This window comes from Lissotriton vulgaris, chromosome 7 (assembly GCF_964263255.1).
Source record: "Lissotriton vulgaris chromosome 7, aLisVul1.2, whole genome shotgun sequence".
Taxonomy (NCBI): Eukaryota; Metazoa; Chordata; class Amphibia; order Caudata; family Salamandridae; genus Lissotriton; species Lissotriton vulgaris.
The window spans coordinates 540,945,207-541,233,564 of NC_141695.1; the positions used below are offsets into that span (position 1 = coordinate 540,945,207).

General features: G+C 45.0%; 1 protein-coding gene across 1 annotated transcript; it reads right to left on the reverse strand.

The window, feature by feature from the left end:
• Nucleotides 1–12,445: 12,445 nt before the first annotated feature.
• On the reverse strand, nt 12,446–224,158 carry LOC147702001 (cytochrome P450 2F3-like). Its single transcript, XM_086930616.1, has 9 exons — nt 223,852–224,158; nt 131,058–131,220; nt 118,587–118,736; nt 96,443–96,603; nt 95,264–95,440; nt 64,095–64,236; nt 50,418–50,605; nt 35,985–36,126; nt 12,446–13,671 (listed from the first exon to the last, which is right to left on the reverse strand). Exons 1-9 carry the CDS (start codon nt 224,014–224,016, stop codon nt 13,490–13,492), a joined length of 1,470 nt encoding a protein of 489 aa, XP_086786742.1. The 5' UTR covers nt 224,017–224,158; the 3' UTR covers nt 12,446–13,489.
• Between the last annotated feature and the right edge of the window lie 64,200 nt (nt 224,159–288,358).

Genomic DNA, 288,358 nt, shown 5'->3' on the forward strand with positions numbered 1-288,358 from the left:
ACATCCTGGCTCAGAGAAAGATTCAGAAGGGGGTTGATCAGCGGATTTACCACTGCCGCTATCTTCGCCAAATATTTGGCCGGGCATTGATCGAGCGGCGATCCAGATTTGAGATTGGCCAGAAGTGTCAGGGACGAAGCAGTTGAAATAGGCGGAAAGTCTGACAGGACTGGCCCTAAGGGAACCAATGGAACTAGACGAGCCCCAGAACAAAAGAGGGGAACAGCCGGCCACGGTGGAAAGGAGTCCTGTATCAGCTTAATCTTTGTAGTGAAGAAGCATGCAAGATCCGATGCCCACGTCTCTGAGGGAGCAGTCTGGGCCACATTCGACCGTGGGGCAATAAATTCCCTGACGATCGTGAAGATCTCTTTGCAGGAATTTGAGGCATCCTCAATCCTCCTAGCAAAGTAGCTCTTCTTCTCAAGGAAAATATCTCGGTGGTAGGCTTTGACCACGGTTCTGTATTCGAGTCTGGCGGCTGGATTGTACTGAGCTCGCCAGGCCCTTTCCGCCACCTTGCACTGCCTACGAGAAGCAAGTAGCGCACCAGTGAACCATGGAGCAGAAACCGGTTTAGGCAATGAACGGGGGGCCCTCAAGGGGGCCAGGTCATTCAACCTGTCCACAAACCAGGCCTGCAAGGACTCCAGGTCCCTATCCAAAACCCCCGTAAGAGGGCAAGGATGTTCGCACAATGCCTGTGACAACATTTCTGGAGTCACCCGGTGAATGAGATGAGAAACCTGACCTCCCACGTTGATAATCTCGCCAGGAGGTTTATTTTCCTCGCTCGCGATCGGCAACTTGATGTTGCTGATCGCGAACGAGGAAAAAGTCTTGCCGGGATGTCATTTTGCTCGTGGTCACCAACTTGACCTTGAGGACCGCGAGCAAGCAAAAAATTACCGCTATGCTAAGCGTGTTTGCACTGTGCTACGTGAAATTCGTGTAGTGCGAAGTAGAGCAAACTTCGCGAGTGTAGTGTAGTACTTCGCCCAGGGTTATAATGGTCAATGATGGTATAATTAGACAGATAGTGAATGGCACTCTCGGAGAAGGAAGGCTTTCATGGCAAGACATCTCCCTTATATTCAAGCGTAGGTGATGTTCAAATGAATCCCATGATGTTTCCTGGATCAGCACCCCGGTTCAGTGATTATAATCAATGTAGCCTGTGACTGCTAAAATCTGAAGCTGTGACCTACAGATTGATTAGATGGGCACGTCCAGAAATGCAGATCTAGGATGACAAAGTTGAAAGTCTTCACTTGAGCCAAGAAGCTCCCCTGATAATTGGGTCATTACTTTCTTAATAACCTCTGAAGGGCTCTCAGTCACCATCTAGCCTAGTTCTGCGACCAGATCCATGAAGCCATTTGGCCAAACAGGCACAAAACTCACAAGACTGGAATTGGTGTCTGAGCCAGAAACACCAGAATGATATTCCACAGGTCTGCCATTCTCGTATGAACATCATCCTCTGTGTGGGTGTAAAATAGAACTTCCGTGTGTTGATTATGAATTCCAAGTTGTAAATAAGAGCTCATTGACCAATGTAGGCGCCTTCATCGGACACTAATTTAAACAATAGGAGAGTCAGGGTGTAGACAATCACTCTTTTACCCCTAAGATCAAACTTATGTTAACAACGGAAGAGTGATCAATACAAAACACCTCAAGTGGCAATTCAATGAGAAAACCAATGAACCAGCATTAGTTAAAAACAGGTGAATTTGGGACTAACAAGTAGGTTTTTTAAAATGAAAACCCTTAGTCCTCTGAAAAATTGGTCAACATGTTTCAGCTTAAGAGCCAGAATCGCTCAGCATTCGTCAGGAGCGTAAATTTAATCCTCCGGCGGTATGCACGCGCTAAGGTGCACCCAACCGGGAGGATATAAATGTGACATTTTTTTTTAGTAAGTGTAGTGAATTACTCACGGATTTACCCGTGGGGGCACGCTCAGTAATTTACTGGAGCCGTTCTATCTGTAGGGAGGAAGTAGAGACATATTAATCACATGATTACATTTATACCTTGTAACAGAAATCACAGGGCAGTGTTTCCAAACCCTTGCCTTCACCAGCTGACACCCATTATGGTGACACACTATTCATGCAAGCATATATGGTGCTTAAGTTGCCAAGAAATTGACTTTTCTTCACTTCTTGGTATTGCCATATTGCAACAAATCGACTGCTATTGTGGAGTTAAAGAGTGAATTAACAGCGACTATAATTGTCGCAGCAATTCATCTGAGGCTGCAAAATATTCAAACTATTCGGTAGAAAAGAACCACGCCTCAGGTCATACAAAGAAAACTATTAGTAATAGCAGTGCACGCTGTTTAAAATCAAAGACTAACCGTAACAGAACCCGTGAGAGCTCCGTTATTAGTTAAAATCATGGAAGGAAAAACAACCTCTCCTGGGACTTACAAAATGCGCTTTTTGTCCGCATGTCATGGGCATACACGGCAGGGGTTTCCTTCACGCCGTGCAATCTGTAATTGGATTAGTGAAAAAGCTGTTAATATCTCCCCGCAACGTCAGCGTAGCTTAGACTTTCTCACTCCCAATCGCATTTCCTCTCAAAACTCCCGCCTTGCTACCCCACTTACTTTTTTGCCGGCGGCTCACCCACAGGCAACCAATCGTTTGCACTTCCGTGGCCCAAATGAACATCGGACCAGGGCGCCTCAGTGTGAGATAACGTCAAACGCGGGTCACGTCACTCGCGTATCATTACGTTTGTTTCTATTCCTTTCCACTTAAAGGGCCAGAAGTGGTTTCAAGTTTAAAACTTTATTGTTACGCTCAGAGTCTTCAAGCTTAACACTCCGCTCCACTCCATGTTATTAGAGGAAAATACAAAACTTTTTAATGTTATTTTTAAGTACAGAGAGGGGTACCCAATGTTCCCTTGTTTATAGTATGTGGAGAAACGATCTTTTCAGAAGGAAGTATGGTGTGTTTTGTTCATCTGCATTCTTTGCAGGTCATGCTGTTAACGTCGCAACACTGATCCCCATAGAATGTCATTGTTTAATCCTGAACGGTGACTAGACAGACAATGGATCCATCTCTGTTGTTTCTCGAACAGACTCCTTTCATTACCACCGGTGATGTGCTCAATAATGGTCCATTGCATGCAGTCTGGTGTATGATTTCTCTCAATGAAATGATTTGTCAGCTTGGTAACATTCCTCTTATGGTTAGTCTATGATTTTAAACAGCGTGCACTGCTATTACTAATAATTTTCTTTGTATGACCTGAGGCGTGGTACTTTTCTACTGAATAGTTTGAATATTTTGCAGCCTCAGACAAATTGCTGCGACAATTATAGTCGCCGTAAATTCACTCTTTAACTCCTCAATAACAGTCGATTTGTTGCAATATGGCAATACCAAGAAGTGAAGAAAAGTCCATTTCTTGGCAACTTAAGCACGATATATGCTTGCATGAATAGTGTGCCACCATAATGGGTGTCAGCTGGTGAAGGCAAGGGTTTGGAAACACTGCCCTGTGATTTCTGTTACAAGGTATAAATGTAATCATGTGATTAATATGTCTCTTGAATTACTGCTCTACTTCCTCCCTACAGATAGAACGGCCCCAATAAATTACTGAGCATTCCCACACGGGTAAATCCGTGAGTAATTCACTACAATTAAAAAAAAAAAAATTCTCACATTTATATCCTCACGGTTGGGTGCGCTTTTAGCGCGTGCATACCGCTGGAGGATTACATTTACGGTCCTGACGAATGCTGAGCAATTCTGGCTCTTAAACTGAAACATGTTGACCAATTTTTCAGAGGACTAAGGGTTTTCATTTTAAAAAACCTACTTGTTAGTCCAAAATTCACCTGTTTTTAACTAATGCTGGTTGGACTATTAATAAAGTAGTTGACAGTCACAACTACGCGTTTTTTAAGTTTTGCACTCATTTATTACTTTTGGTTTGTCACTGCATCAACACACAAAAGAACCAGCTCCGCTGTAAACAGGCGTAGTAGCACACTGGGAGGACATTTGGTCCTTCCAGTGGGAACCCAATGATGAAGCATGTCACCACCAGGTTGGTGAGTGAGGGTTCTTTTTATAATTAACTTTTGTGTTCCTTCACCAGGTTTAGCTATTTTTGGTTTTCTTGTTTTCTCATTGGTTTTCTCATTGAATTGCCTTTATCAGACAGTCATCCAAGTAAAGGAAATACATGGACTCCTGAGCTACAGAATGATGCTACTACCATAACCATCATCTTAGTGATTACTTGTGGAGCAGTCATCAGTCCAATCCTAGAACCCCAGCTGTTGCTGGTAGTGCAGGAGACATTTCACCTATTGGCTAATGAAAGCTAAGGCATTTCATCAGTGAAGCACGGAAGAGTCAAGGGCCACGACGTGGCTCGGAAAAACAGGAGCTGAAACCAGCATGCCAATGGGTGCCCCATTTCCGCTGATAACTGCATTCAGGATTCCAGGATGTGATGTTAAGGTGGCACTGTAGAGCTCTTGTTGGAGGGGCAGTGAGGATTTTCCTGATCCATTCTGGCACCTGGATGATGTTCACTAGGTGAAGAATAACAAGTACAACTTATGAAATGGTTTGCAGTTAGCGAACGTTAATGCTAGACTGCAAATATTGTGCAGCCATTGAACTACATGTAAAGATGTAATATGAACCCAAAATGCATCTATTCGAATAGTATTACACCGATAAATTATAAAAATCGCATTATATATGCATGAGAAAAGAATGCACTGTTTTAAATACAAAGTGAAATATCTGCAATTAAAAATAACATAGGATGCAATTAATAAAAGAATTACAACATGAACAATATAAAGGGGAATTAATGTTTAACAGAATGTAAACCCTAACAAGATTTGAAAGCTACGAAATGTATTTGCTCACTTTAAAGAAAATGCACCCCAAACCCTGTTGTTGTAATGAACTTGTACCCTGTAATAGACGTAATTCGGTGAGCAAGGGCTGGCAGATAAAGAGCCATCTAACAAATTCTGACTAGAGACAAACAGGATATGAAGTTTAATATTACAGAGTACTGCATTGTAGTTACATATATACCTTTTCCGCCATCCCTTGTGCTGGTCCCTATTTAGCTTTCCCCTTCCAACAGACCACTCCTGTCACCTGGTAGATCCACTTGACCAGGCACTTTCCGCCTTTCACCGTCCTTGGATGTGCGAGCGTAGGCAGTCCAGTCCAGTAAAGGTCAAAACTAGCTGATGGCCGGTCCTATGTGATCCCTGGTCATGCAGGTTATGACCTGGAGGGCCTGAAAATCTCTTCCCATTCCTGCTGGTAAACCCTCATGTGCCTCTCTCACCCTGTACTCATTCATACTAAAACTCAAACCCACCCAAACAACTTCAGTGCATATGAACTTTTTCCCATTTCCACACAACTCCCCCTTGCCCCCACAACTTGCCACACCATCAACCTGTCCTCACTTCTTCTGCATTTCAGTGCACCTGCCCCTCTGCTCCATCCACAGCCAGCATACGACTGGGTCTTACTGGTGCCACGCTGACAGTGTTGGCGAGTCACATTTTAATTTTTTCCAAACAGCACTGCTACCCAAAGGTCTCTTAGCTCTAGTTTGTCAACTAAAGAGGAGGGCAACTGAACAACCAGGTCTTAAGGGGTTTTCTGAAAGAGATGATCAGATTCCTATTGCAGGCAATGAGCTAAAGTTTCCAAGATACTGCAGCTTGGGAACAAAAGGCTTGGGCCCCAAGAACTATTTTGTGTAAGAGAGACATGCAAAGGTGCACAAATGAGGCTGAGCAAAGTCGTCTCGTTGGACTCGGTTTCTTTAGTCTTCGTGGGAGGAGCACTAGTGAGGCACAAAGCAAAATACATAGAGGAGGATGTGTTTGTGTACAGGAAGCAATGTAGGGAGTACAGAACATAGTAGCTGCATCGGTAAACCTGGTCCCACAACGACAAGCATATTGGGATGAAGAAGTTGCAGGTTTATTTGTGATACAAATAACAGAACGGGTTAACTGACAGGCGACCCCCTATACCCCGCAACCCCTAGTTGCAGGGCACCTGAAGTTGAGCCAAAGAAGCTACACCAATGGCCAGGTGTGGAACCTGGGAGGAAAACCTCCCACCGGCGGACCTATCGTCCACCTGCCCCACCCTCCGGACAAGGGAGAGTCAACTCACACCTTGCCCAGCCAGACGGGGTGTTATTGGCAAACCCCCGGTTGCTCAGGCTTACAACCGCCCTAAGGACTAACGAAGCGCCATCGAAACCAAGTCCCCAAGAAGGGCCCCTTGGGTTATGTATGACTCAGCACGGTGCGTTTCGCACTGGGGCTTCAGGTCCTGTTCCTGCGCCTGTCCTGTATGGGGATCGCCTTGTATCTTTTCCACAGCCCTGGGCGTGGCACCCGCTGCGCCCAGAGCCCCCACTATCTAGCCCTTAGTTCTCTCTTTATCTGCATCCGGCTGTTTCTAGCGCCTCCCCTAGATCTAATAGGAAAATCGCCATGCCTACTTTGGACAAGTGTACTCCGTCAGATTCCCAGCAGCCAATAGATTTGGCGTGAAGCAAGCCATGTCTGATGAAACCTACCCCTCTCTGTTCGCTAAATTTGTGCATTGCTGCGTTTACGCGCCTGCGAGTGACTTCTAGTGCCTCCTGCAATGTTGCCCCATGCCAAATTTGTCTAGGGGATATTTCTGGCCAATATATGTTGCACTGTCCCAATTCGCCGCTCAAGATGCTCAAATCTCTCCTCATTGCGTCTAACAATCGCCTCTTGCATAATGACACCAGGTCGTTCCCCCCTAGGTGCACTACCAGGATGTTTGGCCTTCGCCTGTTATCCTTCAATAATCTACGCAGCGTCCCTATCAGAGCCGCCCAATGCATCCCAGGGAAGCCAAACCACAATATATTAGTGTTGTTAAAGCCGTGCTTCCATGTGTTGGCGGTCACACATCTCGCCAGTCTCGTGACATAAGAGTGCCCCATCACCCATACCTCTGTCCCTGCAATGAAACACAGTATGTTGTAACAATATAGTTTATTGGCACACTTAAAAAGCACTGCAAATACAAACACCACTAAGTGGCAACAGAAATTTGAACTCACATCGTATTAATCCTGAAAAGGCTTACAAATTATTTTCTTTATTTACACGTCGTCAACCATATGTCTGCTCACAGGGCGTATTACACTCATTGGTCTAACATATCTTCTATAGCAGTTGGATTCCCACCAACCTACTTTTTTAATTGCTTCTGCTGGGAGACCTACCCTAAAGGCAGTGGTGGCCGCACCTATCCTGAAGGAATGGGAGCTAAACTTGGCCCCTTTTGTTGTGTATCCTGCCAAGAATAGGCACCCTTGCATCACATAATCCACCTTATACTTTGTGACTGGGGAGCCGTTACAGTGTATAAGTAGTAAGCCTTCTGTATGTGGGCGGCAGGACAAGAAAGCGGCCAGCAGGGCCACCGGGCAGTAATTGTCGTTGCCCAGCCGCTGTAATGAAATGTTCCTACCCTTGCCTGTCTGGTCTGTCTTGGAAGATTGCAAGAGGATCTCTGCTGAATCTACTGTCACACGAACGTTCTTCATCAAAAGGGCCTTGGAGTTCACTTCTTTCTTGGACCGAGCTACCAATTCGCCTATCCTAAAGGCTCCGAAAAATGCTAGACTAAAAGTCACTGCGAAGAGGGCTGCCTCATAGGCAGAGTGTGTGACTGTAGGCAGGGCGTCTATCATGTTTTTCAAAATCTCATAATCTATGGGGGCCCTTTGATCTGCTAGTTTGGGCATCACTCTTGCCCATCCTTTGAGTGCCGCCCTTGTTGGAAATAGCGTCGCTGGGTCCTTTTGACCTAAAAGCCGGGCATGGTGCCCGGCCATCCATGAGTGGCTCTTCCCCTCATCCTTCGCCCAGACCATGAAAGCCTGCACCTTCCCAACTTGTCTCGAAGCTTCCCGCTCCCATGGGCCCATGATTTTGCAGAATGTTTTTACACAAGTCTGGTATCTCCTCATGGTCCGAGGTGCCAAGGACATCTCGCCTAGTTCTCTGATACGCTGCGCCACCGTAGCAGATGCCAAAGCCCAGCCGGGAAAGGCGTCATCTCTTCCCTCGCCCTTGGTCAAGCCTCTCGAAACCGCTGCCAATGGAAACGTGAAAGTGCGTCAGCAGCCGTGTTTTGGACTCCCGGGATGTGCCTAGCCTTACATTCCACATTATTGTATAAACATACTTTAACAAGTTCTCTGAGTAAACATAAAACTAGTGCACAAGAGGCCGACTGGGTGTTGATGGCCTGGACTACCGCCATGTTGTCAGACCATAGAACCACTCTTTTTGCAGACAGCAAGGCAGGCTAAGACAGTTGTGTTAGTGGTGATCTTTATCTTTCTTCCATGCATTGGGCCACGCTGCCGCGCACCAGTCCCTGTCGAGGATTGCCCCAAAGCCCTCCCTGCCAGACGCGTCTGTAAACAACGTCAGCTCCTGGCTGTTGGTCCATGGTTCCCTCCATATCACGGAGCCATTAAACTATTGGAGGAAGTCCCCCACAGCTTAAGGTCCTCCTTGACCCCAAAACTCAACCTCACTTGATGGTGCCTGCGCTTTATCTTCGCTGCCGTCCTGGCCAACCTGCGCGCAAAAGCCCTACCAGCAGGAATCACTTTTGTGGTGAAGCTCAGTCTCCCATGAAGGCTCTGTATGTCGTCCAATGACACCTTATCCTGCCCCAGCACCAGTTTGATCTGTGCTGCTAGCTCGGCGACCTTGTCTGCTGGGAGCCTGGCCTTACCCACTACCGTGTATGCAGACATAGAGGCCATTGCAGCTGTCCAATCTGATACTCATAAGTGCCGCAAGACAATCTGGCCTATCTCAAGTGGCAGGACAGGGTGACCTCTTCTCATATGAAAGACACATGATGAGCAGACTGTTGAATCCAGACTATCTGTAGCGAGGCATTCCTTTCAGTTTCCACGTTTTTAACTTGTTTAGCAGCTGCTGGGGACGGGAAGATTATCTCAGTTTTGTCCATGTAAAGCTTTAGCCTGTGTATTCTCATTCAGTTCCATACATCACTGGTAGAATAGCTACATCTGAACACAATGTGAGTGTTATCTATGTATGACTAGACAATTTTCCCAAAAGAGTGAATCAAGACAGGATGCAGCTTCATGTAGTTATTAAAATGATATAGGGTAAAGCCATACCCCGAGGAACTCCATCACAGCACTTGTTGGGGTGGGAGATCAGACGTCCGGAATCTCAGTTGTTGATTTGTCTCACTTAATAAAAAAGTGCATCACTGGAGGACCTTGAGCTTAATGCCATCTGTGTGCATCTGACTAATAAAAATCTCATGGTCAATTGCATGAAATCCAGGTGACAAAGCTAATAAAATGAGGACACGCAATTGGCCATCATCTGCCTATAGAGTAAAAGCATCACTCACCACAAGCACTGTTAATTCTGTGCTGCCGTGAGGACGGAAAGCAGTTTTTAAACCATCCAATAACTGGTTTTCTTTGACACATCAAACTTGCTTCCAAAATCTGCTGATTGTCAGTGGATATTTCAGGGAGGCTGCCTGACAGGGGTCAAATTCTGGCTTTTTCAAAAGTGGAGTGATCATGCCAATTTTTACATAACTGAGGACGAGGCCTGAGAAAAGGGAAGTGTTAAAAATGTCGAGGTACAAGTGATTCCTGGACTATAGAAAAGAGCATAACCGTAATCAGATGTAATGGAGGGATATATACTTTTTCCTTCATAAGAAGAACCAATGGCAAGTCCAGATGCTTTGAATATAATCAAAAGATTCTACTAGTAGGCGTTACAATACCCAAAAGAAAGCTGTGATATGTTCTCTAGCAATATCCATTCAGATATTTTCAATTTTCTCCTAAAAATAAATCTAGTTTGTCACAAAAAAATGAAGACCAGTCAGATTCGTTATTGGTGAAGCTTATGGTAGAGAAGTCATTTACCACCTTAAATCTGCTTTCTGTTTGTACCCGGTCCACTAGATTCGCTCACAAAATCTTCGTGGTCATTTGATGGATGCTTAATACCTCCAAAAAAACGTTTTGTATTTCTGTAGTATCACTGGTTCTCACAGTTTTCTTTAGGCTAAGCATCCACTGGCAACAATGTTAAATATAACACTTCTCCTGCCTCTGGCTTTTCATGGGTCAAAGATTTATTTACAGAACAGATTGAACAGTTACTGTTATTACTTTGGTAATAGACAATTCCAGATTGAAGGAGCCTCCTTTAAATATTGGCAAGTCTAACATTTCTTAATGGAGGAACATTTTACATTCAGTTTGAGAGCATAATTCATTCATACGAAAACATGATTATAGATGTATATTATAAATACTATCTATGGATACGAATAATAAATCTACATCTGAAGAATTATTTTTGGATTCCTCCTTTATTAAGAAATGTTTCTGACGCAGATTGGTGTTTGGGGATTCGTCCAAGGAGCCTGGCGGCTGCATTTTGAATGATTTGCATTTTGTGTAGCACTCTTTCTTGGGCACCTAAAAACAGAGCATTACAGTAGTCTAATGTGGAAAATACCAAGGAGCTTACCAGGGTTTTTCCGGCTTTCTCGGGTAGAAATGGCAAGATTTTTTTTATGATCGTGGTCAGCTATCGTCTCGGGATGCACCTTAACGCAGGGCAGACTACACCTATTCCTTACCCAGTTTAATTGTTTATTCGCTGGTAAAACTACATTGTAGACTGCAGATTACTTATTTCTTTAGAAGGACCACTTATGTCTACAGTTTCTCTCTGCTAGTATGGGCACAGCTGATTTTAGGCTGCTAGGCCATCAGTTAATGTTCGTGAACAGAATATTCAAGACTGCAGGACATGATGACTTTTAATGTTGGTAGATTCCAGAATGCATGTTCATTGTTTTGATGTGTTGCACGTACCTGAGATGATGTAAACATTTGTGATTTTTTTTTTTAATACTGCAAATGTTAAAATGACTTTGCGAGGGTATGAAAGGCGACATATTGGAAATGTGAACGAAGTGACTACTTTTTATTTACCAACTTGCGTCTGCTGTTACCACCTAGCGAGATCAGTTCCACTGCTTGTCGAAGTAGAGTCTGCTGTTCTATGCATCCGTTACCATTTCCACAGCACATCGAGCCTCTTCCCCCAGTCTCACGTTGTAACACTTAGTCCAACTAATCCTTTTTAACAAAAAACACAACTTAATTTGTGTTGGTTTCGTTCAGTGGTTTAGTTGAATCACTCATCTAACCTATTTCCTCCAGTAGACAAATTCAGCCCTGATCATAATGCTCCCGCTGCCCAATGAAGGCTGAGGAAGAGACAAAACGTGATATCCTCACTGTCACCAATGGTAATGGAATAACCTATAGATCACTATGGTATTGTGGTACTTGGGTTTGCATCTACATTAACTTCACCTATAATCGCTACACAAAATGAAACCCTGTTTCAACGTGTTTGTTGGACCCAGAGAATCGATGGCGGCATTTTGCACAGCAAGTTAATGTACAATATCCAAAATTCAAAATCATTCTAGCAGGTAAGTAACTTTTTTTTACGGAATACTCTTTAGATTTTACACCAGCTGCCCGTCCAAATGTTAGTGGACAGGTTGATTCAAAATTGCACTGAAATCACTGCAATTTGTGCATATCAAAACTGCATCAGCTCCCTGCGTCGGTTCCATGTAATACAATCTTCAGCCTTTGGAATTCAATAATGTCATCATGTGTAGCTTTTTTTGTTCAATTAAGCTTTCAAATTGACATCATGCACATGTTCACCACCACACTCTACCTGCTCTTACCCTGATTTCTCCCTTTGTCACAGTTTTAACATCTTTCTCTTACGCCTCATTTCCCTGTTTCCTGCCTTTCTCTCACTTTTTCTGGGTCAAAAGCTGGTGAAAAATCCCAATTCATGAAAAAAAGAGCGTTGGTGGTCCTCACTGGCACAAATGAAGAATTTAATTTCAGAAATATTCACTGCACCATGTCTATTCTTTTGCTTCTGTGCAGTGCACACATTTAATTTATATTTTTGTGGGTTTACGTTTTAACTCTATGGAAAACAAGTTGTGTAACCAGTTGGTCTCATAAAGGACACAATAAAACCCATGTAGTTGTTCCTGGACTGAAACAGAAAACATCATGCACCTATGCTGTTGTTATGGGGATTAGTAGATACGAACATTGTACTTCTTGTATTCTCTCAGATGTCATTTCCTGTTTCAGTGGTTTTAAAAATCTTAACACAATGGCGTACAACCCAAGATAAAACAAATCCCTACAATAATGAACATAATGCAATAGCAAGTTTTTGATTGTTAGTTCTGGTAGAAATGTACAATGTAACAGCAAAAATAACTATTCGTTTTATTTAAGTGTAGAACTCCATTAAAAAAAGAATCATAATTTCACTAGCTATATAATTATATTGAAAATCTACAAGAATATTCAGTGATGACATAACAGTTTGAGGTTAAAAAAAAGTCCATCAAAAAGTTTTCATTTTCTAAAGACATCATTTTTTCGGAGAACAAAAAAAAAAGAACATATATAAATGAGTTACACTAGGCTCATAAACCAAGTTAAAATAAAGGGCGATGTGTGCTCAGAATAAAAGGTGCACACCACTAAAACACACATTGACACACATGATTTGAGCAATGGAATGTGTAATCGCTATTCTTGAGTGAGGGGATAGCATCCATCAAGCACTCACATCTCCAGTGACTCAAAATTGACAATAAGTTTGATTTTTGCACCACATAATGGACTGTATTACTAGCTCGCGAGTTCCACGGGCTTTACATTTATTTTAGTGCGACATATTACAATATAGATGCCTTTTAATACTCAAGCATATTCACTGAAAGTAAAGGACATGTAATCTTTCATCATGACCTCTACTTCATTCCTGCATACAACATTAGCACCGGTTGGAGTTAGACATTTTGCTTGACACAACTGCTAGGAATGCATTGCTAAAGTATGTATGAAATGCAAAAATTGAAATCTGCATAAAGTGATCTAATGTGGCCTAGACATGCAGAGTACAATTAAAATAGATACTAGGGACACAGAGTGGCAAAGAGGGAAATAGGAACAAGCTCAGGCCAGAGATAAGAGCTTTCCAGCTATAATGGAGTCAGGTGACATTAATGGCATATGCTGGACTATACCACAGCCCTACAGAGGTAGCGGCTGGAGGGCATTCCCCCTAATTTCCCAGAAGGCCACTCTTGTGCTTGAGACACCTTGTCTATGTTCCTTTCCTTTTGAAACCAAACATTTGAAACTGCTATGACTCGCTCTTGATCTGCGTGAGTATACACCATACAGCTTCACCACTAGAAAACATAGCTCTCGCTAGGCTAAACGTTTGGTCAGACTCAAAACGTGCTGCTTAGTGGACCCTCTCCACCGCACAGATGCAGAATGGCTTGGGTGCACGGGTGCCTCCTCCAGCCAGTACAATCTGGCTGCTCTCCCCCTCCGGCACTTTCAGTGAAAACCTCTGGAGCATGGAGACGAAGAAAATGAAGATATTCATTCTGGCTAGGGACTCCCCAATACAGGATCGCTTTCCTGAAGAAAGAAAAGGGACAGGTTGTTAATATTAAGTGGACACATCAATTGATTTCATTTAAATCCTGTCTGGTGGATTTCCACCACTGAATATCAAGAATCTCGCTTCACTGAATGAATGAATGAGGGGTTTCTTATATCGCGCAAACTTTGCCCAGTGGGCGTCAAGGCGCCTAAATCAAATACAGAAGCTTACATCCTACTAAGTCCTATTCTATCATAAGTAGGCCTTCTTAAAGAAGTAGGTTTTTAGAGCCTTTTTAAAAGACTCGATGGAGGGGAGAGTTTTTATTTCCGTGGGGATGGAGTTCCACAGCTGCGGAGCGACCACGGAGAAGGCTCTGGCTCCCCATCTGGCAAGTTTAACACGGGGGACAACCAGTTGACAGAGTCCCGCAGAGCGAAGGCTTCTTGTGGGGACGTAACGCAAAAGAAGGGAACCAATAGCACTAGCAGGACCATCCATCAATGCTCTGTGCAAGGGGTGTGTCATTGATACAAACGAGTTCTTAATTATCACAAAACTAACCCTGAGCATAGTTTGCATAGTAGTGCTACACGAAGTGCACTTCGCAAGCTACGCGAACTGCGTAGTGCAGTAGGGAAAATTCTGTTCGCACTGATTGCTCAGTGCTGGCAAGCATCCGGCACTGTGCAATCAGTGCGAACAGCATCTTGCACAGTGCAAGCAGCCGTTTTCTGCCGCTTCAGCAGATGTGTACTTGAGCGCCAGCTTTCTCAAAGCGGACTGGTAGTTTCTCATCACAAGCGGTTGCGAGCATACGTGACCCCTCGCAATGAGAAACCCCACATCCCCGCGTTGAGAATCTCGCAGGGAGGTTTATCTTCCATGCTTGTTATCAGCAACTTGATCACAAACGGGGACAAAGTGTCGGCGGGATGGTGATTTTGCTCGCTCGTGGTTGCCAACTTGACGTTCAGGACCACGAGCGAGCAAAAAATGTCTGCTACGCTACGCGGGTTTTGCACTAAGCTATGTGCAATTCGCGCAGGGTGTAGTTGCGCTAACTGCACACACTCTGCAAACTTATCGTAGTTTTCCACCCAGAGTTACATAAAACACACACACATGGACACCCTTTTCTCTCCAGAAGGGCAAAGATGCACAAGATGGGATAACACTGGCAAGGGTGATGTAGTGGAGTAGCCTAGAAGATACAGAACATCATGGCCCTTCAGTTCTTTCCATAGCTGGTTGTAAAGGCCAAATTCTTTTTCTTCTATTTTAGAAACTAAACAATGAAATAAAAACTAATATTTTATTTCCAGATAATTTGGGGAGTTTGAAGCTTAAAGTGTCGAACATGGAATAAGGGTATATTAGCCGGTCTTGGACATCTCTTGTACCAGAGATAAAGGTAGGTTAAGGACCAAGAAGGTGGACAGAAGGAAGTATGTAAAGTATTCCCATAAGAGTAGAAATGGAGAGCTGATTTATCAAGGCTTTATGCAACGTAATGCAGCAAGACAACTTGCTGTGGGATGCTGCGTAGTTTATTTATTTATTAAAACATTTATAGAGCGCGAACGAAGGCCCTTGGGCATCTCGGCGCTAAGAATCTCTGCAATGTTTAACCAACAAGGGGAGCTAGAGTTTACTGATTAAAAAGCCAGGTCTTGAGCTGCTTGCGAAAAGACCAGAGTGAGGTACTTGTTTTGATCGAGTATGGCAAGGTGTTCCAGAGTTTCGGTGCGGCTACAAGGAATCTTCTGTCTCTCCAAGAGACAGATTTGGTACGGGGTACCACCAATTTGAGTGAACTGGATGAGCGTAGTGTTCTGGAGGGACTGTAGGGAATGAGATTGTGAGTAAAAAAAGCAGGTCCGACATTGTGTAGAGCCTTATACACTATGCAGAGGGACTTGAACTTGATTCTGTTTCTTACAGGAAGCCAGTGCAACTGTCTTATGGTTTCTGACGCAGATTGGTGTTTGGGGATTCGTCCAAGGAGCCTGGCGGCTGCATTTTGAATGATTTGCATTTTGTGTAGCACTCTTTCTTGGGCACCTAAAAACAGAGCATTACAGTAGTCTAATGTGGAAAATACCAAGGAGCTTACCAGGGTTTTTCCGGCTTTCTCGGGTAGAAATGGCAAGATTTTTTTTATGAGCCGTAGTTTGTGGAAGGCCGAAGAGGAGATCTGGTTTGCGTGAGGTAGGAAATTAAGGCGATTGTCAAACATGACTCCCAGATTCCTCACCTTGCTAACCGGAGCCGGAGGATGGCCCATAGATAGCGGCCACCAGAGGGAGGACCATTCCGGGGACAAGTTGCCGAAAATGACCACTTCCGATTTGTCGGAGTTTAGTTTCAGGCAATTGGAGGCCATCCAATTCCCTATTGCCAGCATGCCCTGATTAAAATTGTTGGCTATTTTGTGCCCATCATTCCTGACGGCGAGGACCAGCTGGGTGTCATCTGCGTAGGATGTAAGGCTCATCCCATGTGCCCGAATGACTTTGGCAAGGTCCGACACATAAATGTTAAATAGTGTCGGACTAAGGGATGAGTCTTGAGGAACTCCACATGGCAGTGACAAGGAGGGTGATTGAAAGGATCCAATAGTGACCACCTGGGACCTGTCCGCCAGAAAAGAAGCAAGAAGTTTCTTGGCGTTATGCAGGATCGACCAAGGTAGCATGGTCAACCGTGTCGAAGGCCGCAGATAGGTCTAGCAGTATCAGGGCTGCTGTTCTTCCAACATCACGGATGGATCTTATATTGTCCGCCGCTTTAACCAAGGCAGTCTCTGTTCCGTGGTATTGGCGGAAGCCGAACTGAGATTCATCCAGTAGCTTATGTTCCTCGATAAAGGTTGATAGTTGGAGATTCATAACTTTTTCAACTATTTTTGCCAAGACTGGGAGACTGGCGTAGTGGTGCGTGACAGCGAGAGAGCACAAATGTGCCATATCTGCTAACATATGACACATTTCTGTTCAGTCTCTGCGCTGGCGCACTGTGTGCTGCCTAACCCCAATGCAACCACTCATGCACGTCATGGTGCATGTGTGCTTGCATTTCAGGTAGTATTGTTTTTGTACCGGAAGGGCCACCTTCCTCCACAGAAACAATCTATAGAGGCATTCTTCTCTTTGTATGTGTGCTGCAGAATACAACACGCATACAAAGAGAAGATAAAGGGGAAACATAAAGCTATTTCTCCTCACTACGCTTCACTTGGGAAGGCATACCATTTTGATGCAAACCCAGGGGTACTGACCCTCGTAAACCTGGGAATGCTTCAAAATCCATGGGTGGATGCATGAGAATGACTTGCGCTGCCTTACGTTATTCTGGATTTACTTATCCATACAGAGCCATGAAACTAAAACTCATTTAAAGGTTTGCATTGCCTTGCATGATACAAGTGCAACACAAGCCTCTTGTAAATCTGGGACCCAGTTCTGGGTCAGAAAGGGATTAACAAATTGGGTATGATAGGAGAGGAAAAAGAAGGAAGGAAAAAGTATACTAGGAACTGGATTTCGGATGTGGGCCCAGTCCAGTAGCAGAACTAATAGGGTCCACGAGGGGGCGGGTGCCGCCTGTGAATTCCTTTTGTTTGATCCCCTACACCTGTGAAGCCAAGATGGAAAACGGTCTGTGGGGGCTGGGGGTAATGCATGCGAGTAAGTGTGTGAATATCTGTGTGGGAGCATAAGCACCAATGTGTGTCTCAGTGAGTGAGTGAGTGTGTGTGTGTATGTATGTGTGTCTCAGTGAGTGAGTCACGGAGAGCGAGTGTGTGTGTATGTGTGTCTCAGTGAGTGAGTCAGAGAGTGAGTGAGTCAGAGAGTGAGTGAGTCAGAGAGTGAGTGAGTCAGAGAGAGTGAGTCAGAGAGAGTGAGCGAGTCAGAGAGAGAGAGTGAGCGAGTCAGAGAGAGAGAGTGAGCGAGTCAGAGAGAGAGAGTGAGCGAGTCAGAGAGAGTGAGTGAGCGAGTCAGAGAGAGTGAGTGAGCGAGTCAGAGAGAGTGAGTGAGCGAGTCAGAGAGAGTGAGTGAGCGAGTCGGAGAGAGTGAGTGAGCGAGTCGGAGAGAGTGAGCGAGTCAGAGAGAGTGAGTGAGCGAGTCAGAGAGAGTGAGTGAGCGAGTCAGAGAGAGTGAGTGAGCGAGTCAGAGAGAGTGAGTGAGCGAGTCAGAGAGAGTGAGTGAGCGAGTCGGAGAGAGTGAGTGAGCGAGTCGGAGAGAGTGAGTGAGCGAGTCGGAGAGAGTGAGTGAGCGAGTCGGAGAGAGTGAGTGAGCGAGTCGGAGAGAGTGAGTGAGCGAGTCAGAGAGAGTGAGTGAGCGAGTCAGAGAGAGTGAGTGAGCGAGTCAGAGAGAGTGAGTGAGCGAGTCAGAGAGAGTGAGTGAGCGAGTCAGAGAGAGTGAGTGAGCGAGTCAGAGAGAGTGAGTGAGCGAGTCAGAGAGAGTGAGTGAGCGAGTCAGAGAGAGTGAGTGAGCGAGTCAGAGAGAGTGAGTGAGCGAGTCAGAGAGAGTGAGTGAGCGAGAGCGAGAGAGTGAGTGAGCGAGAGCGAGTCAGAGAGAGTGAGTGAGCGAGAGCGAGTCAGAGAGAGTGAGTGAGCGAGAGCGAGTCAGAGAGAGTGAGTGAGCGAGAGCGAGTCAGAGAGAGTGAGCGAGCGAGTCAGAGAGAGTGAGTGAGCGAGCGAGTCAGAGAGAGTGAGTGAGCAAGCGAGTCAGAGAGAGTGAGTGAGCGAGTCAGAGAGAGTGAGTGAGCGAGTCAGAGAGAGTGAGTGAGCGAGTCAGAGAGAGTGAGTGAGCGAGTCAGAGAGAGTGAGTGAGCGAGTCAGAGAGAGTGAGTGAGCGAGTCAGAGAGAGTGAGTGAGCAAGCGAGTCAGAGAGAGTGAGTGAGCAAGCGAGTCAGAGAGAGTGAGTGAGCGAGTCAGAGAGAGTGAGTGAGCGAGTCAGAGAGAGTGAGTGAGCAAGCGAGTCAGAGAGAGTGAGTGAGCAAGTCAGAGTGAGTGAGCGAGTCAGAGAGAGTGAGTGAGCAAGCGAGTCAGAGAGAGTGAGTGAGCAAGCGAGTCAGAGAGAGTGAGTGAGTCAGAGAGAGTGAGTGAGTCAGAGAGAGTGAGTGAGCGAGTCAGAGAGAGTGAGTGAGCGAGTCAGAGAGAGTGAGTGAGCGAGTCAGAGAGAGTGAGTGAGCGAGTCAGAGAGAGTGAGTGAGCGAGTCAGAGAGAGTGAGTGAGCGAGTCAGAGAGAGTGAGTGAGCGAGTCAGAGAGAGTGAGTGAGCGAGTCAGAGAGAGTGAGTGAGCGAGTCAGAGAGAGTGAGTGAGCGAGTCAGAGAGAGTGAGTGAGCGAGTCAGAGAGAGTGAGTGAGTCAGAGAGAGTGAGTGAGCGAGTCAGAGAGAGTGAGTGAGCGAGTCAGAGAGAGTGAGTGAGCGAGTCAGAGAGAGTGAGTGAGCGAGTCAGAGAGAGTGAGTGAGCGAGTCAGAGAGAGTGAGTGAGCGAGTCAGAGAGAGTGAGTGAGCGAGTGAGAGAGCAAGCGAGTCAGAGAGAGTGAGAGAGCAAGCGAGTCAGAGAGAGTGAGTGAGCAAGCGAGTCAGAGAGAGTGAGTGAGCGAGTCAGAGAGAGTGAGTGAGCAAGCGAGTCAGAGAGAGTGAGTGAGCAAGCGAGTCAGAGAGAGTGAGTGAGCAAGCGAGTCAGAGAGTGAGTGAGCAAGCGAGTCAGAGAGTGAGTGAGCAAGCGAGTCAGAGAGTGAGTGAGCAAGCGAGTCAGAGAGTGAGTGAGCAAGCGAGTCAGAGAGTGAGTGAGCTAGCGAGTCAGAGAGTGAGTGAGCTAGCGAGTCAGAGAGTGAGTGAGCAAGCGAGTCAGAGAGTGAGTGAGCAAGCGAGTCAGAGAGTGAGTGAGCAAGCGAGTCAGAGAGTGAGTGAGCAAGCGAGTCAGAGAGTGAGTGAGCAAGCGAGTCAGAGAGTGAGTGAGCAAGCGAGTCAGAGAGAGTGAGTGAGCAAGCGAGTCAGAGAGAGTGAGTGAGCAAGCGAGTCAGAGAGAGTGAGTGAGTCAGAGAGAGTGAGTGAGTCAGAGAGAGTGAGTGAGCGAGTCAGAGAGAGTGAGTGAGCAAGTCAGAGAGAGTGAGTGAGCGAGTCAGAGAGAGTGAGTGAGCGAGTCAGAGAGAGTGAGTGAGCGAGTCAGAGAGAGTGAGTGAGCGAGTCAGAGAGAGTGAGTGAGCGAGTCAGAGAGAGTGAGTGAGCGAGTCAGAGAGAGTGAGTGAGCGAGTCAGAGAGAGTGAGTGAGCGAGTCAGAGAGAGTGAGTGAGTCAGAGAGAATGAGTGAGCGAGTCAGAGAGAGTGAGTGAGCGAGTCAGAGAGAGTGAGTGAGCGAGTCAGAGAGAGTGAGTGAGCGAGTCAGAGAGAGTGAGTGAGCGAGTGAGAGAGCAAGCGAGTCAGAGAGAGTGAGAGAGCAAGCGAGTCAGAGAGAGTGAGTGAGCAAGCGAGTCAGAGAGAGTGAGTGAGCGAGTCAGAGAGAGTGAGTGAGTCAGAGAGAGTGAGTGAGTCAGAGAGAGTGAGTCAGAGAGAGTGAGTGAGTCAGAGAGAGTGAGTGAGTCAGAGAGAGTGAGTGAGTCAGAGAGAGTGAGCGAGTCAGAGAGAGTGAGCGAGCCAGAGAAAGTGAGCGAGCGAGTCAGAGAGAGTGAGCGAGCGAGTCAGAGAGAGTGAGCGAGCGAGTCAGAGAGAGTGAGTGAGCGAGTCAGAGAGAGTGAGTGAGTGAGCGAGTCAGAGAGAGTGAGTGAGTGAGCGAGTCAGAGAGAGTGAGTGAGCAAGTCAGAGAGAGTGAGTGAGTGAGCGAGTCAGAGAGAGTGAGTGAGTGAGCGAGTCAGAGAGAGTGAGTGAGTGAGCCAGTCAGAGAGAGTGAGTGAGCGAGTCAGAGAGAGTGAGTGAGTGAGCGAGTCAGAGAGAGTGAGTGAGCGAGTCAGAGAGAGTGAGTGAGCGAGTCAGAGAGAGTGAGTGAGCGAGTCAGAGAGAGAGAGTGAGTGAGCGAGTCAGAGAGAGAGAGTGAGTGAGCGAGTCAGAGAGAGAGAGTGAGTGAGCGAGTCAGAGAGAGAGAGTGAGTGAGCGAGTCAGAGAGAGTGAGTGAGCGAGTCAGAGAGAGTGAGTTAGCGAGTCAGAGAGAGTGAGTGAGCGAGTCAGAGAGAGTGAGTGAGTCAGAGAGAGTGAGTGAGTGAGTCAGAGAGAGTGAGTGAGCAAGCGAGTCAGAGAGTGAGTGAGCAAGCGAGTCAGAGAGAGTGAGTGAGCGAGTCAGAGAGAGTGAGTGAGCGAGTCAGAGAGAGTGAGTGAGTAAGCGAGTCAGAGTGAGTGAGTGAGTGAGTGAGCCAGAGAGAGTGAGTGAGTGAGCGAGTCAGAGAGAGTGAGTGAGCGAGTCAGAGAGAGTGAGTGAGCGAGTCAGAGAGAGTGAGTGAGCGAGTCAGAGAGAGTGAGTGAGCAAGCGAGTCAGAGAGAGTGAGTGAGCAAGCGAGTCAGAGAGAGTGAGTGAGCAAGTGAGTCAGAGAGAGTGAGTGAGCAAGCGAGTCAGAGAGAGTGAGTGAGCGAGTCAGAGAGAGTGAGTGAGCGAGTCAGAGAGAGTGAGTGAGCGAGTCAGAGAGAGTGAGTGAGTAAGCGAGTCAGAGTGAGTGAGTGAGTGAGTGAGCCAGTCAGAGAGAGTGAGTGAGCGAGTCAGAGAGAGTGAGTGAGCGAGTCAGAGAGAGTGAGTGAGCGAGTCAGAGAGAGTGAGTGAGCGAGTCAGAGAGAGTGAGTGAGCGAGTCAGAGAGAGTGAGTGAGCGAGTCAGAGAGAGTGAGTGAGCGAGTCAGAGAGAGTGAGTGAGCGAGTCAGAGAGAGTGAGTGAGCGAGTCAGAGAGAGTGAGTGAGTGAGTGAGCCAGAGAGAGTGAGTGAGTGAGCGAGTCAGAGAGAGTGAGTGAGCGAGTCAGAGAGAGTGAGTGAGCGAGTCAGAGAGAGTGAGTGAGTGAGCGAGTCAGAGAGAGTGAGTGAGCGAGTCAGAGAGAGTGAGTGAGCGAGTCAGAGAGAGTGAGTGAGCGAGTCAGAGAGAGTGAGTGAGCGAGTCAGAGAGAGTGAGTGAGCGTGCCAGTCAGAGGGAGTGAGCGTGCCAGTCAGAGGGAGTGAGCGTGCCAGTCAGAGGGAGTGAGCGTGCCAGTCAGAGAGAGCGAGCGTGCCAGTCAGAGAGAGCGAGCGTGCCAGTCAGAGAGAGCGAGCGTGCCAGTCAGAGGGAGCGAGCGTGCCAGTCAGAGGGAGCGAGCGTGCCAGTCAGAGGGAGCGAGCGTGCCAGTCAGAGGGAGCGAGCGTGCCAGTCAGAGCGAGCGTGCCAGTCAGAGGGAGTGAGCGTGCCAGTCAGAGAGAGCGAGCGTGCGAGTCAGAGAGAGCGAGCGTGCGAGTCAGAGAGAGCGTGTGTGTGTGTCAGTGCATGTTTCTGCGTGCCTAAGGGTTTATGTATTTAGGGAACAGTGTGCAAGTGCTCCTGTCCTTCATCGCTTTTCATTATCTCCAATGTCTACATTTCTGTACTCCCAAAGACCTAATTTCCTCCTAACCCTGGGCTCCAATGTGCCTTCCTACACATGCTGAAAGAGATCTCTGCCTTTCGGAAGTCACAGCTTAACACTTGGCATCAGCCCCCCGCCAGCTTGGCATTTAAGAAACAAGTCTTAGTTTGGGCTAACTATTTAATTGAATGCATTATGATGCTAGGAAAGTGTAGCTATCAAAGTTGCAGCAGGTGCACTGGCACCAGTGCCCTGAGGGTGTACCGGACCACAATTTGTGGTATTTTTTCTAAACAAGCAGGGTAACCGTTTTCCTTTTTTGCATTAGGTCCCTGCCTCCTTTGCTACTCCACTGATATTGGTTATTTTGACACTCTACAAACTGTTTTTTGAATTGCACAAAGTTCTGTAAACGCCCCCTACGGTGATGGGGCACTTGTGAATGTTTACAACCCTTGCCATAGTGGAGTTCCAATAGTCCACGGAGTGAGAAAATAATGTGTTAGCTGGCTACAGTAGCACTGTCTGGAATTATAAGAACATTAGATGCCATCTCTGTTCATATATGCCACTCACATTTACCTCCTCAACTCCAAAAGTGGTATGATAAAGAATGTGAAGGCTCAATATGGAATATTCTCATGGGTCCGCAAGATTTTACACCCATACCATAATTTCCTACCTGAAGCCTCAGCAAACCTCGACCAGGACTACCAGAACTTCTCCACCTGGATCACAAACTGCGCAACGGAGTCACACCACTGAAACCAACAAAATCCAAAACCTCAAAACAAGCCAGTTAGTACACCCCAGAGCTCAGGACTACCAAGCACCATCAAGTGCAACTGCTACCAAATGGAGCAGCGATGGCACATTACAAAGTACCCTGCCGACAGAGCCGCTCACTAAACAGCCCTAGGAAAATATCTCCTGCACTTTAAGGAAGCTAAGAAAGCAGCCATCACAGCCCGCATGGACACCACGGCCAACCACAATAAGGAACTCTTATAGTCAAGGAATTCTCCACCCCGACAGCCACACAGAAAACCATTCACCACTCCCAAGGACTCTGCGGCACCATCTCAGACTACTTCCATAGAAAGATTGCCATCATCTTACAACAATTTTGACCTTTAACAACCAGTGATCTCCAGTCAAATTATCACCACCTGGTCTCTGTTCACCACCCTGACCACCACAACCATCATATCTTCCACCCACTCCGGGGTGCCCACCGATCCCTGCCCCTACCACCTCTTCAACCTTGGAAAGAACCCAATCAGCTCAGAACTTACAAGCATAATCTACACCTCCATCACCACAGCAAACTTCCAGGACAGATGGAAACATGAAGACATAAGACTCCTCCGCCGACCCCAGCGATCTCAAAAATGATCAACAGATCTCCCTTCTCTCCTACCGGCCAAAATACTTGAGAAACCCATCGACCAACAGCTCACCTAGTTCCTGGAACAAAACCACCTACTGGATGCCTCGCAATCAGATTCTGTGCCAACCACAACACTGAGACCGTGCTGATTGCTGCCAAAGACGACATCAGAACTCTCCTCAACCGCGGAGAAACTGTGGCCCTGATCCTCCTAGCAAAACAAACAAGATGATGGACGGAATGTTGCACAATGGCAAATCATTCACCCCCAGTCTCCACACCACTGGACACAAGCTATCCAGGCTAAAGATGGCTGATAGCCAGAAACCGGTCCTATGATGCTTGATTCCGGTCCAGGAAAGACATGGCTTGGCAGTTTGGGCTGGACTGTTCCCATGAGGCACAGGGTCAAGACTGATTTGCATATGGGCATGTCTGAACTGGGGTGGCTTGGTGAGCAAAGTAACGATGGATTAAACCCAGATCTCTGTACTGGGGTGAATGTATGACATTGTTCTGCATTCTGTCCATCAACTGTTATTTTTGCAATTACCTGATCCTCCTAGATCTCTCTGCAGCCTTTGACACGGTCTCCCACAACACCCTCATCAACAGACTCTACAACATAGGCATACAGCAAGATGCTCTCAAGTGGATCGCCTCCTACCTTATAGGATGCTGCCTCCCTTCACCTCCGCATCCGAGGACATCATATGTGGAGTACCTAAAGGATCATCTCTCAGCCCACCCTGTTCAACACCTACATGACCCCCCCCCCCCTCAGCATCAACATAATCTCATACACAGACTACACTCTCGCTCACCAAGGACCCTGCCAACATCAAACCAACATCTCCAATGCCTTGACCAACATAGCCAACTGGATGAGAGAACTGACTTAGACTCCACTACGACAAGAGAGAAGTACAGCTCTTCGGAAACAACACTTCCATCTGGGACCACAGCTGGTGGCCAAATGAACTTCGACCAACCCCCACACCAACAGACCAAGAGCGCAACCTAGGTATCATGCTCAACAGCCAACTTACCATGAAACGACAAGTCAACGCAGTCGCCTCCTCCTGCTTCCACATACTTCGCATGCTCTGCATGCTATTCAGATAGAGCCCAATCAACACTAGAAAGTCTGTTTCTCACGCCCTCCTCTCAAGCCACCTTGATTACTGCAACAATCTCTATGCTGGCATCTCCACCCAGCTCCACAGAAGACTCCTAACCATACAGAACGCAGCAGCCAGACTCATCCTGGGCCTCCCCAAATGATCACCTATCACCCCACCTCACAAACGTCCATTAGCTCACCATCCAGAAAAGATGCCAGTTCAGGTTCCTCACACATGCCTACAAAGCCCTCCATGAACAAGGACAATCCTACATCAACCATCGACTGAACTTTCATCAATCCTCTAGACACCTGCGCTCCTCCTCACTCGCCCTCGCACATACCCCCCCCACATTTGTCGCACACGTAGTGGTAGCCGCTCCTACTGCGCCGCCAAGACCTGGCACAACCTGCCACCCTTCCCCCCTCCGAACAGCACCCTCCCTGGCAGACTTTAGAAAGAGACCGAAGCCCTGGCTTTCGTTGAAGACACAGCAACCTCAGGACCCAGATTCCCCTAGATGCGGAAGAATTGCACAATACAAATGCGGAATGATTCTAAACTATAAGTACACTCCTCCAAAAATCCTCAAGTGTGCAATGTCTCTGGACTGATGTGTTGTGGTCTTGCAGCAGATGTATGGGAAACAGTTCAGCAGACTTCAACTTACACAGGAACAGCGCCTTCTTTCCCTCATGCTGCCATGGCTCACTTTATAGGGCAATCAAACAATGATCTTGGGTCCTTGAAGATGGAAAAGACTGCATCCCTCCCATGAGATTACTCAACTGCAAAGTTGCTTGGTGTTGTGTTAAGTGAAGCTGGGTTGGTAAAACAGGAGTGTCAGGCCATTATGTCTCGCTGCTGGACAGTCTCTCTTAGTATGGGTGATGGCCAGGTTTTTGACTTGAAATTTCTCTGGTTTCTCGTGTGGCATTCTCTATAATGAAGACTGGCTGTCTGCCAGGGAATCCTGGTAATGTCCTTCATCTGCCAATGGTGATCTAACTGTAATGAACTTAGTCCCAATCAACATTGCCCTCACTGTATTCAGGGGATCTGGCTTGCATGTTTGAGTCCTTGTCAAGTCAGTAGCCTTGGGGCCCCAATATTAGGGAGAGACTCAAGTGGCATCTTCACATTTCCACCAGGATGAATTGATCATTGCAGTCTCAAGATGTTGCCTTTTGCAATGATGAATCTCCTCCTGCCTTTTAACTTTTGTGGCTCATTGTGGTATGGTGTGGTTTGCTGCACAGAGGATGATGCAGCATTTATGTACCAACGATGAAACCACTCATCAAGGCTTTGGTTGGTGCCACCCATGTGAGGCTGTGGCTCAATACTACTGAAGGAACGGATATACCACCAGCCCAAGGTCTGGATGGCTTTCTTTAGTACTTTTATAAAACTCAGCTTCACTATATGCCCCTGGACAGTACAGCATGAACTGTACGACTAAATATAGATGTTAAAAATATCGATTTTGTATTAATGAAATTATGTTTGTATTTATTTTGTATGTGTGTGATGCATGTATTTTTTACGTATATGATTTGTTTTTGGTTTTATTATCTGTTTTAGTAGTTTTAGTAGTTATTACATTTGTTTGTTCTAATTTGGCATTTTTAGTTCCATAGTGGGATGTGGGTTTAGAGGGGAATAGGGTGAGAAGTTATTTAATGGCTTCAAATTGTAAAGCGCTCTGATATCCTTCGGGATCAAGTTTGCGCTATATAAAACTTTATAAATAAATAAAGACTGGTCTCCTGTCCACGGATAGGCAAAGGTCCACTCAGATCTGGTTCAAGGTACCATGTTCAGTGGCTCTGTGATAATGCCCATGACTCTTTACAGAGCTACTGTGACTTAGTCCTTGAAACACTGTTTGATCATTATTTCAACCATAAGGTCTACACTTATAAACCACATTCTCTACTGCAGCCTAGACTTCTTTATATTTCTCGATGGCCACTTTGGGGCAGCTGCACCTTGAGCCGGGGCAGACCGGTACTGCTGACTGTGGAACAAGGTAGCTACAGGTCTGCTTCAGGCTTCTAGATCTGAAAAACATTGATTTGGAGGAAGGCACGTTTATCTTCTCTGCCTCAGTCCCATTAGCCGGCATGGATGGGGAGTGCTTCGAAACAGGTTGGAGTGCCTTGAAACTCGCAGTAGTATACAAGGATAAAAACTTAACCCAACCTTAACACCCATATAGTCATCAAATACAAGAGAATTGGGATTTTGTTAGGCTTGGGGAAAGTTCGTTTCCAGAGTTGCATTAGCTCATTCATTCACACACAGCGACCTAGATATAAATGGATTATCAAGGCCTGTACTAAAATAGCGAAGTCATTCCAGAGTCTGTAATATTTGTACAGGCGCTGAATTATATACAGGGTCTCACACAGAGGCACGCCGAGCTATAAGAATACAAGGCAATATCTTACCAGGCTGTTGTCAGTTCAAGGTTGCCCTGTACGTGTGTAAAGCCGGTTATGTAACGGACTCTTCCCCAGCCCTTCGTCTTTCATTGGCACCAGCCAGTTGGGAGGTTGTCATTGATTCACAGGACTGCATGCCCCAGGGGTCGTGGTACAGGAGGACTCAGTTTCACTGGGGAGCCACACTAGTCTCAGCCTTTTGTTATTTTACAAAAGTTTGTAATTTACAAACCACAGCAAAGGGATATTTTATGTCTATTGAAACAAGTGATGTAAAACAAGACAACAGCTCAGAAAATCCTAAAGTGAGAGGCAGGTACAGTATTTCCTTGGAGGAATGGGGCCATCTGATAAGCCTTTCCTGAACCCAAGAGGCAAAAAAGGGTCTAAATGGATGCTTGTGCCCTTGACTGCACGTCTAAGGTTTAGGCCCCTTCATTTGACTAGGACTACAGCGATAACCAGTTGGATACGAGGCTTTCATAACGGAGACTTGGTTACAGACCGAAGCTTTATATGAATGGAGACATCCCACACGGTCTGGGAAGATGATGTCCCATCAGTTACCCACCCAAATCCCATAGTGTCCCTTTATCTGCAATGCTACATTAACTTACCTATTTCTCTGCCTCACCCGATCCGTAAGGAAAGAAATAGTGTGATAGATCAAATGGAGTGAGTATAAGAGGCAGTGGGAAGAACATCTAGTTGGAGAAAGGGGGGGGCACCGCAGCCTAGAAGTACGAGAGTTGAAGAGGAAAAAGAGACAAGAAATGAAAGTTCAAATCACAGAGAAAGAAAGAAGTAAACGATTAAGGGGAAACAAAAGAATAAAAATGGAATCTGAGAACGAAGGAAAGAAACAGTACTGAAGAAAGAAAGGGAATAATTGGAAGACGAAAGAATTAGAGAATGAAACAGGGATACAGGACAACAAGCAAATAAGTTAAATGAACAGCATGTGAAAGAAACACAAGGTGAAAATGAGAGAGACAGTAGTTTCCAATAGATGATATGGGTGGCATGAAGCATTAACTGTCTAAAATGAATTGAAAATCTTCTAAAAGTCCTGGCTCTGCAATACCATCTTGTGATTGATGCCCAGACACCACAACTCGCCTGTCTTGAAGGATGTAACCCTGCATGAGATCACATCCCACATCTTAAGCCAAACAAGAAGATTGTGGTTGATTGGCAATAGGAACACCTTTCAGGAACACTTACATCACTGCCAAACACTTGACCCATCCCAAGTGACGGCTGACTCTTCCTTATTAAACACAAGCATGCTTGAGCCTGCCATTCACATTCATTCTAGTAACCCATGTTAATAAGCGAATCCCCTGGATCTACAGCTGGATGTGCTGTTCCTTTTGGGATATGACATAATGGCAGTATTTATTGGCCTATTGTTGGCATCCATGGCATGTGCTCCGATTCCAGAATGTGTCCCCTGGCATAATAGCAGTCATTCTTGGCATATCAGGAATACTTTGCATGATGGTGTCCATTCTTGTTTTAATACTGGTCCTTGCAAAATAGTAGTAACTTATATCATATTGAGAGCATTCAATTATGATTGTGCCCACCTGTGCTATAATTGTGTCTGTAATAAAATGGTGGCATTTCCTGACATACTGTAGCCCTCCTTGGTAGAACTGTGTCCACACTGCAATACTGCCTTGGGCATTACTTTCATATAATGTTATGTTATGTTATTTATTCTTTTGTATAGCGCAACGGTTACTCAAAAAGAGTGTCCCGGCGCTTTAGGTAAGGAGAACTGATTTCAGCATAACACAACACAGATAAAAAGGTTGAAAAGCAAACAGACAAAAAGAGAGGAACTGCTAGCAAACCTATTGGGTAAACAGCCAAGTTTTAAGACCTCTTCTAAAATCAAGGAGAGTAGTCGCCCCCCGCAGTGGGAGCGGTAGTGAATTCCACATCTGTGGAGCCAACAAACTGAAGGAGCGGCCGCCCAGGCGAGCCCTCTTAACACGCGGAACAGCGACCAAAAGTAGAGATTCAGACCTCAGCGCGCGGGCCGGGTGATAAAAAGCCAGTCTTTTTTGGAGATGTTTTGCTCCCACGGCATGGAGCGCCTTGTAGGCCAAAGTCATAGCCTTAAAGGCGATCCGTTTGCGGATGGGTAGCCAGTGCAGCGTCACCAATAACCCGGAGACGCTAGTGCGTCTATTTAGGCCAAAGATGGCCCTGGCCGCCGCGTTCTGCGCAACTTGAAGCCGCTGCAACAGGTACTCTGGCAGGCCCAGGTAAAGAATGTTGGCATAATCCAACCTGGAGCCTATCAGAGCCTGCACAGTCAGCCTCCTGTGCTCCTCAGACAAGAGAGGCAGAAACCTCCGCAACATTTTTAAAAGGCCGAAGCAGGTGCCGGTCACCCCCAGGATCTGGGCTTTCATCGTCAGCCCCTTGTCCATCTTGACCCCTAGGTTTTTAGCCATGGGGGATGAACCGGACGGAGGGAACATGTCGATGGGCCACCAGGCCTGCCAGCTAGGCTCCGTATCGCACCCGAAGAAGAGTACCTCAGATTTGTCGGAATTGCACTTGAGGCTGTTCAGTTGGAACCATGTGAACACAGCCCCAAGGCAATTCCGGATACTCTCCCCGTCAAAGTCAGCCCCTCTCTCGCAAGAGAAGAGGAGCTGGGTGTCGTCGGCATACGACACGATCCGGGCACCAAATGACTCCGCCACCGCCGCCAAAGGGGTCATTAAGATGTTAAAAGGGTCGGGCTCAATATAGAGCCCTGAGGGAACCCAACTCCCAAAGGCGGCATCACAGCGGTGTCAGATGATGTCCAGACCGTTTGCCGGCGGCCGGCTAAAAAGGACGAAAACCATCTGAGCACCGTCCCCCGAAGACCAATCTCAAAGAGTCTTGCGAGCAGGCCCTCGTGGGGGACGGTGTCAAAAGCCGCCGACAAATCCAACAACACCAACATGACTTTGCCCCCGGTATCCAGCACCCCCTTGATGGTTTCAGAAACCTCAAGGAGCGCGGTCTCGGTGCTACGATTTGAACGGAAGCCCGACTGGGAGTCATGTAAGATCTCATGAGACTCCAGAAAATTGGAGAGCACCGACTGAACGTGCTTCTCCAAGATTTTTACAAGGGCCGGCAGCAGCGAAATTGGCCTGTAATTAGCTGGAGCTTTCGGGTCAAGTCCCGGCTTTTTCAGCAACGGGATGACCATTGCCTGCTTCCACACTGGCGGAACCACTCCCAGACTCAACGAAAGGTTGAGAAGCGGGTGCGCCAGTGGATTAACCACCTCCGCCAATTTACCCAAGAGCTTAGCAGGGCAGGGGTCAAGCGGGGACCCAGATTTTAAATTGCCCATAAGCGCTAAGGAGGCGGAGGCTGGCAAGGATGGAAACTCGGCCAATATGGCGCCCTGCATAGCTGGGGGAGACGTACCAACCTCGGTAATGGTAACAGATATCCATGTAAGGCTGTATCTATTTTCGTGACACATTGATATTTAAGAGGATTTAACGTATTTTGTAATAACGATACAAAAAGGAGTTTTTCGCCATAAAATTGTGTTTCTTAAAAAAAATTTATGAACCTAGAACATTTTTAGATGCAAATTGGGAAAAAACTATTTCATACCAAAGCGTGGATAGTTCCAGAAACCAAATCAAACCATGTTTTTGGCCAACATTATTTCCATTCAAGCTTTGTGGAAGACATTGCTGATACTTCCTTGGTGATAGAGGGGTGCTTCCGACGCTATCTTATTTCTTGATTGATGAATGTTTTTCAATATATCAATTTAAAAGGTATTGCTGACATTGTGGTGACTGGCGTTTGTTTCCTGAGTTACATTTGTGGTGGCACATGTGATGCATAAGTCATTTAGACCTCAGCCCTTCCACAGCCTGAGAAAGTGAATTCCAGATAACTTACATTTGTTCACCTTGCATGTTTCAAGTAGATTGTCAGACAAAGTAGGATTACTGAAAATCTACATGGGAAGGATGGTGAAATGGTGTGAGGTGTTATGTAGAAGTGAAGGCATATGCTATATACATTTTAAAACGGGTGGATCATGTCAAGCTGCATACCCAGACGTGTGGAACTACCTCCAATGCTCAGGGAGTTAGCAAATTGTGATGAGATTTTAATAATGCAGTCTTTCTACCTCTGTGGAGACCGAAACTCTTCCAGTGAGGCACACTCTTTCTTGACTGGGTAATTGTATCCCTCCACTGTTAGACGTCCCCATTTGTCTCTGCTCATAGCTTACCTTTATGTCACTGCTGGTTTGACATTTCAGCAGCCTCAACTGCTCGAGTTATCCTTACACGTACTCAAATGCATTATATGGCTCGATTCCTACAAAGTGTCCTCAGGAACAGATAACACTCATCCATGGTTTCTGGAGCAATAATGGCTGGCTTGCTTTGCACCCGCCCACTAGTCACAAGTGCCCTTTCTATCCAACACATCCATTGTGATAGATGAATAGCCATGATTCACAGCTGGCACCCCTTGGGGAGCTTTTCGACCACTTTTGGCTCAGAAACCTGCCTCAGACAGGCATTTGATCATTAAATCATCTGAGTAAAAAGACTAAAAACATTTGTTTAGGAAAACTAAAAAGAAAGAGTCCCTCTCTCCTCTACCAGAGAGGAGGATGGTTTTGCTTTACCTGCTCACAATTTCCAAGTGTTGAGCCCACTTCTGATGCGATACTAACTCGCCACTAATCAAACATGTTAGTGCTTATCAAGTTCGATATTAAGCAACATACTTTTCTTGGTTTAACTGAAGCTCTGTGCTAGGCAGACACGATCTTTGATATGTGCACATCGCAGCCCATCCCATCTCAAGGTTTGGTTTCTGCACACTTATAGCCATTCCCCCTCTAGTGCTGGTTTTTGAATTCCTTTGCCCATCTACTCTACTCTACTCTACTCTACTCTACTCTACTCTACTCTACTCTACTCTACTCTACTCTACTCTACTCTACATTTTGTTTTGTACGCATCATAACCCATCACCACATTCGTTTTGGTTTGTATTCGTCCTAGCCCATCCTTTATCAGAGAACAGGTCGTCTCGGTTTTCTAGTCATGTATGCGGGCATACAATTATCCATTATAGCATACACCCATTCTGCCTGCAGTTGAGACTTTTTTACTCTTTCTCTTGAAAACAATGGCTACTTCTTAATCCTGACATGGTGTAAGGTTTAAAGAGGTCAGACTCCCATTTTTAAAGTATTCTCCATTTTGTCTTTGCACAATTGCATCTTGCATGGATTCTTGCAAATGAAATGTAGCAGTGGTAAATTAATCCAGTGTCTGTACACCAAAAATATATCTTGTGGGCAGCCATGCCATTTTGTAAGGCCACTTCAAAGATAATTGCAAAAGATAATTTATCGATAGGGATTCCACTAGGTTAGAGTAATAACCAATAGGCTTGATGAAGTGATGAGGACTCAATCTGTGTGGGTGACAGTAGGCACAAGTTTCCTTTTAAGTTTGAGGATTTTATTATGGGAGCTGGAGGTGTTGGGGGTCCTTACATTGTGGTCGTCTGCCTTCGGTATGGTCATGTTAGGTTAGGGAAGTGTATGGCAAGAAACAGGTGTAAACGTGTTTTGAGTTTGCCTGCTCTATATTTTTATAGAAGACCATGTATTATTATTATTGACCCTCAGATACGTAGCAGTGCTCTCCGCCAAGGGCCTGAGGAACACGTCTATGTACTTACAGAGGGGCTCAATTAGGGACCCACACCCTGATATGATGGGTCTACCAGGTGGATTTTGTATTCGTTTATGGATTTTTGGCAAGGTATATATCGTGGGTGTTCTGGGATGGCTGTTATTAAGATAGTCATATTCCTGTTTGGTGATTATAGCCATTCTCTAGACCCCTTTGAGTGATGTTCCTTATATTGTCACTGATTTCCCTTGTAGGGTCACCCCTGAGTTTTACATAGTTACCCTCAGTGTTGAGTTGTGATGGAATTTCCATTTTATAGTCTCCTGTATTTTGGACTACTATTGCCCTGCCTTTATCGGCGGGTTTGATGACTATCTCCCTATTTTTCCTAAGGGTGTCTAAAGCCAACTTTTCGGACTTAGATGTAATATACCGTATGAATTTCTGTTCACTGCATGAAAGAACAAAGCAACTGTAACACTACTGGGGTGATTTATGTAATTACGTGCCCTTGTAATTTCATGTACGTGGGACAAACAATACAAAAGGTTAAGAGCAGAATCCTCCAGCATTGCAGCCGCATTCGGTGCAGGGTCCAAGGAGCCCCATTAGTGGACCATTTCATTAGATTTGACCACGATCCTGAAAGTCTAAGATGGTGGGTAATCGAAAAAGTAACACCTAACCCGAGGGGAGGGGACTTTGCTAATTCCCTCAATGTTAGAGAAAGCAGATGGATACACCTACTTGACACAGTGGCCAGGGGACTGAATGAGACAGAGGATTTAGGGAGACATATCTATACTGATTTACAACTAATCCCTCTCATAGATAACAGTCCATGCCCATGGCGGAAGGGCCCTTCCGTTTTTCAAACTGAAAACATGCATTATTCTGCTGTGATTCTAACAGTGATATATGTGTAACAATGTTTGACATAGGTTACTGTTACTCTTGCACGTTCTCTACTTCCCCCACTCACCATTGGAGCAACCACAGAATGTAGAATATATTTTTATAAAATCATTTGTGTAAATAAAAAGTTGATATATATGAAGATTGTTTTCTTGCACATCCCTTTTTTGAAAAAATTGGCTCCAATTGTCTTTGCCAATTGGGCAGTGTGAATTTGGTTGTTTCACATAAAATTATGAATCTCTGATTAATTCGGATATTGTGAAGTTTTTGGTTTGAGGACCCTTGTTTTTCTATATCGAGTGCTACCCAGGTCCACAAACTTGTAACGGGTCTTCCCCCTTACCTGTAACGGCTGCCAGCTACCCGGGCAGGAGCTGGACACTTTCAATTTTGTTGGGCACCTTGGTGCCAACCGGGAAACCCACAAGCCATTTTTTGATGGGGGCCATGGGTGGAGTCCCAGAGCGCCTGATGCCCCAGCTGGCTATCTGGCCAGCACCATACTGGGCACTGGTGAAAGTCGTCTCACTAACTTTGCTTCTGCCAGGGTGGAAGCAGCTGTTTCACGGTTTGCCCCAGGCAAGAACAAAGTTAGGCTTTCTGCTCAGTAGAGTGCGAGCAGCATATGCAACACTTTCCTGGGCTGAAAATAGCAGGGTCAGGGAGGGGGTCCCCAGGACAATTCAAGATCTAGCCCTGGGGGAAGGGTTGTCCGGGGCTGATCTACAGCATTGGCAGCCCCCATCCTGTTCTTTAATTCATTGGTCCCAGGGAATGAGGTCCCTGGCCCTGTTCAAGGATCGGGGGTTGTGGGGGGGGGGGGGGAGCGGGGCGGGGCACATGCCATCCTTCCCATATTTATAATCTAGCAGCCTCAGAGGCTGGAGTCCCCGGAGCCTATTGAAGGCTCAAGGAGGGGGGCACGCAGACCTCCTCCCTTTATTGTCATGTATTGGCCTTTAGAGATAGGGTTAACAACCACTGAAAAAACTAAATGTAAATTGTTATACTATAGAGACAATGTCAGTCATAATATGACATTTTAAACTAAAAAAACTACTAAAATTCACTGGTTATATTTTACTGAGCTAAATATAACTTGATCTCCCGTCATGGGCTGCTTATGACCTCACATATTACATCACTCATTACATGTACAATGACATCATTGATGAGATCACTGGTGACATCTTAAATGACATTGGCATCACATGTTTTTAATAAAACTATATTTTGTGGAACTCCTCCAAACCCCCACATATTTTCTTACTTCTAACCTCCCTTTACCTCTTCTCTCTCTCTAGGACCTCAAAATTACCCTTACTTTCCTTTACCTCTACCCATCCCTAAACCATACAAGTGCCCTCACCTACCTTTATCTCTGCCCAACCCTAAGATCACACTTACCTGTTTACTTTTACCCACCCCATAACCCTAAAAATCATCTATAACTCCTTTTAAGCCTACACACCTCCAGACACCAAAATCACTTACCGTTCTCTATCCCTAAACTCTGAATTCAAGCTTGCGTCCCTTATTCTCTTCCCACGCCTAAACCATAAACTCCCCCTTACCTCTACTCTCCCCTAAATGTAGAAAATCACCCCTTATGCTGTTACCTAGTCACCATGTAACAAAAAAATCATCCCTAACCCTTACTACTCTTTACCTGTACCCACACTTCAACATTTGTTTTTTTAGACATTTGTTTTTTACAATAGCCGAAAAAGCATGTTATTAAAAATACTACGTGGGTAGGTACTGCATGGTACCCACCCCGTAACACTAAAACGACCCTCAACTCCTTGTACCTCTACCCCCACCTACACCATTTTTTAAACGAGCATACAAAGCATGCCATTTTTAGAAAATAAATACTTAATGTCTTAGTAAAGTACTGCGTGATAAAGGTACAAATACTGATCAACTTGGTAAAGACTGTCTGGTAAAGGTCTAGCGTAGTAAAGGCTGTGTGGCAAAGGCTCTTTCTAAAGCTACACACCATATGACAACACATGCATACAAAGCACATTTACCCCTTACATGAACGAAAACACACACACACAAAACCACAACCACACACACAAAACCACAACCACACACACAAAACCGCAACCACACAAAATTAGATCACCTCTCTGGCATCATTTGAATTTGCACTGAAAGAAATCTGGCAGGTCTAAAATACTGCAGGCACATATTGATTTCTATAGAACATCAACTGTTACTAGTTGTACCTGCTCCAAAGGGGATGTGTGCGTCATTCTTTTTAATCTTGCCATTTTCGTCCAGGAATCGGTATGGATTGAACAGCTTGGGGTCGTCCCAATACCTCTTGTCGGTCAGAGACGAGTGCAAGAAAGTAATCACTTGAGTTCCCTGCAGAAAGAAAAATAGACTGTTTGAAGGGTCTCCTAATTTAATATTTATTTTTCGAATTTGTAAAGTATACTGTGAGCAGACTGGTATCCTGGCGCTGAGGCAACTATTGTCCAAATAGGAGCAGCAGAGAATGATCATATAAATAACAGGCACTATTGTTTTGGGATCAGCCAGGTCTTCAAGACCCAAGAACAGCTCGTTAATTCACAGTCGTTCATTCACAGTCCCAACCCCTCCATTTCCGCCCTTCATGAACACCCACAGCTCTAAATAACACTGTGGAGCTAAACGCCAACCACCAGCCTATAATACTCAATGTTATTCAAGGTGAAACACAGCCAATCCTTGGGCAAACAACTGCTCGTCTTGGCACACGAGTTTCTGAAGTCGAAATGAGCCAGTAAAAGGCTGAATATGCCAGTAGAAAACAGAATGAATTCGAATCAGACAATTCCATGTTCCTTGCAAGCCCCAAGCAATAAAATTGGCTATCAACATGGAATTCGAAGCCTACTACAGGACGCTATACCGGTCCCCAATGGGTATAGGTGAAGAGGCGATCTCCGCCTATCTGCAGCCTCTTGAGACACCCCTTCTTAACCCATTGCTGATGCAGTAACTTAACAGCCCCCATGACTCTTGAGGAGGTCAAACTGGCCATTAAACAAATGGCCAGAGGCAAGACGCCTGGAACAGAAGGGCTACGTATAGAGCTCTACACCACATAGCAAGCCCTTCTGGCCCCCAGTAACTAGGGCTGTACGAACAAGCGAGGGAACGTTGGAGACTTTGTCAGTATGCAGGAGGCTTTGATCACAGTGCTTCTGAAGCTTGGGAGGAGGCCACCTCTGGCGGGTTCCTACCAATCACCCCCTCTCACTACTCAACCTTCATTACAAGGTATTGTGAAAAGTGCTAGCGAACAGATTGACCCCAATGTTGACCAGACCAGAATGGGTTTATCCCGGGAAAGAATGCGTTCCTGAATGTCTGTCTGGGTGTGCAGAACGCATACTCCAGGTTGGGCGGACTCTGACATTGCGAAAGCGTACTACACCTTAGGGTAGGCCTACTTGAAAAAATGACTGCTGAAGTTAGGGCTGGGCACGTGGTTTCGCAGGTGGACAAAGATTCTTTATGAATTCCCCATGGCCAGGGTACGCGCAGGTGACATCTCGAACATTGTACTAGGCAGGGTTGCCCTCTGTCTTCCTTGCTGACCACTGAACCCCTATCATTACTGTTGCAAGAGTAGGAGTTTGAATGGAGATGTTCCGTCATGGACCGCCCCCATGTGGTCTACACGTATGCCGATGATACCCTGATCTATCTAAAGGCAGACCCTTCTATTTTACCTGCTGTTATGTTGGTTGAAAATGACTTCTGCCACATCTCGGGGTTCCAGATCAAGTGGGAAAAATCCTGTTCATTCTCTCTATTGTTATTGTTAATGTTATTTTTGATTTGTAGCGCGCTCAATCACCTACAGGCCTCTAAGCGCTCGGGAATCGATGGTAAACAACAACTTTGACAATACAGAAGGCATCCACTAGCCTAAGTGGCTCATAGGGCTCTCCTAAATAGCAACGTTTTCAACCCCTTTCTGAAACGTAGGAGGTTTCCTTCCTTACGTAGTGGCTCAGGTAATGTGTTCCATAGATGAGGAACCAGCACCGAAAAGGCTCTTCCGCCCTTGGTGGCAAGTTTGTACAGAGGGCAGACCAGTAGCTGAGAGTCTGAAGATCTAAGAACTCTCTTTGGGCTATACACTGCCAGACGATCTTTAATGTTTGCCGGCGCCATACCATAGATGGCTTTATGGGCTATGCACAAGCTTTTAAATTCCACTCGCTCCTTGATAGGGAGCCAATGGAGACTTTGTAGCAGGGGGGATGCTTTGGTACGTCTTGGCAGTCTGAAGATAAGACGAGCAGCGTCATTCATCACCACCTGTAGCCTATTTGTCAGGGTTTTTGGTAGGCCAAGGTAGAGGGCATTTCCATAATCTATTCGTGAGATCACAGTGGCTGCGACGATGGAACGTAGCATAGATTGGGAAATGATAGGTACTAATTTCCGTAGCTGTCGGATAATATTAGTACAACTGCCCACTACTGAGGAGATTTGGTTGACCATAGAGAGGTCACAGTCCAATTTGATCCCCAGGCTTTTCACGTTCAGGCTGGGTTTTGGGGCTGGACCTAGCTCTGCGGGCCAGTAGAGGTCACACCATGGTGAAGTGGCAGATGAAATCACCAGGACCTCAGTCTTATCTGGGTTGATTTTTAGGAGGTTTCCTGTCATCCACTGGACCGTATATCTCAAGATATTCTGAGTGTGGAGTTGGGCGGCATTTGTATTGTCAACACTCCGCAACAACTGCGTGTCATCCGCATAATTGTATACTGTGCAGCCCATACTCGCCAGGGAGGCAATCAGAGGCTGTAGGTATAAGTTAAACAGCAGTGGGGATAGGGCCGAGCCCTGAGGCACCCCACATTCTAACTCTCCCACTGCGGAAACTTCTTCTCCAAGTTGTATTCTTTGTGTCCTTCCTGACAGAAAAGACTGCAACCAACTAAAGGCCAGGCCTTTGATGCCAAAATCTATTGCTGACACACAAACCGCTACAATACACAGACGAGAATACACCCCATACAATGAAAATATGACACTATAAAAAACGTAAGGGTCCAAATTTACCACACTGAGCGTGACCAATTAGAAGGTAACCTGGGTAAAGCACCGATTTAAATGCGAAGGCCGTCGCCCTTTTGGACACAGCTTCTGCAGTCACCTATAGCTGGAGTGGCAACTGCGAAAATGTTAACATTTTTCCAGCTCCTCTATTATTTTGCAGCACTCCCGAAGTCTTGGGGGCGGGTCTAGGGGGATGACACTGCTGGTGGGGGAGTGGTGGTGGCCACTGTTACAGAGCGCCCTACTGTTTCACCGGCCATCTCAAGCCGGCCAAACCGTCATGGGCACTGAAGCTCTCTTCAGCCCCATCTGTGTTACCGGGGCTGGAGAGAGCAGACACAGGCTCCCAGTCTGCCTGGGAGCACAAGGTGACAGTGCTCAGGTCAATCTTGATGCTGCTTTCAAGCAGTGTCAGGATTGGCCTCAGTGCCATCTGGGAGCCTGTGCCCAGAAGAAGACTGGAAGAGCGGAGTGCGGTGGCATTCAGATAAGTTATTTTATTGTCCCCTCACCATCTCCCTCCTCCAGCCCGCGTCGCCACTTTGACAGGGGACAAGGTGCTACTCTACTACATGCAATACTCGATTCCAATTTTAAGTTTCAATCATTTTTATTGGCATCACATAAAACAATTTATACATTTACTGAACTCCAAGTTAAATGAATTGTGTGTGAATACTTCATGTATTTGCCTCTAGCAACAGTCTGAATAGAACTTATATGGGGCACCAAAAAGAGGAGGGAGAGAAAAAGGATTACAAAACAAACAGTCCTCCAACAAGTACATTGAGCTCATGACCCCAATCCCACAATGGAGGATAATGACTTGCACAACATCACAGGCTTACTTGTCCCAACACGAGTAATAACTAGCCGCCCAGGTTTGGCACCTTCTCACATAGGACCCCAAAAACCATGTCTTGCTTTGGGAACATTTACAATACCACAATTCCCCTAGAAATCAACACCTTAATTTGCTGCTGATATTGCTTTTCCTGGAGAGTTATTATACGATCCGGTAACACATGAACCCTTTTCCCCCAGCAAGTAAAGCCCTGACTTTTCAGCCTCCACTCCGACAACTTATTTCCTCTGGGTAAGACTAGCAAGCACCACCAGTTATGTGTCGAACTCAGAATTCAATGCCAGGGGCCATTTGGGAACTCTCTCACTAGCCGCTTAGTGTCTGGATCCTCAGCAGATGAGGGTGCAATCCACACTCAAAAGAAGGCTCGCCATGCTTTAGTTAGTCCAGTTTTCTAAACAGGACGTGCCTGCAATTGCACACTGTTGGAAGCGGTGATTGTGTGAAAGCGCACCCAAAGCACCAATTCTGTCTCTCTAGCTTGGAAATTCCTATTTTAGTTGTCGGCCACCCCCTCGGTTAGTGACACTTGTCCCATAACTTCTTACAGTACCTCATTCGGAGGCTTTGGTTTAAATGCCTATGGAGTTGTGTTGTAGGTCTCACATGTATTTTAGAAGCATAGCTTCCCCTGGGTTTGAGTAGAGGCAGAAGAGTCGCCAATCGCATCATCCTCACCCAAGGGTCACTTGCAACTGACAAGCATTGGGTAGAAGTCACACTTGAACATCTCTATTTTGATCTTCCTTTTTGGGGGATATGATAACTAATTTCAAGTTTTCCTTCATAGATCATGGAGCAGAGATCCCCCCTTTAAAAAATGGAAGCTGCAAGCTCTCACTAGCACCATAATACAGCCTGTTTCGATCACTAATCACTCAACACAGCCCAAACCTACGCCCTGGCCTTGCGACCTGCCCCACCTCCTCCCCTCCCATGCTCATGACGAGCTCAGCTCGTCATGAGCCACGGTTCCCGTGTGCTTATGACTAGCTGAGCTCGTCACAGCCGTTAGAACGCTCGCACGCTGGGCTAATTCCCCTGCTGTGCTGAGCGTTCTATGAAAACTGGTGTGGCCGTGACGAGCTCAGCTGGTCATGAGAACACGAGAACCGTGGCTCGTGATGAGCTTAGCTTGCCATTAGCACCGGGGCGCTGTGCACGCCCCTCTGCCCCCCAGCACAGCAGGGGTATCTGCCCCGCAGTGAAGGGGTTAAGTCAGGGGTCCCCAAACCGGTCCTGGAGGGCCGGATCCATGCCAGATTTTTGGGATATCCACATTGAGATACATGTAGTTTTTTTAAAAAACCTGGCATGGATCCGGCCCTCCAAGACCGGTTTGGGGACCCCTGGGTAAAGTGATGTTTCTCTCGAAAATACTTCCACTGCCGCAATGGCAGAGCCAGTTATTTTGCTGGTACAGTTGGAGGGCTCCAGTCCAGCCCCACCTCTCTGGGGATGTATGGGGTGGTGATGGTATTGGCTTTTAACATTGGCACCCCCACTTTCTTGCACCACTGGATAAGTGTACAGAGCAGAGACAGTCACTTCTGAAAAATGAGGCTAATTGCAGGTTCCGCAGCATAAGTGCTCACTTACCCATCAGACTGCCACCTACGTCATCTCAAAATCCCCTACAGCTTGTTTTTACCATCTCTTGTGGCCATGAAGCAGCCCCAGGAAGGGAACTGCTGAGAAGTTTGGCTGACTGCACTCTTCGTTCAGTCCCATTTAAAATAATGATGCACTTATTTAGAGGTGTATGTTACAATCCGTGATAATACTCAGACACAGCTACAAAGTTATCCCACAGAATTTGTTTTGCATTTTGCCATAAAAATTGGTGAAAACAACATTATTGGACGACTTTGGACACATATACCATTCATAATTCAGATACAGTATGTAGAATAGCGTGCAACTTCACAGAAAAACACAATACAAGAAGTCCTTTTCTGAGAACCTAGATAAACAAAATAGGTTTAAGGGGAAAGTAAATGAATACAAATAGAGTTTAAATGGCAATAGTAGAAAAAAGAGCTGTGACCGTAAAAATGTGAATTAAATATTCAAGTCAATCTAAATGTATAAATGTAAAATACATTTGCACACCATGGTAAATCCTGGCTAGGAAACATAAGCAGGATGTATAAATGTATTTTGTGATTGCAAAGTATGCAATTCTCAAAAACACAGAATATGCGACTCCAAAACATTTTATTTACAATATAGCAAAGCCTTATTAGGAGTCCCAAAAGTGTTTCTAACTCGTAAATTGATATTTACAATCCATTTCAAAATCGTAACTATGAAGGAGGAGGAAAAATATGTTACCATCCTATTTGGAAGTCCCAGTGGCATGTATTAATGGTTATTGACTACAATTACAATTGTAAACCATTGATCAGTTACCAAAGTTGGGGTGTTTGCAATGGATAAACTGTCCCTTTAATCGGACCTTATGGCAGCCTGCCACCCCGGAACCGTTTAAGAGGTGCTAATTTCGACTTTGTCAATTTGCTGAATGTTGCAAGATGTCTACATAATATTTACTTGGCTATTTGTGATCTGATCTATTAATATATAGGTCCAGTCACAAATTGCATTTATATACACAAACCAGTCGGTTAAATTGCAAATGAACTTTCTTGGGTTTGCGAATAGGAATACATTTTTGGTCCCATAATTCTAATGTCAATGTGTAAAAGAGAGAGGTATAAATAATGGTAGAGCATAGCTAGATAGGTGCAGGGTTAAGACTAGGAAAACGGGTGTAATAAGGGCACCGCACAAACAAAAGTAGAAACAAGCATTGGCATAGCGAACAGGTCTCGCCTTTGGGGCCTTACAAGTGTTTAGGCAGAGCTATTGACAAAAAGTGCTAGAAGCATTTTTGTGACATTATATATGACCAAGAAGGCATTATGTTCAACAGAACGACCATATTAATAAATGTATGTATTTCATTTTTCTTTTGTTCTTGCAATGCTGGCAACTTGTTTTTGCCTATTCAAAGGTATGTTTGTTAAAGTTTTTTTTTGAGGGGGCATAAACAATTAGAGGTTGAAGGTTGTGAACTGGTACCTGTATTATAACACTAACAGCGCTCGGACACTTAGTGAGAATCAACAGATTGCAGATTCTGAGAGCAGGCTGAGGTGGTGTTGAGTAATGTTGAGGTGGTAGTGGTGGTGACTGGTGCTGAGACGATGCTGAGGTGATTCTGAATGATACTTTGGTCTTGTTGAGTGATGCTGTGGTGGCGGCCCGAGTGATGCTGTGGTGGCGGCCCGAGTGATGCTGTGGTGGCGGCCCGAGAGATGCTGTGGTGGCGGCCCAGAGGGATGCTGTGGAGGCGGCCCAGAGGGATGCTGTGGAGGCGGCCCAGAGGGATGCTGTGGTGGCGGCCCAGAGTGATGCTGTGGTAGATGCTGTGTGGTGGCCCGCATGTGGCCCCGAGTGAGGCTGCGGTGGCCCCGCATGTGGCGCTCAGTGATGATGCGGTGGCCCCGAGTGATGCTGCCGTGGCCCAGAGTGATGCTGCGGTGGCACAGCATGTGGCCCCGAGTGATGCTGCCGTGACCCCGAGTGATGCTGCCGTGGCGCAGCATGTGGCCCGAGTGATGCTGCCGTGTCGGAGAGTGATGCTGTTGTGACAGTGTCTTTGCTAGTTTCATTTTGTAGAAGAGGGATAGCAAGGTAAAAGAGGGGTAGAAGAGGGGTAGAAGAGGGGTAGAAGAGGATAGAAGAGGATAGAAGAGGATAGAAGAGGATAGAAGAGGATAGAAGGGTAGAGGGTTAGTAGAGGGGTAGAGAGTTAGTAGAGGGGTAGAGAGTTAGTAGAGGGGTAGAGAGTTAGTGAGGGGTAGAGGGCTAGTAGAGGGGTAGAGGTTTAGTAGAGGGACGAGGAAGGAAGGAAGGAATGGGTGGGACGAGGCGGGTGTATAAGCTGCGTGGCAAACTGGATAAGCGTCGTGAAAAGACCGTAGTGTGCTATAGAATTTCCTCCATCAATTTAAACTCTTTACCAACAACCGCCATATTCTATTCCTGATTATTATTCACTCTGTTTCTGCGGGCTGTCACAGTAACCGCTCTAAACCACTCCTGTCACCCACACATATTTTTCCTTTATGTACCATGTCACATTTTCCGATGTATTGCACTTTCTGCGCATTTCTCATGAGGTCCTACCCATGAAAGCGGCACCTCCACTTCAGTCACTGCATTTCTGTGTCTTCCTTCGCCTTATTCTTGAAGAACACTAGTCAAGTCAAGTCAAAAATTTGTATAGCGCACTACTCACCCAGAGGGTCTCAAGGCGCTTGAGGAGGGGGGGGGGGTTGTTCGTTACTTATCAAATAGCCAAGTTTTGAGTTGTTTTCTGAAGGAGAGGTGGTTCTGTGTAAGGCGGAGGTGGGTGTGGAGAGAGTTCCAGGTTTTGGCCGCTAAGTAGGGGGAGGATCTTCCTCCCATGGTGGCTCTTTGGATGCGTGGAATCGTGGCGAGGGCTTGATTGGACGATCGTAGTTGGCGGGTGGGGGTGTAAAAGGTCAGGCGCGTGTTGAGGTATTGGGGTCCCAGGTCGTGGAGGGATTTGTGTGCGTGGGTGAGGAGACGGAATGTTATTCTCTTGTTGACTGGTGACCGGATATGTGATTGTGGCGGGGTATGTCTAGGATGAGTCGGGCGGAGGCGTTCTGAATGCGTTGGAGTTTATTCTGTAATTTGGCTGTGGTTCCGGCGTAGAGGGTGTTTCCGTAGTCCAGTCGGCTTGTGACAAGTGCTTGGGTGACCGTTTTTCTTGTTTCGGTGGGGATCCAGCGGAAGATCTTTCTGAGCATACGTAAGATGTTAAAGCATGATGATGAGACGGCGTTGACTTGTCTGGTCATCGAGAGGGAGGAGTCTAGAATGAATCCCAGGTTGCGAGCATGGTCCGTTGGTTTGGGTGCGCTGCCCAGGGCCGGTGGCTACCATGAGTCGTCACATGCGGAGGGGGATGATCCTAGGATGAGGACTTCCGTCTTGTCAGAATTCAGTTTTAAGCGGCTGTATTCATCCACTCGGCAACGTATTTCATCCCTTCGTTTAGGTTCGTTTTAGCGGTCTTTGGGTCTTTGGTGAGGGAGAGGATCAGCTGGGTGTCGTCGGCGTAGGAGATGTTGAGGTTGTGCTGGAGTGCGATGGATGCGAGGGGGCTCATGTAGACGTTGAAGAGGGTGGGGCTGAGTGACCCCGCAGATGACTTAGGTGGCCTCTGACCTGAAAGGGGGGAGGCGGACTCTCTGGGTTCTTCCAGCGAGAAACGAGATGATCCAGTCCAGTGCTTTTCCTTGTATCCCGACGTCTGAGGCGTTGTACAAGGGTGCTATGACAGACCGTGTCAAACGCTGTGGAGAGGTCCAGGAGGATGAGGGCAGCTGTTTCCCCGTTGTCGAGAAGTGTTCGGATGTCGTCTGTGGCTGCGATGAGGGCGGTCTCGGTGCTGTTTTTGGCTCGGAAGCCGGACTGTGAGGGGTCGAGGGAGCCGTTGGATTCAAAGAAGGCTGCGAGCTGATTGTTGACGGTCTTCTCTATGACCTTGGCAGGGAAAGGGAGGAGCGAGATGGGGCGGTAGTTCTTAAGTTCAGTCGGGTCTGCTGTGGGTTTCTTCAGTAAAGCACTGAGTTCGGCATGTTTCCAGCTTTCTGGGAAGATAGCGGTGTTGAGGGAGCAGTTGATGATATCCCGGAGATGGGGTGCGATGATGGAGTCGGCCTTGTTGAAGATGTGGTGGGGGCATGGGTCGGTTGGTGATCCGGATTGAATGGAGTTCATCAAGCGGATGGTGTCTTCGGTGCTGATTGGGTCCCAGGCGCCAAGGGTGGTGGTGGGGGGCTTCAGTTCGGTGGTGGTGAGGGGGATGGACTGGTCGCCAAAGCGGTTATGTAGGTCAACGATTTTGCTGTGGAAGAATGAGGCTAGAGAGTTGCAGAGGTCTTGAGAGGGAGTGATGTCGTTAGAGCCGGCGCTGGGATTGGTTAGCTCTTTGACGATGCTGAAGAGTTCCTTGCTGTTGTGGGCGTTGTTGTGGAGTCGATCCTTGAATGCTAATTTCTTGGTGGATCGGATAAGCTGGTGGTGTTTGCAGGTGGCGTCCTTGAGGGCGGTTATGTTGTCTGTGGTGTGGTTTTTTCGCCAGGCTTTCTCGAGGGTGCGGCAGTTCTTTTTGGAGTTCTTGAGGTCGTCATTGAACCAGGAGGCTTTTTTGCTACCTGGTTTGTTGTGATGGTTTTTCAAGGGTGCTAATTTGTCGGCGAAGTGGGTGATCCATTGTGCGAGATTGATGGCTGCTTGGTTTGGGTCAAATGGTTTGGCGGGAAGGTTTTGGCACACTCACAACAGTCACTGTTCACCTAGCGCTCTGTCACTCTCTTTATCCGCAGGTGCACTTATAGTGATCCCCTCCCTTCCCTCCCTGTTTCTTATATAGGACAATGCCTTTGTTACCTTCAGTTTCCCTTATTTCCCTCACCCAATGTTTTGTATCCTTCCCAGCCCTGAAGAGTCACAGGATCATTGCTTGTGACTAAACACGTGTCGGCTGGTTGTTTGGTATAATACAGTCGTTGCCTTGTGATAAAAAACTTTTTCAAACTTTTTCAAAATTATACTTGTGTCGACCGCCGTATTGTCAATACGTGAAAACACTTATATGAACTCAGGAATATACTCACAACGTGTGCACAGGACTGTGCTCATTTTCCAGTGTGGATCCTTCAACTCACACGAATCCGGGGGTTATCGGGTAAATCCCCCGACGTGGCAGCACCTATTTACTCTGATCCATATAAGACCACGCGCATTAGTCTGAGCGCCATTCTTCCTGTATCAACTAAAAACCCCACCCCTAGCTTTCATGTCGCAATGGTGATTGCAATGTAATCATAAGGCGATGTATTTGCCCATGAAGAATGTTTTGGTTTCCTTTTTATTGTGTGCCAAGGACGGAAGTCTTCTGATGGTGGGTGGGAGGGAGTTCCAGATTCTTGGAGCGGCCCCACAGAAGGCCCGATTCTAGGTTTTTTTCTTCCAGAAGCGGGCTGGTTGCAGCAATAGGTCTTTGGCAGATCAGGAGTTTCGGACTCCTCCTGATATCACGAGTTTATGGGCGTGAAAAGCAGGGGAATTGGAGTAGAGAGCTTTGTGAGTAATGCAGGCCAGTTTAAATTGGATTCTGGCCTCTAGGGGAAGCCATTTCAGAGTTTTGAGGTGGGGAGAAATGTGGTTGAATTTCTTTGAGCCAGTTAGGAGTCTGGCGGCGGTGTTGAGGCAGGCTTTCAGAGGGGCCAGGGAGTTCTCGGGTAGCCCTGCGAGAGTGGAGCATCCATATTCTAGTCTGGAAATGACTGGAGATTGGAATGCCGTTTTGAGGTCGGAAATCCCAAGGAAGGGTTTTAGGTTTCTTAGGTTGCTCAGGTGGAACCTGGCTGTCTTGGCCATCGAGTTTATATGGCTGCGCATGTTCAGGCTGCTGTCAAGGGTTATTCCAAGGGATTTCACAGAGTCAACAATAGTGGGAGGACAGTTTAGTGCTGTGATGCTCTAGATCCATTCCTGAAGGTCAGGGTTGGTTTTGAATGGGGAGATTAGAAGAAATTCAGTTTTATTTGCGTGGAGCTTAGGCTGGTTTGCGGTGAGCCAATGGACTGTCAGCTTCAGTGCCTCATTCAAGGAGCGAATGTCCTCAGGGTAGGAGATTTTGATATAGATCTGTGTATCGTCTGCATACATAGGGTAGGAGATATTGGCGGCTCGTAGTACCTCCTGAGTGGTTCAAGGTAAAGATTGGAGAGGGTAGGGGAGAGGGTTGATCCTTGGGGGGACTCAGACCGTGACCACAGAGGGGGCAGAAATATTACCGTTGATGAGGAATCTCTGAGAGCGGTTTTGGAGGAAGGACCTAAACCATTCAAGAACGATGCCATCTAACCCCATACTGAATTTGAGTTGTTCAAGGAGGACTTCGTGGTTAACCGTATCAAAGGCAGAAGATAGGTCTAGGATGATTAGGAGACAGGCTTTGCCTTGATCGAGGGCGTCTTCCACGATGTGGAAGAGGGTGGTTTCCGCACTGTGTCCAGGTCTGAAACCGGATTGTAAGTCATCTAGCAGGTGGAAGTTATTAAGGTGTAGGCTCAGCTGCTGTCGCACACATTTTTCTAGAACTTTGGCAAGGAGTGGGATGTTGGATATGGGTCTTTACTTCTCAGCGGAAGCGGGGTCCAAGGTAGTTTTTTTTAGGATAGGCAAAACTTGGCCAAGCCTTGAGTGAGTTAGGAATTGAGCCTTGTTGGAGGAAGGCGTTGATTATTGAGGTCCAGGAGGGAATGATAGCCTGTGAGGCAGCTGCAGTGATGCTGTGGTAGCGGCCCCCAGTGATGCTGTGGTAGCACCCCCCAGTGATGCTGTGGTAGCGGCCCCCAGTGATGCTGTGGTAGCGGCCCCCAGTGATGCTGTGGTAGCGGCCCCCAGTGATGCTGTGGTAGCGGCCCCCAGTGATGCTGTGGTAGCGGCCCCCAGTGATGCTGTGGTAGCGGCCCCCAGTGATGCTGTGGTAGCGGCCCCCAGTGATGCTGTGGTAGCGGCCCCCAGTGATGCTGTGGTAGATGCTGTGTGGTGGGCCGCATGTGGCCAGAGTGAGGCTGTGGTGGCCCCGCATGTGGCGCTCAGTGATGCTGCGGTGGCCCGGAATGATGCTGCCGTGGCACAGCATGTGGCCCGGAGTGATGCTGCTGTGACCCCGAGTGATGCTGCCTTGGCGCACCATGTGGCCCGAGTGATGCTGCCGTGGCGGAGAATGATGCTGTTGTGACAGTGTCTTTGCTAGTTTCATTGTGTAGAACAGGGGTAGAAGAGGGGTAGCAAGGTAGAAGGGGGTAGAAGGGTAGAAGAAGGGTAGAGGGTTAGTAGAGGGGTAGAAGAGGGGTAGAAGAGGGGTAGAAGAGAGGTAAAGGGGTAGTAGGTAGAGGGGTATAAGAGGGGTAAAGAGGTAGTAGGGTAGAGGGGTATAAGATGGGTAAAGGGGTAGTAGGGTAGAGGGGTAAAGGGGTAGTAGGGTAGAGGGGTAAAGGGGTAGTAGGGTAGAGGGGTAGAAGAGGGGTAAAGGGGTAGTAGGGTAGAGGGGTATTAGAGGGGTATAAGAGGGGTAAAGGGGTAGTAGGGTAGAGGGATAGAAGAGGGGTAAAGGGGTAGTAGGGTAGAGGGGTATTAGAGGGGTATAAGAGGGGTAAAGGGGTAGTAGGGTAGAGGGATAGTAGTAGGGGGTTTTAGGGGTAGAAGAGGTAGAAGAGGGGTAGTGGGGTAGTGGGGTAGAAGAAAGGTAGAGGGGTAGAGGAGGGGTAGAGGGATAGTAGAGGGGTAGAAGAGGGGTAGCATCAAGTCAATACATTGTAGGCAGGATGTACAGGAAATGCAGAAATATACAGGAAGGGGACGAAGAGGTGGACGGGGGAGCGTCCCCAGAGAAGTACAGGGGAGAAGAGGTAAAAGCTTCGAAGATTATCTTCCCCCCAGACAAATAGATTCGATAGACTGTAGACAGAGAAGACCAGAGTCCCAATGGATGACCGACATAGTGTTAAAAAAAAAACTGCCATGTTGGAAAACTATCTGTCCATCAGTGGTGTACTACATTATACACTTAAGGGCAATTTTCCATAAACAAGCTGTAGCCAAAGTATTTAAATTAAAAAATATACTGGAATGCATTAAGAAACATCGGCCACACGTGACTGACGAGGAGGGAGGGGGAGAAGGGAGGGGCTAGTGAGAAGGAGGGAGGGGGAGAAGGGAGGGGGTAGTGAGAGTACAGAGCAAGGGGGTGGAGGAGCATGTAAATCAAAGTGATTCACGAGCTGTACGGCTTAATGAGCCATTACAGAAAGCCAGATGGCAGCTGTGCGCGTGCACGTGTGAGGCTAGCAAAAGCGTGTGGTAGGACTTTTAAAAGCCCACTTACTAAATGTCTTGCAGAACAGCGCATGCGCTGGCTCAGGCGAGACCTATAAAGGAGGTGCATGATGGGGGAAAACAACCTATTGGTAAAATGGGAGAAGGAGCGGACTGTGTTCTTCCATATTAAAGGGAAGAGGGAGAAAGTGGTAGTGGGTGATAAGACAGGGCAAATGAAAAATAGGCAGAGGAAAGAGAATAAGGGTTTGAGAAAATCACCATGAAACACCATTTTTAAATATGCTAAACGCATGGCAGTGACAGAACGTTGGATGGTAGGAGGTCAAAGGAAAAAGGATCTATGCAAACCTTGTACACAAACGAACAGAAAACACATTTTGAAGATTACTGGCTTTGACACCTTAAAAAGTATCCAAAATGCAATTCAAAACAACATTTCTATAGATTGATTACTACCAAATGCTAAAAAGGTATTTATCTTGAAAGTTTTAATTGAACATTTCATAACAGGGATGTTAGGTAACCAATATTAAGCACAATTATTGTATTATCTTGCTGCTCTATATGAGCTTGTAAATGACAATAACATTAGTTAAATTGCATCTCTTCCTGATTAAAATAAACGCTAGAAATTACAGTAAGAATTAAATGATTTTTTTCTTTAAGCAACTAGTTTTGGAAAACACTACATGTTTATCAAACATATGGTAAAGCCTTACATTTTCTTCTTTGATTCAAAGCATCCTAACCCCGTTCTTTTGCCTACCTTTGGTATGATGTAGCCTTTGAATTTGATGTCATGGAGTGCTGCATGCGGAAGCCCATTGGGAATGATGCTGGCAAACCTCTGGACTTCATTGATGAAGGCCTCAGTAAAGGGCATCTGGAGACGGTCTTCCATGGAAGGACAGCGCTGGGATCCCAGCACCTCATCTATTTCTTTCTGGATTTTTTCTGAAATGGGAGAACATTTTATGTATTCTCGGTTAGAAAATTACTGCATATATTTGGTCATTTATTTAGGCACTTAACTGCCCCAGAATCATTCACTATTCTATTTTTTTTTCCAATAAAACTTGTAATTTCTTTCCGACTTTAACAGCAGATGGTTAACCGAGTGCAAAAACTGCCTTTCTTCGCCTTGAAATGTGTCCGAGTATGAGAATGTCAAGTTTGTAGCTGCTAAGTGTTAACTTTAGCTGTTAAAGTTAGTAAACGTAAAAGAGGCTGCACTGAAAAAAAAAATCATTAAATGTCTGGAGAGTTAAAAGTTGAATTTTAGTTCACTTGCTCCACTCACATGGCATCCCACGTGATGGCTTAGTTTCATTGTTTTCTTCTCACTCCCTAACGTCCCGCTGCCATTGGATTCCGTTTATCGCATTTCTCCATATTCGTTAAAAATGGACTAAATTATTGTTTTGTCTCTTTTCTTCAATGTATAATTTCAACATCAACCATACTGCACAAAAGGCCTAGTTTGCTCTTTAAAAATACATTCAGGGATTTTTTCTATTGCTATCCATACAATACCGAAAAATATGTAATGGGTGGAATATCCCACTTAATAACCATTGTGCATCAACTTGTGGTACATCCAGACAGATAGATGTTTTAGGGCTAAGAATAGGGACAATTATGGGAACTGTGCCTTCTATTTCTACGAAAAACAAGCCTCTGAGAACATTGTGTCTGAAGAAGATAATAAATGTGCCTCCAGCTCACCAACATTCTTGAATGGCCAGTATGATAAGCACTTCTTGTGCTGCCATGAGCATACCCAATTGAACCAAATTTCTTCAAATTGTTGCTTATTTTAAGCTTAATTGTTTACTTGTCAATTTACATTTTTTTAAAACTTCTCTTTAGTGAATTGTTCAACAACAAAGAGTCTGGCTCGGCCAGAGAGACAGACAATCCCTTCATATCTCATAACTTTCACAAATCTATGTTGGGTAGAGAGCTTTGTACATCTTCTTATGCAGATTATATATATATATATATATATTCACAGAAAAAACCATAGGTTATAGTGGATATATAGTTAGGAATTTGCATTTACAAAACCTTGAAAATTCAATGAAAAAACCATTGGTTTTAGGCCATATATAGTTAGGAATTAGCATTTACAAAACCTTATTTTACTCGCATAAAACCATTGAAATTCCATATATAGTTAGAAGCGCTAACTATATATCGCGCACCCGCAATCCACTGCTGATGATGTCACATATTACATCATTCATGACATGGTCAGTGACATCACTGATGACATCACTGATGACATCTCAAATGACATCACTGATGACATCACTGATCACAACATCCAGTGATTGTATGTGTCTGTAAAGTTTAAATATGTTTTACATATTGAAGAATGAGTGGATGTATAAGTGTCTGGATGAAGAATTTAGTAGGCGCATCACTGACTGTATGAAAGAGTGATTAAATGTGTCTCACTGAGTGCATGGGTTAGTGACTAAACTGTCTTAATTTGTGCATCAGTATGTTTGTTGTTGTGTAAGCTGCTGCATGTGTTGATCAGTAGCTATAAGAGTGGCCATATGGGTTATTGATTGGTTGCCCAAGTATTTGAATGGGAGGCTGAGTGTGTGTGTGGGTGGCTGGGAGGTGCGTGACTCTGTGCATAGATGTGTAAGCAGTTGATTCACTAGGAGTATGAGTTCAAGAGTGCATGTGGAAACAGCTATATGGGCGGTTGACTGTGCATGGGTGTGTTGGTGAGTGAATGGATTTCTCATTGCTACATGTGCAAGTAAGTACGTATGTAAAACACAATACATGTGAGAGTTGAAATATATAAATAACTGAACATAAGAGCCAGTGAATGTGTGAGTGGCTGTATCGATCACTGTGAGCTTGTATCAGGGATTATATAAGAGAGTAAATATGTGTTATTATATGTTTGAATAAGTAAGATGTGTATAACTGTATAGTTGAGGAAATGGAGGTGTGATTGATTCTTTGCATGACTGACTAGGTGTGTGAGTAACTCCATGGATGAGTGACAGTCTGTGAGTGTCTGTTTATACTGAGTGTATGTAAGGTTATATTAGAGTCTGAAGAGGTTCATTGTATTATCACATGAGTGATGTGATCAGTGATGACAAATGAGATGTCATCAGTGATGTCATTTGAGTTGTCATCAGTGATGTCATCAGTGATGTCATCAGTGATGTCATTTGAGATGTCATCAGTGATGTCATTTGAGTTGTCATCAGTGATGTCATCAGTGATGTCATTTGAGATGTCATCAGTGATGTCATCAGTGATGTCACTGACCATGTCATGAATGATGTAATATGTGACATCATCAGCAGTGGATTGCGGGTGCGCGATATATAGTTAGCGCTTCTAACTATATATGGAATTTCAATGGTTTTATGCGAGTAAAATAAGGTTTTGTAAATGCTAATTCCTAACTATATATGGCCTAAAACCAATGGTTTTTTCATTGAATTTTCAAGGTTTTGTAAATGCAAATTCCTAACTATATATCCACTATAACCTATGGTTTTTTCTGTGAATTTCATTGGTTTTTTAATAGCAAATATGAAAAGCTTTAAAATGTCAAGTACGTGATAGATAAAAACATTTTCGTATTTATGCACGCTGATGTGCTTTGAACGCTGCACCCCCCCCCTCCCCTCTTTTGTCTTAGTAGTACTCTCTCTTTGCAGATACTGAAGGGTAGTTAACGCAGGCCTTTACCCCCGTTGTAATCCGTCGTGCCTCCTTGTCTCTCCATTTGATTGATTGTTGTCCAAGCATTTACTGTTTTAGAATTGGTTCTCTTTGGATCATTCTCTATTTACAAACAAGCACAAAGTCGCAATACTCTGTTTAGTCTTTGCAGATAGTGAAAAATCGTGTAAAAAAATAAAAGTAATCGAGCAAAATCAGTAGGCCACTAATTGGATCTCTTTTTGACCTCGCTAAAATAGAAATATTAGGAACAACCCTTCATGAGAAATACGAAAATAGTGAGATGAACTGAGCTCCACACCATGAGGGCTGCAAGACAGCTCGGCTCCATCACCCATCCCGCACAAAATAACGACAAACCCTATGCAAATATTAAAAATATAGACAACACACCAGCAAAGAAACAGGGTAAAACATTTTATTAAAAAACTATTTACATAACGTTGGTTTATAAGATGATGTCAGTAGTGGACCGATGTGTGAATAGATCGAAAACAGCACAAGGCTCCAAGATCCGGATGGCAAGCTCCTGGATGTTGGGTGCCATAGTTTAGAGTTCTGAATTTCAGCCTTTTTCAATGCCTGTGCTTTGTTGAATCAAAATGGCGGCTTGACACAAAGCTGACTCAAGCGTTGCTACTGATGCTATGCAGACCAAAACTGGTTTTCAGTTTGTACATTTTTCTAGATTTTTCAATCCAAGTTTGGTTGACTTTGTAGAACGATGGCTTCAGATTTTCAACATACGGTGTGGTGGCGCTGACTGGGAGGGGGCGCTTCGCTCCTGCCCCCTCCCCAAGTAAGATTTTCATACGTGAAAGTACGTTAATGGTTTTGGTCCCTGAGATGCTTCGATGTCACTGCCATTCTCAAATAGCATAAGTTCTGGATGTTGGGTGCCATAGTTAAGAGTTCTGAGCAGTGCTTGTAACACTGTCTGAAGCTTATTTCCACCTACTGCAGCTTCACTATTCTCAAAGTAAGTGAGTGTCGTTTGTGGACCTGACTGCATTAGAAAACAATGTGATATGTTACCTTCCTAAACAGCTTGACGGAGGCCCCTGAGGGGCGGTGTGATGGCCATGGACTCGGAGAAGACGCTTGGCTCCGACACCCTCCCCAAGTCTTATAGCACTGGTGTAGCCTGAGATCGCCCCCGACATAGGCGGCCGGCTCCCGGGGTCCGGCAGAACTTTTTGCCTTTTGATGACTCTTCAATTCTGGACCTTGTCCCACAATCCGTTTGACCTGAAGACAAGCTGTAGTGGGGCGCCCCTTTATCGTTTTAGTTGCCATTCCGCCCGCTTTTGCTACACTGTGCCTCTTCCGCCATTCAGCTGTTTACCGCCCGCTCTTGCGACTACAGCGTCTCGCTCACCATGTAGTTGAGATGCGCCCGCTCTTGCGGTGCAGCGATAGGCGGCTGCCACAGGACTCTCAAAATGGCGGCCGGCTCTTCGGTTTTGGGCCTGGTCCACTAAAATGGCCCTGGGACACCTTGGAACTCGGACGCTTGTCTGCTAGGGCTTGGGTCCCATTCTCGAAAAGCGTCCCCTCAGCCGTGAAGATTCTACAAAAGTCTTGGGGGCCTCCGACTCCCGCAGGCTTCTGGTGGGGAGCGGCTGCCATGATTGCTCGTGGAATGGCCACGACGGAGCTACGAGATGGTAGTGGTCTCATGCTGACGCCAGCTTTAGTCTGAAACATCCAGAAACACTATAGACTACCAATTCGATCAGTTCCGGTAGCGCCCCAACATGACCCGGAAGAGAAGAACTTGCCCTCCCCTCTTTGACTGATGGTTCTTGTTGCCTGTCCCCTCTGTTGTCATTTAACAGAACTTTTTGGACTGCTGAAAGGGGTTGTGTTCTGAACGCTGGTTGGTGGAGACATTTAGACTATATTCTTGACCTACGTTGTCGCGTAATGCGTTTTATGACACGCCGCGTTAGCGCACCCGGAAGTGATCCGAGGCGCGGCGCGCAGCGCGTAACGTAAGCATAACAGGTCATGTGACTTGTTAATAAAACTTTTCATTGGTTCATTTTACTTTTGTTAATTTAATGATGAAAAGCTTGGTCATATGACCTAAAAATTACGCTTTTTATTATTTTCGAACAATATTTTTTTTTCAAACATATGTTATAATATTCCAGGCTAATGTACTTTCCCGGAAAATTTACAACTGTCTTGCAAGTAAAATATATTCCTTTTTCGAGAAAAAGGGCGTTTCTTCCTTCCATGACGGAGCCGTTGAGTAAAAGAGATTCGGCCTGCTGTCTTAGTCGCCGATACGCCTGATTATCAGATTCTTATCGATCACTTTATGTTGCAGACATGAAAAACACAACTGCCCTTGACCATTTATCTTTACTGCGTTCCTACATATTATACCTTTTATCCGTCATGTAATTGGACTGCTTTATTTCACTTGCCTTTTACTGATTCGAAAACAGTCACTAAAAGTAAAAACTTTACCAATGTAAATACTACTACCGTGTTTTGTTTTAAAAACCTTTATTGTGAAAATGTCAGTATACAAATACGGGCCTATAACCACGTGGGCCGGCCACGGAGCAAACTGAAATCGTATATGATGAGAAGACATTTACACTGTAGAGGAACGTAACGAGCGGGCCATTAGGTTGCAAGAACTAAGGTGTCTAACAGTTGCGGAATCGGTGGACATACATTTTGTAATTAAAATAGAACAGGGCCACTTACAATAACATTTTCCAGATATACATTTGCGGGCAAGGAGTTACGAGTCCCATTTATACCGGCGCCATTTTGGGCGAGGCCGGGCAGGTCCAAGATATAGTCAAAATGTCTCCACCAACCATCGGCCAGACCAGAACCCCTTTCGGCCCTTTATGCTACAAGATGGTGTCTTCCATTCAGAAAATATTGTTGGCAGCATTTTGAAAGGAAACAGAAACAGCCGTTCTCCTAGTGAGTTTCACATTGTTACATTTAGGAAGAATGTTGAAGAGTAGTATGTGGAAAATCTGAAGCCATTTTTCTACAAACTCTCAATCAGACTTGGATGGAAAAAAAAAACCTGAAGAATGTACAAACTGAAAACCAATTTTTTTCTGTATAGCACCAACAGTAACGCTTGAGTCAGCTTTGTGTCAAGCCGCCATTTTCATTCAATCAATAGCGTCCCCCTGCACACATTCAGGGACCTGGTCGTGTCTTCAGATGAAACGCATTGTAGGAAAAGAAGCAGAAAGGAAAAGGAAAAAAGTTCCGCCGGACCTAGTGAAGCTGCAGCAGGTGCAAATAAGCTTCAGACAGTCTTACAAGCACTGCTCAGAACTCTCAACTGAGGCACTCAACATCCAGGACTTGCCATTCGGATCTTGGTGCCTTGTGCTGGTTCCGACCTATTCACACATCGGTCCACTACTGACATCACCTCATAAGCCAACGGGGCACCCCACGCCGACTTTCGGCGCAGCATTGTAGGATGGCCACACCAGTGCGGCAACTTGCTGGACACAACATCGGGGCCATCCAGATCTCGGCGCGTTCGACTCACTGTACCGCAACAGTGACCGCAACTCAGCTGGACACGCCGTCTTTCGGCGCAGCATTGTAGGATGGCCACACCAGTGCGGCAATTTCCTGGACACCACCTCGGTGCCATCCGGATCTCGGCGCGTTCGAGTCACTGTACCGCAACAGTGACCGCAATTCAGCTGGACACGCCGTCTTTCGGCGCAGCATTGTAGGATGGCCACACCAGTGCGGCAATTTGCTGGACACCACCTCGGTGCCATCCGGATCTCGGCGCGTTCGAGTCACTGTACCGCAACAGTGACCGCAACTCAGCTGGACACGCCGTCTTTCGGCGCAGCATTGTAGGATGGCCACACCAGTGCGGCAATTTGCTGGACACCACCTCGGTACCATCCGGATCTCGGCCCGTTGTGCTGCCTTCGGCCTATTCGCACATCGGTCCGCTACTGACGCCGCCTCACGTGCCAACGGATTTTCTACGCTTTTTGTAGCCCTATGCCGCATAACAGGTCATGTGACTTGTTTATAAAACTTTTCATTGGTTCATTTTACTTTTGGTTTCCTAAAGATGGAAGGCTTGGTCATATGACCTAAAAATAACACTTTTCATTGGTTTAGAACATTTTTTTTTCCCAAACGATGAAAGCCCCACCTTGTTTCTGGATCATTCAGACTGAAGCTGGCATCAGCATGAGAGCACCACCATCTCGTGGCTCCGTCGTGGTCATTCCGCGAGCAATCATGGCAGCCGCTCCCCACCGGAAGCCTGCGGGAGTCGGGGGCCCCCAAGACTTTTATACAATCTTCACGGCTGAGGGAACGCTTTTCGAGAATGGAGCCCAAGCCCTAGCAGGCAAGCGTCCGAGTTCCAAAGTGTCCCAGGGCCATTTCAGTGGACCAGGCCTAAAACCGAGGAGCCGTCCGCCATTTTAAGAGCCATGTGGCAGCCGCCTATCGCTGCACTGCAAGAGTGGGAGCAACTCAACAACATGGTGAGCGAGACGCTGTAGCCGCAAGAGCGGGCGCAACTCAGCTAGATGGCCGCCACCTGGGGAGGCCCGTTCACGCCGGCTCCCCCACGCCCCCCCCCCGGGCCGCCGCACGCCAATTTTCGGAGCAGCATTGTAGGATACCAAAACCAGTGCGGCAGTTTACTGGACATCACCTGGGTGCCTGTCGTACATGTTGTGTCAGCCATGTGACACTGGACACAGACCGCTACTGACGAGGCCTCCCCCCGCACCACCCGGGACGCCCCACGCTGTTTTTCTGTGCTGCATTGTAGGATCCCTAAACCAGTGCGGCACCCAGGCGACATCACCTGGGTGCCGTCCAGAACTCTGCACGTTGTGCTGCCTTGGGACTATTCGCACAAAAGACAGCTTCTAACCATTGTTGCTTTTTGTGTTGAGAAATGTTTAAATGTTTTTAGTTTTTGTTCCGTTCGTTAAAGTTAGTAGTTAATAAAGTTTTATAACCTTACTTTGTTGGAGTGTTATCTATTTTTTTAAAAACGGGTGAATGGGGCCTTGAATCGGGTTATTGTCATGTGTGGGCTTTGGAAGTGTGCTGCTGCAGGATCGGACATTTCAAACTCAAATGCACGTTCTTTTTCTTACCTTTCCGAAGCATGGAGCGCAATAGCAAGCAGAGAAAGGGTGATGCACGTGTTGAACACTACCTGACCTGGCAAGTTGCTGGCAGTGCCCCCCCGCCCGCTCCTGAAAGAGGGCACACACACACACCGCCGCTCCGAGTACTTCACAAATCTTTAAAAGACCATGCGCTTGTTCATGAGGCTTAAATGGTTTATCACCTCTTCTAGAACCCCTGCATCGACCCTCTGACGTTTCCTGGAAAAATTACCATGTAACCCAATACCAAGCCCTGTCAGCTGAAACCCTCAAGGAATCGTGGGGCATATTATCAAGGGGGTTTATCTCCGCTTTTTTGGCTTTAAAAGCCTTGAAAGCGGAGATAAAATTATCTCCCTATTACCAAGCTGTCGCTAACACCAGTTAGTGACAGCTAAAAGGAGATTGCGACCATCTTGGGCCCCGCTTTGCATGTCAGTGATACTTATCACTAATGACATGCAAAGTGGCGTGCCAAGATGTTAGCGACTAGAAACAGTCCCTAACATCGCTACCTTCTATTACCAACTTTTGGAGATATTCGCGCTAAGCGCGAATATCTCCAATATCTAACACCTGCCCTGAGCAGTTCTTAGCCATGTTATCCAATGGGAGGTGGATAACATGGCTAAGAGCATTAGGTCGATAATACATGAATATCGCTGACTTTTCTGCGATAATAGCAAGGTTTATCTGCGATAAAAATCGCCGATGTGCGGCGATAATTTTTGTCTCTAAACAAGTTAGAGACAAAAATTATCGCTAGTTGTTCGTAATATGCCCCCGGGTTTTTGCTTGCAGAAATCGGGAGGCGGGAGACTAGCACTGAAACAGTAGTCACACGCCTGAATCAGGAGGATTGGCATGTCTGAATTCTCTACAGCTGGGGCCATAAACTACATCCGCAGGGTTAGGTGATAGCCTGGGACCAGCCTGGCATCTAAAATGGCTGCCGTGCACGACAAAATTGTGGCATTCGAAAAAAGGCAAGATGGCGCAGCCGCTGGAAGAGATGTATCAACATATATCAGCCTCCTCAGCCACCCTCAGGAAACATAGGGGATTAGGATACGTCTCCCGCACCCCCTTATACCTAGTACTTTAATTAACGAAGCACAAAATGGCGAATTCCTGTTTCGCTACCAGTTTGCGGCCCAGTTCGCGGCCCGTGAAGCGCTTCTACCGTGAAAAATCATTTTTTTTTATTTTCCCCACGGGACCCTTTAATAACCCCAACAACATTCCTAGGGGGTCAAGAGGGGGATACCTTGCCCCCTTTCATTAAATTCCCCCTTAGTTTTTCACCTTTTCTTCTCTCTCGATCCTACCGAGAGACAAGATGGCGGCCGCTCCGGACTGTCACGCAGCAAAAAAAAAAAAAAGCTCACGCACAGCCGCTGGAAGAGATGTATCAACATATATCAGCCTCCTCAGCCACCCTCAGGAAACATAGGGGATTAGGATACGTCTCCCGCACCCACTTATACCTAGTAATTTAATTAACGAAGCACAAAATGGCGAATTCCCGTTTCGCTACCAGTTCGCGGCCCGTGAAGCGCTTCTACCGTGAAAAATCATTTTTTTTTTATTTTCCCCACGGGACCCTTTAATAACCCCAACAACATTCCTAGGGGGTCAAGAGGGGGATACCTTGCCCCCTTTCATTAAATTCCCCTTTCGTTTTTCACCTCTTCTTCTCTCTCGATCCTACCGAGAGACAAGATGGCGGCCGCTCCGGACTGTTTAGAATGTTGACAGACACCGGAGAGCCAATCAGCTTTCTGCGCGCAAAGTTCCGATAAGCGAAAAGTAAGCGGACCGGATCGCTGCCCGGAGCGCTGTTACAGATATATATCTTGATTTAAACGTTAATTTCTCAAAATCCACTGAAGCACATATATTGAGACCTAGCAAAGGCACATCGGGCTAACAGTCCCTACAATTTTGCCAAGTTTCGTGCAAATCCGTTCAGCCGTTCGAGCTAAAAGTGAGGCCAAAGGCCCTATGGAAAAATGAATGGGAAAAACGCGTTTTGGGACCCCCCTTTTTTCTCGGCCCCCCCTTGACGAAACCCCACCAAAGTTTCAGGGGCTGCTCAGAAACAAAATGTGCCATTTTCCTGAAAATTTCAGCCGATTCCGTCCACAAACGCCAAAGTTATTAGACATAGAATTTTCAGAAATCCCATAGGGAATTAATCCTAACTATATATACCTACTGGCGATAGCCAGTAGGTAATATATATATATATATACATATATATATATATATTTTTGCTGCCTCTTTCCGCCAAGTCGCGCACTCTAGCACGTTTGCATCGTTGCGAGGGGCGAACCTCGCTCGTATTATTGCTCCTTTTCCTCTGTATTTCCCAAAGAAAACAAGCACTCGCGGGAGGAGGGTCCAACAGAGTTTTTATTTCTGACCCTCTGAGCACCAGACGCGTTTCGGCTACTGCCTTTGTCAGTAGCCGAAACGCGTCTGGTGCTCAGAGGGTCAGAAATAAAAACTCTGTTGGACCCTCCTCCCGCGAGTGCTTGTTTTCTTTGGGAAATACAGAGGAAAAGGAGCAATAATACGAGCGAGGTTCGCCCCTCGCAACGATGCAAACGTGCTAGAGTGCGCGACTTGGCGGAAAGAGGCAGCAAAAAAAAAAATATATATATATATATATATATATAATCTGCATAAGAAGATGTACAAAACTCTCTACCCAACATAGATTTGTGAAAGTTATGAGATATGAAGGGATTGTCTGTCTCTCTGGCCGAGCCAGACTCTTTGTTGTTGAACAATTCACTAAAGAGAAGTTTTAAAAAAATGTAAATTGACAAGTAAACAATTAAGCTTAAAATAAGCAACAATTTGAAGAAATTTGGTTCAATTGGGTATGCTCATGGCAGCACAAGAAGTGCTTATCATACTGGCCATTCAAGAATGTTGGTGAGCTGGAGGCACATTTATTATCTTCTTCAGACACAATGTTCTCAGAGGCTTGTTTTTCGTAGAAATAGAAGGCACAGTTCCCATAATTGTCCCTATTCTTAGCCCTAAAACATCTATCTGTCTGGATGTACCACAAGTTGATGCACAATGGTTATTAAGTGGGATATTCCACCCATTACATATTTTTCGGTATTGTATGGATAGCAATAGAAAAAATCCCTGAATGTATTTTTAAAGAGCAAACTAGGCCTTTTGTGCAGTATGGTTGATGTTGAAATTATACATTGAAGAAAAGAGACAAAACAATAATTTAGTCCATTTTTAACGAATATGGAGAAATGCGATAAACGGAATCCAATGGCAGCGGGACGTTAGGGAGTGAGAAGAAAACAATGAAACTAAGCCATCACGTGGGATGCCATGTGAGTGGAGCAAGTGAACTAAAATTCAACTTTTAACTCTCCAGACATTTAATGATTTTTTTTTTCAGTGCAGCCTCTTTTACGTTTACTAACTTTAACAGCTAAAGTTAACACTTAGCAGCTACAAACTTGACATTCTCATACTCGGACACATTTCAAGGCGAAGAAAGGCAGTTTTTGCACTCGGTTAACCATCTGCTGTTAAAGTCGGAAAGAAATTACAAGTTTTATTGGAAAAAAAAATAGAATAGTGGGTAGAGAGTTTTGTACATCTTCTTATGCAGATTATATATATATATATATATATATATATATATATATATATATATATATATATATATATTTTGCTGCCTCTTTCCGCCAAGTCGCGCACTCTAGCACGTTTGCATCGTTGCGAGGGGCGAACCTCGCTCGTATTATTGCTCCTTTTCCTCTGTATTTCCCAAAGAAAACAAGCACTCGCGGGAGGAGGGTCCAACAGAGTTTTTATTTCTGACCCTCTGAGCACCAGACGCGTTTCGGCTACTGCCTTTGTCAGTAGCCGAAACGCGTCTGGTGCTCAGAGGGTCAGAAATAAAAACTCTGTTGGACCCTCCTCCCGCGAGTGCTTGTTTTCTTTGGGAAATACAGAGGAAAAGGAGCAATAATACGAGCGAGGTTCGCCCCTCGCAACAATGCAAACGTGCTAGAGTGCGCGACTTGGCGGAAAGAGGCAGCAAAAATATATATATGAGTCCGAAAACTGGTGTGATCCTATTTGAAGAAACCAGAGTCGAGGCCCAAATATATTTTCAGTGCTCAAGGTTTTATTTGGCAGAAAGATTCAACAGCCCCAACGCGTTTCGAGGTAAGCCTACCTCTTGGTCACGGTCACGGGCCACGTGACCAAGAGGTAGGCTTACCTCGAAACGCGTTGGGGCTGTTGAATCTTTCTGCCAAATAAAACCTTGAGCACTAAAAATATATTTGGGCCTCGACTCTGGTTTCTTCAAATAGGATCACACCAGTTTTCGGACTCATTTAAAGGATCGGCGATCCTGTTGAGCGCCCGCCGTGAAAAGAGGCAGAAGCACGCCGCTTTTTCGTGTTGTGTATATATATATATATATATATATATAAACCAATCAGGTTGGCCTATCATTTGGCAGTTTATTCAACAATTCAGCTCCAACAGACAATGCCTCAGTGCTGGTCATCCTTCATCATCATTTACATATGATCAACCACCAGAGCCCATCATTTTAAGTCACTTATCCATTTACCATGCCCAATGCAGTGTTATTTTCCTTCTTGACAATACTGTTCTCAGTGCCAACATCCATAATCTAATTGTATGTCTTTTCTATAACAGAAAAATACCTAGTATACATTGTCAATTTAAACTTAATTTACATTTAATTTCTTAAATTGAAAATGAAATAAAATGTAAAAGGAATTTCATTTTAATTTAAAGTTAACTTAATTGAAAGTTGATTGTTTGGTTGTCAATGTAAACTTATTTATTGTTAATTTAAGAAATTTATACTTGCACACTATGTCATCTACCTTAGGAAAAAGCCTACAGGGCAACTGTAGTGCCTAATGAGCAGTGATAGTGACTGGGTTTGAAAAATCTAGCATTACGCCAGCACACAACTTGATGCTCACATCAAAAACATTGCCATTGTTCCAAGCTTCAGTGCTACAGAAGGGCAATAAGGACTACCTTCTTCAGAAAACGCGGATGACCTATCTTTTCACTTAATCTACGGTTTGTGGTTTTATTGTTTTGTGCCACTAGTTCTCCTTTACTCCGTTAGGACTTCAGTGCCATGCCTGCGGGGGGAAGAACATTTCATAAATAAATTCACTAAAAAATACTTGGCAAGAAAAGCCACCATCCATACAAGGCCCTTTGCTAGGAAACAAAGGCCAAAGATTGGACAATGGGAGGCTATCAAATTCATACCGGATTTCACTTTCTGAAGTGGCTCACTTCTCAGAGAAAGACACCCAAGAAACTAAATCTCTTTTGGAACTCCTTGCAAGGGTTATTAGAGAAGTTTTCCATTTGATAAAGTCAACTGATCAATTACAGGTCCCTATTAAGTCGTTTTCCACACTTCTTCAGAATAACTAATTTTTAGATGCAGGTTTTCCATTTTACAAAATACTATAATAGTTTTTAAGATGTTGTGCCTTATTTCTTACCTTGCATCTCTGGATATTTCAATGCTAATTTAACTGCCCAGCGAATTGTGGATGATGTGGTTTCTGTCCCCGCAATGAACAAGTTAAATGCTGTGTAGGTCAAACTCTCCAGGGTAAAATGGCTATTCGGATTATTTGCCTCCTGAGGAAGAAATGGAAGCATGCTTTCAGTTGCGAAGGACATAGCAACTTGGTCTGCACGTAGTTTACATCATTGTGTGTACTACATGACCACATATGTAATTATTCATTTCAGCAGTGCTTAACTCAAATGTCTCTCCAACAATGCAAACACCAGCACCAAAGACAGTATCAAACACGAAAACACTGCAACTTAGATCCTCAGTGCTATCCAATTTTAGACCAAATACAATTTTGCCAGTACCAAGAAAGAATAAAAAACTGCGGGTACATTTTTTTTTCAACTTCAACAGCATCTGCAATCTTACAGTTGCCAATATCCCCTACAATACTCCCCCCCCCCCCCCCCGAAAGCAATTCGATAAAATGGCCATTCTTGGCCTCTGGGATATTACTTTTGCTTCACAAAGGAAGGCAACTATCTATGGGTTATACTAGAGCTGTCAGTGGCGTTCAACACAGTAAGCCACTCCAGTCTGCTAGAGAGGTTGTCCATGATGGGTGACACTGACCACAATTTAATGAGTTGTTTTACTTTCCCCCTTTCACACTGTCACCAATTTTATTTAATATCTGAGCCCACTATTTGTAAAATTATACTTATGATGATGATGTACTGCAATACATCAAGTAGTCTTGGGATTACTCCATGATAGCTGACATGGAGTGCTGAATCACGCTTATACCTGCATAAAAATAAATCTCTAACTCAACAACTTGAAGACAGACATTACATTCGGCACAAAATCTTTCCATATATTTCAACACCAGTGATGTTAGGGTCACACTTGGCATTTTCACTCAAACTCCGACACTAAAAAATATGAAATATTATATTTGATATTACAGTAGTCCTCATTAGCTATATAAGAATCGTTGCTTCTCCCATCAAATAATAAAATTACAGGCCCTTTTACCACTACTGTCCACACTGATGCTAGAGGCAGTAGTTAACCCATAATTAGAATATTCTAACAGCCTATATGTAGGACTCACAGACCACAAAGTAGTCCCTTACAGAGAGTTCTGAATGCCACTGTAATGCTAATGTCAGACTTGGGCAGGAGGAACAAAACAACTCAAGCCTCAATTGGCTTTCTGTCAAAGACCAAATCACATTCAAATTTGTAAGATATTAAAGTCTAAGAAAGTTAAGAAGTCAAGATAAAAATAGGTTAAACACGCCATTGATCAAGCTTACAACTAAAGCGAGTAAAACATTCTCAGCCTAGTGCGTTTCTGTTAGAACTCACTATCACAATATCTTAAGTATTGGGCAGCATTGCCAGCTTCAGAAAATTACTCAAAACAAATCTCTTTGAAGGTAACAAGTTATAAATTCTGCACGAAGAGACCTACGTGTATGTCATCCGTTCATCAAGCATCTATTTAAATATATGAAACCCTTGCTAAGGAAGTACACAGACCCTGCAAACATGAATATCTACAGGCTAATCATCAATATCCCTCTTCCAGGTAAATCCTTCTGAGGAATGATTCACCAAAGACTATAAGGAACAATTTTAGACATTCCAGAAGACCTCATCTTTCCTTTACGTACTCCCAAAAGACTGCAGAATGTGACCTAATGCAGTTGGTTCAGCAGCATTCCCCCTTCTGGAGCTCAAACATTTTTTAAATGTTTTATTTTAAACATAGCCCACGGATAGCACAGCACTTTTATGAACAGACATTTGTGCTACAGGTGTATGGGTGGACATTTACCAAATTAATGATGAGGGAACACAATACAGTAGTATGAAGATTATGTTTAAAGCTTTTTGAGAAATAAACGGTAAAACCAAATCCTTGGCAATGGTTTATCATTAAAGCTTTAATATTGATCATTGGGATTGTAGGAAGGTACATCCTGACTATGGTTGCCCCCAACTTTTTGCCCTGTGTTTTAGCTGGTTTTGGACATAGTCGACCTGGGACCCTGCCAATCAGGACCCCAGGCCTACTGCTCTCTCTTTAAAATGGATTCCATGTACCCTAGGTGCATTTCCAATTGGTACTGGGCCACCCTATCAGACCCTGTAACTCAGGGCATGGGTGTACCCAGGGCTGCCAGGGGCTGCAGCATGTATTATGCCACCCCTGGCTGGCCTCCTAAATTTGACACAACTGGCTGCATGACAGCTGGGGCAAAGTCGTGTAATCACCCTTTGCTGTAGGTGTAGTATACCTATACCTAACCCTAAAATGGACACACAGATTCCTATCAGTCACTCCTATGGCAGGCCTTGACAATCCTGAAGGCAGAGTGCTTGGAATCGTGTGAGATGGTGCTCTGGCATGAGCTGAGCCTGTCTGCAGCTTGCGGAATCAAGTCCTAATAGCTGTTCCATGATATCGCATACCATATACTCTTAAGTGCATTATAATCCTCGCGGTTAAATGCTATCTTTGGTATTGCTTTATCAAAACATGTCGAGTAAGGTGTCATACGAATTGGAATACTAACCCCTCGCCAATTCTGGCGACGGGGTTAGCATTCCACCCTTCTAGAGGGACACGACATGTATATAACTGTGAACCCCGGTTAAAGTTAACTAAAGCCTCAGCTCCACAAAATGGATACTGCCACCACCGACACGAGTCTGACCTCCTGCTGCTGGGAGTCCTTCCAGCGAGGGAGGCTTGGACAAAGGGTTTCCTGTCCGGGGCGGTGCTAGCACCATCCCAGACATGGTTTTGTGTATCCTGGGTAGTCAGGGCTTTTCAGGAAGGTGACTGCTGAGTGGCACCCCGGTGCTCACTACGCATAGGCCAGTCAGAACCAGTTCCAGGGGCACACCAGCCCCTGGCCTGGGGAAGTCCGGCAGGGGAGAGGGGTGTAACCACCCCCCTCCTGGTCCCACCCATAGGCAGGACCTAGTCACCGGGTCAGCCCCCTTTTTTAGTATAAAGATAGGAGCGGGCCCCCTGTTCAAATTAGATCATCTTTGGAATCAAGACACGACTTTATTCAAAAGGACTTCAAGATTTCTTCATCAAGATTCTCCCTTGTGGCTAAGGAGTAGTCACCCTGCATCCGCAGGCACCATCCTAAGAACACTGCGGTCTGCTGCAAGTCCTTCATCACGAATCCGACGACCCAGCTCGACGAGACCCGGCTTCCCTGGCACCTCTGACCTCTACTCACCTCTACAGCAAAGCTGAGAACTGTGAGTGCGACGAGACCTCGAGGGACCGACGATCGCCAAGACTGCACGACTTCTTTGCAACAAGCCCACCGTGTGCTCCACTGGTGAGTGCTTTGGGGTCCGAGAAGCCCCAACCCTGAGCAGCTCCAGCACCGAAGATCAACCCTCCAGCATCTCCACGATCTGCGTGGGGCCCTTCTGCTTTTGCGTGCTCACCGCGCTGTGTGGCTACTAGCCGGCTGGCTTGTGGCCTTCTACACGACGCCCGACGACATCACTACTGCTGGTCTGGTTGCTCCAGACTGGCCCTTGCTTCCTTCTTCAAGAGAGGCACCCCGGACCCTCCTGGTCCACTCCAGACGCCATTTTAGGTCCACCGCGTGGGCTTGAATTTGCCAAGGCTTTGTTGCCCAATCCTGGGTCCAGCGACGCCGACAGCTTCAATCATCGTGGGACAGCTCGCTCCTCCTTCCTGGTTGCCGACAACGCCTCCTGGTCCGTGAGATCTTCGAGCACAGCGTCACCCACTCACCTAGTCGAGGTGGCTACCATCCGGTGCCCTCCTGGTGCCCACTGACTACTGGCTAGTAGTCTCGAACTTGGTCCCCTCTGCTTTCAGGTGTCATCTTCCATCGATCCAGGCTTGGATCCACCGAACTTTCTTCACTGGTCGCCTGCCAGCAACTTCTTTCTTCCAGGCTCCTGGTCCGTCTACGAGGATTCCCGACGTCCTTTGAGTCCTATGCAGCTGCAGCCCCTGGGCTAGGTAACTTCGGCATTTCGGTGCCCCAGCATAGCCTCACTATCCAAGGGTCAGAATCCACTTTCGTTTTCCTCCTACCAGGTCGGGTTCGCCCGAGAACTCTAACTTTGCAAATTCTAGCTACCATAGACTTTGTCCCGCATCCCGCGTGAGAGTGCACACTCTGCACCCGAGTCCCCTGGGTCTCCTAGAAGTAATCTGAAGATTCTATAGTCAAGATCTAGCGATTCCAAAGCCTATTAGTACTGTACTTACCTGCTAGTAATTTCGCATTCCACTTTTCAAGTATATGGTTTTCCGTGCCCCTCGGGCTTTGTATATACTGTGCTAACTTAAGTATTTTTATAAGAGTTTTGTTTTGTGCTTAGTACCCTGTCCTCATAAAGAGTACAGGGCTGTTGTGATCTAAATAAATACACTGTTTATTTTCATAACACTTGTGTGGTGTCCTTTCACTTGGTATTCAAGGGGTATATGTGTGGTAAACAGCTGGCTTAACACGCCCTCTCGAGTCTTTAGCCTTAGACTGCTCGTATCCACGCTACTAGGATAGCTGGTCTATAAGGTTGACTTACAACCAATCATCAATAAGGGTTGCTGGACTGATACATAGTGTTCACTAGAATAGTGAGCACTGCATATCAGGCCACCTTCTCACAGGGATCATAAAAAGTACATCACAACACATCAAATAAAGCATTTAAAATGCATTCAAACTGGAGAATACATCAATAACATCCTGACTAAAAGTGACCAATGCATAAATACATGAAAAGCCTCTAAATTACAGTATGGAATATGACGGAAAAACTGGACCAACCAGCGGTGGAATTAGATACTACGGTAATGGACAACTTCTTAGTTTCAGTTTTCGGTGCCCAGTACAGTTATGAAAAAACCTTATAAAGGCTACCCCTCCGCACTTGCATCCAATCTTGGCAATCGTATCCGCAATAGTAATAGATTCCAGTGCCCAGTGCTGAACTGTAGGAGCAGTAATTACCTTGTGTACACTTTATAAATCTAATTCACTGGGGTATTAGGGAATAGGAAGGGAGGAATCATCCTCCCTTTCTATTTTGGGCACATCACAACCATCCCTGTTGACAAACTCAATCACTTTATTATTATTATTATTATTATTAAGTGTGATTTGTAACCGCGCAACTTAGCCCAGTGGGCGTCAAGGCGCCTAACTCAATATATAGCTGAAACCACCAGGTGACGGGAGCTTACTGGTAGGCCTTAATGAAACACCAGGTTTTGAGGGCTTTCCTAAAGAGAACCAATGAGGGCTGCGATTTGATCTCCAGAGGAAGTGTGTTCCATAATTGGGGTGCTAAGATGGAAAAGGCCCTACTCCCCCATCTAACCTTCCTAGAGCGAGGGACTACCAATTGGTTCAGCTCTAGAGAGCGTAGACATCTGCTCGGGACATACCGGGTGAGCAAAGACCCAAGAGCATCGGCATGGCCAGCCATGAGGGCACTGTAGTTAAGGCAGAGGAGTTTAAAGGACGCTCTGGAGGTAATAGGGAGCCAATGGAGGCTCTTCCTTGCCATGGTAGCGGATGACAGCCATGGCAAGGCCAACACAAATCGCGCCGCGGCATTCTGCATAACCTGTAAGCGCTGCAGAAGCCCCTTGTTGGCCCCGGCATAGAGTGAATTGCAATATTCGAGCCTTGAGCCAACAAGAGCAATCACTATCTGCTTGCGTGCCTGGGGGGAGAGGTAATGAAGGATTCTTTTAAGGGTCCTAATGACACCCCAACAGGTGGCCACAGTCCTGTTGACCTGAAGCTCCATAGAAAGCGAGGTGTCGAAGATGACACCCAGATTCTTAGCAGATTTAGTGGGAGTGGGGCAGGTGCCTAAAGATGAGGGCCACCACTCACCCAACCACACGTCCTGGTCCTTACCAAAGACCAGGACATCTGTTTTGTCGCCGTTCAACTTTAGGGAGTTGAGAATCATCCACTCAGCAACGAGTTGCATGCATAACCTAAAGTTGGACGCGGAGATACTCACAGAGTGGGTCAGGGACACCATAATCTGCGTGTCATTGGCGTACGACACCACCTCCATCCCCTGAGATCTTACTAGTCTCGCAAGGGGGGCCACGTAGATGTTAAATAGGGTCGGACTCAATGCCGACCCCTATGGCACCCCACATTGCAAAGATTTTGCAGGGGAGAGGAAATCACCGAGCATCACACGCTGTTCTCTCTGCTGTAAAAAAGAGTTCAGGAGACTCAGGGCCGGCCCGGTTACCCCAGCCTCCCTTAACCGAGATGTCAAAGTAGAGTGAGACACTCCATTGATATATAGGGTGAACAGAGTAGGGGCCAGAACACACCGCTGGCTGACCCCAGAATCAGTATAGACGGGATCTGTCAATGTCCCTTCCTCCCCCATCTGACTTGGACGAGGTTGTCAGCATGCAGCATTACTGGAATGTTCTACGGGGGTGGGTGCACACATTTCTTCCAGCACCCTTCACAACTTGCCTCTGGGGACCTCAAGTCGATCGAAGATCCACAAAAGCAACAAAGTTTAGACTTGTTAATTATCACCTCTTTCCAGTAAATACGGATACAATGTAAACCCTGGTCTATAGTGCTTACATTGGCTCTAAAACCTGCCTGCGAATCCAACAAGACACTCTTCACTAATTCTATGATGTAGGTGGGCCAAAACAGGTTTACAAAAAAGTTTCTGCAGGGAATAAATCAGGCTTATATTCCTATAGTTCCCCAGATTGGACCGATCCAGCTTCTTTTATATTGTTATAATTTCTGCTAATTTCCATGAGGAAGGGCTATCCATACCAGAGAGGATCGTGTTGGAGAGAAAATGTTCACTTGTCCCAAATTTCCTTATTTGCCCTCTGTAAATTGCTGGGACTCTTGTCCGGACCTGGGGTACGAGCAGGAATACAAGAGTAATCACATCTATAATTTCATTTTGCAAAAGCGTAAGGGTGGTGGAGTTATATGAAGCATTGTTTCCTAAAGGCACATGTAGTATACAGAAAGCTGTCTTGCCGTTTTTGGGAGCCACTGAAAGAGCCTTTGTCCAGAGCGGAGGAAACGCCAGGATTATCACCAGCTCCTTGCCGGACCCGCTGTGCGGGTCCCGCTGCGCGGGTCCCGCTGCGTTGCTTCCATCTGTGTGCCATTGTTTGGGAGCTGCAGGGCTGCGAGCTGACCCGCAGGGACTCAATCTCCCAGGAGTCCCTGCGTGAGGTCGAGACCCGCAACACCTGGGTCGCTCTCCCTGCCTGCCCCGCCCTCGCCTCAGCAGATGAGGACCTGCTGCACCGACCCTCGCTGGGACCCACAGAAAGCTGTCTTGCCGTTTTTGGGAGCCACTGAAAGAGCCTTTGTCCAGAGCGGAGGAAATGCCAGGATTATCACCAGCTCCTTGCCGGACCCGCTGCGCGGGTCCCGCTGCGTTGCTTCCATCTGTGTGCCATTGTTTGGGAGCTGCAGGGCTGCGAGCTGACCCGCAGGGACTCAATCTCCCAGGAGTCCCTGCATGAGGTCGAGACCTGCAACACCTGGGTCGCTCTCCCTGCCTGCCCCGCCCCTCGCCTTACACCGCCTTATTAGTGACAGCGCACCGCTGCGTAGGAGCGCCCGGGCAAAGGGCGGGCCGTCTAAGGCCGTCCAAGGGCGATCAAGGGCGGGACGGGCCACCCCCTTAAAGCTTAATCCCTGGTAAGTGACATTCCCTTTCTCCGCTACTACCTCTAAGGATTCCTTTATCAAACTTACGTCGTATTAGACATCGCTCTTTGTCAAATAAATCCATGAATAACCATGTCTTCGGACCATGCAAAATCCAGGAACATTACTGTAAATACATCGAGGGGGCCAGTAACAGGAACTATTGATCAATTCTTCAAAAGAGTCACAATTGTCCTAGAAAAAGAAATAGCGGACACTGAAAAGCGCTTATCGATGGACCTGTTAACCGGTAAGCGCTCCTCCCTAGGTTTGATTGGGAACACCCGCTCTCCAATTTTGATCGCCTCTGACTCCCAGTCTTCCATTATTCCTTCCTCTGACATTAACTCACTTTCGCTTTTGGGAAACGATGCGAAGGACACTACAATTCAGACACTCAGTAATGAACCAGAACCAGAACAAGAACCGGTTCCAGAAATAACTCTAGTCCGCCCCAACGCATCTAGACTATCTAGTTCCCCAAATCTCTCCATCTCCCCTCCACCTCCCTCAGACCAAATAAACAATCATACCAAGAAACGAAAGAGACAATCTTCCCCCACCTCTTCCAGTACAATTACCATCCTGAACACAACCCCCGCCCCGCCAACACCCCCCTGTTTAGCACGGCGCAGAATACCCGCACCACGACAGGACTATTTCCTGAAATGGAGGCAGAACTTCTCTCCAGAATAGAGGTAATAGTGAAGGCACTTATGCTTCCTCTTCTGGAGAGAACAAGATTAATAAGCTCCCATTTAGAAAATTTGGGCAAACAAATAGAAGAAAACACTGCGGCCATTATCAAACTATCCTCACAATCACACAAACATCTAGCACAAAACCCTACAGGCCAAAACGCGCCTCCACTGGCCCAACCATCTACCAGTAGCGCGTCCCTGAAACCTGGAATCACACAAGGGAAAAAAGCGGTAGCAAAAACCTCAAAAGAAACAACAAATAATGAAACCCCGAAACCACCTAACAGCAATCAGGTAAAAGACGGGGCGAAAGCAACCGTAAGGGGCAAAAACTCGACAGGGAAGAATCCTGTAGCAAGAACCCTCCCCGCATCAAACACTAACTCTAACCCCCCTACGAACCCCGTACCAACTAGTGAGCTGGGCGAACAGTTACCACAGCGCCCATATAGACCCAGACGCAGGATAGTTGACTTACCTCCTGAATCTGCACCTTACACAATCATAATGGCAGGATTACCAGAACTAGCCGAAGGGGTCAGAGAATCTTATCACGCGTTAAAAAATAAAACCATCTATTGGTTGAAGCAGAACAGACCCCTCCCTGCACATGTCAATGGGGAAATCCTGTCGGTCAGGCGGGCTGTCTGGGTGGGGCCTAGGCCGAAAGACAAAAGAGGGGATGTGATAATTATCAATTTCAAGGATCACAGGGTGGTAAGAACTATAGGCGATTGGTATGAGGTTACAGGAGGAGACAATATTTCAACACATTATGTCAGCTACTTCTACCCACGGGAATTAATTAACAAGCCAACTCACCATCACATTAGTAGGCAGCGCCCAGAGTGGAGAGAAGTAGGCTACCAATTCACCCAGAATCAGTTTTTAAATCAACTCCAACATCCACCTTATCACCACCCCTACCAAAATAACCTGTTCAATAACAATTACCACCCGATACCTTCAGACTACAACATACCTATATTCAACCCCTTCTCAGCTCTGAGTGGCTTAGAAGGAATAGATAGACTTGCCAGCAATCAATCTTCACCCCTAGAACCTTCCATGACAAAAGAAAATACCCCCCTGGTTGACACAATTCTAGATACTCCAATTGAAACCTGCAATAACGAAAGTCAACCTCAACTTACCCAACTGCATGGAATAAGTCCGAGGGAGCTGAAAGACTCTAGCATACGGAGTAAAACAAACATGAGGCCCATCCGAACTCATAGGGAACATAATCCAGATTCAGACATGGTCACAAGAAAAATGGAAGACGGACTAAATAAAGGACAGATTTCCACCAGGAGAGTAGAAAATATCCAAATAATGTTCTGGAATGTTGCGGGTCTCCGAAAAAAAATCTTGGATGGAAGTATACTAGACTTTGTTAAAGACTGTCAAGTTGTGGCCCTTCAGGAAACATGGCTCACTAAAGAAATGCACCTTATAGGTTACAAAACCTACTCCTCGGCAGGGATCGCAGGAACTCATGGAAGAGCCAAAGGAGGGCTGGCAATTTACATATCAAACACCATACCAGGCCTGGGAGTCACAGCACTTAGTCTAGAACCTAACTTCCAAATTTTAAAGCTGGTTTTCAAGACAAAGAGGACAGTAATTCTTGTTAACCTATATGACAATACAGGGGAAAATGAGAGGCTAAAAATGCTGGGGGCCCTTTGCAAGAAACTATCTAGTGGCGCAACACTAAAACTAGGGGTGGAACCCGCAAGCATCGTATGGGGAGGGACTTTAATCACCACCCCTGTACGATGTCAAATAGTGATGTCTGCGGGATCGGAGGCGACTCAGAAGCCCAGATAAACCACTTTAGTCATTCAGCGGTGGGTGACCTATTAAATGAAACCTTGTCGAGGATGGATCGACTTATTTTAAATCAAATCAACCCCTTAACCGGAAAACTGGATCCCACTTACCTTTGCAGGGGCCATGAAACAACCGTCGACTATATTCTTATTACAGCATCCTTAGTAAACAGGACCGCAAATTTTAAAACTAAAATTAACACCCTGAGCGACCACTCGGCCCTAGTTTTTGACCTAACCTTGGACCAAGGCCAGCCAATAGCCCAGACCATAATGTCTACCCTTTCCCAAAATAATTTACAGCTCACAAAAACAAACGGCTACACTCTGGGGTGGGGAAAGATTGACCCAAACGAGCTGACACAAAGTGTTAACTGAAGCAGAATCTGCTATATGGAACTGCTTAGACCTTGAGGCCAGTGAAGAGAATGTAATATCCCAATTTAAACTAATATTAAAGAAAGTAAACAAATGCCTTACTAAGAAACAGAAAGGGTCTAAGGAAAAAAAGAAAAGAGGTTGGTTTAGCCCAGGGTGTACCGCCGCCCATAAACACTTAAAGAGAGCATTATCAAAAACAACAAGAAACCAGGAGGAGATTAGGATCCTGAGGAAACAATACAGGCTCGCGTGTAAAGCGCGTAAAGAGGAACTAAAAAAGGCCCTATGGGATCAGCTGCATGAAAGTTCACTCAATAAAGACAGCGATCTGTTCTGGAAGGTGGTAAAAGCACCGTTCCTGAACGACACAGATGACCAGCCTAGCATAGAAGTGGCCATCGAGGGCCAAACCTGGGTCAATCACTTTGCTAAGATCTTCAGACAAACCCAGGCTGTAGTCCCCATAGACAGAAGCCACTCCCTAAATCAGGATAAAGTATTCCCAATCCCACTGGAAATCCAACTACATGAAGTAATCACGGCAGTTAATGCTAGCAAGAGTGAAAAAGCGCCAGGTCCGGATGGGGTCCCGGTCGATTTCTTTAAATTCAAAATAGAACTGTGGGCCCCCATTATAACTAGGGTGTTCAACGCAACAATGCAGTGTGGTCTACTTACCTCTTGGACAAAATCTATACTGGTACCCATTTTTAAAAAGGGCAATAGAGAGGAGGTGACTTGTTATTGACCTATTTCCCTCCTCGACTCACTGGGGAAGGTACTGGGAAGAGTGGTACTCCAGCGTTTGCAGGATTGGGCAGAGGATACCGGGGCCCTCTCGGATATCCAGTATGGCTTCCGAGAGGGACTTGGAACAACGGAACAAGCCCTGAACCTGGCACTTTTGTTGGGAAAATACGTGTCGGCAAAACGCGGGGAAGGTCTACATGGTTTATGTCGACCTTTCTGCGGCTTTCGACTGCGTATCCCACGCAAAATTATGGGCGTTGCTGTCCGATATGGGAATTGACGAGGCCCTGGTGACTTTCCTCAGAGAACTCTACTCGAACGCCTCTTCCAGGGTGCGTTTCGGAGTACGGGGTGAACTGTCGGAATCCTTCTCCATAGAGCGTGGGGTCAGGCAGGGGTGCGTCCTTGCCCCCTTCCTTTTCTCCCTCCATACAAATGGTCTGGAGGTGGAAATGCTGAGGCGGGGTCTGGACCTGCCCAGAGTGAACAAGAGACTGGTACCCGCGCTCTTCTATGCGGACGGCGCGGTGCTTTTAGCACGCACCCCACGTGAGCTCCAAAAGTCCCTGAATAGTTACGCTAAATTCATGAGCGACCTAGACCTCCACATAAATATAAAAAAAAATTATGTCATGGTGGCAGGACAAGCTAGGAAACAGGGAAAAGCTATCTTCCTAAATAATGAAAAGCTGGAAACCACCTCCCAGTACCCTTACTTAGGGATTATGATAGATGAGAGGCTCACCTGGAGAGCAGCCATAGAAGCGCGCAAGCACCAACTGCTCCGCTCTATCGCTGCCCTAATGAAATTTGCACAAAAATTGGGGAAAAAGCCTCCGGTAGAATTACTCAAGATCTATAGAGCCAAGTGCCATTCCATCGCACTATACGGGGCGGGCCTATGGGGACACAAAAATACAAATGCCCTGAAGGTAGCAGAAAAAATCTTCTTGAGATTCTTGCTTGCAGTCCCAAAAAGAGTCTCCACCTACGCCTGTCATGCAGAACTGGGACTTCCACATATTGAAGATCTGGCTAAAGTTGAACCAGTACTTCTTTGGCGCAGAATATGGGTCTCAACAAAAAACACTCACCAAAGCTATTATCATGGACTGTATGACTCTAGACAGGGCCGAAAAAATAGACTGGCTCATATATGTAAAGAAACTTTTTGTAGACCTGGGAATGCCGGAGTACTATCACAATCCTGAAACCATTGCCGAAATACCAAGCTTTGCATCACTAGGGAGATCAGTAAAACAATCAGTACAGCACTCCATAGCAGTTATGACCACTCTGGGAATGGAACCTTACTTAACCTACGTAAACTCGCAGTTTGAACGCTTCTTATTAACGAGATTTAGGTTGAACATTTTCCAAAGGGTGGTAGCATTCCCTAAAAGAAACAGTTGGGAAGAATGTTTAACTCCTTGCCCATGCGACGAACTATCAGAGCAGTCAACAATGCATACTGTTTTGTTTTGTAAATTCTATTCTGCTCACCGCAAATTATGGCTAATCCCTCTGCTTCGATCTCTACATCTTAGAAGATGCCGCCCTGTTATGTTACGATTACAATTTTTAAACTCGGCTTGTGTGTAAAGTTGTTAGCACCTTCTTAAAATGCATTGTTAAGCACAGGCTAAACCTTCAAAATAATAATCTCTAAAACTCTTTGTTAAAACAATGATGATTTTTTACTAAACTGAATCTTAATCTGTAATGTCAAATTTTATGAAATGTCTGTATACTTTTATGGTTTTCTTTGTAAAAATGAAACCGAATAAAGATTTTACTACTACTACTTGTGCTCCTCACAAGATGGCCACTTGTGGTCATTAGTCCTTCCTTTGTGTTCCCTCTTCCACAGCCTCCTAGAATACCTGTGTGCATTCTATCTGGTACTGTTTGATTATTCCACTCTTGTCCGTTGATGATCTGGTCAGCTGGTGAGGCGTGTGTTCCTAATAAACCCATCTTGTAACTTAAAGGAAGAGTCCTGCTGCTTATATTGTCATTTACAACAGCACTCTGTCTCCCTGATCTGAATCACACATTAGTGTACAATTTACTTGAATAGGCCACCCACTCCTAAGGTTGTACAAACACATCTAATGCTGGTATTTGACCATTTAAACAAACCACAGCTGTCCTCCAGAAGTCCTCACTATTTTTGGTAGTCAAAGCTTCATGAAGGGACATCCAATCCCTTTTGCTTGGGACAGTTTATTAAATTAATTTATCACAGTGACAGCAATAAAATACATTACAGACCAAGTATTTATTTGTAGATCCTAAAGAGGCAAAAAATAAAATAACAAAAATTCGTTACAGCTCTGAAAAGATAAGGACTTGGACATCTGCACAGAAAAGAAAAAAACAAATTGGGAAAAGAAAGGTTAGTAAATAGTGCAGGGTCACAATCGTTTGTTTTTTATTTCCAGCACTAACCTGATGAGAAAGCATGTAGCAGAGAAGGTCTGGTGCGGAGGATGGTCAGCAAAATTGAAACTGAGGCAAGGAGGAAGGGAAAGTGAGAAACGACAGAAAAAATCAGATGACAGAAAACAGCATCAAGTGAGATTGAAAGGGGGGTGTCAATAGGAGAGACATAGGATGGAGGTAGCTGGGAAGGAACAGAGGTCAATAATAAACAGGACAAAATTGTCAGGGTTTAAATCTGAGCAAATGAAGAGGAAAGGGGACTCCCAACAGCTACAAAAAATCCACCATAAAAAGCATTAAAACGGATGATGATAAACTGAGGAGGATGGGGGCTGGGTAAGAAGGCACCGGATGAGACTGGGGAGATGGATGGGTTTGATGTTTATTTCGGAAGGTTTCATTCCGTAAAACACACACAACGTTTGGGTGAAACACTTAAGCGCTAAATCCAAGCATAAACTGCAATGTGCATAATAACAGTTTTAGCATTTCATGTACATTCGACTCCCACCTTCCATTGGATGGAAATATTAATTTAGATTGCCTATACCGTAAAATCAGATACAACAGAGTAACAGGTGATAAAAACTATTTAGTGCCATAATGCTATGCAATATTATAAAACAAGCCTACTATTTAATGGCCTTTTTCCCACAGGGTGGTTCTAGATCATTCAAATAGAATGCGCACAGAAACACATGTTTCTAAATAACTATACAGTTCGTTCTTTTCTTAAAGGATCGAGCGGACAGGGGAACGGATGTGCTTTATATAGCCAAGCATGCTTCGCCAATCAGCCTGCTCAACCATGACTAATATTTTCGCATTTGTATTTCCTTATTAGGCATAATAGAAATAAGTAGCCTCTGTGTAAAAAGATATATCACCCTTTAGTACCCTTAAGGCCTCAGTGTGCCTCCTAATGGCTAGATGGTTACATGTTGGGCAAATCACTTGTTTCTCGTTTTTTTTATATGCAGGGCAGAAAAAGACGCGGTTTTTTATATGCAGGGCAGAAAAAGACGACATGGCTTATACTTTCTTTTGCTGTCAAGGTGCACAATGTACAGAGGTCATTATGGTCAGTGCTTCTGCCAGCATTCCACATGGATGTAAGGGACATTATCTCAAGTGTGCCATAAGGGAACTTCAAAAGTAAAGTTTGTGCCAGTTGTTTTCGGGGAATATCCAAGAATGCCTTTGATGGAGAGAGTTTCAGAAATGATTTTATTCTGACTCGTGAAGTCAAAGTTAATAATTATATTAATGAGTTTGTGCATGGTTTTCATTAATCAACCTAGAATAAAATGTGAACAAAAACACGTGGGACTAATATTATCTGCTTTATGTTGCATCTGCAAGTACGTTTAAAAATAATTTATTAACCTTGTCTAATGTCTTCGTCAATATTAATGCGGCTGTTTAATTAATAGCATGTGCTTATTTTATATGTGCTTTTGTCTATGTCGTGTCTTTTTATTTTTCCACAGGTTTGTGAGAAATCCTGCTGGCCTAAAAAAGAATGGTAGATATTTTCGCTGCATAAGTGTGCTTCTTGCTAGATAACATAAACTAATGGGTTAACATTAGTTATGGTGGGTGGGAAACAGAATGGGTCTCAATTCTGTAATTAATTACTGTCTTGTGTTTGTTTAAATATTAGTTTTCGTGTGGGCCTTCTTTGAAAGATGGCTGACTGGCAGAGCTGCTAAGGACAAGACTTGACCAGAGTGAAGCCTTTACTCACGTGATAAAAGAATGTTTCCTGCCAAGACAAAAAGTATAATGTGCAGGACTATTGTCGGTCGAGTTTTCATGTTTCTTGGAGTGCACCAAGGACAGAGAGCCTGTTTTGCTTGCCAAGTTCAGGAAGTAAATGTTCCTCTGCCTAGTTTATTTTTGCAAACTTAAGAAAGCTGAAAGGATGGAATCAAAGAACAATAAGGGCTTATGATGTGCCCCGGACTTGGTCACGAACAAGTGACACGTTGGTGGACTGACATGGCTCAGCCAATCGAGAAGCTGAATTTTTGGTGTCTTTTAGAAATTTAGATACTTAGTTAGAAAATGTATAAAAACTAGCCCCTTGACAGGAGCCTATGTCCGCACTTCCTGAATCCTGAGACGATGTCATGCTGATGGACTTCTTATTCATGTAAGCATTAACAGGGCTAATCGCTTTATTTTCCCCTTTAGGTGAAGTGAGTTAGTCAGGGAAATAGATTTAGGCAATGAAAATCATTGGTTTAATATTCATGCTTCTGATTATTTTGAATTGCCATGATCATTGTGCCTTTATTAATAAAGCAGCTATGATAATGCTAATAAACAAAGTTTTCATTAAAATATGCTCATTCTTTGAAAATAAATAGATTTTTAAAATGTCAAGCTGGTCTTGATTTATTTGTGTTTGTTACCATCAGTTTGATTCTATCGGCCTGAGTGGCTTAATTAAATGTTTCCGTTATTTTACCATGGTTATTCTGATGATAACCTGCAGTTGTATATAAAGTGTATATAATTTATAGATAGGTTTGACTAATTAGGCCACATGATTCAGTTGCCAAATATCGGTCTCGGTTTCTTATGGGCCTTGTGAGAGTTTATTAATAATGGTGAGTATTGTGGTGTTGGGTAGTGTAGTTGAGACAAAATTTCTTTAGTGGCGCTGGATCACCTTCAATGAGGGAGTGTCTTTAACCACATGGCTGCTGGCCATTTCCCCCCCCCTGTGCTGGAAAATGCCATTTTAGTGGCACCATGACGAGCTCAGCTCGTCATCAGCACACGACACCCGTGGGTGATGACGAGCTGAGCTCGTCATCAGCATCGAAAGGGTTAAGAAGGAGACATTGGTTTGTCAGTCTCCAGTGGGTGGATGAATGGAAGAGATTAGCTTGGATACAGACCCAATAGCAGACTTTTAACTGTTTCTTTGTGGCACGAGTCATCAATGTAGGGTTCAACCAAAAATAAAAAGGCCCAGTTTTTTATAACAGGATTGGACATGCCTAAACCATGAATAAGTAAGACCTATGTCGATGGACAACAGAACCTTTACTGCATTACGGTATAGCTTAAACTCCTCTGTGGTCTAGATGCTTACACAGTACATGAGCGGCCTTGGCCAGATAGTAACTCCCACCCGTTTGAGTGACACATCAAGAAACATATGTATTAAGGGGGTACTCTTGGGGAGATGAAGGAGTGAATGCACAAACCTATTTTCACTAAGGGTGAGTGAGTCTATATTCAAGTGGCCCCAAAGTTCGGCGCCCTATAAGGACCTGGTTGGACTTTTAGTTTGTATAACTCCATGGCCAGAAGTAGGACTCTTGAAATTGTCCCTTGAAGTTTTTTTATAGGCAATTGATGCCGGATGTTTGGGCACTGCCCTTCTCTTTGGGATGCGAGGGGACCACTAAGCTCAACTATCTAGCACAATGCCCAAATATTCAAATCTAAAAACCCACTCCAATTTCTCATTGCCTAAGGATAAGGTGTTTTTAAATGACCAAGGGGTCTGACTACCATAAAAAAAATTGAAATGTTAATCTCAAGACCCATAGAACCGTAGAAAGAATTATAATTCATGATGAGGGAATAAAGTCATCATAAGAACAAAAGAGGCAGGGTGCCTGAGGAAGGAAAATGCGAAAAGAAGACGGTAGAGTTCTTGATTTACAAAAAAGGAGAACTTGGAGTGAAGGGCAAAAAGTTTGATGACAAACAACAACTTGGATTGGAAAAAAAAACTTGGTAAATGTCATCCATCCTACATTTAACCAAATCGCATGCAGCTAGAGAAAACTGAAAAAGTAGCAATACTGTTGACCAGTACATGTATAGGAGAGGAAAAATTGCAGGCGGGCACAGGGTTACACTAGCTGCATTTGAGGTTCAGAAATAGAGGAGGTAGATGTATATAGGATGATGTGGTATCTTGTACTTAAAGTTACTCTCCCTATGCCTTTTTTGAGTAGCTCTTCTGAGTGGATAGTTGCGATTAAGAAATGTTCTGCATGCATGGAGTACAGGAGCAGCAGATTAATGTTGAAATTGATGTATGATCTTCCATTACCCCTAATAGGTTGTCAATGCCTTGGTATTTACCAAAACAATATCTAAATGCATGGATAATGCGAGTTCTACTCAGGGTTCTTCTTACTCGGCTGCATTGTGTAGAGGCTACTGACGCGACTGGGTCAGATGCACATTTGTGCTGTGTTGTATGGAGAGTGCAGACTCTAGTTGGTGGTATGCCAATTGTTTCCACTTTGTTATATCCACTGGATAAGATGCCCATTTCTGAAATGCTTGGTTTACTTTACATTGGTGCATTCCACACACTGGATAGGTTGTGCCCTGGTTGTTTCTGTATTGCCCTGCAGCGGAGAGGCATGATGGTGGTTCGAGAAAGTATTGAGGGGTATTTATGAGCAAAGGTGTTAAGTGAATGTGTTCCCCAATGTGGGCGATGTTTGTGAAGTTGGAGTTATTACTGTGAATGTGTATGATGATTGGAGAGGTTTTGTTTGCTGTTTGGTATCGTACAATTATGGGGAGATGGGCTACTATTTATTTGTTTGTAAAGCACAACATTCATCCCAAAGGATATCAAGGCACTAATGGCAAAAAAGAAAGCCAGGCTGCTGATGGGGTAGAACGAATGGATGTTAGTCTTTGGTGAACAGATGTTTTTTTTTTGTTTTTTTCGAATAATAGGTAATTGGTTGGGAAGCGTAGATCCTGGGGGAGTTCATTCCATTTCCTAGCCGCCAGATATGAGAAGGAGTACCCTCCTGTCCTCACTTTCTTGATTAGTTTGGTTCTGGCTAATGCTTGGTGGAGTGACCTAAGGCTCCTCATGGGAACATAGAACTCTATTTTCCCCTGCAGTATTCAGGGGCCATTTTGATGTAGAACTTTATGTGCATGACTCAGCAGCTTGAATACTGCTCTCTGTCGCATAGGTAGCCAATGCAGGTTTTTCATGAACATTGACGCAGAGCAAAAACTGCTTTTGTTGCACACCAGCCAGGCTGCAGCGTTTTGCAGCACTTGTAGCTTTGTGAAGAGAAGCTCGTTCATGCCCACAAATAGGGCATTTCCGTAGTCAAGCTGGCTAATGAGCAGGGCCTGCGTGACTGTTCTTCTACAATCCAGCGGGATCCAAGGGAAGAGTCTAGTCAGCAGTTTCAGGGTTGCAAAGCCCTTCCCACAGAGGGCCCCGCACATGGTCCTTCATGGAGAGGGCATTGTCAATGGAGGTTACTTGCGCATTGCTTGGGGGTTGGGGTGGTACCAAGGGTTTGCGGCCACCATGTGGCATCCCAGATTAAATTGGCGAATCCAGAAAGCAGGATTTCTGATTTCCCGGCGTTTAATTTCAAATAGTGCTCGGACATCCATTGTGCCATCTTTGAGAGGCAATTATACAGTTTTATTTTAGTGACTTCAGGTCTTTCCCCGAGGGCTACCATCAGCTGTGTGTCATCTGCATTGGAGCAGATGCCAATTCCCCACTTTCTACTGATTTGACAAAGATGATACATAGGCGTTGAATAGGGGAGCGATGCACTCTGCGGGACTCCACAGCTGATGGTGCTAGGTTTAGATTGGTAGTTACCCAGTTGAACGGTTTGTGTAAGATTACTTAATAACAAACTGAGACATTCCCAAGCTTTAGAGTGGATTCCCTTTTCATAGAGGGTATCCAGCAGTTTGATGTGCGAGACAGTGTTGAACGCTGCCGACAGATCTAATAGTATCAAGGCTACCACTCCCCCCTTGGTCAGTGCATGCTCTGATGTTGTCCAGAACTGCCAGCAGCGTGGCCTCTGTGCTGCTTGTGGCCCTGAAACCTGTCTGGGAGCGGTCAAATAAATCATTAGTTTCAAGGTAATTTGATAGTTGTCGATTTACCAACCTCTCCAGCACTTTGGAGCGGTAAGGTAATTGAGAGATTGGCCGATAATTTTCAGGGTTGAGCACATCTGTTCCTGCTTTTTTCAATAAAGGGATTACTACCGCCTGTTTCCAGCTGTCTGGAAAGACGGCCGCCTGAAGTGAGCAATTGAGGAGCTGCGTGACATAGGGGCAAAGGATTGGATCAATCTGAGTGTAAATGAAATGAGGGCAGGGATCTGAGGGGGAACCAGATTTTACTTCACTCATTGCTTTCAGGACCTTGTTCTCCGTGAGGGGAGAACAATTGCTCCTCTCTGATGGAGCTTCTGGGTGAGGGGTTCGAAAATTCCGATTAGTTGTGTCCAGTTTTATGATCGGGCTGAAGGTGGAGTAAATTTTACTTATTTTCTCCGAAAAGAAGTTGCTGATTTTTTCGCAAGCCTCTGTTGAAGAGGGTAAAGTTTGGGACATGCTGGCTGGTTTGCGGAGTTCTTTGACTATTTTGTAGAGTTCCTAAGCTGAATTGCAGTTCTCGTTAATTTGTTGTGCAAAGTAAGTCTTTTTTGCATTTCTTATAACGGTATTGTAGGATTTTAAGTTCTTATTTGTACCGTGCTCTGTCTGTTTCCTGTTTGGACAGTCTCCATTGGGGTTCTATGTTTTGACATTTCCTTTTAAGAACCTCGAGTTGTGGGGTATACCATTTCTCCATGGAGTGTGTGTGATAGTTTTGATTTTCGCATAGGTGCAATTTGGTCTAATGTCACTGTGATTTCCGTTTCCAAATTATCTACTCCCGGGTTGACAGGGAGATTGCTCAGGTTCTGGGTGTTGTTGCAATAAAAGTGTGATTGGAACGATATGTTGGGGACTAGTTTTCATGCTCTATTGGTAGACTACTTGGGCTTGCAGGTTGTTTTGTTACTATTGGTTATATGCAGCAAAGTCAAACTAGTGCAGTACTGGAATGAGATCATGCATTATACATATGGTTTGTGTACTGTGTGCCATATACGTTAGATTAGCATTTAGCTTGATCAAAGATATTGTGTTTTAATTTGTTTTGTTCCACCTTGGGCATTATCTATTTAGTTTGAGAATTACTTTGTGTGAGGAGAAAACTGTGACATCCTGTGATTAGTAGGTCATTCCCTGTGTCTGCCTGCGATGCATTAGTCAGTGTGGAACGTTATGATGCAAGAGTGATCTGTGTGTGGAGGTCTTGAATGGCAGCTAAAGGCAGAGACTTCTGCAAAAACATTAGTCAATCACCAGGTAGCTACTACTATGTCACCTGATGACTTGCCAATGTTCCTGCCTTATTGAAATTGCATCTATTCTGGTCTGAACAGTGAAAATGCTGTGGTAAATTTCCCTTCACTTTTCACCTCTAAGTGGAAAATGGTGGAGAAGCCTGAAGAGAGGGAGCAAGGCATAGGGACGCTTCACAACTGAACCTACATCTGTTCCCCATACCTTGCGCTGACACTTACATGCTGCACAGCCTTTCCAAGACAATTGTTCTCAAAATCGCCCATTTACAGGTTTCCAGAAAGCCAGGTATATGCTAACGCTGGACCTGCACTTGATTGATTTAAAAAAGGATCGGACTGGGGAGAGGAGAGACTTTTACAGGTAGCAGAATAATATAACTATCAAAAAGAAGTTCAAGGGTAGCCATCAAGTAGATTATAGATTAGAGGTTTATTAAGCAAAGTTACAGGATGGTACCTAGGATAATAAGTTCAGCCCCATCAGGAGCAGCATCCTTGCTGCTCAGCCCATACACTCCAACTGTCTGTCAACCACACCAGGCACTCAATAACCTCATCAAGCATTCCGTACACACACCACATCCATACTGGCTGAGCAGCAGGGAACAGGTAACGAAGGGAAAGGATGCATAATGGGAATACAAGTGATAACAAGCTACAGCAAGGAAGTTAGTGAACTTCAAAGGAAGGGACAAGTCTTTTTTTACCCTGTGCTTGCGTTCAACAAATGTGCAATACCAGCATATCGTTGATGAGGGAGCACATCAGTGGCCTTGTTACACAGAGTGCCCTAGAGGTGGAACAAGCATGTGCGCCAGCTTAGTGTACACAGGGGCATCTCGGTATTACAGAAGGAGCCACAGTTGTGTGTGTGGTCCATTCTGTAATACAGATGGCATTAGTGCACATTTAGAGTCAATGCAATTGAGAGAGGGCTCTCCCTCATTTGCTCAGGGCGTGGTGCCATGCAAATGAGGGAATCAGTTTGCCTCTGCGCCCTATTAGGGGCACGGGAGCAGAAGAAAACATGCCTTTAGGAGGTGCACTAAAAGTGTGACACAAAAAGGTAGTCCGCTTTCAGTGAATCTTCTAAAGGCAGCCCTCTGAAGGAGAGAAATAGGGAACCATGAAACCCCAAGACATCCCCTATCAGGCAGGTGCAGTCACTCACTGCACCTGGCTGCAAGGGGATCGCTCTCGCCTCTTCAAATACGAATCGACTTTGAAGTTGGGGCTCTGTATTTTGCTTGAATACAATGACCCCAGGGCAGCACGAGTTTGCAGCTACCCTGGGGGCATCATCTTCATGGTAATACGGCGCACTTTCCCGGTTAATGCACTGCCCACCTATTTAAAGGTGCTCCATGGCTCAAACAGGGAAACTGCGCAATATGGCCCCATGGGCTCTTTACCGAAGGGGGTCGCAATTTCCTGTTTGCAACACGGCGCATCAGAAAGCAGGTGTGCTAGGTGCAAACAGGGAAAGTGCGCCCCATTAGAAAGAATGTGCTGCCCTCAGGGCAATCGCAAACTTGTGCTGCCCCCAGCGCAACACATTCAATAGATATATGGAGCAGCAGTTTAAAAGCTGCTCTGTTTTTCTGTGCATGCAGCAACCTGTTTGCACTTTCAAAAGGGGAGAGAGATAACCTTGCAGGCGGGTGCAGTGACTGACTGCAGCTGCCAGCAACGAGATGCCTCAGGAGGTCCATGAAACCCCTTTCTCCAGGCCAGTGAGATGCTTTTAGGAGGTGCACTCAAAGTGCACCACCTTTTTGTGGTGCACTTTTAGTACGCATGTTTGCCGCTGCCCCACGGCACTAAAATGGTGCTGAAACAGAGGCAAAGAGATTCCCTCACTTGCATGGGGCCATGCCCCCATGCAAATGAGGAAATACACTCTTGATAGCGCTGACTCTACAAGTGCGCCAGTGCTATCTGTATTGCAGAAGGGGCCGCATAAGCATCTGTGGCCCCTTCTGCAATACCAGGAGGACGCACAAAGCAGGCTCAAGCACCCACTGCGCCCCTGGGGCCCTTCTGTAGTACGGGCCCAAGTCTGTATTTTTGTTTGGGCTCTGGGGCGATGCTGTAACCGGCCGAAATGTAAGTTTAGGAAAAAAGTGGATTTTTTCCCCTGGAGAAAATATCATGTGGTCACTCTGATGTCTTTACAAGTACAGGTGAGAATTAGATGCAGGAAAGGTACATTGTTTGCCTGTGAGCTTTCTGAAACAGACTTTCAAAACATTTTATTACACAACTACTAAACGGATCCATTCTAAATGTGATGTCATTAGCCAGTTCTGGGTTTTTACCTCAAGCACTTTGCAAACTAGAATGTTTCTTTGTTCAAATTTCTAAATTTAAAACAAAATGTACAAGTCCCAGGATGGGACATACGGTTGACTAGATAACTGAACTGTCTAGTGGCATCACACACGGCAAGTGGTAGTAAGGTTTAAAGCCTTAATTGGACACATTTCATCGGCAATCCCAGAACACGGCCTATCCCTGCTGATGAGGGGTGATACCTCGAAACACGTGTCCAGGGATGGCGAAGACAGCAAAGATAGCAGAAGATCGAAAGATGGTGCATCGCGAACACGTTACTACATTAACCAGAGTCCTTAGGGGGCGACACCGCCGGTGTGTGAGTAGTGTGCAACCCCACCCCCATTTGTAACATTAAAGCAGTTGGCTGACGAGCCTGGGATCCCGCACCTACGCGCCTGAGTGGTACTAAACTTGGCAGATATTTGGCAGCTATCGGCAACCCCAGAACACGGCCTATCCCTGCTGACGAGGGGTGATACCCCGAAACACGTGTCCTGGGATGGCGAAGACAGCGAAGATAGTAGAAGGACGAAAGACGATGCATCGCGAGCCCATTACTACATTAACCAGAGTCCTTAGGGGCGACACCGCCGGTGTGTGAGTAGTGTGCGACCCCACCCCCATTTGTCACATTTCAAAAAGACTTTTGTGGAAATAAAAAGTGAGATGGAAAAGCTAATGAACCAGGTCCCTCAACTGTAACAATAAAAATAAAAGAATATTTGTTTTGGAGCGGAGAAACAATACACTTTAAATTGTTATTAAGCAGGAGGAGAAAATCAAGCCTGATGTCTCTAACATGTGAGCAAATTAATATTTATATAAACTACGTGCGCAAACAAAATATATTCCAAGTTTTGTTTCTGGCAGGACTTGCGAAAAAAACAACATAGGTTTTCGGATAGTCACAAAATGCATTATGATCTTAAATTTACCTGTAACCTGCCACATCTGAATATTTATACACAGGAGGTTAATTCTGGGTAAAATACCAATTCTGCAAAATTCCTTAGTTCTCCAAGATGTACAATTACTACACAGCTACTGCTTAGAGTTCTAGGTTTTTGTCCGATTGTGAAGATTTTAGTTTTTGTGTGGCATGGTCTAATGATCATGAGAACAAGTTCAAAGCTTCGGTTTCCACGTGGGTCAAGATTGCACCATTACCTTGAGTATTGGACTGAAATGCCATTACCTCTTCTTCCTTACTCCTTCTGTTACATCAAGGGGTGTTAATTCCTTCCACAGACTGGTTATTAAGCTTCCGAACCAAAACATACATCCGGTGACAAGCCCTACCTCTTATCAGAAAAACATAACCTGTCCTTTTACCTTGGATCTTTATTTCAATTTTAGCTACAAGAGCTTCTATCTTAGCAGCAAGGTGGTATATATGACTAAAAGACTGGAAAGCAGAATCCTTTGAAATGGCAGATTATTAAAGATTCCTTTCCAAAGTAGAAAGTCATTTGGTGACCGACAAGCTCAAATGGCCACCAAGGCTTTCAATGATAGAAAACATGCTCTACCTTTTAAAGGAAAATCATCTTGAATTGAAAGCAACCGTAAATGGTACTCTTACAATAGAATGTCACACAAAGTGGTTTCATTCGAGGAGAAACTAGATGGATTTAAAATGTGCATGCTTCAGATCAAAAAGATCCTGACTATCAGGAAAGGGATTTGAAAGCTCTCCCTATCTAATGTCGATTTCCGCCTAATCACCAAATTAAGAATTTAAATGTAAAGGACAAATGGGTGCTGAATGTGGTTTTAAAAAAAGATATGTAATAGAATCTAAGCCCGAGTCAGGAAGCATCCTTTCTCCCATCCCCAAGAACAAATCAAAAGCAAATGCCCTAATGGAAGGAATGTTTTTGCTGTTCAAAAAAATAAATACCACAATACTAGTAGCATGGAAGGAAGGGAGGACAGGGGTTTTATTCAATTTTCCTCCAGGTAGGAAAACGTTCAGGAGGTTTCAGGCTCATTTTGGACTCGAAGGTGGTAAATCGGTGGATAAAAACAATTCATTTCAAAATAGATAGTCTTCACAGAGTAGTTCCAATGGTAATGTCAGGTGACATTTTAATTGCAATAGACTTCTAGAATACGTCTCTTCACATTCCAATATTTCAAAAACGTCAAATATATTTAAGATTTGCAATTCAAAACCTACATTTTTAGTTCACAGTTCTCCAATTTGCCTTCATTGGATCAACCTTTCAAGGACAAAAAGACTCCTAAATGTTCTACAAGAGCATAGTTTGCTAAATTGGATTTTATAGGAACAAAGATTCAAACAAGCAAATAAATAATGTCCCTAACAGTCAGACATAACAGGACAGCAACAGCCAGAGAATGATTGAAGATCTAGGCAGATATAGCAGCATACATGTTGCTTATTCCTAGTGCACATTTTCGAAGGATTTCGCTTGTTAGCGACTTCCTTTTTTGTTTTACATACATTGTTTTCAGGTATATTAGAAATGGCTGTAAGGCCTTATTTTTGTTTGGAGGAACTAGATCTCTTACTCAAACCAGAAATAGAGGATTACACCCACTGTGAGTCAGGGAATCCTGGCCTTTGTTTCATGAATATCAGATCGGTCTTCTACCAACAACATTAAGAGGGGACTCGTGGCATTCTCAAAAAGTCTTTGGTCACAGAATGGAAAAAGGTTATCGATCAGTTCTTTAAGGATTTGAGCTATAAGACTATTGATTTGTATAGGTCGGCAGTTTAAGCAAACTATAGTCTGAAGAAAGGGATGTATATGGTTGCAAAATTAGAGAGAAATTCAGAAAGGTCTCATAGGCCAGGTGATGTGTCTTAGGAGATGTTAATTAAGTTATGCAGATTTTCAAAAGCTGGCTGTTGAATCCTTTTCTCACTTTGGGGCAACCTTTCCATGAAACTGGGCACTTTGTGATTTCTAATATTCTGTTAAAAGGCAACTGTCGGTTGCAGAAAGTTTTTGCAAGAATTCTATCAATCAATTTTTGTTGTTTTATTGTGACGGCCCAAAGTTCGACCAAGAAGTTAAAACGTTTGTCAAGTACTTGCTATGTCACAGATCTAAACAGCACCTTACTGATGAGGCCCAAAAAGGCAGAGAGCAGTGTGAGGTTTCTTGTTTTCCCAATAAGAGGATGCGACCTGGCAGTTCGGGCTACTGTACTGGTCCAGGACTGATTTGCATATGGTCGCTCCCTAGGGGAAATGGTGCAGACGCCACAAAAATATTTGATCGCAGCATCCCATTCATTGTATTTTGCTGTGTCAATTTTCTTTCATAGAGCCTCTCTCATTGAAGCTTTGGGGTCAAGTCTTTGTCTTTACACTCCTACTGTGGTTACCTTTTAGCTTACTAGGATGGCAGACTTTTTCCATGTCAATGTTTATCCTTTTTAGGTCGAGCCTGGGCAGCACATTCACTGCTCTGTGAGCCATGCTGTACTGGACTATGCACTTGAAGCCCCGCCCACTCTCCGACCATATTTGCCATTAGCTTGTGTCATTGCCCTTCTTAAATGCTGGCTTATGATCGTTTATTAGGCATGTTAGTCCCTCCTTAGTACTGCCTTGTCTTAATTTGTAATCTCCCATGAGGGCTGGCCCTTTTACTTCGTATGTTACATGGCAAGTCTTCTTTAGTCTGTTAGCACTATTTTCTTTAATGATTTCTCTTACTGCAGGAGGGTCTCTTGTGCGCAGTTGTGACCACCGGCTTGTTTGTTTAACTTGTAGCAAACAGGGAGCTCTTTAGGGCCAAGGGAGGCAGAAGGGGGCAACTCAGCATTGCCTTCAAGCATTGGGAATGCAATAAGTCTCGCATTTGCAAGAGTTTAAGCCATTGCAAATGAAAACGCCTTTTATTAGGTTTTAAAAACCAAAACATAAATAAAAGGCATGGTCATTCACAATGCCAATAGCTCAAACTTGCGTAAATGCAAGACCTATTGCAGTGCAGGTACTTGCTTTGGGTAGCGTTGTGTTTGGTGTGCACTAACATTTAAGCGAAGGACAGTGGAAGTGTATCCTTCGGGAGATTATCAATTATTGCTATTTTTCAAAAGGCCTTTTGCTACCATTTGAGGGCCTATTTTACGGAGGTAAAATTTTAATATGAAAGAGGCTGGTGTAGACAAAGTTATTCACAGCACAGCACATTCTGACGTTAGGTCTATTGCAAATCATGTTTTTATCATCTAGAATGTTGAACACTATTTGAGGTTCCAGATCGATTCTAAGCAACACCACTTTAAAAGTTTTATCTGAAGCTAATTTAGCACATGTCCCCACTGGTTTTGGGAGGGCCTTAAATGTGTATAATGCTAGTTACTGGTCTAGACACAAAATAGTGATGTTCGTGTAGATGTTAGGTGAATCTACATATTGTTAAAGAAAAGGAGGGCAGCATTATTCCACTCAACTTACTTATAACAGGTCAGTAACAGGAGTACATGTAGTTGGATCCAGATAGTCGATGCTGGAACAATGAGGAGTTGTTGATGGATGTCTTCACAGTATTAAAGGGGGAGAATGGAGTCTGTAGCAGAATTATATAGTATTGGGAAGACTTTCCTACTTTGGTGCGCTGAGATTGTTTGGTGCTTTAAAGATATGGTGCAAAAGCACAATATTAATAGAGAGGGAATTGCCAATATATTGCATCAAAACAGCTTAGTGGACATAGCAAGACGTTTCCGGAGGATGACACCTTGGGGTAAAGATACGTGGTGCTAAAAAAATAATAATGGTTGCTGTATTATTGGAACATTAGGTTCTCCAGGGGACTGGAAATCATGGGGCCTGAAAATCATTGGGAAAAGAGTGAGGCTCTGAGGGACTTCCAACATGACCAGAGGAGGTGGAATTTGGATGAAGGCATCTGAGCACAATTATTGTCTGCTGGCTTAAAAAAGAAGGAAAAAAAAAAGGAAAAAGAGGTTAACCAACTGAGGTTATGTCTGTATATGTATGTACTGACATTGGAACAAATTACCCAAGGGAATCAAGGAGCTGAAAGAACCAGGATAAGAAAAACAGATGGCAAGTGTCGAAGGGAGGGGGTACAACAAGATGCTGAGATGGTGATCAAAGGTGATTGATGGGGTTGAATGAAGCCAAGACATCAAAGAAGATTTAGATGCAGTTGTTAAATTTGTTCACGAATAGCAGGACATAAATGATACTCTGCAGTGGTACGGTCCTGAACTGCAGTGGAGAAAGTAGCCTGATTGGTTGGCCTTTCTGGTGGTTGTGACCATCTGTGTTTGTAGTACCCCAGCTCTTACTTAAAGCATTCAGAGGTATGGAAGGTGGGTGATGGGATGTTAGTAGGTAAATTGCTGGTGTAGAAACTTGTAGAACACAAGAACAATTAGTATTATTGTACAGGCAATCAGCAAGGGTTATAGAAGATAGTAATTTGAGAATTTACACACCGTAAACCAATGCTCTAACTGGTTACGTATTTGGGTAACAGTAATCACGACCTCCACAAGAAGACTTCTTTCTTTCAGGCATATACTAAGAAATCTGCCTCACCCAATTTTGTTTCAAAGTATGCAAGCTATCAGATACGTTCTATAGTGCTCCATATTTACACCAATACCCTTGAATGCTCAACTCTGTATACTTTCAACACTTTTTGGAATCTTTGAATTTAGCTACTACAACCAAACGGATGACAAAAATAATTCTTTAACTCAATAAAGAGCCATCACTGTCAGCTCCTGCAATAACCTATACCTTCTTAAAACCAACTGTTGGATTTTCCACAGCAATCTAAATCTCAAACCAGAAAGAACAGGTATACATATGAGGCAGCATATCACTCAACTCATTGCAGCTTTTATGGTGCTGCTCCCTGGGCCACAACTCAATTCCTCCCAAAAAGTGTTTTAGACATAGACAAAAACCTTCAACTATCATTTATTCTGTGAGAGAAGTCAATAGTCACACTTTCCTTTTACAGGTCAACACAATCAGGCACATCTTAGTAGTGCGATTGGAACATTTGGGCATGTTCTCACGATGTCACACTACTATAGAAACATTTAGGAGATTCCCCGTTCTCAGTACCAACTATCAAACTATGAAATACTATACCCAGACATCTTTGTACAATATAGGGACATCGCTACTTCAATAAAACCACAAGCAAAGTACACAGAAAGTGTTTGTCCACTGTATGCCTGCTACCAACGCAATACTATGAATCAAAATAATTGGTGGTGGGTGTCCTCTGTATAAAAGCCAACAACATGACTGTTTAAATGGATGGACATTCCAGAGATTGTATTGGATTAAGAGAATTCTCTGAAGTGACTGGAGAGATGAGAGCATCCATTGCAACTTGGATAAGGCCTTAATGCAATGCAGTTATAGCCACAAAAAGTGGTGGACTGTTAAAGGAATTGCAACATAACACTTAAGTAGAGTATTGTCCTCAATATTTTATGTAGGCTACATGAAGATATTTTCTCATTTAAAATGCATGTTGGAAGAAAAAAAATCACTATATATATATATATATATATATATATATATATATATATATATATTTTTTTTTAATATTACAGTTTTTGTTGTTTAGGCTGATGTCTTATTGAATGTTTGTTTCCCAAAATGGTGTGCAAGTCTTTTGGGGGTCTCTCTCTATAACATCTAACCAGAAGAGCTAAAGCATCAGAAGAGGGTAACAATCTGAGGTTATTGCCAGTCTACAAGGGATATCTTTCCACCACATTTAGTCTAAGCAAATCAATTGTTTGTTCGAGTCCTCCAAATGAGAAGTACCAGTTTACTTCTTCTGGTCTGGCCGTTAGTCCCATATAAACTACCTATGTCGAAAGGAGAGGTAAAAGATCTAAGGTTTTAAGCTGGTTCAAGGAAAGTGATGTTTTGTTAGCCCCTCTGACCAATCAGATTGCTCACAGGACAGCTAGTCATACCCGACGGAATGTCAAGCAGTCCGCCTGGTTAACCAGTGACCAATTAGATGGTCCCTGTGTTCAGGCCAATTAGATAAATTGTGGGTGTCCAACACATCTCAGCAGTGAGCAATTTAACTTCTTCAGGTATATTACTATCTAAGTAGAGAAATAGTCGAAAGAAGGAAGGTGCGTTGTAACTTCAGTAAGAAAGAGTTGAGAAGGTGGAGAACTGCTTACCTATTATAACTTGATTAACATCACCAATGGTTGGAAAAATGTGTGTGTACATGAGGTATAATAATTCTATTCACAAAACCAAATCGCTTTCAATTCATCAGTTATAAGTTAACCAAAGACGTGCTTTGTCAAAACAGACTGAAATGGACTCAAAAACAAAAGAAAACTTCAATGCGGCGCGATGTACAGCTTTTACAAAGATTTATTGTATTTACAAGTTACATATAGAAAACAGCTAGAAGTCAAAGAGAACCACTTTCATTATATCTTAGTGTTGGACATGGAACAAGTGCATTAAATAACTGTGGTGACTTGAGTGCCTATGACACAGGTAAAACATATCTATTGCCTAATAAGAGACTAACCATTCCAGAAAAGTAGATGTTAACTACACTTTTTTTGTTTTACCAGGGTTTACTGTTAATGCACCTTGATTTTAGTCAACATTTCAGATGCAGTCCATGAGCAATCCGTATAGAATTAGGTTATTAATGTATTAATTTGCCAACAATTTATGTAGTTGTCAAACAACTCTAAGTAGTAACAAAAAGGCGAGAGAAGCAACACTCACCTCATCCATTTTGTTCAGAAATGAATCAACAAAATCCCGTGGGCAGTTAGGATCCCGGCTGGCAATATGGTTCTCAATCAGGCCTCGCAAATGGCTCTGCAGCATCCTGGCATTTTCAAAGATTTTATTGTGTTCACCGGGAAGCCACTTGAGAATGCCAGGAAATGTGTTGTACATCTGTTGAAGAAAGTCAATCAGTATAAATGTGCTATGGCAGATGATATTTTTATTTTAGCTTGCAAAGTTTGTTTTTCATGCCCCCCCCAAAAAAATTATGATGATCTGATGTGTTTGTACTGTTGAGGGAAACGGAGTTTGCTACGGTTTTAATATCACATTCTTTCCACCAATGTGTAAACCAGTATACTTTGATGTGCCTTTTTCTTTGTGAGTGTTTAGCCACCTGGGAGGGAACAATTAGGCAAGGTATGTACTAGTGTGCAAAATGTTCACCATCACTTGCAAGGTAGCTTAATGAGAACAAGATGAAGATGTATCATCATGAGTGAGAGAATGAAACTAAAAGATACTTTGTATTTTGTGCATGTTTTATTGTAATGTTTTACGTAATGAGAGAACTGAAGCAATGCATGAGTTCAAAGTGCAAAGGAAATACTTGAGCAGAGGGGAGGGAAAGAGAAAGGATGCAACTGAATTACAATGTGTAACTAGGTCATAGAAATAACACCTCTGCACACCTGTGAATATTACAGTTTTAAGCGCTATGGAAACTGAAACTTCACAATTCTCTGTATTTGGTAGCCAACAGTTGTCCGATTGTTCACAAACACTGGACAATTAGGGGTCCTCTAGGGGTCATGTTTGTGATAATATAAGAGCCCACCAAGAACTGCATTAAAATCACCCATAGACATGAGATGTTGGCCGGAACTCAGGATGGTTACAGGACAACAGGTTTAATTGAAGGCCAGCAAACCTGTTGCAAGACAATCAAAGGTCAGTCATACCAGCAGCAGAGGCAACAATCTGTTGAATAATCTCCAGATTCCTATATTGGACCTGTCCACAGCCGATATCATAAAACAGTTGGCAATACATTTTGAACAGAAACCACCTGGGCTAGATTGGAACCAATACGCTTGAAGATGATCACTGACCCGTCTATTCACTCACACTTTCATAGTCAATTAGCCACTTACTTCTGCAAAATCTACCAACCTGAAAGCCACGTTTTCCCAAAAAGCTGATGTTCTCGTTCACCATTCTTAGCAGAGTCAAGAAGGTTTCATCCTCTGTATCAAAGCGGTCTCCAAGCAAAATTGAACAAATGATATTGGACACAGCAGCAGAGATCCTCTCCCCAGGATTGAAGGGCTTACCTTTGCAAAAAGATAGGATAAGCATAGTACAGGCTATATGAATCCAATTGATGTGGAGCAGAACTCAGCCCAGACGGCAAAATACAGAGATGTGAATGTCAGAGTCCACAGAGGTGAGCTTTTAGGCTTCTGGAATTTAAAGTACATTCTCACATAAAAATGGTGTTTTACCTCAAATTTGATTCTATTCAGGTCAGTGGAGAAACAAGAAAGGCCAGGAGTTATACTGTTTAGCAGAATGTGGGACTCCAACTAGTGAGTGAGACTTAAGGGGTGTGTAAAAAGATTGTTTGTACTAATGGTAGTCTTTCCCATCAAAGCACAACAGTACTTTTGGCCCACGATCCATGTTGGTTGAACAAGTACTTTTAATTAAATTTCACAGGAGAAAGCACCGGGGGCAAAACTGCAACCAACCAAGATGGTGCCAAGAACTTCGGTGCATAGGCAAAGCAACATTTTGTTGATCCATTCCATGGTAATAGGGCCATATGTGATGGTTTGAAGTCAATTCCACCCCTTTTCCTGATGGCTCAACATAATGATATGTTTTTCGGTTTCCTTTCCAAGACACTACCATTATGCTGTTAGGAATAGACACGTTAAATACATCGCACCACCAAGATGAAATAGCCAAAAGTTTTGGATTCAGACATCAGCTGGTAGAGGTTCTACCAGTAAACCCAAGACAGTTTACGCAGGGAGTCTAGTGCACCGAGAAGGACTGACAGACGTAACACAGCATCTTAGTAAACTTCAGGGTGAACTTCTAACAAAAATGCTTATTATCTTTAAAATAATAAATAAAAAAAAGCAAAAAAATTATACAGACACCAAAATGAAGTAATAAGACAGAAACATGGTAATACAACGTACAATTTAAAAACAAACATTTCTAACACCGTTGTGTCTGGCCTTGACAAACTGGAGCAATGTTTCTTTTCACTAAAAGAATAAAATGAACACGCAGCCACCTAAAAGTAGCGGCCTTAAACTTACAATAACCATTTTAAAATTAAAAACATTGACTAATGTGGCCGTTTAACTACTGACATTTTTTTATATAACAAAATGTGCCATGCTTTATATTATACTTAATTGTGAAAGAGAAAAATAAATCATTCCTTAATAGAGAATTATTAATTTGTAATGAGGCAAAAATTAATTGTCACCTAACCAAGCACTCACATTGCAGCCAATGTTACTTTAAACTATATAGCAGCAAATTTAACAAGCATTTGCAATGCAATAGGTCTTCCATTTACGTGAATTTAAGCTATTGGCATTGTAAATGTCAATGCCTTTTATTCATGTTTTAAAAAACTAAAAAAATAGGCATGGTAATTTATAATGCCAATAGCTTAAATCCGCATAAAGGCGAGACCTTTTGCATAGCACATGAAATGGTCGTTTTAACTCGCACTGTGCAAAGCAAGAAGGGTCAGGAGGAGAAGGGAGAAAAAAAACATGATGGTAGTGATCCATCCATACTCCCGTTTCCCTCATAAATTGTAACACTAAAACAGTCCCGGATGCAGCAAACCCGCTTTTCCCCAATAAGAGCTGCAGTTCCAGTCATTGTTTCCTGCCCCATCGCCTGTGAAATCTGACAGTCTAGTCACGACAAAGTGAGTTCATAAAAAAATGGCAACACTGCAAGATCAGCTGGCTCGACGCACAAGTCTGGGCAGGGGGCGGGGGTGAGCTGGCATTGGATGTCAGCCTTCCCCCTCTATTTACTTTATGATCATTGCTCATTTCGCCTGCATATTTTTCTCTCCCTCTTTCTATAGAGTGGAGAGCCGTCTCGGTTTGTTGGAAGTGTTATTGTTGTGATTCTGCAGTTGGGAATCCCAGGCATCAGGTGTGTGCTGCAGTGGTGATGGGGTCTTAGTGAATGCCAAAACGAGACGGCAGTGATTTAACAAGAAGATACGAGTCTTTATTGGGTGCAGCCAGGGCCGCTAATTTTGTAAATGTAAATGTGTGTGTCTTGTAAAGCGCACTGCTACCCGTAGGCGTCCTGGCGCTATAGACCGCTGGGGAACCCGTCCTGGCTTTCCCTGTGAGATGTTCCCTCCTGGGTATCTCCAAGGTGAAACCAGGCATCCCCGGCGTTTGTGGGGGGCCGTTGTGGAGATGAGGCAAGCTAATGCCCAGAGTTGCCGAGTGTGATCCCTGGTTAGAGTAGGCACCGAAGTGAGAATTATCGAGCCCGCTGACCCTGGTTCAAGACCCTGCCGCGTCGGGAATTGAACCCTGGTCCCAGGCCGTCCTCTGCTTCTAGGTCTGCCGCCTCTAACTAGTGAGCCACACCACTCCACTTTGTGATAAACTTTTATAGGAATAGTTACCTATCCCCGTGACAGAGTGGCGTGATTCACAAATATTAGCACGGAAGGGAGTAGTCAGAAAAGTAAAATAACCTTCACTCTTATTATAAAACTATTGGTGTTGGTGGCGAATGGTTGCTCTGCTCCTAAGAAATTTTTGAAGTGCCAAACAGTGAGTTTTACAGCAAATTTTTGGAAAACATTTTCTAAAACTAAAATATTTTCCAGGTCGTTCTGAAATGTTAGAATCCCAAAAAAGTACTACTAATGTGCTGAGGTTGACCAAATCCAAGGGTCCCAGACGATTTTCATCCTTCTACACGTTTTTTCTCTTTCTTCCCTGTTTTTCTTTTTCTCACCTATATACATTTTGTTTCCTTTCTGTCTCTGTCCCCTCTCTGTTTCTCTCTTACCCACTCCTTTGATTTATCATTTTTCTTTCCCTGAATCCTTCACGGTTGCTGAAGTGCCAGCCCTTGACTCAAAAGCCCTACCATAGCCTTCAGCTCATATTATTCATCAGCTTCCTCATAAAAAAAGGAAGGGAGAGGGAAGAGGGCCCTTAAAGGAGTCATTTTCATTTCACTGTGACTCAGGCTGAGTCAGAGTAAAAGGGAAAAACACATTGGGCTCAGTGGCAACCACAGGCAATCCTAGAGCTACAGGCGTTGGCAATATCAATGCATTTGTGTTTATCAATAAAAACAGCCCAGAGCCATACAAATGGATTTAAAATGCCAACACCTGTAGCTCTAGGATTGCCAAGAAATATTGGCTTTGCCAGTGCTTGTTTTAATCATGAAATGGCAAAAATAAACACATAGTTCAGGTAATATGCCTAAAACTGAAAATTAGAAGCAGGAGAAGGGGATTGGGATTGGGGGGGGGGGGGGGGGTGGGGGGGGGGTACATTTACCCTGCGTTCAATGTATCCTACACAACCCAAAAATGTCAGTGAAAACAAATGTGTCAAAATTGGCGCAGTCTTTCTGCTCTTAAATATAGAAGTGCAGGTACTCACCAACTGTTTAGTCCTGAGAAGCGCGAGTACTCTGACATTATATGTACTGAGCACTGCTAAGAAGTGCAGGTTCTCTCCCTTTCACATGAAAGAAGTGCAGGTATACAGTACCGGAGAGCGTCTGCCCATTTCAAGTCAAGTCAAGTCAAATAATTTATATAGCGCGCTACATACCCATAGGGTCTCAAGGCGCTTGAAGAAGGGAGGGGAATTATTTGTCGAATATCCAAGTTTTAAGTTGCTTTCTGAATGCTAGGTGGTTCTGAGTGAGTCGAAGGTGAGTGGGAAGTGAGTTTCAGGTTTTAGCTGCTAGGTAGGAGAAGGATCTTCCTCCCATGGTGGTTTTGTTGATGCGAGGTACAGTAGCAAAGGCTTGGTTGGAGGATCGTAGATGGCGGGAGGGGGTGTAGAAGGAAAGTCGAGTGTTGAGGCATTCGGGTCCAAGTTCGTAAAGTGCTTTGTGTGCGTGGGTTAGGAGGCGGAATGTAATCCTCTTATTGACGGGGAGCCAGTGGAGGTTTTTCAGGTGACCGGAAATGTGGTCTTTACGCGGGATGTCTAGTATGAGTCTGGCTGGCTAAGCACTGTCTGGCATAAATCCTATACAAACATGATGTGGGTGTTTCCAATAACGTTTCTCCTCCACGGTCGGGCAGAGAGACCTGCAACTGTATTAACATGTACACCTGATACAGACTTTTCAGGTCATTTCATGTCCAAATTCAGCGACTCCTTCAGTTAAGTTTTTTTTTCTCTGTATTTGGGATTTTTTGTTTTGGATTTTTCCAGGCATAGGGGAAAAAAAAACGGAAAGTTAACCCAGGGCTTGGAACAGAAGCAGAGTTCTGAAACTGGACACCGAGACAATTCATATTGAATTGTCTTCGGTGATTAATTTGCAACTGAAGTGACAGACACAGAGGCGATGAAACAACTAAATAGATACATTTGAGTAGCGTGCAGACAACTGTGCATCTTGGTGCGTCGCGATCAGATTGCACACTGCATGCAAGGCACATGGTGTGTGGTATGTGAGCCGAACAGCCTCTCGGAGCTTGGCTTGTCATATTTGATTTGTAGCACCAAACGTGGCTGCGGTTTTATCGAGGTAGGAACACCCAACACTTCGGGAGGGCTTGGCTCTTGTAAGGCAGGGCCCAGCTAGTATTCATTTCCATATTGTTCGCCCATGCCAGAGTGGAAAAGTGAGCAAAAAAATGATGGACTAGAATCTAGCTCTACATATTTATAGGTTGCCGAGTTTAAATCAATTATTTTACCCACCATTCTTTGTTCATCTCTGTGAGTAACCCTAAGTGGGCAGGTGTGTCCTGACTACAGAGGTTAAATCTGACTGAAAGTAGCCTGTAGTAATTTCTTTATTGTGAGTTTGAAATGGAGTTTTCATATTGGTATGGAGCTAAGACACCACTAAGCAAAACAAGGCCGCGAGTGGTGTGGCGCGACAAAGCTGCAAGGAGCGTGCGCTATCCACACCACTAAGCAAAACAAGGCCGCGAGTGGTGTGGCGCGACAAAGCTGCAAGGAGCGTGCGCTATCAAAAGGGCGCGATGGGAGCGTGTGAGGAGCCCAATGTGGTCGTGCATATGTACTGAAAGGTAAATTAAGCGTGCAGTGGGAGCATATGAGGAGACGCCATGCGCGCGCACATCGACTGTGTGGGCGCGCACTTGGTTGGTCTCCCTTCGCGCACCAAACCGATGACAATAGAGTCTTGCCAAGGCGAAGCAGCACATGCGTTGCGTTTGCTAGGCAAGACCTAAAAAGGAGTCAGAAGACCATTTAAGCAGCTACCAGACGCACAGGTATTAAGTATTTAAAGTTAACAAGAAAAATTAAGTAAACGCTTTTTTCAACCAACTTTGTCACTGAAGTAAAATAAACTATTTTAAGAAAATATGAGCAATGTGCACAGAAGCTTTGTGAAGTCACTCAAAGTAAAGGAAGTGTGTGCAAAGTGTCCCATTGCCATAACCTTTATGTTGTGGTGGGAGGAAGCTAGAAGTGAATTACAACCTAACAGATCAATGAATGAAACCCATTGGCTGCCCGAAAGCCCCTCTATCGATGTATATTACATATGATTTTACAAAAAAGAAAAAACAGAAGCACAATAGTAGTCTGGCGACACAGCTGAAGTAGTCTTAAAGGCAAGATCAAACTATGACTGATAGAGAGCTGTAAACATTAAGAACTTGCTCAGCAAAATGCAATATCGCAGATCTAAGCCAAATTCATGAATATAATTTCAGAAAAGAACTTCAGACTTCGCTATGTATTCAATAGCAATTATTTATACAAGTTCCAGCGCAATGTGCTCTACTCAGTCAGGTGTCAGTATGAGGGTCGCATCTAGATTTTTACTAAACATCCTTCTTTGTTGCCTCTAACATATGTCTTTGCAGCCGATTCATCTGAACACCTGTGACAAATCCAGTGTGCTGTGAATCCTCAAGAAATAACAGGTCTGCAGAGTTTTTGGATGATGTTCCTAAAATTAATTATTTAAAAAATGTCACTGTAGAACTCTACCCCTTTAAAAGGTTCAAAGCAATGCACAAGAATGAACAACTGATGCCTTTTCTAGGCAAAGGAGCAGAATTTCTTTGAAGGATAAAATTAGGGAGCTACTGATTCATGTAGATGTATTTTCTGCTGAAGATATTAAGGTGCTAGTCAATTAGGGACTTGATCTAGTGTGATATTATCACACCCCACACATCTTCGTTCAAGCTGGTATTTAAATAGATCCTTCCTTTGGTCATCAGCCTAGAGTGATCAACACCTTCAAACATTCCAGATACATTTAAGATTCTAGCACTGTATCAACTAGAGACAATTCCATCCAGGTAGGTTAAGTACCCAGCCATACATAAAAAAGACAGATATTCCAGAAGATTATATCTTTTTTTTCAACAGATGGTACTTAAATTGTAAGAACTCGAAGTTGAACATGTGACCCTCAGTACCCTTTTGAAGAATATAAATTCCAGCTTAGATCCCGCTTTTTGAACATAATGTTTTGGATTAGTCAAAGTTGATTAATGGCGTTCCCCAATTTACTCAGTCTTGAGAGGTTATATGTTTGGGTAACGTTGGAAATGAGTGGTGGGCTGCAATCATAGACTTGCCTTGTATATGTGTAGCTTGTCAAGCAGGTAATGGTGGCATATGACAGAGCAGATTAAATGCACATTGTTCTACCAGTCATTCTTGCCTCTCTGTTCTGAAGTAGAGGTTGTTGAAATGCCCTTTCTGCTTGTTCAGCTGTGTATTCTTTTCTGTGTTTCACTTCACTAGAAAATTGCAAATCACGCTGTCAATAAAAGCATACCATTTCCAACCCTTTCATATGGAGTCTGACCTGTTCACAGCACCAGCACATTCAGCACAAGTGATACAGAAAAAAGCACTTAAATGGGCTCAACATACATCATATGTTTTAGTGCTACAACAGTTGGTCCTGCAAGACGATGGGGCAACACTTACACTTCAACAAGCAATACACTGAGAACTAACTGATCACACTCAAACTGCATTTCGGAGACCTAACCCATGACAAAAACAGTGGGTTTCCTAGAAACCACTGTTTACCATTTTTAGGACTCACTTACCAGACAGCCTTTGCATAAATACCTATTGTCACCTTGCCCACTGCTTACCACTGGTTGGCTTGTCACTCATTTGATGGCTTTGCATTTGTTACCTTGTTAAGGCTTTACTTCCTCTTCTTGTATTTGTCCTTTCCCTAGAGCATGGCCACATTATTTGTGGCCTTCCACTGCTCACTTTTCAGGCACCACTTTTATCATTTTGATTAAGCACTCTACAAGAGTGAATGTGTTTTCCAGCTGTCTCCCTCTTGTACTTTCCTTCCCGTTCCACTACAAAACTGGTTACTCTCTCTTTTGTGCTGCTCCCCCACTACCCTCCGTGAAGCACTTGCCCGTGGGCATTTCTCCCCATGCCGATTTCTCACCCAGCTGCTTCTTCGTCCCAGTTCCACGTTTCTATCAGTGTTACCCATTTGCTTTATTCACCCCCTCCACATGCTCTGCACCCCTTGTTCTTTGCTTCCTCCTACCCACGTCCAAGGTATTGCTTCCTCTCAACTGCACTATTTCTGCCCCTGAACGTGTGCCTTCCATGTTGCTTGCACCCTCCCTGCGCCTGTGTAGCTTCCACCCCACATGGTGCGTCCCCTTTCACACATTTCTTTTTATTTACCAATCCAAAACAGATTGCGGGGAATGAGATTTTAATATCTTTTATGATCAATCTGATAACTTATCTCATTCGTCAATTTTGGATCGCTTGTTGTCTGTCATTGAGTAAAAGACAACCCCCGCATAGGTTAGATAAACCCCATTAACTGACGCCACTCTGAAGAACCACTTACAACTGATAAAGTTTAAAAGTTTTAATATAAAATTAAGAAAAGTTGCAAATACAATCCTCTCAGGATCAAATTCATCAAATATACAGGAACTAGAAGGAACATATATTCCCTAAAGAACCTCAGTCTACAAACGAATACAATTAAAATCAGTTCCAAAATCAGCAAATTAAAAAGCATCGATATGAAGTGGTTCTTCTGCGTCATCTACAGAAAGAGAAAAATAATCAAGTTAAATCTGTCCCTACTCTATACTAAGTGACATCCCTACTTAGCAAGTTTCTAGTACCCTAAAAAGGTGTCAGCAGTTTGACTCCCTAAGAAGTTCAAACTCTCTTAGCCTCTAAAGGTAACTTAAGTTTAAGAAGCAGTACCCTCTCTGCCTACCCATCCGATCTCTAAGGGTCCTCGGCCTACTGCTCCCTTGCGCTCTGATCTCTCTCAGCGCATCTGCTCAAGTCATCTGCTCTTTCTAACTTGCCTTCGCTCTGAGCAATTCGCTTTCGCTCTCGCTATCTTCTCCCCGGGGTGCTGTCCCTAAAATACACAATCACAGTGTGGGTGGAACGCCCCTTCGACGCCCACCACGGACTTTCCCCCATGATGTCATTTTCTGGCTCTTTCCATGGCTTCGTCTCTTCGCGTCGTCCGTTAAGTTGACCTTTCTCCTTAGACGCCATCTTCGTCTTCCTGCTGGTGACTTCATTCGACTTTACCTTTGACACTTTCGGAGCAAAATCTATCACCTTATCAGAACTTTACTCTTTACGACTATGTATGTAACCTTTCTTGGTCTTGTGAATGGTCATTTCAAAACAAGACTCAAATTCCACTCGTCTCCTCTCATGTTTAGGCAATAAACTTCGTCCGACATTTGTCACCTTAAATCTAACAAGAACTAGACTCTTTGGCTCTCACATTCAAGTGAAGGCTATTCACGACTCCTGTGAGCCCTCTAAATTACCAACAGCAGACTACACTCCTGCGAACCCTTGGTCAGTCAGGTTATAATCACAAATGACCTAAAACTCTTCTAACATTCCTACAAACTTCTTCTACTCAGTATAACCTTTAACATACATTTATATATGATCGCATTTAGCAAATCCTTTGCTTATATGTGAATACATTTTACATAGAATACAAATTACATAGAATATAACTTTATATTCTCATTGTTACATCGTTATATATATGCTCTCTGCACATTTCTCCATGTTACATTTCTCGCAGTTTCTGCATTTTAAAGTTACACACGTACATGAATTCTACTTTGCACGTTCTTCTGTTCTTGAGCATTTCTACACATTTCTACATTAGCCCACTACGTATACGGGCCTTCTAAATCTAATACATTCTAAAGTGAATTCAGTTACATTTCCTATATTACTTTGGTCACATCTGTTAACTTTATACTATAAGCGTCAACTTCACGTTCGATATACATTTCATTCTTACGTTTATACAATATGCTTCTAAATATGACTCGGATATACGTTTTATTCAAATTGCGCTCTCTCAGTTCCCCCCTTTGATGACTTTTTAGGAGTCATCACTAAATACAATTTGAATAGCACCTTTAAACAGAACTAGTTACATCATTTCCTCTTTTCATCATTTCAAGTGCTCTCAAACTTTTATACTGTTGATCTTGTAAAGCAGCTAATCTCCTTTCTTGTTCTCTCATAGATCTTCGTAACCGGTTCGTCCTATACCATTTATATAGTTTCACAAATCCTAACAATGTGATTATACAAATTAATACTATTAATACGGGTTTTAATATATACCATACTATGCTTTTACCAAGGTTGGCAAACCAACTTCCAACCTTCACTACTCCATGACCTACTTTTTCCCAAACATTTACTTTTGTCAAATCTTCGATTTCTTGATGAATCTGTGTAATGTTTCTTATGACCTTCTCAAGTGGTTTTGAATTATCAGGAATATAAGTACAACATTCCTGGACCTTCAAAGCCTTGCAAACTCCGCCTTCTTTTGCTAATAGCACATCAAGAGCAAGTCGATTCTGAAGAACCATTGCTCTAATCGATTGCATCTCACCTTCTATTAACATTAATGACCTTGCAGTACTTGCAGATAATCTATCTACGACTGTAGCTAGTCTCCTGATCTTAACATCGTTAAGTATTAAACCTAACATAGGAAACATCGCTCCAAATACGTCTCCTACTACTTCTGCATCTCCTACTTCTCTTTTCGTTCTTGTCGAAGCCTTTCCTTCTATGATCGCTAAATCCTTTGCATGATATATTTTGGGGAAGACAATTGCCAAGTAACACGAACCATACCAATTGTCAGGCAGTCTTACATAGGCATTTCTTCCGCATACAAAATATACATTAGGAATCACTTGCATCTCCTTCATGAAATCTTTCGTGTAGTACTCTAATCGAAAAGCATGTTCGCAATTTACTTCACCTACAAATACACTCTCATAATATGTCTTGCTTCGAGTTAAACATAACTTTCCTTTCTGCGTTCTATCCAATGCTATTGGACCATTGCTCCCTTTCTTTTTATGTGCCTTCTCTTCTTCGGTCCAATCAGTTCTCCACTGTCCTGACATTTTTTAAATCTTCTGCCTTCTGTATCGGTCATCTACTTGTGCTATGAACTTTTTCTCAATCTCTGACACTTTGCAAGTCAGATTATTTCTGCGTGCGTATGATGTATCTAATGTATCCCAAGGAAGAAAGAACTTGGCTAGTCTATCCTCCTTTTTATAATAGTCCCACTTATTCATTTGTTTATAATTCGGAACTTCAGGCAGTACCGAATCATAATTTGAAAAGTAGTACTCGAACCCTTCTCTACCATAAAATATACTAAGCAGTAAACTACATGTTATCCCATAAGTCAGTGGGAGATGATGATATCTAATGCCCTTGTCTACAGAAGCCGGCAATTGCATACATACATAGCAATCTTTGGCCTCCATGGCATCGATATACTCATATAATAGTTTGGCATATGCATTTGACCTAAAGTTTCCCTGTGACTCGTCTACATGTAATCTACGAGCTTCATCTGCCAGTAACACTTTTTCACGAATAACATTGCTCTCCTCCTTCTTCCCATCAAGAGCAGGTTTCAAAGTCATTACAGGCTTAACATCTGATATTGCTTTATCAGTTTCATGTCCTATTATGTATGATATTGTCACTACTGTAATTATGAGAAAAATTACCACTGCTATAAGTGTACCTATTATGCATTTAGCTTTTCGGTTTGGGTTGCCGTTCTCCATGTTGTCAAACAGCGTAGCTCCTTCTTTTGCGAAAAAGTTTTCTTTTCCTTTCCAGTCTTTGCTTTATTTACTTTATTTTCTTCTCAGTTTGTAAAGTGCTCTTTATCAACAAAGTCTCTTTCGCAACAATGTCTTTTTATCTTTAACAACAGACAACCCTAACCCTTCTCCGTCCTCTAAAAGTAATCCCTAATTTTATTCTTCTTTCCACTCGGCGCTAGGTTATCTTCTTCTTTATAGCTTATATACAAAAAGTCTTTATACAACAACAATTATTCTCGTACCTGCAGCTCTCGCAACAAGTTCCAATAATTCAAACCGAATGACTTTTTCTTCTTCTTCCGGAATTTGATGACCAAATGTTGGAAATTGTAATCTGTTTAGTACTAGCTCTTTAATCTGACTCAAGTATGGGGGTATGGGAAGTGTGAAAGTCAGTAATCCCTCAGTCTCGAGTCCAGGAGTCAACATCCATATCTCCACTGCCACAAATGGATTGAGATCGATTACTTTCACGTTCTTCACTCTCCCAGATTTCTGTCCCCAAGACATCTGCTAGATAAGTCCACTCTGGGGTGGCGTACCTTCGGCAGGGCACACGTACCCTTCTCGATCTTCTTGGACTCTCAGTGCCTGAGTCTGTAGTTTCCTCTTCTTGATCTGACTCTTCAGCGATCGGGACAAGAGTTTTCTCCTGTTGTGCCTTTAAGCTTGGCCTCCTTCTTCTCTCTGGCCAACTAGCTTCGTCACTCCTTGTCCTCCTGCTCCTTGTTCTGGGACTTGTCTCTTGGTCACTCTCAGCTTGTTCAGTATCTGATTCAATCTCCCAGTTACTTTCTTCTCCTGAGGCGACTTCGGTCTCACTAGTGTCCTGACCTTCGTCGGCCTGTTCCGACACAATCTCAGCCTCTTCGATCACCTCTACAGCTTGGCTTTCCCCCTCTATGGCTTCTCCGCTTTCCGCTGGATTCTCATCCGAGAGAGGAGCTGTTTCTTCTAGAGGTGTTGGCACTCTTCGAGTGTGTGAAGCATGTATCCAATTTGGCAGGCCTCCACACTTCACTGCAGTGTTCGTAACAAGTAGGACTTGAAATGGTCCTCGCCAGCGCACGTCTAAGCAGTTCTTCCTGACATGCTTTTTCACCAAAACCCAGTCCCCCGGACTCAGGTCATGGCACAAATCTTGTGCTGGTGGAACCTCTGCAGCCTGGACCTGGAGGGACACAGAATTAATGGCATCAGATAGTCCCTTGCAGTAGTCCAAGATCAAGTCGTCTGTGATGTTCAATAACGCTGCAGTCGGAACCGATGGCAATCTCATAGCTCTCCCCATTAGCACTTCATGTGGAGAGAGACCTGTTTTTCTATCTGGTGTGCTACGTATGCTCATAAGAACCACTGGTAGTGCGTCTGGCCAACTCAGGGATGTTGATGAACAAACTTTGGCAAGTCTGGACTTAATTGTGCTATTGATTTGCTCTACAATCCCTGAAGCTTCTGGTCGATAACTGCAATGGAGCTTCTGATCGATACTCAAAGCTGAGCATAGCATCTTCACTATTTCGCTGTTGAAATGAGTTCCTCTGTCCGATTCCAAAGAGGATGGCACCCCAAACCTCGGTATTAACTCTCTAAGTAACAGTTTTGCTACTGTAAGTGTATCGCACCTACGTGTAGGGTAAGCTTCAACCCATCTAGAAAATATACAGACAATCACTAAAATGTATCTGAGTCTGTTGCATTTAGGCATTTCTATGAAATCAAGCTGCACCCTATTGAAAGGCCCCCCAGACCTCCCAATGTGACTCAATGTGACTGGTGTTCTCTTTCCTACGTTTAGTTGCTGACAGATCGCACATCGCTGACATACTGCTTCTGCCGCTACTCTAAACTTAGGATTAAACCATGTTTGTCTAAACACTCTCACCATAGCATCTCTACCTATGTGTGCTGATCCATGCAATTTCCTTGCCATTGGACTAACAAGTTCATTTGGTAAAACTGCTCTCCCATCGGCAGAGATCCAAAAGTTCATCTCGCTTCTAGTACAACCAGCTGTTTCCCAACTCTTTTTCTCATCATCTGGTGCATTCTCCTGAACACTCCTTAGCTCATCCCACGTATCTACAGTGTCTAACAACATTGTCAATTCAATTCTTTCTTGGATTCCCCCCACTTTCACATCAGTGTGAGAATATCCCTGTTCTGCGCAGTAACGCGCTACTTCATCCGCATAGCGGTTACCTTGTGACACAAAATCTACGTTTTTCGTATGCGCAGCACATTTGACAACTGCAATGGCTGTCGGGCCTTGCAATGCCTCTAACAAGAGTCTCACGAATTCTCCATTCCTAATGGGAGAACCCGAGGAGGTCATGTAACCTCTTTGAGACCATAACTGCCCGTAATCGTGAACTACCCCGAAACCATACTGGCTATCGGTGTATATGGTGACTCGAATTTTGTTACCTGCTAAACAGGCACGTGTCAAAGCAATAATTTCAGCTACCTGAGCGGAGTGTACTCCTTCCAGGCAAGCGGCTTCTACAACTCTGGTAATTGTACAAACTGCATAAGCTGCTCTCAGCTGACCGATATCGTCTCTTACGCATGAACCATCAACAAAGAAAATTTCATCGGGGTCAGTCAATGGCTCATCTACGATATCTGGTCTCGGTTTGGTGCATAGTTCAGTCACATCAAGGCAATCATGATCTGTACAAATTTCATCATCCACATCATTTGGAAGTGGCATCAAAGTTGCAGGATTCAAGACGGAGCATCTCTTTAGGGTCACATTCTCGGCAGCCAATATGACCTGCCCGTAGCGTGTGAGCCTGCTATTCGTCAGATGCTGAGTCTTAGTCCTGGTCATTAACAATTCTACAGAATGCGGTACATACACCACTAACTGATGTCCCATTACCACGCTTTCAGATCTTTCAATGCTGACACCCGTTGCAGCAACGGATTTGAGACATCCGGGCAACGCTGCGGCTACTGGATCTAATGTAGCCGAAAAATACGCTACTGGCCTACGCGCATCTCCATGAATCTGGGCCAAAACTGCTAAAGCGCATCCCTCTCTTTCGCAGCAGTAAAGCAAAAATGGTTTTGTGTAATCCGGCATTCCTAAAGCCGGGGCGCGACATAAGTCCTCCCTCAGCTGCAAAAACGCCATCAAACAATCTTTGTCCCATGGTACCGGATCACTCACTCCTTTGTGCGTCAGTTGTAATAACGGCTTTGCCTTCAGTGAGAAGTTGGTTATCCACTGTCGACAATAACCGACCATGCCTAAAAACATCCTGACTTCTCTCTGTGTTTTAGGCGCGTTCATTTTCATAATCGCCTCTATTCTGTCCGGGGACACCTTCCGTTTCCCCTTTTCAATCCTGTGGCCCAAGTATTGCACTTCGGTAAGACAATATTGCAATTTACTTGGAGACACCTTATGCCCGTTCTCGGCCAAGTGATTTAGTAAGGTGATGGTGTCTACTCTGCAAGCTTCCTCAGTTTCTGACGCAACTAGGAGGTCGTCTATGTACTGGACCAGAACCGAATTCTTGGGCAGTACTAGACTTTCAAGATTTTTCTTCAGTAGCTGGTTAAAAATCGATGGGCTTTCTGTATACCCCCGAGGGATACGACACCATGTTAAAACGCGATCTTCCAGCTTAAAAGCGAAAAGATACTGGCTATCTTCATCTAAAGGAATCGAAAAGAAAGCCTGGCACAAATCTATCACTGTAAACCATTCAGCTTGGAACGGTATCTGAAATAATATCACTGATGGATTCGGTACCACTGGACAACATGAGACAACAATATTATTAATCTTTCGAAGATCCTGCACTATTCTGTATTTTCCACTAGGCTTCTGCAAACCCATAATCGGGGAGTTACATGGACTACCCACGATCTCCTTCAGTATTCCCGGTTTAATCATGGATTCGATCACAAGCTTTATTCCTGCAATCGTCTCCGGTGTCAACTTGTATTGTGGTGTTCTTGGGTACTCGGCATTGAGTCTTACCATGATTTTTACTGGTTCTACCCCCTTGATCAATCCTATTTCTTCTCCAGTAAAATCCCACACCTCAGCTGACACTTTCTCCCTCAAGTCTTGTGGAAGCTCCTCCACTGTTAAGGTAGGATATAGTTCCACGCATTCCTGCGAGTTCACAACCTTGAAATCGGCATCTTCATCGTTGGTCTGCACTTCTACTCCTTCAGGTGTGCAATGTATTGTGCAATTCAGTTTACACAACAGATCTCTTCCTAGCAAACACACCGGGCTAGAATCACAGATCACAAACTGGTGTTTGTCACTGTAATTCCCTATCTTCACTGACACTGGTTCCGTCAGAGGATTCGTCATCCTCTTGTTTGCGACTCCTACCACCTGAATCATCTCTCCTGATATCGGCAGACCTGGGACTACCGCTGATCTCAACGTGGATCTAGTGGCTCCCGTATCCACCAAAAAGGTCGTAGGACATCCAGCTACTTCAGCCTCTACGTATGGTCCTCTCTGATCTACTTCCAGGGCTGCTCCTAGAGTACAGTCTTCTTCCCTATTCACTCGTTGCCCTGTAAGAGGATCAACGTAGTAGCATTCTTCTCCTCCTACGAACAATGGCATTTGTCTATAGGTTTTCCCTCCATTTGCAATGCGAGGCGGTTGAGGAAACGGGGCTCGAGGAGTCTGAGTCCCCCCTTTGATAAACTTTCCCTTCGGGACTGTTGCTCCCTTAACCACGTTGTTCTGTACCTCTTCCTCCTCCTGTTCTAATTCGCCTGTCTCGACATTGTACGGACACTCGCGTCTCCAATGTCCCACCTCATTACACTGATGACACCTGGTTGTCCTTTTCAGTGTTGCGATATCTATTCTCGGTCTCGGTCTTTCTTCCTCATCTCTGCTCTGATTATTCTGTTTCTTTGCTGGCGTTCCTATTCCCTATTGTCGCTGTCCACCCTTTCCAGCTGATTGCATCTGTACTAACATCAGCTTCTCCTTGAGCTTCTTTGCCTTCGAATCTATCTCATCGCTACAGTATCTTGCATACCTCAGAATCTCATCCAAAGGTTTGTTCTGCCAGCAAATTAAATGCTGTTGAATCATCAGGCTTATGTCTGGTCTCAATCCGAGAACAAACTTTGACACAAACTGTCCTATGTCCTTAGGATCCATTACGTCTAATCCACTGTACTGCTTGAATGCTTTCAGTAACCTCTCATAAAACTTGTGAACTGTCTCTTTAGGCTCCTGAGTTGTTCGATCTATCTTAACCCAGTCTATGTCTTGCACCGGCACTTTCTCTTTTAGCCATGTTATTACTCTCTCGTATTTTTCCATGACTCTGTCTGATGGACCGCCTGTCTGTGCATTCCTCGGAGGCTCACAAGCGGGCCATTCAATACTAAGTTTGCATGCCGTCCACAAATCTCCGGGTACCACGATATCGAACAAAGTGTTCAAATCGATCCACAGTACCTTAGAGATTTTCACGAATCTCTCTACCTGCTTGTACCACTCTATGGGATTTTCTCTAAGCTTCGGGAAGGAATTAGTGAATGCCGCTAAATCCCCCCTACTCCATGGTACATGCACGTAGTTTCCGTTCGCGATTTCTCGCAAAGGGAAAGCTTCCATTCGCATTAAGTCTGTATCCTGGGACTTCACAAGTGTACTCCGTCTGACAGATCCCTTCTTGGACCATCTCTCCTCCCATCTATCCAGATCTCTCCATATCCTAATACACATTACCAATTCCCTTATGTGTACTCTTAGCCCAATCGTTCTGCGCTCATCTAGATCTTGATCCGTGCAATTCAGCCTATGGTTGGCCTGTAAGGCCTTAGTTCGTGATATGTCTATCATGTACTTTTCTGCCAATTCAGATAACTTCTCATGAGCTGCTCTCGCTTTCCGAGTAACGTCTTTAGATAAGAACAGTATCTCATCTGGTGCGTACAGCTCTAACCTCTCGAATGCCACTGTGCCGTCAATTATTTCATCTAAGTCTGATTTTAAACTCATTACATCTATGCGTCTTGCTTTTATTTCAGCTCTCAGTACGTCAGTCCTAGGTTGTTCTCTTACATCCCTCTCACCTCCACTATGCGCCCTACGCCTAAGCACAGGTGAGTTATGAGGAATTTTTCTTCCATCTCTTTGTTCCCACCTCTCTAGATCCCAAGCCTTTCCATCTTTCCTTGGGGTGTGGTGGAACAATGCTCCATCCCTCAACCCTACATTCCGTCTTTTCGACTCGGTTTCCCCAGATACGAGATAGGATCCTCTGTGCTGTTCTAAACCACTATAACTCGCTTGCTGTCTGGTGTCACTCAACAAACGATAAGGTCCTTCATGGCTCTCCATGCTCCCGCGATCTCGTTCGTGATCACCGGAGGCATGTCGAGACGTTTCACGACTCTCCATGTTCCCGTGATTCCAATGTTGCACATTTTCATCCGGAGCATGGTGTGTGCATCTGAAAGTGTTTCGGTACTCCTGCGTCCTTCGTTCTCCCTCACTAAAGGTGACGCGAGGCACTTCGCCACACCCTGTACTCCTGTCGTTGCACGTTTGCCTATTGCCACTGGTAGTGGGGCAAGTATCTCCCCTGCTTCCTTGACTCCCTCTCTCCCACTCCGGGCTGCTTTCGCCAGCTCCACAATGAGAGAGGATCCTGTTATCCTGGTCTCTCCACTCTGCTCCTGTTTCTAAACTTTTAATCCGAGCCTCTTCGGCAGTATCCCATTCTTTCAGATATTCCCTTAATTCCTTATAGGATTTTGGTTTAGGTCCCCTCAAATCCATTGATCCTCTTTGACCCCCTTGTTCTATCCAAGGACCCGTTGCGGAATCTAATGGGGTACTCCGACTCACTGGTGCTAGTATCTGCCTCTGAGGATTTATCGTGTTATTCCTATTCTCCATCTCTGCCCTTTCCCTGTCCCATCGTGCCTGCTCCTCCTGCTGGACCCCCTCTGGGTTGTAGATTGACACTATAGGGCCTATGGTAACAGGTACTTGTAGAGCGTCTGGCATTTGATACGATCTTGCATGTTGCGTTTCTGGCACCTTCTGGACCACGAATCTTCCCACTACTCTCTGTTCGGAACTAGATTGAAGTACTTCCTCATCTTTCTTGGTATCCCACTCTGTTACTGGGATCGATTTATATTCTCCCCATCTAGCTCCGTCCTCTTGCTGTAGTACGGGACTTGCGGTTTCGCTGTTGTACGGAGGTGGTCTATCTGTTAATAGCCTCTCTATCAGATCCTCCTCTGTCTCGCTGTCCTCATCTTCTTCTAGAGGTTTCTTTTCTCCCGTAGCTTCTATCATGGTGAACAGTTTGTCTGCTTCTATCTTTTGCACTCTCCATTTCTTAGCTTCCTCATCCCATTTGGCATCCTGCACTGCCTTTACTGATCGTCTCACTCTTTCTTGGCGCCTCTTTACGCTCTTTTCGTGTGCTGCTCTAAACCATGCACTAAGTGCTTCGAATTGTGTTGGCCTCAGTAGAGGTCTTGTTGCAAGCATTACCGCTTTCAGTTGGTTCAATACGTCTAGCTTAAATGTTCCGAATCTCGGAAACGTCAGTTCCTTTTCCCCTTCCGTTAGCCTATTCCACTCGGAGATCCACATTATCGAGTGTAAGCCTACATTTACTGCCATATGATAAGCTGGTGTGCCTTCTGGTGGAGCTTCTTCTCGAGCATATAAGTTTCTTCTATTCCTCCTAAAGATTTTTCTTAAACCCTTAAAGCACTTCATTTTTGATAATCTACGATTTTCTCTTATTAATTCTCTTCCTTGTTTATGTCCCGATGACAACCACCAATCCCTGTACGACTCTCGCTAATCAGCCTATCCCAGTGCGGTTCTACGTCAACCGACCAATCTCAGCGCGACTCTACGCTGACGTCACTCGTCCCCTCTGCAGCAGTTTCCTTCGTTTCTCAACTCGTCTCGCGGTCTTACATGCGTTTCATTCATACGCCGAAAAATGACTACTTCCGTCCAAGCGATCACTTTTCTCTGACTGTACGGCCACAGTCTAACTGTAATTGTCACCTCAACTGGCGAAACGTCTTCCTCTTACGGTCAGACGCTCACCTTAACTGATAGGTTACTTACACACAGTAAACGTACGACCAGCGTCCGTTACTCATACACTCACTCAAACGCTCCCCCTATCATCGGTCTGCGGGCGATCAATGGTACCTCATGACCCCCTTTAAATGGTAGACAAATTACTCTGGGTGTTCGATACACCCGAACCACTTAAGCCCTCTCTGGACATAAGATTTTATCCGGTTGCGCGCGCTCACAACCTTCCCTCAATCACACTACAGGCATTCAACTCCGCTTGACATTACAGCACAGGAACAACATAAAACACCGCAATCTTACAACGCATGACCCTTATACTCACTCTCGACCGACTCTGCTGCTTTTCTCCCGACGCACCGTCAGCACCGTCTTCGGCAGGGATTCTTCTTCTGGTCGTCGATGACTAGGGATCTTGGGGTAAACTAAACCTGACCTAGGTTGTCTTCCTCAAGAAGAAAACCATCTTTCTCTGCTACCAACTGCGGGGAATGAGATTTTAATATCTTTTATGATCAATCTGATAACTTATCTCATTCGTCAATTTTGGATCGCTTGTTGTCTGTCATTGAGTAAAAGACAACCCCCGCATAGGTTAGATAAACCCCATTAACTGACGCCACTCTGAAGAACCACTTACAACTGATAAAGTTTAAAAGTTTTAATATAAAATTAAGAAAAGTTGCAAATACAATCCTCTCAGGATCAAATTCATCAAATATACAGGAACTAGAAGGAACATATATTCCCTAAAGAACCTCAGTCTACAAACGAATACAATTAAAATCAGTTCCAAAATCAGCAAATTAAAAAGCATCGATATGAAGTGGTTCTTCTGCGTCATCTACAGAAAGAGAAAAATAATCAAGTTAAATCTGTCCCTACTCTATACTAAGTGACATCCCTACTTAGCAAGTTTCTAGTACCCTAAAAAGGTGTCAGCAGTTTGACTCCCTAAGAAGTTCAAACTCTCTTAGCCTCTAAAGGTAACTTAAGTTTAAGAAGCAGTACCCTCTCTGCCTACCCATCCGATCTCTAAGGGTCCTCGGCCTACTGCTCCCTTGCGCTCTGATCTCTCTCAGCGCATCTGCTCAAGTCATCTGCTCTTTCTAACTTGCCTTCGCTCTGAGCAATTCGCTTTCGCTCTCGCTATCTTCTCCCCGGGGTGCTGTCCCTAAAATACACAATCACAGTGTGGGTGGAACGCCCCTTCGACGCCCACCACGGACTTTCCCCCATGATGTCATTTTCTGGCTCTTTCCATGGCTTCGTCTCTTCGCGTCGTCCGTTAAGTTGACCTTTCTCCTTAGACGCCATCTTCGTCTTCCTGCTGGTGACTTCATTCGACTTTACCTTTGACACTTTCGGAGCAAAATCTATCACCTTATCAGAACTTTACTCTTTACGACTATGTATGTAACCTTTCTTGGTCTTGTGAATGGTCATTTCAAAACAAGACTCAAATTCCACTCGTCTCCTCTCATGTTTAGGCAATAAACTTCGTCCGACATTTGTCACCTTAAATCTAACAAGAACTAGACTCTTTGGCTCTCACATTCAAGTGAAGGCTATTCACGACTCCTGTGAGCCCTCTAAATTACCAACAGCAGACTACACTCCTGCGAACCCTTGGTCAGTCAGGTTATAATCACAAATGACCTAAAACTCTTCTAACATTCCTACAAACTTCTTCTACTCAGTATAACCTTTAACATACATTTATATATGATCGCATTTAGCAAATCCTTTGCTTATATGTGAATACATTTTACATAGAATACAAATTACATAGAATATAACTTTATATTCTCATTGTTACATCGTTATATATATGCTCTCTGCACATTTCTCCATGTTACATTTCTCGCCGTTTCTGCATTTTAAAGTTACACACGTACATGAATTCTACTTTGCACGTTCTTCTGTTCTTGAGCATTTCTACATTAGCCCACTACGTATACGGGCCTTCTAAATCTAATACATTCTAAAGTGAATACAGTTACATTTCCTATATTACTTTGGTCACATCTGTTAACTTTATACTATAAGCGTCAACTTCACGTTCGATATACATTTCATTCTTACGTTTATACAATATGCTTCTAAATATGACTCGGATATACGTTTTATTCAAATTGCGCTCTCTCAAGATCAATACATAAAAAGGAGATAAAAGTATCTGCGCCATTTTATGGGGGCATACATGCCTATAACTTGAAGCGGCCAGTTACATCATAGCCTTTTCATATTCTTCTTTAGCCATACCTCATAGAATTGGTGATGCTATACAGCATCACTAAAAACTGTCAAAAGTCAATTTATTACAAAAGCTTTGCAAATGCTGACTAACATCCACAGCCCTCTAACATAAGATTATGGGAGCCAGGAACCATTCAGAAAGTTGCTGCTCCAGATGCACAGTGTGTGTTTTTACTTATTGATGTGAGAAGCATAGGGCTGCAGGGACTAGGTGATGGTTTGTATGATGAATAATAAAATGAACATATAACTCGAATTCCCGTTTCAAACAAAGGGGCTCTGTGTCCTGGGCTCTTTTTCCTGGTTTCTAGGAGGTGGCCAGGAGTGTGAAATATATAAGTTCTCAAATATCAATTACGAGTGAGTGAAGTGGCGAACATTCAACTCGGAGGAAGGTGGATAAAGGGAATATATATGGATAGGTAAGGAAGGAGGCAGAGGACATTAAAGGAGCGAGACAAGTAAAACCTGAAACGTGATAAACAGAAAGGCAGTGTAGATCTGGTAAATAAAAGGAGCATGGAATGACTGACAGGAATCTAGTTAGAAATTACCTTTTTTGCTTTCAAAGAACTCCACAAGAAACTTTGCCTCCTCCGTCACCCTCTCTTCAATGCTGCGCTTTCCCATTCCGAAGTTACGCAGCGTGGCGAGCGAAAATCGGCGCTGCTGCTGCCAGTGTTCACCATTAGAAAACACCAAACCTGGAAGTATTGAAATATTGAATACCTGAGGCTAAAGAGACATTTCAGAGGAGAGACAAAAGTAAAAGAGGAAATAAGGCCATAACAAAAGAAAAAAGTAGGAGGTGGGAGGTAACCTGGAAAAAATAGACAGCAAAAAGGCAATGAATAGGTGAGGTAGAGATAGAAGAAAGAAGGGGAATAAAGAAAGAGTTGAAGGCTGGTAAGATGACGAATAAGGAAGATAAAATATTCCCCAGTAGCCAAATTGACATTCATAAACAACTGAAAAGTTAACCAGAGAGATAAGATTTTAAAATTGTCTCAGGAACTCCTACCACAAATAGCGATTTTAATGCTGGCGGTCCTGGTCAAATTTTAAAAACAGTGGTGGATACATGTGGGACAAACTTTTCAGTTATAGCTACGGTTAACATTTCTGATATTAGTTGCCCTGATTGGAACTAATTAAATGATAATCTTCTTTATACGATACTGAACCTGATATTGCTCTTATAATAAGCATAATAAGTATACATCACGGTAACCAATCTGGACTTTTAGGAATTGGAAAGACTTTTTGACATTAGAAGATAGACATATTTGTCTTTCCTTGTTCGCTATATTCAATCTTTAGCATAGATCTATACATGGACTATGGGCTCTATTGTGTATGCCAATTTAACAGTATAATTTTCGCTCATGCAAGTAGTACCCGTTTTTCGTTTTTTGCAGTTATAGTATTCATTGCGCTCTACTATCCACCTATGAGCGCCATCTTGTAATGGGTTTTCTGTTCACGATCATGGTTGTAATAGTCCGTTTTCACTTTCCAATAACTAATTATCGGACTTCGTAATTTCGCGCCGTTTTTAGGCTTTAAATAGCTGCCGTCACTACAACGTCCACCCTTTCGGCTGGCGAAGTATTTGAACAACATTTTTTCTCCTGGAACAGCACCATCTTGCTGCTCACGAGATATTTCTCGTTCGAAGGTAAGAATTTACGAGTGCTAGTCACTGTCTCCTGCCGCTACACATACCACCTGTGTGCTGGCGATCATGCAGCTATTCCCGACTCGCTTTCATACTAGTTACATAGTATTTCTTTTTATTACAGCTATAATATATCCCCTGGAACAGCACCATCTTGCGTTTCACAAGATTTTTCTCGTTTTAAAGGTATGAACTTACGATTGCTAGTCACTATCCCCTGCCGCCACACATACCGCCTGTGTACTGGCGATCGTAGATCTATTCCCAACTTGCTTTCATGTCATTTACGTAGTAACTCCTTTTTTTACAGTTACAATTTATCCACCGCATCCAGACGCTTTTTTCGATTAAGGAGTGAATAGATATTACGAACTAAGAAGCCCCACTTATATATTTTAAGGTACATGTCTAGTCTATACCTGTTGTGATACTGGATTATTATTTCTCACATAAGCCTTCTGCTGGTGAGTGTCCTTCAGTATAGTCCAACTAGCCTCCTATCGATTTAAGGTATCTGTTGTTCATCTTCTATTGCAGCCATGAATTTGTGGTAACAGCCAGACGTCTTCACCTATTGACGTAGCTCTAACCATATGGGTTTAGAACCCACATCTGAAGATACTAGGTAATTATTTTGTTTAAAATTATGACTGATTTGCTAGCCACTCTTGCAGCACATTATATGCGTCGCTGGTTGCGCTATCTCATGAGCGTCATCTGCTGACACTCCACTCTCCTTACTTCCCTATTCTTCTTTCCCCCCCCCCCTTCTTTCTCACACCTTTATAGGTTTATCCTGTTGCATTTTGCACCACTACCGTGTTAGCAATCAACGTGTCTCCATATTCTATATGACTACTACATATCATACCAGTTAAATTTATGACCATATTATTTCTTCTCTCACGTCTAGAGTCTAATAGTAGTATTCAGCTACTCAGGAAAACTCAATTCTTGGACGTTATCTTCTTTATTAGGTTACCATTTACTTGTACTATAATGGTCGGTGCATTGTCTTAATTTATGCGCTTCATCTGTTAAAGTATAATGATTATGTAACTAAATTACACAGGTTCTCAACCTTATATCTGTTTCCTACAAATGGCGCAATAAGTCAAATACATCCTTTTTAAATGGTTGGTCTTCAATTGTAGACAAGTCACTGTGAACTCATATCACCCCCCTCACCATATTTATTTATAATGGGATTTTTCTAAATTATATTAGGTTCACCCCTTGGGATGCCCGTTCTCATCTAGCTGCCCTAGTAGCACCTCCAGTTTCTTCCGGTCTCAATATTTACCTTATGAATTCAAGTAGACCGACCGTATTCAGAATCTGTGTGGCTCTCTGTGCTCAAAGTGACATTATTAGTCTTCATATACCATGTTCATGATTGTATATTTTATTTGATCAGGAATTAGCCTTTATCAAGCGGCTCTGACTATTCAAGAAGTTATCATCAAATGTCTGTTGTACTGAAGTGAAATACAATACTGCCAATGTAAGTTTATTTATATGTACTATTATGTACCATACTAAGATTAAGATAAGTCTATTATTATTACCTTCTTCGTGTAGGATTTATTTAGAAACATCCCTACATGATATGAAGAAGTAAAACTGCACCTTATATGAATAGTGCACCCTATATGAATTTTGATCAGTCGTTTATTGTTTAGTTAAGTACTGTACTACTTTGATGTAAATATTGGTCTATCATATGACAATAAGTGACCAAATTTAAAGTCTAGACCTGCTAGGTAGTAAAAGTTTTTCGAATTTGATTTGTGTAACATTTAAGTATAGTTAGTAATCTGTATAAGTCATGCTAAATAAAACTTGTGATCTGATCTATATCTTTCTTTTTAAAAAAATGTTCTTTCAGAGTTTCATCTGTGACTCCTGAGGAAGGCGTTTTTTCTGCCGAAACGCGCGTCGAGTTTTTATAAATAATTCTTCAGCACCTTACATGTCATTAATAATTTTGAATGTATTATTTTTATTGTAACTTGTTTGATCTATATGCTAGTATGATTTATATGCTGTGTACTTATTGTGTTTGAAGTCTGTTGTTGTTTTTGTATGAACCATATTTTTACCGTATCATATAGTTTGACTTATGTGTTTGAGTCTCTATATGATTTTTATCTATGTTAATTAAATATATATTTTTTAATATACATTTCATATTCAACACTTCTTTTCTCCACTGGTTCTAGACTAATTGTTCATGTACTTAGCTGATGGCCTAGGATTTTTTACCCACATTGGATACATGTGGGACTTCATTTGATCCCAATTATCCTTAATGTGGTCAACATGTTTCAGCCATCCGTCTAAGTGCCCTCAAGGGTCAATGTTGTTGTTGTATTTACTTTATTTGATGGAAAATTCATCATCATAAAAGTACACAGTTTATACAGTACATAAAAAAAATAAAAGAGTAGGGGCACAACACTCATATTTACAAACATCCTCATATACTATTCAGTAAAATTTTCTAAAATCAAGCTCAAAGCTGGTTATTTAAAAAACGTAAAAAGCACTTCATGCCCTAATGCTGTCCGTCGGTTAGGATAGATGAGCGAGACGCTTGGCCCTCCTGGTACGGGTCTGCCATGCACTACCCAGAAATTTGGCTACCCCACACACCATAGCAGTAGAGGATGTGTCAGTACGGAGGACCCGGAGGGCCATTTTATGACATCTGAGGCCCAGCCCCATGCATAGCGGTTTTAACCATATTTTCCTTGCGACCCTATAAGCCGGGCTGGCAAACAAGAAATGCGCTACTGACTCATCAGGGGCTGCAATGCCAGGGCATGATTTAGGGAGAGCACCTTTACATTTCCACACAGAAAAAAAGTCATTCACCGGCAAAGTCCCGTGCCTGAATTTGAGGTAGAGTGCTCTGTCCAAGGGTTTCTCCATAAATTCAAGGAAGGGTTCCAATTTTCTTGTCCATTTGATCTCCAGAAATCGCTGGGAGATGGTCCCCCCTTCACTCCTACGTATGGTCGTTTCCTGTACCCAGTCCCAATAGAGTTTCTTAATCACTGCCTTAGGGGGCGGGGTTTGGCTCATCCATGATTCACTTAGGCCCAGTTGCGCCACCAGCTGTCTCAGGTTGCACAGCCACTTAATTGTATTACCTGTGTTGAGCAAGATAAGTTCATCTAGGGCCGCAGCATAATTATGTAGCTCCTTGGTCCTTCTTAGTCGCACCTAGAAGAGAAGTGGGCGCAACCGTACTTTCTCTTTAAGGGTGCGCCTACCCAGGTCTAGCCGCAGCGGAATTAGCGGGATGGAGACTGGGAGGGCCACCAGATCTCGCATGAATTTATTTTCCGATGTGGCTAGCTCCGTTATGTTCTCAAACCCCCATAACTCAGAACCATATAGAGCAGCCGGTAGTACTTGGCCATCATATATTGCTAGGGTCGGAGCCACAGGTTTACTCATCGACTCCCGCTGTTCCCTTAATACCACCCCTGAGACTCTTTTGTGGTTTAGTAACATTTTGGCCAAGTGATCTTTCCATCTCATCCGGCTATTTACCCTGACTCCCAGATAATCAAAAGAATCAACCAGCTCCAAAGGGACATCATTAGGCAAAATGTTATTCCTGAATCTCTGGAGGGTGAAATAGCCATAAGCTTTGTTTTAGAGGTATTGATAGTGAGGCCTCTATCAATACAAAACTCACTAAAGTGGTCCAGGAGTTTTTGGAGACCTATGGGGGATTTGGAGATCAAGATGGTATCATCCGCGAAGAGTAGAGTAGGTGTTTTTCCCCCGCCAGGGATGGTGCATCTGCCGCTTCCTCCATCAAGTGATCCACCACACCATTCACAAAGAGGGAGAAGAGGGTCGGTCCCATAACACATCCCTGGCGGACTCCACTCCTCACGGGCACCCTCTCTGTCAGTTGCCCCTGGGTGCCCCATCTGATCCTTGCATAGTTCCCTTCATGTAGCTTCACTATAAAGCCCAAAAGTGCCTTTGGGAAACCCATCTTCTCCAGGATGTCCCACAACCTTGCCAGTGGAACCAGGTCGAACGCCGTTTTGAGATCTATGAATGCCAAATAAAGGCTACCGTTGTTGATGGTCACGGCCTTCCAATAGATCGCAAAGAAACGGAAGACCTGGTCCATTGTGCCCACTTTCTTGCAAAACCCTGCTTGGAAGTGGGAGAGAACATGTTCCTCTTCAATCCAGACACCCACCCTTGAAATGATGACCCTGCTAACCACCTTCTGGATCATGTCAATCAGACTGATCGGTCTGTAATTAGCAGGGTCATCTCTAGGGCCCTTTTTGTAGACTGTTACCACCTCTGCTCCCTTCCATGAGTCTGGCACCGGGTATCCCTTGGCGATCAGATTCATTATTACGGCAATAAGTCTGGCCCAGGCATCAGGATGATTCAGGAGAAGATCTCCTGGTATCCCATCCTGGCCAGCTGCCTTCCTGGGGGTCAGATGTTTAATCGCCAGAGTTACTTCGGAGGGCAGAAATGGTTCCTCGAACTCCAGTTGGGGTTGAATCCTAGCTTCTGGATCGGGGGGAGATGAACCTAATACTTCTCTCCCGCCGTACAGTGCAGAGAAGTGGGAGTGCCATTGGTGTTCCGTTATATGGTTAACAATAGGTGGTGTACTATGCTGCCTAGCTTTATTAAATCCCAGAACAGCGTGGCATTTTTCTTATTGGCAGCAGATTTAAGATCCTGCCAGTATTGTTCTTCCCACTCTCATTTAGCCAACACTAACACCCTTGCATAATACTTCCTAGCCGCTCCAACTAGTGACGGATCCTTTTGAAGCAGGGCGGCTGTTAGCTCCTTCCGTTTCGCCTTGCACTCATCTGAATACCACGGGTTGCTGGATGTAGCTGGTGTATTATTCGCTCTGCCCTTTACCCTGGACTACAAAGTATTGTGCTACATCCTCTATCGTGTTCTTATAGGCAGAGGAAAAGGTCAACCCTGGCGCACTAGCACTTCCTGGTTCAAGGTTCTCCAACTCTAATGTCAATTTAGTTACATGGTCCCTAATCTTCTCTAGGTTTCCTTCCTGGAGCTGAACCTTCTCCCATTTCAACCTACGATTACCATTATAAGGGATGACGTCATTAGTTGTCCTCAAAGGGAAATTATGCCCATTTCCATTTAACTTACCCCACCTTAACTTTATACATTGTGGGTTGTGGTCGCTATCCTGCGAAGGTACGACCTCCATGTCTATTAAGTCGCCCCACAGTGTGACGTCCAGTAGGATATAATCTATCCTGGACTGGCCACTAAGCCTGTTAAAGGTCATTGCTCCTGCGCAATCAGAAATTGTCCTACCATTTAGTGCTCTTAGATTAAATTCCATGGTCAGGGCATTGATCTGTATTGCCCTTGCTGACCATTTTCTAATTGGCGCTAATGAGAGGGCTGGAATAGACCATCTGGAGTCCTCCTCCTCTATACCCAGGGGATCCTCCATAGCTAGGGGTTCAAATGTACAATTAAAGTCCCCTCCTACTATGATTTTAGAGTTTGGGGGGCATTTGGCTAATACCTGTTCTAAAACCGACAGGGTACAGGGGTTTGTATCCCCCGTAAACCGTCTAGAATAGATATTGAATAGGTGTATCCTACTCCCCTTAGTATGCCCTGCAAATGATATATGTAGGATATCTCTAGTCGCTACTTCATGGCTGGAAATGACCCAATTCAAACCGATTTTTACCCAGATATGAAGTCCACCCGCAGGTCTATCCCTGCCACAGCTTAATGCGGGCACAAAGAATGTTGCATAGCCAGATTTGTGCACTGGGAGTAGACTCCAAGTTTCTTGGAACATGCATACATCAAACTTCTCGATGAACGCATTCCATTAGTTTAAAGCCATCTTTTTTTTAAGCTCAGCCACGTTCCAAGATAGCAGATTGATCACCTTATGGCCTATAACTGATACTTCATTGTCTGCTCCCTTTTCCCCAACCTGCACACAAGGATTTAGGTTGCTTGCTTCTTCTATGGGGTTAGCTATTTCTCTGGGTAGATTGATATCACCAATATCACCCGGAGACTTTGAGGGTGTAACAACTACATTTCTACTGCTGTCATGACAGTTGGCACCTATAAGGTTCTCTTGCCCTGAATCGCAATTTGTCCCAGCTGTATGAGACATATTTTCCCTATTTGGAGGACTTGGTGGAGTTGCATGTCAATCCACCATATCTAGGCAGCTAAACCTGTTCATAATGGGAAAGCCACCCCAATTATCCCTGAAAACTGGGGGTGGCTGCTCCCCCCAGGGTTCCGGATTCCAGCCCCAGTCTTGGTTCCCTACTCTATACCAATTGTTATTTCCTCTAGTATCCTGAGGGGGCCCTCTCGTTTGGGGGTAGAAAAAGGAAAGTCGCCTTGTGGCTATTCCATCAAACCGGTTCTGTGTGTCTCCTGAACAGATTTGGGCGGCAATGTGTGGATATGCAAAGTTAATCAACACACAGTCTCCCGGAATGGTTTTCCTCTGATACCCCAGCCATGCCACCCTCCGCACAGACAGGATCTTACTTATACGATGTGGGGGCAAAGGTCGATTTTGGTTGAGCCAATGACGAACCTTATTAAATAGCGACCAGTTGGTTTCCTTGCGGGAATCCTCCAGTTCTGGGACCCCTGTCATGACCACCACATATGGTGTGGCCTCCGGGGGGAGGTTCACCACTCTTCCTCGATTGATTACTTCACCAGTTTTTTTCCCTTTTAACTGCGTGGTATGTTCCCTGGGAGGTGTGTCTCCTGCACGGGGCGGGGCTGGACTTATAATAGTTATGCCTTCCTTTTCAGCTTTATTCTCAACAACAGGGGCCTGGTTGGTATTGGTGTTCACCACTACTGGTGCAGAGTTTTTAGGGGCATGTATTATAGCCTTGTTAGGGTTCATTTTGTTGCTCCCCTGCTTTTTAGGCCCCAGGTGTTTTTTGGTTATTAGGCTTAGTGCAAAAATCAGCTAGTTTTTTTTCAATCTGGGTTAATCTTTTCTCAATGGGAGAAAGGTAGCGTTTAAATAGTTCCTCCACCTTTGTTAGGATTTGGGTGTCAGCCGTTTTCTCCCTGTTCCCAACCGGGCTAGATGATCCCTCTGTATTCCTGTTGTTCCCGGGCTCTATTATGACATCATTAGCTTGAGGGTCGTGATTTGTATTTAGTTTAGGGGCAACGACCTTAGTAGACTTTTTCTGGTGTCGTCCTCTTCCCTTCCCTTTATTTTGTTTGAGTAATTTAGGGATGGCACCCTCCTTCCTGCCTCTCAGTGTAGTAGCACTTATGTCATCCTGGGTGGTATTAATATCTAGGTCCGGGGTGTTTTCTAAATCAGTACTTAGTTCAGAGGCACATGATAAATGGGAGACAGAGGTCTATTGTGTTGGGTAAGCTACATCTAACTGCATGTATATCTGCCTGGATATCTATGAGACCCGCAGCGTTAGATTGGACTGGGGTTTTAGCCGTCGCAAATGGACCCATAGATGATCTTTTCTTTGCCAGGGCCAGGTCATGGGACACCCTACGCTCCATTAGTGTAATCCTTTGATCAATAAAGGTATTAGCCCTGATGATAAAATTATCCAAGGTGCCCGTTGATAGAGTCCCTCCTGCAGCTGTTTTACTTCTGGTCTCTCTGGTAGACATTGTTAGGGGGAAGAAGCACAGTCCAAGTGGAAATCCCAGACAACTATGTAGTGAATATTAACAGAGTACTCACAGGGGTATGTTGAGTGGGTGATGAAAAGGGGGTGGCCCGACACGGCCTCCTCCGGCCTTGAACTGGCTTGAACGGGCCCGCCCTTGGCCCGGGCTCTGCCTGGCGCTGCCCACGCGCGTCCTGCGAAGCGGGGCGCTGTGCCGCTGATATGCGCCTCCTGACGCGACGTCAGTACTGCGCGCCGCCGCTATGCCTGCCGGGAGTTGTGGTCCCGGGGCGGCGGCACGAGATGTGGCGGTACTGACGCTGGCCGGTGGCGGCTTACGCTGTTGCTGTGGATGACTCTTGCCGGTGGGGCCGACCTCCTCCTCCTCCCAGTTGCTGTATCAGGTAAGTGACTCTCGCTCCCCCGCTCTGCCGGGCGCTGTGCCGCTGATATGCGCCTCCTGTCGCTGGCGCAGCGTCGGGGGTCAATGTGGCTTTCTTCAGGACCAAAGATCATACATGCATGCACGCTACAGCATGCAGTACGAAGGTTTGTACTTACAAACCTGTTCAGTTACGGAGAAAGTCCAATTTATTTCCAATTCCAATTTATTTGTTTATTTTTAAATGGAACTCGGACGGAGGTCCACAAAAACTGGAGAAAGTCACTTCTTGTGACCAATCTCGTAATATTGTACTCAATCGCTGCATGGGATGCTTTGAGGGGGTAGACCATGTTGTCACACTTTCCTCAAGGTGTCTCACCCTCCAGCACATCTATCAGTCCTCCCCGTAAGCCCCACTTCTTGCATGTATATCGCAGGAGCACGGACTAGGACACCGCACCAATTAAAATGCTACAGTGGAGTCACTGTTACTTTGGATTCAACATTTGCCTCCTCAAAACCCAAGAAATCTGTCAGGTTTCTTCTAGGGCTGTGCAAAATTATAATTAGTGTTGTATAAAATTACTCATGAGACTTACCACGCTTACATTGTACAAAATGTGCCATGCCATTGTCTCTGGTGACATTTTGTACTTAAAATACATAAACAAAACATGTAGTTTCCTTAAAGTGATTCAACGTTCAGAATTGAAACTGCCTTAGAAGTCTAAAAGAGGGTTCATTTCAAGTTACAAGCCCAGTCAAGGATCCAGGAGGATAGATACTCTCAAATGTTCCCTGCTGTCACTCAGTAGGCATGGATAACAAGACTAGATCATGATCTGTGGGGCCCCAAACGAGGGTCTGTGCGCTGGCCCATCATGTTGTAAAGTAGGCTCCCAAGCATAGGTGAGTATAGGTGTGCTGACCAGGCTACGCGTAAGAGCTCTGGTTGGCCTTGGAGTAGAGTCCCCCATTTTGGGGTCCGTTAGCCGGCCTGCTGTGGAGCAAAGTGCTAGGGACAGGTTCCTGCAGGCACCGCTAGAGCTTCCTGCTGTGCAGAGTAGCAAAGCTCTAACTTGGCCCCACATCACAGCTCCAACAGACCCTGGGATAGAATTCCCCAACCTGGCCTGCCTTTCCCCAGCCGCCATGTTGTAAAGTGCCTGGAACGGGGTGTCTTCCTGCAGGTCTGGGAAGGGCTGCCCTGCTTAGCTAGGTGGGAAATCTCTTGGTCCCAGAGTCAGAGCTTTAGTTTGCCCTCTGGTGAATGTCCCCAGCCCTAGCATCTCTTCTTTCGTCTGCTGTGTCTCTTAGAACCCAGGTCAGGGTCCTGCAGGCCCCCTACTTGGCCAAGTGAAAAAGCCTCCTGCATTGAGCCTGTGGTGGAAGCCCCTGGCCCAGGGCTTATTTCTGCAGCCCTCCTGTGCGGCAAAATTCCCAGGACAGGGTTCTGCTGGCTCCAGGAGCGCTCCTTTGCTAAATGGTGCATCGAGGTTCCAGGTCAGAACTTCGTGAGGAACCCCTCAAACAGCCCTGTGCGTAAGGCCCAGACACCTCAAAAGGAAAGCTGAATCAGATTTAGAAGAGACTACGTGACTAGACAGTCGTCCTTCCTGTATCGGGTTGTTGCTCTTAGCCCAGCCATCAGGTTGTACATGCCATAAGACTGAATGGCACACCCAGATGGTCGGCTATCCTGAAAGTCCAAGTGAGGGATCCTTTGACTCCTTGAGCCCAGGCAGGGCCCCAGGACATCGTATAATTTGATCAAGCGTACTCATCTGTCACTCTGTTTGCACAGATTATATGAAAGGCAGACCTTCCTCTGGATTAGTAGGGACACAGTACTATGGACCTGCTTGTAATCTGGTTATACTCCCAGGCGTGGGAGGGTCTGGACCAGTCTGTCCTGGGATCCCACATCCCGCCTTTCAGCCCTATGAGATGGGACTTTCCTCTGTGCCTGCCTTCTGGGACAGTAAGCAGGGCCCTGGAACAGACAACCTACGTCTGCATAGGTTAGCCATCATTGTACTCTGATCGGGTGGACATATTTGTTCCACTTAGGGACAGACTGTTTGGCCAGCCTCAGCTGTTTCAATCAAAGACCCTTCACCCCACCTAGATTGTCCGACTTGAGGGTCTACCTATTGTGGAGGTGACCCAGCAGATTGAAGGCCAAGCAACCTAGCAGCTTGTGCCTTACCTCAGTGGAAGGACTAGAGCGTATGGGGTCGTATAACGCTAATCCCAGATACCACCTAGTGAGCCAGGCCCCACACTGCTCTTTTGCCCTTCTCCACCCAGAGACTTGGGAAGAGTCTTGTATCCTGTGGGCTGAACAGTTCCAGTATTCCCCAGTGAGAGGAAGTAGAAGTCATGGCTTTTGCCATGCAGCCCCAGACTCACCTGCTATGGCTCCACGCAAAGAGCAGGGCCAGCTTTTATACCTGGGGTTGACTGGCATCAGAACAGGAAGACTTCCTGGGCTGCTGAGGGCTGAACAATTCCAGTATGTCCAGTGAGAAGCAGGTGAAGCTAAAGCGCTGCTCCCACATCCAGCTTGCCAGTTGGCACAGGGTCAAGACTAATTTGCATATGGCCATGTCTGAACTGGGGAGGTTTGGTGAGTAAAATAACGATGGATTAAACCCAGATCTGTGACTGGGGGGTGAATATTTGCCATTGTGTAACATTCCGTCAATCATCTTGTGTGTTTTGCAGAGCCTTCTGGCCTACCTGGAGCCAGGTGGTGCTGGGCCAGGCAGGAATCGGGGACTACGTGCTGAACAGTAATCCCTGGTGAGAGGAAGGCAAACACTGGCTTTCATCAGGGAGGCCCGGTCCCCGAAGGCCAGGGTGCCAGCCAGCAGGCAGTGCCTCCTACCCTTACCAGGGCAGGAGAACTCCCCACCAGCCAGGATTTAACAGGTTTCACGATGTCCACCGGTTAGAGTGTCTGCTTTGAAATCATTTGCTGGCTAAAGTGCTACCAGTGATATTTCATTCTCAAAGCAATCCAGCCCATAGAGTGTGCCAACTCAATGAACCACCATACCAGCCAAGCATGTCCAATTTAAATTTCACACCGCACTAGCATCTTCCTTTCCCCTTCCTCTCAAGCCTGAACAAGTTCACAGAACTACCATAGTCTCACCGATCTCATCAGGTAGGTTTCATGCATGAATGATTAATTTCAAAAGCATGCTGCTGCCTCTTTTACACATTAGAAAAAGAGGGGTGGCAGATGAGCAGTTCTCACCTTTATGGTTGGCGATCCTCTCAAAGACAGGAAGTATGGCCCTTCCACTGAAGTCATCAGCCTGTCCAAGCAGCGCATCCTTCAGTGCGTTGTACCCAAACAAGACCACAGCTGGGTGGGGGCCCAGGTAAATGGTGAAGACATCGCCGTATTTCTGCCCAAGCTGAAAGGAAATAACATGAAGGTGCCATGAATAGGGGATGCCTCTTTACTCACTCAACAATGGTAATACAATACTTACATTCTGGTAATCTGTTTATATGGTTTAGTTCACAATTTTAAATGTTGGTTATAATAAATGCAATTAAACTCAGCTTAAACCTGCATGCAAGATGGTAATTTTCTACATTAGATTTGTATCACACTGAAGAGGCCTTGTGACCATTAGGAGAGTTATTTCCATGTGTAAGGTAATTGTAAAATACAAACTATGAGGACTGAGTAGTGTTTTACTCATTTTAAATTCACTCTGATATAATAAACAGGAAATTGACCTTTGTACTGGAAAACAATAGATGGAAAGTCAGGATTTCCAAAAGCAATCCACTAGGTCCATCAGCATGAAAAAGCGCCACATAGTTTCTGATCACAACTTGTATGCGATCACACTGTTTGACAGAATAGTGTCTCTATATTAATCTCCTTAGACACTGTAAACTAGAATCGGATTTCAAGTACACTTACGAATGGAGTTCACGTGTTTGTACCCGATTCAAATAGAAGGATAAAAGAGTCCTTATGTGACCCGAGACAAGACTCCGTATTCACTTAAGGCTGCAGGAAAAGTGCAATTAAGGAAATGTTACTCAAATGCCCAACTCTTTTCAAATGTGCTTCAAACGGCACGAGCTGCAGAGCCAGTTTTTCCCTTAAAGCAGCATTAAGAAATTTTCAATTAACTGTTTAATTATTTATCACAACGTGTGACTTGGTTAAAATACAAATCATACAAACTAGACGCTAAAAGAGCATAGAATCAATCCAGATCATAATAGGTAATACACCCCATTACACGAGCTGCATGTACACAGCTTTATTTGAAAATATTTTTTTAAAAGACCGATTTCTAGGTTTATATAATTTTAAATCATAAAATGGGTCAGCATATCTTTCAATGACCCTCCCTCAAAGGATAGTAATAATGGGGAAACTTGCTGACCCCTCCCCTTCAACAGCTAACAACAAGTAAACAAAATATGACTAATTCTCTCATTGTGAAGGCCCCATTAGCAAATATATAACAGACTCGAAAAACAACCCTTGGAGCTCCTTGTGAATACTCTAAAAGGCAGTTGTCTAATCCAAACAAGAATAATAAGCACTTGTCCTCTTTAAATAACCTTGCATGCAAATGTCTGTTCAATTGCATTTTGAAGTGATATTAAGTACATCTCATTTGCCAACAGTTTTCTCTAATGGGCAATATTATTCCCCTCATTCAAGCCATGTAACATCCTTCATTTTTTAGCGAAGATTAATATTTAAACACTCATCTGTCAGGCAATACCTTTTTTTCATCTCTTGCCGTCAGATTTCATGAACTCATTCTCAACCTACTCCGATTCCTGCTTTTGAATATACTTCACAAAAGGCCTTGGAGCAGCTAATGTAGCATGCTAGGAGTTGATTATATTTCCCAAAAGACCATTGGCAGATCTCACTTCACTCTCAAGGTCTGCATTAGAATGGAGGAATAGAAGTCAAACAAGTCTTTCCAAATAAAACAAGACATAATCTATATGGATTCCACTTGATAATTGGCCGGAATCAAACTAATTAAAAAAATAGGCAACACTAAATTCAGGACAGCTTCTAGTAAAATAATTTAAGACTTTCATCATATTCTTCAACCTCATTTTTCTATTTTCAGATTGAAAATTCATATTCAGATCATCATCAATAGAAACACCAAAATTGTGGATTAAATATATCGTACGACAATACAGTCTTGGTCCGCACTGATGAATATTGCAAAAAACGTTTTGCGCCATGTTGTATGATTCTATAAATCATGTTAGAAGACTTGCAAATTATGTTTATTCTTCACACAATTTCATTCTAAATTCATAAAGGCATTGTAGTATGCCCTGATGAAGGACATGCATTCCAAATCAATTCGGAAATTCAATTCAGATATTGCTACAAAACCCAAAAGCATTTCGGACACATGTGGACCTTCATCTGGGAGAATTTGAGCTTGTAAATCAACCACATCATAACTGTTAATGTGAATATATGTGCAAATTGATTCTTCTCACAATGCTCTACCAGCCTTAGTGAGTCACTAACAGAGTCACTTCCCCTTACCAATGTATAACCAACGAGCGTAGCACTTCCAGAAGCATCATCCGGGTTCCTGCTGAGGTTCTGTAAATTCGGTCTTGTCCCGTGAGGTTATGGTTCCGTCACGATTTTGGTGATGTTGTACCGTATTCAGTAAGTACGGCTAATATGGAGTGAATTCGTCACGTTAACTAGCGAGTTCATTACGTATTCAGATACTTTGTCTCGAATATGGGTTCCATTTTGTCCGTGCCTCCATTTTGTGTTGCGATCACACAGGCCGATGAATGTGGTCGAACGAATAAAGCGACCTGGCCTTCTCTATCGGTGTACATTAACTAGGTTCTTCTTGACTCTAAGGTGAACTGTAAGAAACTGACTCCTTCACCTGAAACTGACCTCGCGAAGCCAATTTCCTTGGTTGAGCGTTGTCTGAGATTGCCAATCAATGTTCAGAAGATAGTTAACTTTTAGGTTCTTTACACATGCCTTATCTTGCTCGTTATCGGTCATGGTTTCCTTTCTATGTTTCTTTATTACATGCATTGTGCTTTCAATTATGGGTTTGTCCGGCTTGTGGAGATTGAATTTGGGACATTCCTAATAATTAACTTGTGGGTTGGAACAGTGTAAATTGGGGTTTTTGCTATGTGATACTTTGTTTGAAAATGTACCTTATTGGCTAGAATTTTGTGCAGTGGGTGTCCATTTGTAATGTGAATATTGGGTATAAAAAGGGATGTTTCGCCTTACAAAATCGAACAGTTTCCCGAGTTGTACACCGTGTTGTATTGCTGGGATTACTGTTACTAGCTGCAGCTAATAAATTTGGTCTTTGACGCCACCCAGAATAATTCTGTGTCTCTGTATACCAAAACAGGTGAATCCGAAGACTTTGGGCGTGCCCCTGGCGCCGCTGGGTTTAAAACACGGTTCTTCACTGCCAGGAGCATTACTCTTGATTCAACCACTAACCTTTCGGTTTCTGACTTTCTCTATAGTGATTTCAAGGTCTTAAATTTACAAATTTTACCTCGACATTTTATTAAGTGATAATGATTGGCTACAATTTAAAGATACATTTGCATATAAACAAGTAATAGTCACACAAGATATCAGATTCTGAAAATCAAGTGAGGTATTTGCCTTTTAAAAACTTACTATAGCATTCAAGCACTGACAAATCACAATTATCACAACAGACCTAGGTCAACTACAAGTGGAATTGTCTGCCCTAGACGTTAAAATATCATACCTTGATTGAAAATATCATCCCTGGATTGTAAGGTAAACACATTATGTATTCACCTTTTAATAGATAGCCTAATCAGAAATCTGCACTAACAAGCTTCCTACTTTCACACATTTTTCCAAGGGTAATCCTTAAGACATGGGATAGCGTTAGGTATCTAAGAGCAATCCAGAGAGCCTTTGGACAAAGCAATTTTCACATGAACAAATATACATCTTCATATTTGATCCCGAGAAAGGAAGGAAGGAAAAATGTTTTTCCCACAGGAGAAATTCCTTCTACAACACAGCATAGATTTGGGAGATATTCCCTTTGCATTCCACTTTAGAAAATGATTTACTGTGAATACCTGCTCTAGGCCATGGGAGTAGATGTATTCACATATAAATCTTTATTTACGTGGATATATGTACAAGTAGAATACCTCAATTTGCACACTGCACAGGTGATTTTAACATAGTAGAAAAGGCTATTTGCACACATCAATTGCTTTATGAATAGGGTCCATTGAGGTTCGTGGAGGGAGTATGGATGCAGATTAGTGTGTGGACAAAACATTTGCCACCATCAGTAACTAACTTTCCAGCCCAAATTGCTGGATTTCTGAAATGCCCAAAAAGCGAATTTACATTTTCCAAGGGAGTAAAATGGTGTTTAGCATGGGACAAAATTCTTCAGGAGTAAAACCTCACCCAAGGGAAGTGTGCTGGAAAGTAACTTGAGCTATTTCATAACACATTCTACCATAGAACTGGTGATTAATTAGGTCTTAGACAGGAGTAAAGGAAATACTTTTCTTGGACTTGGAATGGCCCTGAAACTTCCCCAAAACTGCTAGGGTTGTAGGAGAAGGGCACTGCCTACTGAGCGGTGGCAAAAAAGGTACAATTTTTCTAATGGTTTGCAGACAAATTTGTTCTCCATGTAGAATATTGAATGGGCAAAGGTTTTCACAAGGACGCCAGTTGGAAATTCACAAAGTTTTCTAGGAGATGTGATTATCTCCGCTTTCCGGGAGTAAGCTTGGAAACTTTGTCAATTTAGAACCAGTGATCTAAGAGGCACAGAGCTTGACAGTATAGTGTTAGTTTGGCCTTCTAGCTTTCCTTGATATTTCACAACTATAGGAGACCCTTTAGCCGACATGCGAAAGCCTGAAGTGTGACTTGGGTTAGCACTACATTTTTCACATTGCAGAATGAATGCTAGAAGTAATGTCAATTTTCCTAGAGTTGTTTTTATCACTTCGAGGCCAATACACTGGTGTCAAAGACAGGCCCTGGTCAGGAATGATATTTAAGGCTGGCCTAGCCTCATGTAATAAAAAAATATTAATAAACAATCATATACGTACACAAAGACGGGCTGTGGGTCAGCCCTCTACAGTCTTTGGTTTTTCAGCTGTCATTCACATTTCACTTCCACCCCTCACAATATACAGCAATGGTAATAGGCCGTCACACTCCATCCTTTGGCTTTCTTGCACTTTGCCTGATGGCATTTTGCTGGTCACATGTGGGGATCTGTATGAAAAAAAGATGTATGCTTCAGTGCCAGGGATTGTGGGCCAATACTTTACTTTGTCAATACTTTTTTCTTTCCATTCCTAATTGTTTGTCATCCTTGTGTGCTTAAACTGTGTTCAAAGCCAAGATTACCTCTTCTTTGTACCAATAAGAATCACATTTTCTTGTGATGTGCATTAAAACTAAAACCCCATTTTCTTGTGATGTGCATTAAAATTAAAAGGGTTTACATACCTGTTCAGTTTATGAATCATCCTTTCTGCCTAATTGAAATTTTAGGTTATGCTTAATTGATTTATAAATGTAAACTTTTTATTGCATATAGCTATTACATGCGTTCAGCAACAAGTTTCCCCTTTTTACGCCTGGCATTAGCGAAGATCTTTATTTACTAAAACTAAACGCTTACCAACTGATTGTGTCTGGAGTTACCAAAGACCTTTTGATCTTTCAGAAAGTATATATAAATGTCTTTATAGTGACTGAGTCAGCTCTCTTCATTCATTGATCCACTGTGGTGTTGTTCACATTTGTCTTTTTTCTACTATGGCAGACAGCATGGTCATTTGTTTGCCAAATTTCCAGAGATTTCCAGCAAAAAAAAAAATATATATATATATAGCAGCCAGGGTCCTTGAGCTTCTACAAAAGGCAACTGCTGTTTTGACAGTGCCTCCAGGTAAAAGATCTTCAAGTTGTAGATGTTGCGTGAGTGCTCTACTGGTTATGTGTACAGCCTGAGAGAATATACACTGAAGGGATTCACAATTAATCATGTAAGCTGTCCTGCTATGTTATAAGTTAGTGAGAGTTCATATGGTGTCCTGCCCTATTTCTCCTTCATAAAGGTTATAGTTTTCACGTACAGAAATTCTGTATAGGACTACATCTGTTTAGCGATCTGTACAAAGCTAGCATTATAGCATTATAGCTTTGCATACAAATGGAAAGAACCACAAAGAATTCTGTCAGGTGCTTGTTTGTAAGAATCTACAAAAAGTCCACATCAGTGTGTTGTATTGCAAATTCAGAGACAGGGGAGCAGCATAGGAGCTTATACGACACTTTAAGATCACAGCACTTCTCCGGTCACAGTTTGGGATAAATTGGCAGATGTCCACAAGTTGTCCCCAAGCCTAAGTGTATACTTGATTACAACAAGCACTTTAGTAGAATGGATAAAAATTACCCGATTCCTTAACCTTATAATGCAAGTTGTAAAACTCACTTGTTATAAGAAGGTGGCTACTCACCGGATACAATTAAGAAACATACAATGTGCATGCTGCCAATCGTCCGATCACCACAGGAAGACAAATCAACTTCCTTGACTTTCAGTTGGCTGTTATGGAAGAATTCCCCATACTGCAGATGCATAGTTTGTGCTCTGCGATGAAAGCGGCAGGAGAATGGATATTACCGTTCCCAGGGCCCATCTCAGCATGGCCCGTGTTTTTCTGCCTGAAGTGCACCACACTCATTAAGAATTACTATCTGCCCCCAAATGGCTGTTCATGGATACACACCTTCCATAGACCCTTACTTGGTTAGCTGTGAAGCTTTTTAAATTCTTCTAAATGAGGTAGGGTTTAATCGAGACAAGTGTGGGTATGCTGGGTGATAGGATTTTTGTGAATCCATCCAGAAGTCAGACATTTGGGTCACAGGAATGTTTGGAAAATGAGTGCTGGTAGGCAACCCTTGAGGTTTTTGAGGTTTCAGAGAATTGTGGGTAAGAAAACATTATTGGATCCATGCAAGGCACACAGCCTCGACTCCCCTGAGACTCTGGTTTTTCAAAAATGTGAATTTAGTAGAAATTCCTGGGTGGCACCTAAGCCTGGTCCCTACACTGCAGCTAGCCAATTGCCAAAGTATGTAATTTTTTTTAACAGGAAAAGTTGATGTCTCAACATTGCAGTTTGCAGCTTGTTGTATCAGAGGTGCTGTGCAACTCACACAAATGGGGTAGCATTTTAAGATGTGTGGTTTGCACTGGGTGGCAGAAAAGGTGTGGATCTCTGCAGGTTTGGGAACTTTTTTATTTACTAGCCAAAGTTAGAGGTTTGCCAGAGCATCCAAGTAAAAATAAAGCCATGTGAGATCTATGCAAGTTGCACTACCATGAACTACTCTGGGAGTCTAGTTTTCAGAAATGTCTGGAGTTGGTAGGTTTTCCTGGTTAGTTGTTGAATTTAGACCCAAAATCCACCGCTACCCACACTGCAAATAGGGTCTGTATTGATTGGAAAAATGTGATCTTTTCATGTTGCAATTTGGGGCCATTCCTGTTGAGAAGGCTATGCTTATCACACAAGCAGGATAACGTATGTACTGAGACATGTGAAGGAATGCTGGGTGGTAGGAAATTTGTAGATCACTGCAGATTTCAAAACCTTTTCTAACAGAAATGTGAGGAAAATGCACATTTATATGTAAACTTTGAGGGTTGTAAGAACAGCCTTGTGAATTCCATGCAAGTCACACTAGCCTGGACTCCCTTGACTGGCTAGGTGTGGAATTGTCTGGGTTCGGTAGATTTCCTAGGTGGCGGCCCAACCCAGACCCAAATTCCACAGCTACCCACATTGCAAAAAAAATGGTCATTTTTGAGTGGAAACATTCGATTTAAGTCAGTTGTGTTTTGGGGTCTTTCCTGTCGCAGGCATTACATCCAAAATACAAGTGGGGTAGATTGTTTTGGGGATGCATGTGGGAACTCTGTGTCAGTGCTCTCCATGGGAATTCTCCAATGCTGGGTACATTTAAAATCCTCAGAATGATGGAAAAAAAGGCACACAAATTTGGCATGGCTTACCTTACGAAGGAAAAAAAAAAAGTTATGAAGGCGTAAGCGTAAAGTACTCTAAATATAAAAAATGGCTCAGCACCAGGGGTGAGTAAGCTGCAGCAGTTAAGGGGTGACTCATCACCCAAATGTCAGTTTACGTGACAAGCCAAGCAGCACCCACATACACACTGGAAAAAACACAGGTTTATTTTGAAATCTCCATCAACACAAATGTGGTAAGTATCCTGGTATAAAGAATGCAAAGTATAAATTATGTGGCTTGGGAAGGAGGCAACTGGTCCACACTTCGGTTTTACCTCAGATGCTTTGACCACACCATACCAATGTGACCAGACAATGTACACACTTGGGACCACAGGCAGAAGCTTTCTGTGAACTTACCCAAATTAGGAGCTTAGTGCTTTTATGTGACTTGCAGGTTTGGCCCTTAACTAACTCACTTTCTTGCTATAAGCATCAAATGTTCTTTTCAGACAACAAGAACATGGTTAGTGAGGCAAAGGAATGCGGAGACTTCTGCCCACACAATAGGTACGTCAACATGCTGTTTGCACTTCGGGCAGCGCAAAGTTGCATAAGAGATCAAGACTAGTGAAAGCTAGTCCCTGCAGACAGGAATTGTTGCAGGATATTCAACATTCCAGCCATACTGCTATTTTGCTTCTTGCTACTGTAGCACTCTCATACGTAGGAAAAAAACACTTGTCCAGCCTCTGCTGTTTGATGCCACCACTTCGTGGCACCGTAAAATTGCATTACACTATGAAGGGCCAACCCTGCCTGTGCATTGCAAAGGGAGTATTCCCTCATTTCTATGGGGTTGTTCCCAAGCAAATGAAGTCAGTTTTTTTCTCCAGACATAGCTACTAAAGAATTACCAGAGCAATGTGTCCGTCTCATGTCCAGCCATGAACAGTTAGCATGCTCACCCTGGGAGGAATGATTCTCTTAAGGAAAGAGAAATGCATAAAATGCGTCTCTGCAAATGAGGTCACACTACAGGATTTGGACTTTTACTACAATGTACCCTGCTCCCAGACAGCAGAACAGCCCTGTAGTGAGCCACCAGGTCCTCCCCTGAGGTAGCTCACTACCCCACTGTGGCTTAGCCAGAGGCAATATAATAAAGCGGCATAGATAGCACAGGGTATTCTGCCTGTACTTATTGTGAATGCATGTGTGTAATCATTGTGCTGCAGTAACCAGACCGTGCTTCGCAGGGTACCCCTATAGCACCGGGTAGCCTAGATACACCGACAAGCGTCTACCACGTGTGCCTCCTTAAGACTGCTAGCAACGAGATCCAGTAGGCTGCTCCAAACAGAACCTTGCTGCGCCTGAGCACAGGTGCCTAAGCAGCCCTGCCACCTCCTTCACGCAGCCACTGGGCCAAGCAGCTCACGCTGGTGCCCCACCCTGCGTACAGAACTGCTACCTGTCGACGAGACAGACTACAATTCATCTTCATCAACACATGCTGCTTCATGCAGGTTCTCAACAGCCTGTAACCTCCCCCCCCCCCCCACACCCCCGAGTGCCTCGGGCGCACGACTTGCTCTGCCTGTGGCGTATGTCTGCCATTAAAAGTATTGGGGTAAACCGGTAACCCAGTAACCCTCAGAACCTGGGTAAGAGATATAAACAACAAAATTGGTTCTGTTGGGGACACAATTAAATTGAAAGAGGTATTGAATACATACAAGGAAACAATATATCCCGTGAACGATATGACAAACAAACAAACACTGACCACAATGGAAGAAAAGGTAAATCTTTAGTATTTAGCCTTTTGGCGGAATCATTCCATATTGCATTAGACAAGCGGTCCAAAACAAGACAAAACATGCACTAGGAATAAAAGGCGGAATCATTCCATATTGCATTAGACAAGCGGTCCAAAACAAGACAAAACATGCACTAGGAATACATTGAGTGAGTCGTGACTGTATGATTTGGCTTGTATTGGTTTAACCATTTTAACACTCAGTCACCAGTTAGACAAACAGTACATCCAAAATATCCACTGTACATCACAATAGTCTCAGGAGGATAAATTATTTCTTTAGTACGTTGGGACTCTGTGCAGACGGATATATATATACTGAACGTCGAAATTTCGACCCTAGATGGAATTCGCTGATTTATGTGCATCAATATCTGGTCTTCATCAGGACTGGAATGTGTTGTATTACAGCCTATGAATGTAAAATGAAATGTGGTCAGGGCCTAACTATTTACACAATCCCAAAAGTCCATAAAAACCTACAGAGACCACCAGACGGATATATATATATATATATATATATATATATATATATATATATATCTATATCTATATCTCTATATATCTATATAGATATAGATAGATATATAGAACGTAGACGTTTCGACCCTAGATGGAATGCACTGATTTATGTGAATCAATAGCGGGTCTTCATCAGGACTAAAATTAAATGTGGTCAGGGCCTAGTGTGTCCGTGTTAAAAAAAAGGGGGGGTAATGAAAACATTTGCCAGCTCACCTCAATGGTAGTAGGTGTATCATTCGACAGTTCTTGAACTTTGGGAGTGTTGTAAACAAATCTAGGACCCTAGTGTAACTTTTCCCGATTCATGCCCTTACATAGCTATACATTATCCTATCCTTATATAGGCATAGAAATCATTACCATATTTAGACTGAGCCTATGCAGCCCAAATACGGCATGGCTACTTCCACTAAATTCCAAGAATCAACCATGATTTCTTAGAGAAACCCGCCTTCAGCAGCCAGGGACCTCCCCATGCCTGAATGCTAATTTATCTAGGAAATCATGGAGTTTTCGAAGAACTGAGTCTTTGATGGCGTTATTAAGTTCAATCACACGTCAAACTCAGCACCTTCAAAGTATAAATATGCCTAGATTTGCCCAGACAAACACACAGTGGTTTAGAGCAGATCGACTAACTACTTGCCCGACGCCCTGCAGCAGCAAGTGCTGAAGGAAGCCGACCCTCCAGCTGACACACTGAGAGGCTCTGTCTTTTCTCCTGACGAGAAATCCAGCTCCAGTGTTTCCAGGCTACCCTTGCAGGTTGCTGGGAAATTGAGTGCCAAGAGAGAGAGATACAAGACCTCCTTCATTCTAAACCAAGGTACGGAGCTGATTAGACCCTTAGAGAATTCTTGAATAGATTCTTGACAGAAAATACTAAACTTAAGCTACTCCTCACTTACTTCTTCCCTTGTGCTAGGCTTAGGTCAGGTACACCGGGGTAGGCGTTATTTTAGAAGCACCAGTTGAGTACTTTTAGTCATCATTTTATCATTGTATGTTTTAAGCAATTTCTGGCTTAGAAACCATATTATGCTTTTTCAGAACACTTTATAATACTGTTCGTATTATATACTCTGTACTTTATAACCAGTATTACGATTGTAGCAGTACATTTCTTATGCTTGAGAAAGAAGATTGTTCAATAAATGCTTTTTTATTGAAAACGCCTGTCTCTCTCTCTCAGCACCTCCGGTGAAACTAAGCATGCACGATTGAGTAAAAAAGCTATCTATTGTTTCCGCGACACTAGAGATTGATTTCTTATTCTTGGTAAACAAAGTTGTCATGTTTATGCAGTTGTCAGAAACTAATCCCTTCTTGTTTATTCGAGAAAGTTTCTAGTGACCTCTGAGCTAGCTGGCACTCACAATTAAGTTTAATATATACGATAGAGACCTAGTCGACTTCAGTCCTACGTCTAAACTATAGTATAAGTTATTCCAATGCGCAGAGCCGATTGGGAATATAGGAACTACACTACATGGCGCCCAACGTTTGGTAAGGCGTTAACTCAACGCTTGATACTAAAGTAACTCGGTTGTGCTTTTCACACAGACCCCTTTTCCCGTAAAAACTCCAAAAGACGTCTGGAGTGGGTAAACTGTTAATATCCGCCAGAACTGAGTAGGAAGAAAATCCTATGTATTAGTTTTTGGCTTACTAAACGTTGAAGGATACAGTGTTCCAAAATATTGTGCATCGAATCTTTGTTTCCTTGAAACTTACTATGCAAACTTTCAGTCAATAAAATGACAGAGTGACGAAGAATTAGCTAGAGTTTTGGCGCAAGGAGTTTTAGATGACAGAAATAGGCTACAGAATGACCCAGATGCTATAATCATCCCGGTCAACGTTCGAAAAACTATGACTTTCAAACTCATAAATAATGGGGTATCATCGAGAGGTGGTAAAGTATTCTTTGTTATAGAGGCACATCGGCAAACAGAGGTATTCTATTCATGGATTCACTTTCCTCCAGCAGATGGAGGAACGCACGAGTTCCACTACTACAAAGTAGAGTAACCTCCAGAGGAATATGTTTCTTATGAGGACATTGAAATTCCATTAACTTACCAAGAGCATCAACTCTGGTTTAAAGGCTCCCTAAAACATGAAAATCACATTACCAGGCTCGGTCCACTAGGCAGACCAGGAGCTACATGGCCGGTACTAGCCAGATATACACCAAATCCGGTCATAGAAAACAGGATTGGTCGAGAACTTTTAGCTCAGCTGAAACAGTTAATCAAAATACATAGACAATTGGTTCAATAGGTCATGCGGACCTTAACAGTACAACCTACTGTTAGGATTCCACTGCACACCCCTCACCAGGGAAACACAAACAAAATCACACCACAGACTATACATTCAGTCATTGGTAAATTGCCTGCCAAAAGGGAACAAATTCCGTTTTGGTTAGCACAAAACAATTACTCAAATTGAGGCAGTATTCCCCGATAGTACACCTCATGAGAAACACAGAATTCTGAGAAACACAGAATTCTGACAATGTGTTCACCAATGGGGATAGCACCACATGTGGAGGACTGACACTTGGGGTACAGTCTTTGCTTCCATCTACACAAAAACACATGGTGTTCCGTCCATGGCGGTAATACCAGACGTTCTGAGACAGATTCAAAATGAATATGGTCCAGAACCGGCCTTAAATCTGGGTATGAAATTACTGAAAGATTTCAAACAGGTATCAGCTATATTATTAGCTAACATTAAAGGTGAAGTAGCATCCGTGGCAATCCGCAAAAAGTTAAAAGAAACAGATATAACAGACCAACCATATGAGCTTGCAAGAATTATTGAAAAATCATATTAAGAACTAGGAAAAGATTGTTGGGTGGGAAACCAGTAAAACCAGAATTAACAGAAAATACTCAAAAAACGTGTTTATTAAAAATAATCTCACTACTCCTTAAAAGAGGTGGGAAAACAGTAAAACAGACACTTCCTAAAGAGGAACGTTCTCAGTCCAGAGGAAGATCTCCCCACAGGGGAGGTAAGTCTCTCCAACGGGAGCCCTCTGAAAAAAGGTATGAGCTTATAAATATCAAGATACCGATACTCGTTCCTCTCGTACCTATCAGACTTCCTCGCAGAAATCCAAGAGGAGAAGACTATCAGAACAGAAAGAGGAACGCGTGAAATCCAAAGAACAGCACGCTCCTAAAAATAAAAAAACTCAATTCACCAAAAAGAAGGTAGCAAGCATAAAGATCAGACATGCCGAGGATCTTGAGGATACAACTCAAGAACGGGGAGTGGGCCCAGACAATGCTAGACAGCGCAGCAGGAGTCACCATAGTTCGCAAGATCCTGATGGATCATCTGGAGACAGTGGACTTTAATGAATGCATTCAGGTTGAAACTGCCGACACCAAGGTTAGTGTACCGCCCAAGTTATATGAAGTAACACTCCGGATGGAGGGGGACATAACTAGAAAAATAAGAGCACTCTTTTGGGAAAAGCTCTCTAAGGGCTATGACATTCTTCTAGCTGAACAAGACTGGCCACCTGAATTTGTCAGGGAGTGCCCGCATGGAGAAGAGATAATTATGCCAGCCTTCTCAAATCATATTCCAATTCACAAAAAATACACATATGCCAGAAAATGGTCTGTGGCCCAGGCTCCAGCATTATATAAAAATCATGCAGGATGGGATGAGGATTCTCCTCACCATAAAATCCAGTTAAAAAAATCAAAAGTTAAAAAATCAACCTACTGCACAAAGGCAGTATCCAGTTAAGCAAGAAGCTAAAAAATAAGTCAGGGAGATTTTAAATCAAGGGGTGATTGAAACATGCACCTCGTCAATGAACAATCCTTTGTTTCCTGTCTCCAAACCAGACAATTCATTTTGTCTAGTTTTAGATCACAGACATTTAAACTCCTGTTGCACAACATTTGCAGTACAAAATGCACATAGTGCAGCACTGATTAATAATATCGTGCGGAAAAAATATAAAACATTAGATATTTCAAATGGGTTTTTCTGTCAGAGCATTGCACCTGAAAGCAGGCATTTGACCGCTTTCTCAATTATGGGGACACAGCGACAATTTTGCTGTCTCCCCAAAGGATTCAAGAATAGTGCAGGGTTCTGTTCAGCCAGAGTAACAAAGTTACTACAAACGTACAATGATGAGGCATTATCATATGTCGATAACATCTATCTTACAGAGGACGACTTGGATAGGCACTTGAAAAGAGTAAATACCATAATACTTGGGTTCGCTTCTAAGGGGTACAAATTAAATTAAGAAATCACGAATTGCCCACCTCAATGTCCTATTTTTAGGCTACGAATTATCGAGTGAAGGCAAAATCCTGGGAGCAAACTTTCTAGAGAAAAGTGCGCTGCTCCAACTTCCAAAAACGCGGAGAAACGTAGTTAATTCTAGGTTTCCTGAATTTTGCAAGAATTATGTTCTGAATTACGCAGAAAGGGTTAAATCTCTACGAACTAATCAAACCGGATTTCAAACCAACAAATTGGACTCAAAATCACAGAAATTTTGCGTTCAGTGCAAACAGACATGTTAGCAAAAACACATTTAGAGACACGCGACAATGTACGCAACCTTGTGATCCGAATCATCCAAGGGAGATGCGGATTCACATACCGGACCTTTAATGAAGGTGAAAAGGTACCAATTGCTTACAAATCACACTTGCACACAAGCTGAAATAAAATTCACTTCTACAGAAAAATATTCTGACAGCGGTTCAAACTGCAGTAGCAAAGGAGAGAGCCCTCGCACAGGGTAAACGCATAATGATCTTTACACCTGTACCTGCGTTAGAAGCAGTCACAAAGGCAAGCATTCCAAATGCAAAAGCTTTACATCCAAGATGGATACAATGGGTTAACTCTCTTGCTGCTACAGATGTTTAATACGTGTTTGACCCCATTTGAAGATACAAGAATTCCTACAATACGAACACGAATATTCTCTGCCGACCGAGATTCTGCCTCTAGAACATTACGGCTGTATAATTTATACAGACGGATCAGCACAGCCCGCAATTGGGGGTAAACAAGCCTATAGTGCTGTGTGCGAGATTGTAAAAGGTCCCTGGTGCGAAGGTAAATTCAGACCTATTGTCACAAAAACACAATCACTCGGAGACTGTACAGCTCAGCGAGCTGAAATTAGGCTTTCAAGATGGTGCTTGAAAATACCGATCGCAAATTCCCCACACTAATAGTGTGCGATTCATATTACTGCGTACAATCTTACAATGAGTATCTGCAAAATTGGGATCAAAATGGTTTCAAAGATGCAAAAGGTGGCATAATCAAGCATAAAACGCTTTGGGAACAAGTAGTTCTTTTACAAAAGGAACTACAAAAGACTCACGTCATCATACATCGAGTCATCAGCGTGATGGCGTTCACGTTGCAGGGAATTCATTGGCTGACGAAGCCACGAAGGCAGCTGGTCAAACTGCTTCCGTAGCAGCAATCACTCGGTCAAAAATAGACAGCGAAATAATGCAAGCTGTCACTGCTTCAGTCAAAGACAGTGGTAAAACACTCCCGAAAGGCTTTCCAGTAAAGTACTCATATGTAACGGATGCGAATAATGTACCTTTTGCTCAAATCCCTGGAGTGGGGGATAGGGCAATTCCAAACATGGAACATAGGTTAGGACTAATCTTAGCAGCACATGAAGGACTCGCCTCTGCACACACAGGTGTTTCTGCCACAGTATCATTATTAAAACACAGATATTGGTGGCCCCGCATGAGGAAACAAACTAGAAACTATGTTCTAGAATGTGAAATCTGCCAAAGAATGAAAGTTTCAATAGTGAAACGACCTGCACAGACACCCCTTCTGATTTCAGATAAACCACTAGCGTGTGTTTACCTGGACCACTGTGGTCCCTTAACAAGGGACGGCAACTATAAATATATCCTGGTCGCAGTGGATTCCTGTACAAGAATTATTTGGATATGGCCCCTGCGCTCGGCTGACACCAGAATGTCATAAAGGATTTGCGAGTCTTTATCGGCACACTACATTCTGACCAGGGTCCTGCATTTAGCTCTCGAGCTTACAAAGAGGACATGGCTAGCTTGGGCGTTGCATTGCGGTATTCTAGTCCCTTCCATCCTGAGGGTAATGCGGTAGTGGAAAGAAAAAAACGTGACATAAAGCAATCCATAACAGCTAAGGTATTAGGTTCGGGTGATGGGTGGGTCAAACATCTAATAAGTGTCCAATGTAGTCTTCATAATCTGCCAAGAAATTCTCTGGGTGGAATCACTCCATATGAATTACTATTTGGTACTAGAATGATAATCGAAGACCTCGATTGTCAAACTTCAGTGGTGGAACAAAAACCCTTTGATGTCAAAGATAGTTTGGCTGTTTTACAGGACTTAAACAAAACAAGAAGAAGTCTAAGTAACAACAGAAAAGCCAACAACCACGGAAGAAAAAACACCTGCCCCAGCAAGACCTGTCTGGATTCCAAAGATTGGGGATCTAGTCAGAGAGAAGATCGCGGTGAAGAAGGAATATGGGCCTTCTTACAGAAAAGCAGTACCTGTCTTGGCAATCCAAGGAACAAGATCTGTATTACTACTACTCCTTGCTGGTAAAAGGGAGAACAGAGTTGTATCCATCGACCTGGTCAAACCACAAAATGAGGCCAATAATAAGTAGTAGGCCCAGTGGACTCCCAAGATGTAGCAGAAGACCAAATTTCACTACTATCCAAGAGGTTCAAACTGAAAGACTTAGCACCTTTGATAAACCTGCAGTTAGAAAAGAAGGACTATGTAACAAAGCTATGGAACTAGTGCCTCTTGAGAGCCAAATAACAGTTCGTCAAGAAACACCTGTCTACAATGATGTAGCCTCTGACTATACCAATATGACAAAGGAAGAAGCAACTCCTAAGATTAATAATAATCCTGACGCAATTCCAACAATTGACAGATCTGTCTCTGGCTATTTCATCAACTTTGATAAATTTTCTGAGGATCCCAGTGAAACCGAATAAACGCCAGCAAATAAAACTTTCAAAGAAAAAAATAACAGAACTCTTTCATCAGCTTGAGAAAATATATCTGGTTTCACCATGGATTGAATTTTGAATGGTGTTAGGTGTACTTTTCCTCCTGCTCTGGCTCATTTTGGTTTTAAGCATGGGAAAAATGATAGATGGAAAATATAGTACAATTGACACAGCAAGTCAGAAAATCAACTTGGTCCTGAAACCTCACAAATCATCCCATCGTTAAAAGAGGAGATCTATTATCAGTGAACATCACAGCCGTTTCTATACCTGGTGGTATAGCATGGGACAGAACTGATTATGACATCTATGGTCCGGTGGAGCTGCTGAAGATTCCACACAAGTTCAAGATTTCTTTAAGTGACTTTGTATCACCCAGCACATTTACTGATGATTGGGATTTTGAGACTATTAATAATATGATGTCAGATTTAGAAATGTCAGCAAAATGTACAGAACATGATTACTTAGAAGGTTCATCAGATTATGAACCAATGTATTGTTTTAATCATTATAGTCACCATTATTTGCATAAATCTGCGAGCCCTAGGAATGTTTTTACATATAATCAATGGGAACATTGTCCAACACCACCAAAGGGCAGCTCAAAGACATTTTATGAGAAATTTCCATACTTCACAGGGTTTAATGTTCAAATCCAGAAACGTTTTATTTCAAAAATGTAAATAAGACAGGAATGAAAACAATGTTGATCAATACTAAACAAATTTATTCTGCAAACTTTTATGCTCAGCTGTCTACATTAGGTTTTGACTTTTGGAAAGATAACCTTGAGACAAAAACTGTCTGGGGCACGAAAGACTGGCAGGTGCAAGGTTTAGAAGCCCTGTTCAGAGCCTGCATAATACCAGAACAAATAATGTTTTTAAATGACACTGTTCAACAAACCTCTTGTCTTGGCCTGGCTAAGATAAAATATTTAAATAAACCGTCAATACCCAAACCCACATCTGTCAGTAATGATACTACAGAAGAGGAGGCAGACGTACCTTATATATTACTACAAAACAGAACTAATCCTGATTGGAGAAAATGGTTAATCTGGCCCACAGACACTAATAACTGCCATGATAGATTCCTGAACAAAACACAGGGGTTCAAAATGAACAGGTCCGATCCAAGATATTCCCAGAGACAACATCCAGGGATAGTAACAACATACAGTGTAGGAAAACTATGCCTTGAGTGGCTACAGACATCCACACTTCCAGAAATCAAAAAACACTTATCTTTACTTAAAGAAAGCAATGATTTGCGAGATTTCTTTAGGAGGCCTCGCAAAACACGGCAAAAACGTTTCATATACGCCGGTATATACGCTGCGTACAACGAAGCTTGGAAAATAACGCAAATAGAAACTGCAGAAAGAATACGAGAAATTGATTGTATTAATTTGAGAAAGCACTCTCTATAGTGGACAATGGGTTAACAACTGTCCTCCAGAATATATTCTTTGGACAGCATTGTATCCTCTGCAATTGACATATTAGAGCAGGACTTGCTAATGTTGCAACATGGCCAGTCTCAGTTACGTTCTATAATGCAGCTAGGCTATACGTTACAAAATCTTCGTTCCGGCTACGTGCCATGGCGTCTAATCAACACAACGTCATTATTTTCTGTCTTTAACATTACAGATAAACAAATCTCTTTGCCACAAAAAGGAGCAGACTATACGGTGCGGAGTATTGAAAAACTGGAAATATTACCATTGACAGTTTCTGAGAAGCCTGTCATTGAATGGATAATACATGGCACCATTACGATACCAGTGATGATTTTCCAATTTCAGTATTGTCAACAGCATATACCAGCGGGCCTGTATGAAAGGTTGGGTATAGAATACATTAAGTTGACCTGGACTTTACCATACACACACAAATGTTGGAATCAGGGAAAGGAGGTATTCCTTAGTGGTAAAAATTGTAAGAACTCACTAAGTGGTACACTTTTGTGCCAAGGTCTTAATTCACACAGAGCCTGCAACGGTTCTGCACATAACCTCTCTTGCCACCTGCACGGGACACCCTCCAAAGTGATAGAACCAATTTTCAGGCAGCTATCCAATGGCAGCTACGTTATGCTCAATGACCACAGCTGTTGTGGCATGTTGCCAGGAAAAACGTAGTTAGTGTGTCATCCAGGGTCACTTGTTGTATGCAAGTATTGTATCCAAAGAGTAAGACAGACAGGGAGACATAATTATGGCCTTCACTGAATATCTCTTCTATACGAATTGACACTTTAAGCAGAATGAAAGTCATTCTTTTGCAAAAAACTGTCACTGACCTCGTCTAGAGAGACGTATGATCTGAAAGTTGCAAGGACTTCTGCAGCGATACATGCATTATTATCAACAAACTGCCCAGTACATTTCGCAGAAATGTTAAGTCAAATCTTAAACATGTCTGATACCAGCGGCATCGCACATGTATTTAAGCCGATTTTTTCGGGACTGTTAACACCATCCGAAGCAGTCCTCTGCATTTTTCCAAATTTCGTGCACTCGGCGGCCTGCATCTCATCTTGGGACTCGTAGCAGGAGTTCTATTTTTATTCCTTCTGCTCCTATATGGCAAGTCCAGTCCCCGGCGTTACCCAGAATATCATGGAAGGGACCCTCCTTGCCATGAGGTATCGTGAGAGAATTACACAGATTCTTGGCTTGGCTTGTTTAAGAGATCTGAACACAACCTGTTTTTTATTGTTTAGACCAATCTGGCAAGATTGCATCTTACATGTTTTACGATGCCTGCTTTGCGGAGAAGAATGCGTGTTGGACAATTGTCTTTCACTTCCATCAGTCCTGCCATCGGATGTTGACGCCTTGCTAGGTCCGGTAACGACTCCTGCATCGTGTTGCCCCCAACAGCTGCCAATTCTGATGAAGGCATTCATTGAGATCTCACCGGCAAGTCTAACTGATGGTGAGATACAAGACACTACAGGCACACTTGTACCAACTACTGCAGACATTGCTAATGCATCAAACGCTGACGGCAATGATACTCATCAATGCACATTTGACTTGTTAACTGAAGTGGTTCCACTTTCACCTACTATGGTGGACGGTTTCTTTGCCAGCCTAGGTGATCTGATGTTTTCTCCTGACACCGAGAATAACTTGATTCATGCACACAGCATTCCCTGAACTCTGAAATTCGGCCTTCATTTTTAAAAAACAAACTATCTAACTTGAGAACTTTTCTGCGATAAAAATTTGAACTTTTGGCACAGAGTGATCTGCTTAAAGTAGAACTATTCTTAGAGAACAAGATTTCTTTTGAAAACTTCCTAAATGCCAATATTTGGCCTAATCATCATAACAAAATATTATGCTATGGGATGGTCTAGAAAAAATGAATTTCTGTAAACTTCAGAGACATTTCATGATTGTAAGTTTATATTTCATGAATAATAGAATGCTCCTACACTATGATTCATGTTTATAGAGAGCTGTTTGTTAATTCAAGTCTTTACTGGTTACATTTAAACAAGCCTTTTCAAATGCAATTTGTATTTTGTATATTGGGTGGGATTGTAAACACTTGCTTTAGATATGTTCAGTGCTTATACATTTAGTTTCATTGAACTTAAAATTGTGGAATGGGTGTTGTAAATGAATCTAGGACCCTAGTGTAACATTTCCCGATTCATGCCCTTATATAGGTATACATTATCCAATCCTAATATAGGCATAGAAATCATTACCATATTTAGACTGAGCCTATGCAGCCCAAATACGGCATGGCTACTTCCACTAAGTTGCAAGAATCAACAACGATTTCTTAGAGAAATCCGCCTTCAGCAGCCAGGGACCTCCCCTTGCCTGAATACTAATTTATCTAGGAAATCAAGGAGTTTTCGAAGAACTGAGTCTTTGATGATGTTATTAAGTCCAATCACACGTCAAACTCGGCACCTTCAAAGTATAAATATGCCTAGATTTGGCCAGACAAACACACAGTGGTTTGGAGCAGATAGACTAACTACTTGCCCGACGCCCTGCAGCAGCAAGTGCCGAAGGAAGCCAACCCTCCAGCTGACGCACTGAGAGGCTCTGTCTTTTCTCCTGCCGAGAAATCCAGCTCCAGTGTTTCCAGGCTACCCTTCCGGGTTGCTGGGAAATAGAGTCCCAAGAGAGAGATACAAGACCTCTTTCATTCTAAATCAAGGTACGGAGCTGATTAGACCCTTCGAGAATTCTTGAATAGATTCTTGGCAGAAAATACTAAACGTAAGCTACTTCTCACTTACTTCTTCCCTTGTGCTAGGCTTAGGTCAGGTACACCGGGGTAGGCATATTTTAGAAGTACCAGTTGAGTACTTTTAGTCCTTATTTTATCACTGTATGTATTTTATATGTTTTAAGCAATTTATGGCTTAGAAACTATATCATGCTTTTACATAACTACTTTAGAATACTGTTCGTATTATATACTCTGTACTTTATAATCAGTATTACAATTGTAGCAGTAAATTTCTTATGCTTGAGAAAGAAGACTGTTCAATGGTCAGCCGACTAACTCCAGCAGCGTAGGACTACGCAAAATTTCTATAAAAACAAGAAAGGTAGAACTCCGGTCTAAACTCAATTGGAGTACTGCATGTCATACGGGCTGCTGTGGAAAGGATTAAGCCTACCTTCAATCTTTATTTTGAATCCTCAACACCAGCCGGTGTGAAGATCATGAAGGGCAGGGCTGCCATGGCAAGTGCCTGAAAGAATAATGGATCCAGGTCTCAATGGTGGAATTTCCTGTCATGCTGATAAACCGCTAAATTGGGCCACCATGTAGAGATTAAACTGGAGTGCTTGTATGTTCATGCAGTGACTAGTGAGAATGGAAATGAGTAAGTGTTTACAGCTCTTTGTGCTCCTAGGTCAGAAAACGCTGTGTTTGGGCCACACATCAGCGAGTGAGCTAGGGTCTTTGTTTATTACACAGTGACTGATGTAACAGTGAATTATCGACGTGCTCGATGTTACTTGAGCTGAAACACCACGAACACGCATATGTGCAGCAAACCGATAATGCACAGCATGTACCAGGTTGTGGAACGCCATGCGCGCGTGAATTAATCTGGTGGTGAAGTGGTTGGCTTATCACAAATGCGGGTGCGTGATTCTATGCTGTCAAAACCGGTGTTGAGAGCGTGGTGTCTTAAAACAAAGTACAGCATGCTCAGAGTCACAAGGATCATATTCCCTTTGGATGGTAAAAACATACATACACACAAGTCGGTGGTGAATCGGGGCAAGGGGCTGCAAACACGTACTTACTCAAGCGGCAAATCCGGGACGTCTCAATCAGTCAGTGTGATTCTCCAAATGACAACTCGGGCCCTATTGTGGTGACTATTAGACATGCGCCGCCGTTAGCGTACGTGTTTCCACGCTTGTACGAGGAAAGACCGACTCTTCCCTTCTTATGTGAAACCTAAACAGATGCACGTGGTGGATGCGCAAGCACTTATCTTGTGAAAATAAAATATAAAAGAGTTCTTTCGGTGTAGTGTGAAAACATATGTAATGTTAAAAAGGGGGGCTGATGGCAACCTTGTGGGAGTGCATGGGCCCACGCACGTGGCCTTAGAGTAACACAAAAAACATTAGATTGTGTTAAGCCTCCGCAAGGACCTATACGGATGGTTTGGGTTACATGGTCACCAATAAAAATAAAACAGCAACATTCCTTTGTTTTGTAATGTTCCACACAAACTATATATGGTTTTTTAGCAAAACATACAAATTGCATACAATAGAAAAGGTTTTAGTCGCGTTAACAATCTTCAATGGCCACAGTCGTATGTTTTTACTGGCAAAGACATACTATGTTGATTTTTTAAGGCCTAAGTAAAACCACATACTCATTGTATACGATAGACAACAGCTGCAGGATTACAGTCAAGTTAAATCTTCAAAGATTTTTACATGGGTACACAATGGTAATTGTGTTATTTGCTTGCTATCCTAACTGTACTAACATGATTTGAGCCTTATTTTGTGGGCATCGCATGTATGATGTGTAACACGGGCCTGTATGTGTTTCATGGAGGCTGAGGGGGAAGTCAATAGTAGGGCCCCCACAGAGCTTGAGTTACAGTCTACTCATTTGTACATAGGTCTCTTCTTGTTCATTGAGGCCATGGGTTATTGCCTCTATGGTGTGTATCCAACGACATTCCTTGAAGTTTAGTTGATTTACGATGTCACCTCTCTGGTGGGGGATCTCTTTTTCAAGTACTATCCATTCCATCTGTTCATGCGTGTGTCCCAGTGTAGAGTAGTCGTCTACCAATAGGGCCCCTTGTACTTTGCATCTTATTCTACTTTGGTGGTGTAGAATTCTGTTCTTTACTTTTTGTGTTGTCTGGCCTATGTAGATCAGTAGGCATGTGCATCTTATCGCATATATGACATTTTGGCTGTTACAGTTCGTGAAGTGACTGAGTGTATATGTTTTTCCATGGTGCGTGACCGTTTTTCCAGTTATTGCATATTTACATGTTTTACAGCTGCCACATTTTTGATGTCCAGTGATGGGCAGAAGACCTAACTGGGATCTGGTGCTGGTGTTGATTCCAGAAATGAAGACACAACGTAATCTTTTAACATTTTTAGCCCGCTTGAATGAGAACATGGGGACTTCCGGTATTCAGATTTCTGGGCCTACAAGATTCCAGTATTTTTTGATTACTTGGTTTATTTGATGGTTCCTTGCATTAAAGGTAGTTACACAGATTAATATGTCAATTTCTCTGTTTTTTGGTTGTACTTCGAGTAAGGTCTCTTGTGGTCTGTACCAGGCCCTTTTCCTGGCTCTTTTGAAGAGCCCCTTTCTCTCAGTTTGGAAAGGAGTAAATCACTTTCCTTGAAGTAGTCGTTTCTTCTTGTGCAGTTCCTGAGTGCGCGCAAGAATTGCCCATAAGGCAGCTTGTCTTTCAGGGTCCTGGGGTGGTGTGAATTGTATTGCAAGAGTGTGATCCGATCTGTTGGTTTTTTGAAAAGGTTCATCACAATTCTTCCTTCCTCTACTTCCAGAGTGAGGTCCAGAAATGGAATTGACTCTTTGCTGTGTGCCATTGTGAACTGAATGTCTCTAGAGTGAGCATTCAACCATGATAAGAATAGCTGGAGTGGGTCTTCTGTGCCTGTCCAGATCATTACAATGTCATCAATATATTGATTCCAAGGGGTTATGATGTCAGTGTATGGGTTTTGGTCTGGATATATGTATTGGTTTTCGAAATTGTCCAAGTACAAATTCGCCAGACTAGGGGTAAATCCGGCCCCCATGGCAACTCCTTTGCACTGATAAAAAACATGTTTTGGAATATGAAATAGTTTTTTGTCATAGCGATGGTAAGCAATTGGGTTAAAAATTCTGTGGGGATCCAATGTGGTGAAGGGCAGGTGTCTAGAACTTTCCTGATGACTGTAATGGCTTCCTCTTGTGGTATGCTAGTATATAGTGAGCATACGTCAAGTGTGACAAAGAATTGGGTTGATTTGTCGTATAGCGGAGCATCCAAAATTTGAATGGTCTGCATGGTGTCTCGTATGAATAATATTGTTTCCAATACAAACGGCTGTAGGAAGCTATCCAGGTATTGGTTAACAGGCACTAGAATAGAACCCCAGCCAGAGACTATCGGTCTCCCTGGTGGTCTCTGTAGGTTTTTATGGACTTTTGGGATTGTGTAAATAGTTAGGCCCTGACCACATTTCATTTTACATTCATAGGCTGTCCTACCACATTCCAGTCCTGATGAAGACAAAATATTGATGCACATAAATCAGCGCATTCCATCTAGGGTCGAAATGTCGACGTTCAGTATATATATCTGTCTGCACAGAGTCCCAACGAACTAAAGAAATAATTTATCCTCCGGAGACTACTGTGATGTACAGTGGATATTTTGGATGTATTGCTTTGTCTAACTGGATGATTTGGCTTGTATTTGTTTAACCATTATAACACTCAGTCACGACTCACTCACTCAATGTATTCTCAGTCCATGTTTTGTCTTGTTTTGGACAGCTTGCCTAATGCATTTTTGAATTAATCCGCCAAAAGGCTAAATACTAAAGATGTACCTTTTCTTCCATTGTGGTCAGTGTTTGTTTGTTGTATGTCATATCGTTCACGGGATATATTGTTTCCTTGTATGTATTCAATAAGTCTCAATTTAATTGTGTCCCCAACAGAACCAATTTTGTTGTTTATGTGGCGTATGTCTGCGCCGCATCACACCACCCAGGAACTACGTGCACAACACCCAGTTGTCTGCTTATGGGTCTGTAATCGCTCGGAAACCAGAGCTCTGAATCATCCTGCTGTAAGGTATGCAGGTGGGTGCTGCAGCAACTGAGGCTGTCGCTGGGCGGACTTTTGCTAAACAGCAATAACCTCTCTATACGGCAGAAAGGATTTTGGTGGAAAAACAATTGAAAAATATAGATAAAGAAAAGAAGAAAGAAAAAACCCAACAGAACAAAGGACGAATTAATAGAGAATGAACTAAGTACAGCACATGCTGAGGGGGCGCTTGCTGCATGTGCCATGAGACACTGGGCACAAGCACCTGTCGCAAACATACAGAAAGACAACAGCAAAGGCAAGCGCATCATACCCTATGTGACAGGGTGCCAGCAGCATTAGCACCCAATCGTTGGCCTTGCACAGAGAAGTGCACTGCACACACTCGTCCCAGCCATGACCAACAATGTGAATGCTATACCCCCACAGGAGCAACTACCCAGATAGTTTCCCCCAAAACATGCACTAGTAGGGGTATTAGAAGCATTAAGTGAGCTGCTGATCTAGCAACAGCTTCCCCCTGCCCAGAGAATAAGGTAGGGAGGATGGAGAACAACTTTGTCACCAACCTGAAAATGATGGGGCCATCAAGCACTCCCTCCTACTCCATTACACAGGAGAAGAAGTCTACAAACTCTTTGAACACCTCTCCAACACTGGAGTAGAAACTGATGATGCAGCAGTAACAGCCATCAACGCACATTTTGATCCACAGTTAAATCCAGAGCGTTTCAAACTCAGCAAGGCCGGCCAATGAGAAGGCGAGTCCATATACACCTTTTAAGCATGCCTACGCAAGTTGGCAAGCACATGCAAAGCAAACAACCAGCCAAAAGATAAATGAGCACAGATTGTTCAGGGGTGCCAAAAAAAGATGCTCAAAGGCCTCATTCTGTGGCAGCCAAACATCTGCCTCGACAACATCCTGATCATGGCAAGGTCCTATCACCGGCCAGCCGTCAGAGCAGCCGAAATGGACATTGCCATTACCAAGCCACCCAAAACAGCCCCAGGGGTGAAAATAGAGAGCTTATGCGGTGTACACCAGAGGGAAGGGAAGTAAGCTGAGAGCACCATCCCCTACTTTACCTGGGTCTTGCTGTAGGTATGCGGCTACGACAAAAAAACCCTAGACAAGTGCCATGTGCAGGGCTGCACATGCCCTGTGCAGACTGAATCACTTTGTAACAGCATGCAGAGGGCGATCGAGGGGGAGAAGTGCTAGAGGAAGGCAGACCCTGTCCAAAGCTAAACGATAGCTGTGCCTGGATGAACCAGAACTCTTTGGGGCCACCAAACAGCCGCCGCGGTTCAGACACCGGCTTGAAGACTCATCGTAGGATGACTAGGAGAAACTTTCTCATCTTATCCACAAGCGACCGGAGGAGACACAGGTCACAATCCTCGTGTGTGGTGGAGATCATGGAGTCGGAAGTCAAGGTCCTCACTAACACATCGGTAAAAGTGATGGGCAACAGAACCGGCATCTTCAGCACTATCCCTGTTGAACATCAAAAGCTTTGCATATAAGAGCCAGAACCCGTTGCCACTGAAAGGATGCAGGATTGTGAGTTTGAAATCCGCTAATCAAACAATCATGACGATGTTCCATGTAGTTGACAACTAAGCAGACACCCAGTAAGAAATCCACATGGCTGAAGATCAAGGCCTTGTGTCCTTTGCACTGAATATATGAGCTTTTCAGACTAATGAACTGCTGAACCAATTTCCCAGGGTATTCAGTGGCCCAGGGTGCCTAAAAGCCCCAACAATCAAGCTACACATTAATAAATCAGTCAAGCCAGTGGCCCTTCACCATCGTTGTGTGCCGTTCCATTTGAGGCCATTGGTGGAACAAGAATTGGATAAGCTGGAGAGCCTGGGAGTGATTGAAAAGGTGTATGGCCCGACCCTCTAGATATCCCCCCATGGTCATAGCAACAAAACAAAAAAATCAAATAAGCAAGGGAAAGTACACCAGTGCATTGACATGAGCCTCCCCAATCAAGCAGGAGAGGCAAATCGCGCCCAAGATGGATGATGTTATTGCTGATCTCAACGGATTAAGACGGTTCTCCAAACTGGACTTAAATGCAGTCTACCACCAGCTGCTACTCTCAGAAGAGAACAAATACAGAATGACCTTCTCCCTGCACTTTGGGTTATGCAGATACAAAAGACTGAATTTTGACAGTGCAGGTTTCTCCAAGAAGCCATATGGGAGACCTTGTCAGGACTTCAGGGCATCATGAATGTGAGCGACAATATTCTGAACTACTCAGTAACCGCGGAGGATCACCAAAAACACCTACGAACAACTCTAAAGCTCCTGTGAAAAATTCCAACCATAGAGTTTCAGATATGTATGAAATCGGGACCGGGTGCAAGTTGATCCCCGCAAATTGCAGGTTGTCAAACAGGCCCCTGCACCGACCACCGTTACGGAAATACGCAGCTTCCTGGGCATGGCCACTTTACACAGCAGATTCATTTTCAACCTTGCAACCATCGCAGAGCCGCTGAGTACCCTAACCAAGATTGATTCCCACTGGACATGGGGCCAATGCAAGGTAGAGGTGTTCCAGAAGAGAAAAGTTGCCTTACTGAGCAAGCCAACGATGGTCTGCTAAAACCCAAAGAAGTGGACTGAGCTGCTCGTTGATGAGCATCTGGTAATCCTCGGGCTGTGCTCACCCAGAAAGTAGAGCTAGGGAGAAGGGCACTGCTAGGATTCACCAGTAAAGCACAAAGACCAACCGAAGCACCTTCTGCCCACATAGAAGAGGAGGCACTTGATATGAAATAGGCCTGTGGAAATTTCCACCTGTACCTCTCCAGGAGACCATTCAGAGAGATCACTGACCATCAACCACTCGTCTAGTTGTTTCGAGGGACAGCTTCACACCGACCCTCTAAGACAGAGCATTGGGCTATCCAGTTACAACACTATGATATGGAGGTAGTCTATTGTCAAGGGTCCAAGAACCAAACAGACTTTCTCTCACGGTTTCTGCCCCACCTCACGGGTGGAAATGATGACAATGCAGTGGTAATCGAAGAGTACGTCAGCATGGTGTCACAAGGTGCCTGCCGGAAGATTGAAGAGGCCACAAAGAAAGACAGCATGATAGTGAAGGTGACTGATGCTTTGCAGAGAGTCTTGTGGCAGAACTTCCGCCGCAACACCTATAACTGGCATAGCCCAGGAAAGGCTCACAAAGATTTGAAGTGTGTGTGATGAACTGCATCACTCGAGACAGCCTTGTGCTGAAGAGCCAACAGCCAGTTATGCCAGAGAGAATACAACACCAGGTGATAGCACTGGCCCATGGAGGGCAATAAGATACAGTGAGGTGTAAGTCCTGGATGTGAGAGAGTGTAGTTCCCAGATCTTAAAGATGCCATTAACAAGATGGTACGTTGATGTCCCTTCTGCCAGCTCACCAGCCCACAGATGTCCCCTGCACCACCCGCGGTCCAAAGTGAGTTTGGACTTAGGGAGTTTCCCTGATGGGTTAGTGACCTTAGTCCTAGTGGACAGTTATTTGAAGTACTGCATTGTCAATGTGGTTGACTCAATGGCTTTTGTCAATGTCACACCGGTGCTAGAAAGGACCTTTGCACAGTTCAGTCTACCTGAGGGGGATCAAGACAGACAATGGGCCCCCTTTACAGGGGACAGGATTCAAAGAACTAGTCGAGCACCTAGGGATATCACAGCATCCCACCACAGTGGCCACTGGACAACAGTGAAGCGGAGCACTTTATGTGCACACTAAAACCTTCAGTCTTCATAGATTCTTGCAGTACACCCGGACTAGAAACCTTCACTTTATGATTCTGTAAGCACCCAAGTTATATGAAAAACATTTATGAAACAATACATAGTGGACTAACAATACTGCTTCAAAAATATGTAAACACCCAAAAACTATTCAATATCAAAAATATATTTTTATTGTTTTTTTTTTTTAATCATTCAGTTCTCATGGAGATCTTTTTTTGCATATTTAAATTTTTTTTTTTTTTTTTTAAAGAATTAAATACAAGTTCATACATGTCCATCACATGATCATTTAGTGAATTTAATACAAGTTCATACGTGTCCATCACATGATCATTTAGTGAATTTCTAATCTATGTATTTCAGACAGACTATCACATAAGTACTTATATTTCTATCGTCACAAATTTCTTGGTGATTGTAAATCTCAATTGTGCACAATGTTGAAAAATAAAACACGATTAATACATCAGTTATCAAATTTTCAGTTCTTATGTAGATTAGTTAGTGCAAAGAAGAAAAGTGCGACACGCAAGTGGAAAAGCGACGACGCCAAAGAATCTAATGAACCGCAAGGAACAAAGCTACACTGAAGATGTATCACGACGGTACCAGGTGAAGCTAGAACTTGCCACTGCAATGCACACTGACGTGCAACGGAAGAGTAACACAAAGTTACCCCGCAGCCAAAAGGAGGCAAAGCAACCAAGCACGGTCAACGCCCCAAGAAGCTAAAGAGCCTCACCGGAAGCGAGCACGAGAAGTGCATCCACTGGAGCAGGTCCATGGAGCGGTGAAGTAACCCTCCGGAAAAAGCAGAGCACACAAAGAGCAGGCGAAACTGCGCCAACGAAAAAGCACTGCAGCAGAAGCAAATAGCGATCCCAACGATCACGGATAGCAAGAAGACTCACGAAGAGCAAGCTGTCCACCCCATCTGGTAGCAAAGCAGATCGCCCAAGACGACAAGCCAGAGGGGCGCCCAAACAAAAGCCGATCACCAAGATGATCGCCCGTGAAGATAAAAGAAGATAACAGACCTGCCAACAGGTCGCCGGAATACTGACCCACCACAAAGGCTCAGCAAAGGTATTCTGTCAAGAAGTCAGGGAAGATCGTAATGACCGGTCCAGTCACCGAAGAGTGGAGAGAAGACCGTGTCCTAATGACAGGACAAGACCAGATGGAAACAGGCGGAGTGCACGCTGCTTGAAGAAGCCTGGTCAGCAAGACAAAGGAAGAAAGGTGACCGCACCGGGTTGCGAAAAGGAGAAGAGAGAAGAGTGGCACGATGCCATGAAGAAAAGAACTGAAGGAAGAAGTCATGTGGCACGACGCTAAGAACATCTGGAAAAGGTGAAGAGAGGTGTAACAAGTCCACACCCCTACAAGAAGAAGAAGAAGAGGTGACACACACCACAACACTGTGTACAGTGACCCACACGTCCAGGAGAACACTGAGAGCACCAAGAACAGAACAGCCACCCATTCACAAGATCCCGACGACCCGTGGACGGTAGGAGAGCACAGGCCGGACTGTTGGCAACACCCACCTTTGGGATTGAGCGGAAGTCTGGAAGCGGAGGGAGCTCAGATGGCCTGAATAAGGAGAACTGACCGATCCCCACCAGCCCGTGGAGATCCAAGGGGCAAAGGCCTCAGGGACACCGGTGGCAGAGGGTCCCGACACGAGAGATGGATCCATCGCCGTCTCACCTGCACGTCCCGGGTAAAAGAGGAACTTGTGCGCAAAGGAAGGAGTCAACTACTACCCTTCAGGTGGAGCTACGGACTTTGTGAGGTAGTACCCTCATCGTCTCCTCCATTCACACGCAGACTGTGGAGTTGGAGCAACGCTGTGGAATAATACCCGGCCTAGTGGAAACCTGACTCAAAGGGCCTCCGGTATATCTCGGTACATCACCGTTTTTTTCAGCTAAAAACGGTGATGGATCAAGCCCTGATCATTGGACTGGGTAGGAGTGTTCTGCTTAATTCAGATACTCTGTCCATCACCACCCCCTTTTCTGAATCATTTTGTCCACCATAAGCGTGGAAGGGTATACTCAGATGTGAGTCCCTTGCTCATTGCACCATCAGGATTCAAGCAAGCCGGGCCGAAGACGGCTGAAATGCCCGAAACCGGTCCCCAGAAGCATGTTTCCTTCCCAGTATAAGAATTGGCTTGGTAGTTTGGTTTGCCCTGTTCCCATGATGCACTGGGCCAGGGACAGACTAATTTGCATATAGCCAGGTTCTGAGCTGGGATGGTGCAGTGAGCTAAAAAACGGTGATGGATCAAGCCCTGATCTTTGGACTGGGTAGGAGTGTTCTGCTTAATTCAGATACTCCACCCCCTTTTCTGAATCAGTTAATAAGTCTTAGGCACTTCCGACAAGGACGGAGAAGAGAGGCAGGACTACTGGCCCCAGAGCGACTCGCGGCAGCCGCCACCCATGCCTCGATCCCGCACCCGGAGGGACATAATTCTGCTTTGGGCTCCCACTGCGTGGGACACCCATCAAGGAAGGAGGAGTGGGGCAAGACTACCAGCCCCAGAGCAACTCGAGGCAGCTGCCACCCATGCCCTGATCCTGCACCCAGAGGTACATACTAATTCTGCGTTGGGCTCCCGCTGTGCAAGACGCCCATCAAGGAAGGAGTGGTGCAGGACTACCGGCCCCAGTGTGACTCGCAGCAGCCGACACCTACTCCCTTATCCAGCGCCTGAAAGTGTGTACTAATTGGGCTTTGGGCTCCCGCTGTGCAGCCGCAGAAGAGCATGTGCCTGGGTGAAGACCAGGCTAAGAGCGCACCCGTCCATGGCTGGAAGAGGCTGGGCTGGGCCTGCCCTCTTAGTCCCTTCATTGGAAACATTGTACAACACCCTGCTATAATCTGAAGCATTTACCATAGGTAACTTTCTTTTGGGCTCATTTATCATACCAGTAAGAATTAAATGAGGGACCTCACGAGTATTTTTCTTGCAAACGTTGTGTCTTGTTTACACTGGACTATAAGCACTAGCCCAGAGGCCTTGAAACCCTTTCTAGAAAGGTTGGCTCATATTGAAGAATGGCTCTGTTATGTCATGAGGGATTCAAAAAGAAAAAAAAAAGAAAAAAAAAAACAAACACACACACACTACACGGAGGGAAATAATACACACACTGATAAACAGGATGTCGCCCTTCACAAAAGGGCTACCCTTCCAACAAGAACACTATCTCCTAATACGAACTAGGCTGGTCTTATTAAATCTCCTTCCTTACCATTAGAAAGGGACTCCTGGGAGACAGTCCCACCATTGAAAAAACAAAAGAAGAGGAACCTAGGGTTAGAATTATAAAGGCTAATTGATCCAGTCAGGGCCTGCATAATAATAATAATGACAGTGAGCAACGTGTTAATCCTAATTGTACCCTAAATGCATCCGCTTGTGGGGTAGGAGCGCAAGACCAGTCAAACTTACCACCAGATAGCACACCCTACATGACGATACCAACAGGGGCCCCCTTTCCCCCTGCCATTCGGCCAACATGAAGACTGTCAAAGTCTTATAAATTAATCAGCTCACTGGTGTATTAGCAAAATAAGATGTCAGATGAAGTTAACTGATATCATTATGGCACGGCGGGTTAGCTGTTTAGGATATACACTGAAATCTGTGGAAAGTGATTGTGTGGTCCTTAACTTCATGGGCCCTAGGTTGTGTTTTTTGTGTTCACACGCCTTAAGGAAGTGATGGGCTAGAATGAGTCCATAAGGGCATATCCCCATGGCTTCTTTTATCCTCCACACATGGGGCTCAGCTAGTTCTCTACAGAGGCCAATACAAAGAAAAAAAAGAATTGTGTGTTTTTATAGAGCACGAACTTGACCCGTGAGGGTATCAGAGCGCTTTACATGGGATATTGTTGAACAAACAAAAGGTTTAAAGTGCAGACACAAACCAAATCAACATGTATGGTTACAATCACCGTCAGAGGCAGTAACAAAACAAAGGTCCCATATGTTCTCGTTGTGGGGAGTTGGTGTTCTGGGAAAGATGTAGTCATAGAATAGTCCGGCACAATGTGGTGGTTGCGGGCAGGCCTTAGGCGAGGAATTTACCCAGGAGGAAGGTTTTGGTCTCTTTTTTGAAGCATGCTACGGAACGGATTTTCCTGATGGAAGGTGGGAGAAAGTTCCAAATTATTAGGGCTACTCCGGTGAACGCCCGGTTGTAGGTTCTTTTTTTCTGAAAGGAGGCAGGTTGGAGTAGAACGTTTCTAGCGGACCTGGAGTTAGTGCTTCCTCCGGATATCACGAATTTCTGTGCCAGATAAGCAGGGGAGTTTGTGTGTAGTTCCTTGTGTATAGTGCATCCCAGTCAGCTGAATTCTGGCCTCTAGAGGGAGCCAGTTCAGCACTTTCATGTGTGGTGAGATGTGGTCAAACGTCCTGGTACCTGTAAGTAGTCTGGCGGCCGCATTGAGGCAGGCATTTAGAGGCGCTAAGGAGATCTTAGGTAATCCTGTGAGGGTGGAACAGCCATATTCCAGTCTTGAGATGACAAGTGCTTGAACTGCCATTTTTAAGTCCGGAGCATCAATGAAAGGTTTCATCTTCCAAAGCTAGCTCAAGTGGAACCGGGCTGCTGAAGCCATCAAGTTAATGTGGTCTCTCATATTCAGGTTGCAGTCAAGGATTATGCCCAGGGATTTGGCAGAGTCCACAATGGTCGGTGGGCAGTTCAGGGCTGTGATGGCCTTAATCCACATCTGAATCCCCGGGTTGGCTTTTGATGGGGGAGATTAGGAGAAATTCCTTTTTCTTTACATTCAGTTTGAGTTGGTTATCGGCTAGCCATTGGACAGTTAGTTTCAGGTCGTCCGCATACATATGGTAGGAGATGTTGGCGGAACGGAGAACTTCGGTGAGTGGCTCTAGGTAAAGATTAAAGAGGGTGGGGGACAGGGTTGAACCTTGGGGGACTCACTTATCGGAGGGAGGCGGTGAACCTGAATGTGTACTGCCTGCGTAAATGAGGGCAGTCTGTCATGCGTAGTGTGAATGAGCTATGGATCTATTTAAGGGTTCCACATGCACCATCAAAGATTAGCGTGGACTAACAGCCATATATATGCCCGCTATTGTTTGTACCATGATGGATATACCTGTCAATGACTGCCTACCCTGTTTGATAACCTTCTTGCCACTTTTGGGGTTGAGTAACTCTTGGACAGTGTACCTAACAGACTCGGAATACTCACAAGGACCAGGATCGGGAGGGAAGGGGGGGGGGGGGGGGGGGGGAGTTGGGGTCTGTTGATGCCTGAGTTTGGTTCTTTAAAACTGTAAAATGAGACCGAGATTCCATAAGGGCTATGCGGCCACAGTCTTATGGTGTACTTTGAACATTACATTTTGATCATCTGTGGTGCCTTCATGAGCTGTGCCTTTCTAAGCTATACACTTGTTCCAATGATCTCTGTTTCTGGGCTCGACTACCTTAGCTGGTACACTGATTGCGGCCGGCCCTACCAGTGGGTTGTAGGCACACCGCTGTGTATATGTATAATGTGCAATAAAGGTCTACCAAAAAAAAAAAGAACCTTGGGGGACTCAGACTGTGCCGTTGATGAGGAATCTCAGAGCGGTTGTGGAGGAAAGACCTGAACCGTTCTAGTACGACGCCATCTAGACCCATCCTGAGTTTGAGGCGTTCAAGTAGTTTTTCATGGTTGACCGTTCAAAGGCGGAGGATAGATCAAGGAGGATAAGAAGGCAGGTTTTGCCTTGGTCTAGGGCTTGGAGGGCATCGTCCATGATGTGGAGCATAGCAGTTTCAGTGCAGTGCCCTGGTCTGAATCCAAGTCGTTGAGTAGGTGAAAGTTGTTGATGTGCTGACTTAGTTGCTGTTGAACACACTTCTCCAATACTTTGGCTAATAGATGGATATTGGGGATAGGTCTGAAATTGTCTGGGGAGGCTGGGTTCAGTGAAGGTTTTTTCAAGATGGGTAGGACTTGGCCGGCTTACAAAGGGTCCAGGATCAAGCCCTGTTGGAGAGGCGTTGATAATTGTAGTCCAGCAAGAACGATGGATTGGGAGGCAGCGGTGAGGCAGTTGGAGGGTAGCGGGTCATTGAAGTGGTTGTTTGGAGGATTTTTGAGATGGAGTCTTCATTAGAGTATTCAAAGTCAGTCCAGCTGGCTTGGTTTTTAGGAGAGGCCAGTATGGTAGGTGCGGAAGAGTGGGGCAGGACAGGAGGGGGTTGGGGGCAGGTGGTAGTAGAGAGTTCAATTCCTAATGCCGTGATTATATCAGCAAAGAAGGAGGAGAATTCATCTGACGATATTAGCGATTTGGGTGATTTTTGTGTTTTAGCCAGTTTATTACATTGGAAATAGACCAGTTCAAAGAGCTTTCGGGGTCTATTCTTGGCGTTCCCCAATTCAGATCTGAAGTATTCTTTTTTGCAATTGATGATGTGTTTGTTGTAGGCATTTCTCGCCTGGCGCAGAAGTTTTAGATGCGTTGCGGAGGGGTGTTGTCTCCAGTTTCCTTCAGAATGCCATAGGGATCTCCTCTCCATGTTGAAGGAGCCAGTGAACCAAGGGTTTCTGTCTTTGATTTGTGTTCTTTTTAGTTTTAGAGGGGCAAGGTCGTCCATAATGTTTGAAATGGATGAGTAGTGCTCATTGAGATCGCTAACATTGGTTATGTGCAAGGGGGGGTGGGGGGGTAGGTCAGATTTTTCAGTGAGCCTCGGGTTTCATAAAGTCTAGTTGCTTAGTGTCTCTGGTCCAGCGTTTGGGAATAACTGGTTGAGACAACTTTGTCTTGCGGGTCCCGGGTAAAATGAAAGATATAGAGTGATGGTCCGACCAGTCACAAGGATCTATGGAGATAAGATTGACTGCGGAATCCTTAGAAATGATCCAGTCAAAGATGGCTCCTTTTGAGTTGGTTGGCATAGAGCAGGCTTGAGTCAGGGCGTGGTCAGTTAGAAGGTCTTTGATGGCATTGACGTCGGGATCTTAAGCGTCATTCCAGTGCAGGTTGAAATCACCCAGGAAAACCTCTGTGGCATTAGAGGAAATCTTTGTTGTCATGATTTCCAAGAGGTGATAAGTGAAAGCGTTGTTTGAACCTGGGGTGTGGTAAAAGATGTGCAAGTTACAAAGATGTAATGAGTTGCTGCAGACTGAGAGTGCGAGGTATTCACAGGAGTCGGTGGTGTCCGTTACGAGTTCTGTGACAAGCAGGGTGGATCGGTAGATGCAGTTTATGCCTCCTCCATTCTTATTGGAGTGTCTATCCAGTCTGGCGATGTAATTGGGCGGGACTAATAAATCCAGGCAAGGGGAAGAGAATTCATTTAGGCAGGATTCAGTTAGTATGGCTAGGTCTAGGTTTTTGTCCAGGACGAGGTCAGCAATATCAGTGGCATGTTTGACTGCTGAATGGCAGTTGATTAAAAGACCAGATAGTCTGGAGGAGTGTCAGGAGTCTGGGCAGATAGAACTACAGGCGACAAGGTTGCTTTTTACCACACTTCTGTTGTGGAGGGTAGCTGACCTGTTGGGGTTGATGGTGACCGTGCTGATGGGGTGTTCGGGACTCTTATTTAGTGGATGGGGGATGGCTGGGTTAGAGTTGTGGTCTTGGAGGATGGCTAGGATTTCGTTTCCCGTGAGGTCTAGAGGATTAGAGGAGGCGGTGGGAGCGTTGAGAGTGCAAGAGCCCGGGATTCCTCCTCAGAGAGGAGGCAGGGTTGTTTGCTTGGGTGAAGATCTCTCAGAGGTAGCGGGAGTGGGTGCTTGGGAGGCTCCTTGTTCATTGGGGGGGGGTGAGGTATGCAGTGGCTTGAGGTTAGCCAGTGAGATCTCGGCAAGATGAAGGAGGTTCATAAGGTCCAGAATGGAGCTATGAATGCTCTGGGTGAGTTTAGCCGCTCTGGAGTGCAGAGTTTCAAGATTAGTATAAATAAGGGGTGCAAAAGGGCGGGGTTTCGAAATTTCAGGACCAGTCAAGGGGTCATGGTCAGGAATATCCGTCAAAAGCAAACCCAAGAGGCAAGTTGGTTCAATACTGAATGCTTTAAAGCTCATAAAGAATTAAAAAGTGCCCTTTATGCCATCCCCAGTGATAAAGAGCTCATTAAAATCAGCAGAAGTAAATTGAAAAAATTAATAGAAGCAGGAAGATGGATTGGAGGAGGTTGGCGTGGGAGGACTTGGCAAACGCAGCCTCTCTTAAAGGCCCAATGTTTACCAAAAGATTTGAGACAATTCGACTAATTGATTATCGGTGAAGCCTATGAAGCCCATTTTTTCAGCATCTTTAACACCTCATATAAGAAGTTTGTGGATTATTCATGGGGAAAACCCTTTGGACTGTGATCGACAAACTAAGTTGTGTTGCTGTAGTACAGGTCAGAAGGTAGAGGTGGCTTTAGCCCTGGGCACCTGTTTGAAAACCCCTGGCCCAGATGGGGTGACCCTCGATCTTTTAAAGAGAAATCCTAAATTGTGGGTACCTCTTTTAATGAACATTTTTAAAGCAGCAAATATAGACCAACTGACAACGTCATAAACCGAGGCGGCTTTGATCCCGGTTTTTAAAAAGTGTGATAGAAGCGATCCAGCGCGTTATAGACCTATCTTACTGATTGATGTAACAGTCAAGGTATTGGGTAGAGTCCTCTTCTGGAAGAGTGGGCATCTACCAATGGGGTCCTGTCAAATACACAATATGGGTTTAGGAGGGGGCTGGGCACAACTGAACAATGTCTTCATTTGTCCACAATTGTCAGTAAGCATGTGAGGTCCATGAAGTGCTCCATTCACTGAACCTTCATGGATCTATCTAGTGCTTTCAATAAGTTCTTATTTTTTGATCTATATAAATAGGCTAGAGGCTTTTTTATTTAAAAAAAAAAAAAAAAAAAAAAAAAAAAAAAAAAAAAGGAGATGGACTCCACCAAAATTGGTAATAAAACAGTTCCCCTGCTTTCATATGCAGATGATACAGTATTAATGGAAAGGACAGCTATGAGCTTGCAGAAGTCTATGCTTTTACTGATTTCATGACTTCCCTGGACCTAAAAGTTGATTTTAAGAATTCATATATAATTGTGTGTTGTCCAAATACCACAAAAACCAAAACGTTTATTGTCCAAGTAAAGAAGCTAGAAAAAGTCAACAACTTTGTGTATCTGGGTAATTTAACAATCAGAGGAAGTGGAAACCACGCTTAATTACCAGAGCACAGCAGACAAGCAGAGCTGTGGATGGATTGTTTCGGTTGTCATGTAAATTGGGGCACAAACCAGTGAAGGAATCGTTAATCCTTTACAAAGTTAAATGCCGCTCTACTGCCACACGCGCGGCCCGGGACTGGGAGTACAATAAAAGCCAACAGCTCCAACAAGTAGAGAATACATTTATTAAAAAGCTACTGAGGTACCAAAAAGCACCCTCACTTTATTTTGCCATACTGAACTGGGTCAAGATTTCATAGAAGATTGTATTCACTGTGCCCCTTTGGCTCTCAGAAGGCCCAGAGTTTAAGAGATGTTATTAAGGATTCCCTCAATAAACATAATAAACTAAAGATGGCCTGGTTTCCTCTTTGTGAAGGAAAAGTTTCAAGAGATAGACCTAGGACATTTCTTTGAAAACCCTCAAAGAATCCCTTCAAATGCTAATGCTAAGGCCATTATTAGAAAGGTTTTTTTTTTTTTACTAGGGGCATTACAAGTAGTTGTCAATTGCAAGGTGAGATGGGAGTGTCTTATTGGTTATCTCCTGCCCCTTCATAATTTTATCTATCTTTTTCTAACTCCCAGATCAGATTTTGCTTAAGCTGGTTTGGACTATGCACTGTACACTTTTTGTTGGCGTTTCCTCATCAAGGAGGATAGGCGGGCAAGCTTATGTCTTGCCCGTGTGATAATTCCTCTATGCAAAGCACGCTGCACTTTCTATTATTTTGCACACTATATAAGTCAGTGAGAACCAGATGTCTGCTCCCATTATTAAGGAACATTCATCAGTGTTTATATAATGATGGGTTTAATTACTTGCATACATTGGTCACCTCTGAAATCTGCATTGCTGTAGCAAATTTTATAAGGGGGTTCTATTGGGATTAGAAATCGTTATGAATGAAATTAGTATAGGAATGCCTGGGCTTGATCTCGTTATTTTAATTGTCTTTGCTGAAATATTACGAATTGTTGTTTTAAATCATTCTCTGTTGCTTTTATGAATTGTAAATATTCTTATTGTGAAACGTTTATGGCTCTCTGAAAAGAAATACAGTTATTCCTAACTGACTGGAGTCTTGGGCATTATTTTTAATAGATTACAATCAAAGTAGCCTTAAGTCAAGATGGTATATAAGGAGAATACCGATTTGGTAATTGAGTTTTTGCGGAAAGTTTTTCTAGGGAGTAAATCCCTCGGAAAATCATTTCGGACAAAGGTGTGCAATTTATCTCTGAGAAAATGGCAAAATAGGTTACTAAATCTCGGATAGTACATAGACGGTTGCCTTACTCCACAGAAAAGGTAATGGGCAAGTAGAACTTATGAATTGTGAAGTCAAAGAAGCCAACAAGGTAGCTGTAAATGAATTTTATGCTGGTGGAATGTACTACAAAACAGTCATTTGACATGCATGAAAGACACTTTATGAATTAGTGGGGTGGAGGATCTCCTCAATAGAATTGCGTTATTGGTTATCTGAAATATATTATTCGGCAAGAATAATAGAAATAAACAATTTTTTGGTAACAATAGAGAACAAAATGGATGAGTACATGAACTGAAGTTGTGGAGAAAGGGACTATACTAGACGTGCAAATTGTTCAACTGGGCCTTGTAGAGAAGTCCTCAAAGGGTAAGAAAGGCAGAATGACGTGGGCGGATTCTTCGACAGTGAATGAAGTATTAAAAACATGTTGTAAGGTTAGGGTGTCGAACCTGGGGACAGTATAATTCTGTAGAGGGTAAGGCAGTAAACTTAAGGAGTATTTGGTAGGTGATGCTAGCTTCCATGATTTGATGTGCCAGGAAGTTCTCATGAAACAGTGTGTTCCTAGGGCAAAAGAATAGGTCTCTGTTTCAATTCACTAAACAAGCAAAGACTGGTCCAAGTAACAGAGGCTGCACGAACTGAAGTATGAATGAGTGCACAGAATGAACTATCTTGAGGTATTGCACATAATGAGTTTCCATTTATCATGCTGCATACACACTCGGATGTCCATAAAGAGGATCAAAACCCACAATTACGAAATATTGCAAATAGTGGTGGGCAGATATTTTTTCTTATTTTGCAGTATGTGGAAATACATTTCAATTGAATTCAGCAAAATGCACTTCAATACAATTAAAGATTAAAAGGTGACTTAACTTAACCTTTTTATTCATTAGCTCAATGCAAACCAACTCGGATTCTTGATGATTGTTTCCAAGTGAAACGCATGCATCTTTTCAGTACTATCTTGGATGGAATACAGAAGACGTCTACAGAGTCGTGGGACTAAATTTATTAGCAATGTTTTGCAAATTGCTGAATGCTCAAAACATTTCTGGCCTTCTATACCCAAAGACTATTCTGAAAGCATCTTTTTCTATATGGTCAGACAACGAATTAATCAATTGCCTTTAAGACTTTTAAATGGAAGTTCCTCGGCCAACTGTAGAAAAGGCAGGAGAGGTACTACATGCCCACTTTGCATTCACGGAGAGTGCCAGATTAGTTGGCGGACGTCATCACTCCACATGCTGGAAAGCTTGTGGAATGCACAACACATTCCATTTTGTTTGCCAGCAGGAAATTAATCTTATCACACGTAGCTATTGGAACACAGGCTTGGAACACTTTTAGAACGCTCACCTGGAACACATTCTTTAGGTAATTAAAATGCAGGCTTTGTTTTCTGGATCAAACTTAACTTTTACTTGGAAGCAGCACTTTTTTTGTTATATGGGGGACCTCTGGGGTACCTATGCCCTGGGTACCCTAGTACCACATACTAGTGACTGATAAGGGTGCCCCCGTTTCCAATCTGGGAAGTACCCAAGTACTTCCCATTAAGGGGAGAAAGCACAGAGACGTGGGTCCTGATTTCAGGAACCCAATCAGACTAGTCAGAAACAGCATTACATCAAGCAAAACGTGGGGGGTAACTATAAAAGCAGACCCTACTTTCCTACACATGATAAATATATATAAAACGAACAGGCAATTACTCAGCCATTTTGTAATATAAACCATATAGTATATATAAATGTAGAGTATGAAAATATAAAATGTGAAATAACCGAGACCTTTCTTGATTTTTCTATCTTGTACCAGAAAGCTAGCTACAGAATTACATATTACACTTGTGTGCAATTGCAGCAAAAAAACAAGTGCAAGCGTACATTGAACAAAGTGCATGCTTTTAAGAACTGGGATATTTGGATCATTTGTCAAAAACATAACTGTAAAAGAGTTGTGAATGAACGCTCAACAGAATCACCACAATGCATGCCAATTGAATTTCAAAATGTTTTCCGAGAGTGTGTGATTGCCCCGTGTGCAGTTTCGAGCTCACCATGAAAATGATGATCCCCTGAATAAGGGGACCCCAGCCTGAAATGCATTGGGAAGGGAGGATATAAGATTGGATTGTCATTGGAGAGAATTGATTACATTGCAAAACAAGGTGGCATGAGAAACAGGAATTACAGCCTTTAAAAAATAAAATCTCAGTTAAAATTTGATGACTTTTGGAGTTATTTGCTATTTGTTAAAAATAGGAATTTCCCTCAGAGGCACAAAAACAAGGTGCCTGAAAGGGAGAATCCAATGACAGCTTGTAGTGTGTTTGTTTTGGGTGTAGAGCTCATCCTTGGTGTCCATAAGTGAGTGCTCCAGACAGGAAAGTAACAGAAACAGCATTTAGACTAGACTAGGCAGTGTCCCACAACAAAGTCTGCCACCAACGGACCACACAAAGGGTCAACCTACATTGCAAGTTCTAGAGAATCTTCCCCAGCAATAACACAACAGAAGATAGTTTATCAATCCATTGTGAAGCATGCTGCTGCCTAGAGCGTGCTCAAGTGGTGCAAAGAGGGGCTTTATGGCACCACTGATCAAGAGAATTCCAAGGTCTAGGTGTTCTGAGGTCGGGCTCCTGGAGGAGGGCTTGACTTTTCAGAGAAGTGAGGGCTGGTGCCAGATGCTTAAGTCTTTTTTACAATGTAGGTCAGGAAAAAAAGACCTTAGTGTAGATATGGACCTTAATGTAGATGGGAAGCTGGGGATGGAACCATGAGAGATAACTGAGGTTCACTCATTATGTACCTGGAAACTCCATTTTCAAGGGGGATCATCTACGAATAGTTATACGACACTCATCGCTGAATGGTGAGGAGGCATTAATTAGCCAATTAGCTACCATACGTCACTGCCAGATAATACATTCAAATAAGGTCATATATCAGATTACTTTTAAATCTTAATGTTATTGCCCACCTGGAGATTTACCTGGAGAAATATGAAGGTGATGAATTGACAGGTTGAGGTGCAGGGATCCAGATTTACTCCGTACTGAACTCAGGTATTAGAATGTTCATTTAAATAAGCAACTATCTGTTGATCAGGTGGGAAGAGAACTATTAGAGGATGCCACTGAGACCCACAAATGAGGCCAACATAACACAAAAACCCACATTTACATCAAGCTCAAAGTTAGAAGTAAAAATCAGATGGCAGGTTCTCAATTAACAACTTGCCGCAGATCAGTCTCATACTGTCACTCTCCCAATTCAGAAAAAATGTAAACACTCACTTTTTCAAGTAATGCCTTAGCACCCACCAAAAAGGACCCGGCTAGTTTACTTTTTCCACCATGCCCGAATGTGATGAGAACTCCTGTGCCCAACCTCCAAAACATTGTACTTGATTAGGATCATTCCCTACCCAGCTGTCGTGTCCAAAGAACTGTTGCCATCACACAAGATTTATACCCTCTTAAATTCTAAAACAGAACACAAGATGAGATGAAGGACATAAAACAGAGAACAAGAACAGACTGGACACTGCAATGAACACTGATGGAAGAATTGTATGATATTATGTGCACCGTATATTTATTTTGGCAACATTGGTCTGACTTAGGTCTATAAAAGAATGTATACACTGTGTATACTTAATGCTACAAGTCCTATGTATACACAGCACTAGGGTAAACTTGAGGAAACTGCTGCACCACTATTTTGGAAGGCACCATCATGATAGATTAGCAGATTACTCTTTCTTACTCAAGTTAAAAGTCTTAGACACAGGCGGGCTGCTTCTTCAAGTCATCCAAAAACACATACAGCACACAGCAGTTTATGGACCTTGAAGAATATATACAGACCGTACAAAAGCAGTTCCCCAATAAAAAAGACAGAGTGAAATGTTTGGGTCCAGAAACAGATAGGCAAAGGGGAATGTGGAGCTTAGATTTCACAGGCAGACAGAAGACCTTGCAGCCTCTGTGCAACCAGAATGAGGAGAATGGCAAACCTTAAATCAAAATCACTCCGTTAGCCAGGCATCTACTGCCGCCATCATTACCGGAACCAACATATGTTTTGGAAAGAATGTTTTTTTACATCACTCCAGAAACATAGTATATGACTGTGACCTAACTTAAGTAATCTGACAACCACATCTGAGGTCGCTCAGGAAACCTACCATAAGACTGACAATTCAACAGAAACTATATCTCTCACTGGAACAGCAAGCATTGGATTTGTGTTGAAATTTTTTATTGGAGATTTTTCAGATAAAAGTACAGATACAAAAGATAAAGCAGGGTAATATCTTTGACAAGTAAAATAATACAAATGAGGAAAGGCATTACACGAAGTATGATAAATATGAGGACATAAAAATATCGTATATTCCATAATCTTAAATACAATAATAATGAGAAAGTATCAAAATAAATACATTACAGAAGAAGAATAAAGAAAAGGAAACAGGAGGAAAAGGAAGAAAAGAAAAATGAATAAAAGGAAAAGGAAGAGAAAAAGAAAAGAAAAAGAATAAGCAAGAATCCCAGAGCAACATGAGTAAGCACAAAAGAGGTAAAGGAGAAAAAATGGATTTGAAACCAGACTGTGACTTATAGAACATTAGACAATCCAGAAATCTGAGATTAGGCTGACGTCAGCACTCCAGGAACTTCACTCCACTCTGCACCAATCACTTCCTGTGGTACAGAAAACTTAAAACAAATATAATACTAAACCCAACCATTGTTATTGTCTTTTTTACTGTAGAATGTGGACATCGGTAGAATGCATCTACGTAGGTAGGGAGTGCAAGAGCGTAGAGAAGGTTGGTTGGATAAGAGGCTTATAGGATGCTTGCCGGTCTGCTCCTTAATACACTTGGAATAAATACATATATTCCTAAACCCAATCTAGATATGTAGACTCTTAAACGTAACAAAGTTGGTGAAGGGTTGGAAGAACCAACCTGAGGTGAGTGCAGTGAGTGCACATTCCAGGAACAGTGTGAGGAGAAATCAATAACTGCAGCCGTAGAAAACTCAGAGAGGGTGTTTGGAGAATTTGCAATCTGATTCATCGTGCATTTTTATGCAGACGTTGGGTTTGGAATGGTGTCTCTTGGGATTCCCTGCGTGGAACTTTGGTGCAGATTGGAGCAGCAGTTGCTGCCGGGGTTGTTGGATGATAGACAAATAAAAGAGAGGAACTGTACTGGTGTGTGTGACCCGCTTCTTTTCAATGGCTACGAGCTGTCTGTCGCCTCCAGTGTCCCTCTCCACTTGCCAAGGATGGCCTGGCCCAACACCGTGTTCGGTGTTGTGGCGATTGGGGACACCAGCGATCTACCTGCGGGTCTCCTGTCAGGCTGAATCCTGTTTCCTCTGGTGAACGGGCAAAGTGCGCTCCTTCTGTGCCTTCCGCGCCACCCATTAAGTGCTTGTTACGGGACTTGGTATCCATTTTGGAGATCCCAACCATTGGCATTGTGCACTCTACCATGCAGTGGCCATCTTAGGAAGTCAGGCAAGGACAGGCGAAGAAACTGCCAATTTTGTAGATCCCCACCATTGCGCATGCGCATTCTGCCATGCAGCGGCCATCTTAAGTAGAAAGGCATGGACAGGCAATGAAACTGCCATTTTGGATTCAGTTTACAGTCAAGCCCAAGTTCCTACAGAAACATAGGTATTGCGTGTGCAACTTGTAGCCCATTTTACAGTGGGCCATGTCTATGGTAATTTACCATCATCTGTTTTCTTATTTCTCTAACTCAATGTTTACATCGAGTAAATCAAGCACAGTGGTATTTTGAATGTTCTGCTCATAATACTTGATCCTGTGTTGGGCTTATTGTGAGGAAGCAACTCACCCATGTACGGTCACCTAATGGATTGAGTATTAGCACCACCACCTTCTCTCCAATCAGCAGGTCCTCCCCCATTGAATTGGCAACACTTGAAGTACACATTTTATGCCTATTTGAAAGCCAATGGGTACACATTCACTTTGAAAAAGAAAAAAAAAAGCACTTTTAATTTACAATTTAGGCTCTGAAGGCAGGAACATTTTCAAGACGTTACCTCTAGAAGTAGTGAGCCACTGTGTGAGTGGTGGAGATTCTATTATGATTGATGATTACGCATCTATCATTAAAACTTTGGACAATAGGTTCAATCCCTAGAAGAATTTAGTGTTAGAATACTATACATTTCTTCAACGTGCTGAAATTCCTGGTGAATCCGTCAACAATTTTTTTGTCACTTGTATTTACAGGGAATTTAGGAATGAAATAATCTGTGATCAATTAATTGAGAGAACAAGTAACAGGATAATTTGATAAAAGCTGTTCCCTCTGAAGACCCCGCGCTAGAAACAGCCCTCACCCTTGCCAGAAGTATTGAACATTTACAGCTTTGCATGAAAAAAATGAAGTACTGGTTTGGTGCGCAATCCAGAAACGGGAACGTCTAGATCCAATAGTGAGAAGGCAGAACTCTTGTGTTTCCATTGTAGTAGCAACCCGCATCCTAGAAATGCTAATTACTGTTGTGCTTTAAATCAAACATGTTATAAGTGAGGGAAAGAGGGCACTTTGTGCGGAAGTGTAAGGCTACCTTAGCACAGAAAATCACGGCGCAAACAATCAAAACCATTGAGGAAGACCTCAATAGCATGGACAAGGAGAAAAGTGCGTTATTAATGTGTTCTTCATCCATACAGGTGGATAGCGTGGTGGAAATAGCATCCATGGTAGGGACACGTAAGAGGAAATCTCCAGGTTGTGTGATCAGTGTGAACAGCAAGAAGATTAATTTCTTAACTGAATCTAGTCCCCCATTCATGCAGAGTATGGTCAAGGATTTTAATGAGTTGGGGTCCATTCAATTGCACCAATCAAAAAAAAAAAAAAGGTTTGCTTAGGGAGTCAAGGGGGTGGAGGTTCTAGGGAATTTTGAGGCAGATTTGGAAGAAATTTCCGACAGGATCAATATAAATTGTTAAGGATGGGGCAAATTTGTTTGGGTTGGAGAAACAAGGAGTACTCAGGATTATTTTGGACCCAAACTATCTGGACATGGTTCTGTCCAGAAGAGATGCGAAGGAGTTTTACTGTGTACCACTGACTGTTACCCCATCAAATGATAGTGTGATCGGACATTTGATAGGTGATGAATGGATCTAGAGTTATTCTGAAGTGTTCAATAAGAACTTGGGCAAACTAAAAGGCTTCCAACATCGCATAATTCTCAAGGAGTAGGCAAAGGCAGAAGCTCACAGGGTATGTAAAGTACCACTAAGCCTGAGCGATGAACTAAGTTGAGAATAGGAAAGGTTGAGTTCAATGGGCGTGATTGAGCCCATCGAACGTCCAGAGTGGTTGGCCCCTATAGTTTTAGTGTGCAAGGCTGACAAGTCCTTGAGGTTGTGTGGATTTGAGGGATCTCAGCTCCAACATTTGGGTGGATCGCCAGCCTCTACCCAATATTAATGAGATGCTGGAGACATTAGATGTACCAATTTTTTCCCTCACTAGACATTTCTTCAGTTTATCATCAGGTCGAATTAATTAAGGAGTCCAGACATTTCACATCTTTGGTTATGCCCGAATGTGCTTACCATTATATACAGATGCCTTTTGGATTGGCATCAGCTTCTGCTGTGTTCCAGCGTTTGATGGACAATCCATTCAAGAACACTTTGGAGGTAGTGTTTTTCCAAGACGACATTCTGATATGTGGTAAAACTGAATTTGAGCAGGATGATAGGGTTAGGCAGGTTTGGGAGATTGTGACGTTGAGTGGATTGACCTTAAAGATAGACCAATGTAAGTTCTTCCAAAAAGTGGTGGATTATTTGGGTCATCACATTTCGGTCAAGGGGGTCAAACCTACAGTGAAGATTTTGGAGGCCATCCAAAGTGCACCCAAACCCAAGGGCAAGGACCAACTCTGCTCTTTTCTTGGGCCAGTGGAGAATTATGCTAAATGTATTATTTCTCAGATAAGACTGTGTTCGCGGGAGCTCCTCATGAAAAATGTCAGATATATATTGAAAGAAGAGTATGAGCAATTTTGAACCCATTAAGAAGGTAATCGTACAAGCACGTCCTTTCAAATTGTTCAACATCAATGATTTGTGTATCATCTCCACTGATGCAAGCAATGTGGGTCTTGGTGCTGTACTCATGCAAAAAAGATGTTATGGCCAAAGAAACCACAGCTTTTGCATGCAGAACATTAAAAAGGTGCAGAAAGCACTTATTCAACTATAGAAAAGGAAGCTCTGGTGGGGTGTCCGGCATTTTAGGAACTTCTTGTGGGGAAATGAATTAATTTTCAGAATGGATCACAAACTGTTAGTAGATCTTTTCATCCCAAAGGGGGGCGGGAGAGCTACTCCACGTATAGCAAAAGGGCAGAACAGACTGCAAGAATTACACTACAGGTTGGAGTACATGGCTGGGGCAAAGAATTATGTAGCTGACTACTTGTCAAGGTTGCCTCTGGAGCAGAGTGTTGAGAGCAAAGAAGTAATTGACAATCTAGAGATGGTGTGTGTGGTGTGTTCAATGGAGGATACAGTAAAAGGGGCACATTCATAGCATGAATGGATGAAGGCGGTGTTGGACGACAAGGAGTTGAAGGCGGTGGCAAATTTTGTTGCTGCAGGTTGGCCTAAGAAGCAAGTATACACCCTCGGAATTGATTCCATACAGGAGAGTTGGAGAGGAATTGTCCACGGTTGGGGGAATTTTGCATAGGCGTGTTCTTTTGGTAGTCCCAGGGTGCATGCGAAGGAAGATTTAATATTTTGCTCATGAAGGGCATTTGGGGATTCGGGTCATGAAATGTAGGATTAGGGAGGATTTCTGGTGGCCTGGTTTGGACGAGGCCATCAAACATTATATTTAAGACTGCTGCATGCGCGTCCCAACGATTAGTTATAAGTTACATATCCTTCTCTTGTTGACCCGATTGCTCCAAGGCGAGTTTTCTGCTGCAAACTTGCATTTGATGTGTCAGGACCTTTTGGTCTAACAAGTAGCTCACTGAGGTATGCCTGGTGGATTATATGATAAAATGGCCAAAAGGGAAGCTTGTGGACAATGTGAGTTCTGCTGTGGTAAAGGAAAGTGTTTCTCAGAGAGGGATTCCCTGAAGAGCTGGTGACTGACAAGGGCACACAACTGGTATTTAGGGAGATGGAGAACTTTAAGGAAAATGTCATCAAACACATTCTTACATCTCTCTAGCAACCTCACAGTAATGGTTTAGTGGAACAGACGAACCAGGTTATAAAGGACTATTGCAATTGGCCCTTGTCAACGGAGTGCATTAGAGGGTGGCGAGGACTACTCCACACATCAGTAGCTGTGTGTCTCCATTTACACTACTCAGGGGTAGGATTGCAGGCTCCAAGATGAACAAGGATTGGATGTCTAGGAAAGGGGTCGACCTGGGAAAATGGGAAGAGTGGTTGATGCGAAAGCTGCAGTAGGGAAGAAGGCTGGGGCCGATAGCTACAGAGACTCCCCTGTTAGTGTTGGTGAGTGGGTGAGAATCAAAGGGCCAGGCTTTGGTCGCAAAGGGTCATTACGGTTTTCTGCACCTATTTGAGTGAAGGTGGTGAAGGATTGTGTATTGGTTAAACATGGAATAAGTGTGCGATCTCTGTGGTGCCTGACTCCAAAGCGGGATATGTGAATGACCAGCTGGGAGTGCATTCTGACTGTATTGGTGTTCCCATTAGGAGAGCTTCATCCAGAGTGAGAACTGCTCCTGCAAAAGTTCAGGATTAAACTATACATTTCTTGTATTGTTTAAAAAGATATTGCCACTTTTATTCGGTCACTGGATCTTGTTCTGTATCTTTCAATCAATTGTGTGCTATATTTATCTTGTTATCATTAGCGAAGGAAGGGGGTGTGTTGGGTTTGGAATGTTGCCTCGTGGGGTTCCCTGCAGGGAATTTTGGTGGGGGTTGGAGCAGCAGTTGCTGCCGGACATGGAAGATGGACAAATAAAAGAGAGGCACTATACCTGTGTGTGACCTTTTCATCAATTAATGTAATCATTTGCTACAAATTAGGCAGTAAAGCACATGTTACCTTAAACCTTCTGCCTTTGGCTGTTGGAGGCTGCAAGCTCGTTGCTGTGGCCGATGGAAGCCGTGAGCCCTTAGAGGGAGCTCGCATAGCAGCAGACCACGCACGGATCCAATAATTACGAAAGGCCAGTTCGCTTTACTGAGTGGCTCACATCATTAGCGAGACTTTCAGATACGCCCCTACGGTACACAGTAGCCATTTCGAGTTGTGAATGGAAACAAAGCCATTAAAGTTATGCATTAACAAGTGAAAATAGAAAGGAAACTTCAGAAAAAAGAATACAAAAAAATAAAAAATTGGTGATTCACATATACTACCTATACATATTTGTGGGTCAGGAAATGTTATCTTCTATGCCTCTTGTCGGGCCTTGTGTGGAGGGTTCTCTACTGTTTAGGTGGACTATATGGTGAAAGAACATTGCCATTAGTGTGGTGAAGTTTGGACAGAGGACTAACCCAGTTTATTACTGGTGAAGTAAGGACACTTAACAATTCCACATTACATTTGTTAGGACTCTGTCACAAGCTTTTTGGTTATCTGGCTCGGAACCCGTATTAAGATGACGTGAATTGAAGGAGTACTTTTTGAATCATTAAAAGCTGTAGATGCGGATAGGAAAATGAAAACGAGAACGAAACAAGAAAATAATTTTATTGCATTCTTCAGGCCCAGCGGGGTAGAAAACGTTTAATCAAATGCATAAAGCTGCGATAGGCAGTGGGGGTGAAATTGTTTTCAACTAAGCAATTGAAAATCTAAATGAGCACTTTGCTCCCAGAGTCTGCATGTGTATCACACTATAAGTTGCTTCAGAGAAAACAACTGAGAGATTATGTTCGCGAATTAAAAAAATTGGCCAACGATTGTGCATTTGGGGGGGTTGCAAGAAAAAAACAATACGGGACAAGATGATTATACATGTGTGAAATCAAGCAATCCAAGAAGGTCTGTGGATAAATGGCGATTCTTGGAATATTGCGGGCGCAAAAGACATTGTAAATAAAAACGGCAAAGCTGCCACCTGGGCCCCATACGCAATAATAGCCCTACAGGAAACGTGTCTAACCAAACCAATTGATATACCAGGCTGTTTATGCTATCATGTAAGTGTGACCCGCCCAAAGCGCTTCGGGCGAGCTAGTGGGGGCCTCTCCGTCTATATTTCAACAGCCTTAAATATTAAGTATTACAACTGGCTGCAACAACGGCGGACATGCAAATTCTAAAACTTGAAAGCACGACAAAGACCATAACCAGAACTTTAATTTTAATCAATACATATGCCAATCCAAAAAAACCTCTAAAAAAAGCACTCTTTCAATGCATAATCACAGTGGTCTCAAATATGCGCTTGGAACATCCTAACTGGGAGATAATTCTCACTGGTGATTTTAACTCTAATCTGCTGCAAGAACCAGAAGATGAAGTTAACATCAATGCAGCAAACGAAATTTGGAATGTCTTGCCACAGGCGATTCCTCAAGTTAGGAAGAGTGACAAGGAGGGCAAACAAATCATGTGGGATCTTGAAAATCTTGGCCTAAGGGTACTAAATGGAAGATCTAACCAAGAAAACCCTCCCTCCATGACCTACACAGGCCATAACGCAAGCTCCATCCTGGACTATACGTTAGTCACATTACCCCTGCTAAGTCAAGTACAAGACTTCCATATAATTTATTCCTTGGACAGCGACCACTCAATGCAACACCTTGAGATTAGGATGGACATAACTAAACATGCACCAGCGCCCATGTTACCAGGCAACACCACAACCATTAACCTGAAGCGGCTTAAGTGGACAAGCGAATCCCTCCCTCAAATAGCTAATGATGCTAAGAACTTATTACAAGCGTTCCTTACAGAGAACGCTCTGAGCCCAGAAATTTGGAGTGATTATTTAAAACAACTCCCGAGGACCAGTTCAAATAACTAAACCAGAACCCCTCTCAAATTCAACATCAGATTCGATAGATCAGCACGATCAATAAGGAGGCACTTGAAAAAATTAACGCATCGAGTACATGGTCAAACCCAAAATTCCTGCGTTTGGGTAGCAGTACTTAAGGCCAGGAAACAATATAAGAAATTAATATGGACTGAAAAGCAAAATCTTGTAAACGAATTCTGGTCTAAACTACTGCATAATATAAAGAGAGCAGACTCAAGGGCCTTCTGGTTACAAGTTAACTCCGTAAACCGGACAGCTCAACCAATAAGTATGACCTGCATAACCAAATCGGAATGGACCCAACACATAAAGGACACATTTTCATTAAACAATTTAAAGATAGCAACAACCTTGCCAAGCAAAGTAACAGACAGATCAGAGTGGGAAGACATCGCCCAAGTCCATCAAGGGAACCGCTCAAAAGTCCACGAAAGCAAGGTATCATGCTCCAGGCAAGACGACGAACAAAGCATACTAAAAATAATTAAGAAAAGTAGGCAAGATATCGCCCCTGGTCGTAACGGCGTGCCGCAAGCTATCTACAAGGAGGACCCACAGTACTGGGCGAGCAAATTCAATTCACTTTTTCGAACAGTAAACAACACAGGTGGAGGGGGGCGATCATAACTCCAACCTACAAAGGCGGAGACCGTAAAGATCCAAATAACTACCGTCTGATCTCCCTCATTAACGCCGAAGAAAAATACTATGCCTCAATGATATTAGCAGACCTGGCTCAATGGTCAGAAATGAACAACAAAATACCACTGAATCAGTCTGGGTTTCGTCGTAGCATGGGAACAATGACGAATGTTATGGCCCTATGCCTGACCACAGAGAAAAGCCTACAGAACCGCCAGGAGCTTTACACCCGTTTTGTGGACTTTAAGGCGGCATTTGACCGCGTCAACAGGCAAATGCTATGGGCAAAACTAAATCAGGGCCTACCGGACTCAATTCTCTTGCCCATCATTGACCTGTACACTAACACCTGGATGCAGGTAAAAATCGACAATGGGCATCGCTTGACTCGGAAGATCAACACTGCAGACGGTCTAAAGCAAGGCTGTGTTTTGGCCCCACATTTATTTAATCTATTTATGGGTGATCTGGCAGAAAGCTTGGATAAGGTCAATGCACATCCTCCCCGGTTAGGTAGCCTCTGTGTAACGCACTTATCGTACGCGGACGACATGGTACTGCTGAGCCAGACAAATATTGGCCTTCAACGCCTATTGCATGACATGTCCAATTATACAAAAAAGAATTTGCTAACAATAAACATCAGGAAAACAAAGATAATGCTCATAACGCGACGACACAAAACTCCACCAACCCTCCGAATAAACAATGACCAGCTGGAAGTGGTAAACAGCTATAAATACCTGGGGGTACATTTAGGCAAGCGCCTTAACTTCCAAGTGCATTTTAAGGACATGGAAAAAAAAGGGTCCACTTTATTGCACGCCTTCACTAGTTTGGCAACTAAGCTAAAAGGTCCTCTTGTCTCCCCCTTGCTAACCGCAATGAAAGCAAAACTATTACCCACAATAGCATACGGGAGTATATTACATCATGGGAAAAGCGCTACGCTCATAGACAACATACAAACTAAAGTCTATAAACTGGTCTTTTCCTTACCGAACAGTTCCTCACCAGCGCAAGTAAGACTTTAATTCGGATTACAATCTCAAGTACTACTGAAAAAATATGAGGCCATCAAATTCTGGTTCAAGGTTTGGAGGAAAAAGGAGAACAACATAAATGGGGCATTGTGGGAAGCAATCCACACAAGCCCGAACTCAGAGTACGCAAAGTACCTAAAACTCTCACTAGATACAACTGAGCTGGGAGCATTGTGGGAAACAAAATTGCCGGTTTCTTCGTTCAAACAAGTGGTTATGAAGATCGTGAAGAAACACTCGTTCCTCAACGACAAAATAACCTTCAGCTCCCGGACTCACGCCTGGATGACTATCAAATCTATACTGCTATTATAAAGAGAGAACTGTGTCCTTTGAGACAGGTAAACTCAAAAAGTACACCACCAATCGCAACACCCAATACAGCGTTGGAAAGGGGAGGTCCAGGAGATGGATATAGGCTATATAAAAAAAAACGTAATTAAAAAAAATGTACCATAAAAATAAAGTAGTCCCTTGAAAGTAGCGTCGGCCGCGAGGTGCGTCATGACATCAGGAGCGAGGGGAGGAGCGGAGTACGCTGACGTCCGAGCATTGGTTGCGAAGAGCGGAGACTGGAGGACTGGTGAGACGTGATTGGAGCAACCGAGAGGCGAAGAAAGGGGGACCCAATAAACGAGAGACGTGTGGCGAGTAGCAGAGAGGGTCAGGAAAGGGGTCACTCACTTGTGTGATAGTCACAAGGCAACAGCTCTAGGAAGGGGGCGGAGTGACGTGATGCTGAGGCGGCCAGGGAGCAGGTATTGAGGTACAAAGACCGAGCGCACAGGAAGGCACCTGTGACAAGGTGTAGTAGATGCCGCGTGGGAAGGGGTGCTGTGACAAGGTGTAGTAGATGCCGCGTGGGAAGGGAACAGGTATGATATATACAGCCAGCTGGAGCGCAAGGGATATGGCAGAAGGCTTGAGAGGGCTGGTGTGCGTAGAGATAACCAAATAGCGGCTTTTGCAGTACGATCATACTTCAGCACAGTCAGAAAGTCAGTGAGCAAACTAACACGAGTGGATATGATGCAGATGTGTCTACAGAAGTCGAAGGAATGCTGCCCTAGCATCTAAAAAGGTGCCCAGGAGGTGGAAAAGTGGGCTCTTATGCAAACCCAAAACATGGTCTGAAAGAAAAGGTTTAAATACACCCAGAGACTAACCGATCCCTTTTTCTACGTGCAGGCAGGGGCTCTGAAGCCTAATTGCTCCCGGACAATGTCGGGACGGGCTGCTAGTCATACATAAAGCCCATATCAGCAGCTTATTTAGATATTGCATTCTCATTGTTCATCAAACCTAAATTTCTCCAATTAAGGCTGGGCAATCTTCAGACAAGATTTGACCAACCAAAATGGAAACCACAAGAAACAACAGAATGCGACCTTTGCAGTGCAGGCAAACAAGATATTATTCACATAGTTTGTATCTGTCCAGCTATGTACCAAGGTCGGCGGCATTGGCTAAAGGACAAGCCCAATGCGCAAGGAGTACGCACCTGCCGGACTACGATAGTCCAAATCCTATGTACAGCGGATCCACAACTGATCTGCAGATCAGTTTAATTCCTGGACAGCTTTGTGAAAAAACGAGGCCTATTGTCATAGGCCCGACCTTCACCTTGACTTAAGAACCTTGTTATTAAAGACAATCTGTGTTTTGAATAAGTTTACTGAAACTCAGGATAGACTCTCGGTCACACAGATTTTACACGATTTTCTCTTTTATGCAGCATTAAAAGCTGGTTTTAAATATTGTGGAATATTATACATTGTAATGGTTTTAATTAACCAACAATAAAGAATTACTTACTGGTGATTCAGCTCGGAATGTATTGTGTTGGGAATTGCTAGAAAGGCAGAGACCTCTAGCAGGTGTGATAGAACTTTGAAAACCTGCGCCAAAGAATCCAACATTGTGTCGAAAATGATGGGTAGCGCCAAGTACTATGAGCATTTGCAATGCAATAGGTCTCGCATTATTTATTTTTAAGAATCACAGCTATTGGTGTAATGGAAAAGGAAACTACTCGATTGCAGTGGGAAACAACGCAGTTCTCGTGTCGGTGGTAAACATCGCTTTAGGAAATAGGACTGGGGAGGCAAACGATGATCACAAAACTCTGAAACCCACCCTCGCTGGCTCGCACTGGTGCGTAATATTGGAGAGCTTGAGACCCACCCCGCCCCAAGAGCACCAGTGCAACAACCCACAGATAACGCTAAATTGAAACAATGCTAGACTCTTCATAAAAGCACATTGGCAGGCCAAGAAACAAAGCGCTGTTTACAATAACATACAGTCCATGCAGCAACAGTGCCTCTTATGACAACATTCACTGCTCGTATTTTCAAAAACTCCTTTACTGCAAATTGGAAAGAGAAGCCGCCTTAAAAAAAAAAAATGGAGAACCCCGTCTTTAGCGGCACTCTCCTTCTAAATACCTTCTGGGAAGCAACAGTAAAGCCCTCGTCTCAGTGGCTGTGGTATGATGTTGCTGAGATTTGTAGCGGTCTCCTGAAGCGGGTAGGTGAGAGTCGGGCGCTAGGGAATATCAACACGCTAGGGATCTTTCTGCCTTTAAGCATTTAAGCCAATTGTGAGCAGCAAAATCCATTTGAGCCTATGCAGAATTTGAACATTATTTTCCCTAAATTTCTCAGCACTTCACCTATTGGTTGCAGAAGATTACATGCATATCTTACACATTACCGTCGACTGTAGCAATCAGTTAAACAGAAAATGACAGGAATTTGTTGTTATGAAACCAGTAGAATGCCAGATATTTTGTCCATATAGAACGTCACAAGAAGAGGGTTTTACATCACAGGAAGAGGAGGGTTTTACATTTTTTTTTTAAAGTGCTTGCGTTTCAGATCCAGATGGTAGGTAACTGACTGGGCAGAAACAAGATATTCATTGATAGAAAAGGAGAAGCTTACATGGGTGGTCGACTATTTTAGGGCATTTGTGTGGGAGAGGCATTTTACACAAATCTTTGGTAAAGATTCTGACCACAGAAGGAACTAGCAATATTTTTACAACATTGGCATAAATGTCAGTAAAATTACAAGTCTACAGCACCAAGGTGGAATATGTAATGGGTAAGATCAATGTAATCGCGGACTTTCTTTCCCGCTTGCCTAAGCAGTTGGTTGAATGTGAAGATTAGGTCTAGAATGATTTTCAAATTGAATATGTACATGATTCGGGTCATTCTTTTATAAAGAGAGAAGTGTGGGATCTAGCATACAAGGAGGATAAAGAGTTAGCAAATGGTATAGTATATCCTCAGAACGGATGGCTACACAAGGTGGCATTAGAAGCAGGTGAAAAGCCTTTTTGGGAAGTGCAAATGGAATTGTGTGTGCAGGGGGAGTGTATTTGGAGGGGTGGTAGAGCAATACCCCCAAAAAGTCTGTGTGGATTGATCACTGAACTCGGTCCAGAAGGCAATTTTGGGATAATAAGAACTAAACAAAATGGTAAAAACATCACTTTGGTGGCCAGGAATGGACAGTGAAATTGAGAGGGATGTTTGAGAATTCACTAAGTGTAAAATTGCAAACAAATCTTAGGGATAATTGAAAGCCCCTATGGGCACATTTCCTGTACCACAATCATCTTGGGATTCAATCGCTATTGATATAAGGAGTCCAATTGTAGACATGCAGAAATTCATCATTGTATTGATGGATATGCTCTCTAGGTGGCTAGTTATCAAAGTTGTACAAAAAGTGGATACAGATGCTGTTTTTAAGTTTCTTAGATAACGTTTTCAATGGAGGGAAGTCCTGCAAACGTAAGTGATAATGGTGTACAATTTATGTCCAAAAGAATATTTTGACAGACTAATAACTTAACACGCAAGGACACTTATGCAAACTGAAAAATAATGGTATTGTTGAATGCTGCAATAGAGTAGTCAAGATCATCATTATACTTATTCAAGGGGAAGTGACTGGGAAACGCAATTTTTAAAAACTGTGTGGGCATATAGGGTGTACATATGTGAAATCACAGACTACTCTTCATTTGTTCTGAAGCATGGGAGAAAGCTCGGAATCAAGTTCAGAATCAAATATAATCTGGGGTGGTTAATTGACTCCAGTGTGGTGCATTGGTCGTAGGCTCAGGTACATGATAGAGTGGAGTCCACATACTCAAAAAGAAAGAATTTGTATGATGTCAAACATGGAACTAAGGAACGTCAGGTTATGGTGGGCCAATGGGTGAGAGCCAAGATACCCATAACGGTTTAAGGGGAGAATGTAAATTCTATGAATCCATGGAAGTTGTAGAAGAGTTGAATAATGCAGTGCATCTTCATGGAAAAGTTTGGAATCTTGAAAGAATAATAACATGTTTTGCACCCAACTCGCCTGTGATTCATTCTGTTTTCAGACAATAAAGGGTTTTGCTGAATGTATTCTCTAATGAAAATGCATTTAATTTTGGTGACTTGAATATGCTACTGTTTGGTTAATGTTCCTACAGGGTTTGTGTTCTTTAGAAATGTAAAGACGCTTCGTTTCTCTTTCTTCCAACCTTTCCCCAGGGTCTTTGTCTGTTTTTCTTTCTATCCGCCTTATCAATTCCTTTTGGAACTTGAGTTTGTTCATGTACTAAAATGTGTTGTTTTAACGTGATAAGTAATGTTGTGTCATACATGTGACCTAGGATTTATGTTCTATGTGTTTGTAATTTTATCTGGTTCTAACAAAATCGTTGAGACTGTTCATTGAAATAATAATACGAACTTGCAAATTATTTCATGCTAAAATAGTATCTTTAAAGATACAAAGAAAGAAAAAATAAAATCTAATCTTTTTCAGTCACTATGAGTGTTACGTGGGATTAGTAAGCGTTATTTGTAAAATAAGTATCAGCATTGGCAGTTGTGTTGTTGTCATAGTTGTGATTCAATCTGTGCACAAGTCCACTAATGATGTGTTAGAAGGCATCATTGTGGAAAACAGGGTTTGAACTGACTACAATGCTTAATGTCTTAATGATATTGATAGTAGGAACACTACTGGGAGGGGGGGGGGGGGTCTTACCTGTGATGGAACCTCAAAGGCACTGGAGAATTTTAGGGATAACAGTAATGTTGAAGTACAAATGACCTCAAGGTGACAGAGTAAACTTTCTGTGTGGATAATGGATTACATCTCAGAAAATATCTTTGTTTAACAAAAAAACAAACCAAAAAAAGTAACTTGTTTTCTTGTATATATAGTTTTTGATGTGTGTTTATGTTCTTGTGGGAATGTTGGGATGGGGGTTCTCGAAAAACTTCTGGTATGTTTTGGCTTTATACTTACTAGAAACTTTGACATAGAAGTTTATATATTTGCATGTCATGTCATTCTTTAATGTGTAAGGAAAGGAGGTTGTGTTCTGGTCTATTACTGTAGAATATTATGATAGAATGTGTTGACAAGTGTAGAATGCAAACACGTAAGTAGGGAACTCAAGAGTGTAGAGACAGTTGGCTGGATAAGACACTTATAGGACGCCTGCCTGTCTGTTCCTTAATATACTTGGAATACATATATTCGTAAGCCCAATCTATACGTGTGGATTCTTAAACATAACAAGTATAAACAACAAGGATGGAGAGTTACATCTGCTAAGGACCAATTTCAAATTACATGAGCTGCAGCTTGCTCTCCGGAGGTTCTTGCGTTCCATGCATGACTACAATGCCTAACCAGAGCTAGAACCACTTTTCTTCTTTTCCTTACCTGCACCTTCGAACTTTGGCCGTGTCGAACTCTCTAGCCTTCTTCCACTGGAGTAGGTGCCAAGTTGTCCTGGTGCAGGACCCGATCTGCCCGTCGGCTGCCTCTGCTGCTTCCACTCGGTGGGAGACGGCCGCAGTGGAGCCGAGTAGGAGCTGCAGAGAAGCGGTGCACGGTCTCCTCCATGTCGGCATGGGCAGCGGCGGTACAAGCACACGTCGGGCCAGCTCGGTCGTGGAGGAGGCTGCTGCAGTCGAAGAGGCAGAAGTGTTGGGGCCCTGTGTTGCCGCAAAGATATCTCTGATCCCCTAACATACACAGGCGGGCCCACCGGACCAAGCCTTATCGGGCACTGCATTAGCAGCAAAGGAAGGTAAAGGGTATTGGGGGGCTTCCCTGGGACACCTAAAAACAGGTCTGAAGGGGAAAAAGCAGGCCCCCTGAAAGGGGAAGTCTTGTCAGCGGAGGGCGCAGGAAAGGCTCCCGCTCCCCCTCCCCCATCCATGCAAGCTGGCAATCAGGATATAGAGTCCAGATAATAGCGTTTCTGCCTTTCAAAGGCGCGAGGTAAAAAGCCGGAGTATAAAGGCTGGGAAAGCCAAAACTAAACCCTTTGATCCTAAAGTAAGGATCACTCCCTCACTTGTAGTGTTGCGCTCTAGCCTCCGGCGCACGGCGTGATGACGTGCCGCGCCGGAGCAAGAGCGGAACACTGGCGCATGCGTGCTAGGCGTTAGGCAAAGCGCGCGAAGGCAAGATAACGGCAGAAGCGACCGGAGCTGTACGTAGTTAGACGCTCGGCGCTCTGTGTATAGCGTATTTACTTATTTCAATAAAGAAACGTTTCTACACACCCTGGCATCCTGTTCTATGTGGGGAGAAGAAATTAGCATCATTACAGTGGCGACGAGGACTGGGATCATCCCACCAACCCCACGCAGCAACACAGGGAAGCAGCAACAAGAAGACAAAGCAAGCAAGCAGGTCAGAGACAGCAGAAAGGGGCACCACACAGTGAGCACGCCCATAAAAACAGCGCTATTTACAACAGAGCATGGCAGCAGCGCAAGACCACAGCAGCCTACACCCACGAGGCACCCAGCCAGACCAGAACAGGTCAAATCCTGCACAGCACGCAGAGGGGCACGAAGCTGAGACCCTGGCAGAAAGAAGGGACGGTGACAGGGAGGAAGGAAAAGTACATCTCCCCAGTGACACACAAGGTAGAACTACCAGTGCACCTTGCAGTCCCAAAAGCCAAGGAGACGACTCAGACGGAGAAGGGAACCCCAGCGCACCAGGCAGCCCAGGGAACCGAGACGGAGGGCCAAGAACAGCGCCCAGAATGAGCAACCAAACGACATCACTAACAGCGCCCATCCCCTTCCTACCCAGACCAGGGGAACCCCTGATGAAGTGGGAGGACTGGAGGGAGTACTTCAAAAACTACGTGGAAGCCTTGGAAGATGAGAATCGCGAGCAATTCCCCAGCGCTAGGAAGAAGAGGTTACTGCTGCATAACCTGGGCCCGGAGGGTGTACGTGTGTTTGAGAACATTGTGCCAGCAGAGAGACCAGCCACAGACGATGACGTCTTCAAGAACGCCTTGAAAGACCTAGACAACCATTATCGCCCGGCAGTATGTGTATCCATCGACCGGTACAACTTCCAACAAAGGAAGCAGGAAGAAGGAGAATCAATAGATGACTATGTGGCAGCCTCCATCAAAGACCAAATAGTCATGCACACCACAAACAAGTCGGTCCAGGACAAGTTGTGGGCGCAGGGAGAGGAGTCGCTCAAAGACGTAATTGCCATGGTAAAGAAAGCGGAGCTTTCGAAACGCTGTGCGGAAGCAGCCAAAAAGGAGGGCGCACAGAGGCAGATGGTCAACAAAATAGACGAAGCTTCCTCGGCCACAAGGCAAATGGGAGCCACCGGAGAAAGAAGGCAGGATTCCAGGTGGACCGGGAACAAGCAGCACCAGGAAGACAACCCACGAACAGCAAATTTTCGTGCTACAGGTGCGGGAGTGCAGCTCACTCAGCGCAAGACAAACGGTGTCCAGCGTTTCGCGCCAGATGCTCCTTCTGCGGCCTCGTCGGCCATTTTGAGAAAGTATGCCGTAGTGAAGTGCATAGGGCAGTCCTTGTCGGAGGACCCAGCTGAAGAAGACCTGGAAGACGACGACATGGTCTTATGCGTCGAAGAACAGGTGTTGGAAGTGAAGGGCAAGCGCTCAGACAAGCCGTGCAGAGACATGATGATAGCGGGAGTGAAAGTCCACATAGCAATTGGCTCGGGATCCCCGTACTCCATTGTACAATGATCTGTATGGGAGGAAGACTTTGTGCCCACCCTGGGTCCGCAGTTAAACCCACCGGACATACGACCCATTTCATACACCAGCAACGCAATTCCCATGTGTAGTGTTGTGATGCAGTCTAGTGGTCAGGGTGGAGCTAAGGGGAGGAACGGGAACAGGAGGAGCTGCGGGGGGACGAGCTTGGGACAGTTAGAGTAGGGACGGGGAACCTAGAGGAAGCTGAATAAAGAGCGTGCAAATATATAAATCTGTGTAGCGTCATCTTTGGTAGCACGATGCTACAGCTGGCGACGAGGGTGGGATGGTGAAGCCTGCCACTCTGAACCCCTGGAGACAAGTTCCCGTCCCAAGCAGCACACCAGAAAAGTCGCCGTCGCGACACGTGTGCCTGGTAGAAGAAAACCGCCGCCATAAGGAAGAGGTCAGCGATGAGGTGAACGCGCCGCATTTTTGAGACGGAATCAGCCGGTCGTCAAAGCCCAGCGAGCAAAGCGCGGTCGAGCGCTGAGGTGATCCAGCGGAGGAAGCGCTGCAGAATACCAGCATCGGGTGCTCACCCCAGACGCGTGACCAATTGCGGGAGAGGTAGCGACGTCGGGAGCTCACCCCGGTCCTACCTGTGCGAAGGAGATCCTGCGTGGGAGGAAGCGGTGGAAGGTGAAGGCCCCAGCACCCAGCGTGAGTCTCATCAGCCCGGTGAGTGTCTAGAACCGGCCGATGACTGTAGTGCAGTGGAGGGAGCCAAAATCTCGTGGGAAACGAGATTTCAAGCGCGGCGGCCATCTTGGAGTCAGGCTGTCCCCACCAATCCCCTATCGAGGCCTAGAAGCGGCCATTTTGGAGTCAGGCAATCTCCAGTTCGATGAAAACAAGCATTGGCACCTATGTTGAATCAAGCATTAGCAAATGCAAGAAGGATAAAAGAAAACAAGCACAGACAAGTGCAAGAGGTGCACCAACAAAACAAGCACGAGTGAACGCAAGAGAAAGACATCAAACAAGCACGAGCACATGCAAGAGGTGCAGTAAGAAACAAACACAAATAAATACAAATTTCACGTGCGAACAAACACGAGCAACCGCAAGTCTTGAAGAAAACAAGCACTGGTGGATGGAAACGAACAAACGTTGATAAGTTCAAAGTGGCAGCAATCCAACAAGCATTGGTAAATGCAAGAGACAGATAAAGGCAACAGTAAAACCACAACAGCACAACAAGCACAAGCAAGTGCAAGGGTTCACAATAAATAACCACGAACGAAGGTAAAGAGAAAACAAGCACGAGTCGATGCCAGAGGCTAAACAAGTAAACAACCACGAGTACATGCAAAAAGTGCAATTTGTAGACAAGCACAATCAGATGCCGGAAATACAAATGAAACAAGCACGAGCTAACACAAATAACAAACAAAGACTATCTTGAGCACAATTGAGCACTGATACAAGCAACAAGGAGTGTGATGAATCAAAGTGATTTTAGCAAACCAGCACCAGTAATAGGAATGAAACAAGCATTGATACCTACAAACGAACAATAAGGAATCAGTCTTAGCAAACTTAAATGAACAGATGTTGGCAAAAGAGAAGGAGCAAACATTGATACACACAAGCGAACAAGCCGTGGCAGGCGTAATGAAAGAATACGCATCAGCCAGATGAAATAAACACCAGCAAATGCCATAGCCAAGCAAAGTAAACGGTGAACACAAACACGCACTAATACAGGTGACAAGGAAGGGAATGAATAAAAGCAACTGTCAGCAACAAGCACTGGCACCTACACGATTCACAGCGCGCCAAGCACAAGTCGGTACCGGAAACAAGCGAAGACTGCACTGAATATAAACAAGCACGGATGACTACAAGCTCCGAAGTCAGAGAGCACAAGCAAATGCAGATCCCGAATGTAATAAGTACGAGCAAAGACAAGCGCCAAAGTAAACGTTTGGCACCAAGTGAAGACAAACAATTGAGCAAAGTGAACAGTCCTGTTATCAGAGCAGATCAGAATCTTCCTCCCTCATGGCAGCGGGAAAAGCAACTCAACGGTCTAATCCCTGCATTGAAGTGCCACCCCCAGTGACACAGACTGACACTCGGAGTCTGGGTCTCGAATGGAACCAGTGGCTGGAATCACTAGGCGAGTTTCTTGAAGCTATTGGGGAGCGAAGAGATAGAAAATGTCTGACACTACTCCTCCAGCTAGTAGGTCATGAGGGCCGACGTCTGATTAGAACATTTCCCGAAAAGGACACAGAGACTTATGTAAGACTCCAAGAGAAGCTACTTGCCCATTTCCATGCACAGGCAGACGTAGATCATGCTCAAATCGCATTCACCACAGCACGGCAGGAACCAGGAGAACCATTGCCAAATTTTATCACCCGGTTGCAAAGTTTGGTACCATGCTGTTATTTCAATGCATTTACAAATGAAGAAGCAGCTCGGCTCCGGATCATCGAAGGCTGTTCAAATGCTGACACGAAGCGCAAGATTCTTCAAGGGCAGTGGTCGCTAAAGAGAATTATCAGAGGGGCCGAGGTTGGAATGCGGATCAAAGCAAGAGACATATCAAAAGATGTGCACTCGAATGCAAGACACAAAGATATCTGGAAAGAGACATCCCTCATGTCCGGGGGCAAGGCCCAGGAATTGTGCATAACAAAAAAAAGGGAGGGTGAAGGCAGATCAGAGCCAAGACAAAACAAGAGACAAAGTGTCATGAAATACTTCTGGTCAACAACACAAAAGACCAGGATGAGTCAGGATTGCGATAGCGGCACTGATACCACCTCAAAGAGTTATTCAACCTCGAGAAGTCAGTCAACAGATGGTGCAAACGGTTCTGAAGCAGATGAAGTGTCAAGTGGGACAGATCGCATCAATGGACCAGATGACAGTCTGTCTAACAAACGCGCAAGAAAGGCAAAATATAGAAGACTGGACCAGTCAAGTCAACCCTGGAAATCAGTACACGACCACACACAAACACCTCACTGTTTGCCAAATTCGAGAGATGAGTCAGAGGAGACGTCCAACAGGAGAACACACCACACCGGTAACACAGATGTCAGTACATCAAACAAGTGTGAAGAGGAAGGGAACTGCATAAGATGGACTGATTCACCCAGACAACGAAGAGGGGAAGTCAAACGCATTCATGACATCCAAAATAATGAAGAAACGGAGAGGAGGTCATTACCATCAGGCGAGAGAAGCAGAAACGAAATACCTTGGAATCAAACTCAAGACATAAGTACGCAGTTATCAAACAACTTCTCCAGTGCATTGACAACGAAGACACCTCGAGAAAGATACCCGGAGAAACGCCTCAAAGACAACTCTGACGTGGAAAGCAGCTCGTCACGGACTACCCATTTCAGAAGTCCACCCGTTAAGGCATTCTCACAGGAACATTCTCAAAGGAAATTGAAAGAGAACTCCTCCGATTCAGAAAGCATGTCAGTCCGATCTTTCGAGTCGACAGAGTCGTGGTCCCGACAACGGCCATGGCGTCAATCACCCAAACATACCAGAGAATCAAGGGACATTCCTTCTGTCAAGAGCAACACGTCTCACATCAATGTCCATGAACACTCAATCACTACACCAGACGACCTGTCATGTCAGTCACAGGTGTATCAAGAGATAAATACTACACTGTCACCCCGGATGGGGGCAGCGAAGCTGACTCAAAGGTCCTACAAAAGGAAAACAGATACAGTGGCCATTATTGATCAGATGGAAACTGACCAGCCTGTCGATCTGCAAAGGAAGCAAGACGTGTCAATAGAGACAGGTCATCATCGGATGAGAAAGAAACATACAACTACCCAGTCGGTCCCAGGGTCCACCAGTCACAACCGTGAGCAGAAGTGGATGAGACAACCAGAGACAGCAAATCGGTCCCCAAGCCATACCAAGATGATCTCTTCAGATATTACCCTACCGTCAGGTATCCAGGACCCTGAACAGGAAGACAGGGTTGTCTTTGACCAGACAAGACAAAAAGAAATAAAAATACATGCGGGCGCTTGGAAGAGAACCAGAACAACATCCTCTCAGAAAAGGGGTCGAGCGTCACTTGAACGAGAGTCACAAAGGAGGACAGACTGCGGATATCAAGCGGAGTCCTTCACAGACACCTCAGACACTGAAAGTGAATGGATCACTCAGAAGTTGAGTGAAGACCACCGTGAATCGGAGCATACGCACCTCACACGAGAATTCGTGCAAATACAAAGATGCACTCTTGTAATGAAGGATGCTCTTGTCAAGACGACAGAAAGCCACACAACACAAGCTGAGATACATCTCCATAGCTCAAACGAACAGCCCGTGGACTCGTGTGGCTGATCCAGGAATTCTAAATATGTTGGACTCTAATTTTCATTTCGTTAACAAGGGGGGAGATGTAGTGTTGTGATGCAGTCTAGTGGTCAGGGTGGAGCTAAGGGGAGGAACGGGAACAGGAGGAGCTACGGGGGGACGAGCTTGGGACAGTTAGAGTAGGGACGGGGAACCTAGAGGAAGCTGAATAAAGAGCGTGCAAATATATAAATCTGTGTAGCGTCATCTTTGGTAGCACGATGCTACACCATGGTGGGCTTCCGCGCCCTGAAATTTGAATTCAGAGGTAGATCGGCGATCTGCAAGCTGTATGTGGCAGAGCGGGACCCTCAGTGCTAGGCTGGAGAGACCAAGGTGACTACGGGCAGCACCATATTGACAACGGATGCCAGTGAAAAAGGGCTGGGAGCAGTGCTGGCACAGGAAAGGGTGGATGGCGGATGTATGACGTTAGCACGCATACTATTACCACGCATACCTTTACAACGCGGTATTTACAACGAATACAGTTACAACGCATAGCGCTTTGAGGTGCTGGATAGTGGTAAGTATAATTTTATATTCCAACTCCAGTCCCCGTGGACACTAGGGAAGGTGTTGGATATAAAATTAAACTTATTCCCTATCCTAGAGCGCCCCCCAGCGCAATGCATTGTAATGGTATGCGTGGTAATGCCTGCGTTGTAAGGGTAGTGCGTGGTAAAAAATGCGTGCTAAACGTTGTATACCGTGGATGGCACAGTAGAGACACTCAGTTTTGCATCACGAGCATTGTCCCCCACCGAGCAGAAATATTGTGTCATAGAAAAAGAAATGCTGGCGGTCACTTGGGCCATGGGAAAATGTAGACAATTCGTCTGGGGCACCCGCTTCAAACTACAAACAGACAGACCATAAACCATTAGCCAAGGTGCTAACCTCATGCGGCCACGACACAGCCACACCACGCATCACAAAGATGACACTCAAGCTGCTAGACTACACATATGATGTGGAGTACTTGCCGCGGACACTGAATAAAGTAGCGGACTATTTGAGCAGAGCCTCCGCCATGGAGGATGCACCAGCAGTCCCTCCTGACACAGACGAGATGGTGGCGGAAATGGCTGACTCGGAGAAGACTATCAGCAGGCAAGAATGGGCCCAGGCCTACGAGAAGGATGGAGAAATGGAGGAAGTTAAACAATATCTGATCTCTGGGTGGCCAAATAAGAAGCACCTCAAAACGGACCTGAGGAAGTACTATGAGATACGGGAGGAAATATCGATGAGTGACTCGGGCATTTTCGTGTACCGGGGAGACAAAGTAATACCTCCAGTGACTCTAATTCCCCTACTACTGGATCAACTTCATGAAGGTCACCTCGGCATTGTGAAGACGAAGATGAGAGCTAAACAAATGTATTGGGGGCCGGGAATGGACAGTCAGATAGAAATGCAAGTGAGGGAATGTGACCAGTGCCAAGGAGCGGATAAAAATACTGAGACCACTGAGGCCGGCGTTGGGGGAATTTGAGCGACCCCAGAACCCATGCGAGGATATAGCCGTGGACATCTTAGGTCCCTTCCTCGACAACAGAGGTATCGCCAAATACCTGTGCGTGGTCATAGACAAATACTCAAAATGGCTAGAGATAGAAGTACAAGAAACCATGGACACAGACACGGTGCTGAGATTTCTCACCTCACTGTTCTTATGGGAAGGAATTCTGAGGACAATATTAAGTTACAATGGACCACAGTTCACCTCGAATAAATGGAACAAGTACATGGAGAGGAACGGGATACAGTCGAAACACACTGCAGTGTATCATCCCGCATGCAACGGACAAGTAGAACGATTCACCCGTGTACTGATGGGATCCATACAGGCTGCTATAATGCAAGGGAAAGATTGGGAGATGGAAGTTCAGAGCATGTGTGGGCCTACAGGATCACCCCAACAGTGCTAGGTTACAGGCCCTTTCAAATCCAGGCTCCCCTTCACGAGAGACAATGTAGTGTGGAGAGAAAAAACTGTGACGAGCAAATGGTCGCCGGCGGTGGTACAGCACAACCTGGAAAAGGCCCGGAAGGTGTACGCCACACATTACAACAGAAGACACAACACCAAAGACATGAACCTGGAAAAGGGGGAATGGGTCAGGGTTAAACTAGCAACCCTCCAAAGAAAAGGCGAAAGCAAGTACAGCAAACCCCTGCAGGTTCAAGAGGTGTACGGGAGAGCAGCTTTGCTCAGCGACGGGAGAGTGTGGTCCCAAGACCGCAGGGCAAAGGTCAACAGGATCATGCAGTGGCCGGCAGGCAAAGAGGAAGAGACTGAGAATCAGAGGCAAGCCAACGGAGAGGAAGAGACGGAGAAAGGTGAGGAGAAGCAGAAGGAAAGACCTGCCTTAGAGGACAATGAAGAGAGCGGAGGAGCACAGGCAAAGGAAGGAACAGTAGTGAGCGCGACCCCGGCTGGGGAGAAGGGAAAAAGCGCACTGAAGGACGTGAGGAGTCTTCCCGGTGAAGGTAACAGGGAAGAGCTCACCCCGGTAAGACGAACCCGTACTGGGAGGGCAGTCACCTTGCCCCCTCGATTCAAAGAATATGACATGAGTGACTATTGATGGGACTAAGTTGTTTTGTGTTGTTGGAAAAGAAGGAGATATGTAGTATTGCGCTCTAGCCTCCGGTGCACGGCGTGATGATGTGCCGCGCCGGAGCAAGAGCGGAACACTGGTGCATGCGCGCTAGGCGTTAGGCAAAGCGTGCGAAGGCAAGATAACGGCAGAAGCGACCAGAGCTGTACGTAGTTAGACGCTCGGCACTCTGTGTATAGCGTATTTACTTATTTCAATAAAGAAACGTTTCTACACACCCTGGCATCCTGTTCTATGTGGGGAGTAGAAATTAGCATCATTACATCACTTAGGTCATATTTTAAAGTCCAACCTATTGTGGTTGACGTTGTAAAACAGGGAGAAGTGCTCAGGAGGGGTCAGGGGCTCTGCTCAGTGCAAGGCCTGGTATAGATTAAATGGAGGCCTCAGGGGGCTCCCCATTATGGACCATCACTACCACTACCATGCGGAGGCAAGAGATAGCAGGGACAGGTGGAGCAGTGGCGGTTCCTGAGACCCATGCTTCAGGAGGGAGTCACTCCATGGTGGCTGAAAAAGGTCTCAAGGATTCAATGGAGGCCTCATCAGCATTGCTGGAAGCACTATTTTGTACTCTCGGAGGACATTAAAGTGAGATTTGCTGTGTCTGAGTATAACCAAGGAGAGATTAGGAATTTTTGTGAGTCCCTAGAGAGGAATACCGACCTCCTTAATGCAAGAACTGACACTCTGGAAAGCTCAGTAAGAGAGCTAAATAAATAAATAAAATAAATAAAGAACTCAGCATTGCTAAAGCAGATATTTTGGCTCTCAAAAGGGAGGAGGTGGTGTTTCGAGACAAACTTCAGCACAATTCCCGGAGACAAACTTCTGCACAATTCCCAGGGAAGTAATCAATGCATTTTGAATATTCCAGAGGGGAAGGAGGGGGGAGACCTAAAATCCTACATTGTCTCACTATTGAAGGAGACATTGCAGATGGATGAATCCGAGGAGGATATAAAGGTCATTCAAAGGGTGTACAGGGACCCATATAGAAGAAATCCTAATAGAACTAAACCTAGGAGAATTCTCCTTAACCTCCACATTTACTCCTTGAAGGAAAAATCCTTAATATGGCCCTGAAGGCAAAATCATTGAGGGCGAAGGACTTTTCATTTGAAATACGCTCTGATCTTGCCTGAGACACCCTCAATAGGCAATGGGAGTAGGGCAGAAAGATAGAGGATTTTAAAAAGCTTGGGGCAGTGCCCCAGCTTAAATTCCCAGTGACCCTGAAGGTTATGCACAAAAATAAGAGGCATAATTTAAGGTTGTTACAAGAGGCAGATGAGCCATTGGAAAGTATTAAGAAAGGTGACGCTTAGTTAGAAAGGCCTTTCCTCTGGGTTATAGCACTCAACCGTGTGAGAAGGCGCTAGTGGTGTGGTACATTACTGTTAATTTGGTTTACATAGAGTCATACATAAAGTCATACACAGATATACCTAGACACAAATTAGGACTGTTTGCTGCAGGTTTCTAGCTTTTTCCCATTTCTACAAGAGGAACAGGGTGAGTTGCCCCTAGGTGTAGCAGATAGGACTTCCATCAGTCCAGGATAACATTGCAGTGGATTCTCCAGTGTGGGGTTTAGAGGGGGGGGAATGAGGAGGGGAGTATGGGGGATAACATTTAAAAAATGTCTATCACTGTAGTCCGTTAGTTTTTTTCTTCAGCTCTTTAGCTAGGTTAGTTCCAAATGTTTTGGTCTGGTGGTGCTGACCTCCGTTCTTTATACGTTGCATGTGCCTCAAGGTTACACCCCTGTGAGAATGGTTCAGTTCCTGTCCTGGAATGTGAACGGCCTACACGTCAAACTCAGAAGGGCTAAAATCTTTCAATACATCAGGGACTTCCCAAGCAGGTTATTATTCTGCAGGCGACTCGAAAGAAGAGTCAACCAAAATATTTAAGAAGCTAAAATAGGTGGAACATATGATCTGTTCTAACGAGAGTGTCAATACTCGAGGAGTTGCTGTATTAATGAAAAAACAAGCCAAGGCACGCGTGTTGGATTTTTTGGTTGATCCTGGTGGTAAGTGAGTTATCCTGAAGGTAATTTTTTTTGTCTTTTTTTACACTCTGGTAGGTTACTATGGCCCAAACCATGACGATCCAACCCCCACCCCCAAAGCCCCCCCACACCACACCCCACCCCTCTTTAAAACAATGTTTGCAAATCTGTTACACTTCCCAGACCCAGGAATCATGGCTGGTGATTTAAGCATCGTATTAGACCACAAATTGGACAAATCTCCAAATAGCAGAGCCACTACACCATCTCCATTCAATGATGACGCAGACAGTATTTTGCAATGTCTGGAGGGACAGATCCAGCCACCAGTTAGGAGTTTCCTACTACAATAGCAAGTATGGCCATAAATCAAGATCGATTATATCCTGGTCAGCCATACCTTGAGGGGGAAAGTCAAAGTTAGTGGCTATTTGACACCACATTTAGGGGTATGCCTTGATTTGGATCTGGAAAGCAGGCAGAGGTTAGAGTCTGGACTTTCAATAGCACGCTGCTCTTGGATATAGAGAAGATGAAGAATCTGTCCCATGAAATGAAGTGCTTTTTGGGTCGAAATTCAGGGTCGGCTTCGACCTCTAAAGTCTGGGATTCACTGAAGGCTTATTTAAGGGGGACCATCACTATTAGGGTGTGTTTTAGGAATAAGCAATATAGAGAAGAGGTTTCCCAAAAAGAAGCAGAGAAGCACGTGACACAGGATGGTTTGAACAATGCAGTTGAACCGGAGAAACAGCAGGAGAACAAGGCTAGATTGAAAGAACTAAAGGAGCAGCTAGACACCATCCTTCAGACGAGGGTCTTGAATAGATGGGAGGAGAGCAAGCTTGCCCATTTAGAATATGGTGAGAGGGCGGGTAGGCTATTGGCTTGAAAGGTAAAGTCAGATAGGATGCGTAACCTGATAAAAGCAGTTGATGATGTTAAAAGGGACACTGTCTTGTCCACAGATGAAGAGATAGGGGGTGCGGTTATGATTTTTTTTAGAATCTATACCTCGAAGACAAGGTAGTTAATAAATCAGAGGTTGTGGAATGGCTAAGTGAGAACTTGCTTAATCCCATGGATACAACCCAACAGGAACTTTTGGAACAGGAAATATCACAAGAAGCGGTAAAGAGGGCCATTTTAGTTAGCAAAGGAGGAAGGCAGCAGGCCCGGATGGTTTGCCAATAGAACTCTACAAAACCCTGGGGCAGGTGCCGATTCCAGGCATGACCCAGCTTTTCAATGCAATTTTATGCACCGGAGTAAAGCTGGCAGGTTTGCAGGGGGAAGCAAGTACCACCCTGATATTAAAAGCAGGGAAGAACACAGCAAGGTGTGAGTCATATAGACCCATTTCATTGTTAAATGCAGATTATAAAATCTTTTCCAGGGTCCTGGCTGACTAGCTGGGATCCGTAGTAGGAGATATGCTGCACCTTGACAAAAAGGGGTTTGTCAAGGGTAGAAACCTTTACGATTTCACATATGATTTCATAGGTGCAATAGATCTGGCCACAACCTATTCGCTCCCCCTTGCAGCTATGACCTTAGACGCAATCAAGGCCTTCGACAGGGTTAACTGGGTGTATCGGTCCGCGGTTTTGGAGAAACGTAATCTTGGTGCAAAATTCTGCAGAACCATCCAGTTGATCTACCAAGACCAGTCTGCAAAATTGCTGGTTAACGGCAATCTAACCAGCTCTTTTAAAATCACTAGGGGTACCAGGCAGGGCTGTCCCATATCTCCCCTCCTGTTCAACTTGTATATTGAGCTATTTGCTCAGAGGTTGAGAGATGAGGTGGACATTTTACTATTTAAGTATGAGGGATGGGAGAGAAAGGTGGCTCTTTACGTCAATGAAGTTCTGGTTCTCTCCTCTGACCATTCTACTGCCCTGCCAGTGGTAATAAAGCATGCCCAAGATTTTGGCAGGATATCAGGGTATGAGGTTAATGCTGAGAACGAAAGACCTAGGGGAGTGTAGGAAACACCTACACTGCTTCCAATGGCACACCAGGTGGAGAGAAAATCTCCTTCACGGGAAGTTGTGGGAATATAGCCAATGTAGCATTGGCTATATTCCCACAACTTCCCGTGAAGGAGATTTTCTCTCCACCTGGTCTGCCATTGGAAGTAGTGATAGATGATAGTGCTTCCCAAAATCACCATTTTTTAATGTCATGCCAATACATTTGGACAAACCAGATGTAGATAAACTCCAGCAGGCTATTAATTCATTCTTATGAGCCTATAGAGGAACCATAATTGCCTGGAAGAAGTTGAGACATTGGAGGGAGAAGGGAGGACTTTCGCTTCCAAACCTGCAGCACTACGCTTGTGCCTTCCAATTGTCCCATTCCAGGATGATTTTAAAAACACCGGACTGTGTTGGGGTATGGGAAATGTTTTCAGCGATGCTAAAGGGCGCTAGTCTGGCCCAGTGGGGTTTCTTGTTCAAATATGGAAGGCCTACGTTTTCCAAAAAAGATAAGGCTAAAAGTGCTACAGGCAATGGCAAGAACATGGGCAAATATTAGATGGCGGATGGGCCTTACCTATTTCTCTAGTCTGGCCCCCTTGTGGAATTCCCCTGGTGCACCAGAGTGCTTAAGAGACAAAATTAGCACAGCCACTTAGAGAGGCCGGGTTCAAGGTATGGGGTGACCTAGCTCAAAAGGTCACACTTACCCTGGTCAATGCTTTACACTATCTTGGAAGGGGTATCTCTAAATTTAAATATATTCAACTTCAAAGCTGGGCCCAAAACCTGATATCACCTATAGGCATGGGCAACACTTTAGAGGAACGCCTCATGGAAAGACTGAGCGGGAAGAAGGAGGTCTCCACCTGGTATTGGAGCATTGAAGAGGCAATTGATGGCGACTTCAAATTAGCAGAGGAATTGTGGAGTGCTTGCCTGCCGGATGAACCCTGGGAACATCTTTGGCAAACATCTTTTAGTGTTCTTTTACCCACAGTTAAACCGGCATGGCGAAGAAGGAGCCACCTGTTCACGACTCATAGGGCCCATTTAACTCCCCAAAGGTTGTCAAAGATGACGGCAGGGCCCTCAGTCAGACGTATAAAATGCGGCCTGGAGAAAGCATCAGATATACATATGTTCAAGGAATGCCCAGCTATCTCTGACTTTTGGGTGAAAATTGGTGAAACCATCTCAAACATGTTGGGCCTCCAAATTCAATTAAGCCTCTCTGATAATTTTTGGGATTTCCAGCGAAGTCCTTCCTCTTATATGCTGTACTTCTGGCCAGGAGGGAAATATGCAAAAAATGGGTGGAATGCTTGCCCCCTCTGCATGCTGAGCGGCTGTCTTCGGTCTTTCTGATGTCCAAGCTAAATGTGGGAGGGACTAAGAGGAAGAAAGCACACTGGGAGTTTCTATTGAGATGGTCAAATACGGGGGTGTGCGAGAATCCTTATTGAAATCTTAATAAATATCCATTTTATTTATAATAGTCCTATGATGATTATGCCTCTCTGGATCTCTATAGACTGTGTTGGGCATTTCCCACTTCCCTATTGCCAACAGCAACAGTTGCCAGTTTTTACTGGACTACATTAGAGAGAGACCATGCCTGTTTTTTTTTAGGACTGTGCCATCCTAGTCCTCAGATGTACCAGCAGGTGGGTGAATCCTCTAATTCCAAATACCTGTTATCTAACAATGTATAAAAAGGTACTTGCAACTGGTTTGGTCACTGTGGTCCGAGGTGAATAAGGACAACAACAACAAAAAACACACATTATCCTATTGAAGATTGTCACTGAATGTCTGTTGTGATGGAGAGTGGTGTTCTGTGGATTCTTGAACGTTGTCGCAGAATATATTTTAGTTTGTGCGTATGCAATGTTTTGCTTGGAAGTTAAACAGCTTATCTGCTTCTTCATTTGTAATTCGATATAGGTCAGCATTCAAGTGTGGTGCTCAGGTTTTGCTAAAGGGAATATGTGTTAGATGAAGTAAAGTTTGAAAGAGTATGAGGAATGTGTGTTGTTCAAACATATAATTATGTCTCTTGTGATGGTTAGGATATTAGTTCTCATGCTGGGTTTGATATGAAGCCATATATTTATGTTCTTGGGACGAGTGTTGGGTTTTTCTCCTTCTGCCTCTATGTTTAGGAGTATGGGGGGGGAGAGGGGGAAACTGTCTGGGGGGCTTGCATGTTACATGTTGTATTTCTCATGGGTCTTTACCCACTCAGTCGCTTCCCTTCTCTTATTCTTTTATGCTTACTTTTAATTGTTTCAATTGAGTATTAATATCCTGTAAAGGGAATAACCTGGGTGGAAACATTCTTACATGGGTAGTGCTGGACTATATTTGTCTGGGATGGTAATTTCATCGTTCATAGTAATTCTGGTCACAGATAAGTCAGGATATTTTGGTTTTCTACAGGTGAAATTAAAGGTCTTATCAATAAAATCAACATACAGAGGGGCATCCGGGTTAAAGATAACTGCACTACCTAGGCCAGTCACATGGCATATTTGGTCTTTGTAATGCCCACCTCAAATGGTCAGCTGCCACATGACCATGAATAGATACATAAAAAAAGATAGATGAGAGGCAATACACATGAGCAGCAAGTTACAAGTGTACAAATAGATAAACAATCAATAGTCGTTTGTCGATGTCGTTGACTGTCTTTATTTCACACATGCTTGGTGTACATCTTTAGAGACAGCCAACGCGTTTAACCCTAACAAGGGCTTCTTCAAGACAAAAGTTATAGTGACGGAGTACGCGTGCCAAAGAGATTCAAAATTACATATAACCTACAGGGACAATGCCACTTATTTGAAATGAAGCAAACACAAGGAGATGATGGACGGAGCGCTGAAACTTTTCAGAGACTCACCCCCAGTCACAGATCTGGGTTGAATCCATCGTCGTTCTTAAACTCACTTCCCCACCTCAGTTCAGACCCAGCTATACGTAAATCAATCTTGACCCTGTGCATCATGGGAACAGTCCAGCCCGAACTGCCAAGCCAGGTCTTCCCTGAACCGGAAATAAGCATCCTGGGAAAAGTTTCGGGGTAACATCCCTCATCAGCCAGGCTAGTTTGAATCGAGTAGCAAAGTGAGCAAGGGACCCACGTCTGGGCATACCCTGCCAACTTAGGAAGAGCAAAGCAAACACAAGGAGACGATGGACGGAGCTCTTAAACTTTTCACAGATTCACCCCCAGTCACAGATCTGGGTTGAACCGGTGTTTACTTATTTGAAATGAAAAATGTTAAAATACGTATGAAAGACTCCTGTCTCATCAGGACTGGTGATTCATTTACATAACTGTTGTCTTCTGTAAAGGGCTGGCAAATCCAATAAAATAGTAGCCAATTGATTTAACATTACAAAATCAGAAACCACACAACAAACCTAAGGGAAATAAATAATAAGAAATGACAATGAGGAAATGTTAGGCAACTTCTATGGGGAATTGCAAACTGCGGGCTCAGTCTTGAGCAAAGTTTGATAGACAATCAACAAAATTACCTCTCGCTCCCAACATTAAGTGGAGCAGAAAGAAGCTTCTGGACAAACCGATTTCGATTTGTGAAGTGTTTCCTAATTACCTTCTTGGTGGAAACTTGGGTCTGGCGTTGTGACATCTATATATATATATATATATATATATATATATATATATATATATATATACACACACACATACGCACTTTTTTTTAAAATCATCCCTACATTTTATAGATTGTTGGGATGGCTTTTCATTTCTTTTGTTAGCAAAGATCAGGTGTAATTTTAGCTACACCTACAGATGCAAACATTATTTTATTACCATTATTTTATTACCGGATGAAGGTAGCCTTGGTGCCTGCTATCTACTGTCCGATTTCACCAATTACCTTAGACTGTAAAGCGTCTGCTAAGTTGGTCACTAGTAGTCCTACACATCCATTTGCGACTGGTGTCTTAAAACACATAATATCTAGAACCAATATGGGAGCAATGGTTCATAAACTTGAGGCAGCTCTGAAGCAAGATTCTCATTTTGTTCAATTACCCCTGGATGCTGAAAAACATTTGATAAACTGGCGTAGGGGGTTCTTTAAGTCAATGTTTCTTAAGTAAATTTAGGGGTGCTATTTGTGGAGATGCTACTGTCACTGTATCAAAAGCCCAAAGGAGCAGTAAGGCCCAATGGGGTGACCTAGGATTCTTTTCCCAGCTTAGACAAGTGAGGTTCCGTGAATTCTGAACCCGTTTTAGAAATGTCATGGTTTTGATACGAATTTATTAATAGTAGGGAACCGTAACTAGTGAGTTCGGCAAGTACGAGTGATTTCGTCATGTTAGACCGATGGATTCACTATGTATTTGGGGACTTTGTTCCGAACCGTGGGTTCCATTTTGTGCATGGCAGCCATTTTGTGGTTGCCCTCACATTAGGCCGATGACTGCGGCCGAACGAGTTTTTAGTACACGTAAGCTTGAGTTTGTACTGACTTCTGGATGAACCGAGTGAACTGACCTCGTTGCCTGAAGCGGACCTTGTTAAGCAAGTTCCTTGCCCAATAGCTGATCAAGATTGAGGATCAGAGCACAGGACATTGTAAAGTTTATTACACACACACCCCCCACCCCCTTATCCTGCTCCTTATCTGTTTCTGTTTCTTCTGTTATGGTCTCTTTTATGATATGGGTTGAGGTCCTTTTATTATGGGTTTGTCCGGCTTGTGCAAGAAGTAATGTTGGGCTTTCCTGTATAATTAACGGTGGGACGGACAACTGAAAAGTGGTTTTGTCGTCATGCAATACCTTTTGTAATACTACCTATGCTTGGGCAAACTGTAAATAGTGAGTGTTTGTCCGGAATGTGATTTTTGGCATAAAAGAGGATGACTTGCCTTACGAATTTGAGCAGTCTCCTATGAATATACCTGTGTAGTACTTCTTGGACTTCTGTTTCTGGCTGCAGCCAATAAATTCGATCTTTGACGCCACCAAGAAGTATCCCGTGTCTCTGTATTCTAAGACAGGTGAACCCGAAGACTTTGGGCGTGCCCCTGGCGCCACTGGGTTCTAAAACCTGGTTCTTCAGTTGGCGCCCAATGTGGGGCGACTTCAGTGGTACCGGTCCAGGCCTGAAGATCGTGAGGAAATTCTGGAAGAGGGCCCCCACTTCATCGACCCCGGTATGTTGAACGTGGACTGAAGGTTTTTGCTGCGAGGCTTCCCACTTTCCGACAGCTACGAAGGACTGCTGCCCTGACTGTCGCGCTGTCTTGGACCCTTTTATGATGCTTTGTAGAGCGAGACGATAGACGGTCTTCTGGTGACGTGACTGATACCTTAGTTAAGTATAAGTGGGTCGCTCCCAGTCCTTTGTTTTGGGTTTCTTTGGGTCTTTGATTTGGTACTTGCAATTACCAAAGCCGAGGGACTCGTACATTTACGAGACTATCGCTTTTGATAATCCCTTGAAGTTTGAAGCTAGATTAGTGAGCGAAGATGCCTGGTCTTAGCAAAATTAGGAATTTGTTTTCCTGTAGTTGTAACAGGGATTCCCGATTGGAGGATTCGTGTCCGATATCTCCGGTTGGAACTCCGACTTATGAGCTCTATTCTAAACATGGCGTAGGCCCCATTACGTTTAATGAAGTATGGGTCCGCTATACTAGGAAAGATGGTGTCTTACAATGGCCCCAACATGGTAGTTTCGATACCGAGATTTTAAATAATTTGGAAGCTGTATTATTCAGGAAGAAAGCCCGGCCGGCAATGTTGGACTCTTTCCCCCTTTGGCGTAAGGAAGCCAAACAACGAGAAATTAAACAAGCTAAAAGAGACAAGAGAGAAAAGGGTGTATCGATAATGCAAGCTGCTAGGCAGTTTAAAGAAAATGAAGAAGATCAAGCGATTGAGGAGTTGCATAGGCAACATAATATGGCCATCGATAAATGTTATCCAGCTTTGTCACCTCTTCTACAAGGTGCAACGAAGGACCCTGAAAAGGATCCTTTGATGTCACATTTGTTGAGATTACCACCCCCTTATGTGCAGAGTGCTACTGCACCTCCGCAACCTCTAGCTGTGCAACCTCTAGCTGTTCAACCTCTTGTTGTTGCTCAGCTGCCAGCTCCTCTTCAGCTTGTTTCTCCTCCTATGGCGCAGCCGTCTCTGGGGCCGCCGACTTTGCTATCAGTTCCGCCTCAAACTTCTTTGTCTTACTCCTCTGTACCTTCGACTTCTCCAGCTACTACTCCTACGTTTCTGTCACCTCAAAATACTTTGTCTCTTGTCCTTATGACAGCTTCTCCTTCTGTTAGACAAAGAATGACTGATACGGTTACTGGTCTTTTGTCTCCTTTCTTTGAGTCATTGAGTGTGACCCCTGTTTCTGCGTGTAAACAATTACGTAGCCAGCTTCCTAGTCCCGAAGAACGGGCAGTGTTAGATCTTTTGGCTCGTAGATGGGTTTTGAATGTCTTGAGATATAATCTAGAGTCAGTTATGGATGTCTTCCAGCAGTGGGAAGCACCGAAGCAAAGGTACGTTTTTAATGTTATGTGTACTTTCCTCCGTGAAGAATGGGAAGATAATGAGTTGGGTCAGATCCCATTGGAGTTACCTAATGTACAGTCCGAATTTGCGAAAGGGACGATAGTGGGTCCTGATGTTGAGAAAGCAGTTGCGACGGTACTTGTGTTTAGGAGAGAGTTTCCTTCTCAACCACTGTTTGAGCCTGATCTTTCTGTTAGGAGAAAAGTGAGACAGTATCCGATGAGGGAAGTTCCTCCAGTATGGCGCGATGTGGTACCTGCTGGAGCGAATAATAATCCCCCAGCTGTAGAAGCACATTTCCAAAGAGTGTGGGTACATGTTCCATGGAAGAGAGCTGAGGTTCTGGCTCTCAAACAGTCTTTACCTGATCCCCATAAGAATCCAGCTGGATATTACAAGGAGTTGTCCCAGACAGTTGACGCATGCATCATGAATTTAGCTGACGGACATGTTGTTGGGTAACGTGGTTCCTCAACCTTTGTGGGGAAAGATTCGTCATGAGGATCATGCACAAGAGTTAGGTGACGCATGGGTGAATATCGTTGCTGCGAATGGTAGACAGGTTGGTGGAGCTAAGCCTGAGCCTTTAGTTGCAGAATTACCCGGCAGGAATATCAATCTTATGAAGACGATGATGCCTGCTTTACGAGTGAATTGGGATAAGTTAGCCGCATGCAAGCAGAAGAAAGATGAAAGTGTGTCTGATTTCTTCACTAGGTTTGAGGAGACATTCATAGATCATAGTGGTCAGGATACGAGTACGGAAGGTAGTCAGAGATTGTTTGAGGACAAGTTTGTCTTTAATCTACTACCTGAGTTTTGTAATAAATTGAAAGATTCTGAGAGTTCATGGGCTGTTTCTTCGTAGGCCCAGATATTGGCGACTGCACAGTACTACGAGAATAGGGATAAGGACGAGAAAGATAGATAGAGTGGAGAAAAAGACTAAAGTATTAAAGACGAAGGTTCTTTTGCAACAGGCGTATCCGCCTCACTTTAACCAGCATGAGTTTCAGCAACCTCAGCAGTTTCAGAGATTGTTGCAGAAGCCAGAGTTTTCAGCAGCGTGTTCCGGTAGGCCCTAATCAGTGTGCGTACTGTAAGGAAGAAGGCCATTTCAAAAATAGTTGTCCGATTTTGCTACAGTGTGCAAATGGTGTGTCCGGTGTGCGAGGTCGAGGTGTTCAGCAAGTACCTAGAGGTAGAGGACGTGGTGTGTTCCCCCAGAATGGACGTTCCTTTCCTCCACAGAATTCTATGAATTGTTTTGATCAGCAGAATGTTCCGACTGGCAGATCTACTCAATACTATGCTGATGATTATTATGTTGAGAGTGAGGATGCTGACTGTAATGATTGCTAGGAGAGGGAGTAGTGTCAGTTCCAGTAGACCAGAGTGGACCTTATGTTGTGGTAGTTACATCGGGTGTGGTAGAGCCTTTTCTTTTGGATACTGGTGCAGCGAAGAGTTCTATCATGCACTCTAAACTCCCTGGCACACCTTTGTCTGCCTTAACGAATGTTTTGGTAGGATTCTCTGGCGCCCCAGTTCGTAATCCAGTTTCTAGTCCTTTGTCTCTTTCTATCGGGCCTTGTGAATTGGAAGCACACCTCATTTTAACGACAGGTTGTGGTGAGAATTTGCTGGGTCAGGATTTGTTGAAGAGATTACATGCGACATTGCATTGTTCTCCTTCGATAGTACAGCTTACATTGGGTAAGAGAGTGATCTCTCTGATTTATTTGTCTAAAGATCAGCTTCCACTGGAATTGAGTTCTCTCCCTGATACTCTTTGGGCTACTGGTCCTAATGATGTGGGTCTTTTGGAGATTCCACCTTATGTTGTGACGCTTAAAGCAAAGGCCAAATTGCCACGTATTCCCCAATATAGGATTTCTAGCGATGGTGAAAGGGCGCTTTTAGTGATCATCTATGATCTGATTGAGAAAGGTGTGATTGAAGTAACAAGAGGTAGTGTGTGTAACAGTCCTGTTTTGAAGCGTACTGACTCTTCTCTGCCGCCTGTGTATAGGTTTGTGATCGACCTTCGAGAGGTTAATAAGATTGTTGTGCCAGTTTCCTGTTGTTCCAGACAATACTGCTTTGCGGACTATGATCCCTGCTTCAGCTGCCTGGTTTTTGGTTATAGATCTGAAGAATGCTTTCTTCAGTATCCCAATTGCCGAGGAGAGTAGAGATATTTTTGGCTTCTCTTTAGGAGGCCGAAGCTTCCGGTTTAAACGCGCTCCTCAAGGTTATTGTGAGAGTCCCTCCATCTATAGTCAGGCTTTGAAAACACAGCTTGATAAGATTGTCTTGCCTGCTGGTGCTGCTCTTATTCAGTATGTGGATGATCTGTTAGTTGCTGCTGATGAGGAAACTTAGCTACTCTTTCTTTGTTGCGACATTTGTCTGACCTTCATCATAAAGTGTTGCCTTCGAAGTTGCAGTATTGTCGATAAGAAGTGACCTACTTACGTCATCTCTTATCGAAGGAGGGAAGAAGGTTGACCCCAGAACAAATTCAAGCGATTGCGCAGATGACTGTGCCAACCACACAGAGAGAAGTGCGTGCTTTCTTGGGTATCACTTCGTACTGTAGACAATGGATTCCGAACTTTTCGTTACTTGCGAAACCTCGGTTGGCACTTACTCTTAAGGATACTCCGAATCCTCTTCCTTGGTCTGATGAATGTCAGAAGAGTTTTTCTGAATTACGTGATGCATTATGTTCTGCTCCGGTGTTGGGTACTTCCGACTACAGTAACCCTTTTACACTTTATGTGCACGAGAGAGAGGGTTGTGCATTGTCAGTTTTGACGCAACAGTTTGGTGACAAGCAGCGTCCATGTGCGTATTTTTCGTCGACTTTGGATTCGGTAGCCAGAGCGTTGCAGAGTTGCTTGAGAGCTACAGCGGCAGCGGCTGTTTTTATTCGACAGTCTGCTGGTTTGGTGATGGATAATACGTTGGTTGTGATGGTTCCACATACAGTGGATACTTTATTGAATAGAACGAAGACTCAGCATTTGACTACTGCGCGGTTGTCAGGTTATGAGTTGACGCTTTTGGCGAGTCATGTGCACATAAAGCGATGCAACACGTTTAATCCAGCTACGTTGTTGCCGATTTCTGTAGAGACAGATGTTCAGGAACAGCATGATTGCTTTCTCAGGACAGAGGAAGAAACGAAGGGTAGGATTGATCTGAAAGATACTCCTCTTTCAAATTCTGATGGTACCTTATGGGTGGATGGTTCATGCTTTAAGCTTCCAAATTGCGATACGACTGCAGCATATGCGGTTACGACTTTGCATACGATTGTTGAAGCTTCACGTATTCCGCAGAATTCAGCTCAAGCAGCAGAGTTGATTGCACGGACGAGAGCGTGTGTGTTGTCGAAAGGAAAGAGAGTGACTGTGTATACTGATAGTCAATATGCGTTTGGTGTTGCCCATAGCTTTGGGCGTTTGTGGAAGGAACGTGGATTCCTTACTTCCCATGGTACGGAGATTCAGCATGGACAGTTGGTGAATGAACTTCTTGAGTCACTTACGTTGCCGACGCAAGTTGCGATCGTGAAATGCAGTGCACATAAGAAGGTTACGGATGACGTTGGTCGTGGTAATGTGTTTGCAGATGAAGTAGCGAGAGAAACAGCGAAAGATGTGACGAGTCGAATGTATGTTGCAGGTCCAGCAAGATGGGTTCCGGATAGAGGAATGTGTGAAGACACAATAGAGAGTGTGAAATCGATTCAGGCTGAAGCTGCTGAGAAAGAGTTGAGTGTGTGAAGAGAAAGTACGCGAATGTTGGATTCGACTGGTTGTTGGATTGAGTTGTCAGAACACCAACGATGGTTGTTGCCTGATGCATATGTGCTTCCAGTGGTTACAATGGCTCATGGAATGGCTCACATTAGTGCGAAAGGGATTTGTAAGTTGTTGGCTCCAGTGTGGGAGAATTGTGGAATTCCTAAGTGTGCGGAGAATCTGGTCAAGAATTGTATGGTTTGTTTGATGTATAATCCTGGCAAGGGAACCCCAACTCCAGCTGGTCACTTTGCGCCTCCGACGGATCCGTTGCTGCAATTGGATTTTATCCACATGGAAAGATGTAACAATCTGAAATACGTCCTTGTGGTTGTCTGTGCCTTTTCAAGATGGGTAGAGGCTTACCCCCTAAAAGATAATACTGCCTTATCCACAGCTAAAGTTTTGCTCAAGGAATTTTCCCCGAGGTTTGGTTTGCCAAGGATGGTGTGGAGTGATAACGGAAGTGAGTTTGTGGGCCTAGTCATGAAGAGAGTGTGTGAGGGTTTGGGCAGAAGGCAGAAATTCCATGCTGCGAATCACCCCCAATCAGCTGGTTTAGTCGAATGCTATAATGGCACCCTGAAGCTTAAGTTAGCCAAGATTCAGGCGAGTTCTGGTCTCCAATGGCCCAATGCGTTGCCGTTGGCACTTTTGTCAACTAGAACTACAGTACATTCTCGAATAGGACTTAGTCCGTATGAGATCGTGTTTGGTCGTCCGGCAAATGTTTGGGGAGTACCGAGACCAACAAAGTTTAGTGACATTAAATATCCTGTGTTGATTGATTATTTGTATGACCTGACGGCTAAATTGCGTGTCTTACATCAACAGGTTCATGATAACCTCCCACAAGCATCTGAAGATCCAGGTCATACTATTAATCCTAGAGACTGGGTCCTAGTACGTAACTTTCAGCGGACCAAGAACGTTCAGCCCCGTTGGACAGGACCACACCAAGTGCTTTTATCAACGCGAACAGCAGTGAGAGTCCACAGCAAGAAGAATTGGATCCATGGCGTACATTGTAAGAGGGTACCTTTACCTCTGCCGTACGACCAGTGGATCCGTGAAGGTATTGGTGATTCAGAGACAAAGTGCCAAAATTTATGCCGTTTAGTGACGCACATTTGGTATGGGCAAGGTCTGAGCGAGTGGACGATGATATTTTGCAAGCAGCTGTGCCTCTGCCTTTGAGAGTGGACACCACTGAGCCTGAATTGTTGTTCCGAGATCAGACGGAGCCTGGTAAAGGCCGCTATAATTTGCGACCAAGAAACAATGGACTAATAAAGAAATAATTCCTTTTTGTTTTTGAAAACTGCACTCTCATCCAAGAAGCTGTTTTGTTTTATTTTTCATTTTTTGAACCGCCATCCGGGTTTAGCTGTAGGGTCGCGGTATCAAGACTTAAGAGTGGCAAACCGTGTAGACGCAAGGTCGACAGTTCTGGTTTGTTCTAGGGCGTTCCCTGGACTTACAGAAGCACACCTGAGCGAAGAAAACCAACTGCCGCGAACAGCACGGTTAGAGGATGGAGTTTTAGAGATTGAGAGAGTTGTTGCAGGAAGGAACTTTAAGGCGAAATTGTGTAAATTGATTCGTACCAAAAGTTTCTTAATAACGTGTCTTTTAGTGTTTCTTAGCATGACGTTGTCTTTGGTGGGTTGGATTGTTTTTGCTACCCAATTGACATTTGCACCCACCTCCCAACCTATGTCTTTTCCTACTACTACTTCTTTGCATTCTTTCCATACTTTACCTGAACATGAACTGATTAGGAGGTCAGAGTTTATTAATAACTCCTTTGTACAGCTTTTGCATCAACACCAGTTGGTAGTGAACACCACTAATTGTTGGGTGTGTGATCTTATGCCGCATACTACCGATAGAGGTATTCCCTATTTGGTTCTGCCATTTAGTTACAATGGGTCTGTATGGGCATATCAGACGATGTTTATTTATGCCAACGAAGTCTATACCCTGAGTTCCATGAAAGATAACTCGAGTAATAGTGCCTTAGTGAAGGGAATAACGGATAGGATCAGAGATATTGATACATATGAGACTATTCCTAAGGATGAGGCGCTAGCTTATATTGGTTGGAACGTGACTGGATATAGTGTTAGTCTGAGTGAAAAGCAGAGACGGAAAAAGTCACCTCTGATTTGGATCGTACCCCATTGTGGTTATCTTTGTCTGCAAGGTAATGGCAAGAATCCAAGAGCTCAGTTAGGGAAGAGTGTCTGTACTCGGACGTATGTCTTTGCATCCCAGACTTCCCCACCATTTTTAGCAGCTAAGGGCATGTATTTTGTTTGCTATGACAGAGCATACACATGGTTGCCCCCTGATTTTTCGGGAACTTATGTTGCATTTTTGTTACCCCCTACGTATACTGCTGCTGCAGATTACCACAGAACGAGAGTTGTTAGAGGTGTCTTCGATCAGGAAGATACCACGGGACAAGAAGTAGGAGACTTTTTCAAGGGTTTCCTATCGTTTTGGGGACCTATGGCTAATAGTAGACACATACGGCAATTGACGAGAGTGGTTGAGTCCACCATAAATGAAACTGCTGGTGCCCTTAGTAATTTGACTGCTGAGCTTCAAGCAGATCGCCTTATGACATTACAGAATCGTATGATTTTAGATGTCATACTTGCAGATCGAGGTGGAGTATGTAAATTGATCCAATCGAGTTACTGCGTTTTCATACCAGATAACGCTCCTGCAGTATACCAGGCCATTTCTAAGCTACATAAGATCTCCGAGTCTATACATGTGGACGAAGGAGATTGGTCGTTGACTGGATGATTTTGGGAATTGTTATCCACTTGGGGATGGAAGATTCTGATGATCATTGGGATAGCTTTAGTGATTCTTTTCTCGTGTTGTCTTTGTATACAGTGTGGCCCTGCCATATGTGGCCTTTGTGTTACTACGTGTGTAAGGAGACCTGTCTCGAGAGAAGTACTGAGTAATAGAATGATGCTCCAGCAGCATCTTGATGATCTGATGAATATTGACATCGATTCAGACACAGACTGAGTGATTGCCTATGTAAGGGCAAAAGGAGGGTCTGAGGTTCCGTGAATTCTGAACCCGTTTTATAAATGTCATGGTTTCGATGCTAATGTAATAGTAGCGAACCGTAACTAGTGAGTTCGGCAAGTACGAGTGATTTCGTCATGTTAGACTGATGGTTTCACTATGTATTTGGGGACTTCATTCCGAACCGTGGGCTCCATTTTGTGCATGGCAGCCATTTTGTGGTTGCCCTCACATAGGCCGATGAGGGCGGCCGAACGAGTCTTTTAGTACACGTAAGCTTGAGTTTGTACTGACTTCTGGATGAACCGAATGAACTGACCTCATTGCCTGAAGCGGACCTTGCTAAGCCAGTTCCTTGCCCGATAGCTGATAAAGATTGTGGATCAGAGCACAGGACATTGTAACGTTTATTACACACACACACACACACACACCTTTATCCTGATCCTTATCTGTTTCTGTTTCTTCTTTTATGGTCTCTTTTATGATATGGGTTGAGGTCCTTTTATTATGGGTTTGTCCGGCTTGTGTAAGAAGGAATGTTGGGCTTTCCTGTATAATTAATGGTGGGCCGGACAACTGAAAAGTGGGTTTGTCGTCATGCGATACCTTTTGTAATATTACCTATGATTGGGCAAACTGTAAATATTGGGTGTTTGTCCGGAATGTGATTTTTGGCATAAAAGAGGATGACTTGCCTTACGAATTTGAGCAGTCTCCTATGAATATACCTGTGTTGTACTTCGTGGACTTCTGTTTCTGGCTGCAGCCAATAAATTCGATCTTTGACGCCACCAAGAAGTATCCTGTGTCTCTGTATTCTAAGACAGGTGAACCCGAAGACTTTGGGCGTGCCCCTGGCGCCGCTGGGTTCTAAAACCCGGTTCTTCACAAGTGACCTGTTAGGGTTATCACGTCTCCTCTCTTATGTGTACTTTTACTTGGTATTCTACTATGTCAGTTGAGGGACACATCAGACCAGTGGCCTCAATTAAGTCAATGAGCTATAAAGTTGCAGCCATCATTTTGTTTTTGGGAAAACAGGAATAGGGTTGGCTCTAATCAGCAAGGCTGAGCCTATATATCACTTATTCACTTTATTTCCTCTGTTTGAAATATTCTCTTTTATGTTTTTTCTCTCTTCACCTTTGCAGTGTTTGAGGCCCTGATGAGAATCCCTGGCGAATAGAAGGGGATTCGAAACGCGTAGGCCATTCCTAACTGGTCTGCTTGAGTATCTAGGAGTCATTATTACTCCCATACTCTGTATCACCTTTTGTACATTACCTATCATTGTATTAATTTCTAATGAATGGTGTACAAATTCATAAATCTATTGGAATGTATTAGTTTCAAATTATTGTACAAAAAATAGTCTTGTATAATTTGTGCAGACTCAGTTTGTATTTTCTTTTTATTGCATCAGCAGTATGTGGTATGTTTGATTTTGGTATGAATGTGGCGAATGTCTTTTTGACTGTGACATGATTGAGGTTTTTGGATGTATGAAGTTTCTATGGAATGCAGTTTGATGTGTCCTGAATTGTTCTAATTCTCCTTATGCTTCTTTTTTATGAACAGATACATTTTTGTAATAATTGTTGAAATTTCTATAAAATAAAATTGCGACTAAGTAGCAATACCCTATCTTGAATCATTTTCTTGATGTGGATGACGAGTTCTATCATTGAATAAATGTTATCAGCATTGGCACTTTCTTTTGTTATTTGATCATTTTGTTTTTGTCACATGTTGAAACTTCGATCCCCGCTGTCTTGCGCTGTACTAATGCTTATGCTGCAGTTTCTGGTAATATGCTAAATAAATCCAAGCTGGAGTACATGCCTGTAATAGGCTATGCACCAGATCAATGGCTGATCATTTTTGGCTGAAACAGACCCAAAGACCTCTGAAATATACTGGCCTAATGTTTCATGATAATTTGCTGGACACTATTAAGTTAAATGACACAATCAACAACACAAAAGGGCCAGGATCTTGCTTCTATATAGAGGGAATATGAATAATTCATTGGTTGGCTTCAAGAATATAACGACTATGTTTGTAGGAGGGTAGCTTAGTATATGGTGCACACTTATTCAAGTGGAACATCTTGCACTAATCCAGACAACCCTAATGGGGATTTTAGTGATCTTAGACAACCTTAGAATGCTCTTAAGTGGTAGGTGTGGTGAGCAGCCTTCAGGCTTAGCCCAGAAGGAGTGTGAGGCAGCTTGTTTTACCAGTGCTAATCATAAAGTGTAGTTTAAGTGAAAAAGAACCACACAGAGTAGTTATAAAAATATGTATGTGTTATAAATACTCACTAACACATTGCAGTACCACCTCCCTGGAGATATAATCACAATACACCCAATACTTCAGAAATAGAACAGGTAAGTATCAGGAATACCCAGCGGTCTCCATGGGGAGGCCAAACCATATACTAATAAAGTGGAACGACCAAAATCAAGACTGGACCCAGAAGTCTTAGCAGTGCCTAGGGCCCTAGGAAACACCCATGGTAAGTACCCAGGAACCTCACGGAGGCCGTGTGCAGAATGGACACACGACATTGTGCTCAATACAAGTCAATGGGGAAGTCGCATTTGTAGTTTTCAAGAAGAACCCTTCCAGGAAGACCCTGAAGGAAACCAGTGGAAGCTGGATGGTTGGAGTGTCACCCTACCCATGGGTAGCCCGTGAACCAGGAAACCTACACAGGTGCATAGGTGCGAAGTGACGTCGGAAACCCCCGTCTACCACAATGGAGGACTTCAGTAAAGATGCAGCTGGTGAAGAAGGTAAAAGAGCCTGATGGAATCCAAGGGTGAATTCAGGACGAGAGGTACCTGCAAGCAGAAGGGACAGAGTCTATGCCACTCAGTAGTGACCAGGAGACACAGAGCCAAATGCCCACTGAGGTCAGAAGATGCAGGAGAGTGGATCGGGACCTTGGCATTGCAGCTGTGCGGACCAGGCAATGCTGTGGAAGACCAGGAACCATTCACGAGCTGTCCCACATCAGATGTCAAGAGCCAGGGTGTCTGTGTCCGGCAGGAGCACCAACAAGCCTTGGCAGCGGCAAACTTGGCAGACAAAAAAGATGCAGTGTCGGAACTAGCAAGGTCCAAGGGACTCACCACGAGCAGGTAAGTCCGAGTAGGTTCCTTGCAAGCAGGGGAGCCCACGAAGACAAAGAAGACCCTCAAGCAGAGCCAGAGGCTGAAGGCACAGGAGTCGCAAAGGGCCCTTAACCAGCTCACTAGTGATGCAAGCCCACTGTGCAGAGTGTGCGCTGAGGTTGACGATATTGGTAGCAAGAGATGCTGGAGCTTCTTGGATCCCAAAGATCTCTGGAGAAGGGAGTCAACAAGCCTTGGCAAGTCAACTAGGTGCACAGGGTTTCTGTTCCAGCAGTTCCGACAAGGGATACTGGCCTCAAACTCGGTGAGAAGACAGTGCAGCCCTTGAGGTAGTTGCAGAACCACCACATGTGTTGCTGAGCCTTTCGAAGTCCATGGGACATCAGGGGAAGCAGACTGGTCAGCTTAGTTGGGGTGCCTGCAGATGCAGGGGAGTGACTTCTTCACTCCAAGGGAGATTCCTTTGGGGGTCTTTGATGGACACAGGCTTGGAGAAGAACCTTGATGGAGCAAAGACACAGACGACGCAGAAGACTGACAGGACAACGAGACCAGGCGCAGCAGGAGTCTTCCGGATGCAGTCTCGGTTCCCAAAGCGAAGTCCAACGAAGTTGAAATGCCCAGACGGTTGAAGGTGAAGCAGTTTCGGATCTGAACCTTGTCCCACGACGTATCTGAAGAGCCACCCACAGGTAAGCCCATAAGTACCCTAAGGAAAGTGCTGGAACGATTCAGAGGTCCCTCCCACACAAAGGGCTAGACAGTGGGGAGGATACACCCATGCCCTTTGTCCAGTTTTGTGCTTGAGCAGGACTCAACAGGTCCCTGAACTTGAGTATGCAAGGAGGGCACCAAATGTGCTCTTAAAAGCAGTCTAGTGGTGCTGGCAAGCAGCCCCACCCCAGCCTGATTCACCAAGTCTTGTCTGGGAGGTGGTCACACCTCCGTGACAGGAAACCTATTGTTCTACCCTACCCTGCTTGAGCTTGGCTCAGCAGCAGGAGGGCAGAATTGCACCTGTGGTCAGCAGCAGCCCTAGCTTGCTGTCAGACTCTGGAAGACTGGTACCAGGAGCATACCAGGAGCGCGGGGTTCCCGGAGAAGCCCCACAGTGCATAGAATCATGCCTCCAACACATGTCATTATGTTCTTTGAATATGTACATAAAACAAAGTGTACATGAAGACCTAGTTTCAGGCGAACTGTCTTTCAAATTATGTATATGCCACATCCATTATGTTATTAACACGGTCACGATTGCTGGACTCTCTGCTCAATGGGTCTCCCACCACCAGTCACCTTTGAAGCCTTCTTGTTTTATCTCTCTTTTCCTATATACTTTCTTTTCTCCTTTTCCTTGTTTCTTTTATCCTAGGTATTATTTCTGTACCACTTGAAAAGGTTGGTCTTTATCATTTGTAGCTGCGGTTTTGTTTACTATTAAAAATGTCATCAAAAGGTTTGAGCTAAATATAAAGTCAAAACTCCATTCAGAGACATGTTAGACCAGGTCTGCGAATATTTACTCTTAAATTAGTTACTACGATGACAAGTAGCTGCCTGCTCATCTACCTTCCTGGTGGAGCCACCCAGATTAGAGGGTGCGGGGTCTTTTACCAAGGCCTCCTGGCGTAGCGTTTGCTTAAGTCCAGGCGGGGCGCTGGTCTCTGCCAGACATGAGGAGAATTTCCAGTTGCTGTCGGCAAAACCGGTCCTTCCCCCTCCTCGTATTATTTAACGCAAAGGTTGTGGCCGCACCTTTGTAGCTGGCATACAGCTTTCTTTACATCTCCATGCGCGGTGCCGCCTACAGTCAATAAAGCCCGAGTGTGAACGTCCAAACGTTAAGGGCGGTTACTTATTAGCTTGGTTTTCTTTCTATTGGCCTCCTTCACAGGCCTGTCATGTGCAGCCTGCCTGAGATAGCTGTATCTGTTCCAGGTCATATCAGGATAACAATGCCAACCCACAACACCGGTACACAGTACACTTGTGAGTGCTTAGTAGGTTAGGTCGACTCTTCATTCTTTCGGTCTCAGACTGTGTTTGAAAACGTGGTTTACACTCTAAAAAGACAATATCCGTAGGTTTCAAGTGTGTGCATAGGTAACGTGCCTATTGTGTGTTCTGGGAGTTTAGTATCCAAACTCCTTCGACCTGAAGAAGGACTTCTGCAGCAATGCACGCCGTCATCCTGCAAGATACCCTACTTGTAAACACGGAAATCCAATTTAAGAAACAACGCTGTAACCTTCCGCCTCTTCACCCCCATGTGTTCTACATTCCCAGGGAAAACATGGAAAATGCCGTTTAGTAATCTGCTACCAGTTTTACTGCCAGCAAATTCGCATCGCCACAGACAGGGATGTAAATGTAAATGTATGTAAATACAGGGACGGCTGTTTACGGCCCGGTTTGTTTGCCCTGAAAGAAGATCAAATCATACATTTCAAAAACACTTTATAGTGTGTCTTTACAAGTTGCAAATAGTCTAAATTTGCAAAAATCGAACCCACTAATGGGGCAACTTTTATTCTGGCGCCGGGCATTTGTTCTGCCCCAGTCCAACCCTTGCCACTGGTAGGGCAAGTCAAATATACTCACTTAAGTTCAGTAGCAACTAGCTTGCTACAGCATCACGAGAAGTGAGCTTCTCAACTCACAGCATCCCAGGGGTTTAAGTGGGATGAAAAAACTGGGGGTGGGGGCCTCTCAAATGGACGTAGCAGATGTAATTAAGGGCATGGCTTAAAACGCTGTGTTTAGCACAGTGCGCTGCCGACTAGTATGTTGCTATTTCTCAGTAGCGGTCGGCAGTAGGTGTTTCTATAGGGCGGTGACGTGGGCAGGAGGAGGGGCAGGGTGGGGGGAAATAATGTATGGATTACGGAGTTTAACAGGTAAGTAAACATTTAAATACATAAAACGAATTTCGTTGCGCGCACTGCATCACATTTGGTGATGCAGTGTGCGCAACGAAATTCCTGCCCACGTCACCGACCTATAGAAACACCTACTGCCGACCGCTACTGCTATTTCTGTATTTTCATCCAGATATATAACACAATAAGTAACATTACACCTACAACAAGCCACAACTATTCTATTGGCCTTGTCAATGCTTGTTAGTTCCATAATGTAAATAGGCAACAGCTATGGCTTCGTCGTCGTATATAATACTGAATATGCTTCCGTTTTAAAATGCTGAGACTGTGAAAGTACTATAACGAGTCTCTTGAAGTTACATCCCAGTAAAGGGCGTTACTGCTGCATGAGGGCAACATTGGAGAACCCGATAGAGACCCGGCCCACTTAAAGCCCTGCCTCGGTCTCTGTGATCCTGAGCAGATCACCCAATTTCTCCCTCGCTCTCTACGTCCAAGTTACCTAAGCTGTCAAACGCGAGAAAGCCTGGAAACAGACTCAACCACGCCCTCGGCGAGGCTGCATTACAACTCCGGTCTCTCACCTCCATGAGCGTCTCGTAGGGCGCCGACTTGTTGATTTGGTGCATGTTGCCCAGCAGGGGCCATGGCGCGGGACCGGGGGGCAGGTGCTTCTTCTTCTTCCAGGAGGAGAGGAGCACGGCGAACAGAAGCAGGGCGAGCACCGCGGCCAGGAGCAGGGACAGCATGACTGCGTCCCCTCGGTGGACAGTTGATATGACTGTTGCTGCCTTGTGCGCCTGCCCCGTACGTGTGGGCACGCCCACGCCTGCCCAGCTTTTAACAGAAAATTAGACTGCCTAGTACGGGTTTTGCGTGGAAGTAGAATGTGGTGAGAGGCAGAACGACGTCAAGTATTCGTAAACCGCACGCCTCAGAAGTTTTGCTCTATACCCAATATAAAGGCAGGTACGATAAAAAAAAAAGATAGCGAGTGTTTCAACACTGGCGCTACTGTTGCCAAATCTATGTAGCACTCATTTAATCATCGAATGAAAAAACGAGTTAATCTGACAGAATTCAAACACGTTTCCTCACGCGGAGCTATTCGAAACTCGTGTTTAACTCGCAGACATTCAACCACCTTGATGCAACTTTCCACTGAACAAGGGAGTTGGTATCAAAAAGGCCATAAAACGTCAGCGGCATAGTACGAGTCAGGAGCATTCCAGCTATGTGGCACTGCATTAGCAATATTAGTGGCATGGTGAAAAAAAACATGCAACAGGCTAAGGCTAACCGTGAAGCAAATAGCATGTAAATAAATACAAATTATGCTTAGCGTTCTGTGGCACTTTGTCTATTTAGTTGAAGACCACAATAAAAAGAGATGCATAACTATAGAAAAAGCATAGAGTTTTTAGAGCAAAGCATTTATATAACATAAATAGGGAGAGGTTGTGGCCTTACGGTCAGAGCTGCCGACTTTGGCACTGTGGAACCAGGCTCGAGCCTCGGCGTCGGCTCAGCTTCCTGGGCATTCTGGGCAAATCACTTAATCTCCCGGTGCCTACCAATAAATGAATGTGTCCTTGTGTAACGTAACCGGTTCTCGTTTAAAGTGCTCTAATACCCCCGGGTCGAGTTCACGCTATATAAAACTGCAAAACAAAAAAAAGAGTAGATCTTATTCAAAATGTTACTCACCAATAGGTATTGGCTTTGTCTTGCATTAGTATCATTTTTATTAACATTGTCCTTTCAATTCCCCGAGTAAATTAGTTTGCAAAAACATATTCAATGTTGCATCCAGCAGACACAAGCATGCATGTGCACACTGTAGCGGTCTAGTAGTTGGCCGCATGTAGCCCGGGGACTGTTACCCTGGAATAGGTTTGCACACTTTGTATCACCGGTATAAATAAACGGGTCGCTCGTGACTTCCTGCCCACACCCAATCACCAAGTGTAGAAAAACAGAAAATGTGGCTGACCAAGGTTCGGCACTTCAGTTTCAAAGTAGGCTTGTCAGTATAGGTTTGTGCACATAGCATCCGGAGCTAGCCAAACGGAGGCTCCACTGTCGTAACAGATACCAAATCTTGAGATTAAGGATGGTGCACCAAAGTTAGAAGTCCAACAAGTATGTAGTTTTATGAAAGGTCCTTTATTATTTCAATCTTTAAAAGGCCTCAGCCAACGCGTTTTGTTCCTTGCGGAACTTCATCAGGGCTGAAAAAGCACAAATAAAAAAACAACACTAAATACATAAATAGACACTACACATATATATACAAAAATATATACAAAAACAACAATTATAAATACATACAGTAAATCCGAAAACTGATCATGTGAGAACACGTCAGATCATCCATAGTGTATATACAAACATGATTAGTCAGCAAGAACAAACAGGCGAGTGGGGTAAACAGAGAATACGGAACAAGGGAAATCAGGAAGCACAAATTATTCTCTTTCCTTTTCCTGGACACTAAGATCCACATTATGATATGTATATACACAATACATTGCTCACATACACATGTATATATTGTGTATATACATATCATAATGTGGATCTATGTATATGCGAGCAATGTATTGTGTATATATTGAAATAATAAAGGACTTTTCATAAAACTACATACTTGTTGGACTTCTAACTTTGGTGCACCATCCTTAATCTCAAGGCCCAGTACAAAGTGTGTGTGTCCATCTTTGTGTAACTCCATCACTAACTGGGTCTACTGCTGCTAGCACTGAGCAGTGCCACATTGGTGACGAGGGTGGGCGTCCTGTCAGCCGCTCATTGACAGACTGCGCCCCGCCTGTGTTGTGGTTTCTGCCCTCGGCCCGTCAGCCTGGCGAAGCAAAGGACGCCGCTGCATCACCGTAACAAGAACGCGTGCTGTATCTGCAAGCTGCGCGTGCCCGGCGGACGTGACGACCGCGGCCCGCCATCAACGTGGCACCATCCTCCTGCTCCGGCACCACTGAGCAGCAGAAAAGGTACATGCTCACTCGCGTACACTTGCTCCTGCCCTTCCTGAGCCCAGCACAACCTCTGCACGCTCAGGCAGCGCTGGTGCTCCCGGTGTCTCTCCGGTGGAAGCCTGCGCCGAGCTCTACAATGCGTGCAAGCACAGGAAGGCCTGCAGTGCCCCAGCGACGGTGCCCACACAGCCCCAGCCACGCTGTTGTGCTAAAAAAACTGACCGACATTACCTTGTGCCTCCAAGGTAGGGACAGCACCTGATGCACCCTACATGCCCAGAAACCCCCAAAAGGGGAGGAGCCAGAGGAACCACTAGTCAGGAAGCAAGCAGGGAGAAAAGTGAGCTCATCTACAGTGGAAGGCTCCGGAAGACACCCCCAAGGAGAAGCACGTGAGGCACATCAAGCGCCAGTTCCCACGAGCATCTTCTCACCAAGCCTACAAGGGGAACAGAGCAGCTTTCACACAGCAGGAGCTGCACAACAAATGCACAGAGATGACAGACCAACAAGAGCAGGCTGCACAACCACCACCCCTGCTGACCGCCCAACAAGCTGGGCCCCCAGTCGTGCATCCTGCGTCACAACACTCACAGATCAACGCGCTGCCACCATTCAGCGAGGTCATAGATCTGGCCACAGCGTCTCCCAAATGGACTTTATGGATCAGCAGATTGAACAACTATTTCACAGCGACAAGAGAAACAGATGGAGCAGTCAAGCAATCCCTCCTACTGCACTTAGCAGGCGATGAGATCTACAAGCTATTCGCCCACCTCCCCAACACTGGAGTGCCCAACGAATATGACGCTTCGGTCAGGGCCCTGATTGCGCATTTCGACCCCCAACTAAACCAGGATTATGAGAGATTTAAATTGCGCATTGCACGGGCGACTGCGTGAGCTGGCGAGCACATGTACGGAGGAGGACCAAAACGAAGAGGTGAGGGCCCAAGTGATCCAAAGATGTCATTCAGAAGGTTGCGGGGCTGACACCCTGGATAGCTCCCATGGTGATCACGATGAAACCAAAACAGCCCCGAAAAATTAGGCTGTGTATCAGCATGCGTATGCCCAACCAGGCTATCAAGCGCCAAAGACACCTAATACGGACCGTGGACGACATCCTGGCCAATCTCAACAGATCCCGTTGGTTCTCCAAGCTTGACCCCAATGCAGGATACCACCAGTGAGGCTAGCTGAGGAGAGCCGATATATAACTACATTTTCAACCCACATCGGCCTACGACACTACAAGAGATTAAACTTTAGAATCTCGTCAGCAGCAGAAATATTTCAAAACGCTGTCTGGGAAGTGCTGTCAGGACTCCTCGGGGTGCTCAACGTCAGCGATGACATCCTGATACACTCCACGACCATAGAAGAGTACCATCGCCATCTCCAGGCCACACTGCAGCGTCTCCCTGAGCATCGGGTCACCCTTCACCAAGACAACTGCTTATTTTTCCAGAAGTCAATTGAGTTCTTTGGCTATGTGTTTAGCCAGGAAGGAACTTCATCCACAACAAAATCTTTGACAACTCCACCAACTCCAAGAAACTCTTCAGTATCATTCAGGAATTCCCCAACCTACGCAGCGAAGCCACAGACATCACCCCGTCCCAAGACCTCTGCGACAAGCTTGGAACCAACTTCCACCTCAAGATCAGAACACTCTACAACAACTTCGTCAACCACCCACAAGATGCCACAGCCAACCCGCCACCCCCCCAGAGACACCAACCAGCCCACCATCTCCGACTGGACAGCCAGCACGAACGAGGACACTGCCATGACCATGAAAGGCATCCACTCGGGGGCCCGAACCGACCCCTGCCCACGCACATCTACAACAGAGCCGCAGACACCATCGTACCTGAACTGTAATGGACCATCGACACCACCTTTACAACAGGCACCTTTCCAGACAGCTAGAAGCACACAGAAGTCAGGCCCCTGCTCAAGAAGCCCACGGCCGACCCCACCGACCTCAAGAACTACCAGCCCATCTCTCTCCTCCACTTCACAGCCAAAGTGGCAGAGAAAGCCGTCATTCATCAAAGAAAATGCCATCCTAGACCCGTCCCAAACCAGACTCCGAAGCAACCACAGCACAGAGACTGCCCTACTCGCTGCCAAAGTTGACACCTGCACCCTCCTGGACCAAGGCCACTCTGCAGCCCTCCTCCTCCTCGACCTGTCTGCAGCCTTCGACACCGTTTTTCACCGCACACTAGTCGCCAGACTACACAAAACTGGCATACAAGGAACCGCCCTGGACTGGATCCAATTGTCCCTCACCAGAAGAAGCCAAAGAATCAGACTACCACCTTTCCTCTCCGCCCCCACGGAAACCACCTGTGGAGTCCCACAGGGGTCATCACTGAGCTCGACCCTTTTCAACATCTAGATGCCTCCCTCGCAGCCATCGTCCGACAGCACGACCTCAATATCGTATCCTACGCTGACGACACCCAGCTCATCCTCTCCCTCTCCGGATACCCTACCACCGCAAAACTCAACTTCCAGAAAGGAATGCAAGACGTCGCAGTCTGGATGGCCAACTGCTGCCTAAAACTCAACACCGAGAAGACAGAAGTCCTCGTCCTTAGAAACACCCATTCAGCATGGGACAACACCTGGTGGCCCACCGCCCTCGGAAGCCCACCTACCCCCTCAGACCACGCCAAAAACCTCGGCATCATACTCGATTCATCACTCGACATGAACCGACAGGTCAATGCCGTCACCTCCAGCTGCTTCAACACCCTCTGAATCCTTCAAAAGACCTTCAAATGGATCCCCCCGGAGTCAAGGAAGACAGTCACCCACTCCCTCATCACCAGCACACTGGACTATGGAAACGCTCTTTACGCCAGCATCAACAAGTCTCTACTCCGCAAACTCCAGACAATTCAGAAAATCGCAGCCAGACGTGTCCTTGCCATTCCCCGGCAAAAACACATCAGCCAACACCTACGGAGACTCCGCTGGCTCCCCGTGGAGCAGAGAGTCACCTTCAAAAACACTTAACTCATGCCTACAAATGCCTACACAACAACAGAGCCAAATACCTCATAGACAGAATAAACTTTCACGTACCCAAAAGAAACCTCCGATCTGCCAACCTCGCACTGGCTGAAACCCCACGCATCTACAGAGCCAGGGCAGATGGAGGATCATTCTCTCACATTGCAGCCAGGACCTGGACTGAGCTACCGGCAGACATCAGACACGCCCCCCTCCCTGAATTCCTTCAGGAAGACTCTCAAGACCTGGCTCTTCAGCTGAACAGATCTGTGCCCCCCTGCCACCCCCCCTCAGCGACTTGAGACTCTCACGGGTGAGTAGCGCGCTTACAGTTCCCGGATTGAATAATTGCAGATACTGGGGCAGAGAAGAACACCTACAGGAGGAATCGCCAGCGCAAGGGTGAAGGTGTTCGAAGTGTGGCACGCCCAACCACTTCGCAATATCGTGTAGGGGATGCCTGCGAAATCGAGGAACTTGAAGACGGCGTCCACCATCAAAGGCAGTCAAACACCTGTCACTGGATGATCCAGAAAATCACAGATCAGCCCGTACAACCACCCGACAGAGATACTACCTCAAAGATTCATCAACTGATGAAGAGGGTTAGTGTTACCTGATTTCCTTTGCAAGTGACCTCAAGAGGAAGAGGCGGCCACAACCCACGTGCGCCATAGAAATCGCTAGATCCCCAGTAACCGTGCTAATCAACACAGGAGCATCCGTGAATGTAATGGGGTGCCAACAATATAAGCAACTCAACCCACGACCCGTAATGCCTCCCTCGCACCTCAGGATCCTCATGTATGGCAGCCAAACCCCACTACCGCTCAAAGGGAAGATGACCGTCCAAGTCAAGGCAGAAGGGCACAAAATCATAACCACATTACACATGGTCAACAGAGAAGCAGACATCCTGGTGGGAAGCCACACAGTCGAGGACCTTGGCCAAGTCAAATTTGCCAACGCCATCAAAACACTACAGACAGAAGATGTCCTCAACCTCTTTCCTCAACTATTCAAAGGTCTCGGATGCATGAAGACAGCACTGATCAAACTCCACGTCGACAAAGCCGTAAAACCAGTGGCCCTTAGGCACCATTCCATCTGAGACCATCAGGGGAGAAAGAACTTCAAGAACTGGAACAACAAGGGCCGACACCCTGGATATCTCCCATGGTGATCGCAGAGAAACCAAAACAGCCCAGAAAAATCAGGCTGTGTATTGACAAGCGTATGCCCAACCAGGCTATCAAGTGCAAAGACACCTAACGCCGACCATGGATGACATCCTGGCCGATCTCAACAGATCCCATTGGTTCTCCAGCTTGACCTCAACGCAGGGTACCACCAGTTGAGGCTAGTTCAGGAGAGCCAATATATTACTACATTTTCATCACACATCGGCCTAAGACGCTACAAGAGATTAAACTTTAGAATCTCGTCAGTAGTATAAAAAATTTTAAGCGCTGTCCGGGAAGTGCTGTCAGGACTCCCAGAGGTGCTCAATGTCAGCGATGACATCCTGATACACTCCACAACCATAGAAGAGCATCATCGCCATCTCCGGGCCACGCTGCAGTGTCTCGCTGAGCATAGGGATACCCTTCACCAAGGCAAGTGCTTATTTTTCCAGAAGTCAATTTAATTCTTTGGCTATGTGTTAAGCCAGGAAGGGGTCAGAGCCAACCCAAGAAAATCACAGGTCAGACAGCAAGCCCCGCACCAACAACTGCATCTGAAGTCAGGAGCTTCCTCAGAATGGCCACCTACTGCAGGAGGTTCATACCAAACCTGGCCACGCTAGCAGAGCCTCTGCGCGCCCTGACTAAGAAGGATGTGACCTGGAAGTGGGGCCAAAGAGAGGAGGATGCCTTTCTGAAGATCAAGGAGGCATTGCTGAGAAGAACCACCATGGCGTACTTTGGTACCACACGGATGACGGAGCTATTGGTAGATGGCAGTCCCGTTGGGCTAGGAGCTCTCCTGACCCAGGAAACGGAACTGGGAAAATAGACTCCACTCGCTTCCGCAAGCAAAGCACTCACACCCACAGAAGCACAGTATTCCCAGATCGAGAGGGAGGCATTGGCCATCAAGTGGGCTTGCAACCACTTCCCCCTATACGTCAGTGACCAACCACCAGCCATTAATCTCACTATTCAGGGGCACAGCACCAAACCCTCCACCAAGAATCGAGCGCTGGGCCATAGAGCTGCAGCAATACCAAATGGAATTGGTGTACAGACCCAAAGCGAAGAATCTGGCAGACTTCCTATCCCGGCACCCGTCTGAGGCAGCGGAGGACGGCGGCCAGGAACAACAGACAGAGGAGTACGTCGACATGGTGTCCCAATGGGCATGCCCACGAGCCATCACCCTAGACGAGATCAAAGTTGAAACCAAGACCAATGCTTGCTGATGAGAGTGCTGCAATCACTCTGAAGAGGGTCCTGGGAAGACTTTCAACATGGGGCGAACGGATGGAATAAAACTGAAAAAGATCGGCGGGGCAAACTCTGGAGAGTGAGCGATGAGCTGAGTGCCGCAGAAGATGGGGTAGTACTAAGAGGTTCTCGAATAGTCATTCCTCCAGAAGTGGGCCACAGCCTTGGCCCATGAGGGACATCAGGGGACAATGCGAATGAAGTCTCGGATGAGAGAGAAAATGTGGTTCCCTGGACTCGAAGCAGCAGCAGACACCCTCGTGAGAAACTGTAGACCATGCCAGCTTACGAGTAGCCAAGAAAACCCCGCCACAGTGAAAACAGACGACCCAGCGACCGCCCGGAGGGCAAGAATCAGCATAGATTTTGGGAGCTTCCAGGATGGTCGTGTGACTGCATTAATCATTGACAGCTACACGAAGTAGCCGTGGTCGAGGTCATTGCGTCCACATCATTTGCTCACCTACAACCCATATTAGAGAAGACATTCTTGCTATTCAGGCTACCCCATGAAATCAAGTCCGACAATGGACCCCTGTTTTAAGGAACCAAATTCAAAGACCTGTTAGCAACCCTGGGTATCCATCACCACCGGATCACCCCTCAATGGCCACAAGCTAACGGAGAAGCAGAACGCTTCATGAGGACCCTAAACAAGATCCTATGGATTGGAGTCTCCGAGCAGACTGACCCAGAGGTAGCCCTGCACAGATTCCTCTGAGAGTACTGCTGCACTCCTCACTGCACTACACAGAGGTCACCCTTGACCCTGATGCTGGGGTGTCCCTAGGGTGATACCATCCCTGCTGTCGATGGTTTGGCCCCAGAGCCCTATGACCCCAGCGAAACCCAGAAACAGTGGACCGCGACCAAGGAACAGGCCAGCAAGAGGAGAAAGGCGAGGATGATGAATATCACACCAGGGTGCACTGTCCTCATGATGAACCGCCGCAGTGGAGGGAGGTTCTGCACCCCTTACGAGGCAGGGACATGGACAGTACTGAAGACCAATGGGACAGCCATCACCGCCCAGAGAAGGGGCAACGTCATCACCCGGAACATATCCTGGTTCAAGAGAATCCACAAAGTCAACATCAACTCGGTACCTCACGGCCAGGTAGAAGATGGACAAGCTGCCACTGGGATCCATTCACCAATCTCATTCACCAATCTCAGTAGAAGACCAAGCTGTGGTAGGCCTGCCGTCTCCCACTGTAGTCGAGGACGGAGCCCCTGTGACCAACACCACCACTAGGCCACTGGATAATCTCACGGCGAGCAGAGGAGGCAGCCACCCAAGGTACGAACTGAGACCCATTCTGAGGATGAGTCAAAGACTTACAGACTTTATGTGATAACGTTTTTCATTTGTTTGATTTGAACACTAACTTGGGATGGGATGTAGCGGTCTAGTTGATGGCCGCATGTAGCCCGGGGATTGTTACCCCGGAATAGGTTTGCACACTTTGTATCACCCTCTGGTCAGGCGTGGCCAAAGGGTATGAATAAATGGGCAGAGGTCGCTCGTGACTTCTTGTGCACACCCAGTCACCAAGTGTGTGTGTGTGTCCATCATTGGGTAACTCCGACACTCACTGGGCCTACTGCTGCTAGCAGCAACTAGCGCCACACACACGTCTTGCAAGAAAATGTCCTCCTCTTTTTTATTGTGTGAATCCAAGCTATTCTTCATAATTTGTCTTCAGTTTCAGGTTTATTCTGCGCTCAACCAATTTGGATTCTAAAAACGCATTATTTCAACAAGATCCAGCCCTCTGTAACTGCATTTATGTATATTTGTACGCATTTCACTGGGACACGCTTTAAAATCTGTGTCAAGGTTCGAGACAATGGGGGGGGGGGCGTGGCTTGCTGTGCTACGAAATGGCCGCTAGCTAAGCAAGCTCCACTGGCGGAGAATGGTTCCTTTATCTATCCGTATATCTGGAGTGCTGTTGCCTTGCAGAGCACTTCCCAAAAAACAGCAGGGAATGCAGGGAACTGCGTGAGCTGCCTTACACCCCTGAAATTGGCTCTGGTGCAGAGAGGCAGACCCCGGCGGATGTGGGCCCTGCCACGCATACTGGAGCCGCTGGTGGGCGAGCTGCCGGCACTGAAAATCGAGCCTGCGGTGCTCCTTGTGGAGAGGGCAGCATTCAGCGCGGGAGATAATCAGCGGCATCCGAAAGGATAGAGCGTTGGAGTTGAAGAGGTGAGCAGCCGGTCCCCAGGAAAACACTGTGTTGTGTGGCCTTGGTCTCGGTGAGGAGTCGTGAGATTGGGGAGGCAGCCGAGGACGGGGCAGCCCTGGGGGCCATGCGGACATTTGGCTGACATTCTGCCCCGTGGCTGAGACTCGAGGGGCAGCATTAGGAACCATGGGCCTCCGGAGGCGCGTGTGAAGACACTGTTGCAGGTGGACCAGAAGCGGATTTGTCTAGCGGGGAGAATTGGAGCTATTCGCGGGACCTGAGCGCCATTTTGAGTCCCTGCGGTGACGCCTATCTGCAAAAAGTGAAGCGGCCATAATGGTGAGACCGCTTTGTGTGCACTGCAGTATTCAATAGCAGCGTGTACCATAGGGTGAGTTAAGGGGAGGGGGACACTTTGCTGACTCCAGGTGTGTGGACATACTGTGACTTGCTGGGCATGGAGAGTGTGCTCGGTCTTCAGGGATGCCTGCTGGATGGGGTCCAGGCAGGGTACAAAATGTGAGAAGGTGGCCTGATATGCAGTGCTCACTATTCTAGTGAACACTATGTATCAGTCCAGCAACCCTTATTGATGATTGGTTGTAAGTCAACCTTATAGACCAGCTATCCTAGTAGCATGGATACGAGCAGTCTAAGGCTAAAGACTCGAGAGGGCGTGTTAAGCCAGCTGTTTACCACACATATACCCCTTGAACACCAAGTGAAAGGACACCACACAAGTGTTATGAAAATAAACAGTTATTTATTAAAGATCACAACAGCCCTGTACTCTTTATGAGGACAGGGTACTAAGCACAAACCAAAACTCTTACAAAAATACTTAAGTTAGCACAGTATATACAAATGCCCGAGGGGCACGGAAAACCATATACTCTGAAAGTGGAATGCGAAATTCCTAGCAGGTAAGTACAGTACTAATAGCTTTTGGAATCGCTAGGACTTGACTAGGGAATCGTTAGATTACTTCTAGGAGGCCTAGGGGACTCGGGTGCAGTGTGTGCACTCTCACGCGAGATGCGGACAAAAGTCTATGGTAGCTAGGAAGTAGAAAGTTAGTGTTCTCGGGCGAACCCGACCTGGTAGGGAGAAAACGAAAGTAGATTCTGACCCTTGGAAAGTGAGGCTATGCTGGGGCACCGAAATGCCGAAGTTACCTAGCCCAGGGGCTGCAGCTGCATAGGTCTGAAAAGACGTCGGGAATCCTCGTAGACGGACCAGGAGCCGGAAGAAAAGATACTGGCCGGTGACCAGTGAAGAAAGTTCAGTTGGATCCAAACCTGGATCTCGAAGATAGATGACACCTGAAAGCAGAGGGGACCAAGTTCGAGACTACTAGCCAGTAGTCAGTGGGCACCAGGAGGGCACCGGATGGTAGCCACCTCGACAAGGTGAGTGGGTGACGCTTGAGCTCGAAGATCTCACGGACCAGGAGGCGTTGTCGGCGACCAGGATGGAGGATCGAGCTGTCCCACGAAGATAGAAGCTGTCGGCGTCGCTGGACCCAGGATTGGGCAACAAAGCCTTGGCAAATTCAAGCCCACGCGGTGGACCTAAAATGGCGTCTGGAGTGGACCAGGAGGGTCCGGGGTGCCTCTCTTGAAGAAGGAAGCAAGGGCCAGCCTGGAGCAACCAGACCAGCAGCAGAGATGTCGTCGGGCGTCGTTCAGAAGGCCACAAGCCAGCCGGCTAGTAGCCAAAAAACGCGGTGCACAGCAAAGAGCAGAAGGGCCCCACGCAGATCGTGGAGATGCAGGGAGGCTGACCTTGGGTGCTGGAGCTGCGCAGGGTCGGGGCTTCTCGGACCCCAAAGCACTCACCAGTGGAGGACACGGTGGGCTTGCAGTAAAGTTGTCGTGCAGTCTTGGCGATCGTCGGTCCCTCGAGGTCTCGTCGCACTCACGGTTCTCAGCTTGGCTGTAGAGGTGAGTAGAGGTCAGAGGTGCCAGGGAAGCCGGGTCTCGTCGAGCTGGGTCGTCGGATTCTTGAAGAAGGACTTGCAGCAGACCGCAGTGTTCTTTAGGATGGTGCCCGCTTGATGCAGGGTGACTACTCCTTAGCCACAAGGGAGAATCTTGAAGAAGAAATCGTGAAGTCCTTTCGAAGAAAGTGGTATCTTGATTCCAAAGATGATCTAATTTGAACAGGGGGCCCGCTCCTATCTTTATACTAAAAAAAGGGGGCTGACCCGGTGACTAGGTCCTGCCTATGGGTGGGACCAGGAGGGGGGTGGTTACACCCCTCTCCCCTGCCGGACTTCCCCAGGCCAGGGGCTGGTGTGCCCCTGGAACTGGTTCTGACTGGCCTATGCGTAGTGAGCACCGGGGTGCCACTCAGCAGTCACCTTCCTGAAAAGCCCTGCCTACCCAGGATACACAAAACCATGTCTGGGACGGTGCTAGCACCGCCCCGGACAGGAAACCCTTTGTCCAGGCCTCCCTCGCTGGAAGGACTCCCAGCAGCAGGAGGTCAGACTCGTGTCTGTGGTGGCAGCATCCATTTTGTGGAGCTGAGGCTTCAGTTAACTTTAACCGGGGTTCACAGTTACATACATGTCGTGTCCCTCTAGAAGGGTGGAATGCTAAACCCGTCGCCAGAATTGGCGAGGGGTTAGTATTCCAATTCGTATGACACCTTACTCGACATGTTTTGATAAAGCAATACCAAAGATAGCATTTAACCGCGAGGATTATAATGCACTTAAGAGTATATGGTATGCGATATCATGGAACAGCTATTAGGACTTGGTTCCGCAAGCTGCAGACAGGCTCAGCTCATGCCAGAGCACCATCTCACACGATTCCAAGCACTCTGCCTTCAGGATTGTCAAGGCCTGCCATAGGAGTGACTGATAGGAATCTGTGTGTCCATTTTAGGGTTAGGTATAGGTATACTACACCTACAGCAAAGGGTGATTACACGACTTTGCCCCAGCTGTCATGCAGCCAGTTGTGTCAAATTTAGGAGGCCAGCCAGGGGTGGCATAATACATGCTGCAGCCCCTGGCAGCCCTGGGTACACCCATGCCCTGAGTTACAGGGTCTGATAGGGTGGCCCAGTACCAATTGGAAATGTACCTAGGGTACATGGAATCCATTTTAAAGAGAGAGCAGTAGGCCTGGGGTCCTGATTGGCAGGGTCCCGGGTCGACTATGTCCAAAACCAGCTAAAACACAGGGCAAAAAGTTGGGGGCAACCATAGTCAGGATGTACCTTCCTACACAACCCCCCCCCCAAACGAAAGGAGATAAGGCTATCCTTGTCCAGGTAAGCCTCTATTACCTAAGTGGCCATATAAGGAAGGACCAGCTCTGGCTTGGTTTCCCCCTGTGTCATGGTCCACTAGGCAACCCCTCACCCTAAGGGTATCTGAGGGTCTCCACCATAGGGAATCTCTGTCTCTGGTGTGTCTTGGGAAAGAAGAAGGCTGATGCTGGGATGGAGTACTGAAGTGAGGCTCCTCTACCTTTGGGCTCAACTTCCTCCAATCACCATTCATCATGTGTACCTTTCTTTCTTTAGCTGAGATGCACTGAGCTCTCAGGGTCAGCCTCTGGCTACCTAAAGCTGGAGGCTGAGTCCCTCTGTTTGGCTTACTGGAGGTACAGGTCAGGTCTGGGGTTTTTAGGCCCCATGTTTGGCTGTGCCCAACAGTGTCCAGCTGTGGGAGTTCCCTAACTACTTTTAAGGGGGATCCCTCAGGAGTCTGTTCTATTTTCACTTGGCTAGGGTTACCAGCTTCAGTGATCCTAATCTGCTGATTAAGGGGTTCTTTTGGACAGGGGGCCCTTTTGGGTCCACCACTGGCCTCCCTGACCTCCACAGCCCTGGGCTGACTGAGGCAGGGTAGAGAGGTGCAGGTTACCTGCTCCAGACTGGGTCCCACCTGGGAAGGGTCCACTGCCATCAGGGGCTCTGCCAGGCTAGGCCTGACTACCTCTGGGACAGTTCCTTCAACAGGGGTAGAGTCAGTTCCCTGAGGAGGCTGGCTCTTACCTAGGGTCTGGGAGGGGGAAGACTCTTCTTCCTCCTCAATGCTCTCTGTTTGAGTGGAGTGATCCATTGTTTCAGGCTTCACAACCTCACTATCTGTTTGAGTAGAGGCTGAGACCATTTCAACCTTGCCAACCTTTTCAGGAGGGCACTCAGTTTGTGTTTGGGCGGTGACTGTCACAGCCCTCCTATCCTGCTCTGGAAAGTCTGTCTGAGCCTGGGCAGTGGCTACCACTGCCCTTCCAACCTTTTCAGGGAGGACTGGTGCTTGGACTGGGGCTGTAGCTATTACTGCCCCACTAACCTGTCTGGATAGGCCTATCATTCTGGAGTGAGTTTCTTGCTCCACCTCAGCCCATGCTGAGAGTTCCAGGTCATTCCCCAGTAAGCAATCTACAGGTAGGTTATCTGTCACTGCCACTCTCATGGGCCCTGTGACATTACCCCAGCTGAGTTTGACTACTGCCATGGGATGCCTTCTCTTCACTCCATGAATATCTGTCACCTGGTAAGTAAAACCAGGGGTCAGTTGAGCAGAGGGGACCAGATGGTCACTCACCATGGTGAGGCTGGCCCCTGTGTCTCTGAATGCCTCAACTTTCTGACCATTCACTAAAACTTCTTGTCTATACTTTCCCAAAATGTGGGGTCCAGCAGTGAAGTTGGCAAACCCCATGCCAGTCTCACAGACAAGAGTGTGGTCAGGGAACCTGGCTAGGCCATAGTCCTCCTGATTGCCCAAAGTAATGCCCACCACATTCTTGGGGGCACTCCCACCACCTGGGGGATTACCACTAGTGGTAACAGGAGGTTTAGGAGTATTACCTGGGGGTATATTTCCCTTATTACCATTTTTAGGGCAACTGGCATCACTTTTGTAATGGCCCACCTGTTTACAGGTATGGCAATAAGGTTTCTTCTGTTCTGAAGGAGTGTTCTGGGACCCACCACCCTTGTTGGAGTTTTGGGGCCCTTGGGAAGTCTTCTCTGTGGATTTATCCCCACCCTTCTCTTGAGGCTTGGTTGATTCCTTTTTCTGGTCACCACCCTGGTTTTTAGGCCTAACCCTGGTTCTGACCCATTTGTCTGCCCTCTTACCCAATTCCTGTGGAGAGGTCAGATCAGAGTCTACCAGGTGCTGATGTAATAACTGGTTCTGACAATTATTTAAGATTTGCTCCCTCATAATTAGATTATACAATCCTTTAAAATCAGTAACCTTACTACCCAGTAGCCAGCCTTCAAAAGCCTTAGTGGCACAATCAACAAAGTCAGTCCAATCTTGAGACTGAGTTTTCTGGGTGTCTCTGATCAGCATCCTGTATTGTTCAGTGGTTAAACCAAACCCATCAACCAGTGTATTCTTCAAGATTTGGTAATTGTTAGCATCCTCCACCCTTGTGGTGAGGAGCTTATCTCTACCTTTACCATCAAAGGAGAGCCACAAGATAGCTGCCCACTGACTTTGGGGAACACCCTGCACAGTGCAGGCTCTCTCCAAAGCAGTAATCCATTTGTGGATGTCATCCCCTTCTTTAAAGGGGGGCACTATCTTATTCAGGTGCTTTTTATCAAAACTCCTTTCCCTATTGCTAGGATTATTGCTGCCACCAGTGGGCTGTAGCCCACATAATTCTTGCTCTCTAGCAAGGGCAAGTCTCTCTTTGGCCAGGGCAAGTTCTTCCCTTTCAATCCTCAGTTTGACTGCCCTTTCTTCAGCTTCATACACTCTCCTCTTAGGGGAAGACATTCCTCTGTGAGAAGAGTTGAGAGAGCCATTGGTTCGAAAGGATCTGTTAGAGCCTCTTGATAGAGACCTAACTCGTCCATTCCCAATGTTAAGCTGACCTGAGAGTGGCCCCAGGGGTCCCCCAGTACCAATCTCATGTCTGTTTAAGTTGGACCTGCTTAGTCTACTGACTTCTAGCTGTCCCTTATCTGCCTCATCCCCTGACAACTGGTCATCATCCTCATCCTCCTCCTCAGCACCATCTGCTTCCTGGAGGGGATGTTCCTGGCTATCAAAGGGTCCCTGTAAGGGGGGCATATTCCCAACTGGATTAGGAGAGCTAAAAAGATTCTCAGCTTTCCTGGCATCATAAGTCTCTAAGAGACCAATCAGAAAGGAAGTTGTGGGGTTAGACCCCTGTTTTAGTTTCCTGAGAGTACACACTTGTCTCATCTCATGGAAGCTAAGAGCAGCATATTTAGAAGTGATGACCTGTGGAGGGTCCACTGACACAAGGGGAGACTCAGAGTTTCCACCTTTGTCTGACATGCTGTTTCTAGTGTGGTGTAAGTGATGCACCTACCTACACTATGTGTTACCTACTGATCCCTTGCTAAGAGTTGCAGCCAAGGTGTGCTAGGCCTTGAGGAGCTACAACAGCTGGTTCAGTAGAATTCAGAGTATTCTAAGGTTTAGTTATATGTACCTAAAAGTACTTATGTGATCTTTCAACAAGATATTCTTAGGATACGTGTGGTAAAACAACAGCAAGCTCAAATCCCAACCGCTGCTCACCAATGTGAGAAGGTGGCCTGATATGCAGTGCTCACTATTCTAGTGAACACTATGTATCAGTCCAGCAACCCTTATTGATGATTGGTTGTAAGTCAACCTTATAGACCAGCTATCCTAGTAGCATGGATACGAGCAGTCTAAGGCTAAAGACTCGAGAGGGCGTGTTAAGCCAGCTGTTTACCACACATATACCCCTTGAACACCAAGTGAAAGGACACCACACAAGTGTTATGAAAATAAACAGTTATTTATTAAAGATCACAACAGCCCTGTACTCTTTATGAGGACAGGGTACTAAGCACAAACCAAAACTCTTACAAAAATACTTAAGTTAGCACAGTATATACAAATGCCCGAGGGGCACGGAAAACCATATACTCTGAAAGTGGAATGCGAAATTCCTAGCAGGTAAGTACAGTACTAATAGCTTTTGGAATCGCTAGGACTTGACTAGGGAATCGTTAGATTACTTCTAGGAGGCCTAGGGGACTCGGGTGCAGTGTGTGCACTCTCACGCGAGATGCGGACAAAAGTCTATGGTAGCTAGGAAGTAGAAAGTTAGTGTTCTCGGGCGAACCCGACCTGGTAGGGAGAAAACGAAAGTAGATTCTGACCCTTGGATAGTGAGGCTATGCTGGGGCACCGAAATGCCGAAGTTACCTAGCCCAGGGGCTGCAGCTGCATAGGTCTGAAAAGACGTCGGGAATCCTCGTAGACGGACCAGGAGCCGGAAGAAAAGATGCTGGCCGGTGACCAGTGAAGAAAGTTCAGTTGGATCCAAGCCTGGATCTCGAAGATAGATGACACCTGAAAGCAGAGGGGACCAAGTTCGAGACTACTAGCCAGTAGTCAGTGGGCACCAGGAGGGCACCGGATGGTAGCCACCTCGACAAGGTGAGTGGGTGACGCTTGAGCTCGAAGATCTCACGGACCAGGAGGCGTTGTCGGCGACCAGGATGGAGGATCGAGCTGTCCCACGAAGATAGAAGCTGTCGGCGTCGCTGGACCCAGGATTGGGCAACAAAGCCTTGGCAAATTCAAGCCCACGCGGTGGACCTAAAATGGCGTCTGGAGTGGACCAGGAGGGTCCGGGGTGCCTCTCTTGAAGAAGGAAGCAAGGGCCAGCCTGGAGCAACCAGACCAGCAGCAGAGATGTCGTCGGGCGTCGTTCAGAAGGCCACAAGCCAGCCGGCTAGTAGCCAAACAACGCGGTGCACAGCAAACAGCAGAAGGGCCCCACGCAGATCGTGGAGATGCAGGGAGGCTGACCTTGGGTGCTGGAGCTGCGCAGGGTCGGGGCTTCTCGGACCCCAAAGCACTCACCAGTGGAGGACACGGTGGGCTTGCAGTAAAGATGTCGTGCAGTCTTGGCGATCGTCGGTCCCTCGAGGTCTCGTCGCACTCACGGTTCTCAGCTTGGCTGTAGAGGTGAGTAGAGGTCAGAGGTGCCAGGGAAGCCGGGTCTCGTCGAGCTGGGTCGTCGGATTCGTGAAGAAGGACTTGCAGCAGACCGCAGTGTTCTTTAGGATGGTGCCCGCTTGATGCAGGGTGACTACTCCTTAGCCACAAGGGAGAATCTTGAAGAAGAAATCGTGAAGTCCTTTTGAAGAAAGTGGTATCTTGATTCCAAAGATGATCTAATTTGAACAGGGGGCCCGCTCCTATCTTTATACTAAAAAAAGGGGGCTGACCCGGTGACTAGGTCCTGCCTATGGGTGGGACCAGGAGGGGGGTGGTTACACCCCTCTCCCCTGCCGGACTTCCCCAGGCCATGGGCTGGTGTGCCCCTGGAACTGGTTCTGACTGGCCTATGCGTAGTGAGCACCGGGGTGCCACTCAGCAGTCACCTTCCTGAAAAGCCCTGCCTACCCAGGATACACAAAACCATGTCTGGGACGGTGCTAGCACCGCCCCGGACAGGAAACCCTTTGTCCAGGCCTCCCTCGCTGGAAGGACTCCCAGCAGCAGGAGGTCAGACTCGTGTCTGTGGTGGCAGCATCCATTTTGTGGAGCTGAGGCTTCAGTTAACTTTAACCGGGGTTCACAGTTACATACATGTCGTGTCCCTCTAGAAGGGTGGAATGCTAACCCCGTCGCCAGAATTGGCGAGGGGTTAGTATTCCAATTCGTATGACACCTTACTCGACATGTTTTGATAAAGCAATACCAAAGATAGCATTTAACCGCGAGGATTATAATGCACTTAAGAGTATATGGTATGCGATATCATGGAACAGCTATTAGGACTTGGTTCCGCAAGCTGCAGACAGGCTCAGCTCATGCCAGAGCACCATCTCACACGATTCCAAGCACTCTGCCTTCAGGATTGTCAAGGCCTGCCATAGGAGTGACTGATAGGAATCTGTGTGTCCATTTTAGGGTTAGGTATAGGTATACTACACCTACAGCAAAGGGTGATTACACGACTTTGCCCCAGCTGTCATGCAGCCAGTTGTGTCAAATTTAGGAGGCCAGCCAGGGGTGGCATAATACATGCTGCAGCCCCTGGCAGCCCTGGGTACACCCATGCCCTGAGTTACAGGGTCTGATAGGGTGGCCCAGTACCAATTGGAAATGTACCTAGGGTACATGGAATCCATTTTAAAGAGAGAGCAGTAGGCCTGGGGTCCTGATTGGCAGGGTCCCAGGTCGACTATGTCCAAAACCAGCTAAAACACAGGGCAAAAAGTTGGGGGCAACCATAGTCAGGATGTACCTTCCTACACAAAATAAGAGCAAGAAGCGCTGGATGTGGAATGGTTAACTGGGGCTGGATAGGACCTGGACGCTGGACCAATACTCACTCCATAAACGGTCCTTTGTGCTTCTGTTACATGTTGACCCCTCTCATATCTGGTGAATAAAGATGCAACGGTTTATTGGTTGATCCCCTCCGCGCGGTCTGCCTGCACAGCGTTCGGCAGAAGGACATTGTGGAAGCCCCCAGCGGTACCTGAGCGGACCATTGGCAAACAAGATGCAGAGCAGCCGAAGCTGTCCTTCGGCCAGAGGAGAACCACGAGGCTCATGCAGTCGGACCCAGAGGCCGGCATAGAGAGGCCACCAGAGTCGCAGACGGAAGACAGAGGGGAGGATCTGCGCACCCTGATGCTCAAGATGAGGTCTGGCCTTCGAAATATAGATACCAAGCTGGATGCATTGACTACCCAACTGGATGCGGTCAAAACGCAGGTGGGCTCGCATGAGACACGGCTCGATGTGCTTGAAAACCGGGCCTCAGACTTCCATGAGTTCCAAGTTCAAACCAAGGAACAGTTACTGCCAAGAACGAAGATTTGGAGGTTAGGTCCCGCCGCAATAACCTGCAAATTACTGGCATACCGGAGACGACAGCCATCGCTAAGATGGAGACATATATAGCAGACTTATTGCATGAGCACTTTGATCCAAATCTATCCACAGTATTCGCAGTGGAGCGGGCGCACTGTGCTTTAAGCTCCAAGCCCCTGGTTGGAGCCCCACTCAGACCCATCCTGGCCAGAATCTTGAACTACCAGGACCGAGATCTTATCCTGCATCTGGCACCAGGGAAGGGGAATACACGCACAAAGGTAACAATATCTCATTCTATCTAGATTTCACGCCTGCTCTTCAGTCGGCGAGACATGAGTTTTACCTGCTAAACATATCCTGCAGCAGGCCCAGATTCCCTATTTGCTATTATATCCTGCCAAGCTTAAAGTTACTCATGAGGGTTCCGCACATTTTTCACGGATACCAAGTCCGCCCTCAAATTTGCTAAGCATTTTGGTGGAAGAAGACCAAGCAAAGTTCCGGTTCTGCAGACTCTGCCAAGGCCCGGCTGAGTGACAATGACTGATGAGGCTCTAGCCCTCATGTGCCCCTTGCTGGAGCAGCTATGCACTGAGATGGGTTGGGGCCCAGGAGACTTTCACTGAGTTCGCAGGTGTGGGGGTTTTAACAGTTTTGGGTTCTGTTCTCTCCGATATGGGGGGTTGTTCTCATTTAAAATGGTTATGCGCCGGACATGGCTGGTTACACAGCAGGTTGAGTTGGACTGGGACTTACAAGTTCAGCTCTGTTTTGGGCAGTATAGCCAGCATATGCTCTCGAACTGCCAGTTTTGATATGCTGGGATAATTTACATTTCTTGTGAGATAGACACAGCTCTCCGCAGTTTTCTTGGCCACCCTGTGTTGGCAGGGGAGTATGCCGGTGATACGGCGCCCGTAGGGGAGAGCTCCCTCTTGTTGTTCTTTTCTTTATTATGTTTGGGATGGGTCTTCTACAACCTGATTGGGGGGTTAGAGTGGGAGGTGGGATGGAGGGGGGAGGGGGGGATTTATGTTATGTTGTTTGCCAGATCATTGCTATACATTTCAGCTTACCATCACTGGGTGCCACCAATCATTATACTGTGCTCCGCTCCTGCTTTCATTTTACAATATATTGTGTTAGCCCTCATATGACCAGTTTCAATTTACTAACATGGAACATCCGTGGACTCAACGACGGCAGAAAATCCAGACTAGTCCACTCATATTTGCTACGGCATCACATAGACATATGCGTGTTACAGGAAACACATCTCAATGTTACACCCTTTTCCAGACTGAAACACAGTAGATGGGGCTCAGTATACTCCTCCATTTACTCAAATTACTCTAGAGGGGTGGCCTTGTTGGTCAGACGAGGACTTGGAAGGAAAGTGAATTACAAATTGACTCAGAGAGTAGATTCATCATTGTATTGGGCACTCTGGGTGGGATTCCGGTTGTGATAGTTGCAGTATAGGGCCCCAATGTTGACCCTCCTTGTTTCTTTCAAGATATATGGGCCAGAGTGAGGGTGGCAAACTGTGAAACCATTATCTGGGGTGGGGACTTTAATGCAATCCTTGACAACGAGTTGGATAGGAAGGGGATAGCTTGAACCTTACATCCCTCAGCTAGCGCTGCATTGAATGCCATTATCTTAGATGGTAACCTGGTTAACATTTAGAGACCTAATCACCCACAAACTAAGCAAGGGACGTGTGTATCTGAGCACCACAAAGCGTGGCCAAGATTAGACTTCTGGTTGGTGTCACGTGATGTGGCTACATGGACCAGAGAGGCCTCACATCTCCCTAGATCCATGTCGGATCACGCGCCATGTATTTTACGCTTAGTGCTACCCAACTCCATTCCAGGCCTGTTTACGTGGCGGTTACCGCCAGACGCCCTTTTAGATTAGGCTGTTAAAGAAGAAATTAGGGGTGATATAAATGACTATTTTACCCTCAACCCTGGGTTGGTTGATACTGAAGCCTCTTTATGGGAGAAATTTAAGCCGGTAATTGCATCACCCCGCAGGCATGGGTGTTGAAGGCTATTCGGGGTACACCTGCCACACTAGAAACTTAGATCAAAGAGCTAGAAACACGATTTTATTCCTCTAATGACCACAAGACACTGGCCCTTCTGAAAGAGAAACTGCTTTAATTTGAGGAGGAAGTGTACTGCGAAGTAAAATTTTTAGGGATACATGCTCAGGCCAGAAGATATGGGGAGGGGGACAGGCCGGGGAGGACCCTGGCAGCAATGATTCGCCCCCCAAGGTCCACTGCTTATATAACTGAGTTGAAAGGTACACAACAGTCTGTGGTAAGAGGCCAGAAATACATACTAGACGAGTTTTCCCTTTTTTACTCTGATCTATACACTACTACTCAGGAATCTAGCCTGGAGGACCTGATACCCTATCTTGATTCACTGGAGCTACTCTGTCTGGGTCAGAGGCATAGGGAATACTTAGATGTCCCAATAATGGTGGAGGACGTCACCCAGTTCATCAAGAGTTTACAGCTGAACAAGGCCCCTGGGTCAGGCGGTCTAACCACCACATTCTATAAGACTTATGCGGAAGAGCTGGTGCTGCATTTAATAGCACTATATGAGGAGGGTCAGGTTTCAGGCTTACTGCCACCGTCAATGTGCGAAGTTTTAATAATTACCCTGCTGAAACCGGGGAAACCGGAAAATGAACTGGACTCATATCGTCCGTTGTCATTAATAAACGTGGATGTGAAAATTTGGGCGAAGCTGATCGCAAATCGATTGCAGCCTCTCCTCTCATTAATCACCCGCCCGCATCAATCGGGATTTATTCCCAGGAGATCTACTTCCCACAACCTCAGAACCCTATTTTCAGTACTGCACTATGTACACCCAGATGTACAAGCTGCTGCCGTCTTCCTAGACGCCACAAAGGCGTTTGATACGCTTGAATGGCAGTATCTATTTGCAATTCATAGTTGCATGAGGTTCAGTCTGTTGTTTATTAATCTTATACATCTGCTTTATACAAGGCAAATGGCTCGGATCTGGGTGAAAGGCCTTCTTTCGCTACCATTTGGTATCTCAGGAGGTACGAGGCAAGGATGCCCATTGTCCCCTTTATTGTTCGCAATAGCGATGGAGCCACTTGCAGCTCACATCAGGCAACACCACACTGCCAAGGGGATCGGGTTCAGTGCTAGGAGTCTTTTAATTTCATTATATGCTGATGACGTCACACTGTAAGTCACTCACCTGATGTCGCACCTTGATCCATTCCTTCAGGAATTTATAAGATTTGGCAACCTTCCTGGTATCTCCATTAACTGGGCAAAATCAGTTATCTTTCCTTTAACAGATGCTACTATTCCAGCTCCCTCTGAATTCCTTCTAAAATGGGCGGATGAACCTGTGAAATATCTGGGCATATGGCTTAGTAGAAATATGCAAGAAATATGGGACATGAACTACGGGCGCGCCATAACATGTTTGGAAGAGAAAGTCATTGTAATCCCCCGCTCTCCCTAGCTGGGAAAATAGCATTGTAAAGATGGTGGTACTGCCGAATTGTCTTTATTTATTTGTTTACATTCCTGTTCACCTCACACAGGCCTTTTTTAAACTGCTCAGATCCCTACTGGTCTCAGTGGTTTGCGCGGGCGGGCTAGCGCGGGCCTTGTGGGACCTATATGACACTTTCTCTGTGTCAGTGCGGCCTAGGAGCCCCAGATATTCAATTGTATGCATGGAGTGCTCAAGCTCAATTTCTCCACCACTGGGTACATCCGACTCCTTTTCAACCCCACGCGGCTGTGGCGGCGGATACTGCGGCTCCGGTCCCCCTGCAGGTTGCTTTATATCAGACCTACAGGCGTCCCAGAGATGGCATAGGTGCGGTAGAGACCTTAAGGAGGGCGTGGAATGATTTATGGAAAAGAGTCGGCATTCCTATTCTCTATGCCCCGTCCATAACCCTGGAACACAACCCTATGCTGCCAAACATATGCGAGGGAATCAGCAAGGCCTTAGCACAAAAAATGAGACTCCGCACTTTTGCAGACCTCTATCCAGAGGAGACGTTTCGGCCACCCTCGGACTCAGGGAAGGGTCAGACTGTGTCCTTTTCTGAGCTCTTTGAATATTACAAACTTCTGGCTGCATGTCAGTCTTTACATGTCACTTTTCCTAACATCGGACAACCCTACTTGCGTTGGAAGATGTGCTTAAATCAGATTCACCATGCAGACTAATTACCCGGATATATAATCACATGCAAACATCGGCCCCTCTGACACAGTAGGGAATGCTACAGGAGTGGAATGAAGAACTTCAAACTCTGCTCACGCAGGATCAGTGGGATTATTGCTACTGCCAACTCACTGCCTTGTGCCCTAACTATAAACTTCGCCTAATCCACTTTAAGTTCTTGTACAAATTTTATAGGACACCTTCCAGTTTGCATTGCATGGGGCTGAAAGATGACGACAGCTGTTGGAGATGCGGTTTCGCTCCCGCTACTTTTTTACATATAGCGTGGAGCTGCCCACGGCTGACATTATTTTGGTCTACCGTATTTACCACGATTCGCATGATAATAGGTACGCTTTATGATCCCGACCCGATACAAGGTTTGCTGGGGTATGCGAAAGATACGCCAGTCAAGGTCAGTAAACTGCACGCGCTGTTACTTCTTTTTGCTGGGCGCCAGGTAGCCATACACTGGGGGCGAAAGGGGGTTCCCTCTAAAAAGGATTGGATTAGAGAAGTCACATTTGGGCATTCACATCTGACCACTTTTTGGGAATCAATGCCTTCGGCGTCCAGGCCCAGGGACATTTGGGTACCTTTTGTAATCTGTGACCCTATGAATTAACACAGGTAGCCTTGGGGAGGCCGGTGACTGGGGGGTCGAATGTCTGTGGGGACAAGAGATGTTGTTTTTCTGCCACCGAAACTAACTTCCTATGCATAATCTGGAGGGTGATGTTGTGGATATGTTATGTTATGTTATGTTAATTGGGTTCTTCTATAGCGCAACGGCTACTCCAGTCGGAGTGTCCCGGCGCTTTGGCGAAGAAGTCCTTTAATGGAAAGGAAACATAACTGCAAAAAAAGGAACAGCAAAATTAACTAGTAAAAAGCCAGGTTTTTAATGCCTTTCTAAAAGACATCAGACTGGGGGCCTGTCTAAGAACGATAGGAAGTTCATTCCAAGCGCGCGGGGCCAGGTAGTGGAAAGACCGCCCCCCTTGTCTGGTTCGCTTGATGCATGGAACGACCATTTTAGACAAGGAGGCAGATCGCAGAGCTCTGCTCGGCTTGTAAAGAGCAAGGCGCTTTTTAATATACCTAGGGCCTGAGTCATGAAGGGCCTTGTAGGTTAGCGTCAGGCTTTTGAAGAGAACCATCTTGGCTATAGGGAGCCAGTGCAGTTCCTTCAACAAGTTAGAGGCACTAGCTCGTCTAGGGAGTCCATAAATAGCCCTGGCGGCTGAATTTTGGACTACCTGAAGTCTCCTTACGAGATATTTTGGGAGTCCTAGATAGAGGGCATTTGCATAGTCCAAACGCGACCCGACAAGTGCTTGGACAATGACCCTTCGATGGTTCACAGAAATCAAGGGGAGAAATTTCCTGAGCATCCGCAGGATTCCAAAGCATTTCCCCGAAAGACAGGCTATTTGAGGCCCGAAGGTTAACTCATTGTCAACAATGATACCTAGGTTTTTAGCCTTGGTACTTGCATTCGCAGGAGGAAACAGATCTTGTGGCCACCAACTTTTCCAATTTGGTTCAGAGACACATCCGAAAAAAAGCAGCTCCGATTTATCGGAGTTGCATTTCAAGCCGTGTCTTTTGAACCAATCAAAGACTGCTTCTAAGCAGCCTCTGATACGGATCCCATCGAACACCTCGTTCTTGTTATAAGTAAACAAGAGCTGGGTGTCGTCAGCGTAAGACACGATCTGAGCGCCAAACGACTCCGCAACCTCTGCAAGGGGGGCCATAAAGATGTTAAAAAGCAGGGGGCTAAGAATAGACCCCTGAGGGACCCCCACTTCCAGGGTTGCCATAGCTGCGGAGTGAGGTGGCGCCCAGATCGTTTGTCGACGGCTGGCTAGAAATAATTTAAGCCAGTTCCACACCGTCCCCCTGAGGCCACAATCCCAGAGTCGAGTTAGGAGGGTATCATGGGGAACGGTGTCGAACGCCGCCGACAGGTCTAACATGACCAACATGGCCTTTCCTCCAGTATCTAAAACCTCTCTGATGGCGGTGGTGACTTCAAGTAACGCGGTCTCTGTGCTGTAATTTGCACGAAACCCAGATTGAGTAGTGTGCAACAAGTTGTTATTCTCGATGAAGTCAGAGATAGATCTGTGCACGTGTCTTTCCGCCACCTTCGCCAGAGCGGGGAGGAGAGAGATAGGCCTATAGTTGGCGTGTATGATGGGATCCAGAGTTGGTTTTTTTATTAGTGGAAGGATGAGAGCGCTCTTTCAAGCCTGAGGGACTATGCCAGAAGACAGTGAGGAATTAAGTATGGAATTGATGGGGCCATTTAGCACAGGGGCTATTTTGTTGAGGCAAGAGACCAGGCAGGGATCTAAATGAGAGCCCGATTTCAAGCCTGTCAGATGGTCTAATGAGGCAGCAAGGCTTAGCTGTGGGAATTCCCAGAGGGTGGGTTGTAAGGAGGAGGGGCCATCAGGATCAGCAGCCTGAGGCTGTTTGGAATAAGTAGCAAGAGAGGCTTGGATAGATGTTGTTTTGTCTACAAAATAATGTGCGAGTTCATTCAGCCAAGGTTCTGAGTGAGGCTGAGCAGAGATGCCTAGGGATGGAGAAGTGAAGTCCTTAACAATTTTAAAAATTTCCTTACAGGAATTATCAGATTCGTCTATCCGACGTTCAAGATAGGATTTTTTTCCACTCCAAATCATCTTGTGGTAGGATCTAGTTAGGTTTTTAAACTTTTCTTTCTCAAGAGGATTGTAGTCTTTCCTCCAGGTTCTTTCTGCTCTCTTGCAGTTTTGACGGGCTTCTCTAAGCTGAGATGTGAACCAAGGAGCGGAAGGACATTTGTTTCCGGGTTTGGAGGCTTTCTCGGGCACGAGATCCGCCAATATAGTTGTGAGCCATTCCGTGTAAAGAGCTAGATCAATTTCCACATTACCTGACAAAGTGCAAGGTGAACGTGCCATGGCCTGTAGTAGCATCTCATTAGATAGCAGATGAAAAGGCCTGGAAAGACGTTTAGCAGAGGTAGTGGGATTGGATCTAGGGGGAGGGGCGCTTGATAGGCTAAAAGTGATTAAGTAATGATCCGACCATAATACCGGTTGAGGAGCAAGTACGTTAATCGGAACGGTGGAAAAAACTTGGTCCAAAATATGGCCCTTATTGTGCGTAGAATCATGGATGAAAGGTGTGAGTCCTAATGTTGCTGTGACCTCCATGAGTTTCATTGTATCAGGATTTGTAGCCTCATCCATGTGTATGTTTAAATCGCCTAAGAGTAGACAATGTTCAGATTTAAGACATGGGACTGAAAGTGCTACCTGTAGTTCATCCAGAAAAGAGCCTAATGGACCAGGAGTTCGATATGCAAGAATACCGGTGCATGCTTGATGGGGAGACAAATGAAGAGTGAAGCCGAGTGCCTCGGTGTCCTGAATATTGTCTATCGGGAAGGTAGTGCAGTGCAGCTGGTTGTTAACTATAATAGCCACACCACCCCCGCGCCCAGATGTTCTATCCCTCCTAATGATGGAATAATTAGGTGGGATGGCGTTGACTAAGTCAGGGGCCGAGGTATCACTAAGCCATGTCTCAGTGAGAAAAAGGCAGGATATATCGGAATTATCGAGCAAATTCCATATATCTAGCGCATGACAGCCTAGAGAGCGTGTATTAAGGAGTAGGCAGGTGGTAATGATCGGAGGATGAGTCTGTTTTGGTTTGTTATATATAGGAACGCGCCAACCACAGACATTGCAACCTTTTCTAAGGACGCGACGGCCCGGAAAAACAGAGTGGCAGCGACCTACCGGAGGACGGAGATTAGAGAGGGTCTCTGACGAATAAGAGAAACACATAGCTAAAACTGACAAAAGTAAGGTACCAGCCAAAGGAAAGTGCCAGCCAGCCGTCCTGCCCCGTCTGCTGCCGGAACGCTGACGGGCGCAGACGGGCAGGACTCTGGCACGACTCAGGCACAGAGAAGGCGCCACCTTGCGCGTCACCGCTGCGGGTTGAAAAAGGTGGAGCTTTAAGTAGGCCGGCGGAAGTGAAGAGAACCAGATATCTCCTAAACAGCCCACTGGGTTGTGGCAGAGTTTTTTTTTACAATAGGATGGATCTAATTTCCTTCATGTACTGAGCAGAGGATCGAGCGCACATGGAATGACATTTGTACTTTACATGGTAGGCAGATGTAAAGATAACTATGTACCAATTAGCAACTGGCTTGTTGTCTGTAATGTTTATAACATTGTTCTGAAATACCAATAAAAAGAATAACAAAAAAAAGTTTGAGACAACAAGCTTTAAAAGATGTGAAGAGTATTTGAATTTGTCTTTGTGAAGAAAGTCTGGAATGCAAGAAATTAATTTTAACCAACATATGTGACTTGACACAAACTGCCATAGGATGAAACACATGCTGCTGTGAACTTTAGTTGATCTATAGATTTTTATATATATATAAATTTCTTTATTCGGTTTTACACATTGGCAAACCATAAAAGCAACATTTTAAAAAATACAGTTTCATATCTTGGAAAATAAAAAATATACATGTTACATGCTAAAATTCAGTCAAAGTCAAGCTGATACATTTAAAATAGTAGAGGGTATTAATTCATTGCATTATCTAAGGCCACAACCATTATTACAGATTTTTCCTATGCCTCATGACTCATTTTAAGAAATTCAAGACATGATAACAAGCAGGTTCAGATTCCAGCATTTGGAGACGAAGCATTGCAGGGCGGCATTGTCTCAATCCCCACTGCCTTAACAGTGGTAATAGCCATATTTTCCGATGTGAGAGGTGGAATTTGCAAAACAGTATAGTGTGTAAATTAGTTTGTTTTGATTTTTCATCACACGGACAGACAGGGAGAGTTTGGTCGCACCTATTTCCTTCGTAAAAGGCTACTAGCCTGAAGAAAAGGTCTAGCCTGAATCTTGTCAACAGCATCCTCTCATAGGTACTAATCTGTAGTGTTAGATAGGGCTGGATAATCTCTGTGGTCTGAACCATATTAGCGTGGAGAACCGAGGGTTTCGAGGACTCAGAGGTCAGCCTCAGTGACTCTAGATGACTTAGTGCCAGTTGTTTCAGTGCTCTCTTTGGTAAATCAATGATGTTTTCAGGTTGGAGATAGTACTTCTCCTTACCTAGATCTTTAAGAACATTTCTGATATATCGGAGCCATGATATTTTGTTAGTTCGGTCAAGAGTCATTGACTCTGCTGCAATTGTCTGTGTGAATAAGTTTTTATCGGAAGTCCAAATACGCCTCCAAAGCAGTAGCGGCTGAATCTTTATAAGATCCTCTAAATAGGGGACACCAAGTTCCAGATGAGTTGCATAGGTAGATGTGCATCTTGGTGTTGCTAGCAGGAATCTAAAAAAAGAGTTTTCTGCGATCTGAAGGGTTCTTACATCTACATGACCCCAGAGGCCCGCCCCATATAGTGAAATCGACTGGCACTTTGCGCTATAGATTTTTAATAGCTCTACTGGAGCCCTTCTCCCCAGTCTCTGTGAAAAGCTCATCAGGGCCGCTGTGGCTCTTTTAAAGAGATGACACCTTGCGTCCACTGCGGGCCGCCAGTTCAGTTTTCTATCAGTCATAATACCTAGGTACGGGTATTGGGCAGTTACCTCAAGATTTTGGCCTTTGAGATAAATGCTCCCCACTTGTTTTTTCCCACTGCCTGCTATCATGACGAACGTTTTTTTAACGTTCACATGTAGGTCCAACTTGCCCATATAGTCAGTATACCTATTCAGGGACTTCTGTAATTCGCGCGGAGTGCGCGCCAAGATGACGGCGTCGTCTGCATAGAGCAGGGCGGGAATCAGATGCTTTTTTACCCGTGGCAGGTCCTGCGCCCCCCTCAACATCTCTTCCTCAAGACCGTTGGTATACAAAGAGAATAAGAAGGGGGCCAAGACGCATCCCTGTCTGACTCCACGCTCCACACCAAACGACGCCGTCAGCTCCCCCCTTAGGCCAAAGCGAACTCTCGCAGTCGCTCTTGAATATAATTCTCTCAGGAAATCTAAGAGGACAGAATCCACTCCCATTAACCTCAAGATTGTCCAAAGTTTTGCGTGTGAGACACAATCAAATGCCGCGGACAGGTCTACATACACCATATACACCATGTCCTTCTTTGCTTGTGTGTATTTACCTATTAACAGACTAAGATTAAGGGCCTGCTCCACCGTACCAAACCCCTCTCGAAATCCAAACTGGAGATCGGAAATAATGCCTTTCACCTCAGCCCACTGCTGGAGTCTCTCGAGGATTACCCTACCTACAACTTTGCCCAAGGAGTCCAGCAGTGAGATGGGGTGATAGCATGTAACGTCCTGGCGATCCCCTTTCTTAAAAATTGGGACCATGATAGAACTGGTCCAGGATTCTATCAGACCCACTTTTGCTGCTGCACTGCACACTCTAGTGAGGATAGGGGCCCAGAGATCTAAATTATATTTGAAGAGATCCACCGGGACCCCATCTGGGCCCGGAGCTTTCCCATTTTTACTGGCTCCTAGTGCAACTAATAACTCAGAGATGTCAAACTGTAAGGATATTGGGTATTCAACCTTTGGGAGTGTGATTTCTGTCCCTCCTGATGTTATTGTGTTTTTAAAGATTTTTGAGAAGTGAGACACCCATATGTCTTCCCCTATAGCCACTTCTATCTTAGGACTATTATCATCTATAAGATAGGGTGATCTGACTGTTCGCCAAAATGCCTCGCTGTTTTTGGAAAGAGCACTGGTATAGAGATCATCCCATAGATTTTTATACAATAATGACTACAATTTAGAAAAAAACTGAACATTTAAGGGGAAAATAAATATTTGGGGGTTATAAAGTAGCAGTAGAAATTGAGATTCTCTAAATAGTAATCTATGAAAGTATAATGTTAACTCTCATGCTTCCATTATCCGTATGTAAGCAACTCATCCAGTCCATGACTTGTCTCAGCATAGCAGTACTTACAGTTCTGAATTTGTAATGGGGTAGGTAGAACTACAAGTCCCTGAATGAAAGTCAAGAAAGCTGGACTAAATGAGCTGCTTGTGCCTGGGCCCAGGAAACATGAGCGTTCTGACTAATAAAGCATTCTGATAAAGCATTCAACCTCAATCAATCAATCATCTTTATTTAATCACTAAAAAGCAGATAATAAAAGATACAATACATACATATAGACACACCATAAATGCAATATAAAAGCCCAAAACATCAGCAAAGTAAAAATGTATAAATCATAAAATAAGAAGTCCCTTTAAAAACCATTAAATTATGTGATAATATTTCACATTTTAAGAAGGAGCCCACAGGTAGACATATATCAAAGCAACCTAACTGTTGCAAATAAAGCAGTGCTACTCTGCACCTACAAAATATGTGCGTGCGTGCAAGAGGAAATAAATAACGTATAAATTACCAAATAAAACAAAGTGCAACAAAGTCTGGGTATACACCACATCACATGGGTAAATATATGGAGGAAAGGAGCTAAATTGATCTTGTGGGAAACATAAAAATCATCTGATTGAGCCATTCTAAACCGGGACAACAACATACGCTCCCAATATCCCGTGACCAAGTACAAATAAGGTGCTACTCCCAGCATGGTTTGCACAAAGCAGTATTCCCTAACAGAGGCCTTCATTAATTATTTGCCCTCCCTTTGGGTCCTTCTACCTGTTAGAAAGTGATACTGGATCCACATTTTGTCCTTCCTGCATATTTCAGTGGGTCTATATTTCAATAGGAGGGCAGACAATAGCAGCAGTTGCGCCCCTGGTATATTTGAGCATGGTAATTTTATTCCCATAAGAGTAAGAAAGGCAGTCTAGAATTATCTCCCTGTTTAGACAAGTCTGCTTGTTGGACCTAATCGGGCACCAAAGCACTAGGGGGGGCAAGCTTGATCAAATCCTCAACATTGTCCATAAGCTCCATAAGATAAAACGGAATACATTTCTTTGGAACTGGTATTTTCTGGTTGGCTGAGGCAGTGCCCAAGCCAGGCTAAATCTACCCTTCCTGTCAGAGTTGGGTGATTACACTCACAGTACAACCTGCACTCATCATTGGGTAGCTTGGCACTGAGCAGTCTGGCTTATCACAGAGGTAATGTGTAAAGCATTGGCACAGCACTCTCACACAATATATACACTGAACATCACAAAAGAGAATTCATACATGGTGTATGTAAACAAAGATTATATTCAACGCACAAATTACTTAACACAACATAAAATGATTTCCGTACTATGCACACTTAACCCCCCTTGCCCTTATGGTGTGTGATACATTGTTAGATCTGGGCCCACCCAGGCAAATAACACAATTCAAATCCACACATCTCTATGGTCCACCCTAGGTCACAACGATATCAGGAATGTGTACACACAGGAATCTATAACACTTTTCAGCAGGCCTTTAGGCCAAGGCCGCACAGGTAAAACCAATGTGAAAATATTGTATTCCTTAGGCAATTAAAACAAACAAGTAAAACAACAGCACTGTGCGGTGCATCTATTAGCAGGCTGTTCTCATGCAGCACACTCTCCCACACTCACACAGCACCATAACGTGATGCAAAGGATAACACCAAGTCTGTATGGAGCACAATCGCACACACACGTACTTGACATTGTAGTGTGGTGCAATTGGTAAACAGCAGGTCAGTCGATAATGTGAATGCAACCCCACGGCAGAATCCCTCCCACACCTCTAAGTTACCCCCATTACTCTGTCAACAGGTTAGAGTCAAACACCCGACCCCTTACTATATTGGTTTAAGGCCGGAGTCACACTAAGTCAGGGCCCCAGGGGAGAAGGCTATCATTATTATTATTATTATTGGAATACTTATATAGCGCACAGCTACCTCCAACGGAAGTGTCCCGACGCATTTTCTGGCAAGACAGTAAGCTACAGAAGCCATAAAAAGACATAGCTGACAGAACAGTTACTTAGATCGAAACAGCCAGGTTTTTAACGCTTTCCTAAAGAGAGATTCCTTTTCCATCCCTCTGAGTTCCACTGGCATAGAGTTCAACATTACGGGAGCCGATACCGAGAAAGCCCTGCCGCCCATACAGCTTTTAGAAATTCTAGGAATTTTAAGAAGGTTTTGACTATTCAATCTCAAGGTTCTAGTCTGAAGGTATCTCTGGATCCTGACTCTGAGATACTTAGGGCCCGTGTCATGAAGGGCTCTGTGTACCATAGATTTAAACAACACTCTTTTCTTCACCGGCACCCAGTGAAGACTCACCAATTGGTGGGCTATACTGTGTCTTACAGGAATGTTTCTGATAACTCTGGCTGCCGCATTCTGGATAAGCTGGAGTCTAGCGATCAGGTACTCAGGGGCACCAATCAGGAGACTGTTTGCATAATCCAGACGCGAAGTAATGGTGGCATGTACCACCGCTTGACGGCAGTCCATAGGAAGATAGTATAGAAACCTACGTAAGGTTTTAAGTTTCCAAAAACAGCTTGACGACAGTTGCGCAACATGGTCTTTTCCTGACATTTCTGTGTCCATTTTGAAGCCTAGATTACGCACTGATTTAACAGGTATTGGGGGAGGGTTAATGGAGGTGGGCCACCACTGAGCCGAATGCAAAGGAAATTTGTAGTTAAAGAAAAGGACCTCAGTCTTTTCAGTATTAAGCCTCAGGCAGTTGTCTGACATCCATGCCACAAGTTTTAAAAGACACTCTTTGAAGCAACTCAAGTCCCCACCGTCTATTTCCTTAAAAGAAAAAAGCAGTTGGGTGTCGTCAGCATAGTTGACCCCTCTAATCCCGCAACTTTCAAATATTGAGGCTAGTGGAGTGAGATAAACATTGTAAAGAGTCGGGCTCAAAGCAGAGCCCTTCGGGACTCCACATGATAGCCCCTTCGTTGTTGAGGTAAAAGGGTGGAGAGTCACTTGCTTAGAACGCCCCTCCAGAAAAGTCCAAAACCAGGAGAGGACCGAGCCAGAGGCACCTAGATTTTCTAACCTGTGCAGTAGGATCTTATGGACACTGTGTCAAATGCTGCGGAAAGGTCTAACAACACAAGCATTGCACAGTGTCCCTGATCCACATATTCCCGCAGTGTCTCTGTAACTTCCAGCAGTGCAGTTTCAGTGCTGAAACCCTTTCTGAAGCCAGACTGCGAGTCATGCAACAGATTGTTCAATTCTAGAAAGTCAGAGAGCTGCCGTTGCACTTCTTTCTCCAAGATTTTTGCAGGGGCCGAGAGAAGCGAGATGGGTCGGTAATTTTTCAAGACCAAAGTGTCTGCATTTTCTTTTTTTAATATGGGTCTCACCGCAGCTTTTTTCCAATCAACAGGGTAGAAGTCGGACACCAGTGACTGGTTCCAGATTAAATTAAGAGCTGGGTTCAGTACTGAGGCCAAGATCCTATAAAACCTTGCCGGCAAGGAATCTTCCGGGGACCCAGATTTAACCTGAGTTAGATCAACTAATGAGCGTTGTACATCAAATGGCTCAAAACAGGCTAGAGTAACTATCAGCGTAACCAGGTAACAGTCGACAAATGGGGGGTTGGCCACCACTCAGGAAGTTCACCCACTTTATGCGTAGTAGAAATGGCTAGAGGCTGTCCCACTTCAATCAAGAGGTCCCTCAATTTGCCTTTCAGCATCATACCAGGTCTGCAAAGCACAGGGGGGGGGTCACACAGTCTCTGGACCCGCTTCCAAATACTCTTGGAAGTGTTCCTCAGCCCAGTCACTTACTCTCACCACCCAGTCCCGATCTGGGTGATACTACCCGCTAAAAACAAGTTGTCAGGCCAGGTGAGGAGTAGGTAGTTGATTTTCCGCACTGAGTGCAAGACAGAAAAGTCAGTGAATGGGGGGGCAGTTGTCCCATCACCCCACAGGAAGTGATACACAATGTCTGGTGTTCGTTGATCCTAGTCGCACCAGACAATCCAGTCACAATTAACCAAAATGTGGGTTCCCCATACCTCCCTGGAAATGAGGCACGCACAACCTCTGGTGCACGATGATCCGAGTCACACCAGACAATCCAGTCCCAAACAACCCAGAGTCAGGTTTGCCGGACCTCCCTGAAAATCGGGCAACACATTTGGTGCGCAGTGACATGATTCACACCAGACAATCTGATTACAATCAACCTATGTTCGGGTTTGCTGTACTTCCTTGGAATGAGGCGATGTGCGATGATATTAGTCGCACTGGACAATATGGTCCCACGCACACAGTCGCAAGTTCTGTAATACCGCATGAGGTAGAATGAGGCACTACTACAGATGCACCATCCCTCTGAGTGTCACAACTTGTGAATCAGATACTGCACACAATGAGCATGCACGAGAGAGATGCGGCACAGATGATGATGCGGGCCAGGCGGGGTCCTGCAACCGGTGTTCACCACCAATATGAAGCTTGTGCTTGCTGAGGCTCCACGATGCAGCGGCCACACTCCTTAGATTCAGGCATGGTTTGGGGGCTCCATAATAGGCTATCCAGTCTCCAGGCTCAATACTTAGTTGCATGTTCACACCAAGCTGCAGTCAGGAACCAGCAGATGACATAGGTGTGTGAGAGGGCACTCCTTTCCAGGTGAAACACGTAAACGGTGTAGGTCCCTCACGGGAGATCTTTGGTGTCCCTGAGACCTCTACAAAGAATAGGGAGCAGTCCAACATGCCCTTGGAGAGCCCACTTCAGGGTGCCACACAGCAGCAGGTAGTCGGCCCAGGCAAGCCATTATTCAGGCATAGTGCACCGTCCCTTCCAATAGCAGTCTCCTTGTGTACAACAGATTCTTCTTGCAGTGTGCACCACACAGTCCAGGATGTCTGGTCCCATGTCCCCACAAGTGTATCTCTCCCCTGCTGACGGATGGCATCAGTAGTTATACTGTAGTGTGCCTTTGAAGTTGGGGGTGGTTCAGCTGTTACCCCTTTGAACCACAGATGTCTCCCCTACATTTCAGTCCTGTCTGCCATGAGGCCATGGAATGCAGATCTTAATCTTTAGTGGGGCCAGGATCTGGCTTCCCATAGGCCAAGTGTAAAAACTCTCCCCATTCTATCTAACAAAGACCTCAAATAGCAGAGGTCTGTTATTCTAGTTGCATGCCAGTTGGACTTGGCCCTTTTTGCCAGGCCAGCTCTGAACTTTTTGCCTTCCTCCTGTATTTTGTCTGACCTGTTTTTCTTGGTTTTATGACTCTGGGCACTTTACCACTGCTGATCAGTGTTAAAGTGCATATGCTCTCCCTATTGTAAATTGATGTATGGATTAGTGATTCCATGATTGGCTTGTTTGGTTTACTTGTCAGACCCTAGCAGAGTGCACTGAGAGTGCACAAGGCTGGTAATCCAAATTCTGCTAGTGGGCTTGCAGCACTGGTTGTGCCACCCACAGAAGCAGCCTGTAAAAGTGTGTCTAAGGCCTGCCATTGCAGAGCCTGTGTGCAGTCTGGTACTGCCATGCTGACTGGGCAAGTGAACCCACTTGCCAGTCCCTAAACCTTCCCTTTTCTTCATATCAGACACCCCTATTGTAGGACCAAGGGCAGGGTGCATTGTAAGTATAAGGTAGGACATGCACTGGTGTGTGTGGCATGTCCTAATAGTGAAATACAGCCATTTTCGTTTTTCACTATTGTAAGGCTACCTGTTCTCCATAGGCCAGAATGGGCAGTTAGATTATTACATTTTATAATCCTAACTGACTCAGAGAACATGGTAGAATTTCGAGTTTGATAAAATACATCTTTTAGTGAAGTTGATTTTAACATTCTGTGTTTGAAAATACTACTTTTAGAAAGTAAGTATTTTCTTGTCTAACTATCCAAGCCAGCCTCTGCTAGGTTGTGTATTCCTTGTCTGGAGTTTGATTTACAGGGCTGGGGGATTCCAGGACAGGGTGAGTCCTCCCAGTGGTGAATAGAGAGATCTCCATCTAGATGGGAGGGAGAAGTTGCACCTGGGACCTGAACAGGACTGTGCCTGCCCCCCACAGTGCTGGCACCACCCCCTGTGGTGCGTCTGATGTCTCTGCCCTGCACTGTGAAAGGAGAGAAGGAATCACGTCAACAGAGTGCTCCAGGGCTGTGCCTTCCCTCCACAATGCTGGCTCCACCTCCTGTGAGGCGTCTGATGTTTCTGCCCTGCACTGTGAAAGGAAAGAAAGAGTCATGTAAACAAAGTGCTCCAGGAATAACCAGAACTGGTTTGGACTAGGCAAATGCCCCTCTGCCCTCAGAGGACAAAGGATTTTGGGGTATAAATATTGGGACCCTGATCCCAAGAGTTTAGATCACTTTTGGACAAACAAGAAAAAACCTTTGCTGAGGAGAGGAACTTGAAGAAACTGAAGAGAGACTATCTCTAAGCGGAAGTGCTGCTTGGGGGTTTGACCTGCAGTGGTTGCCTGACTGCCAAAGAAAGTAGAGAGGAACTTTGTGTGTACTTTCATCAACTTGTGTAAGGATCTCCAAGGGCTTGGAACAGAGCGTACCTCCTGCCGAAGTCCCTGGTACAACAGACTTCACCCACCAGCTACTCAAGAGTTCTCCTGAAGTGCCTGCAATTGTGTTGGACTTTTTGGGGACTTGCGTGTCACAAGGAGCTGGAAGCGCAACTCAAGATCAAGAAGCGTGCTGCAGAACTGCCGCTACACAACACAAAGCGCCTCGCATCACCGGAGGAGAGGATCGACGTCTCAGCAGATGCCGCCGCATCACCGGGAAGCGTGTCACAGCATAAGAGGATCGACGTTGCGTCAGACTCCGCCGCATCTCCGTGAAGCATGTCGCAGGTCTTGTCGCGGCTCGCATCGTGTCAAGCAACTCGATTCACCGGAGGAGAGGCTCAACGTCGCAGCAGACGCCGCCGCATCACTGGGAAGCGCGTCGCATCAAGGAGAAAGTGCCATCTTTATTTCTTTGCCCCAGATCTTCAATGCATCACCGTCCTTGCATGTAAGGGACTACCGCATCACCTTTCCTGCAACACTTTTGTTGCCCTGCGTGTCGCATCTTAAGGTACATTGACTCAAAGTGTTACATTTTAAGATCTAAAGAGAACTAAGCTAATACTACCATTTTAAGTACAGTATTGTGGATTTTTGTCATTTGTGGTCTTGTGATAAGTCTATATAAAGAATACTTATTTTTAATATACAACCTGTGTGGTGTCCATCTGTAGTGTTGTCACTGGTTTACTGTATGTGTTCACAAATGCTTTACACACTGCATCTGAGATAAGCCTGTCTGCTCGTTCCAAGCTACCAAGGGGATGAGCAGGGGTTATTTTAGGAGTGTATCCCATTACCCTGACTAGAGGCAAGGGTCCCTATTTGTCACAAGTACTTACCTGTGCCAACTAGAGACCCCCAAATCTAACAGTGCTCAAGGTTTATGGTTGTCTCTGGGGAAGGCACAGATGTGCTTTCCCAGCCTCGAGTGAGGACTGAAGTCAAACTAAAAGGCACACAAAAGAGTTTAGCGTGGAGAAAGGCCCAATTTTTAGAATTTTGCTAATTATCTGTACAGGGTATGCATTTCCCTTTAGGTTGTGCTCTGGACATTGTAAAAGAAGAACTAATCTATTAATGCATTGCATTCATGTTTTTATGTGTACAGTATTTTCTTATATATGTATTTGTGTGAATTGATTTTGGGTGCATTCACTGAAGTGTATATTTGTGTTGGTGGGAGGGGCAAAATATATTGTTGATCAATTGGATATGATTTTTTATGTGTGAAAAAAAGAAAAAAGAAATGGCTTGTTAGATGTTGTTCAAAGAATAAACGGTGCTCACTTTTATTGATTATAGTGTTCTTTGATTCATTGCAGGCTAAAAAGGAAAGTCAGTTAGGGTATATGTGTATTTGTTTAATTTATAGAAGTGGCCCTTTAAGCTATTAATGACAAATCCACCTTTACCACAAGGGATGAATTGTCATTGTGAATACAATGATAGTAAACAACATGAGGTTGCTCCACTGTAAGCTACCAATGCATCTTAAACTAATCGTATCCATTCTCCCATGTTGACCAATGTGGAGAGCAAACCTCATAGGTCGTGAAAGCACACATGCAGGTTCTTCAATACCTGTGTAGGGAACACATGTATACCTGCCCTGCCTTTCACCCATCACTTGCTTCACCCCCCAGGGTTCACCCTAGGGATGCTCTAGTGTTAGTGAAAGAAACCCTCAGCATTGGTCAAGGATTTATAAAGGCCAACATGAGCATGAGTGCAAACGCGCATAGGCCTGCAATGACAGACTTAAGTCATGGTTGAAAACATCACGGGGCTGTTCCCTGCGGTTAGCTAAAACTGCAGTTTAAAAGTCATTCTGCAATTCCCCCCTGTTGACCCATGGGAAGAGCAGACCTCCAAGGTAGGGAAAACCTACAGGAGGATTATTCACTACCAGTGGCAGAGAAGAGACACGTGTACCTGGGAGAAGATGGGTTTGCGACAATGCAGAACTCCCATCTGAGCTGAAAAGTGTCCAGGAAAGGCAGCAAGAAGTTTGTCTGTGTCCAAGGCATATCTTGCTTAATCGCTCTCTGTTTCTTGATGGAACAGGAGATCGCTAGGATATATGTAGGTTAAAAATTTCACACATGTGCTTTGTCTTTGCTCCAATGAGTATGGCAATATTTTATAATACCACTTTTTACATGGTTAGAGCCAATGTAGACCGCAGTGTGTGCAGTGCCAGCTAATCTGCTAGCAATCTGGGCCCAGGGCACTGATAATCTGAGGTGGTCATGGAGTTGTGTGCATTAAGGTAATGACAACAGTAGCACCCCTGTCGTCGTGCTCCAGCCTTGTCCTTGTCTCTATGTGCCACTTTCTGTCTGATGTGCCAGTAAGTGGTTTTATTCCTTCATTATCATACAGGGGCATCGCCCATGCTGACACACACAAATAAACCCATGATCAGCATGAGGCATCTAAGCTATCGGTGACTTAGGTGAGCTGAGGGAGGTCTGAAGACATTTGTGTTCATGTGACAGTCACTACTCGGCCAAGGTTTAACCAGTGAATTTAAAAGGGCCTCCCTGCTGCCTCATTTACCTTGCTAACATTAGCAGGGGTGCCCAAATTCTCTCCCCTCAGGGAGCTACCCTAACAAAGGCCGGCTCTGGGTGTTTGCCATACAAATAACCAGCCAGTGTTCATCACTAAAGACAAACAAAATAAGGAAATACTTTTTTGCGCAAACATAGGTTTATTACTAAAGGACAGTTCTCCTTGGCAACAAGGCTGTGCCCTGTTTTAGAAGGCAGATGATGCAAACAGTGGCCTGATCAAAAATGTAAAATTGCTACATTGGGCGGGATTGCTTATCCAAGAACGACTGACTACTTTATAGTGTGCAAAAGGCTGCTTTAATGAAACAAGTGTACACATTTTCAGAAACCTTGGCTCTAAAGCCTTACATACTCAAACAATCTGTCCTCACTATACATTTTGTAACTATCCAAATCCTACCTCCCCCCAAAAAACCCTTTACAAACCAAACCAACTAAAATATCATCACAATTCTCGTCACTCAACTCTACACATCCCAACCTCATGCCTACCCCACTGTTGCATCCTGATCTATTCCCGCAACTCTCACCACTCCCCCCCCCACCAAAATCTCAACTGGGTTTTAACCTGACCAACGTTTTGTTCCAATGACTTTAAAACTTATTTACACCCGTCAAGGCACCTGCTCATCAACAGCGCCAACCAACAATAACAGTTTCCCTGGCGCACCTTCTTCATTAACAAAAAACAGGGATGGTGGGTGGGAAAAACCTTGTAAAACTGTCCCAGTCAGCCGGGGTTTATCATAAATCTAACGTGGCACCCGGCAACCGTCTGCATGCCCTTAATTACCTAACTGACCTTGCCCACTCACCCCCCAAACAATCAGGGCTGGCCCTCCCCATTGTAACCTGCCACCCTCCCGAAGAACCATAGGGTCTTCTGTCCACTCCCACAAAACCATCATCAGGCGGGATGGCGCATCCAAGAACGCCTGACTACTTTATAGTGTGCAAAAGGCTAATTTAATGAAACAGGTGCAGAACATTTCATAAACCTTACTTCTAAAGCCTTACATACTAAAACAATCTGTCCTCCCTATACATTTTGTAACTACCCAAAACCTACCTTTCTCCTCCCCTAAACAATTATTCACAAACCAAACCAACCAAAATCCAATAGCAACTCTTGTCATTCAACTCTACACATCACAATCTCTGCCTTACTCCACTGTTGTCATCTTGATTTATTCCTGCAACTCTCTCTCCTCCCCTCCTTCATGAAATCTCAACTGGGTCTGAACCTGACCAATGTTTTGTTGCAATGACTTTAAAACGTATCTACACCCGCTACCAGAAAAACCACAGAGTTTTTTGTGTCCCCCTACCCCCAATCAAGGCTTACATTCCGATCGGCAAGTGTAGCAAACCAGCTAAAATGCTCTGCACCTGCATAAGGTATAATTCCATACCATAAAAAGACAGATGAACCCCATCCTACTGAAAGAATTCCACCGCTTCGTACCCTATTCCATGAAAAAGAAGCCCTCTGCTTTCCAAAATGTGCACAACTCTCCATTCTCCTTTCGACGAGCTCTGTCAATAGCCCCAGGATTTTTAGCCCCCGGCCAAGATCTCCAGGGCATAAATTCACTAAGAACCACATTGGTGCCTGACCAGAACGCTCTCCGCTCTAACAAAGCATTTCCCACATTTTTTATCAAAGCCAAACCTTTCAATTGCACCAAGTCATTTTCGCCCAAGTGCAGAATCAAAATGTCCAGGCAAGGGAGGTCCGCACATGAGAATTTAATCAAGGCAGCAGTGTATGCCACCACATGCTACCTTTGCCAAACCGTTTCAATTGAATGAGGATGTCAGGCAGTCCCAATTGCCATCCTCCTTTCCTGTTGTCAGCATGCTTCATTGCCCATTTTACAAACGAATGACCACAAATCCAAACCTCAATGTGGCGCCTGCAACTTAGCCTAGGAGAAAAAGACTCATGTTAATGAACATCATTGAAAACCTAGCCCAAATGCAAATAGCTCAGATAGCAGTCTGATTGCCAATGTTCTACTCTCTGAATCTCAGCCGCCACCCCACTCCTGGATTCTGCCTCCATAACCCCCCCAATCCTATAGGAATGTGTCCTGAAATCCAGCACATCATAACCCAACACACTGAGCACCTTCCTCAAAACCTAAGACGCTGAAAAATGCATCCCATCTGCATGTCGAAAAATCTACCCAAACCTGTTCACTTTGCTGAACCTCATTGAGGTGTCATTGTTTGCACATAATCTAGCTCCCACCAGACCCCATCTGCATCCTACACATCGAAACTCCTCATCGCAACAGACCCAAGCCCATGCTCCAAATGTAACCGGCACATTCTGCACTACATCAAGATATTTGAACAACACCACACACCTCTCTGGATACTTCTCACAATACACACTCACGTATATGAGAAATGCTACTGTCTAATTCTCAATATTAACTGGTACCCTTGGCCTGTGGGACAGCTCATACTCTTCTTTCGCCAGTATTTCCCACTGCAGCAGCTTGAAGATGTCAAAATACTCCCCTTTCCATAGGCGTTCCGTGGATGCTAACATCAGATGGGCTCCTAAAGGCTTCGTATTTCCCATGTAAAGGAGCGTATGGCACCTCACATCCTTAAGCTCCTCCTCGTCTCATTCACTTTTTCCTTCTTCGGCCAGTATCCCTACAGCTTTAGATTTTACACTCACTTCCTCCTTCTCCTGCCCCTCCTCCCCAACCGCGTCCGTACATGTGCTCTGATCCTGCACATACTTACACTTTGACAAACGCAAACTCACTGCCTTCACTTACGCGTCGACTCCCATTGCCTGTACCCCAACCTCTACACCTACCGTGCCCCGCAGAGCTCATCATACCTGTCCTCAAAGTCGAGGCCCGCACTAAAGCAGTCTGTCCTGACAGAAAGTCTCTTTTCCTTCTGAGTGGACACAGTCTTCGCTGCTGGAGATGTAACAGCCTGTAAAACACCAATACTCCCCCTGTAGTGACTTACGCTTCGTCTCTCTTGCTCTCCCTGAGCTGTCTACCACCACTCACTCTCCCCCCGCCTCTTTGTCCACAATCTTCCCTTCTTCCAACTCATCCTCGCCCAAATCCAATTCCCATCTATCATCACCACCCGCAGCCTGCACTTGTGCCGGCACCTCTTCATCACCCACTCCGCCATCACCAAACTGTACTTCATAAAGATCCTGTGAATTGTCGAAATCCTGCAAGATGGATGCAGATCCCAGTCCTTGTTTCTCTACCAAACGGTACACTGCTGGCTCAGAGCCGGCCATAAGGATGTGAGCTCCACCTTCAGACTGGGGTCGCTAGGCTTCACTAGACCCTCCCGGCTGACCAGGTACAGTCTCTAACGCCATCTGTCTGAAACCTCTGGCTGACCCTAATCTGTCCCTGAAATTCCTGTCCAATGCCAGTGAATGGGAGGGTCATGTAACAAAACCCACATGCCTGGACCCCATCCTGAAAAGCTTCTCCACCCACCCAAACCATGTAACGCGCTCTGGGCGCAAAAAAAACCACATCCCCTTACCCCACCCCATGTCCACTCACAGGTAGCTCAGTGCCTGGGGAGGCTCTCTCAACCGCACTAACTGCACAGCAACCCTGCCTGACAAGTCGCTGGCTACAAATCAACCATCCCCGATGGGTGACCCCCACCTGCTAGCTGCCCGTCTCCACTGGGCCCCAAGGCTACTACCAGCAACAGAGGCCTAAAATACAGCCTGGTTGGGGCCCAAGAAATCTTCCCCACTGCACCCTCCCTTCCTGCAGTGCCACACCAGACGTGGTGTCCTGTGACTGGGCCTTCCTCATGGGCTGGAAATATCCAGCGGCATGCCCTGAATAACATGAGCAACATAATGATGGATTAAACCCAGATCTATGACTGGGGGTGAATGTTTTGCCAATGTGCAACATTCTGTCCATCACCTTATGTGTTTTGCTGTTCGCCCTATGTGAGAAGGGTATGCCCAGACTTGGGCCCCGTGCTCACTATGCCACTGGAGTCAAGCTATCCTGGCTGATGACGGCTGATAGCCAGAAACCGGTCACAGGATGCTTGATTCCGGTCCAGGGAAGTAATGGCTAGGCAGTTCGAGCTGGACTGTTCCCATGAGGCACAGGGTCAAGGCTGATTTGCATATGGCCATGTCTGAACTGGGGTGGCGTGGTGAGCAAAATAACGATGGATTAAACCCAGATCTGTGACTGGGGGTGAATGTTTTGCCAATGTGCAAAATTCCGTCCATCATCTTGTGTGTTTTTCTAAATAACATGGCATCACTGCACTCTCCGGCCGCACGAGGGCCAGCCAGCCCACCATGCTCCCCACTTGGCCAGTGGGCTGGAGAGGACTTGGAAACCATCGGCTGACCACAAACTGGCCCGCTGCGATCTGCGCACAGCGGGCAGGCTGAAGGAAGCTCCTGCATTGCTGACACCCCAGTGGGAGCACTGAATGTTAAGGCTGCCGGCAAAAGGTGCACACCTCCCCAACGAGAGAACATCCTCAGCCACCATGAATAACATCCCCAGCAGCCCTGGAGCGAGCCCCTGGGCCTCGCACAGGAACTGTTCCTGATCTCCTCAGACCGTCTCAGCCTGTGAACCATAGCAGCGCTGGAGCCAAATGTAGACATGCTCGGCCTCCTTCTTCAGCACGGCATAGCAAAACAGCCTGAGACTGCCGGCCCGCCATGCTGCCTACCGCACCCCTCTGTGCCTGAACCCCCCCTCTCCTTATCTGCCTCAAGGGGACACAAAGACCAAAACAGTTGCTTGCTACACCTCTAGCAGCCAGGGTTGGATTGGTATTAAAAATCAGCCCAGGCACGCAAAAAAAAAGAGGCCGGCATTTGCATATTGCCTTTCCACAAAACACTGCTTCTGGGAAGTTTTATAAAAAAAGAAAGGGGGGGGGGTGTCTCCTACAGAGGGATGTTTTCTAAATGTACTTAGATAAAACAAAAAAAAAATGCAGTAATTAGTTCACACTGGTGAAACACACCTGAAAACAAGGGAGGCCACTTTTGATCAGGTCCCCTGCGCCCACTCAATCTGCATACATTAATGGGCTGGCCCAACGAGAGAAAGGGAGTGACACCTCCACCCCCTTGATAAAAGAGCGATAATGGATACCCAACTGCCTCCAGAAAAGCCACTCATCTGAACAACACAGACACTGCACAATTTGGGGCCGCCAGGCTGCCCGAAAAACCAGCCCACAGCTGGAACTCGGATACCGGCCCCTCTACCATTGCCCGAGTGCCCACCTTACCAATCTGACGACCCTGCTAGCAGCTTGCTGTCAGGGCCGGGCCTGTTATAATGCAAGATGGAGTCTAGTGTTTGGGGGATGGAGTCGGGGAGTTACAGGAAGAGGAGGAGCAGGAGCAGGAAAGGGCAGTTAGGATAGGGACGGGGCAGGGAGCAGACATGTGTAATAAAGGCTCCTTGAAACTACCAACACGTGTCTGTCGTGATTAGTAGGACGACACTACAGCTGGCGACGAGAATGGGATGCGCAGCGCTGTGTACGTGTGCTAATCCCCAGAACTGCATGACCGCGATTGAGTGGAGCGTGTGAGCAGAGTCGCCGTCACATTACCCTTCCCCTGAGCGAGTGCCGCGGCGGAGCCTGAGCCGACGGCATCGCAGTGATTGCACTGGAACTCTGTGGCCAGGAAGCCGCGTGGAGCATAGTGCCCTCGGCGCAGTCGGGCACGGAGTACTGGGTGCCTACCCCAGATGCGTGAGAGATCACAGACGCGGTAGTGACGTCGGGAGCTCACCCCGGTCCTACCTGCTGTGAGGAAGTCCTGGTCGAGCAGTGACTGCGGGGAGAGGAGGCCGCAGCATCCTGAGTGGCCCTCACACGCCCGGTGAGTGTCTGAAGCATGGCCGATGATTGAATTGCATGGCGGCCATTTTGAAGTCAGGTAGTGGCTCCCAGTCCCCATCAAAGACACATAGTGGCCATCTTAAGGTCAGGCCAATGAAAATGTTGTCATAACACGCACAAGCAAAGGCAGTGACAAGCAAGACAAACAAGCAGAAGCGCATGCAAGCAATACATGAGGATAAACAATACAAATTAGCATTAGCCTGTGAGGAGAGTGAAATAACCAAGCACGAGCAAAGACAGTGGAAAAAAGAAAGAAAACAAAATGTCGACGTCACCGCACAGGAATGCTGAAAGCCCAGCTGCAATTACACTCAATCAAACAGTCAGGACTGTCCAGGTCTGCTCCACAGAATCCGATTGATGCTTATAAGGGTCCAGCTCCAAATGTCACTATTCCTCTTGGTTAAACACACAGAGGACTTGAGCCATTAGGTGAGGGAAAAAAGAACAGGGAAGGGAAAGGGAAGGGCCAGCAGGGAAGGGAATTCCTGTAATGACAAAAACATATACTATGTAAATACAGTAGTGTTAACAAGCTACTCTCATATGATCTCGCTATAGAACTGTTACATACCTTGTGGTATGAATGAAAGACGGTTTTGGCAATACGTCTCTTCTATCGCCTCCTGCCACCTCATGCAGCCTATCGAGACATAAATACCGGTCAGCAACAAAACACACTTTCCAGAACACATATATCACAATTGGCTAATCCCTATACTTGGCATACCATGACATCTGGTGAGAGACGCTGTAACTGGATTCTGTTTTAGGCACAGTACCCTGCTGTGTTAGCAAATGAACAAATATCCACAAGGATGGTCAGAACTCAAGGCTTCCTTATTATCAGACACGGTAGTGCGTGGGAAGCAAGAACCACTACACTCCGCTCTGTGAGGCATAAGGAATGGATGTAGTCTATAACCCTTCCAACAATGCAACAGTACACAGTCTTTAATTATAAATCCAAAAGTGGAATGCCTTTGATTCGAAATGCTGTCAGAAAGGAAATAGCAGTACACGGTGGCACATAGTTTCGACCACCACCGCGCCCCGCGAACTCCGCTCTTCCAATACTTGAATCGCCGAGTGGGGCGGTAACAGGCAATCCGCCCTTTGAGAAGTCAAGCCTGTCGATACAGATCCTACCTGGATCCTAGAATGCAGGAAAAGTCTGGCTGCGCCCTACTCCGACTCGCCGAGCAGCCGCGGCGTGCAGCATCTCCCAACCACCTCCATGGCGAATCCGAAAAACCAATGAATTACACGCAACCGGATGCATGTCGACGAAGTACAAATACTTCCCCTCACCGGGGAGTCTGGGAGTTGTAGTCGGACTCCCTTCCAACAGTAATTAGCTTCCTCCTCACACAAGCCTCACAGTTTGATAGTGCAGGCGCAACCTGAGGAATCCTGACAGTATGTCCCCCCCCTCAGCGCCTACCAGGGCCAGGCCGCAGAGGGAACCTACGATGGAAGGAACGGATAGCCTCAGGGGCATGGATGTTCTGCACTGGCTCCCATGAATCGTCTTCCGCCGAGTACCCCTTCCAGGAAACCAAATACCACAACACCCCCCTCCGGTATTTTGAGTCCTTGATACTCCGCACCACATACTCAAAACCATTGTCACAAAGCACTGGAGGAGGTGCACGCCTCCTGGCACCGAAAGCAGGTTTCAATAAATTGCAATGAAACACGGGATGTATCCTGAGAGTACCCGGCAGGCGCAATTTGTAAGCCACCGGATTGATCTGTTTGGTGATGACGTAAGGGCCGATGTATCTGGGGTGAAAGATACTGCGCAGTTTGAATCGTATGTTCCTGGTGGAAAGCCATACTTTATCCCAAACTGCATAGGAAGGACCTGCTCTCCGGTGTTTGTCCTTAACTCTTTTGTATTCAGTCTTTGCTTTCAGCAGATGAGCCCTGATCTTTTTGTGCACAGATTGTAGGTTACGTATCTGTCCCAACACTGTAGGTTGATCAGCTACCCCCTCCGGAATGCTGATAGGAAGTATTCGAGCGTCAAAACCATAGGTGGTGCAAAACGGTGACACCCCCAGTGAACTGTGCCAGGCATTATTGTAGGCCACCTCGGCCATCCACAACAAAGAGACCCATGAATCCTGGGCTTCAGCAGCATAGCACCTGAGTTATTTTTCCAATGTTTGATTTAGCCTCTCTGTCTGCCCGTCAGTCTGAGGGTGAAAGCTAGTGGAGAGAGAAGACTGGATCTGCATGGCCTGGCACCAGATCTTCCAGAACCTGGCAATGAATTGTGGACCCCTATTCGAAATTAGAACTTCTGGCACCCCTTTGCAAGCGAATGATGTTACTCAACAACAACTGTGCTGTTTGTCCCGCGGTGGGGAGATTCACACAGGGAATGAAGTGTCCCATTTTGGTGAGACTATCAATTACCACCAGGATAGCTGTTTTACCTTGGTCTGGGGGCAGTCCTGTAACGAAGTCAATGCTGATGGTTTGCCAAGGTCGTTTTGGCGTGGGTAGAGGCATCAACAGCCCCTTCCTTTTACCTGTCTCACTCTTGACTCGGGCACACTATTTGCATGCTCCTACCCATGTGGTTACGTCTCCTTTGCTTGTCTCCCACCAGAAATGTCGTTGCAACTAATGAAACGTTTTGCTCACACCTGCGTGACCTGCCAACAAGGTGTCATGGCACTATTCGAAAGCCTTTTTTCTCAAAGTGTGGCTGGGTAGGTATAATTTACCGTCCTGAAAAGGCAGCCCTTGTTTCAAAGTGCGACTGCTTCCCCCAATGGCCCACTTCACCCACACATCTTGGGTCTTGGATTGGCGAACCAGATCCAAAAAGGTGTTTGCTTGAACAGCGCAAACCACCTTTCTTGGATCTATGATGGCCTCAGGGGATTTTTCCCCGAGTGTAGTGTCAGCATGATCTTGCCTGGACAGAGTATCTGCTTTCCTGTTCTCTACCCCAGGCCTGTAAGTGATTATGAAGTCGTATTCCGAGAAGAATAACATCCACCTCATTTGCCTTTGAGTGAGGTTCCTTGCTGTTTTCATGTATTGGAGATTTCTGTGGTCAGAGAACACAGTGACCGGGAACGCCGCCCCCCACAGATGGTGACGCCATTCTTGAAAGGCTTTCTTTATCGCTAACAGCTCCTTTTCAACTACTGTGTAGTTCTTCTCTGCCGTGCTCAATTTTTTTGACATGTAGGCAACCGGGTGTAATTGCCCTGTGGTCTGATTCCTCTGTGACAAGATAGCCCCTATCGCAGTATCAGAAGCATCCACTTCCACTATGAAAGGAAATTCCGCTTTAGGATGGGCCAATATAGGGGCAGTGGTAAAAGCTTCTTTCAAGGTCGCAAAAGCTTTTGCCGCTTCATGAGACCAGAGAAAAGCAATTCCTTTTCTGAGCAGTTTAGATAGAGGTGAAGCTTCCTGTGAAAACTGCGAAATAAGCGTGCGGTAATAGTTCGCGAATCCCAGGAATCTCTGGACGTCTTTTACACTGGAGGGAATCGGCCACTCTTGAACCACCTGAACCTTTCTCTCCGACATTTGCAACCCAGTTGGACTCAGAACCACCCCCAGGAATTCCACCTCAGTCACTCCAAATTCACATTTACTCAGTTTGCAAAAGGGCTGATTTTCCCCCAACTTCTGTAAAACCTGAGAGACATGGTGTCTGTGAGTCTCGGTTCTGTCTGAGTAAATGAGAATATCGTCTATATAGACGACCGCACATGTATCCACAAACTTCTTCAAGACATCGTTCAGAAAATACTGAAATGCCGCCGGGGCATTACACAACCCAAACAGCATAACAGTATATTCGTATAAACCGTAACGAGTCTTGAAGGCGGTTTTCCACTGGTCCCCCTCTCTAACACGCACCAAATGGTACGCGTCTCTCAAGTCCAAACTGGTGTATATCTGGGCCTCTCTCACCTGATCCAGGAGGAATGAGATGAGAGGCAGGGGGTACCTGTTCCTTACCGTGTTCTTATTAAGTACCCTGCAGTCCACACAGGCTCTCAATTCTCCATTTGCTTTTTTGATAAAAAACAAAGGAGAGGCTGCGGGGGATCTGGAGGGACGAATAAACCCGATATCAACATAGTGATCTAGGTATTCCTTTAAATGGGCAGTCTCAGGTATCGACAGAGCATAAACTTGACAAGATGGCAGTGTAGCTCACTCCACTAAATCTATGCGGCAATCATATAGTCGGTGTGGGGGCAACTGTTCTGCCTGACTTTTGCTAAAAATATTCTCGAAACTCTTGTATTCGAGGGGCAAGCTAACCATTTTCTCAGCTGCAGTAGCTACCACTACAGGGAGAAATAAGGTCGCTGCTAGCTGTGTACTGGAGGCGTTCAGATGCTCCCTGCATTCCTCAGACAAGAACCAGACCTCTTTAGTTTTCCAATCAATCGACGGATAATGGTAGCTTAACCAGGGCATCCCCAGTATGAATTCGTATTGTGGGGCCTCTATGATGTTCAGTGTTAGTTCTTCTCGGTGTAGACCCTCTGGTCCCTTACATGACAACAACAGACGGTCAGTTTGTTCAGTAATGAGGCCAGATATTAAGGGTTCCCCATCTACGGCCAGTACTTCCTCGGGTGTCTCCCTAGTTACTCTATCTAAGGACAGAGAGGATACCAAACCAATGTCTATAAAGTTTCCCGAGGCCCCTGAGTCTATCATGATCTTGACCTGGTGTATCCGTTTATGACTCTCTAAGCTCATAGGGAGTACTATATGTGTCTCGGAATCCTGCAAAGCCAGAATGGTTAATGAAGGAATCTTTAATGGCTGTGGCGCCCTTTGTTGTTCCTGAGACCTCTCTGTCACCACCTCGGATGCACCCACAGCAGAGACTGCTAACCTTTTGCATCTGTTCCATACCCCTGACGTTTTTGGTTTAGTGGGACACTCTTTTACATAATGCCCCTTCTTTCCGCAGTAGAGACATAAACCCAGAGCTCTACGGTTCTCTTTTTGTTCTCTAGACAAGGGTGCTCTTACAGCGCTGATCTCCATGGGTTCTGGGCCTGTTTCAGAGGATGGCGAGGTTTTCCTAGGAGTAGCTTCAGACCCAAAAGATCTCCTGTCCCACCTTTTTCTTTCTCCTCCTCTTTCACTTAATCTACCATCTAATCGCAAGGTTAGATTGATCATATCAGTACAAGTGACCAGTTGTGGGTCAATCTGGGCAATGATATCCTTTAATCCGTCCCTTAGCCCTTGATACAAGAGCGACATCCTCTTTTCCTCCGGCCAGGACGTCTTTGCCACTAACCTATTAAAATCAGTCAAGTAGGACACTAGATCCCTCCTACCCTATCTAAGGGTGAGCAATTCCCTGTCCGCGCTAAATGTAGTGGCGCGATGATCAAAAACCCTCTCGAACTCAGCACGAAAGGCCATCCAATCAGATAAAATGGCATTGTTGTTTCGCACCAGAGGTACTGCCCAGTTAGCAGCATCCCCTATCAAATAGGATATGGCAAAAGCCACCCTCCAGTGAGGATTTGGAAAGGAGGCCGGTTTGCATGAGAAATGCAGCATGATCTGTGTTAGAAATACTTGCGTCTTGGTCGGATCACCAGAGTAACGCTCTGGACTAGCCAACGGTATGGGTGGGGGAACAGTGACCTGCACCTGCGAAGGTGAAGCATCAAAGAGGTTTCTGCTTAACCTGTCTACCTTATCCCCAAGGTTGCTGCCTCTGTTTTAGAGGCTGCTAATTCCTGCTGGACTATCACTGAGGCCTGTAGTACATCCTCCAGAGTAGCCATTAAAAGCACAAACGGATCGGGTAAAGCTGTATTCGTGGGCGTGTAATTCTGTCCAGGTCTGCTCCACGGAATCCGATTGATGCTTATAAGGGTCCACCTCCAAATGTCACAATTCCTCTTGGTTAAACACACAGAGGACTTGAGCCATTAGGTGAGGGAAAAAAGAACAGGGAAGGGAAAGGGAACGGCCAGCAGGGAAGGGAATTCCTGTAATGACAAAAACATATACTATGTAAATACAGTAGTGTTAACAATCTACTCTCATATGATCTCGCTATAGAACTGATAAATACCTTGTGGTATGAATGAAAGACGGTTTTGGCAATACGTCTCTTCTATCGCCTCCTGCCACCTCATGCAGCCTATCGAGACATAAATACCGGTCAGCAACAAAACACACTTTCCAGAACACATATATCACAATTGGCTAATCCCTATACTTGGCATACCATGACATTCGGCGAGAGACGCTGTAACTGAATTCTGTTTTAGGCACAGTACCCTGCTTTGTTAGCAAATGAACAAATATCCACAAGGATGGTAGGAACTCAAGGCTTCCTTATTATCAGACACGGTAGTGCGTGGGAAGCAAGAACCACTACACTCCGCTCTGTGAGGCATAAGGAATGGATGTAGTCTTTAACCCTTCCAACAATGCAACAGTACACAGTCTTTAATTATAAATCCAAAAGTGGAATGCCTTTGATTCGAAATGCTGTCAGAAAGGAAATAGCAGTACACGGTGGCGCGTAGTTTCGACCACCACCGCGCCCCGCGAACTGTGTCACAAATGTAGTCTCATCCCAAATGAAAACAAAAGCAATGTTCCCCAAGGTCCTGCCGGAAGTTAAACTCACTCCCGAAAAGGAGAGAACGGGAACGCGTGGCAGGCCACTACCGCGCTCCGCTCTTCCAATACTTGAAACGCCGAGTGGGGCGGTAACAGGCAATGCGCCCTCTGAGAAGTCAAGACTGTCGATACAGATCCTACCTGGATCCTAGAATGCAGGAAAAGTCTGGCTGCGCCCTACTCCGACTCGCCGAGCAGCCGCGGCTTGCAGCGTCTCCCAACCACCTCCATGGCGAATCCGAAAAACCACTGAATTACACGCAACCGGATGCGTGTCGACGAAGTACAAATACTTCCCCTCACCGGGGAGTCTGGGAGTTGTAGTCTTACTCCCTTCCAACAGTAATTAGCTTCCTCCTCAAACAAGCCCCACAGTTTGATAGTGCAGGCGCAACCTGAGGAATCCTAACAAGGACAGGTGTTGCATACTTACACACTCCAGAACCACTTGCCCTCATCGCTGGAGGAGGAATGGGCCTCAGGTGGCAGGAATGATTCGAGGATTTCGAAGACTTTATGCTTAGATCAAAGGTCACGGATGATGATGAGAAACTAATACCCTGCGCAACCTGGTTGTGAAAGAGGTCTGCAAACTAATCAAAGAACTGCCGACTGATGAGACATGATCATATACGAAAGTACGAGATGCTCTGAATAAAAAGTTCCTACACAAGAAAAATGTAAACTATGAAAGGTATATTTTTAACCTAGCCTGTCAGGAAAAGGAAGAACTAATGAGTACATTCATAGCAAAACTTCGACGACTTTCCCGATATTGTGATTTTGACAACTTCTCCTCAGATTACGAATCATCGAAGGATGCCAGTCAGAGACCCTCACAAGGCGTCTCCCACAGAAAAGTCATACTTTAGATGAAATTGAAGAAATTACCCAAGCCCATGACTAGGCAGAGGAACATGCCAAGAAAAAGGAGGCGGGACGTGCTGAGAAACGAGAACAAGCATACCGACTACAAGCCTGTACCACTCGCAGACAGCCTCGAGAGAGACGACGGACGCACAGACCCACTTCCCGTCAACACTATACAGGACACAAGCGCCATGAGTCAGGCCGCAGGGACAAGAGACGGGAACGTCCACCAAGTGTTATCGGTGCGGGTATGATTTTTCACACGTGGATGCCTGTCTAGCGCTTGGACAGCAGTGTCGAAAGTGCGGAAGAGAGAACCATTTCGAGAACGTTTGCGGGGACCATCGTAAGGAAAGACCGAAGGGCACAACAAGATCTTCTTGCCCCGTCACAACGCGACATCATGCAAAAGCAGTTCAGGACCGTCAAGGGTCATCCTCTGTTTCCTCACACTCAAGCAGAGAGTCTCGCAAGTCGCAATGGATGAGAAGATTGCTATCCCGAGAGTCAAGGTCAGCGTCCCCGGTATCGCTGTACAGCGATGAATATGTCAGCATGGTCGCTGATCTGGACCAATTAAAGAAATACCCCAGATTGGACATTTGTGTAGGAAACCATGCAACCAAATTTGTACTGGACAGTGGGGCATCACTAAATTACATCCCAGTCACTGAATACAAAAAAATGCAGCAGCCACCTGCCCTCAGCCCGGCATATGTCTGTGTGTATACGTGGATGTAAAAAAAAAACCTTCCATGCCTTGGAAAATTTGCGACCACCCTCACACACAAAACCATGTCTGTGCCAGCCCACATCCATGTCATAGACGGGCCGGAAGCTGACTGCCTTCTCAGTTTACCCACAGCTGAACGTCTCCTGCTTGTTGAAATCCTGTATTGATTGAGCGATGACCCTGACATCATTCACAAATTCCCTAAGTTATTTTCTGGACTCGGGAAAATGGCCAAGTGTCAGATTCGTTTACATATCAAGGAGCAGATACGACCTGTAGCGCAACATCACAGGTGAGTTCCCTTCCATCTCCAACAAGCAGTGGAAGACGAAATTCAAGAATTACTACGAACAGACATCATCGAGCGCACAGAAGGCCCAACCCCTTGGGTTTCACCAGTGGTGATCGTGCCGAAGAAACGCACACCAGGAAAAGTGCGCCTGTGCATGGATATGAGGCTCCCAAACACGGCTATCGAGCGAGAACGTCATCCAGGACCTCACTTGAGTGATATGATTTCATCCCTCAATGGTGTGCGAGTTTTCTCAAAGCTAGACCTGAACAAAGGATACCACCAGTTAGATTTGCACAAGAAATCACGATATATAACCACCTTCGCCACTCATCTCGGACTGTTCCGATATAAGCGGCTCAGCTTTGGAGTCTCGTCTGCTGCAGAGATTTTCCAAGAAGCCATCCGCCAGACCATACATCATATACCAAATGCGCTGAATTACAGTGACGACATCTTAGTATATGGTGCAAATGTTCAGGAACACGACAAGGCACTGGACCGGGTGTGCCACGCCCTCCTTGAAGCCAACCTCACACTCAACAGGGAGAAGCGCGAATTTCACAGGTCCACCCTAAAATTCTTTGGACACGTATTTTCAGGAGCTGGGATGAAGCCTGATCCCGAGAAGGTGATAGCTCCAAATGACACCAAAAGCCCACAAGACGTGAGTGACATCAGATCTTTCCTGGGAATGGCGAATTACTGTGCCAGGTATATTAAAGACTATGCTACCATCAGTCATCCGCTACGTACTCTTACCAAACAAGGGCAGCCGTTCATCTGGACTCCCCAATGTGAACATGCGTTCCAGGAAATCAAGAGAGCTGCAAATCTGGCATACTTCAGCCCCAAAAGAAAGACAGAGATCACTGTTGATGCCAGCCCAGTCGGGTTGGGTGCAATCCTAGCTTAATTTGACCATGACACGGATCAGAGACACATTGTGGCATATGCCAGCAGAAGTTTAACGGACACTGAAAAGGCCTATTCACAACCAGAATAGAAAAGTTTTGCCGTTGTGTGGGCCTGTGAACACTTTCACATTTTTATATACGGCAAACATTTCACGCTTGTAACCGATCATGAAGCACTGGTTACCATATTTGGAAACCCCAGGGCCAAAATGCCACCTCGAATTGAGCGCTGGGGATTACGCTTGCAAGAGTACACTTACACCATAGCCCACAAGCCTGGAAAATCAGACAATCCGGCCGATTACATGTCAAGACACCCTAAGATGTTGCATGTGTCGAAACCATCCCTGACCGAAGAGTACATTCACTTTGTAGTGGACCAAGCCAGACCACCGGCGGTTCCCTTGGAAGCTATATGTGCGGCCACAGCCCAAGACGCCATCCTGCAGAAGGTGAAGCGCCGACTACAGACCAACCGGTGGCATCATTCCAATGAGGATGAAGGTGAAGATGCGAACTTCCGACAAGAGATGCAGGCATTCAAAGATGTGAGTGAGGAATTATCGGCCACCGACGAGGGACTCATACTGAGGGATCAACGCATAGTCATTCCTATGCAACTCCGTCAGGGCGAAATCAATCTTGCACATGAGGGCCACCGAGGAGTGGTAGCCACTAAAAGAGCGCTCAGAGAAAGAGTATGGTTCCCTTTACTGGACCAGATGGTTGAACTCACTTTAAAGGATTGTCCTCAGTGCCAACTTGTGAATCCCGGAGATCCTCCAGCTCCTCTCCACATGTCAGAATTACCCAGCAGGGTATGGCAAGAACTCGCTCTAGACTTCTATGGACCCCATCAGTCTGGAAAATACGTTTTAGTTCTCATGGACGAATACTCCAGATTCCCCATAGCCCAGCTTGCCGTCCACCAATGCCACCAGCACTATTGCCGTTCTAGATGAAGTCTTCGCTGCATGGGGTGTTCCGAAAGAAATTAAGACAGACAATTGACCGCCATTCAATGGCCACGAATTTGGGGAGTTTGCGAAACATCTCAACTTTAGGCATCGCAAAATCACTCCCTTATGGCCCCAAGCCAATGGAATGGTGGAGATGTTCATGGCCACGCTAAAAAAGACATTCCAGCAGGCTACCCTTGACAAGAAAGACCTTCAAGTGACACTGAATGAAGTTCTGGGAGCCTACCACACAAGTCCACATGCCACCACAGGGAAATGTCCTGCCACACTCATGTTGGGACGACCAATTAGGACACGGATACCTACCTGGGAAGGTGCCTTACTCCCAGTGTCCTCCAAGAGTGCACACGAGGAGCTGGTCGTTGCTGATTGTGAAAGCAAAAACAAGATGAAATCCTATGCCGATGTTCGGCAGGGAGCTAGATCTCCGTCCATTCAAGAAGGGGACTGGGTACTGGTCAAGCAGGAACAACCAAAGAAAACAGACTGCAAGTTCAGAGCTGAACCTTTAGTAGTCACACAGCAAAAAGGAACAATGATAACTGCGGAATCAGAGAACAAGAGAATCACACGAAACGTCTCACATTTTCACCGGTGCACTCCGGCGGTTAAAGATGCCCTCAGCAAAGTGACTGAAAGACCGATTAAAGAGAGGTCTGAAACTGACTCTGTAGCACAGATGCCTGAAAATCAGACAGAAGCTGAATCCGGGAATGAAGATGTGTTCCTGCGACCCAAACGGACCATCAGTCGACCTGTACGGCTGATTTAAGAACTATAACCAAGTCAGAAATTTACTTTCTTTTGTTTGTTAAGAAAGGGGGAGATGTTATAATGCAGGATGCAGTCTAGTGTTTGGGGGGTGGTGTCGGGGAGTTACAGGAAGAGGAGGAGCAGGAGCAGGAAAGGGCAGTTAGGATAGGGACCGGGCAGGGAGCAGACGTGTGTAATAAAGGCTCCTTAAAACTACCAACACGTGTCTGTCGTGATTAGTAGGACGGTACTACAGGGCCTTCATTGGAAAACTCTCCAAGGCCCGCCTGCCAAGAGGTCTGCCCGGACCTCTTCATTAATAACTAATGCCATGGCTACACAGTAACAAATGAGAGTATGGAAAAACCCACCTTATAACTAAGCGAAGGAAAAGCCTTGTAAAACAGTCCATGATAGCTGGGGTGCCCCATAAAGCTAAAATGCCACCTGGCAACCGTCTGTATGCCCATAATTTCCTAAATAAACCTGCCCACGCATTTACCAACTAATCAGGGCTGCCCTTCGCCCTTGTAACCTATAACCGTCATGAGGCGAGTTTTTGAGAACACTGAGCGTTTTCAAAAAGGAACACCCATTTTTTAGCTTTGGAAATTCACAGCATACACTGCTAATATTAATATAATCTAAAGTCCATTTCATTTTAAGGAACTTTTGTCAGCAAAGCAAGGCATCGCTCACAGGTGTGATACAATTGGCTTACTTAAAAACAAAATACTGCTTAGCTGATGGGGATATCAGATAACCCCTCTCCGATGTGTTGTTGAATTAGACTTTTACCTTTTTGTATTTATTTATTTATTTATAAAGTTTTATATAGAAAACTCCTGTATTTTTAGAGGCTTTGTTTAAACTCATTTGGAAGATGAATCGTGCATTCTTGGTTCCTGTTTAAAATCAGCCAGAGGATGAACGTTTTTTTCTGAGGACTATTTTTCCACGTTTGGGTCATTAAACAATGCAGACTCTGTGTTGCGAGAAAAGAAGAGCCTCTCCCTGTGCTACAGACTTGGTTTAGAGTAGGACTAATTATCTAATCATTTCTATGGTTTAATAATCAATTTCAATTGCATGTCACTGCATAGTTTAGACAACATTTACAACATCCTTTCCAGTTATGCATTCTTAAAATCCATATCGCAATTTCATTTAGTAGCTTACCCACCATAGAAGATAAACCAAATAAAATAAAGGCCATACAATCTTGATGCATTTCTAAAAATACAACCACCAATTGAAAACTATTATTAGAAGCTCCTGACAATAAACAAATCAAAGAAAGAGACAGATTATGGTAGAAATGAATCAAATCAGAACACAACTTTTCACATCCTTCAGTAAGGCAGCATTCGGTATTGTCCCATTGCATGATGATTGATGTCCATGCATTTTTAGGTCGAGCCTGAGCCAGCGCGCATGCATTGCTCTGCGAGGCTTCTTGTGGCTTCTCCAGTTTCTCCGTGTGGGTCTGACTCCTCCCACACATTGGATTGGCTTTTGCATGAGTCTTTCAATAATGAATACACGCGAATGGCTAAAGGTGGGTGCATGTCCCAGCTCTTTTCTAATGTTCACTCCCACAGCGTTTTGCTCTTGGGAGCGAGCAGAGGCAGGCAGGGTGGCAGCTTCATTCTTCGTGGGTCAGTTTACTATTTCCACACAATGCACCGTGCTTTTGCTTTTACTTGTTTTAACAAACTTTCCCTTCCCGATGTTTGCTTCCTTCACGGACGGGATTACACAACCACGTCAGTTCCGCTAACAACTGACTGTGGTGACAGGAATTTAAAGTGATTTGTTTCTTTGCTGAAGGCTGCCACGCTTCCAAAAGTGCGCACCTGTCGGTTCCGAGTCCTCACTCCAAACACTCCAACGTGCGTTGTTCGAGGAGCGCCTCGTCTCTGACGGTGCTGACAACCGACCCTTGCAAGGGAGTAATTTTATATTTATTTCATGTTTATGTCTGTCTGTGAGTTTTTGTGCTTCAAATTTTTTGTTATGCTTGCTCCAGATTGGCCATGTGTTCACTTTACTCTGAGAGAAAATGTAACCTGCATGGCCGCCCAGACATGCAGCCTACGGGGAACTGTGGTCACAGGCCATCCTAGACTTTACATACGTGGTCGGTAAAGCACTGTAGCTTCGGCTGTAGCAGGCTCAGCAGTAGTTCCTGGTAATCATTCCTACTGCAGATGGTGTTTGGGGTTTTAGCTTCCTGATCCACGCAAACTTATAGAAGCTGCAAATGACCAAGTCTGGGTCAGAAGCTTTCTGGTAAGAAAAAGGACTCAGTAAAATCAGCGGCCATTTTTGAATGGTTGCACCTTATTTTATTGGTTTTGCCATTGTATGCACTTGAGGTCAGTCTAATTAAGTTGCCATATGGAAACACGGACATTATGGACACACTTGTTGGGGGGTTCGTTAAGCTACAGTAGGCATGTTCTGGGACTTCTTTGTTTTTGGGGATAAAGCAAACTATTTCCGCTAACTTAGCTTTCACGTCTACTTCAGGACCAGCGCGGTTAGTAAGGGTTTATAGGATCCTGTGTGCTCTTGTCTTCTATTTTCTCTAAAATGTTTAGTTTATATGCAAACGCTGAGACTGTCTCTTTTACGAACTTGAATACCACATGCTAAGTTTAATGCACAGCTGCCCGTTCTCTGCGCTCTCGGACTCGAAGTCCACGTGCTATTAAGGGAGTCTTAATACCTCTTAATCGCTGTGTGTTTACAGCCTCCAAAGCAATATGGTTTCTGTTGTTGTTGCTCTCTTTTACATTAATGTTTGCGATAAGGAATTGGAGGTGCCATCTGAGTAGGTAGCTGCTTTAGGCAAGTGCTGTGCTGGCCGCTCAGCCATTCTTGTTAGGCACATGTGAGCGGGTTCAATAGTTTATAACTTTCTGCTGTTCGCTAGGTTTTACCTTTTTCCATCTGCAGCTAAACTAGTAAAGGGTTTGCCCCTTGTGTTGCTGTTGGAGCCAGCACACATTACAGAGTAAAACGGGCATGGTCTTTGTGAATATGTTTTAACATAGCATTCCTAGCTTTGCACAGATGGGTAGATAATGATATTCAGTGCAAATGGTATTATTTTGATGCTGCTTCCACTTTCGATGTTTGCCCATACAAGGAGGTTTGGTTTGCCAGTGAGTGCTGTATGTTCTGTTGTGTGCATGGAATCCTTGCACAAGCAACTAATGCATTTGTAGTGGTATGCATAATTTACTGCTCTCACATAGGTGTTTTAAACTCTTAAGCAATCCCAAACCACCCAGCATGGTCTTGCTGCTCCATCCCAGGGCCCACCTTGTTGAAAGGCTAAGGAGCAGTAGGGCGTCCTTTGCAAAACATTTTAAACTGTGCACTTTAAGTGATACACTTTCCATTCCGTGTTTCAAGCAAACATGTATCCTGAATCAGCCTGCATGACTCAGTGTGTAGTAATTGTATAGCTGTTCAATCCCTGGTGGCACAGCACATTGGAGAGTGTGCTGCATTTACAAGCTCCCAAAGGCGAGACCTATTGGCTATGCCAGTGCTTGTTTCATTTTGATTTTGATTTTTAATTTAGCAGTGAAATAAAGAACAATTGTCATTTAATTAATGTCTTTTCATGTAAGCAGAAAAGTTTAGTTTTTCACTGACATTACCGCCTAATATGGCATTTCACTTTGTAAACATTTGTAAGTCATGTGGACAGTTTGGAAAATGGTTATCATACTGATAGGTACTCAGCAACATCTAGACCTAATTTTTAATAGCCTCTTTACTGCTAATGAGTGTAAGCTTTTACAAAATACTTGGCCTCATAACGGGCCTTAAGAGTGTGGAGGGAGTGGGCGCTCCATGAAGACCTGCCCACGAGAGAAAGGTTGTGCGTAGTAGGAGCTTGACGGATGTATGTCATGACAACACGGGGATTACCCCGCGCTGCCATTACGACGCATCCTTTACAACGCAAGTCATTACATCGACTTGCGCTGTAGGCGCTGGATTGTGGAATAGTTTAATTTTCTATTCCAACTCCAGCCCACGTTACTGTAGAGAAGGTGTTGGAATAGAAAATTAAACTATTCCTTTAGCAACAGCGCCCTCCAGCGCAAGTCGTTCTAACGATGTGCGTTGTAATAGCAGCGTCGTAATGGCAGCGCGGGGTAAAGCCCGAGTTGTCATGGCTGCTCACCAGCTTGACCACCTAACAGGATTTCATGGTCTAGAGGTAGTGGGCTGTTTGTGCACAGGGCGACAGCTATGCTTATTCGGGGCTTAGCGACCTAATTAGGCTTGGGTCTCTGAAGGGAGTGGGCTCTCAACCAAAATGCAATTTGTTATGAATACTTTTTATTCATAGTTTTAAAAAAAATGTATCATCTTTGTGATACCTTTGTTATAGGAGTCCTAGTTGCAATTCGGCAGAAGTTGGATACATGCACCCCACTGACCCAAGGACATTTTTCTCAAAGAAGGTGTTTAAAGAGACGCCATCTTGGAAATTCCCAAAATTATGTATAGAAGTGTTGGGGGTAGGATGGGGTGATGATGTGTTACCCTAGATTAAGAAACAGTCCTTAGCTTCTGGAACTTTCCATCCCAATTAAAAACTCATGCACAAAGGGAGAGAGTTGAGGAGAAGATGTGGTCTAATGGCTAGGGTGATCTCAAATCTGGGGAACTGGGTTCGAGTCTCGGAAATGACGCTCACCATCCTGTAATTGTGGGCAAATCACTTAATCTCCCTGTGCCTAACAAAAATGAATGTGTCCGTCTGTAACACAACTGGTGCTCAGGAAAGGTGCTCTGATAACTGATACCTTCGGGTCAAGTTCACGATATATAAAACTCCAGAAAAAAAGGAGTTGTGAGATCAGTATGGATTCTAGGGAACCAGACGATTGCCCAGCTAGAACAAAAAAAGATCCCTAACTGACACAGAGATGAACTTCAGGACCTGCATTTGTTTCTCCCTGGCCATCATATGTGGGTTGGTCCTGCAGGAGTGTAGCCCCAAAATGATCTGCTGACACAGGTGCCGGCAAGTGGTAAACAAATGCTGTGGGGGGCTTAAGGGTGCAGGCAGCAAGGGCCTTCTTGCCTTTGGGTGATGCTGAGGAAGGCCTTGGGCCCAGGGTGGAGGCTGTGCTTAGCAGGGCTTGAGCACCTATAGGGCTCTGAATAACATTAGCCCCACCTGATTTTCAACCTTCCCAGAGTGGCTGAGAGGCATCACCGCACTCTCCGGCCGCACGAGGGCCGACCCGCCGCGCTCTCCACTTGGCACGTGGAAGTGTAAGTTATAGTTAGCTCAGTGAACTATAACTGGTGAGATTCAGTGTGTTTTTTGGGGTTTAACATATATTTTATATATAAGGATTTCTGTTTTCTGTTTTTACGGTTTTCTACAGATAAATACAGACAGAAAACAATGTGTTATCTGGCTGCATTTATTTTTAAAAGAGGATAAATACAGAAAATTGTGCTTTTTAAGTGACTCTCCATGCTGTCTTTCATGAATTGCAGCCCAACAGCTGAGCAGATGGACAGCATGGGAAATTGAAAAAACAAGATGACATTTCTTTAAATAATGTCATATCTCAACATACATTTGTGGTCTAAAGCTAATATTTTGTGGATATATTCTCATGTATCATGACAGACCTCAAACTATGAGTGCATGTCCTATCAGTTAAATAAAAATGGACATTTACAGTTTTATAACTTCATTTATACACAAAACACAAAACAAATATGGATAAATACAGATAATATGGCCCAATAATAAATATGGATAAATACAGACGGAAATATAAAAAAAAAAATACCATTGAACCGTGAGCCCTAATTATAACCTACATTGTCAACTAACGATAACGTCCCTTTAATCTTTGTTTTCCAGGTAATTCTTGAGTTTTTTAAATGTAAAATAAGATATTATTTCTATACCTAACTATAATGTGACTTTTGTTTTTTTCAGTGAATTTCTTGTTATTTTAATGTAAGTTAAAACCTAAAGTGAACCATAATGGTAATTTTTATCTTTAGATTTTGTAGTACATGTGTGTTATGAATTTAATATTTTTGCACGTTCTATGCTCCTGTAATACTCCTGCAATACTCCGGTGGAACACATACATATGCGATTTTCAGTGTCGTGGGACTACTGAAAAACAAAGAAAGTTGTTTTTACTATGAAAGAGTGTTTTTTTTTTAAGTTTGAACCTAGAGCTATTCTAATTAGGTCTGCTAATGAGGATCCCTGGAGTCTTTTTCAGAATTTGGCTCCTCTTTGGGTGTTTGGAGTATCACAGAACTACCTATGACACACAAATAAAAAGGGATTTGATTGGTTGAAATCACTGCTTTGCTGTATTTATAGGGAGTTCCCACCCTTTCATCATCATTTGGGATAAGCACTTTGGGATACTAAAATCCTGTGCTGGGCTCTCCTGCTTTTATTTTTACAATTTTTTTGAGAGTAGAATGGCTTCAGGGTCAGAGAAAGAGAGGAGAATGTACAAGTAGGTGCAGCCGGTACAGATAAGAGCTGTGAGGTGGGCTCGGGGCATGGCAGAGTGGGGGAAGTCGACAGACGACAGGAATGGTAAAATTAAATAAAAAATAGATAAAACCGCTTACCGTGGGCTCACTGCATCGCCTACTCAAAGGTGCGGTGAGCGCAAGGTAAGTGGTTTTGTTTATTTTTTACCCATCTCGGTGTCTGTTTACTTCCTATCCAACCCTCACCCACTGCCCTTGCCCGTGTCTGCCGCACCTGTGAGCAAGAGCAAGAAGTGGAAACTTTGGTAAGAGAAGTTTATGAATACCAGCAGGGGAGTGGATAGTCTCTTCAAAAAGTGTTGAGGCAAGATCTGCAACAGGCAGTTCCCCCATGGAGCTTCTGGCATGTGAAAGTACCTGCGATCTTTGCACCCTACTCGGTTTGCAAAAGCTGAGCACCAAGAGGTTGTGCAGGAGGCATCTACCTAAACATAGGGACTCTCCATTGGACTTGTTGATAGTGTAACCACAGAAGTTCTGCAGGACCAGTCGACCACAATCCTGCTTACAAGG

What these genes read in the sequence shown, in the direction of transcription:
- LOC147702001 (XM_086930616.1), bottom strand. Translation starts at nt 224,016, where the DNA reads ATGCTGTCCCTGCTCCTGGCCGCGGTGCTCGCCCTGCTTCTGTTCGCC. An exon ending in TTCTGAACAAAATGGATGAG is followed by an intron (nt 64,237 to 95,263) that starts GTGAGTGTTGCT and finishes TTTCTTCCTCAG; the next exon opens with GAGGCAAATAATCCGAATAG. An exon ending in AAGGCTACATCATACCAAAG is followed by an intron (nt 36,127 to 50,417) that starts GTAGGCAAAAGA and finishes TTCTTTCTGCAG; the next exon opens with GGAACTCAAGTGATTACTTT.